The 213,389-nt window shown below is 50.2% G+C and overlaps 12 protein-coding genes across 25 annotated transcripts; 7 read left to right on the forward strand and 5 right to left on the reverse strand.

The window, feature by feature from the left end:
• The first annotated feature begins 9,051 nt into the window (after positions 1 to 9,051).
• Positions 9,052 to 10,529, forward strand: RPP25 (ribonuclease P and MRP subunit p25). Its single transcript, XM_007197688.3, has one exon. It carries the CDS (start codon positions 9,235 to 9,237, stop codon positions 9,874 to 9,876), a length of 642 nt encoding a protein of 213 aa, XP_007197750.1. The 5' UTR covers positions 9,052 to 9,234; the 3' UTR covers positions 9,877 to 10,529.
• A 9,303-nt stretch (positions 10,530 to 19,832) lies between these two features.
• On the forward strand, positions 19,833 to 30,954 carry LOC103003865 (cytochrome c oxidase subunit 5A, mitochondrial). 2 transcript variants are annotated; one of them, XM_007197689.3, is made up of 6 exons: positions 19,833 to 20,034; positions 21,351 to 21,491; positions 24,282 to 24,398; positions 26,168 to 26,289; positions 28,348 to 28,470; positions 30,789 to 30,954. In XM_007197689.3, exons 1-5 carry the CDS (start codon positions 19,929 to 19,931, stop codon positions 28,459 to 28,461), a joined length of 600 nt encoding a protein of 199 aa, XP_007197751.1. In that variant the 5' UTR covers positions 19,833 to 19,928; the 3' UTR covers positions 28,462 to 28,470; positions 30,789 to 30,954. The 2 variants fall into 2 exon arrangements, with proteins under 2 accessions (XP_007197751.1, XP_007197752.1); XM_007197690.3 differs by lacking the exon at positions 21,351 to 21,491 and having other exon boundaries at positions 19,836 to 20,034.
• Positions 30,955 to 38,127: 7,173 nt separating this feature from the next.
• FAM219B (family with sequence similarity 219 member B) lies at positions 38,128 to 43,962 on the forward strand. Of its 2 annotated transcripts, none has more exons than XM_007197692.2 (5): positions 38,128 to 38,653; positions 38,857 to 38,944; positions 39,646 to 39,723; positions 40,164 to 40,212; positions 41,697 to 43,962. In XM_007197692.2, exons 1-5 carry the CDS (start codon positions 38,455 to 38,457, stop codon positions 41,859 to 41,861), a joined length of 579 nt encoding a protein of 192 aa, XP_007197754.1. In that variant the 5' UTR covers positions 38,128 to 38,454; the 3' UTR covers positions 41,862 to 43,962. The 2 variants fall into 2 exon arrangements, with proteins under 2 accessions (XP_007197754.1, XP_007197753.1); XM_007197691.2 differs by having other exon boundaries at positions 38,131 to 38,653; positions 41,694 to 43,962.
• A 1,484-nt stretch (positions 43,963 to 45,446) lies between these two features.
• Positions 45,447 to 52,809, reverse strand: MPI (mannose phosphate isomerase). 7 transcript variants are annotated; one of them, XM_007197693.2, is made up of 8 exons: positions 52,736 to 52,809; positions 52,124 to 52,251; positions 50,965 to 51,165; positions 49,778 to 49,919; positions 49,260 to 49,442; positions 47,369 to 47,542; positions 46,471 to 46,679; positions 45,447 to 46,162 (listed from the first exon to the last, which is right to left on the reverse strand). In XM_007197693.2, exons 1-8 carry the CDS (start codon positions 52,749 to 52,751, stop codon positions 45,944 to 45,946), a joined length of 1,272 nt encoding a protein of 423 aa, XP_007197755.1. In that variant the 5' UTR covers positions 52,752 to 52,809; the 3' UTR covers positions 45,447 to 45,943. The 7 variants fall into 7 exon arrangements, with proteins under 7 accessions (XP_007197755.1, XP_028018542.1, XP_007197756.1 ...); XM_028162741.1 differs by having other exon boundaries at positions 50,965 to 51,181; XM_007197694.3 differs by having other exon boundaries at positions 52,660 to 52,761.
• A 4,792-nt stretch (positions 52,810 to 57,601) lies between these two features.
• SCAMP2 (secretory carrier membrane protein 2) lies at positions 57,602 to 80,378 on the forward strand. 2 transcript variants are annotated; one of them, XM_007197696.2, is made up of 9 exons: positions 57,602 to 57,771; positions 70,128 to 70,196; positions 70,635 to 70,733; positions 72,704 to 72,821; positions 73,352 to 73,480; positions 74,177 to 74,336; positions 75,464 to 75,565; positions 78,474 to 78,591; positions 78,848 to 80,378. In XM_007197696.2, the coding sequence occupies exons 1-9, from the start codon at positions 57,715 to 57,717 to the stop codon at positions 78,980 to 78,982; spliced, it is 987 nt and encodes a 328-aa protein (XP_007197758.1). In that variant the 5' UTR covers positions 57,602 to 57,714; the 3' UTR covers positions 78,983 to 80,378. The 2 variants fall into 2 exon arrangements, with proteins under 2 accessions (XP_007197758.1, XP_007197759.1); XM_007197697.2 differs by lacking the exons at positions 78,474 to 78,591; positions 78,848 to 80,378 and adding an exon at positions 75,956 to 78,467.
• Positions 80,379 to 81,350: 972 nt separating this feature from the next.
• ULK3 (unc-51 like kinase 3) lies at positions 81,351 to 88,388 on the forward strand. Of its 2 annotated transcripts, none has more exons than XM_057544577.1 (16): positions 81,351 to 81,509; positions 82,190 to 82,330; positions 82,415 to 82,535; positions 83,099 to 83,203; positions 84,066 to 84,209; positions 84,389 to 84,471; positions 85,014 to 85,169; positions 85,341 to 85,530; positions 85,632 to 85,672; positions 85,890 to 85,992; positions 86,129 to 86,193; positions 86,280 to 86,358; positions 86,434 to 86,474; positions 86,841 to 86,888; positions 87,065 to 87,131; positions 87,252 to 88,388. In XM_057544577.1, the coding sequence occupies exons 1-16, from the start codon at positions 81,408 to 81,410 to the stop codon at positions 87,266 to 87,268; spliced, it is 1,503 nt and encodes a 500-aa protein (XP_057400560.1). In that variant the 5' UTR covers positions 81,351 to 81,407; the 3' UTR covers positions 87,269 to 88,388. The 2 variants fall into 2 exon arrangements, with proteins under 2 accessions (XP_057400560.1, XP_007197760.2); XM_007197698.2 differs by having other exon boundaries at positions 85,341 to 85,446.
• Positions 88,389 to 93,276: 4,888 nt separating this feature from the next.
• On the reverse strand, positions 93,277 to 96,643 carry CPLX3 (complexin 3). Its single transcript, XM_007197700.3, has 3 exons — positions 96,480 to 96,643; positions 95,222 to 95,309; positions 93,277 to 93,501 (listed from the first exon to the last, which is right to left on the reverse strand). Exons 1-3 carry the CDS (start codon positions 96,641 to 96,643, stop codon positions 93,277 to 93,279), a joined length of 477 nt encoding a protein of 158 aa, XP_007197762.1.
• A 978-nt stretch (positions 96,644 to 97,621) lies between these two features.
• On the reverse strand, positions 97,622 to 106,362 carry LMAN1L (lectin, mannose binding 1 like). Its single transcript, XM_007197701.3, is given in 14 exon segments — positions 97,622 to 97,856; positions 98,922 to 98,959; positions 98,962 to 99,063; positions 99,722 to 99,845; positions 100,805 to 100,872; positions 101,234 to 101,299; positions 101,980 to 102,131; positions 102,440 to 102,572; positions 103,199 to 103,254; positions 103,829 to 103,949; positions 104,311 to 104,410; positions 105,863 to 105,921; positions 106,013 to 106,120; positions 106,234 to 106,362. Coding segments are annotated over 14 exon segments (1,413 nt in total). The 5' UTR covers positions 106,348 to 106,362; the 3' UTR covers positions 97,622 to 97,684.
• Positions 106,363 to 113,972: 7,610 nt separating this feature from the next.
• On the reverse strand, positions 113,973 to 131,883 carry CSK (C-terminal Src kinase). The gene is made up of 13 exons (XM_007197702.2): positions 131,259 to 131,883; positions 118,886 to 118,965; positions 118,419 to 118,532; positions 118,203 to 118,315; positions 117,634 to 117,853; positions 116,742 to 116,835; positions 116,482 to 116,547; positions 116,299 to 116,398; positions 116,119 to 116,209; positions 115,555 to 115,628; positions 115,276 to 115,471; positions 115,081 to 115,167; positions 113,973 to 114,832 (listed from the first exon to the last, which is right to left on the reverse strand). The coding sequence occupies exons 2-13, from the start codon at positions 118,898 to 118,900 to the stop codon at positions 114,650 to 114,652; spliced, it is 1,353 nt and encodes a 450-aa protein (XP_007197764.1). The 5' UTR covers positions 118,901 to 118,965; positions 131,259 to 131,883; the 3' UTR covers positions 113,973 to 114,649.
• Positions 131,884 to 133,383: 1,500 nt separating this feature from the next.
• Positions 133,384 to 134,579, forward strand: LOC103007269 (dynein light chain 1, cytoplasmic-like). Its single transcript, XM_007197703.3, has one exon. It carries the CDS (start codon positions 134,129 to 134,131, stop codon positions 134,396 to 134,398), a length of 270 nt encoding a protein of 89 aa, XP_007197765.1. The 5' UTR covers positions 133,384 to 134,128; the 3' UTR covers positions 134,399 to 134,579.
• A 26,165-nt stretch (positions 134,580 to 160,744) lies between these two features.
• Positions 160,745 to 167,227, reverse strand: LOC103007560 (cytochrome P450 1A2). Of its 2 annotated transcripts, XM_007197704.2 has the most exons (7): positions 167,151 to 167,227; positions 164,997 to 165,836; positions 164,304 to 164,424; positions 163,751 to 163,840; positions 163,352 to 163,475; positions 162,114 to 162,200; positions 160,745 to 161,412 (listed from the first exon to the last, which is right to left on the reverse strand). In XM_007197704.2, exons 2-7 carry the CDS (start codon positions 165,825 to 165,827, stop codon positions 161,115 to 161,117), a joined length of 1,551 nt encoding a protein of 516 aa, XP_007197766.2. In that variant the 5' UTR covers positions 165,828 to 165,836; positions 167,151 to 167,227; the 3' UTR covers positions 160,745 to 161,114. The 2 variants fall into 2 exon arrangements, with proteins under 2 accessions (XP_007197766.2, XP_007197767.2); XM_007197705.2 differs by lacking the exon at positions 162,114 to 162,200.
• Positions 167,228 to 181,680: 14,453 nt separating this feature from the next.
• Positions 181,681 to 188,587, forward strand: LOC103008057 (cytochrome P450 1A1). 3 transcript variants are annotated; one of them, XM_007197706.2, is made up of 7 exons: positions 181,681 to 181,787; positions 184,624 to 185,488; positions 186,046 to 186,172; positions 186,261 to 186,350; positions 186,444 to 186,567; positions 186,729 to 186,815; positions 186,980 to 188,587. In XM_007197706.2, exons 2-7 carry the CDS (start codon positions 184,652 to 184,654, stop codon positions 187,263 to 187,265), a joined length of 1,551 nt encoding a protein of 516 aa, XP_007197768.2. In that variant the 5' UTR covers positions 181,681 to 181,787; positions 184,624 to 184,651; the 3' UTR covers positions 187,266 to 188,587. The 3 variants fall into 3 exon arrangements, with proteins under 3 accessions (XP_007197768.2, XP_007197769.2, XP_007197770.2); XM_007197707.2 differs by having other exon boundaries at positions 181,696 to 181,787; positions 184,627 to 185,488; XM_007197708.2 differs by lacking the exon at positions 186,729 to 186,815 and having other exon boundaries at positions 181,696 to 181,787.
• Positions 188,588 to 213,389: the final 24,802 nt, after the last annotated feature.

Consider the following 213,389-nt stretch of genomic DNA (forward strand, 5'->3'; position numbering starts at 1 on the left):
TTCCTGCCTGCCCCTAGTTTCTTCAGAACGTTTTTTGTTTGTTTGTTTGTTTCTTTTTTAGATTCCATATATATGTGTTAGCATACGGTATTTGTTTTTCTCTTTCTGACTTACTTCACTCTGTATGACAGACTCTAGGTCCAACCACCTCACTACAAATAACTCAATTTCGTTTCTTTTTATGGCTGAGTAATATTCCATTGTATATATGTGCCACATCTTCTTTATCCATTCATCTGTCGATGGACATTTAGGTTGCTTCCATGTCCTGGCTATTGTAAATAAAGCTGCAATGAACATTGTTGTATGTATATGACTCTTTTTGAATTATGGTTTTCTCAGGGTATATGTACAGTAGTGGGATTGCTGGGTCGTATGGTAGTTCTATTTTAAGTTTTTTAAGGAACCTCCATACTGTTCTCCATAGTGGCTGTTTCAATTTACATTCCCACCAACAGTGCAAGAGGGTTCCCTTTTCTCCACACCCTCTCCAGCATTTATTGTTTGTAGATTTTTTGATGATGGCCATTCTGACTGGTGTGAGGTGATACCTCATTGTAGTTTTGATTTGCATTTCTCTAATGATTAGTGATGTTGAGCATCCTTTCATGTGTTTGTTGGCAATCTGTATATCTTCTTTGGAGAAATGTCTATTTAGGTCTTCTGCCCATTTTTGGATTGGGTTGTTTGTGTTTTTGATATTGAGCTGCATGAGCTGCTTGTAAACTTCGGAGATTAATCCTTTGTCGTTTGCTTCATTTGCAAATATTTTCTCCCATTCTGAGGGTTGTCTTTTTGTCTTGTTTATGTTTTCCTTTGCTGTGCAAAAGCTTTTAAGTTTCATTAGGTCCCATTTGTTTATTTTTGTTTTTATTTCCATTTCTCTAGGAGGTGGGTCAAAAAGGATCTTGCTGTGATTTATGTCATAGAGTGTCCTATGTTTTCCTCTAAGAGTTTTATAGTGTCTGGCCTTACATTTAGGTCTTTAATCTATTTTGAGTTTATTTTTGTGTATGGTGTTAGGGAGTGTTCTAATTTCATTCTTTTACATGTAGTTGTCCAGTTTTCCCAGCACCACTTATTGCCTCTTCAGGGATTTTAATCCATCAATTATCCTCTTTCTTCAGTGCCCTCAACTTCTTTCTTCTATTTGTCCTTCAAATATCTCCCAAAAGAAAAAGCAAAATTGTTATTCCTCTGGCCATAGCCCACTCAAGCTATTGTTTAACTCATATCCCCGGGTGATTTCAGCCACTCCCAAGGCTGTAAGTATCCCACGTGTGGGATACTTACTTTTTTGTTTGTGTTTTAATATTTATTTATTTATTTATTTATTTATTTGGCTGTGTTGGGTCTTTGCTGCGGCACGCGGGATCTTCGCTGCAGCATGCGGGGTCTTTTTGTTGTGGCGCACTGGCTTCTCTCTAGTTGTGGTGCTCAGGCTCTCTAGTTGCGGCACACAGGCTCTCTAGTTGTGGCGTGCGGGCTCTAGAGCACGCAGGCTCAGTAGCTGTTGTCAAGGGCTTAGTTGCCCCACAGTATGTGGGATCTTCCCCAACCAGGGATCGAACCCACATCCCCTGCCTTGAAAGGCAGATTCTTAACCACTGGACCACCAGGGAAGTCCTTGGGCTTCTGTTTTGAAAACACTGGACCTCTGTTGCTCACTTGAACTTCAGGGAAGAATCTGAAAGATGTGCCCATACCCAGAGTGAAGATCTGTGGATACAACAAGACAACTGCTTTACAAAGGGGAGTTCTGCCTGTTCCCATGGTTTCCCTGGAGGCAGAAATGATGGGAGCTGGTGATACCCAATCACAACTATTATCTTTCCCAAAGAAAGTCCACTGAGCAGGTCATTCATCAGCAAGTATGCATGATTTCTGGGCAGAGAGAGGGTTCTCCCAGGAATTCTGCAAACAAAACATTCTCTTTTCCCTTGTTGAAATATGTAAAATTTATCTTCTGGGACAGTATGCACAAGGCACCTTGTGATTCAATTCAGAACAACAGAGGGCAGGCACACTTGGTTAACTTCATCTTTTGCTCAAGAGAAGGGAAGACAATTAATTACCTGTTGGTGACAGGGGACCCTCATGGCCATAAAGTTGGATTTGACCAACTAGCTCATTGAACTGGGATGAATCCCAGTTGGGATGAACCCTGGGATGGTGGTGACAGGAGTATTATGTGAAAAGAGCTGCTTCCATTCTCACCACCATGAGGAGGTGGGGAAAGGACAATTGCCAGGAAAAGAGGCGGTGCAGGGAAGAGGAAACTATTTCCTGGCTTCTTCCCAGTGCTCCAAATCCTAGGGGCCTCTACAGCAACAAAATTACAGTTTATTATAAGCCTGACTCTGACAGGATGTGATGGGAGAAGGGATCTACGCATGTAACATTCAGAAAAGCTGATACAGCCACTCCCCATTGAAATGAAGCAGAAAATGTTAAATCACACAGAAGCAAAACAAAACCACTGGGTCTGCATTCCTACCTGTCAACAAACAGCTGGGGCCCACAGCTCTGGCTGCCCCATGAGGGCTGACATCCTGCTCTGCCTCTCTCTCTCTTTTTTAATTTTTTAAACCCCACCCACCAGGTTTGCCTACAAGCTTTGCTGCTCAGTAGCTGAGTCTTTGGACAAGGGATTTAGCCTGTATCTGCAAAGTGGGAGTGATGATCCCATGGAGGTATTGGGACATAACATGAGACAATTCCAAGAAGTAAGTCCTATTATCATCCTCATAGATTCCATTTTACAATAGAGGAAACTGAGGCACAAAGAAGTCCCATAGCTTGACCAAGAGCACAGCTAGCAAGCTGCAGAGCTGGGATTCAAACCCAGGCAGTCAGGCTCTAGAGTCCATGCTCTTAACCACCTCACCAGCTGCTCATGTGTGTTAGATAGACAAGCATTTTGTAAGTTGTAGAAAAACTCAGTGCATCCCTGAAGGATAATTGTAATTCTGGGAAGGCATAAACCAAGCACCCTAGCTGTGGCCCAGGTCAGAGTGGGAGGAGGAAGAGCGGCCCTGGTGCCCCCCACCCCCCATCCCAGGCAAGCACCTGGCAGAGCAGAATTCTACCCTGGAGTTCCAGGACCTTCGTTGTGGGTAGCTGCGGGGGCCTAGAACTGGTGGTTTTCTGCCCTGCTTCCCTTTTCCTGCAGATGGTCTAATGCCATGATTAAGAGCAGGCTCAAGCCATACTGACTCTGGATCTGGCTCTACCTCACTTATGAAACGGGTAGTGGCTTCACTGTTGTATGAAATGAGTTAATATGTGTGAGTGTCCAGCACAAAGTAAGTGCTAAGTAAGTGTCCGCTACAATTGGTAACTATTCCCACACCTTATCAGCTCTATACTTTCCTCCCACCCCAAGGTTCTCAAACATGCTGATTCTTTTGTTTTTGATCAATTCCCACCTTGGAATTAGGAGTATAACCTTATCTTCAGAGGGCAAAACTGACCTAAAGGTGGAAGAAATAACGGGGGATTTCAGGCATCCCAGCAGGCTCTTGGGAAGTCTTTTGGGGACAAGCACTCTCCTGGGAACTCTAACTTTGCTCAGGTGAGTGGCTTTTTACTATACTTGCCTCTGGAATCTGGAAGGGAGATGGATGACTAGCGGTAGCACCCACTCCTGAAGAGATGGAGAAGGAGCTCCAATGGCTTCTTTTGCCTCTCCTTCCCCATCCTACAGACCCCTCTCCTCACTCATTCTAGGCCTCACATACCCCCTCTGACCTCTCCCTCCCAGGACTCAGGTGACTTGGCCTGTTGGCTAGAAAAGCAAGTGAATTTCGTGCTAGGTTAATGGCTCTTGTCCCCAAAGGGAACCACTCACTGGGTCTGCGATGCAAACCCCTGTTTCCCATCTGTGGGGCCACAGCCAGCACAGCAGGAGGAGTGGCCTGAAGGTAGAGGCTTTGCTGGTGTTGGGACTCCTGGGTTCTATCCTGGCTGGCCCAAGGGGAAAAGCATTGATGGAAGTGAAACATGGTGAGGAGGCTGGACTATGGTGGAGACAAAGATGGGGAGCTAGAATCAGAGCACTGGCCCAGGGCCCCGGACTCAGTCTAATGGAAGAGGTACCTGTCGTGGGCAAGGACTCTGTTATAGCAGAACTCTCTCCCAGGCCACGCTCGCCTCCAGGCATCATTGCCTAGCAGTGTTAAATTTACAAAGAGCTCTAATAGCCATAAACCTACTCAACCTCCAGGAGAGCCCTGTAGAGCGGTGACTGCTCTTATGCCCATGACCAAAAACAATCTTGGAAAAGTTGTCACTCTTACATCCATTTAACAATAAACAAAAAAATCCAGCTCTCCTGATTCAAAGTCTTTCCACATATTTGCTTCGATATGTTGAGTCCTGATTCCCTCTCCTCCCGAATTTGCCTCCCAAACACTCCCCTTCTGTTGTGGTTTTGAAATGTCTACAAATTCTTTGATACTGCTCCCTTCAAGAATTGGAACCAGATTTCCCTTCAGAGGAGGTGGGGCCATAAAAGGCATTGTGGCTTCATGCTTGTTCCCTCTCTCTCTCTCCCTCCCTCCCTCCCTCCCTCCCTTTCTCTTTCCCCCTCTCTCTCAGCTCCAGGGGAAGCCAGCTGCTTGTCATGAGATCTATGGAGAGATCCATGTGATAAGGAACAGAAGCCTCTGACCAACATGTGAGTAAGCTTGAGAGCAGATGCTCCAGACCCAGCTGACATCTTGGTTGCAACCTCATGAGAGGCCCTGACCTAGAACCACCACTATAAGCTGCTCTTGGATTTCTAGCCCTCAAAAACTGGGTAAGAGAATGAATGTTTTTGTTTTAAGCTACTGAGTTTTGGGGTAATTTTTATGCAGCAATAGATAACCAATACATCTTCCCCACTGTAGGAACTGCCTCTCTCCCCAAAACCAACTCACACGTTTACTGGGGAGCTCAAATCATTAAGAAGTTCTTTTTTTTTTTTTTTTAACTTATTTATGGCTGTGTTGGGTCTTCGTTTCTGTGCGAGGGCTTTCTCTAGTTGTGGCAAGTGGGGGTCACTCTTTATCGCGGTGCGCGGGCCTCTCCCTATCGCGGCCTCTCTTGTTGCAGAGCACAGGCTCCAGACGCGCAGGCTCAGTGATTGTGGCTCACGGGCCCAGTTGCTCCGTGGCATGTGGGATCTTCCCAGACCAGGGCTCGAACCCGTGTCCCCTGCATTGGCAGGCAGATTCTCAACCACTGCGCCACCAGGGAAGCCAAGAAGTTCTTTTTTTTCTTAAACTCAGGTGAGGTAGAACACCTGCATTCAGGTATCTGTGATTGCTGCTTTCTAGCTGTGGTATATTGGGCCAGTTACTTAATCTCTCCATGCTTCAGTTTCCACATCTGTCAAACAATGATAGAAAGGAAGATTTCAAAGGTTAAATCAGGGAATAGATGTGAGAGTACCTGGCCCAATACTGGGCACTTGGTGGGTGCCTGATAAATCTGACCTCCCTCTGGCCCTCTCTAACTTTCTAGTTCCTGACTCCTTTGCATGCCCCCAAGCCCCTGCCTGGACAAGCTGGGACTAGGACCAGGAGTTTTAGGGGATCCCCATCCTCTTCCTGCCACTGGAGACAGAGGAGGAAGAGACCTGCCCTGAACCAGGGATCTTCTCCCCGTATTGGGGTGACAGGCGACTTGTCCACGAGACGCGGGATGTACTGCTGGAAAGGTCCCGTTGCAGATCAGGGGCTGGTGCTGCATTGGCGAGGCTTGGACTCCAGCCTAGTCACCCCTCCACCTCCTTGGAGGGTGAAAGGAGTCTACTTTGCCACTCACTAGTCCCCAACATATTAGGAAAACTGTTATTTCCAAGGCTTTGCCCATTTCTTTTCCTTTTCACCAGATTTCTTCCTCCCCCTCCCTTTTTAATTTTTTAAAATTTATTTTAATCACAAATAATGTATGAAAAATAACAGCCAACATTTCCTGAGAACTTACCAGCCAACGTTCTAAGACTGTTATGTGTCTCACAACCACTTTATGAGGCAGGTTCCTGTATTAGCCCCATTTTACAGCTAAGAAAACCAAGGCATAAGGATTAAGCAAATTGCCCAAGGTCACAAAGAGGCAAAAAGAAACTAATGAAGCTCAGGCTTCAAGGTCAGGACCTCACTTACACAGACTGTTCTAAAACTCTGGGCTTAATTTTGTATTCATATTTAGTAGTTCTTTCCTTACAGAGGCCCACAAAATGCGGCTTCAGAGGTAACAGATGCAGTGTGCTGTTCTCTTGCAGATATTTTAAAATTATTTTAAAAATACATTTACATCTATAAACATGCACACACGGAAACAGACTCCCTAACTTTAAAAAAAAATACTTGTGGTCCTACTGTGTGGATAGCTGCCACCCGACTTTTTAAACAGAAAGTCTTGACTGTTCACGTTTCTAACTGTCGCGGAGTGTGCGCCACAGATGCTCACATTTATTTACTCACGTTCCCAGATTTGAGCCCTCTACTCCCCTCCCAACCTCTTCCGCCCTGTCCTCCCGCTTCCTCCCTGCCTCCCCCAGCGCATCCTCCCTTCGCCCCGCTCCTCATCCCGGTTTCTCTAACACAGCGCCCCCTTCCCCAGCTATCCTCGCTACCTCTCCTTCGCCTCCATTCCTAACTGCCTCGTGCATTTCTCCGCTCTCCCTGCCCCGCTCCCCCACGTCACCATCGAACACACTGGCCCCTTTCCCGCCCTCGCGTCCTCTCTGCCAACCTCGCTCCCCTCATTCACAGTTCCCCCCCTTAAATCTTTCCGCTCCCCTCCTCGAGTCCCCCTCCCCCCCCCCCCATCCCTCATTCGTTCCCCACCAGGCCCTGCCACTCCGCGGCCCGGCAGGAGCGCACAGCCGGCTGGCTACGACGCGCGCTGACAGTGTAATGAATGGCTTCGGCGGTAATTAGCGACCCGGCGGCTAATCACGGAGTACATTTACATTTTAAGTGCTGCAGAGGAAGCTGGGAAGGGGAGGGGAGGGACGGGAGGGGATGCGGGCCTTTTGCGCGGTCTCCCTTCACTGACTGGGGAGCGAAGTGAATCGAGACTTCCACAGCTGGCGGCAGTGGCGGGGGATGGCGGTGGGGCGCTTTCCAGGGCCAACTCAGGCGGACGCATAACGGCCTCACTCTCACCCGACGTAAACTCGGAGCTCCCAGGCCCCTTCCTCCAAATTGCAGACCCCCGCGCAATCCCCTCCAAGTGAACGTTCAGCCTAGGCTTGCATACCCGCGTGGATGGAGAGCTCGCTTCTTCCCTAACCAACCCGTTCGAACATAGATTCCAGCTGTTCGGGGACTTTTTCTCAGGCCTAGAGAAACTGATGCCCTTTAAGTCCCACAACTGCCCGAGCCTTACAAAGCTTGAGGCTCCCTGTGCCCCGCCACGCGCTGCAGACTCTTGTGTCTTCTCCAGACTGCTGTGCCTCCGACCCCTACGGCTGTTCCTTGTGGGGCCCGCGGGAGCTGGGGCGAGACGGAAATACAGGTTCCGAGGGGAACGCGACCTCGAGGGCCCCTGATCCCAGAATGCGAGCAGAAGATCCGAGAGGGGGTTGGTCATTCATACGCTGGGGCTCAAAGGTCCACCTGCTCCAGTCACTCTCAAGGGGAGGTAATGGGGTCAGCCCCGGGTTCCAAACAGGAAGGCCGAGAGCTGGGAGATATAAGATGCTGAGGAGGCCGCGAGGGGAGGGAGGGGGACCCCGGCAGCCCCGTCTCAAGACTGGGGCTCAGCTCCCCCGGGCACTGTCATGCCCCCAGCACTTCAAGGGCTTCCCGCCCGCCGCAGCTCTCTGCGCTCCTCCCCGCCAAGCCCCGTGGTAGTCACTCCCGCCGGATCACGTCTGGCCCACTCTCGGTTCTGTGCGTGCGCGAGGGGGTGGAAGGATGAAGAGCGAGACGCTAGGGCAGTTCTAGGGAGGGTCCAGCTCCTTCTCAAACCCCCTCCCTCTCATCAGCAGTCCTTCAACCCCAGCTTCACCTCTCCCTTCACTGTTCATCTCTCCTGGCAGGAGATCCGGGGCCACTCCCTCAGTCCTGCGGAGTTCCCGGGGAGGGGCACCCAGTAGCTTCGTAATGCCCCCGGGGCTTCAACTTCCCACCTACCTCCCTTCTCTCTCAAAACCTGCCCTCACCCAGTCTCCTTTCTGAAAAAGGACCCTGCTGGGTCCCAGCGAGCCAGGCTAACAACAAATTCCACTTGAGAAAAAGAGGGACCCACTTTAGCAGGGAACAATGCCTGGTTTACCCTAAAGCATGCAGCTCAAATAACTCGACTTTCAGGCATGGATGGAGGGAGCTTAACTCCCCCTTGAGAAGGGGTCTCCTTGCTCTCTTCCCATTCATCTCAGGGAACAGCCTGGCCCAGAGCCTCAGTCCCCACACCCTAGGGGTGTGCGGGCGTCTAGGAGCCTCCAGCCCCAGACAGACACGGCGAGGCTGAGACCTCTGTCTCCGGCTGCCCTGCGAGGACCACGCCGCGACGTAGTCGTCGAAGGCAGGCGCGGAGCGGAGCCGGAGACAGCGCCTCCCGCACTCTGCTGACGGTGCACAGGGCTGTCCTTGAGGCGAGAATAGCGGCTCGGGAGCCGAAGGGACGAAGGTGGGGGTGGGGGGTTCCACTGAGGAGTGGGAGAAAGAGGTCCCAGCCCCCAGCAGGCCGCTTTGAAATCTCTCCTTGGGAGGAGACAAGGGGTGGCCTTCAGCTGAAACGCGGAAGGGCTCGGGGACCCGGGTCGAAGCGGCGTTTGCCCTGCAAACGCAGTTTTTATTTAGGTTGCCCGTTTATCAGGGTTGGCTCTGGGAGGGCTGATGGCGATTACAGGGAAACTTCACCTGACAGGTCACCTCCTAGCACTGCCACGTCGCCCCACGGTGCGCGCAGCTCTCACGCCCGGGTAGCTGAGGACCGGACTGGATCCGAGAGGCTGGTGAGGCTGGGGCTCCAGCGGGGCGGGCTGAGTTAGGGGCGGGGCCTGGCGGTAAGGGCGGGGCTCCTAGGCTCTCAGGCGGGGCCTCAGCCAAAGGCGCGGAGCCCAGGGCGCGGAGAGCGCGGAGTAGAGCAGCGCCCAGTGGAGACAAGTGGAAGACGAGGATCGCACCGTCCTAGGCCGCCCGCCAGCGTCCACGCAGCTCCCTCACCCTTACCCCGGCCGGCCCTTGCCAGACGCGACCGGCCGCCATGCAGCCCCGGGGCTGAGGCGGCCCAATGGCGAAGCCTGCGTCCCCGCGGTCCCGGCAACGACGGCGCATGGAGAACTTCCGTAAGGTGCGCTCAGAGGAGGCGCCGGTGGGGAGCGGGGACGAGGGAGGCGGCCCGGGCTCGGGCCCCTTCGCAGACCTGGCGCCGGGCGCCGTGCACATGCGGGTCAAGGAGGGCAGTAAGATCCGGAACCTGCTGGCCTTCGCCACCGCCAGCATGGCGCAGCCAGCCACGCGCGCCATCGTCTTCAGCGGCTGCGGTCGGGCCACCACCAAGACCGTCACGTGCGCCGAGATCCTCAAGCGCCGCCTGGCGGGTCTGCATCAGGTCACGCGGCTGCGCTACCGGAGCGTGCGCGAAGTGTGGCAGAGCCTCCCTCCGGAGCCCACGCCGGGTCAGAAGCCTGGCGAGCCAGCCGCCAGTCTCAGTGTACTTAAGAACGTGCCCAGCCTCGCCATCCTACTTTCCAAGGATTCACTGGATCCGCGCCAACCCGGCTACCAGCCCCCGAACCCCCATCCTGGCCCCTCGTCCCAGCCAGCTGCACCGACGTCCAAGAGGAGTCTAGGGGAACCCGCAGCTGGAGAAGGCTCTGCGAAGCGGTCACAACCTGAGCCAGGTGCTGCTGAAGAGGACCAGACCGCCTGAGAGCTCCGGCCTCTGGGCCACCTAGGCGGGCTGGATCTTACCCCCAGAGCTTCCACCTTGAGATGTACCTCCAGCCTTTCATGCTTTGGTACTCTGGAACCCACGACCTGGCAGCATGGACCCCAAGGCGACAAGAAGGGGACCCCAGGGAAACTTCGTGGTGGGGTTGCTCCTTCACCTATGTGGACTGACGACACAGAACTCCACCTTCAGCTTTTCTGACCCATACGGGGACCTTCCTCAGGGAGGGAATCGTGGGCAGTGGGACTCTTGAGCTTTGCTCAGGACCCCCAAGGCTTAAAGGCACCTAGGATTCTTGAAGTGGGCCTGGAGGGTGGAAGCTGAGGAAAGCTCTTGGAATCACCCCACCACTGTCAGCAGAGGGCAAGGGGTTGGAAACCACTGCCTGAGGGCAGTGGATTATGAGTTGCGGGGGTGCCCTGTTGTGCCCCTCACCTAGGACACAGTTTCCTTTCTAGTTTCCCTTCCCCTGCTTTTAAGGAGCATCCTGAGATCATGCTGGCAGGGGCGTCTCCATAGGCTCTAGCTCTTTTAACATCCCGCTTTCCCCATGCTGGCCCAGAGGGAGAGACCCAGGACAGAACTTCCCATGCCTCCTCCCCTGAGCCCCACAGCTGGAGTCTTGCTTCCAATAAAACAAACACAAAAATGGCTCTGTCCCTGGGTTTTTTTCCTAACCACTTGCCTGTGCAGAGACTGCTCTGGTCTGCCCCCTTGTGTCTCAGTCCCCTCCAGCATGGATCCTTAGCCTTTGGAGTCTTAGGGGTCAGGCACAGAAACTGGACAGCTTCAAAATGGTGCAGGGGACACATTACCCAGTCCCCGGCTTCTCCCTCTTTCTCAGCCCTCCCTGGCTGTCTCTAGCTTCAGGGCTTGTGGCCAGAAGGGGACCATTTTCACCTTACACATTATCACTGAGGGAAAGGGAGCAGCACATTGCTTTTCTGGAAGAGGAAGGAAGATGAGCATCGATGAACTCTCCTGTCACTGCCAAGGGTGGCAGATCCAACTGGGGTCCCTAAACCTGCAGCCTCCTGCCAATAGACAGCCTTATCCAGAAGGCTGGCACAGAGCCCCCCCATCCCCATGGATAGGATCTACCCTTCACTGCTTTCTTTCTCTGAGAAAGGACAGCACACCCTTGGGAGAGGGGGAGGAGAGACGGAGCGCAAATCCACTGCTGGAAATTACTATTCAACAGAGAAGCTGGGACTTGGGTTGTGAATCACTGCAGGCTCCCTGATAAGCTGCTGCCTCCAGCTCTGCACAGCTGTCTGTTGAGAGATAATGGCCTTATAAGCCTTTCTGCCCAACTCCAAGTCAGGTGGGAGGGTGGAGAGAGTGCTGTGTACTGGAAGCACTCTCGCAGGTAGGGCGGCGGCGGCGGGGGGCACATAGCCCCGGGATCTCAGAAGCAGACCCTGCCCCCTTGCAACTTAACAGCATCCTTGCAAAGGAGGAGATGGGGAAGTATGTAAGTCACTTGGTAGCAGAAACCTGAAATGAATCCTGCTGGTAACAAAAGGTAGGTTTCTGCAGTTGACAGAAGGGGCTCTTTGGGGAGTCCACTCCCACCCCCCTATCTCGGCTTCAGCTTTGGATTAGAGAGCCCTGCCATACAGACTCTGACACTGGTTGCCCTCCTTAATTTCTTGTTCTTGATAAGTCCCTAGGGAGGGCCAAGGGCTTTGGGTGTGCTTGTCTGACTCTCAGGGGTGGCCCAAGAAGTGTGGAGAGAACGTAAACTATCCTGACAACTAAGGTGCCCTGAGCTGGCACTGGGCATCTGCATCTAAAGTACATGATAAAACTTGGAAGAGGTCCTGCATGGTAGGATCTTAAGAGAGACTGGTCTTGGTTCTGGAAAAGGGCCAACTTTCAAGACCACTAGTGTCTGAAGTCCTGATTGGCAGATCACCAGGACTATGCAAGCAGAGACTTTCTCTTTTGATGCCTTGGGTCAGGTAAGTCCCCTTCATGTTGTTTCCCAACCTTCAGAGCGTTAACCTGTTCACATGTGGGCTGCTTCTGCCCCCATGCTAGAAAGCAGGTTATGAAACTGGCTTTCTTTTGTGCACCTCTACTCTACCCCAGCAGCTTCAGTTCCCAGGATTTTGATAGGTGCTCATGGGTGCCAATGGAACCCAGCACCTGTGAGCTCCCCACCCCTGCTTTACTGGACCCTCTGGCCCTGCTGACCCAGGAGCAGGCTCCAAAGGAAGGTGACAGATATCCCTATACATCCCCACGCCCAAGGCTAAGGTGGGAACCTGAGAAGTGCTGGAGTAAGGCAAGGAGTGGCAAGAGGAGCATCTCAGAGACGCTCACTTTGAGAACTGACTAGTGGTAGAATGGAAGGGAGTGGGATACCCCACTACCACCACCACAACCGTGAGACCTCATCTTTCCAATAGTGGCCTCTAACCAAGAGCTTCCTGGGCCCTGCCTTGGGGCATTTCCAGGCTAGGGGTGGCAGTGAAGACTCACACCCACAAAACTGTCCCGTCACATAATCAAAATCCATTTGGGAACATAAATGTGTATCATCCAAGGCCAGAGCGTGTGGTCAGATGGGCACTGGACCACCAGCTGGACCTCGAGGGACTTCATTATTATGCCAAGTCCCAGTCTAGGCACAGGGTGGGACTGGGGTGGAAGAATCAGAATAATCAGACGTTGTTTCTACCGCAACGACGTCCTAGTCTAGGAGAGAGAAAAAAGAAAGTTACAGCACAATGCAGTGATAGTGGGAGAAGGGGGATCTGAGAAGAGGCATTTAATTCACTCAGAGGTGCTGATGGAGCAGGTTCCCCAATGATCAGAAGGAATTAGCCAGCTGTACAGGACTGGACAGGGAATTCCAGGCAGAACACAGAGAGGTGATGCTTGTCTGGTGTTGAGGCAGCCACAGTGTCTGAAGGAAGCATGGCGAGAGGCAGGTGGGACTGGAATACCAGGTGGGAGCTAGGTCACAAGGAGCCTCCCTGCATAAAGGGGAGGGGGGGAGTGGAAGCCAGGGAGTGCCCTGGTCTGATTGATGTTTGAGAAGGATCCCTCTGGCACCTGTGTAGGTGGGAGGTGGATTGGAAGGGGCCTGACTGCATTCCGTATACTGCAAGGAGGTAGGAGATGGGACAGTGGGAGTGGGGACAGAGATGGGGACAGATTTGAGAGCTACCCAGGCTAGGTAGGATTTCACTGCCATTACAGCCAGGATAGAGAAGGGTTTCTCCTTGTGGCATTAACCCTAGCTTGGTCAGAACTTAGCCTGCCTTCCTGGCATCAAACAATAGGTGGATTTTGGTGGGGAAGGGGAGTGAAGTAGGGGGGTCCACAGCTTCAAATTGGTAAAAGCTTTAGAAGCTCTTGTCCACTGGCCATGAATGTGCCAGGGCATGTTCACTGTACAGTTGGGGGAAGACCTGGATCAGACACTCCCACCCTGCCACGCCCATCTCTCCCACCAGCTCCCTTCATGTACCAGCCCCCACTCCATAGTTCTGCAGTTTGGATCATTGCTATGCCCATACTGGCCACTAGGGACTCGCTAGTCCCCTCTATTTCACTGAGATGTTGAAACACCTACAGGTCTCCCAGAGAGAAGGGTAATCGAAGAAAGGGAAGGAGGAAATATAGTCACAGGAAGCTCTGCTTGGTGACACCAGGTTTCTTCTTGTCAGAGCACAGATCTTAGTTTGTAATTGTGCCCTCATTATTGTGAACCTCTGGTTGTCAGTCACCCCAGTAAACCATAAGGCATGATTGAATGGATCCTGCCTGCCTTGCTCCCTACCCAGATCTTGGAACACAGGAAGCCCACAGAGAGCTGTTGACTGAGTGAATAAAGACTGGCTGAACCAGATTTCTGAACTGTTCTGATGCCACATCAAAGTCCTTAACTGTCCAGCCCCATAGACAGTGACCAGATGTTCCCCTTTTCCCCACCACTGCTTATCCCCTATCCCCACTGTCTGGGCCCTTGGGTTCTACCTTCTCTTTGAAGAAGCTAAGGGTCACCATGGTGATATCCAACTTGAGGATTCTGACACCTGCTGACTATTATAGATATTGTGAGTTGAACTGTGTCCCTCCAAAAGGTATTTTGAAGCCTTAACCCCTGATACCTGTAAATGTGACCTTATTTGGAAATAGGGTCTTTGCAGATGTAATTAATATGTAAGATGAGGTCATTCTGAAGTAGGATGAGTCCTTAATCCAATATATCCTTATAAGAAGAGGAGAAGAAACAGAGACAGACACACAGAGGGAAGAACGGCATGTGAAGATGGAGGCAGAGATTGGAGTTTATGCAGCTTCAAGACAAGGAATGCCAAAGATCGCCAGCGAACGACAGAAGCTAAGAAAAAGGTACAGAATGGAGTCTTCCCTAGAGCCTTCAGAGAGAGCATGGTCCTGCAGACATCTTGATTTTGGACATCTAGCTTCCAGAACTATGCGAGAATAACTTTCTGTTGTTTTAAGTCACCCAGCCTGTGGTACTTTGCTAAAGCAGCCCTAAGAAACTAATACAATAGGTATTCCCACCACCTTCAGTGGGAATAGGGAAAAGGAATATGAGGTGTTTGTCAAGGTCCAGTCTTGCATGGAGAGAGGGTCTCTGCAGGTTTCTGCTAGCAAATATGAAGCCTGGTGTCATACTGAACAGATCATAGGCTTTGCAGGAAATGAGGCTGACTCTGATCTGGAGCAAGTTAATTCTTCTCTGAGCCTCAGCTTTCTCATCTACAAAGTGGGGCAGATTGCTGTGGGGACAATACCAGGCTTCCCAATCATTCATCATCAGAATCACCTAGGGCACTTGTTAAAAATATAGATTGCATGTTATATGTTAATTATACCTCAATTTTTAAAAAATACAGATTGCCGGCGTTGAACTCCAAAGCAACGGGATCAGAATATCCCAGGAAGGACCTGGAAATGGGCAGTTCAATTAGATCCTCAGGTGATTTTGATGATTAATCAAGGTTGACTAGTCCCCTGAGATAATATATATATAGAAGGAGGGGCACTCACACTGGTAAGAGACCCAAAGCTAAATCCCCTTCTCTTTCCCTTCCCATTCAGCCATGGAGAGAAACTCAACTGTTCAAGAACTGTTGAGAGCTGCCCCCTACAGCTGGTGCTGGAAAAGAGAGTCTCTTGGCTCAAGGAGCTGGGGGACACAGGAAGAAACCTTTAGGAGAGCAGCTAATGAACTCAGAACACAAAGTACCCCTGCCCTGGGCCCTGTTTCCTGATTGGAAACTGTGGGTGTGGGGCTTAGTTCAGACAGCTACAAAAACTCAGCTTTCTTTGTTTAAAAAAAAAAAATTATAAGGATGTGGAAAACATGGAACCTGCATACATTGCTGGCAGGAATGTAAAATGATGTAGGCTGCTTTGGGACAGCTTGGCAGTTCCTCAAAAAGTTAAACATAGACTTACCTTATAACCCATATACTACTCCTAGATATATATCCAAAATAATGGAACGTGTCCACACAAAAATATGTCCACAAATGTTCACAGCAGCCTTATTCATAATAGCCAAAAAGTGGAAATATCTCAAATGTCCATAAACTGATGAATGGGTAAACAAAATGTGGAATATCCATATGATGGAGTATAATTCTGCCGTAAAAAGGAATGAAGTACTGATTACAACATGGAGGAACCCTGAAAACATTATGCTAAGTGAAAGAAACCAGACACAAAATAACATTCATATTTATATGAAATGTACAGTATAGGCAAATCCATAGAGACAGAAAGATTAGTGGTTGCCTAGGGCTGGTGGGGTAGGGGGAATGGGGAGTGACTGCCATTGGGTATGGAGTTTCTCTTTGGGGTGATGCAAATGTCCTGGAATTAGATAATGCTTATACAACATAGTGAGTATACAAAAAAACACTGAATTATACACTTTAAAAGGATGAATTTTATGGTTTGTGAGTTATATCTCAATCAAAAATTATATCCTTTAATGATGTTCTGATCATAAAAGAAATAATTTAGGAAATTACTTAAGTATTAATTAATTAATTATGAAAAAGTACCATTAGAGCTCTCCTATCCATACTGGTTGGTGGCCCCCCACAGGATCACCTTTGAAGGCTCCTGCCACCCTTTCTCCCTGATTCCCAGGTAATCTATACGGTGTGTTTATCCCCCCCCACCCCCATGCCTTGTCCCTAGTCTCACAACCTGCCATGCCCTGGGAAAAGAACTTTCTATAATTTACAACAGAAGAATACAACACTCACCATTTACTGAGCTCCATTTATTGAGCTATGTCCAGCCAGGACATAGTATTTTACATGCATTATCTTATATAATCTTCCCAATAACCTATTAGGTAGGTTCCATCGTTATTCTTTTTTTTTTAATAAATTTATAAATTTATTGGGACTTCCCTGGTGACACAGCGGTTAAGAATCCGCCTGTCAAAGCAGGGGACACGGGTTCGAGCCCTGGTCCGGGACGATCCCACATGCCGCAGAGCAACTAAGCCCGTGTGCCACAACTACTGAGCCTGCGCTCTAGAGCCCGCGAGCCACAACTACGGAGTCCGCGTGCCGCAACTACAGAAGCCCGCGCGCCTAGAGCCCGTGCTCCACAACGAGAGAAGCCACCGCAATGAGAAGCCTGCTCACTGCAACTAAGAGTAGCCCCCGCTTGCCGCAACTAGAGAAAGCACGGGCTCTAGGCGCACAGGCTTCAGTAGTTGTAGCTCACGGGCTCTAGGTGCACAGGCTTCAGTAGTTGTGGCTCACGGGCTTAGTTGCTCTGCGGCGTGTGGGATCTTCCCAGACCAGGGCTTGAACCCGTGTCCCCTGCATTGGCAGGTGGATTCTTAACCACTGCGCCACCAGAGAAGTCCCTCATTATTCTTATTATACAAATGAATTAACTGTGGTTCAGGAAATTGGAACAACTTGCCTAAGGCCCTGTGGCAGAGCTATAATTTAACAGCAGCAAGAATGTCATTCTCTCAGGTGCTCTCTCTTGTTCATCTCCATTTTCAAAGCAGTTTAGTAGTGAGATCACCATCATTGGAAGTGCACAAGTTGGGACCTGAGGAAATGGAAGCAATATAGGATCAGTCAGACTAACTGGCTCAAGGCCACTTCCAGCCTTGAAATGGCAGGATTCATTTTTTTCCCAAGGCATGCTTAATTACCACCAGAGAAGATAAGAGATTTTCTTGAATGTGAACTTCCCTTTACTAGAAATTCACATGATAGAACAGTGTCTTTGTCCTCACAAGCTCCTCAGTAATCCCTCCCCTCTGCACACATCAGAGGAAATGCCTCATCTCAACTCTTCCAGGCTCTTGGCTGCAGCAGGAAGTTGATAGGCTGATCAGCTGGTGGCAATGACACCCCTGAGGCATCAGAAGTCCAGCTGCTGCTGATCCAGAGGGATGGCAAAGGATTTCAGGGCAGAAGATGATAGAAAGAGACAAAAGACACTGATGTCCTTGAGCAAGAGCTGGAGGGAGTAGACAGAATGGTCTGGGGGCTGGAGGCACAACTGGAGGCAAACATGGGAACCAACAGGGCCCCCCTCCATAAGTGATGTGGTAGACTGAATTCAAAGATGGCCTCCAGGATTCATGCCCCCTGGTGTACATGCCTTGTATAAACCGGGCTGAATTTGTGAATTTGATGGGATACCATTCCCAAGATTAGGTTACTAATCCATTTACTTTGAATTAATCAAAAGAGAGATTACGCTGGATGTGCCTGACCTAATCAGATGAGGTCTTTAAAGGAGGGTGAAGTGTCAGAGATACTCTCCTGCTGGTTTGAAGAAATAAGTGGTGGTATTGTGAGAGGGCCTATGAAGGGTCCATGTGGTAAGGCCCTGAGGGTGGACTCTAGGAGCTGAGAGTGATCCTTGGCTGACAGCAAGAAAAAAATGGGGACTCAGTCCTACCACTGTAAGGAAGTGAATTCTGCCAACAACCTAAACAAGCTTGGAAGAGGACTCTGAGCTCCAGATGAGACTACAGTCCTGGCTGACATCTTGATTTCAGTCTTGTCAGAAGACCCTGAGTAGAAAACCAGTTATGCTATGAAGGCATAACTGACCTACAGAAACTGGGAAATAATAAATGGATATTGGTTTAAGCTGCTTAGTTTGTGGTAAATTGGTATGCAGCAATAAAAAAAAACCTAAAACAGGTGATGAGAGCTTAGAAATGCCCTCAAAGTAGCAGGGGATTCAGAATTTGCTGGGAAGCCAGCAAAGCCTACCTTTATGGGTGGTGGGGAAAGAAAATTTCTGGAGTCAGACAAAACTGGCCTCAAATCTAAGCACTACTATTTATCAGCTGTGTGATTCTTGGGCAATGTCCTTTGAGTCTATTTCTTCATCCATAAAATAGGGATAAATACTTATCTCACAACAATGTTATAAGGCTTAGATGGGATAATAAATAGTTTGTAGCATGCAGTGGCACATAATAAATTATGGTCATAATTGTTTCTGAAAACAACAACAACAAAAACACGCAACACTCCTGTAGCCAATCTAAGGTCCTGTAGGCCAAGTGGAGAGACTGACAGCAAAGACCAGTTGGGATTCAGTTGCCATATACCCCAATGGGTTTTTTGTTTTGTTTTGTTTTTTTGGCTGCGCAAGGCTTCAGGGATCTTAGTTCCCCCACCAGGGACTGAACCCAGGCCATGGCAGTGAAAGCGCCGAGTCCTAACCACTGGACTGCTATGGAACTCCCAGCCCAGTGCTTTCTTTTTTTCTTTTTCAAGTTTTTATAGTTGTTTTTTTTAATCCTTATTGGAGTACAGTTGATTTACAGTGTTGTGTTAGCTTCTGCTGAACAGCAAAGTGAATCAGTAACATATATACATATACCCACTTCTTTCTAGATTCTTTTCCCAGTGCTTTCTTAATTATGGGAGCCCTGATCTCATCCTGAGCTTCCAGCTCTTGGAGATTTGATGAATATTAATTTAAATCAAAGAGGTGAAACCTTCCCCAGGTGTCCTTTCGTTAGGTTGGTGGGAGAAGTTGAGGACAGGTGCTTTGAAAAAAAGCTTTTTTATAATTTTCCCAGCCAGGTTCATACCCCCTGAAGCACTGCTAGGTAGGAAACAGAGAAGGGCCAATACTGACACCCTGGAGACAGGGCCTAGAGTCAGGAAGCGGAGACTGAATGTCCATCTTTTCTTTCCTCAGATCCAGGGATAGAGAATGAGGGATAACGAGATAATTAGACTTGTCTCATTAACTCCTTGTGGCACCGAGATAATTCAGGCCTGGGGAATGTGGTCTCACTGCCCAGGAGCTCAAGGTCAGAATGCAGTTAGTGAAGCCAGATTAGACGTTTAAGAGTCTTGGAACTTAATCAACCGCCTCCTGTAGGGAATGGGGGAGGGCCTTTCACCAGAAATATCCAGGTGAGTCCTGGAACTGGGGATTAGGTGAAAAGAGCCTCGATTGCCGGCAAGGAATCTAATTTCTGAGCCCGTTTCCTTCTCTGTAACGTCAAGTGGTTGGACTCATTTTTTGAATGCTTGCGGGTTTGTGGTATAAGAATAGTTACTAATAGGGTCCCTTATAGGTAAGCAGTCGTTCTGTCCCACTCGTTCTCTTATTTTAGGCTCAAACAGGGGGGTAAAGCAAAGAAGGTATTTTTATAATAATTTGTCGTTGTTATTGTTATTGTTCCCATGTTGAGGTGCTAGAGTCGCCTCCCGAGCCAGACTTGAACCACGCTACGGTCCACTGACGGCTCTTCGCCTTCTTGCTTCCATCCTCGCTCCACGATCGCCGCTGCAGTCCACGGGACCAGCGAGCCGGCGGAGAGCGGCGCCGAAATAAATTGTCCTGAGCGCGCCGCCGTAGCCCGCCCGAGGCCGCGTGGTGCCCCCTTCCGCAGTGGGCGGGCCCTCACGCTCCGCCCGCCGTGCGTCGGTGCGTGAGTCCGGCCCCCACGAGCTCGCGAGCGGTCTTGAGCTCACACCCGGCTTCTCCTCAGCCTTATCCTGCGCGCCGCCATCACCGTCATGCTAGGCGCCGCTGTCCGCCGCTGCTCGGTAGCAGCAGCCGCAGTCGCCCGGACCAGCCCTCGAGGCCTCCTGCACCCCACTCCGGCCCCCGGCCCCGCCGCCGGTAAGGCCCCCGCCTGCCACTGTCCGCGCCCGCGTGTCCTTGCGGTGACCTGGGCCCCCGCCGCCACGCGAGGGCAGGCTCGCCCAGAGGCCTAGCTCCTGCCCTGCGGGCCGGCGGCCGAACCTGGTGACCGCTGGCCGTTCTCTCCGCCGCCTCGAGTTGTGGAGGACTCGAGGGCGCGCCCCCGGGGCCTCCCTCGGCGTGACTTCCTGGTGCGGGCACCGCGGACGGGTCAAGTGTGGACCTGCTGTGGGCGCAACGGAGGGGGCGCAGCGCACCTCCAGCGCCCACCGAACCCCTTCGGTCCCCGGGCCGTGACCTTGCCCCGGCGCTGACCCCGCGGCCACATGACTGGGAGTGGCCACCGCCGGCCTGCAGCGCTTCGGCGAAGGTGACATTGAGCTCAGGGTAGGGGCGGGGGGGGATGGTCCCTCCGGGGACCCCGGCACCGCCGCCCCCAGCTTCTTCCGAGAATGCGTTATACTTCCGTGTGGAACGCAGTATAGTCGTTTCATCCGACATTTCTCGGTTAGCGTTTTGTCACTTTCTCAGACCATTCTGCTATTTTTAGAGACTGCTGTGCCACGTTCTAATTCTTCCATTTTCACGATAGATCGACGTGTGTGGTTGTTTCCTGAGGTCTGGAAGAAAGCCTGACTGTTGATAGGTCTTACGATAAGAATATTACTCTTTCGAAAATTGGGTACCACAGACCCAGGAATACTGGCTTCTACAAACATGGGGAAGCATTATTTTTGGCTTCCGGTTAGAAGCCTGATTGTTGGAGTATGAGATGGTCTGCTGATTGCTGTCTCTTATTTTGCCTTCCCCTTATATGTGTTCCGGGAAACTTTGTGTCCAGCACGGAACTTTTAATTATTGTAACTGCACTTTGATTTTGGTCCATGGTGGTAGTATATGCGACATTATGAAATTTGGCCCCTAAGCATGCGTATTTAAACACGTGAACTCAAACTGTTAGTAAGTTTGGACATAGTGATTTATCTTCTAGGCACTCTAGTCACCCTCTTTAGTATAATTCATAAAAAGCTTTATCTTAGGTGTTGTCCTATAAACCTAAATATTTGCCACAAGGAGGCAGTCTTGGTTACATTTGTGTCAGCTACTTTCTAGCTGTGTGACCATGGACTTATTAACTAAACCTTAAGACTCAGTTGCCTCATCTGTAAAATTGGGATAATATTTAGTAGTTGTGAGGTTTAACTGAGATAATGTAACTCTTAGCACCTTTCCTGGCACAAATGCTTAATACATATTTGCTTTTTTATAGTGCATTTCATTTTTGCATATTATAGGTGAGGTTTGTTATCAATATGAGATGAAGAGGTTTTATGCAATTAAAAGTCAGAAAGGACTAAGATTCTTGGATGAGGCTATCCAAGGTCAAGTGAAAGAGCTCTGGAGGGGTTACCTGAGGGGCCTCAAGTTTGCTGTAGGTAAGTAGCAACCCAAATTCCATATTTGGTCCCAGGAGAAGTCTCCAACTTGTAACAGAATTGTTTTCCAATAACTGCTGAATTAGATAATTAAATGTTTTGAATAATGGTTAGATTCTCTAGTCAACCGTTAAAAGTTACACAATCCTGGCACCTGTCCTTACCCTGATAGCTCTGAAAAGGTGGGAGGAGTTTCTGCTTTTCCTTTCTTGGTGCAGGGCTACATTTAAGTAGCACTTTTTATTACCTTCCAACCTTTTCTGCACCACTCCCACATTTATAGATTTCCAGCCTTAGGATCCCAAGGTTCATGACTGCTCTTAAGCCTTACACCTCTGTAACCCTGCCTTTGAGCTTGTTCATGTACCCTCTACATTGTTCACTTCTTTCCATTACTCCTAGAATCACCACCACCAAAATGTCCATTCTCTGAGCCTTGTCTGAGCTGATTAGTTATTGAAGGGGATTAATGTGCCTCTTAATTTTTCTAAATATATTGTTAGCCTTTTTTTAAAAAAAGATTGCTTAACTGAATGCCAGAAAGCAGTGTTAGAAATAGATTTTTAGATTGTAGCCCTAGAAATGTCCCAATTTTTACAGCTGCTTCCCTTTTCCTAGTCTGGAATCTTTAGTTTATATAAAAGCACTGAGTAATTGTTTTCCAAAATAGTTTACCATACAAGCCTCAAAACTAGGTGGAAATGCTGTACTTAAGTAGGGGTGGTGTGGGGGAGGGAAAAGATGCCTATATAGTTTACCTAAAAATCAAAATGTTAAGCATGTCCATAATAACTACAAGAATAGATCCTGCTCTACCCATTACTGGAATTAGGAATATAATTTAAACTATGTGGGAGAGTATGTTTTTCCCAACCTGGAAGCTATGTGTGTTCCCAGTGCTTGCTTGGTATTCTAAATATTTGTCTCATACAGGGTTTTTGTTTTTTGTTTTTGAATACAACCAGTTTGTAATTTGGGACTCTCAGAAGGAAAGTGAACAAATTGTCGAAGGTGATCCATTAATCTCCCTGTCTAGGATTTGTAGTTGCTAGCCATCTTTTTCATAGTTAGAAAACAAAACAAAGCCACGGTCATCCAGTGAAATCCATGCCCATGCCCAGCAGTGAGCAAAAGAAATTTGTTATCATGAAATGCTTTTCTGGGTGGTTGGAGAGAATTATATACTTCATTTTTCTTGGGTAAATACTAAGAAGTGGAATTACTGGGTATGGTAGGTGTGTATTTAACTTGATAAGGAACTGGTAAACAGTTTATACTTCGATTATATACTTGCACTTTAAGTATTCTGCTAGGGATAACTTTAGTTTTTAAAAACAGTAGTTTACAAATTTTGGTAACAGTGGGCTAAAGTGTTATTTTTGGTATGTTAAGCCTTTAAAAATAACTAGAAATTATACCAAGCTTGTCTAATTCATATAACAAGAAATGCAATTTGAAGAATGTTTTATTTCTATAAGTTAGGATTTCCATAAACAGAAGATCAATTAAGACATTTCTAGATAAGGATTAATTTAAAGCTACCATTCATTGAGTACCTACGTACAAGGTACTAAACCCTGGGCAAAGTATTACCTTGCTTTCATTTTTAATCATCATACTCTGCTAAGGTAGTGGTATCCTCATTTTATACATAAGGAATATAAAACTTGAGTTAATTTTACCAGGGCCAAACAGTGGGAGAGTGAAGAGCCTAGAAGCATCTGACCACTAGGCTCCGCTGCCTCCTAAAACCCAAAGGTAAAAATGCCTTCTCCCACCTCCTGCTCCATTCAGAGGCTGTTTAGATAGAATTCAGATAAGAATTCTTAACTCTCAATTCACTGTCCATTTGATAGGCAGAAACTAAAAATGGGAAGGCTTTTCATATGGTACTAGAAAGGGTATATTGATTGAGAGTAGAATACTGTTTCCTATTTTCTTGATAGTGTTATATTAATAAATCTCACTTCTTAGAAATCTAGTAAAACTTTTTTCCATTAGGTGTAAGTCACTTTTTTAATTAGAATTTTCAAGGAGGGGGCTGTAGTTTGATAAAACAATTTTTAAATTACCATTGCTTTGTCAGGATGTATAACTTATTTTGGGATATAATTTAATGGAGAGCATAAGTTTTTTTTTTTAAATTTATCAAGAAAGTGTATCTTATAAATTTGGTTAAGAACTAGAATGGACATTGTTTTATTTTATTTTTGGCCACACTGAGTGGCTTGTGGGATCTTCGTTCCCCGACCAGGGATTGAACCCGGGCCCTCGACAGTGAAAGCGCAGAGTTCTAAGCACTGGACCGCCAGGGAATTCCCAAGAATGGACATTATTTTAAATTAAGAATTAATAATTGCTTATCATAAAAATAAGTGTATAAAGAAATACAGTTTTTCCTTCCAAAGATAACCGCTCTTAACAATTACATGCCAGCATTACACATTAGTGGGATAAAAGCATAAATGTACATACATAGTGCTTTTTGTTCTACTTGCTTTTCTGTGCTTAATTTTTAAGATTTTTTTCAAATCAGTACATAAGATTTGTTTCATTTGACCTGCTGAATAATTTTCCTACCATGACATACATAGCTGATTCAAAACTTCATGCACTGAGTGTATTTAATACCACTGAACTGTACATTTAGAAATGGTTAAGATGGTAAATTTTATGTTATGTGTATTTTAAGACACCAAAAAAAGAAAAAAACAAAAAACTTTATGTATTGGCAAGATATGTCAAGTACTACTTCTATACATTGAAGTTTTTGCTCTCTCTCCCCTATAGCTATCCAGTCAATTCGCTGCTACTCCCATGGGTCACATGAGACAGATGAGGAGTTTGATGCTCGCTGGGTGACATACTTCAATAAGCCAGATATTGATGCTTGGGAATTGCGTAAAGGTAATTGGAACATAGGCATATGTGTCTATTTTAGTATAGAGTTATGAACTGCTGTGTAGTCTTCCACTACTTTGTTGAAAGTAACTACAGTTAATCCTTGAAAAATTTAGGGGGTTAGGGACACCGACACACACCCCCACATAGAAAATCCACATATAACTTTACAGTTGGTCCTCTTTATCTGCAGCTCTGTGTCCAAGGTTCTCCATCTATGGATTCAACCAACTTCGGATCATGTAGCACTGTAGTATTTATTGAAAAAAATCCACGTGTAAGTGGGCCTGTACAGTTCAAACCCATGTTGTTCAAGGGTCAACTGTATTTTGAAAACATGTATCATGCAAACTGAGTATTGTCATGCATCTTGCAATTAGGAAAGTTTATAGTCTCCAGAGTAAGTATTTCCTGTAAAGCAGGGTTTTAAAGGAGGCACAGTTGACATTTTGGGCCAGACAGTTCTTTGTTGCAAGGGCTGTCCTTTGCATTGTAGGATTTTTAACAGCATCCTTGGTTTCTACACGCTAGATGCCAACACCCTCACACACACCCAGTTGTGACAACTAAAAATGTCTCCTGGGGGACAAAATCATCACTGCTATAATGATAGGCTAGGGTGAGCAAGATTTAACAGTTGTGTAATTTTTAGATAATTTACGCAAGTAGTCATTTGGTTCTCTTCCCCTCTTGGTAATAGTTTGGGATTTTTGTTATTTTTATTCTCAGTTATGATTTGTCTTGCCCTGAATAAGTGTCCGATCTGAATAAGCTAGAACTTGTTTATCCTAAATTTGTAAGTACACATTTAACATAAGTAAGCAGCATTAATAATAACCAGGCTAGTAGACTGGTAGATAACTAATTTTAAGTGTAAGAAGTTTATCTCAGACCAAGAGTTCATTCTCTATGACTGTGTTCTAGCATTGCAGTCACTGGTGTCCTTTCTTTAAATATTTTAAAATAAATAAAAGCAAGAAACCTAAGTGCTTCATACTTCTCTGCAGGAATGTAATGACACCATTTTGCTGCAGCTGGGGAAATTCTTATTGGATAATCTTAAGTAGAAGTAATGAAAAGAACAGCAGTTTTGCATTCCCATTAAGAGAATCTTAAATTTTATGATGTATCATTTTGTGCCAAGCCAAAAGTAATAATGCCCAGTCATTTTCTGGTTGAATGTTTGTGACTGTGTGCTAATGGCTCTCTGTATCTCCTTAATGTCCTCATTTGGGCTTCATTACCTCTTCTTAAGCATTTCTCTGGTTGTTTTTAGATTATTTTCCAATCAGATCTATTTTAAAGCAATCAAAGTACATACACTGTACTAAGAGTTAAAGATATAAGTTGAAAATGGCCCTCTTGTTTGAAAAGAAACCAGCTACTTTTGAAAATAGGGTTTGCATTTAAGAAAACTCTTGAGGTTTTTTTCCTTCCGTCTGCATGCTACTGCATAGTTCTCTTCACTAACTCACTGTGGAAGATCCACTATGATCTCATTATCTAGAATATTTTATTTTTGGCTGCGCCATGCAGCTTACAGGATCTTAGTTCCCCAACCAGGGATCGAACCCAGGACCCTGGCAGTGGACCCGCTGAGTCCTAACCAGTCCTCCCTAGCCAGGAAATTCCCAATTATCTCATTTTAGAGATAAGAGAATAGAGGCTCAAACAGACAAGATCACGTCTATGGTTCAATAAAAATACAAATAACTAAATCATAGTTTAAGTGAGGATATTCCAGGCTGATATGACCCCTCTTTTTAATTTGACAGGGATGAACACCCTTGTTGGCTATGACCTGGTTCCAGAACCCAAAATCATTGATGCTGCTTTGCGGGCATGCAGACGCTTAAATGATTTTGCTAGTGCAGTTCGCATCCTAGAGGTTGTTAAGGTCAGTAAAATAACAATGCTAAAGTTGTTTTGGAAAGAGGTGGACTATTGATTAGGTATTAGCATATTCTGTGTTCTTGAATTTGTTAAAATACCTAAAATTAGTTCTTATATAGCTAGAGGGAATATACATTGCGATTACAGTCTTTTTGGAGGGTGGTTTGGTAGAATTTATTCAGAGACTTAAAAATTATGCTTGGGGCTTCCCTGGTGGCGCAGTGGTTGAGAATCTGCCTGCCAATGCAGGGGACACGGGTTCGAGCCCTGGTCTGGGAAGATCCCACATGCTGCGGAGCAACTGGGCCCGTGAGCCACAATTACTGAGCCTGCGCGTCTGGAGCCTGTGCTCGGCAACGAGAGGCCGCGATAGTGAGAGGCCCGCGCACCGCGATGAAGAGTGGCCCCCGCTTGCCACAACTAGAGAAAGCCCTCGCACAGAAACGAAGACCCAACACAGCCATACATACATACATACATACATACATACATAAAAAGAATGTAAGCAGACAAGAATAGCATTTAAAAAAATAAATAAATAAAAAAAATAAAAATAAAATAAAATAAAATTAAAAAAGTACCAATTTTAAAAAAAAATTTATGCTTGATACCCATTTGTTCAGCAATCCCATTTGAGAATTTACCTTAAGGAATAATTAAGAATGTACACTTTATCTTTGTGCTGTTCGTGATATGAAATTAAATGTTGCTAGTGGTTTCTTAAGGTGGGACTTCCCAGAAGAGGTTATTATTAATGTTGTAGAAATGTGTTTAACATTAAAGATATTCATAGTATATTAACTGAAGGAAATTATGAAATAATTTTTGCGGTGTATGACCCCATTTTATTAAAAAGTATAGAGAGAATGATCAAAATGTAAGAGGATATATACTTATTCTCGTCCCTCCTATTTGATTATAGTTTCTAATTTTTCTGTAATGAACAAATTAATGCATGGAATTTTAAATAAGAATTTTATTTAGCAAATACAGCTAAGGAGACCTAGAATTTGTTAAAGACAGAAGAGTAATAGCTTGGCACTGTCTTAGTCCATTTGACTTTTTTAATATTTGTCCCTGAGGAACAAATATTATGACAATATGGGTGTGATTGTATGTTATGGCGAGTATTCATCAAAACTCTCTTGCCTTGGAAATAAGTATTCTCTAAGTGTGGCTCTCCGTGAAAAGACATTGTGTTCTATAAGAAAGAAATTCAAGGTCTGTAAGAGGGTAAGTATGATATTACTTTATCTAAAATGGGTAAGATAATTAAGGGTTCTGTAGGCTATCAATCCATTCAGCACCAGTAGTTAATTCAGTTAGGGTCTCAAATTGAGGCAAATCAAAAAACTTTTTTCTGTGATAATTTAATTATTACTGTTGCCTGCTAGGCATGTTTAATTGCCTTCACAAAATTCTGTCATCACCACCTTCTTTTCCAGTAACTCAAGGCTTTAAAATGTTTTTTCCCTTGGGTTTAGTCCAGTTGTCTTAGTTAGTCTCCAGGTGTCTTAAAAACCTACCTTGAATAGTGCCTATATAAGTTGCTGTCTTGTTTTGTTTTGTTTTTTATTTTTGGCTGCGTCAGGTCTTCATTGCTGCGCGCGGGCTTTCTCTAGTTGCGGCAAATGGGGGCTACTCTTTGTCGAGGTGCGCGGGCTTCTCATTGCAGTGGCTTCTATCGTTACGGAGCACAGGCTCCAGGCGCGCGGGCTTCGGTAGTTGTGACACTCAGGCTCATTAGTTGTGGCTCGCAGGCTCTAGGGCGCAGCCTCAGTTGTTGTGGCGCACGGGCTTAGTTGCTCCACGGCATGTGGAATCTTCCTGGACCAGGACTCAAACCTGTGTCCCCTGCATTGGCAGGCAGATTCTTAACCACTGCACCACCAGGGAAGTCCCAAGTTGCTGTCTTTTTTGAACAAATATGTTAACTTAAAAGTAGGTGACTTGTATTCTCTGCTACTAGCCTCTGCATATGTGATTAAAAGCATTTTCAAGTTCATTTTGTTAACAGAGACAGCTTTTCAGAGCTAAATGTGACTATTTTCTTTGCCATCAGGACAAAGCAGGACCTCATAAGGAAATCTACCCCTATGTCATCCAGGAACTTAGACCAACTTTAAATGAACTGGGAATCTCCACTCCAGAGGAACTGGGCCTTGACAAAGTGTAAACCCCATGGGTAAGCTATATACCTGAAAAAGGCAGGAAAGAATCCAGGGAGGGGTGAGTGAGTGGCATTTCAGTATTCTCAGAGTAAGACTTTTTGTGGCCTTGTTAGAGGCTATGAGCTTCGAGATTGAGAGAGTACCTATGATGATTAATTTAAGGAGCTAGAATTGCTGTTTCTAGTTGTCATAATCATTCTTTTACTGGCGTAAAGGCAAGTAAAAGCCTTATTTTAAAATCTATATAAAATATTTCAAGCATAAAGAATAGCATAGGGAATAAGTGTAACCACACCCAGATTTTGAGATATTATTTTTGCCATGTGTGCTTTAGTTTTCCCCCTCCCCCAAGAAATGACAGGTTTCACATAGAGTTGAAGCCCCCTCTGTACCTCTTCCCTAATTCCAGCCCTTTAACCTCCCCCAACTAAAGGTAATCTACTACATACAAGGTGTTCATCATGCATGCTTTTATACATCTGTTTATTTTTAATAGCAGGGTTTTATTGATTTGATGCTTCTGTTGTGTGCCCAAGTTGGAATATGATAGTTAAGTAATATTCATTGATAATAAAAGCTTATTTGATACCTTGTCCTGTATGACAGATTAGGTAATAAAACGAGCCACAGGATTGCCTGGGTAGTGAGCAGTATGCAGAAAATCCTTTGTAAAACAGAAAATATATAAGTAAAAAGTCATATATTTATTTTATTTAACAAACACACATAGTGTATATAACTCTTACTATGTGTCAGGTACTGTTTTATGAGCTTTGTAAGTATTAACTCATTTAATCCTCAAACAGTCCTGTGAGGTACTTACTATTATTATAATTATTCCCATTTTACTATTTTACTGATGAGGAAACTGAGGCACATTGTCCAAGGTCATACAACTAGTAGAGGAGCCCACATTTAAACCCAGGCAGTCTGGCTCCAGAGTCCATTGCTTTTACTATGCCACACATCCTTTGCATTGCAGTACTGAGGCATTTACTAAGGCCATACTCTTACTTCACAGAGGTAAATGATGAGGCTTAAATAGAGGATTTGCTTCCTAAGAGTAAGAAGTTTATTTTTAAAAGATGGAACTAAACTATCTTATAAAAGTTTTAATAAAAGTGGACCCCAAATTATTTAAAGAGCTAGTATCAGACTCCTCACAAGATAAAGAGCCGGGTTAGGATACCATTAGTGAACATCTAATTTCACACCTAATAAGCACTTGTTTAAAAATCAGGGCTTCCCTGGTGGCGCAGTGGTTAAGAATCCACCTGCCAATGCAGGGGACATGGGTTCGAGCCCTGGTTCAGGAAGATCCCACATGCCGTGGAGCAACTAAGCCCGTGCACCACAACTACTGAGCCTGCGCTCTACAGCCCGCGAGCCACAACTACTGAAGCCCGCGCACCTAGAGCCCATGCTCTGCAACAAGGGAAGCCACCGCAGAGAGAAGTCTGCACCATAATGAAGCGTGGCCCCTGCTCGCTGCAGCTAGAGAAAGCCCATGCACAGCAACAAAGACCCAACGCAAATGGATGAAGAAGATGTGGCACATATATACAATGGAGTATTACTCAGTGATAAAAAGAAACGAAATTGAGTTATTTGTAGTGAGGTGGATGGACCTAGAGCTGTCATACAGAGTGAAGTAAATCAGAAAGAGAAATACCATATGCTAACACATATATATGGAATCTAAAAAAAAAAAAAAAACAAAAAAAACCAAAGACCCAATGCAGCCAATAAATAATTAAATTAAGTTAAAAAAAAATCTTAGAAGTCAAAAAGAATCCCTACATTCAGTCTTCCTGCTGACAGAGTGAGCAGAAAATGCCTGAGGTTTTGTAATCCAATTTTGAGGTCTCTTTTCACAGCTTGCTTTGGAGCAGGAGTCTTAATTTTATCTTTGTCTACCCCTATACCACTACCACCTCCTCCTCCTCCCTGAAGCCAGAGAGCACATCTTTGTAAAACGTGGAAGGGCTTTCATTTATCAAGTATTATTCCAAGGAGTCCAGAAGATCTTTGTTATGTAGGATATTTTGTAGCTGCAGTAACACTGTATTCTTTTACTTAAAATTTTTTTAAGAGGGCAACTCTCCAACTCTTTTCTGATTGGAAAAGACTACCCCAATAATTACCGGGTGTATGACAACAAAAAACTAGGCAGTTTGTACCTGGTGTGTTGATTGCAGGCAGGATTAAGTAAGAGCAGAAGAGACTACACAGAAGCAGTGATTTTCTTGGGCTGTTGCTCTAAAGGTTATTTTTAGTAAGATTTCTACCTTTTCTTTATTTCCTAGCTAATTTTTCATGTTTTCTCTTACAGATGGGCTTCCTAAGGATTTATTGATAATGCTACTTGATTGTAAACAATCACCTGGAAATACTGATGAAAACATATTACCTTATTTGAACAAGTTTTCCTTTGTTGAGTACCAAACCATGTAATGTAACTTGGACTTTAATAAAAGGGAAATGAGTTTGAACTGAAATTAGGTATTGTTTCATGTGTTTGCATTGAAAAGCAAAAAAAAAGAACTATTATAGGGTCGTTGGTTTCACTGGTTGCCGCGTTATATGCTGAGAGAACTGCTTCAATTCTCTGGAAACCACCCAACATGAAAGTCAGCTACATAAACATATTTGGGTGCACTGGCTGGTAAATTAGCTAAAAATTAGAAGTCATTCATATAGAATTTTCTTGTTGACAGGCCAGCAAGTACCATGGACTTAGTACCGTGGTCCTTGGGGATAGATCAAATTGTGTACCTTCCCAGAAATGGGTGAAATAGGGCTTCCCTGGTGGCGCAGTGGTTGAGAATCTGCCTGCCGATGCAGGGGACATGGGTTCGAGCCCTGGTCTGGGAAGATCCCACGTGCCGCGGAGCAACTAGGCCCGTGAGCCACAACTACTGAGCCTGCACGTCTGGAGCCTGTGCTCCGCAACAAGAGAGGCTGCGATAGTGAGAGGCCCGCGCACCGCGACGAAGAGTGGCCCCTGCTTGCCGCAACTGGAGAAAGCCCTTGCACAGAAAAACGAAGACCCAACACAGCCAAAAATAAATAAATAAATAAATTTTTTAAAAAATGGGTGAAATAAAGTTTTAAAGTGGTCATTAAGATAGTCTTGAGGATGTGCTGATAATAGCCAGCCCCTTAGTGCCTCTTTTTTTCCCTACCTGTTCTTCCCTCGCAATACAGTATTAGCCTTGGATATCGAAGACTTTGCTGGGGTAGATTTGGAGGCTTTCTGCTTAAAGAACTGAGTAAATGAGTTTCGGTTTTTTTTAAGTAATTTTATTTATTTTTTACTTTTTATTTTTTTGGCTGCATTGGGTCTTTGTTGCTGCGTGCAGGCTTTCTGTCTAGTTGCAGCCAGCGGGGGCTACTCTTCATTGCGGTGCACAGGCTTCTTATTGCTGTGGAGTGCAGGCTCTAGGCGCACTGGCTTCAGTAGTTGCAGCACGCGGGCTCAGTAGTTGTGGCTAGAGGGCTCAGGCGCACGGGCTTAGTTGCTCTGCAGCATGTGGGATCTTCCCGGATCAGGGCTCGAACCCGTGACCCCCGCGTTGGCAGGCGGATTCTTAACCACTGCGCCACCAGGGAAGTCCAAGTTTACTTAGAATAAAATACACAAATCCTGTCTTACTTTAGAAGCCCCATAATAGTAGAAACCAGCTGCTGGATAAAGAGGTTTTAGGTTTGAGTGACTTATAATACAGCCAGTTCAGACTGCAGCATCAGGCGAATTGGATTAATACTAGGATGAAATTTAGATGTCTTCTCTCCTAAAGCCATGTAAGGAAATGTTAGTAAAATCAGTTTTCGGGGACTTCCCTGGCGGTCCAGTGGTTTAGACTCCGTGCTTCCACTGCAGGGGGCATGGGTTCGATTCCTGGTCGGGGAAGCAAGATCCTGCATGCCACGCAGTGTGGCCAAAAAAAAGAAAAGAAAAATCAGTTTTGGTAAGATTTAACACAAATGACCTTTTATAGAAGGCTGATTCCCTACCAAAACGTCCCACTTTCCCCCTTTTTAAGAAGTAGAGATGTGAAACTAACAATATGGTCTACTTTTAGGTAGAGCTAGAACACAGTCACAGTTTGATGATGGGTAGGGCTTCTACCCTAACAGAGTGGGGTCTCTAGCTTTTTCTTTCCCTACTCTTTGTTTTGAAAAATTTCAAACCGATTAATGGTTTGCTACATTTGTTTCGTTCTAGTATATATACACACTTTTTTTCCTCAATCAGTTGAAAGTGAGTTCAATATGTGACACTTTACCCCTAAATACTTTTTTTTTAATAAATTTATTTATTTTATTTATTTTTGGCTGTGTTGGGTCTTCGTTGCTGCACTTGGGCTTTTCTGTAGTTGCGGCGAGCGGGGGCTACTCTTCGTTGGGGTGTGCGGGCTTCTCATTGTGGCTTCTCGTTGCAGAGCATGGGCTCTAGGCATGTGGGCTTCAGTAGTTGTGGCACGTGGGCTCAGTAGTTGTGGCTCATGGGCCCTAGAGCACAGGCTCAGTAGTTGTGGCACACGAGCTTAGTTGCTCCACAGCACATGGGATCTTCCCGGACCAGGGCTCAAACCCGTGTCCCCTGCATTGGCAGGCGGATTCTTAACCATTGCGCCACCAGGGAAGCCCCTACCCCTAAATACTTAAGCAACGTCTAAGAGAGAGGCCTTTTCCTCCTAAATAACCACAGTACCATTAACATGCTTCAAGAAGTTTGGCATAAAATATATATAATTGATTTTTCTGAAGAGGCCAGGCCAGTGGTGTAGAATGTCCTGCATCTGCATCTTCCTGATTGTTTCCTCATATTAAAATCCAGTTAAACGTTTCTGGCAAAGATGTAGTAGTCCCTTCCCTTATCTGCAATTTTGCTTTCCGCAATTTGTTACCCATAGTAAACTGAGGTACAAAAATATTAAATGGAAAATTCCAGAAATAAACATGTTTTACATTGAGCACTGTTCTGAGTAGCATAATGAAATCTTTTGCCTTCCCTCTCCATACCATCCATCCCATTAGTCACTTAGTAGCTGTCTTAGTTATCAGGTTGACTATCGTGATATTACAGTGCTTGTGTTCAAATAACTTTACTTAATAATATCCCCAAAGTGCAAGAGTAGTAATGCTGGCAATTTGCATATGCTAAAGAGAACCTGAAAAGTGCTTCCTTTAAGTGAAAAGGTGAAAGTTCTTGACTTAATAAGGAAAGAAAAAAAAAAAGTCCTATGCTGAGGGTGCTAAGGTCTAAGAACAACTCCAGTCTGTTTTATTGTGAAGAAGGAAAAAAATTTGTGCTAGTTTTGCTGTTGAACCTTGAACTGCAAAAGTTAACAGCCACAGTGAGATAAGCCCTTAGTTAAGATGGAAAGACATTAAATTTGTACAATAAGATATTCTGAGGGAGAGAGAGAGACCACATTCACATAACTTTTATTACACTACATTGTTATTAGTTATTATTAATCTCTTACTGTGCCTAATTTATAAATTAAACTTTATCATAGGTATGTATAGGAAAAAACATAGTCTTTACAGGGTTCGGTACTATCCCCAGTTTCAGGCATCCACTGGGGGTCCTGGAATGTATCCCGCATGGGTAAGAGGGTACTACAGTACTACACAGATGATGTGAAATTCCAATTATATCGCCTCAAGAGGGACATGATGTTAGTATGTCCAGCATTTTTTTTTTTTTTTTACATCTACCCATCAGCCGACGGAAGGCAACACAATGTAGAAATAGGGTGAGAAAATGGTTTGTATTCAGACCTATGTTCAAATCCCATTCTATATAGCAGTTATATGACTACGGATAAGTTAGCTAAACTTCCTGTGCTTCTGTTTTATGATCTGAAAATGGGAGCCACTTTGCAGGCTTATAATGAGAATGAAAGATTAATAAGATTAGGTCTTATTCATTATAATCATTTTTATAATCATGGTGCTTAGGAAAATGGTTTAAGCCTAGCCATTCTTTCCTAAGCTTTGCTAGCTGCCAATGCAGTTTCTCCTGTTTGTTCAGATGCCAGGGCGCTTGTCTTTAGCAGCACATGGAGTCCATCTTCCATGTTTTGCAAAGGCAAGTTCATTTGGCCCAATTTTGCATAATTTTCCTACGTTGGGGAAGTTTGTTCAAAACAAAGAAAAGTGGGAGGGGGAAGGGTAAGCTGGGACGAAGTGAGAGAGTGGCATGGACTTATCTATACTAACAAATGTAAAATAGATAGCTAGTGGGAAGCAGCCACGTAGCACAGGGAGATCAGCTTGGTGCTTTGTGACCACCTAGAGGGGTGGGGTAGGGAGGGTGGGAGGGAGACGCAAGAGGGAGGAGATATGGGGATATATGTATGTGTATAGCTGATTCACTTTGTTATACAGCAGAAACTAACACACCATTGTAAAGCAATTATACTCCAATAAAGATGTTAAAAAAAAAAAAAGTGATGTCATTCTGTGGTAGCCTTGGCTCACCACAGCTGTGGTCATGCTTTTATTTATGATTAGCTTTCTGCCCAGCATTTTAATTCTAGAAGTATCATGTTAGAGCAAGTATTAAGCTCTGGAAGTAAATTCTGAAAATTTGGAGAATGTCATTTGTATTAGTGTGCTAGGGCTGCCATAACAATACCACAGGCTTAAAGAATAGAAATTTAGGAGTTCCCTGGTGGTCTAGTGGTTAGGATTTGGCACTTTCACTGCCGTGGCCCAGGTTCCATCCCTGGTTGGGAAACTGAGATCCCGAAAGCTGTGTGGCCAAAAAAAAGAAAAAAAAAAAACCCACACACAAAAAACCAAATTTATTTCTCACAATTCTGGAGGCTGGAAGTCCAAGATCAAGGTGCCAGCAGGGTTGGTTTCTGATGAGACTGTCTGCCTTGCTTGCAGAGAGCTGCCTTCTCTCAGTGTCCTCACAAGGGCTTTTTCTCTGTGTGCACACATCTTTGGTGTCTCTTTTTTTTTTTGGCCACACTGCATGGCATGCAGGATCTTAGTTCCCTGACCAGGGATTGAACCGTGTCCCCTTCAGTGGAAGTGCAGAGTCCTAACCACTGGACTGCCAGGGAATTCCCTGGTGTCTCTTTTCTTAAAAGGACACCAGTCCTATTGGATTACAGCTCCACCCCTATGACCTCATTTAACCTTAATCACCCCCTTAAAGGCTTTAGCTCTGAATAAAGGCACATTGGGGATTAGGGCTTCAACATATGAATTTGGGTGAGTGGGGGCACAATTCAGTCCATAACATTAAAGACATACACCTGACGTATAAAAATAGGTCAGGCCTTTGAGGCAGATAAGGATTCAACTCTTACCTATACAACTTTGTGGCCTTTGGCAAATCAGTTAATCCCTGTGACTGTCACTTTCCTTATATATACGTGAAGTAGGTATGACAGTACCATATGAGGATGCTATGAGGATCAGGAAATATCTCTTCCCTCGAGGGAGATGACATGAATTAATGTGGGGATTAAGGTGGGGCTGGTGACCTGGAAACCCAGAAAGACCCACAGATTCATAGGCTCCATTTGTCAGTTATCTGTGCTCTACCAATAATAGGAAAAGTCAAAAGGTAGAATCTGAAACCTGGTGAGATGGGGAAAGAGAACCTCAGAAAGAAGTAGCAGGATAAAAAATTCACCCCTGATGAACACAGATGCAAAGATCCTCAACAAAATAGTAGGAAACAGAATTCAACAATATATTTAAAGTATCATACAATATTATCAAGTGGAATTTATTCCAGGAATTCAAGGATGGTTCGATATCCACAAATCAATCAACATGATACAGTAAGTCCCCTACATACGAACCTTCAAGTTGTGAACTTTCAAAGATGCGAATGTGCGTTCGTATGTCCAATCACTTGAGTTAGTTCACGTGTCTGGCATACTTTTCAAGGTACTTACTTTTAAGATTTAAAATGTTTTCTTTATATTTGTGTTTGTTTTTTATGTATTATTTGTGTGAAAAATACTACAAACCTATTACAGTACAGTACTATATAGCCAATTGTGTTAGTTGGCTACCTAGGCTAGCTTTGTTGGACTTATGAACAAATTGGACTTACAAACACGTTCTCAGAACAGAACTTGGTTGTATGTAGGGGACTTAATGAACATCACATTAACAAAATAAAAGGATGAAAATTGTATGATCATCTCAATAGATGCAGATGTGATGAATTGGGAGATTGGTATTGACATATATACACTAATATGTATAAAATGGATAACTAATAAGAACCTGCTGTATAAAAAAATAAATAAAATTCAAAAAAATATAAAAACATAATAAATAACAAATTCCAGGTTTACCACTTAACTGGTGACTTTGACCAAATCTAAGCCTCATTTGCTTAATGGGAGTAACAGTGCTTCATTGGGAGGTCAGGAGGATTAAATATTAAGTTGAGCCACATGAAATTGCTGTTTCTGGAGGTCAAAAACAGCGGTGGAATCTACCAAAATAGCATTCCTTTGCGCTTCTGATTTTTCAAAAAATTCAGTCCTTTCCTCTTATCCTGTCTGCGGCATACTCCCGCTCAACTCTCTGGGTGGCCCTGGGGGTTCATAAGTTGCACACTGTTGACATACCCTGTGGAAGCTAATAAATTCACCTTGGGACAGCCTCGTGAGATTTGGCAATTACTACAATGATCTGGAGCTACTTTCCAGCCAGCCACAAGCACATCCCTTGGGGTCCAGAAACGTCAAAAGCCATGACAGCTCCATGCCCCGACGCACACAAACGCAGCGCACTTTCTTTCTTTCTTAATAGTTATTATTTATTTGGCTGCGCCGGATCGTCGTTGTTGCCTGTGGGATCTTTAGTTGCCTGGCACGCATCGGGGATCTAGTTCCCTGACCAGGGATGGAACCCGTTCCCTTGCATTGGGAGCGTGGAGTCTTAACCACTGGACCACTAGGGAAGTCCCAAACACAACGCACTTTTGCTCTTCTTTCCAAGTCCTATTTTGTCCTTGTTTATCACTGTAAGACAGGTAGTGACGTTGGTTCCATTTTAAAATGTGGATGGGCTTCCCTGGTGGAGCAGGGGTTGAGAATCCGCTTGCCAATGCAGGGGACATGGGTTCGAGCCCTGGTCTGGGAATATCCCACATGCCGCGGAGCAACTAGGCCCGTGAGCCACAACTACTGAGCCTGCGCGTCTGGAGCCTGTGCTCTGCAACAAGAGAGGCCGCGATAATGAGAGGCCCGCGCACCGCGATGAAGAGTGGTCCCCGCTTGCCGCGACTAGAGAAAGCCCTCGCACAGAAACAAAGACCCAACACAGCCAAAAATAAATAATAAATAAATAATAATTTTTTAAAAAATGTGGAAACTGAGGCCTAGAGAAGGTCAGGTCTCATCCAAGGTCTCGGGCACAGCGTGGTGTTGGAAATAACGAAGGTTTGGTGTTACCAAGGCACTGCCTCTAGTTTGTGTGACCTCCACAAGGTCCTTGAACCTTTCTCTCTAGCCTGTTTCCTTTTGTAGAGACGGGAGCTAATACCTCCCTTTGTCATACCGCTCTTTTCGGTTCAATCCAGCCCCTCCCCGCTCCGCCCTTGGGGAGCTCCGGCTGTGGCGAGAGGACCTGTGCGGAAACACTGCGGGGAGCGCGTGCGCGCCAGGGCCTAACGGGCTCTGAGTCTGAGGGCGCGCACCCGCAGCCCCTCGGAAATATCGATATTTAATTTCGACTAGAGACATAACTTGGCTTGACATCCCCAGGCTCAGGCCGACTACGAGCACCGCAGGGTGCTAGAAAAGAGGGACTGGAACAATCCAGCCCCCGGAAAGGCGGAACAATTGAGCCAACCCTGAAGCAAGTGCGACCGGAAAACTCGGGCGCTTACGGTCCACACCTGCGCGCCGCCATCTTGCTCGAGGAGGGACCGCCTCTCTCCCGGCTGACGGCTGGTTAGCCAGGAGGCGGGGCTCCGCGACTCGGCGGGGCGTGGCCAGGCGATGGCGACCGCGGAGCCCAGCGGGACTGCGGTGAGGGCGTCTCACCCGGCACCCCGGCCCAGCGGAACCGGAGCTGCGGGGCCGCCCACCGAGCGAAGCGGCATTGGAGTCCCCTGGCTGGGGGAGCGGACCCCGGCGGCTGTGGAGAAGCGGGGGCCGTACATGGTGGCGCGCGCGCCTTCCAGTCAGGCCAAGCTGCGTGAGTGCGGCCCGATGAGGGGTCTCTGCTTGGGCGGGCTGCAGCGTCCCGGGCGGGCTCCGGAGCGCCGCTGGGGCGACCCCGGAGGGGCTCCTACAGCCCGCTCCCGCACCCGGAAGTCTGTTCGGAGAGCGGGCTCCTGTCGTTTGGGAGGCACGGCGGAGTGGGGAACAGCCCGCTGACCCGGTCCCTTTGACTTCCAGAGAAGCACCGGGACCTGGCTAAGGCAGTTCTGCGGAGAAAACGCATGCTGGGGGCCGCGCCGAACCGCCCCGACTCTTCAGGGAAAAGGTCTCAGCAGGCGCCACCTCCTCTGTGCAAGCGTTTCCAGAGAAGGCCTTAGTGTAGTCTGGGAGACAGAGTACCCACGCTTAAGGCCCAGCTAGTGATGCCCCTGAGGCCAACCTGTCCGGTTCACTGTTTTAAAAGGGGAAGAGGAACGACCTTGTCTTTCCCTTCCAGGATGTGATGGCGTCAGGGAAGGAGCTTTGGCATAAGAGTTTTCGTCAGTGCCTAGGATCATTCACTGTCTAAATTAGGGGGGAGCATAGTGGCTGGGGTCCCCAGGAGTGAGGATGGAGAGCAGTGTGGAAACAGCCAGGGCTGTATTTTTTTCTTAACAGAACGGTAAACTCTGAGGGCTGGATGGGACCTTATCCAGGGCCTCTTTTACAAAGAGCTAAAGCAGGTGAAGGAATTTGTCTAAAGACTTTGGTTTTTCTTTTCTCTGGTTAAATAAGGTGGGGAGATGGGGCTTTTCCTGCTTCATGAAAGAGGAGGTGTGCTTTTGCTCGGGAGCAGCAGGGGGAGTGGTTTGGGGACATGCACATTCTGAGGAGCTGTGGCCAGATACATGGCAGGCAGTGGTGGCTGTCCAGACAGAAGGCAAGTCAGGAGTAGTGCAGTTTGTTTGTTTTTTTCCCATAAGGGCGAGGACTCTGGCTTTCCGGCGTTTCATCTATGCTTGGTCTGTCCCCCCCATCTCCCCTCAGGTCAGTGAAGTTTAACAAGGGCTATACTGCTCTTAGTCAGAGTCCAGATGAAAACCTGGTGTCCCTCGACTCTGACAGGTGAGTGCCCTCCTTGAAAATACCCCTTGGGGAGTGACTTGGGTAAAATTTCAGATCACTTGCTTCGCTTATTCCCTGTCTCTTCCAAGACCTTTTGTGCATGTTCCAGGGCTGCTGCTTCAGAGCACTATCTCTTCCCAGGATGGCTTGCTTAGAGGACTCATAGGTGATCTTGCTGCTCTTGGATTTGAAGCACCAACCTTGTCTGGGGGAGTCATCCTGCCCTATTATGTCTGCACTGTTAGTGACAGTGACCCTGTCCCTGCTGGAGCCAATGGAAGGAGCCATTTATACTCATGGCAGATTATGGGTTTGAGTTCTATGGTGTGTGGTCTTTGCTTCACAAGTCCTCCAGACCCCTTTGCATGCTGTGCACCTTGCCATTTGTGGCTGTGCTCCACGGGCATCTCCCCGAACTGACTGTCTTCCTTTTCTCCTAGTGATGGGGAGCTGGAATCCAGATACTCCTCCGGGTATTCCTCTGCAGAGGCAAGTCCAGAGCACCTTTCTGTGGTGGGGCCAGGCTGCAGGCAGTGTCACTGCCACTGCCAAATGCTTGTCTGGTTCCTGCTGTATGCATGGCACTGTGCTAGACTTCCAGTCTGTTCTCCAATCTTCTACTCTGCCCTCTTCCCCCAGCAGAAGTATAGGTGTCTGAGGAGCGCTGTTGAAAGTCCAGGAGACCATAGACCCTTAGGGATGGAAATGACCTCACTAGTCTTCTAATCCAGGCCACCACTTAGAAAAGGAATCCTCTTGATAAATCCCAGCTAAGTGTTTACCATCCTCTGCTTGTTTGAATGCTTCTTGTAATTGGGTAGTGAGTAGTGAGTACTACCTTCAAGAAACCTTGCTGCCTATCTTCCCCCACTGGCACACACAATTCAGGTAGATCGTAGAGAAGTCTTCCTTGTTAATTGGAAGTGTCTCCTGCAGCTTGGACTTAGTGGTCCTAGTCCTGCCTCCAGTGTCACACAGTAATTCTAGTCTCCCTTCTTTTGATTGTCTTTTATCTGAGATTAGCATTCCTGTCCCTGCCCTGGCCATCCTCCTCCAAGCTTGCTTTCTTCCAGGCCAACTTCTGTTCCTTCAGTTGTTCCATCTATGGGAACTGAGACAGAGATAGATACTCCTGGGCTGGACTTCTGGACAGTTTCCAGAGTGACTGGCCCAGACAGAAACATGGGGACGTAAAGTTCTGGCATGTGCGGCTTACTGCCTTTGACAGAGATGAAGTGCTGGGGACCTGACTGTATACCACTGGTATTTCTTCCTTATTCTCCTGGAAACCCTTGGCCGCCCCCTGAGTTTCTGCCAGAGAATACAGGCAGTTTGAAAATTGTATCCTCCTTGAACATCTGGGTGCCTAAGATTGTTTAAAAAAAAAGAAAAAAAAATTAGCCAAGAACCAGAGAAAGTCCTACACTCTGCAGTCTCATTTTCCTTCTGCTCAGTGGAATTGGTGAAGCCAGGCTGACAGGTTCCACTTTGCAAGGAATGGGCTCTGTTGGCGTCAAAAGATGACATGTCTAACTGGCAGTGCAGAAAAAGCCGTTCCCCACCCCATTCAACTCTAACCCATATTCCTCTACCCTTCTACCCGATTGTTCTGGTATCATTGTTCCATATTCTTCAGCCTTCATAGGGACCAACCTGGGTTCCCAGTGGGAATGGTCAGGGCTTGACTTTCAAACATAATCTGTAATCTGATATTTATATCAGCTTTCTCAGGATTCTTTAGTGAGGGCAGCTTCCCTGGGGGCTAGTGACAATGCAGCCTGGATAGTACTGGCTCAGGCCCCTGGATGTCCCTCCCTGCTGGGTGAGGCACTTCTTCCTGTAATCCAGGGTTGTGTGGGCTTGGCCTGAGGGTGGAGCATGCATAGTAAGGAAATGTGGGTCTGCCTTTTGGGCAGCAGTTATTTCTGCCTTGTAGCCTGGCTTATAGTTCTCTCCTCTCCTGCTCTTAGCAGGTGAACCAGGATGTGAGCCGGCAGCTGCTCCAGGATGGGTACCACCTGGATGAGATTCCAGATGACGAGGACTTGGACCTCATTCCCCCCAAGCCTATGACCTCCTCAACATGCTCCTGCTGCTGGTGCTGTCTTAGGGATGCTTCCTTCTGTACCCTCCAGTAGACATAACCCCCTAAGATGGGCCCTGCTCACCATGCCTGCAGAGTCCTGTTGGCCCTTCATTGGTCACAGTGCAGTGGGAACTGCTGTCAACCCCAGAATCACTGGAGACACTGACCCTCTGGGAAAGTCAGTGACCGCAGTTACCCCATACCTGGTGCTTCTCAGGCCAGAGGCCCCCACCTGGGCCATAGGGGATAGGTGGAATTCTGCAGTTTTCCTCTGCTGTTGGAGTAGAGTTTGGAGAAACCACTTTAGTAAGGGAAGGAACAGAGGAATTCTGGTTCTTACGGTGAGTGACAAAGTTGGCTAAGAGAAAAACTTGCAGATATCTTGAGTGGTATTTGTCACCATGCCCTATAGAGGGGAAAGGAGAGCTTCTGCGCCCAGGCTATGCTGGATGGTGTTGTGTGGAGGCAGAGAACAGCACTTTATGGCTTGCAGCTGGGAGTCTTTGAAAAAGAATTTAACTATTTGGGACCAATCCAGTTCAAGAAATTCCATATGCTCTCCTCTTCCTAGCTCCAAGATGGGTTACCTGTTTGACCTTCAAAGGAACATAAAGCAGGGCTCTTTGGCCCTCTTCCAGTTGTTCCTGTTTGACTGTACAGCAGGTTGCTTAATGGCACAACTTGATCAAGGCTTCCAGAATCCCTGGAAGCAGAGCATTCCCATCTGGTCCAACTGTCTGGGTGAGCTTAGTAACTTGGTCCGTCCATCCTTAGAGAAAAACTGCTCTACTGTGTAGTCAAAATTTATTTGTCTTTCCTTGGTTGCCATTCTTCACCTTGGTCTTAGCTAGTATCTTCACCCAGTCCTTGAGCTAAGGTTGGGTGAAGGTTCTGGAGCTCGCCCCGGAAGCCTGCACTTTTTGCTTACCAGCAGAGGGAGCTGCAGGAGTAGTTAGGTGCCTTCCCAATTTGTTTAACTTTTTTTTTCCCCCACCCCGGCCACACTGGGGCTTGTGGCAATGTTGGTTCCCCCACCAGGGAGGGATGAACCCCAGGCCCCTGCAGTGGAAGCGCGGAGTCCTAACCACTGGACCGCCAGGGAATTCCCCTATTGGTTTAACTTTTTACACTTGAGGAGCAGCAATGGGTGAGAAGTATACTGGTGCAGATATGTGGGCTTTGACAGAGACAGAGGCTCACAGACAGGATGAGGAGGAGGGACCTGTGAAAGCTCCCACGGCCCCCACCTGAGGAAATAATCTTGCCATTGCAGAGGGCCTCCCTTAACCCTAGGGAAAGCCATTCTGTTGCATCCAGATTCCTCTGACCACAGCATGGGCCTCACAGTGGATACTCAGGATTGGGCTTTACAGTAAACCTCTGGGTGCAATACAGCCTCTTTCAGTCCCCAGTTTGAACACACCAAAAGGCCGGCATAATCTCCCCTGTGACCCCCAGTAGATAGCATCTCTTCCTATACCAGACCTCTCTATGGAATTTAATTTTTTAGTGGTTCCTTTTTTTTTTTTTGGTTCTCTTTTTTTTTTGGCCTTACCTAAAACCAAGTGGGACTGAATGGGAGTGGACAGGGTTCCCAGCCTAAGGGGTAGGGTAGTCACGATTGAGGTGTGGCCCCAACTTGGGAACTTGCCCAGTCTGTTGCTTCATTTGGTTAGGACAGAGTAGCCTGAGTGTTTGACAGCTGCTGGGGGTGAGGATGGCAGCAGGACCCCAAGAACAAGGCCCTCCGGTGGTTGCTGTTATAAAGCCACACTGGTGTATTTGGCTGCACCTCTCCCCGGAATGTTTCAGAGCTGGTTGACCCTGTGTGGAAGGCATTACCTTCGTAGAAAAAGTTGCAGGAACATTGTACAGCAAGGAAGGGTAGAAATGGTCGATTGCTTGGAGCTAGAAGCCACAAATGTCACGAATAAAGCCTAATGTCACGAATAAAGGCACCAAGGTGTCTAGAACCAGACTGCCTTAATTAAAAGTGCTGGGTGTTTTGCAGGTGACAGCACTCCGAGGAGACAGGGAGGTATTCAGGCTTACCTCACAGATGGGAGTAGTACTGTATGGTGTTTACTCTACAGAACTCTTGGCTTAGGCTTCTATAGCTCTGTAAGTTTGTAAGAATAAATACAATCATGCTAGTTGAGCCTGAGTCTCTGTGTTGCAATAGGATTTTTAACAAAGGCCTAGACTACGGTCATTGCCCCTTCTGAATTCTGAAATGAAGAAATAGCCTAATAGCCCCAACTGTTCTGAGGACTGCCTCTCCTTTCTCCTGTTCCCAATAGGCGTCGTTTTCAGGCCTGCTCATTGGGGACCATGGATGGAATAGGCCTTTGCATATCACTTCTCTTTAGAATGAATTCCCTTTGGCAGACCCTTTCTTCCCAGGTTTTGTTTTGTTTTTCAGGGTTTGTTTTTTTTTTCAGCTGAAGAAAATTTACTGGAAGCCAAAAAAAAGCCGAACAGATTGGCTACAACTTTTTTGAAGGTAGTTTCCTGGAATTCCATTGTACAGGTCTAGTGTGGGCAGCAGCCCAGAAAGATTCTTTTGTGTGAGATTAATCCCTTACCTACAGGAAGGAGCCACTAGCCTGGGTCTCTGCTTAGTCTGGGGTGATAGCATCTAAAACTGCTAGTCAGAAACTTCAGTGGCAAAACACACAGCTGTGCAACCTCCTGGGTGTGTCCCACCTCTAGAGGGTAGGCACAGGGAGAGTAGATGCCCTCATAGGTACTTCCTGCCAATGTAGAAAAAAAGTAGCTTGATTTCTCTTCACAACACTAATTAGATTGTCCTGTCCTTTAGTCCCTGTATCTACAGAGACTGAATGTGCTCTAGAGAAGTGGTTGACAACCTTTGTGAAGGGCCAGTCAGTACATTTGGCTTTGCAGGCCATACAGTTCGGTGCACCTACTCAACTTTGCCATTGTAGCCTGAATGGAGCTGGACAGTATGTAAATGAAAGGGTGTGGCCAGATCCAGCCTGCTGGCCTTAGCCTGATGATCCCTGCCCTAAAGCCAACTAAAGCACTGGAGAGAAGAACCTCTGCACTGACAATGCCTTTCTTTAGACCCATCTTCCACTGTCTGCAGGGCTGGAGGGCCCAAGGTTTGCCTGCAAGCTCTGCAGCTGAGGCTACAGCAGGCTATCTCTCCCACACCTTCCTTTAAAAGGCCACTGGAGGGCTTCCCTGGTGGCGCAGTGGTTGAGAATCTGCCTGGCAACGCAGGGGTCACGGGTTCGAGCCCTGGTCTGGGAAGATCCCACATGCCACGGAGCAACTAGGCCCGTGAGCCACAACTACTGAGCCTGCGCGTCTGGAGCCTGTGCCCCGCAACAAGAGGGGCCGCGACAGTGAAAGGCTCACGCACCGCGATGAAGAGTGGCCCCCGCTTGCCGCAACTAGAGAAAGCCCTCGCACAGAAACGAAGACCCAACAGAGCCAAAAATAAATAAATAAATTAAATTAAATAAATTTAAAAAAAAAAAAAAAAGGCCTCTGGAGTCTAGCCTGCCTACCTCAGGAAGCTGTCTGAAACAGGAATAAAGCAAAAACTGGACAACATCCAGGGAGGGCTCTTTCAGCCCGCTTCAGGGACTGGAATGGAAAAGGCTGAGTGCTCTTTAGCCCACAGGCCTCAACACAGGTGATCTTTAATTGCTTTGACAGAGCAGCATTAGTCCACAGGCCTACCCTTTTCCCTCCTTCTCTGCACTTAGGAAAATGGGCAGTCCCAGGGCCAGAACACTGTTCTTCTAAATTAATTACTTATCTTGCCGTGACTGATGCTGAGCTAATCATAGATTTCACCAGCCTGCCTAATGCTATAGGCTGGAACAGAGCTGCCGCTTCGTGCAGGAGAGCCTGGCTCAAGGGTGGCAAGAATACAAGGGGAGTATCAGCCCTCAGTTCTCACGTGGGCCCCTCCGACCAGGAAGAAGACGGTTCAGCCTAGGCCTGCTCAGGAGTCACTGACTTCAAGCTCTTCTACCCGAGCTCTTTCAGGGTGTACCCAAAGAGCCCGGAACAGGGAAGCGATTTGGGCTGGGCCTGAGGAGGTGAGGCTGGCCAGGACGTAGGGTGACTGGCAGAGAAGAGCCAGGAAGGCTGTGGCCTCTACAGCAGGCAGCAGGCACGGAACATCAGCAGGTCCTCAGGCAGCGTGAGCTTCAGTGAGACACTCTCATTGGCCCCAATGAAGAGCACCCCGCCACGCTTCAGGGAGATTGTGGCCTGGGCTGTGCGGGTGCTGGCTGTCACTGTCCCCTGCACCATCAGGAGGATACTGGCAGAGTCCAGCGCCAAGACCCTGTATTCAGTGACGGAGCCAGGCACCTGGGCAGAAAGAAACAGCAAGATGGAGCAGGGTCTGAGCCGCTGTTAGCTCACAGGGGTCCCGGGACAACCCCAAGGACAGTGAGAGGGAGAGCTCTGCCGCCTTCTCCCCCACGGCTCAGGCTTTTGTCAGCACGGAGGCCCTTGTCTGGTCCCTGGTGCAGAGAGCCACAGACAGGCCCTGTGGCCATTCTCCCACCACGTGAGCTTGGCGGAAAGGAAACCCAGCCCCAGGTATACTCCACATTGTGGCCCTTACCAGCGTTCTTCATGCCACACAAAAAACACCCACCACAGCCGTCACTCACCTCCATCTTCATAACGGTGAAGTCTGGCACGGGGGGATCATAGATAGAGAGGTAGGGGTCTTCCTGACTCCATGCTGGAGGAAAGAGCCTGTCCTGGCTGGGGCTGGGGATATAGCTGAGCATGTCACACAAAGTTGGCACATCGATGAACTTGGGTGTCAGGCCAGCACGCACCGTGTTGTCTGAACATGCCATGCACTCCACGCAGTCTGGGGACAGACAGTTGTCATGTGGTAAGCTAATGAAGGATGCCTTGGAATTTGGCTCTCCAGGGCGGGGCCTTCTAACTTGAGTGCCATGAGCTCCCTGTAGAATTAGGTAAAAATGTGTGAATTGCGTCTTCTGTGAGAATGGGCTAAGCTAACAGATACCAAAACAGGTGACACGTCACCCACCATTGTCAAGGGGAGTCATGTTATCCCCTGGAGGAGCCCCAACCCTCTGGAGACTTTGTATTCTCCCCTTCTACCACAGAATCCTGTCCACGAGTGGATAAACGGCCAACAGTCAAAATGTGACACCATTCTGCGGCAATGTGTTTTTTAACATAAAATCTCTGCGAAGACAGGACAGACATGTGAAGGCAGGGAAGAGAACAATGGCCTTGATCCAATATAGCCTGGACTCAAACTGTGGTTCCCACACATATTGACAGGTCTTAACATGAGAGCATCATGACCTCACAGGGGTGGTGTGAGGATCCAAGCAGTGTCCAACTCAAGCTGGCATTCATCATCCCTATTGGTCACTTCCCTGCTGACCCCAGGAACCCTGGGAGGTCAGAGCTGGATGGGACTTTAAAAGTGGTCTCCTCGACCACCCCCTCCTATTTTGTCCAGGTGGGGAAACAAGGCCTGAGGCGGATGGCAGTGGGGCTCACTGCTGAAATGCGGCTCACCTCCTTTCAGGTAGGCATGGGGCACGTTGGCCTCCAGAAACATGGCCTCCCCCGGCTTCAGGGTAAGCAGGTTCAGGAAGTAGATGGCAAAGCATCCGATATCACCTGGGTACTGCTGGTGCAGCTGCAGCAAGAGTTCCCCATAGATGTCCTCCATGTTGTTTCCAGCAGCCACTGAGGGTCACAGAGCACCCCAAGGCCACTTAGGAACCCTCAGTGGTGTTCACAGCCCCACCTTGGCCAAGGAGGGTCCTGGAGAAGACCCTACCCAAGGAATCCAGAAACTGGTGGGCATATTCTCCTAGTCACATCCCCCACCCTTTGGGGGCCAGCATTCCTTGATATTCCAGCCTACACAGATGGCCGTTTTCCCCATTTTGACTATCTATATGCCCACCACTCTACTAGGCACTAAAAGGGCTAGAGTGTAGTCCTTTTAGACAGTGTTTCTCAACCTCAGCATTATTGACATTTGGGGACAGGTAATTCTTTGTTGTGGGGACTGTCCTGTGCATTGCAGAATGTTCAGTAGCATCCCTGGCCTCCACCCACGAGATACCACTGGCACCCCAAACCTGGGTTTGACAACCAAAAATGTCTCCAGACTGCCAGTGTCCCCTGGTTGACAACCTCTGCTCTAGGAGTTTAAAATCTAGTTAGGAGATAACCCAAGGGTTCCATGTGGGGTGACGAACTGTCCCAGTTAGCCCAGGCCTTTCCCTTAACACTGAAAATCACTCAGTCCCAGGCAAACTGAGATGGTTGGTCACCCCAGATAGCATGAGGCAGGATGCAACCAAGGGCCAAAATGTGTCCTGGAGGCTGAGCAGGGGAGATGAGCTCAGCCTGAGCTAGAGTGGTGGCAGAAGGCTTCTTGGGAACTGGGGGGAGGAGGGGAGGGTGGTGAGCTGGGCTTCCTTGACTGTGGAGAGAAGGGGGAGGGTGTCTCTAAGTAAAAGCAGAGTGTGTCAGTGCTACAATGAAGAGACCAGTTGGTCTGGATTGGAGGGTTGTTTCGAGTCTTCATACAGAGACATGCTGAATGCCTACTCTGTGCTAAGCACTGTGGGGACACACGAAGGTCAAGGAGACGGGTCCCTGGCCTAGAGAAAACTCCAGTTTTAACAGGTGTGCATGTGACGATATCTACTCACAGGTGTTAAGGGCTATACCTGATGTATGAACGGGGTGTTATGGGAGCTCTGAGCAGAAGTAATCAGCTCTGCTGTGAGTGCAAGAAGCCCTAAAGGAGAGGCATGCAAGCAGAGAAGACAGTAAAAAACAAAACAAAACAAAACAAAACGTAGGATATGCTTGGGTAAAATAAATAGTTCCCTGTGGGTCAAAGGTAGTAGGGGAAATGGGTAGAAACAGAACCAGAAGAGCTCTGGGCTTGCCTGGAAAAGGAGCTGGGGCCTCATCACATGTGCCATGTAAGCTCCTAGCAGAGAGTCCATTCTGCCTTGTTTTTCACTGCTTGTATTGACTCTCCAACCCAAAGGTGACACAACCATACCCATCACGGTCATTTCCTGAACTCTCCTTAGTTAGCACAAGGTTGGGCACAGAGCAGGTATTTAAGGAAAGATCTACTGATTGAGAGCTCTGGACTTCAGGCCTTTGGAGGAGAGAGAGGATCCCTTCATCTCCTTCCTGCTCTCTAGCCCCAAAGTATAAAACCCTCCATGGAGAGCAGCTAGAAGCAGCATTCAACCTAGGGCCTTGTTCCACAAAGACTGGGAAAGAAATGCTAAGTCACTAACAGGCCATCTAAGTCAGGCCCGTTTTGGTGTTCTACTTGAACAAAGGGGTTGAGAACCCTATCCCCACAGCCTAGTGTCTGTGCCAGGGGTCCAGGACGGGGCATTGCACCCAGGCCTGAGACACCTACCTTGCTGGGAGATGCGCTTCACCAACAGGTTGAGCTGCTCCACCACTACCTTCTTCTCACTCTTCATCAGGTGGGAGAAACAGCTCCGCAGAGCAAAGGCCACAGCCTGGGAGTCACGGCTCAGGCTCTGCTTCAGCTGTGTTGCTGCATTATCTCCAATTAGAAACTGGAACTCGGGCACCTCTGCAGGAAGGTCAGGCCAGGGCCCATAACAGGAATGGTTAAGATGGAACCGGCAAAAGTGGGAAGCTGGAGGAGGCCTCCCCATCTCATCCCTAACCAAGGAGCCAGGCAAGCTTTGCAGTGAAAAGTGACTGCTCACCACCAACCCTCAGCAATCACACCCGAGCCTGGTCTCATGGGCCTGCCCTCGGAGTGTCAAGAATTCATGAGGTCAACCAGCCCCTCAGTTCCTGTGACATTCAGCCTCTGTTCTCTGCCACTGTTCCAGCTCTGCCCTGGGCTGCCCATGCATCCTAGGCCAATATGCATGCTCTCAGCATTTTGCCCAAACTTACTTGTCAGAAAGGTCACAATCTCCTCAACTGGCCGGAAGCCACATAAGCCCTGGAAGGGGGTGAGGGCAATCGCCATCTCTGGCTTATGGTTGGCATCGGGGTAGTGCTGTGGAGCCTGGAGGTGCAGCTTCTCTGCCAGCTCCTGTGGCATAGCCAGGGAAGAGGAGAATGGTTAAGGTGCAGCCATCATCTAGGAAGACACCAATCTCACCCAGACCTTGCTCTCGACACTCCCCAGTCAGCTTCCTACCTCTGCCACTGAGCCCAGTCAAGGCATAATTCAGAAATTCAGGGCTCAGCCAATCCAAGGCAGGCACGTGGACCAACTCTGGGGGAGAGGTGGGGCAGGCTTTAAGAGGACTGCGAGGGCTTCCCTGGTGGCACAGTGGTTGAGAATCTGCCTGCCAATGAAGGGGACACGGGTTCGAGCCCTGGTCTGGGAAGATCCCACATGCCGCGGAGCGACTAGGCCCGTGAGGCACAACTACTGAGCCTGCGCGTCTGGAGCCTGTGCTCCGCAACAAGAGAGGCCGTGATAGTGAGAGGCCCGCGCACCGCGATGAAGAGTGGCCCCCGCTTGCCACAACTAGAGAAAGCCCTCGCACAGAAACGAAGACCCAACACAGCCATAAATAAATAAAGAAAAATTTAAAAAAGAGGACTGTGAATCAGGAAACCCAAACACCAAGCCAAGCTCTGACACTAACAAGCTGTGTGACTTTGGGTAAATCCCTCTCTTCTCTGGGTCTTACTTTGCTCATCTAGAAATGAGGAGTTTGGACAGACAAATGCTTAGGCTGAGACTCACGGGCTTGTGCAGAAAGACATGGGAGTGGAGCAGAGGCAATGACTAGGGTACTTGCCCTGCCTTGGAAGGTAAACTCTTTGAGAGAGCCAGGTGGAAAAATGGCAGATATGAATAGTCCTGGGTTGGCTGAGGGGAGCCCAGGAACAAGCGTGGAGAAGCTCCCCTGGCACAGGCTGGTCAGCTGTCCACTTAAACTTAGCTGCCACATGTGTCACCAGCAATCAGCTTGGCAGAGCTAAATTGGGAGTTGACAGGCTTGGATTTAATTTGGGGCTGGAGCCTGGCATGGGCAGGGTAAAAGCAGCAGTAAAAGTTGTGGGAGAGCCTTGACATAAGTTCTTCTCTACCCTGACCTCTGTGCCCTACCCTGATCCTGTACCTTGTTAGGGTGTGCCTGGATAGACAGGGCCGTTTCAACTGAGAGCACTTTGAAGAGAAAGGGCAGCTTGCCATTAAAGGTGTCCTTGACTTTCGAACCCAAGCAGTCCTGGTTCTCAGCAATCCACTGGCCTAGGGTCTTCTGCAAGATGCTGTTGTCAAGGATCTTGGCATCTCCCCGGGGGTGGGTCCCCATCCACAGCTGTAAAAACAGGAAACTTGGGAGGGAAAAAGGAAGAAGCTGGCACCACCCACTGGCCTGCCCCAATCCGTTACCCTGTGCTCCCCACAGGGCAGCTAAGTTCTGAAATGGGACTCCCAAGACCGGGTATAAATGCTCATACCATCAGAGACATACATGAGGGCAGCAGAGCTCTGACTCTGAGGTGGCTCTGTGAGGGGTTAACATTCATTTATTCTAGTCTCAGAAGTAGAGGCTAAGCCTTCCTGTGCTTTGGCTTTTTCTCTACTAAATGGGCAGGAAAAATATATATTTTAGGTTATTAAAAATGTCAAACTTAGTCAAAGTAAAAATTTTAATTGTCAAGGAGGGCTGAATTAAAATTCAGTAAGTGCTGGGACTTCCCTGGTGGTGCAGTGGTTAAGAATCCGTCTCCAAAGCAGGGGATGTGGGTTCGATCCCTGGTCTGGGAAGATCCCACATGCCACGGAGCAACAAAGTCCGTGCGCCACAACTACTGAGCCTGCGCTCTAGAGCCCGCGAGCTACAACTACTGAAGCCCGCGCGCCTAGAGCCCGTGCTCCGCAACAAGATAAGCCACCGAAATGAGAAACCTGTGCACCGCAACGAAGAGTAGCCCCCGCTCGCCGCAACTAGAGAAAGCCCGCGCAGCAACGAAGACCCAATGTAGCCATAAATAAATAAATAAAAGAAAAGAAAAGTCAGTAAGTGCTGACAGTTCTTGGGAAATTCCAGTCTATTATGACAAAACCTCACTTCTTCTGGTGCTACCATGTGGGTTCATCAACCTGTACAGATCTGAAAAGGCAAGGAGGCCTCCTCTCTCTTTCCTGTCTTCCCTTCCCAGCTGATTCACATGACTTGCCTGGATTCACATGATTCACATGGCCCCTTGAGTGGAGGAGTACCTTGATCCCACCTGCTGGTAAAGTAGGCTAAAATACAGCCCGGGTCTCACCTCTGCATATGGTTTGTCCTCTGAGATCTGACCCAGTGGGTCACTGCTAGCCAGCAGCCGAGCCACTTCACTGTTGGAACCCATCTTCCCCCAGGCATACTGCTGCACCACACAGGAAAGTGGGAATACTGGGGGTACAGACAGAGCGTCAGTTTCCACTCCACTCCTGAGGCCTGACCCTCCTGTCCCGGGGAAACTACACCCTAGCTGAGGGTTCTGTCTGGGGGATAGAGTCAAATAAGGAGTTTGTAGGTTGTTAGTTGAGACCCTTCTGCAGGCCTCGATGTTCCCAACTCTAAGACGGGCAGTAAAGATCTTCTGCTGACGTGAGGCAGATAGTTGCGTTAAGGTGACGGGGAGGGGGTGGGAGGAATCTATTTCCACCGCACCGGGTCTCGAAGTAACCCACGCGCAGCCCCCTCCCCTCAAGACCCTTCTTCGAGGGCTGCAATAACGGCTCAATTCCCATCGCAGGTGCCCCCTCCTCTGCCCGGCGCCCATCCATCCTTCCGCAGAGCTCCGCGGGGGGGTTCTACCTGGCATATCAGGTCGGGAAGGGTCCGAGGACGCGACCCACCCCCACGCTCGCTGGCACCCCAGCCAACAGCCCACCTCTCTGAGCGGCCATCTTCGCAGCACCAGACCTGTCTTCGCCCACGTATACTTTTCCCGGCAGCACCCTCGGCCCTTCTGCCCCCAGAGCTTCATGGGAAGTGTAGTTTCTCGAGGGCCTTTTCGGCGACCCGTGCGCCCGTTGTGGCCACTCCCCGCACTCTGAATCCCTCTCCCACCCTCCAGCTCTCAGAACGAATACCCTCCAGTCCAGAGGCTTCCAGCCCACAATCTTAGGTCTCAGTATTCATTTATTTGTTCATTCACCAGGCACACATTTATTGAGAACCTGCTAAATGCCACGGACTGTTCTGAGGGCTGGAGATACATCCGAGAACGAGATGACGATTACTTTGCCTTTGTAGAGCTTACATTCTTGTGAAGGAAAAACAAAGGCCCTAAGGTGGGAACGTGGAAATGTGCCTGGCATTTTTTTTTTTTTTTAACTTATTTACTTATTTAGGCTGTATTGGGTCTTGCTGCGCGCGGGCTTTTCTCTAGTTGCGGAGAGCGGGGGCTGCTCTTCATTGCGGTGCGCGGGCCTCTCATCGCGGTGGCTTCTCTTGCTGCGGAGCCCGGGCTCTAGAGCGCAGGCTCAGTAGTTGTGGCGCACGGGCTTAGTTGCTCCGCGGCATGTGGGATCTTCCCGGACCAGGGCTCGAGCCCGTGTCCCCTCCATTGGCAGGCGGATTCTTAACCCCTGCGCCACCAGGGAAGTCCCTGTGCCTGGCATTTTACGGAGTAAATAGCAAACAGGCCAGAGTGGCTGGAGCAAAGTGAGCAGGAAGGGTGGAAGTGAGGTGGTTAGAGAGGAAAGGCAATGGGCAGAACTCCGTAGGCTATTGTCACGACTTCAGGTTTTCATTAGCCGGTTTGAGCAAAGAATTGTTAGGATCTCATCAACAACTCACTGATGCTTGATGATGACGGCAAATGTCACACGCAAGGCCCTTAATCTGAGTTTCAGTTTCTTCCTCTGTAAAATGGAGATAATAATGCTGGACTGACAGGCTTGTTGGAGGGTGAGATGGGATGATGTGGGACTCAGGCAGGCAGGCAGTGCTTGGTGCTCCTCTGATTCTCCCTGCCCTAAGTACTGCAGGACTCAGAACCCTAGCTTCTCCTCCAGGCTGAGCTGTTCACAAGTCACACACACAGAAGTCAAGGGAAGTCACCAGGAGTCCTGCATTGTGAAGGCTGGGCTTGGCCTTGGCTGTGGAGTAATCTTGCTATATCCTGGAGAGAAAGGCTCTGACATACGGCTCTCCTCACTCAACAACCCAGGAAGAGGGCGGCCAGCTGGAGGGGCCCAGGAGCATAGCAGTCAAAGCTCCAGGGAACCTGGAGTAAGGGCCTATAATCCTGACTCTGCCTCCTCTTTCCTCCCGCACTGATTCCCATGGCGTCTACCACACATGTCCAGGGGAAAGAGGGGTACTGTTTTCTCTGCAATGTTCTGCCCAGCTATGGACATCGACCTCCCTAAGGGTCCCCTGGCTCAGATAAATCAGCCTGCATTTCAAAGGAAGCTTCACCATACACTAAGGAATAAGAAAATGAACGATACAAACAGCACATCTCACATACCTCCTAACTTTGAATACCTCTCCTTCCTCTCATCCCCACTCCTCCAGCAATATGAACCTTCTGGGAGAAGAATGAGGGATTAGTCTAGGCATAGGGAGTTCTTAGAGCACCTCCCACTATCACCATCACTGAAGTCAAGTTAGAGTCCCTTCCTCACAGTACCTCTGCACAGGGAAGGAAGAACTTAGATTGTTGGGACAGAGCCCCCACCCCTTACCACCCTCCCTACACACAGAAAAATATATCTAGAAGGGAACTAGGGTGTTTGGAGAACCTAGAACCTTTCGCCCTTAACTCTTGCTTGTCTACCTCTAATAGAACTGATCACACTTTGTTATCTAGTGATGATCTACTTTCCTCTCTCTCCATCTAGACCATATGTCTAATTCAGCTTCACATTTCTGCCAGTGCCCAGCTGATGCTCAAGCGATAATAGCAGCTAACATTTATTTGTTATGTACTAACGATTATGCTAGCCCTTTTCAAGAATTCTCAGGACAACCCTATGAGATAGGTACTGTCATTAGCCCCATTTTCGAGATGAGAAAAATGGGTCTTGGAGAGGTAACAGGTCCAAGAGCATAGAGTTCCAATTTACTATACCTCCTCTCTTGTTGAACAAGTTAATGAGTGAATAAATGTATGATGTCTCTCTCAGAGGGAAGTAGACAGATCCCAGGGGTCTTCAGAGATAGATGGGTGGAAAAGCTTCACGTTGGCGATATCAAATTCCATTCTTTCTTCAACAGTTCAGCAATGTACGAGGCTGGGCAGACAAGGAGGAGGCAGGACAGCCTCATGTTGTGTGGACTGCTCTCCTCTCAGGCTGCAGACAGCAAAGATCTCTGTGTGTTGCCTGTGATACTGTGATAGAATAACTGGCTCCTGGCGAGAGCTCCTAAAACCTTTGTAATTTCCTAAGCAGTAAGAGTACTAGGGGCATCTTTTGTTCTAACACTTGGTCTTTGACCCTGGTTCCTGACACGGAGCTCCTAAATCCCTTGGAATTTCCTGGGTGATCGGAGCATCTTTTGTCCTAATGAGGCAACTGTTGGTGGGCTCCTGGATAGCATCAGGATGGGGGCTGGTCACCAGAAAGACTAAGCCACAATTAGAAGCTTGGAACCTTCAGCCACACCTCCCATCTTACGGGGAAGGGAGAGATCGCATTAATAGTTGATCACGCCTACATGATGATGCCTCCATAAAAATACCTGAACTACTGGTTTAGAGAGCTTCTGCGTTGAACACATCTCCTTACCAGAAGGGTGGCAAACCCCAGCTCTACAAGGACAGAAGCTCCTGCGCTCAGAACCCAGACCTCGCCCTATGTATCTCTTCAACTGTCCATTCATCTGAATCCTTTATCATCTCCTTTATTATATAATAAGCCAGTAAATGTGTTTCTCTGAGTTCTGGAAGCCATTCTAGCAAATTATTGAACCTAAGGAGGGGGTAGTGGGAACCCCGATTTATAGAGGTACAGGTGATGACATGACACCCGGACTTGTAATTGGCCTCTGAAGTGGAGGCAATCTTGTGGGACTGAGTGCTTACTTAACCTGTGGGATCTGACCCTAACTCCAGGTAGATAGTGTCAGAACTAAATTGAATGACACCCAGCTGGTATCAGAAAATTGATTAGTGTGGGGAAAAATACTCCACGTCTGGTAACAGAAATGTCCTGTGTGACTAGTAAAGGGGAAACACGAGAGGTTTTCCTTATACTGCCCTAAAAGGGGTAGCCATGGGGGGGCGGGGGGGAGGGTTACGGGTAAGTAGTTTCTAAGGGGACACAAACATAGATCCCTACCATTCCCCCACTTCAGGACATTTCCTGAAAAAATGTTGAGCTGGACCCTAAGAAAAGTGGATGAGGGAAATAGTAAAATATTTCCTAAATGCTTATCACCTGCTTGGTACTATGTTAGTGCCAGAAATACAACAGTGAGCAAAACAGATGCTACTTCTGCCCTCGTGGAGATTACAATCTGGTGGGAGGGACAGACATTAATAACCACCTTTACAAGTGTGTAATTACAACCTGCAATAGGTATTATGAGGGAAAAGCACGGGATAATAGAAGAGCTTACGTTGTGGGGGAGGAGTGCTCTAATCTATGGTGAAGAGAGACCACTCCTGAGCAAGGGGCCTGTAGGCCTAGATTTGAAAGATAAGCAGGTGTTAACTAGGGGTTGAGGAGGGCATGGGCTAAGAGCATACCAGGAAGAGGGAAAGGCCAGTACAAAGGCCCTGAGGCAGGGAGGAACAAGGGAAGTTTGAGGAACTGAAAAGCCACTAGGAGGGCTAGAATGCACAGCGGTGTGGGACGTGGTGGTGGGGTAGGCACAAGAAGGAATGGGAAGGATTGATAGGTGGGGCACAGATCTTGCAGGTCCTAGAGGCCAAACGAAGAATTTGGGCCTTCATGGAAAATAACTGAAGAATTTTAAACAGAAAGTTCCGTAGTAATTCTGCCCCCTTTGAATGGATCTCTAGTTACAACATGAACAACAATAGACCAATTAGCAACCCTGTACTTGTCCAGGGTAAGGGATGACAGTGGCTGGATTCAGGCGCCGCAGAAATATACAAAGATATGAATAAATAACGTGGGTTTGCGGAGAGTGAATCAGCCATCTCCCCCATGCTTGATGGCTCTACTGCGGAACTCCCTCATTCACTTAATAAATGCTTGATGCACAGGTTAATCCCAGCTCAGGCCCTAAACCTGTCTGGGCTCAGGGATCCTCATCCCTAAAACGATAAAACTTGACATCCGGGAGCAAGGCTTAAGAGAGGCAGGGCTCAGCTAGTGTGGGGGACAGGTGCACGGTCGGTTCTTCCGAAAAGAACCTCTCTGCTCGGCTCCTACCACCAGAACCCTTTCCTAGCTTGGCGAAGTCCTCTCGAGTCAGGAACTCCATTCCCCGCTCCCGCCGTTGGCTCGAACTTCTGTCCCCTGCCTGGACCAGTGCGTACTTCCCAAACTTGCCCTCCAAGAAAGCAAAGGGGTTAAGTTTCCAGCTCCACTTTGGGGAGTTCCCAATACCATGTTGGAACCTATCTGACCGAGAGGCAGTTGGCAACGGCTCCAGCCCCTCCTCTGTCTCCCAAATCCCTCGGGGCCTCCCCAACCCCTGAAGCACAGACACAGCGAAAAAGCCAATGGAAGCGGAACGCCCTCCAGCAGCTCCACAGTGGGTTGGGCAGGAGGGCGGAGCGGACTTCTGTGATGTCACATGACCACGCCCCTCTGAGAGGACGCTGCGCCTGCGCCAGAACGGCTGCCTCGCTCCCGGAAGTGGAGGGTCTACACGCAGAGTGCCGCTGGGTCTGGGTGCCCGAAGGCAGAAGCGCTCTCGGACCTTCCCCGTCGGTCCCCGACCGCCATGTCGTCTTTCGACACCAACCCCTTCGCGGACCCAGTGGACGTAAACCCCTTCCAGGTAGAGCCCTCATCTTACAGCGCTGTCTAGTGCCAAAGGCCGCCGCCCGGGCCTCTTCGCCAGAGCCGGGAGACGTGGCGTAGGAGGGACGGGCCGTCTGCCCAATGGGAGAGCGGGCTTTGAGGGCTGGCCTATCGTAGCGCCTGGGGGGCGGGACTAGCAGCAGGTGGAATAGCGGACGGGGCGGGGTGCTGTACTCCGGGAAGAGGTGGGACTGTCGAGCTCCCGGGACGTAGCCCCTCTAACTGGACACTGCTGGGGAAGGGGACTGGCGCATACACGATCAGGGAGACCCCCAGCTTCAGGGAGAGAAGCGACTTTACCTGAAGGGGAAGTGTGGCTACCACATCCCGCAGTCTTGGAGAGACACCAGCCTTGAGTCACTTTAGGAGAGGGGGGTGACAGCAACATAATGAGGAGGTGGAACCCTCTAGTGGGACGGAGAAATGTGAGAAAATCTCAAGAACACCACCCCCCCGCAACATACACACAGCCAACTAGTCTATAAGGTATAGGAGAGCCCCTGAAGTTTGTCAGGAAAGGAAGGCTGGTAACCCAAACTGAAATACGGCCTTGATAACAATTTCACACCTTGGCCATGGATCTAGTTTGGACTGGGTTTTGGCTAGATGAGAGAGCCCAGGTTAGGGAGGGAGGATAAGTGAGGAGCCTCCGAGGGTCTTGAAGTGCAAGGAGTGTTGGTCTGATGGTCCTGTGTATGGTGGCAGGGTAGTTGAGATGCACTGACCTATGAGCTGGCCTGACCTTTTGATCAATCGACCGAGGAAGAAAGAGACTTCCTATTTAAAGCCAAAACTCTTCTGCCTTTGAGCTAAGAGCACAAGGGTATTCTTTTCCATGATGAAGGATTGGAACTCCTGTTAGCTCCAAAGTTCCTATGCCTCTTGTTTTCATGTCTGCTCAAAACCAGTTCTAGGGAAGCTTGCTTGTGCTGACTGGTGATTTATGAGCCCTGAGCTTTCTGCTTTGTCAGGATGTCACCAGGCACATGAACTCATCCTGCTTGTACTTTATTTTGGTCATTGGCAACTTTAAGTTTCCTGCAGGTGTAGGGGAAGTTCTTGGAGGGGTCCTTCCTGCAACTCACAGCATGAACTTTCCCACCTTGAATCCCTTCAGGGGTTTGACAAACACGAAGGAGACTAGAATGAATGTCTGAGAGTAAAAATTTTGTCTCTTTCTTGGTCTCAAGGTGACTTAGCCACTGGGAGCCCTCAAGGCAAATTTTGATAGCTTTGTAACCTCAGGAAATTCCTGACATTCCTCATGTAGCTTAATGCTTCTTGAACTATTTGGAGGACTATATCTCTTATGTAATGCAGTCATCTCTATTTGAGTAAAGAAAGAACATTTGCATTTTTTTCTTCTGCCAGTGTCTTCAGGTAACTGTTTTGCTTTAGTTATAAAACTTCTGTATGATACTGGAGTTTGAGTTTTAGTAAGGATCTAGTAGCCTTTTGGTATGTGTGCTGTGTAATGATGTGCCTTTTTCTTTCTTCCTTTTTTTTTTTTTTGTCCTGTCAGAATCAGAAATAAAATGTCTGCTGCCATCTGACAGAGGCAGTCAGCTGTCCAAAGATGCAGAGAGCTTGTCCTTAGTGCTAGCAGTGGGACAGATAGTTGGCCTAAACTCTGCCCTGTATAAATAGCAGCTTGAAAGTCTTAAACCATATCTCCAACCCCAGAAATGATTGTGCAAACTGTGGTAGAAGTAACTTCTGCATTCAAGCAAGACAGTCTGTCCATCAGGCAGCCCCAGGATATGGCAGGACAGGAAGCAGCTGTGGTCCTGTAAAGAGCAATAGCTGGAGGGGAAGCCTGTGTGGGAAGAAGAGAGCTGGCTGGCTGCGATTCTGCTCCTCCTGACCCTGGGCTGGGTTTTTCCTCTTGGCGCACAGCTGTGTGGGGAGAAGGAGCTTTGGGTGTGAGGCCCCAGATCTCCTTCTTCTGGAGAGCTGCCCTCCCTCTCCTTGTGATGGTAGTGTCTGCTTCCCTGACTGCCAGAGCTGGGACATTGGGAGGGTGCAGCCCTTGGGTGACTGGGTGTGAACCCAGCTTCATTTACCTAGGGTGTTGGCACAGAGCTCAGGAGAGAGCAGGTGGAGAGGAGATAGGCTCAGAAACTGTCACACCTAGCCGGCCTTCAGAGCAGAGTCTTTTTTTTTTCCTCCATGGTGGTTTACAAAAATATACTTAGTGTTCGGAGTCCATGGTTGACTTTTAGAGCTGGAACATCCTCAGAAATCTCTTCTAACCCCTTCAGTTTAGAGATGAGGAAACCAAGAACCCAGGGAGGATGGGACATACCAGAGTCACCAGCTAATTTGAAGCAGGAAGGGACTCAGATCCAGGTCTCATTCTCAGGACAGTGCTGTTTTTTTTTTTTTTTTTCCCTCCCCCTCTTCTGACAGTGCTGTTTTAAAGGTTTTAAACTGCCTTGGCGTTATTGAGGCCAACAAATTAATATTAGGTAAGCTTTTTTGTTGTTGTTCAGTGGATGGCGCTGGAATAATATGGATTGTATTGTGCTTTTTAAGATGGTACTGTAATGCAGCATGTGTTCTGAGTAATACCAGTCCTGAAAGGTGCTCAGGGTTCTGTGGTCCAATAAGTTTAGGAATCATTTTTCTTGAAAGTTGACCAGGCTTTTTAGTTTGTTAAAGGCTCCGAGAAATGCTACAATAAAGATGTTTGCTCAACTTTGTTTGACCCGGCCTTTCTCAAAGTTATTCAACCACAGAATCCTTTTTCTGCTAACTCTTGTAATATCCCCTGAAGCTCCTGGTGTGCCTTTAAGTTGACTTCCTTATAAATGTTCTTTAGGTATACCCTACTCTCATCCCCACCCCGAACTGTGGGCTTGGGTTTTTATGATCCCCTCCTTGTGTATAGTTATAGTGGGATTATTAGAAAACTTCCTGCACAGTAACACTGTGAGTGGAAAGTTGTCACAAGAGTGCAGAAGAGGTTTTACCAAACTCCTAGGAGGAAGCAGGAAACTGCAAGCCAAGTGTGGCTGATTTCCCAACCTCCACTGGCACTCCCTAATCCCTCTGTGAATTACGGCGCATCTGCTTTGTACCATCTGGGTATGCAGGTCCTTCTTTCCAGCATGTCTGTTGCCAGAATTTTCTCAGGAAGTCTTGGGTGATGAAGAGGTTGAGGGCTACAGGTAGGCATTGTACTCCCCGTTTTCTTTTTCAGCAGTCCACTAACAAGCAGCTCACCCAGGCAAATGCCTGGGCTGCTTTCCTGCTTGGCGTATCTGCCAGGTTACCCCAGGCAGTCGGCATTGATCTCAAGGAGGGGGAGTGGACTAGCTGGTGGTGCTGAACAGAGAAAGCCTTTCAGCGTTCATGAGTTGCCAGATCACACCATATCACTTTCACACGTTGCCTCCTTGCAGTTAAAAGATAATCTCAGTGGTGTGGCTGCTTCCAAGGATTTAAAACGTTTCTCTCCTGTGGGAGGAGAAAGTGGTGGCAGAAACGTGATTTGGGTGTGAGCAGAGTTACATGAAGTTCCCTGCACAGACACTGAGGGCTTTGTCACTTCCCAGAGAGGGTGGGCTCCAGCTTGACTGTACCTTTGGGAATTCTCAAAACCACCAGTTGGACCTGGTAGAACTTTCCTGTGGAACAGGAAAATTGTCTCGAGAAATTTGAAAATGGCAAGGTTCATATAGTTTAACTGATCCCAGACAGCTGCCCAGATGGGGGCAGGGGGTGAGAGAGGTGTCCTTGACTTTATGGTTGGCGCCTGGAGCCAGGCTGGGTGTTCAAAAGCACTAGGCCAGAGACACAGCTGAACTTTGACCCTACACTATTAAGTTTTATTTGGAGCCACTTGGTGTAGGATGATGCTGGGTTCAGAGAAATGGTAATATTTAACCAGGACAAACAAGGGGTACCTGCTGCTTCTTCAAGAAAAGAGTGCCGGGGGCTTCCCTGGTGGCGCAGTGGTTGAGAATCTGCCTGCTAATGCAGGGGACACGGGTTCGAGCCCTGGTCTGGGAAGATCCCACATGCCACGGAGCAGCTGGGCCCGTGAGCCACAATTGCTGAGCCTGCGCGTCTGGAGCCTGTGCCCCGCGACGGGAGGGGCCGCGATAGAGAAAGGCCCGCGCACCGCGATGAAGAGCGGTCCCCGCACCGCGATGAAGAGTGGCCCCCGCTTGCCGCAACTGGAGAAAGCCCTCGCACGAACCGAAGACCCAACACAGCCAAAAATAAATAAATAAAATCAAGTAAAAAAAAAAAAAAAAAAAACTTTAAAAAAAAAAAAAAAAAAAAAAAGAAAAGAGTGCCGTGCACATTAATTAGCAAGGTGTACCCGTCCAGCAGTGCTCCTTTGAGATGCTGACATGTTTTTGCACATAACTGAGCCACTGCTGCTCCAAGATCCTGTGCAGGTGACCAAGATAAATGGGCACATGGCCTGTCAGAGCTTGTAATCTGGCAGGAGAGCTAAGAAATGCTCACTGATCATGACAGCATGCCGTGGTGCGTAAAGGGCAGTCAAAACTTGCCAAAAGGATCTGTGAGGGATCTGAGGAGGAACGAGACAGAGTCTCGTGGTAGGAAGGGCTTGAGCTGAGAGCAGAAAGCCTGGCATATGGTAAGAGAAGGTATCTCAGGTGAAGGAGCGCCAAGAACTTAAAGTCGCTTCCACGCACTGTCACCCCCGCAGCCCCAGGCGCCTCCTCACTCTTGGATCCTGTGGTCTCTCTGGGAGCCATGGGCCCATGATATGTCTGCTGCTTGTGATGCACAAGCTCGTTTGGCCAGTCTCTCTTGAAATTATCTCTGTCCTTGGCCTCTTTTTTTTTTAATAGCTACTTTATTTATTTATTTATTTATTTATTTTTGGCTGTGTTGGGTCTTAGTTTCTGTGCGAGGGCTTTCTCTAGTTGCGGCAAGCGGGGGCTACTCTTCATCGCGGTGCGCGGGCCTCCCACTATCGCGGCCCCTCCCGTTGCGGGGCACAGGCTCCAGACGCGCAGGCTCAGTAGTTGTGGCTCACGGGCCCATTTGCTCCGCGGCATGTGGGATCTTCCCAGACCAGGGCTCGAACCCGTGTCCCTTGCATTAGCAGGCAGACTCTCAACCACTGCGCCACCAGGGAAGCCCTGTCCTTGGCCTCTTTACACTGGTAACTCTCACCTCCTTCCGTCTGTTTTGTCTTCCTGTCTCATACCTTTAAGGGTGTCCTGGAGTTCTGTCCTTGACTTTGTTCTCACTGTATACCTTTCCAAGTAAGTCCTTCCACTTTTATGGCTTCAGAATAGCATCTGCATACCAGTGGTCCCAGATCTAGAACTCTAGCCCTCACCCTTCTCCTGAGCTTCAAACCAGTACTTCCAACTCTCACCTGGACATTTCTACCCATTCCACCCAGATGCATTTTTTTTAATTAATTAATTAATTTTATTTATTTTTTGGCTGTGTTGGGTCTTTGTTGCTGCGTGCTGGCTTTCTCTAGTTGCGGTGAGCAGGGACTACTCTTCGTTGCAGTGTGTGGGCTTCTCCTTGTGGTGGCTTCTAGGTACGTGGGCTTCAGTATTTGTGGCATGTGGGCTCAGTAGTTGTGGCGCATGGGCTCAGTTGCTCCGCAGCATGTGGGATCTTCCCGGACCAGGGCTCAAACCTGTGTCCCCTGCATTGGCAGGTGGATTCTTAACCACTGCGCCACCAGGGAAGTCCCGAGATACATTTTATACGTCTCTCCAGTGCGACTCAGTACCTTCTCAGATCCTCTCCCCACTCCCACACACCTGCTCCTGAAAATCCTTTTCCTCTTCTCCCATGACCACCTTGCTCAGTGCCACCCTCCCCTCCCCTCCCCATCTTGTCCTGCAGTAACTCCATACTTCGACCATCCCGGGGAGTGGCTGAGCCTGTGCCATCTACCTGAGAAGGGTCTCTGGAGCCCGTACCCTCTTCTCCATCTCCAGAGTCATCCCTTAGTTCAGGCCTTATTATCACCCACATGGATTCTTGTGTCCCAGCCAGTCTTCCCACCATCCTCCTTCCCCACGCATCACACTCTCCTCACTGCTGGCAGAGGTGATCACTGCTCACAATCTCTAGTTGTCCACGTTGCCCACAGGGTGAAGTCTGAACCCCTGCAGTCCGGCCTAACCTCTTCTTCTAGGCTGGGTCCCTGGTGCTCCTCTCTCTATATACGCACTTCGCCCCACTGCCTCCAGAACCTTCTCCCTGAACACACGCAAGCTCTTTTTAAAGATGCTGTGTCTTTGCAAATGCTGTTCTTCTCTCCCTCTTTAGTGCTTGCTAAATTTCCTCTCTCAAGATCCAGCTCAGATGCCACCTCAGTGAAGCCTTCCCTGAGTCTCCAGACAGCTTCCTCACTCCCTCCTCTGCGAGCCTATTGCACTTGCCCGCACCTTGTTCAGCATTGATCACGTGCTGTCACTTCTTACCCTGGCTTCTGTTGTGTTCTCTGTGCTATTTGCTTCTTGGGGGCAGGAACCAAGGCTTTTTCTTGGTGCCCTTGCCCTGTGCTGGTGTGGAATGGTTTGTGTAGGGAGTAAACAGACTGAGGTGGAAGGAGATGGCGGGGGCTCCGTTTGATTGAGGACAGGCTGTGCCGAGAGGAGAGCTGGTGCCAGGTCAGGGAGGGCCTCGACGCCAGGCCAGGGACTTAGACTCACTTTTTTGGGTGCTTCTGTACATCACTGCTGTGGCAGGGAGGGAGGCCCCAAGGTGCGTGTTGCTTATTTGGTGGGTTCTCAGGCTCTCTTATTTTTTTTTTTTTAATTAATTAATTAATTAATTTATGGCTGTGTTGGGTCTTCGTTTCTGTGTGAGGGCTTTCTCTAGTTGTGGCAAGCAGGGGCCACTCTTCATAGCGGTGCGCGGGCCTCTCACTATCGTGGCCTCTCTTGTTGCGGAGCACAGGCTCCAGACGCGCAGGCTCAGTAACTGTGGCTCACGGGCCTAGTTGCTCCGCGGCATGTGGGATCCTCCCAGACCAGGGCTCGAACCAGTGTCCCCTGCATTGGCAGGCAGATTCTCAACCACTGCGCCACCAGAGAAGCCCCCCTCAGGCTTTCTTTTTAAAAATAAGTGTGTACGTGGTGTACGTGTGTGTTTAACATAAACATAACATAATCCCATTATAGAAAATTTGTAAAACAAAGTAAATCATCCATATTTCTACCAGTCTTTTGCAACCATTGTTATTTTGATGTGTTTTCTATATGAGTACTTCTGACAGAATCGTCATTTGATATTCATATAACCAAGCCTTTTCTCTATTGCTGCCCTGTGTTCATAGCTGTGATTTTTAGTGGCTGTTTAGGCCATTGAGGGGATGTGCACCAAAATGTACTTGTGCTCGCAGTCACTGGATATTTAAGTCATTCCCTGCTTTTTTCCCCCTGTTGTAAATACTGGTGCAATGAATACATTTGCAGATACAGATTTTTACATATTTTCATCATGTTTCCTTTGGGTGGCTTCTCAGGCTCTGGCTCACAGAGTGCCAAGGTTAACTGTGGCTCTTTGTACGCCTGGGACCCAGCCAGCCGATCTGGGGATGACTGCCCCTTCTTGTTCTATGACACACAGCCTTGTCGCTGAAGCAAATAGGACTTCACAGAGGTTCCAAAGTATTGGTGACTCTCTGCCTCCCGGAGAAAGTGGCCGAGTTTCTTTTAGTCCATGAGGTATTTATTTAATGTGTTTATTCGGAGCCTGAAATAAATCTCACATTGGGAGCCTGGGTGGAGTGTAGGGTGGGAAAGCAAGGAAGAGTCACAGTAAACTCGAGCACAGCCAGGACCTGGGAGATGCATGGAAAGGGGTTGCCAAACTAGTGAAAGCAAGTGTGTTTTTCAAGCCCCTTCCCCGGCAGAGTTGCAGCCTAGCTGTGCTGCCTCTTTTTCTCAGTCCCTCACACCCCAGCTCCACGGAGTGTTCCTTTGCCCCGCAGCTGTGGTGGCCTGAGCTTACCGACTGGGCCTTTGCTCCCCTTCCTCCCCTCCTCTTGGAACCGTGCCTTTCTCCAAGCCCGCCTGGGCCTACTCTCCCCTCCCCTCCCCTCCCCTCCCCTCCCCTCCCCTCCCCTCCTGTTTTTACTCTCGTGCTGTGTGCACGTGTCTCAGCTACCAGATTTTGGTCTCCAGAAGGGCAAGAGCTGCGTCCTTTTCCTTTTGGTGTGTCCCTCACAATGTTTGTGACTGCTTGCTGAATGAAAAGAACTGAGATCAGGAGCGTTCTGTTTGTTATAAATTCAGTAAAGGGCATTAAGCAGTTTGAGTCCTTTGGGCACTGAGGGAGTGTCAGGTTACTTCTTTGTAGTTGAAACTTAGCTTTTACCATGCTTTTAAATAACTACTTGACCCACTTATGAGCCAGCTGATGCTGGGTGAGTGGGAAGGAAGGTTGCTGCTGTTGACTTCTTACTTGTGACTTGGAGTAAAATCTGAGGGTCCTCATTCAGGCCAGTTAGTGTGGTCCTTACTTGCAAGATTCTCTGCCTGCGTCCTACCAGGGGTGTTCGCCAGGAAAGACTGCTCTGAAGTCCGGGAATAAAGAGCCGAGCAGAAGCAGTCGTCCCAGTCACTCACGGTGCCCTTGTCAGCATCCCTCAACCCCTCAACCCCACGTTGACTGAACACCTTCTGTTGGTCAGCCCCCAAGCCAGGCTTTGAGGACGCACTGCCCACTCAGGTTTACCACTCGTGTCTTTGGAGACAGACAGACTTGGATTCAAAATTGGGCTCAGGGACTTCCCTGGTGGTGCAGTGGTTAAGAATCCGCCTGCCAATGGAGGGGACACGGGTTCGAGCACTGGTCCGGGAAGATCCCACATGCTGTGGAACAACTAAGCCCGTGCGCCACAACTACTGAGCCTGCGCTCTAGAGCCCTCGAGCCACAACTACTGAGCCCACGGGCCGCAACTACTGAATCCCGCGCACCCTAGAGCCCGTGCTCCACAACAAGAGAAGCCACTGCAATGAGAAGCCCGCGCACCGCAACAAAGAGTAGCCCCCGCTTGCCGCAACTAGAGAAAGCCCCAATGCGACCATAACTAACTAACTAACTAACTAACTGACTAACTAACTAACAAAAACAAAATCTGGCTCAGCCACTACAGTCCCTGAGGTCTTGGATGAGCTACTTCCCCTCTCTGAGCTGGGGCTTTCTTCATCTGCATACTCCTCCCTCACAGGATGGTTGTGAGGTTGAATGAGGAGGTGCGTTGTAGCTTTTCTCAGCCAGTGCTGCTCAGCTGAGCTGTGGAACACAGAAGCTGAGTGGAGCTAGTGTTTTCTCCATTCTCCCAAGGATGGAACATAACCAGGACTGTTCTAGATGCGCAGGAGAGAAGTCAAGTCGTTGCAGACAGTGGATGCCTTGGGGCAGTGGGGCTTAATTCTGTCGAGGAACCAGGTTGAAAAAGAACCTGGTAGAACCTTCTTTTCTGGTGGCTTGACACAGTGGCCAGTTCTGGGATGACTAGAATTCCACAGTAGCATCGCTGTGTGATGAGCCTGGCACATGGTAGACACTCAGTAAACGTCTGCTCCCTTGTCTGTCCCTCTTCTTCCCTCCCTTTCTCACCAGGCCTCAGCCTCTCTTGAAGCCATATACATCTTTCAGAAAGAGCCTAGGTCTCCTCAGGTGGAAAGTACCCGTGTCTCCCAGAGTGTTCCAGGCTCCTTTTCCCAGTCAAGGTGCTTCTGGGCCCCAGGGCTGCTGCTGTGATGCAAGTGGCCCCTCCCTTCTGTGTGCCCTAGCATTTGGGCAGTACCTCCCGGAGAAAGCAGAGGAGGGCCTACAGCATCTAGCACTTACTCTCAGACATTACCTGAGCTTCTGCTTGCATCAGGCTCTCTTCACCAAGCACTAGGGAGCCAGAAATATGAACTAGATCCAGAAACGCCTGGCTGCAGAGTTTATAGCCTGCTAGAGGAGACAGGATTTGTTTGTGGTGAGCCTGGTGAGGGTCCAGGGCCAATTTTTTTAAGATTTTAGAGAAAGGAGGAGGGATCACTATGGATAGGGTAGTCAGTCCCCCTGCCTCCCAGAATCCTCTTCTGGCTGACCTTGGTAAAGGAAATGACGTCTCTTCATGGCTCTGGAGGCTGCCTGTTAAACATGCGTACCACAGCCAGGCATGTACGCTGGCTCCTGAAACTGCTGCCAGAGCTGCCCTGCTGTCCTTGTCCTGTAGTGACAGACTCAAGTTCCTGGGACAGTGGATCTGATTTCAGTGACTTCAGCTCACTTTCTCTGCTGTGGCTTGATGTCTGCAGAGTCTGAAAGGGGAACAGATACTGAGCCCCAGATCTTTCATGCAGGAAGGCAGCTCAGTAATTCTGGGGGAAATCTGCTAGATGTTCAGCCAACAAATAACCTCAAGGCCAGTTCCTCCAACTTCAGGTGGCCTCTCAAGCCTCACCTTGTCACTTTGTCCAAGTTGCAGGAGCCACCAGGCAGGGATGGTGTCCAGCAGAAAGGACACAGCCACACTGCCTCTTTGCAGAGGAGAGTGGGTGAGGTGCAGAGGACAAGGACCATCCAGAGACAGGAAGTGAGTTGGGGCTGGGCTAGGCCCTGGGGCCCTGCAGACACAGGCTCACCTTCTAGGAGCTGATGGCCTTGGTAGGAAGTTAGTGTGTGTGAAAAAGGCACGTTTGGTGCTGACCCCTGGCTCTGTAAATGTTCAGAATAGCGAGCCAGCTCCCATTTTGAGACCTAGGACAAGTACTGCACTGTGGCGAATATCCGTTTCCACATCTAAAAATTGAGGGGTGGTTCTCTGAGGGTCTGTCTATTGTTAACATTGTGTTTAAGAATCCAATCTATGGAGGCTTCCTGCTGGAGGGGAAGCTGGGCATGAAGGACAGGAGCATCCGGACCAGTAGTGAGGGACTAGGGGTGAGGTGTACAGACAGGGGAGCCTAGGTGAGGCCTTATAACGGGGACCTTGGCAGAGTCTGGTGGCAGCTGTTTCCCCCAGAGGCATCTCTGTCCAGCTGGACCTGAGTCCCATACTATTTTGTATGGGGAAGGGGAGGGAGTGTACAGGAGCTCTGTTGGGTGAGGGGCAGGATGAAGACAGCCCAGCCTCAGGCCAGCACGGAAGCTGCTCTGGTGGAGAGGGTGGTGGAGATCCCTGCGTGAGGCCCTCAGCATGAAGGGTTGGCCTCGGCAGAGATCAGATGGGAAAGGGAAGATTGAAAACTCGGGAAAAGGCTGTGTTCTGAGGACATTTTTGCATTTTCTGAAAAGAATCTGGAAAAAAAAAAACCCAAAACAATTTCTTGGCTTTTCATCTGAGTCCTTCATATCTGTATTCCTAGCAAGTGTGCATGATTTAATAAAATTAGCACTGGCAGCCAGCAGCATATTTTTGTTCCAGAATCTTAAACTGTCCTTTAAAAAATAAGAGGAATAAATGTTTTCTGTAAAATAATAAATAAAACAGTACAGAGAGGTTAGAAAGTGAAAAGTACGTATCCATCCCCACCACCTCATTTACCCGCCTTGCCCACCTGCTTCCCCTCCAAAAAACAAAACAAACCCTCCCTGGAGGTGAATACTATAAACCATTTTAAATTTCTTTCTTTTCTCTTTTTTTTTTTTTGGATCTTCGTTTCTGTGCGAGGGCTTTCTCTAGTTGTGGCAAGCAGGGGCCACTCTTCATCGCGGTGCGCGGGCCTCTCACTATCGCAGCCTCTCTTGCTGCGGAGCACAGGCTCCAGACACGCAGGCTTAGTAATCGTGGCTCACGGGCCCATTTGCTCCGCGGCATGTGGGAACTTCTTGCACCAAGGCTCGAACCCGTGTCCTCTGCATTGGCAGGCAGATTCTCAACCACTGCGCCACCAGGGAAGCCCTCTCTTTTTTTTTTTTTTGGCTGTGCTGCGTGGCTTGTGGGATCTTAGTTCCCCGATCTTAGTTCACCGGCTTGAACCCGGGCCCCGGCAGTGAAAGCGCCAACTCCCAACCACTGGAGCTCCAGGGAATTCTCTAACCATTTTGAATTTCTAAAGGGCACTAATAGGAACATGTGTGGTGTCTATTCGCACGCCTCAGAGTGTAGACCTTGCTCTGGGTCTCTTCTGGGAAGTCATCTGGGCTGAACTGCTCCGTTTCCAGAAAGGGAGAAGCGATTGCAGCTGTGGTGTGGCAGGGGCTGGGCACAGGAGCCTTCGGGAGAGGCTTTCCAGGGCACTAGGAAGGGCCATCAGCAACCTCACTTCACCCCCTGGGAGGGGCCGAGAGATGGTGATCTCCCTCTTCCTCACCAGGGTTCTCCCTTTTCCCTAGCGTCTAATGGCTCTTTTTCACCTTCTCAGGATCCCTCTGTGACCCAGCTGACCAGTGCGCCACAAGGAGGCCTGGCTGAATTCAACCCCTTCTCCGAGGTTGGTGAGCATGCCCTCTTTCTGAGTCCCTGGGTCCTCTGGGTGGTGCTGGCATCTCTGGGGTAAGGAGACTTGGCAGAGACAGAAACAGAAAAGCTGCAGTCCTCAAAGGGACAGTCCTAATGTGAACTCAGGGGGGTGGGGTAAGGATGAGGAACTCATCCATTCTCCCCTTGGGATCCATGATCTGGGCCCCTCCCGGAACAGGGCCAGGCAATGCTGGGGAGCTCTGGATCCAGCAAGGGTCTGGGTTAGGCATCACATCACCCAGAGCCTGAGGCTCGTTGGCCAAGAAGCTGCGGAAGGAGGCCCAGGGCAGGCCCAGAGGGAGTGCCCCTCACAGGCAGGGGCATATCACTCACCCTGCTGTGGGTTTGTCCCCACATGGCCAACTAGTGGAGGCCCACTCACCTCCCTCCTCTGATCTGCCCCATGCAGACAAATGCAGCGACAACGGTTCCTGTCACACAGCTCCCTGGGCCCTCGCAGCCGGCAGTTCTCCAGCCCTCAGTGGAGCCAACACAGCCAACCCCCCAGGTACTGTTGACAAGATCCCTCTGACCGCTCCTTTCTAGAAAGGGACACACCCAGACCAGTAGCTGAGCCCTGAGATTGAGGGGTGGGCAGAGGGCTTTCATCCCTGGCTCCCCTTTCAGGGCCCTCTGGATCATCTCTTGGAATTTGGTCACTTGCAGATGGAGAGTTTGCTCTGCTAATCTATATCCTCTCCCCCCACCCTACTTCCACCACCCAAAATAAGCTCTACTCACCAGGCCAGGGTCCTTGGTGTCAGAGAGAGCATTTGCCTCTTTTGTGCCATTCCACATCCTCCTTGGGCCTTTGGTTTGTTCTCTCTTACGCAGGGCCCAGAATCTCTCTTCTCTCCCTCTCTCCCTCTCTCTCTCTCCTCCTCCTTTTTTTTTTTAACCTCATTCATTTCTGCCCACCTTCCTGTTTTCCTTTGTCCGTTCACCAAATACTGTGAATCTGTCTGCTTTGTGCCCGACACTCCCCTCCATGCCTCACTGCCCTACCCCACGCTCCTCACTGCCCCCGGTGAGCATGGCCCACAGTGGAGTTGTATGTTGCAGCTCCTGCTTAGACAGGCCAGCAAGTTCCTGCCTACCAGATTCCTGGCAGTGAGCGAGCTCTCAGAGAGGCAGATGCTACTAGGAGGAGATAGTATTCTCAGAGACAGCTACATGCGAAACCTTCCGAAGGTAGGCAAAGTATAGATGAGCAAGAGTGAGGGCAAGGCCCCTGGAGCCTGCCCAAGCTGGGCTGTGGACTCTAGTGGGCCCCAGGCTGCTCCTACCGTCTGACTGGACTTGCTCTGAACGTTCTGCCCTGCCTGGGCTCCTGAGCCCCACCCATGGCCCTAGAACCCTGTGGAGGTGAGGCAAGGCTTAGAGGCAGGGGTGACTTTCCTGTTCGGCTGGGTGGTGGGCCGTGGGGACCTGGTCCTACTCAGCTGAAGTTGCAGACTTGGGAGAGGAGGCTAAGCCCCTCCACGTGGTCTCGGGTGGTCAATTCTTCCGTCCCCACTGCCTGAAGTTTACCTCCTGAAGGCAGCCTTAGCTCTTTGGAGAACGCCTTTTGGAGAGAGAGAGAGCGCGCACGCGCGCAGCTACATATGTATAGGTATGCCTGCCTTGTTATCCTGTGAGATGACCTGTTTGATACCTACTCCCTAAAGAGGACTGTAGACTTCAGGAGGAACCAGGTTCCAACAGGAGGAGCAGGGCCCTGGGCTGGAACACCGGACCCAAGCCCAGCTGTATTCAGCCTCACGTGTAGTCTCCTAGCTGCCTCACTCAGAGGCCCGGCTCTGCATGGAGAGGGATAAAGCTTGGACTCTTCATGCCATGAAAGCCAGGCGAAGCAGGGCCAAGCCTAAAGGGCTGTCCTGGGTTATACTGGGTAACAGTTCAAGTGGACCTCTGGGCAGCTCCTGGGGGTGGGGCGGGGGGGTGCTTAAACATAGATCCCCGAGGCTCTGGGTACCCAAGGCTGCGCTCAAGTATCTCCCTTCCCCTCGCACTGCTGGCAGGTTTGCACTGTTTCCCCTTCACATACACACACATACACACCCCCGCCTCACCCACCCACCCACCCACACTCTTCAAGTGAGGTTGGGTCTCTGGGTTTCTGGCTGTAGGTTAGTTTCTAGTGAGGTCTTTTTCCCTTTGCCATTACTCCAGAAATCACTTTAACTGAACTTTGCCTGGACTCCAATATGGGAAATAACCCTAACCCTATCTCAAGCTCAGGGATGAAGGGGAGAGAAGAGCCCTGGTAATGGCTAAGGAGCCAGAGGTGGTATAGAGGCGGTAGGGGGCAGGTCACCTTGGCCTCTCTACGGTGGTCTCAGGTACCCAAGACACCCTGGGGCTAGGACTGTGGGCTCTCCCTGCATGGGGGCAAGGCCCCTCTGACTTCTGCTCATGCTGACACTGTCTCACTGTCTCTTGTGTCTGGCCACCCGCCACCTCCTCTGTTCCCTCCAGGCTGTGGCCTCTGCAGCCCAGGCGAGCCTCCTCCGGCAGCAGGAAGAACTGGACAGGAAAGCAGCTGAGCTGGAACGCAAGGAGCGGGAGCTGCAGAACACTGTGGCCAGCTTACACAGTAAGGGAGGCTGCCGTGCTTGGCTTAGGGAGTTCCCCGAGCCCTCTTGTTCTGGGGCAGCCTCGGAGCTTTGCTGAGCTCTTGTTCATCTTAGAATGGCGTTGGCCCTGGGGAATACCAAGTAAGGTGGAGGTCAGGAGACTTGCCATGTAGTCCTAATGGATATAGATTATTTCTGCACTCCTTCCCAGCTCTAGAATTCTTAGATAGAGTGGGGGCACTGGTCCCAGGACTCCTTACTCATGATGATGACCCTTTGCGCTTATGGTCTGGTTGTTACTGAAAATAATCACTTAGGCTGTTGAGCTCTGTGTTTCCCAGTACATTTGGGGTCCATTATCTTGGAGTGAGCTCATGGGTGTTTGTGTCCCATCACCCTTTTCCCATCCCACTCCGTATCCGTAGACCCCGAGCCCCGCCTGCTGGCGCCGCTCTGGGAGCCCTGGTTTGGCCCATGAACGAGGCCGGTGTGTGCATTCCGCCAAGCTGCTGCTGAGGCTGGGCTCACCTCCTCACCTCTTTCCACACAGTGAGAGAGAACAACTGGCCGCCCCTGCCCATGTGGTGCCCTGTCAAGCCCTGCTTCTATCAGGATTTCTCCACAGAGATCCCTGCCGACTACCAGCGGATATGCAAGATGCTCTACTATCTCTGGATGTGTGAGTCCCGCTCCTGCCCCTTTGAGCTCCAGGGTGAAATGGGCTGTGACTCGAGAGCCCTATCTCTGCTCTGGCTGCTCCTCCCTGGCGGGCTCCAGCCTTTCTCAGTGCTGGGCTGGGCTGCGGGGTGCCTTCTGCCCACATAATTGGCCTTCTACAGTCTGCTGCCTGTCCTAGGAACCTCCCCTCAAGGGCCAGTCCAGACCATGGATCAGGTAGGGTGGGACTAGCTGGAGGCTTCTGAGTTCCTGCAGAGCTCACTGCGCTAAAGGACCCTCCTTAGGTGATGGCCTCCCCTCCCCACAGTCCCCTCAGCTCCTAAGAGTGAGGATAAAAGACTTCCTGTAGCTCCATTGTGGGCTGTGCAGGACCAGGGGAAAGAGTTGCTGAGAGAAAGACTTCATTCCCCAAGGGTCAGCCCTTGGGTCTGCATCTGCCCCTCCACTGCCATTCCTCAGATACCTAGGCTGTCCCTTCGTCTCTTAGGAACTTGGTTTGGTCCTTGGTTTTAAGGTCGCGGAAAACCAGGATTTGGGAGCTAACCCTGCCGGTGTACAGACCGAGGTCCTCTAGTATCTCTGCAGCTGCCCTCATAGCCTGGACTTCATTTCCTCTGCAGGGGGTGGTTTGCCTTGTTGGGGAAGCCTTCAGTCACCTTGGTACAAGCCTCTCTCTCTCTCCCCTCTCCTTCCCCAGTGCATTCAGTGACTCTGTTTCTGAACCTGCTTGCCTGCCTGGCCTGGTTCTTAGTCGACACCTCCAGGGGAGTAGACTTTGGCCTCTCGATCTTGTGGTTTGTGATCTTCACCCCCTGTGCCTTCCTTTGTTGGTACCGACCCATCTACAAGGCTTTTAGGTGAGTGGGGCTGGGGCAAGGGGTGAGTGTATGGCTGGCATCCCCGGTTGCAGGCCACGGGCCATAAGCCCTGGGGCCCCATCCCAGTCTTAGAGCAGAATGGATTGGTGGGGAAATTCACTTTCCCATTTCCACCCATAGTGAGAGCAGACAGGAAAGCTGTTTTCCTCAGTTGTACCTGAAGTCTGCTCTGGGCCCTGTCCTTGGACTAGACACAGGAGACCTAGAGAGGAAATCAGGAGCCTTACTTGCCTTCCCCCTGCTCCCAGTTTGTCTGGTTCGGTGGGATTTTAGTCACTGGGAAGAGGGTGTGCTTCTCTGATAGAAGTGGGACTTCTCTGATAGTCAGACAGAGCCTGACAGAGTCGGATAAGCTCTCAGTGGCTTACCCCTCCATGCTCATTTCTGCTTCTCCCCCACCTCCCCAATAACTCTTGAGCATCGCTGAGTGCCAGTATTTGACCGGTTGACCTAGAGTCGATTCTGTGGACATGAATGAATCCACCTCACACCCCCCTAGGGCTTTTAGAATTGTGCCTCAGAGTTGATGCTTTCAGGACAGAGAGCCCAGCAGGCCCCTGGAAGAGGGGGCGGGGCAAGTGGCTGAACCCTCCCATGCACTCAGCAGGTAAAACCTGCACTCTCACTGTATTCTAGCCCTCCAGGACACCGAGATGGAAGTACTCAAAAGTACACCAGTTTTGTCTGATATTCCCTACTCCCCAAATACCTTTTCTTCCGCCCAGGACTACAGTTTTATTATAAAAAGATTTATCATTTTTATAACAGGCTTAGATTTTCTTCCCTGTTATAATGCAAATAAGTACTCCAGGAAATGGACTGTTAGGCTGTTTACATTGTCCTTGGGGTGAGCAACTTTATTAGTTCTTTGAGGAAGGAGTCAAGCACTGACCCCTTAAATTGGAAGGCAGTGGAAGGCAAGCCCTTTTTGATTACGGTGGTGAGTGCCTGTGTCCTTATGGACAGTGTGGCTGGCCCACTGGAGCTCTTTCTACTAGCATCCTACCTCCTGGCTCCTAGCGAGGAAGGTGTCATAGCAAGCGAGGAAGGCTGAGGAATGAGCCCCAAACCCTCTTGTGACTTCTCATTTCCCCCTCTCTCCACAGGTCCGACAACTCTTTCAGCTTCTTCGTGTTCTTCTTTGTATTTTTTTGTCAAATAGGGATCTACATCATCCAGTTGGTCGGCATCCCTAGCTTGGGGGACAGGTGAGAGCTGGGGCAGCACAGAGGGAGTTGTGCCCTGTTTCTCTGCTCCTAGAAAGCCCCTGCAGATGACCCATCTTCCACCATGGCAGGGAGAGGGGACGGTGGGTCAGCTGGGGTCTGCCTTCGTGCCCCCGTCCACTTCTTCACTGGTAACCTACACTCACTGTCTTGCCTTGCTCACCACTTTCTGGGGCATTGTGAGTGGATTCGGCCTGAATCCTAGGCTACCAGGGCTGTGTCCTGCCCTGGGTGGCCTCCTCTTCCTTTTCTCCTGCCACGCCCTCCTAGAGGCTGGTGCTACTCTCACAGGCCCCAGACAAGCCCTGAGGTTTGGGCAGCTGCTGATGGGGGTCCTGGCCTTTGCAACCTGTGAACTGTGACTTTTTCCAGAGGCCCTGTCATCTCAGGAGATGGAGCCCTTGCCCCTCGTGGATCGGCTCCTTCTGGCTGCTCTCCTTGCGCACAGCTGGCTTGAGTGCCCTGGCTACTGCAGTCTTCAGCTCAGAATTAGTCTCAGAAAGAAAAGCCGATGGCTGATGTGTTCCTTTCTGCTCCAGTGCACAGGGAACATTACAGAAAGGTCAGGCTGGCACTTGGCTGAAAGCCTGAGCCTGGAAGGGCTGTACTATTTTGGTCCCCTCCCTCCAGTGGAGCTGGCAAGTCCAGAGTGGTGGGGAGGGGTGACTCAGCTCGCACTAGGAGCAAGTGCACGCTGCCCTCCCCCCACCCCTCTTCCTTCTCACCTTGCTGTTTCTAATCTGGCCCCTTTTCTCTTTGACTGGTGACCCAGTTTCATTACTCATTACCCTAAGTGAGGTCCTGGTAAAAGGCTGTGATTTATAACTGCTGTTTATACCCCGGACTGGGAGCCAGAAGGCTTGAGTTCTGGTCCTGGCTCAGCCCCTCACTGCCCTGCCTGGATGAGCTCTGCAGCCTCCAGCCTCCCAGTGCCTTTCTCATCTCACCTCAGAATCCCCCCGATTGGGTGGATATAATCCCCCCTCCCTTTTTTGTTATTGATTGTAAAATACACATAACATAAAATTTATCATTTTATTTACCACTTAAACCATTTTAAAATGTACAATTCAGTGGCATTTAGTACATTCACAGTGTTTTGCAGACATCACCACTGTCTAGTTTCAGAACATTTGTTTCACCCCATAAGGGAACTCCATGCCCATTAAGCAGTCATTCCTCATTCCCTCGTTCCCTTGTTCCCTGAGCCCCTGGCAACCATTGAACTGCTTTCTGTCTCTCTGGATTTGCCTATTCTGAACATCTCATATAAACGGAATCATACAACATGTGGCTTTTTTGTGCCTGGCTTCTTTCACTTAGCATAATGTTTTCAAGGTTCATGTTATTACTTCATTCCATTTTATGGCTAAATAATGTTCCATTGTTTTTGGAGATACTGCATTTTGTTTATCCACTCATCGCTTGATAAACATTTGGGTTTCCACCTTTTTGCTGTTGTGAATAGTGCTGCTGTGAACATTTGTGTACAGGTTTTTGAGTACCTGTTTTCAGTTCTTTTGGGTGTGTATCCGGGGGTGGAATTGCTGGGTCATATGGTAATTCTGTGTGTAATTTATTGAGGAACTGCCAAACTGTTTCCCGCAGAGGCTGAACCATTTTCATGTTCCCAATAGCAATGTATGAGAGTTCTGGCCCCTCCATATCCTCACCAGCACTTGTTATTTTCCTCTTTTTTTTCCTTTTTTCTATTATAGCCAATCGAGAAGTGTGGTAATTCATTGTGGTTTTGATTGCTGTTTCCTGAATGATTGTGATGTTGGCCATCTTTTATATGCTTGTTTGGCCATTTGTATATTTTCTTTGGAGAAATGTCTATTCATATCGTTTGCTAATTTAGTAATTGGGTTGTCTATTGTTGAGTTCTTTATATATTCAGCATTGTAGCTGCTTATCAGATATAAATTTTTTCCTTTCTGTGTGTTTTTCACTCTTGATAGTATCCTTTGATGTACAAAGGTTTTAAATTTTGATGAAATCCAATAGTTTAGTTATTATTAGGTTTGAGTTAATTTTTGTATGTGGTCGAAGTAGGGTCCCCCTTCATTGTTTTGCATGTGGATATCCAGTTGTCCCTGCACCATTTGTTGAAGAGGCCATTTTTTCCCCATTCAGTGGTCTTGGCACACTTGTCAAAAATCAGTTGACGATTGGGATTTCCCTGGCAGTCCAGTGGTTGGGACTCCACGCTTCCGGGGAACTAAGATCTCACATGCCACGCGGCCAAAAAAAAAAAATCAGTTGACGATAATACATAGGTTTGTTTCTGGACTCTCAATTCTATTCCATTGATCTATACATCTGTCCTGATGCCAGTACCATACTGTCTTGACAGCTATAGCTTTGTAGTAAGTTTTTAAATCAGAAAATGTGAGGACATCCCCTTTATAGATGAGGACACTGGGGCTCAGGAAGGAGACATGACTGGCTGGAGGCAGAGGGGCTGTCCCTGAGCTGCAGTGGGAGGAGCTGAGGTGAGGGGATGAATGTAGCGGGTTGGCCAGTGGTCCTCCTTCCCAGAGGGAGGGCCCTCAGGAGTGAGCAGACAGGCTCTCCATGTCCCCCTAACCCCCAGAGCAGCAGGAAAAGGCTCCACCAGGGCTATTCCTGACTGTGAAGGCAGCAGCCGCATCCTCCCTTCCAGACCTCACATGGCCCAAAGATTCCCAGTGGGCAGTGTGGGGCCTGATGGCCTTCACAGAGGCCTGGCCTCTCACAGGCCAAGGGTTTCTGGCCCACAGGGCTCTGTGCTGCAGGGAGATGCCTGGGCAGTGTTCAGCACACAGTGGCCATTTGGAGAAGAGCCCCTCACGGGGAGCTCTGGGGCCCAATCCCACTACACCCCCTCCGGCCTCTTCCTCCCTTGCAGTGGTTGGATCGCAGCCCTGTCTATACTGAAGCAAGACTTGGCTGTGTCGATCATCATGATGGTGGTGGCTGGCTTCTTCACCCTCTGTGCCGTGCTCTCACTCTTCCTCCTGAAGCGGGTGAGTGGTGGGTGCTGGGCCAGCTGCAAACCCAAGGAAGCAGGCACCTCTCTCCTGCCTTCTCCATGGGGGTGTTCATCACTACAGCAGTTGGGCCTCCTGGGTCCTCAAAGGTCCAGCAGCTTCCTCCAGGGTTCTGGGTGGGAGGTCAGGCAGGCTGGGGTTTGTGGTGGCTCCCTTGGGAATATAACCTGGATGACTTGGTTCCTGGTGGCCCACAAGGCGGGGCTTTTCTCACCACAGCCTCTTTCCGCAGGTGCACTCCCTGTACCGCCGGACGGGGGCCAGCTTCCAGCAGGCCCAAGAGGAGTTTTCCCAGGGCATCTTCAGTAACAGGACCTTCCGCAGCGCCGCCTCATCTGCTGCCCGAGGAGCCTTCCAGGGGAATTAGTCCTCCTGACTCTCTTCCTCTGCCCTGGCCTTTTCTCTCACCTGCCTTCTGAGCTGCACTTTCCGTGGGTGCCTTAAGCAGTGGTTATGCCCAGCACAGACCTGGGGAGGGTCTTGCCCGTGGCTCTTCCTCCTTCCTCAGCAACCAGCTCTCCCTTCCACCTGAGGAAAGTGGAGGGAGGGACGGGGACTGTTTTTTACACAAGAGGAAAAAAAACAGCTGTCTTTCCTTCTCTGGTGGTGGTTTGGTAGGATTTTTTTGTCCTTTGGAAGCAGCGGGACTGAAGTTCTCTTCTCCCTACACATACACACACATGTACTCACACACATACAGACACACATGTAAACAATTGGGGTCACTGGCTGCCCTGGGCCCACCCCAGCTGGAGTTTTATTTCTGCTGGAGTCCTGAGATTCCACTCTTTCCCCAGCAGGCCTGGCCTGAATCTGGTGTCACAGACCCAGCCTGTGGCTCCCACAGTCCTGCCCTTCTTTCCTGCCCAGGCTTGGGTAGCCTCCTAAGGGCTCCCCTTTAGATGAGCTGCAGTCTGAGCTCTGTTGTTCAGATCACTGGGGTGGTCTCCGGCCTTCCAGAGCCTCTGGCCTGGTTGCCCCAGCCTCTTTCCTGCCTCATGTTTCTCACAAACAGTTGCATAGCCCTTTAGGCCCCCTGCACCCTCCCAGTGTGCCCTCTGGGGCCCTTCCCTCTTTAGACTTACTGAATGTGCAATGGGGTTGGTAGGGCTTTGCGAATTGAGAGGGATAGAGGACGCCGACCCAAAGTTGTCTTGGCCAGCCTTTGGCTGTCTTCTAGCAAGGTGGGTTTGACTGTTTGGTTGTGGTTTATTTGGTCCTGTCTGTTTTGATTTCTTCTCTTCCGGAGAGATAGCTGCCTTTTCCCTTGGCCTCAGACTATACCCCACCCCTGCCCCTCACCATCAGCAATATCTAGCTTGTATGACTCATAGGGAGGGCAGGGGGAATCAGTTCAGAAATGCATCCTTCAGGCCACCTTTCTGAGGGTTCCAGACTAATCCTCTAGGGTTCTCCCATACTCCCAAGTAGAGTCTAGGTCACCTTCCACTAGTCCTGGGGATTCCCAAGGAGGTGTGTCACTGTGATGGGTGCTTAGGAGTTCACGGTTAAAACCTGTACCCTGTCCTCCAGAGGTGGTAGGAGTTGGTGGGTGGACTGAGGGGACTTCTCAAAAAGCTGGCCAACCTGCTACCCAGAGACAGCCCTCAGGCTGCCAGCTTACGCAGCCCCAGAGCCACTGAATGATAATGGTAGTGACCAAGGTTTTGTAAACAACTTTCTGGTATGTTTTTCTCTGTGTACAAATGTATATGTTATGTCTCAATTTTGTCCTTAAATAAAAACAAGACATTTTCAGACAATACTGGTCCTCGGGCTTACCTGGTGGTGCAGTGGTTGGGAGTCCGCCTGCCAATGCGGGGGACACGGGTTTGTGCCCCGGTCCGGGAGGATCCCACATGCCGCGGAGCAACTGGGCCCGTGAACCACAACTGCTGAGCCTGCGCGTCTGGAGCCTGTGCTCCGTGACGGGAGAGGCCGCGACGGTGAGAGGCCCGCGCACCGCGATGAAGAGTGGCCCTTGCTCGCCGCAACTGGAGAAAGCCCTCGCACAGAAACGAAGACCCAACACAGCCAAAAATAAATAAATAAATAAATTTATTAAAAAAAAAAAATACTGGTCCTCGTGTCTGTTGGACTTGGGAGGATGGGAGTGGCCCATAGGGTAGGGGCTGAGGCACACCAGCCATAGGCGAGAGGAGACAGTGAAGACGCTGCGTCTGGCTGCTCTACTCCCTGGCTGGTTTGTGACAGGCCAAGCCCCTCATCCCTGGGGGTGAGCCCCGTACTGAGATTGCTTGTTGTCTTCCATGGTACTTTCTTGTCCCAGTACTTCCACTTTCAGAGCTGCTGGTCTTGGGGGCGTGGGACCTCTTTGAACCTTCCCTGCCCATCTTACACACCTGCTCAGCCGGGCTTCTCTCATCGCCCCTTCACGTGGGCGATCTCTAGGTTGCTGTCTGAGCCTGGATGGGATTCCCCAGGTGACCTCGTCTGCTGGCCTCCACTAACTCCCGTTAGGCCCGCGAGCTCCTCAGTATCCCCAAACGGATCTTGCGGGTACTGGCGGGTCATGTGATTTCCAGTGCGGGTGGAGGCGGTGGAGGCGCCCAGGAGCAGCCCCTGGAGCACCTGGAGGGGGCGGGGCTCGGGGGCGGTGGGGAGCCGTTGCCCCGCCCCACCCGCCGCGCTGCACTTTCGGCGGGCTCCGCTGGGGGCAGCGTGGAGTTCTGTCCTACAGCCGCGCGCTGTCTGTTCTGGGCTCCTGGCCGGAACCTGGCGCCGGGAACCAGGAAGCTCCCGGCAGCGGGCGCGGGCGCGGGGCGGTCGGGATGGCGGGCCCTGGCTGGGGCCCCCCGCGGCTGGACGGTTTCATTCTCACCGAGCGCCTGGGCAGTGGCACGTACGCCACGGTGTACAAGGCCTACGCCAAGGTGGGTGCGGGGCGCCCCGGGGCTTCTGTGCGAGGCAGGAATCGGGGGCACGAGAACTTCTGAGGGCCTGGCCCCGGTGCCCGCCAGACCCTGAGCAAGCCCAGGCGGGTGCCGGGCCGGGAAACTAGAAAGGGTTAGAGAGGGTGTGAGAGCCGTTAGGGGCCCACAGCCTGCCCTGTCCCAGGCCGACCTTCCGTGGAGGTGGGTGGTGACCGCCACCAATAGGTCTTCAAAACAAACACACATACACACACCCCTGTTGTGTGAAGAGACAGGTGGAGACCTCGATGGAGCCTCGGTGTCCATGGCTGAAGAACAGGCTCAAAACAGGGGGGATACCTGTGGGCTAGGAGGAGTCTGGGGCAGGGTTCTAGAAAGCTGGACCCACTTAGGAAGCAGAGTGGGCAGTTTAGAACAGTGAATAACATGCTTTAGCAGGGGCACTCTAGAATACAATGAAAGGGATTGTGGAGCAGAGAACACCAGGCTGGTGGGGAAGCCGGGATTCCAGAATCCGGGTGCCTCATTGGCCTGAGAAGGGGCAGCTGGGAAGCCTGGATGCTAGTGTGAGTGGGTAGGCCCTGTGAGGGGGAGAGGGGCAGAGCGAACCAGAGCCCTTCTGGCCGCACATAGTCCCTGGTACCCTCAAGGCAGAGCTCTCAAATCTCCTTTCCCCACAGAAGGATACTCGTGAGGTGGTAGCCATAAAGTGCGTGGCCAAGAAGAGTCTGAACAAGGCATCTGTGGAAAACCTCCTGACAGAGATTGAGATCCTCAAGGGCATTCGACACCGCCACATCGTACAGCTGAAAGACTTCCAGGTGTGGGCCTGGGATGGGGCCACCCCTAAAGGGGGCTGGAGAAGAGACACTCTCTTCAAGCCTCCTCTCTGCCTTTAACCACAGTGGGACAGTGACAACATCTACCTCATCATGGAGTTCTGTGCAGGAGGTGACCTGTCTCGCTTCATCCATACCCGCAGGATTCTGCCTGAGAAGGTGGCTCGGGTCTTCATGCAGCAGTTGGGTAAAAGCCTCTGACCCCAGCCTGACACCCCTTCCCATGATCTCTGCCCTCTCACGCTACCCCTGCCCCAGGCTTAGAGCTCTGACACTCTTAGCAGTCATCTCCCATCCTAGCTTGGATTTTTAGGGCCCATCCTTCCTATGTGCCCATCCCTGGCTTAAGGATGCTGTGAGAGAGATGGGGAGGAGCCCCATCTGTGGGGACTACAGGCTTCCACACGTGGAATGTAATGCAAAGACCTCATAGAACATACCAAAGACCCAAGTGCTTTGCTAAGGAAGAGAGCAAGGACCTAAAGGGCTGGGGCATCTAGGGAAGCTTCTAGGAGGAGGGGAGACTTGTGAAGGGGTACAAGGGAGGAAGGAGGTCACTTGCGGTGGGGGTGGGGAAAATTCTTAGCAGAAGGGGGAGCGTGGTGCTTGTATGTAAAGCATTTGGTAGACCAGCCAGGTCAAAACTGGGGTTGTGCAGGCTTGAAGGGGCAGATATAAGGCTGGGGAGGTGAGAGGGTGTGGGAGATGGGCTTCTGTGACCTGTCTCTCTGCATGGGTCCTACTCCCCAGCTAGTGCCCTGCAGTTCCTGCATGAACGGAACGTCTCTCACCTGGACCTGAAGCCACAGAACATTTTGCTGAGCTCCTTGGAGAAGCCCCACCTTAAACTGGCAGGTGTGAGTCTGGAACAAAAGGCATGGAGGTTTGGAGGGTGGCTCTCATGGAGCCCTCTATTGAGTCATCAAACAGTGACAGACTGGGAGGTCCAGGGATGGGCCCCGTCACCAAAAGGTAGGGCCTTTCTCAGGCTACCCATGCTCTGACTCCAGCAGTGTCATGGATGGGGTCAGGGCTCAGTGTGTGACCAGAGTCAGGTTTCAGAGTGTGACCAGGGTTAGTACTTTATCTGCCACCAAGATTGGGGCTCAAAATATGACTCAATCTGTGGTGGCAGTGTTGGAGAGCGTGAGGTGGGAAAGCAGTGGTTGTGGCCCCTGATAAAATTTGGAGGAGAACTGACTTGAAACTGGAGGCCAGAGAGGCCCCTTAACCTGAAACTGGAGGCCAGAGAGGCCCATTAACCTGAAACTGGAGGCCAGAGAGGCCCATTAACCTGAAACTGGAGGCCAGAGAGGCCCATTAACCTGAAACTGGAGGCCAGAGAGGCCCATTAACCTGAAACTGGAAGCCAGAGAGGCCCGCTGAGCTCGATGGGACAGTGACGGAGAGTTCTAACCCCTTAGTGGACCCTTATCCACATCGCTGGTGTGATCAGGGTGGGCTTCCTGGGAAAAAGGTGCTGAGGAGGCTGTGCAGGATGGGTAGGATATATGCCCCCCCAGAGGTAGGAGTGTGTTCCAGGTTTATAATGAGAGAAACGGCGTGAGCAAAGTCGGAAAGTGAGCAAAGTAGGGATGAATCCTGGTGAGTCTAGGGGGTGGGAGGAGCCCTGCACTGGAGCCCAGGGTGAGGCTGTGAAGGCCAGGGGCAGAAGCAGCTGGAATCTGAGCCCTGCTGCCTGGCCTCTTGCCTGCAGACTTTGGCTTTGCACAGCACATGTCCCCCTGGGATGAGAAGCACGTGCTCCGTGGCTCTCCCCTCTACATGGCTCCCGAGATGGTGTGTCAGCGGCAGTACGACGCCCGTGTGGACCTCTGGTCCGTGGGGGTCATCCTGTATGGTGAGAGTGCTGTCCCCTGCCCCCACCTGGAGGCCTGCACTGCAAGGCCTCTCTGGGCCACTCCTGAAGGGTTTTAATGAGAACGCTGACTCTCCTGGTCTGGGGCCGCTCCCCAGGAGTGGGCCAGGCCAGACTTGACCCTATCCCCTCCCAGCCTCCCCTCTGCCTCCCTTCCACAGAAGCCCTCTTCGGGCAGCCCCCCTTTGCCTCCAGGTCGTTCTCGGAGCTGGAAGAGAAGATCCGGAGCAACCGGGTTATTGAGGTAGGTCTAGCAGGGCCTCGGCACCTGCTGCGGGGCGGAGAGAGTCAGGGCCCTGAGGTAGGAGACCTCACTTCCACCTGCACAGACTGGGGTGTGGGCTCCAGGCCACCTTCGTGGAGCTGGGGCACACTCTAGCCTGGAAGTCGGCTCCATTCAGTTCCAGGGACCCAGATCAGCCACAACGGGGAGCAAAGGGACTGCCCCACAGCCCGCTACAGGCCCCCCATGGGGAGAAGGCCAAAGCAGATCTAGGCCCAGCCTTCCCAGAAACATATTCCAGAGAGAGGAAAAGGATCTGGAAACAGGGTTCCATGACGGCTATGGGTTCCAGTGAGGGCGTGGACAGGACCCTGGGGGAGGAGGCTTGGCTCTCACTGACTGCGACATTTTGACCCATCACTGTTCCTCCTGGTCTCACTTTCTCTATCTGTCAAATGTGTATCTCTGGGGCGTCCCAGGATAGGGTGGTCCTGACCGGCACGTGGGGCTGGGGGCCGAGGTGCCGGAGCCCAGTGTGATCTGTACCTCCCCCACCCCCGCAGCTCCCCCTGCGTCCCACCCTCTCCCAGGAATGCCGGGACCTGCTGCAGCGGCTCCTGGAGCGGGACCCCAGCCGCCGCATCTCCTTCCAGGACTTCTTTGCCCACCCTTGGGTGGACCTGGAGCACATGCCCAGTGGGGAGAGCCTGGCACGAGCAGTGAGCAACCAATGGAGATGGGTGGGCTGAGGGCAGATTGGGGGTTTCATCTACCCCTTTCAGTGGTGACCAGGTGACTTGCCCAGCAGGAGGCAGAGGGTGGGCTCAGGGCATCGCCCCTTGTGGTGAGTATGGGGGGTGGGCATGACTTCTCATCTGTCCGTCCCCCAGACCACCCTGGTGGTGCAGGCTGTGAAGAAGGACCAGGAGGGGGACGCCGCGGCCGCCTTATCTCTCTACTGCAAGGCTCTGGACTTCTTCGTGCCTGCCCTGCACTGTGAGTGCCAGGCCGGGTGCAGCAGGGGTGGGGTCTTCCAGAAGCAGCTCCTCTTCCAGAATTTTGTGGGAGACAAGGCAGAGGGTAAATCTGGAACTTAGTGCTTTGGGGGATTCCAGAGGGTTTGGTGTGGGGCAGGCGTCTCCTCTCTCTAGACTCCTCATATAAACCCGCACTTTCTGCAGATGAAGTGGACACCCACCGGAAGGAAGCAATTAAGGCAAAGGTGAATGAGAGTCCCCTGAGGAAATGGGTGAGGGATCCCAGGGCCTCTGGGGATTGGCTCTTAGAGGAACCTCTCTCCCTGGGAAGGGGGTCAGGCCAGCCTCAGTTGACCTCTGACGTTACAGTTTGGGGCGGTCCCTGAGGGAGAACCTGGAGGTGGGTGCTGGCGAGGCAGGCAAGGTGCGAGAGCCCTTCCTCGGCCCCTTGCCCTCCTGCAGGTAGGACAGTACGTGTCCCGGGCTGAGGAGCTCAAGACCATCGTCTCCTCCTCCAATCGGGCCCTGTTGAGGCAGGGGACCTCTGCCCGAGACCTGCTCAGAGGTAGGCCCCAAACCTGGCTGACCACCAGTTCCCAGCAAGTCCCCTCTAGCCTGAGGGGGAGGCAGGTTGGGGTAGGCATCCTGAGATGAGAAAGCAGGCTGCTCCCCTCACCCTGAGCCTTTGCGCCTCATCCCAGAGATGGCCCGGGACAAGCCGCGCCTCCTAGCTGCCCTGGAAGTGGCTTCAGCTGCCATGGCTAAGGTTTGTAGCCAGTGGGAGGGGTCCGGGCAGGGCAGGGAGGAATCCAAGTCATGCCCCTAAATGACCTGGTGTCCCTGTGGCTGCAGGAGGACGAGGCTGGCGGGGAGCAGGATGCTCTGGCCCTGTACCAGCACGGCCTGGGGGAGCTGCTTCTACTGCTGGCAGGTGAGGCCCCATCACCATACTCCCCTCAGCCCCTGGCTGCCCTGCCCTCACCACGTGCCCTCCCTCTCTCTGCAGCGGAGCCCCCAGGCCGGAGGCGGGAGCTGCTTCACACTGAGGTGCCCACTGGGGTCAGGAGGCTTGGGGGGCTTCCTCTTCCCCGTTTGCCCCGCTCCCATTTGTGGGGACCTCCTTGGGTTCCCTCAGGGTGCTCCAAGTCTGGGAGTTAGACCACACAGACTTGCTAAGTTGGTGGCCCCTCGCACTCCATCAGGGCTTGGGTGCTCAGGTCAGGGCAAGGGGACAGGCAGGATCTGGGAACTCAGCAGCAATCGGGAGGCTTCCTGGAGGAAGGAGCAGATAAGGACTCAGAGGCAGGTTGTTCTAATGAGGCAGAGGGCTCTGGAGAGCATCGGGAGTGAGGAGGAGCTCAATTTGAAGGCCTCTCCTCGCCCCACCTCCATGGTCATGTCTTCCCTTGGCAGGTTCAGAATCTCATGGCTCGAGCTGAATACCTGAAGGAGCAGGTCAAGGTGGGCACATGGGTGCCCACACTGGGCCGAAGCTATATGTATTCTGTTCCTCTCTGCCTGTGGCTGTCTGTCCCCTGCTCCCCATCGTGTGTCCCCCACTCCCCGCTGTGTATGTCTCCCTCTCGTCTCTGTCTGAAGGCCTCTCCATCACTGTCTCTGCCCTTTATGTTCCGCAGATGAGGGAGTCTCATTGGGAAGCTGAGACCCTGGACAAAGAGGGGCTGTCGGAGTCTGTTCGTAGCTGTGAGTCCTGCCCTGGGGTCTGACTTTCCCCGCAAGGAGGGGTGAGAGCTGGGGCAGCCCTGGATTCTGCCTCTTTTGCTAGAGACCTGAGACTGACGCTCCCCACTTTCCGCTCCACAGCTTGTACTCTGCAGTGACCCTGCAGGATGATTGGACAGGTCACTGGGAATTGGGGACACGCTCGCCCCAGCTGATGCTCCGAATTCTGTGGCTTCTGCCACCCTGCGGAGCAGGCTTCCTGGATGGGCAACTCTGGGACGCCCCACATCCCAGCATCCCCAGCACCACTTGAAAGATTCTTAACCCCCTACCCACTGTGTGTACTGGGAGCACTGGGGTGGGGAGGACTCTGGGAGAAGAGTGTTTCTTTCACGTGACTTTTGTTATTTGGTGGTTGCTGAGCCCTGAGCCTGTTGATTTCTGTTTTTGCTCTGAGACGAGCAGGGAGCCCTCTGCAGGACACTTGTTCTCTTTCCCCTCCTTGCCAGGAGGCAGCTGTGCCCTGTGCCCACCCCTTTCCTTCCTGGGAGCCTTTATTGCAACTCACCTCACTCCTTGCACTGGAGCAGGGCACTCCAAGACCCCTCAGGGAGCACCCATCCCACCATATGCACTCAGCCCCGCAGAACTCACCAGTCTTCCTGGGAGCTGACCCCTGCCCACCCTCTCAATATTTTAAGATAATCCTTCATGCATGAAAATAATATCTTTTGTAGAGGTGGGGCAAATTTGAGAAACCCATGCCTTGTTCTTGCCCTGGCCTGGGGGGTACAAGGGGAGGGGTCCTCAGTCATCCCTCCCACCTTCATCCCTCTGTGGGGAATGCCCTTACTGGCCTCAGAGCTGGTCCTGGCCTAGGAGGGGGAGGCATGGGGATTGCCTGGCCTGTCAGTCTCCAGGGGACCCAGTGATCCAGGAGACCTGATTCTAGGTCTGACACTGCTGCTACTCCAGTGTGTGACCCCGGGCAAGCTCCTTCCCCTTTCTGGGCCTGGATCTCCCCATCTCTCCAATGGGACTGCTACTATCTCCTCAACCCCCTACATGGGCTTTCAGGAGAACAAAGTGACTTTAATCTGGAAAGAATATATACACCTAGAGTTATTTAGGGGTTTCTTTTCTAAAAAGTCAGAGAGGGTGTTAGTGATTTCTAACCCTTCTGCCCTTAAATGCCTCCTTGGGGCAAGAGTTGTCTGCCTTCCCTGTAGGAGGCTGGGTGTAAAGAATGTAACTCATTGTTTTTCTATTAAATTATTTTCTAAACTTGTTCTTCTCTTCTTACTTGATTTTATTTATTTATTTATTTTATTTTTGGCTGTGTTGGGTCTTCGGTTCGTGCGAGGGCTTTCTCCAGTTGCGGCAAGCGGGGGCCACTCTTCATCGCGGTGCGGGGACCGCTCTTCATCGCGGTGCGCGGGCCTCTCTCTATCGCGGCCCCTCCCGTCGCGGGGCACAGGCTCCAGACGCGCAGGCTCAGCAATTGTGGCTCACGGGCCCAGCCGCTCCGCGGCATGTGGGATCCTCCCAGACCAGGGCTCGAACCCGTGTCCCCTGCATTAGCAGGCAGACTCTCAACCACTGCGCCACCAGGGAAGCCCTGTTCTTCTCTTCTTGACCTGGGAAAAACTGGAGGTAGCCCCTGTTCACAGGCTGGGACTAGAGGAGCCCCAGGAAGAGCTGGGTGACATGAGGGAAGGCTGGGGGAGGCCCCAGGGTGGGGGAGTGAGAGCCACATCTGCCTCCTGCCCTTAGCCCCTGGGAGATCCGGGAAAGTCAGGTGGACCAGCCACCAGTCCTCCCACCACCCAGGAGACCAGCACAGGCCTGGGAGCCCAGGCAAGGCCTTTCCTCTCTGCACGTGGAGGAGGGCTCAATGGCAAGAGTGCAGTCCTGTTAACCCTCTGTGCTCTGCACTGTACACTCCCTCACCCCAGCCGCTACCCCCTCTTACCCTGGGCCAGTGAGTGGGCAGTGAGCTAGATCGGGGAAAGGGCATCCTCTAGGGTGTCCTGTGTTCATGCTCAGCTCCCCAGGCCCCCCAAGTTGGGGTGGTTTCCAGCAGCCCTCACCCCAGCCACTGATGGGGTCTTGGCCTGAATGGCACTCAGGAGCATCTTTGGGGACTTAGGGGAAGGGGAGCTCACCCCCTGAACAGCCACCAAGGCTGCTAAGCCTTCCATGCAGACCTTAAAGGGCTGCTGTACAGGGAAGGAAACGTGAGGAGGGACCTAATTTCCCTGAAGCCTGACTGTTGGGAGGCAGTGTAGAGCAGTGGCCCAGAGGGCAGGAGGCATAGCTAAAATTCTGGCCTTGCTAAAATTCTGGCCTTGCTATTTGGCCCTGAAGCTTGGGACCCATTGATTAGCCTGTTTCTCAGTAAAACGAGGATGAAGATAAATGCCCCATGGGAATGTTAAGGATTAAATGAGTCACCGTACATGAGCCTGGCACACAGAATTCAATAAATGTTATTTTCAGATGGGGAATGGGCTGGACGAAAAAGCCTCAGTGAGTAAAATGAGGGGAAGGAAGGAGGAGAATGAATGGCCCAGCTGGGTGGGTGAATGGAGAAGAATGGGTGGGAGGGAGAGTGGGAATGAGGAGGACAGGGTTTGTGAAAGACTAATTGAATAGAAGGATGATGGGACGAAAGGTCGGCCCCTCAGACCCCAGTTGTTTGTTTGTGATGTCTGCATTGGCTGGCTGGGAACAGGGGCCTGGTATTATGATACATGTGGATGTGGAGAGGAGTGGGCCCCCATGGGGGCACTGGGTACGGGAAAGGCCTGGGAGGCTGAGGCCGGTGGAGGAGGCCCTGGGGAAGGGCCCTTCCCGGGCAAGACATTTAGATGTGTCTAAGCCACCTGCCAAGGAGGGAGGCAGCCCAGCCAGAGGAGGTGGGGCTCCCTAGGGCTTTCTTTGAATGACAGAGGCCTATGGGAAATATGCTAATCTGCTTTTTTAATAATATGTTTTTTCTCCTAGGAGCGAGAGTTGTTTCTGTCTCTCACCTTTAAAACTTTGAAAGTGCCCAAGTAATGTTTGTGATGTATCTGTGGTTCTTGACTACCAGTTAGAACTAGGTCTGTAAAAAAAAAAAAAAAGAAAGAAAGTGCCTAAGGCAGGGGGGCAGGCCCCCTCCACCCGCTGCTGCCCACCACCCCCCCAGCATCTGGGCGCTCACTCTGCCCTGTCCTCCTACCTCCACTAAGTCCCCCAAGCCCAGCCAGCATTGGGCCCTTCTCCCAAGGGACCAACCGTGGGAGAAGAGCAGGGGAAGGAAGCGGGAGGCAGGGAGGCCAGCAGAGCCTGGGGACCCCTCAGCCTGCCCTCCGTGCCCATCTCTGCCTGAGCCCCAGAGCCAGCTCCTGTCCCAGAGCCTCCGCTACCCACCCCCCCCACACCCCGATTCCAGGGACGTGCAGACAGGCCAGAGCTGCTTAGGGTTCTCAGGCTGTGAGGAAGGAACCTCCCGCTCCCTAACCCCAGGCCCCAATCAGCCCATTTTGTGAGGGTTCAGTGAGTGCTCACCCCCCAGCCTCCCCACGGCCCGCATTCCTGCCTCTTTTGCTCTTGGTCCTGCAAACCACTGAGGGGAAAGGGGTCTGTCCAATCCCATTAGGCAGAAGGCCCCGGAGAGTGGAGTGCTGATGTGAGCCTTGCTGCTGATGCTGCCAAGGAGGCCCATGCCCACCCCCCACACACAGCCTGGGGCCGGGACTTGGTCTCCTCCAGCTCCAGGAAGATCAGGAGGGGTTTTCGTCCAGTGACTACCCCGGGGGGCAGCCTAGGAGCAGCTCAGAGGACCAGACCCCTTCCCCTGGGATGCTCAAGAGAGAAGGCCCAGCGTGACAGCCTGAGCAGCACTGCCCAGCTCCTGGGCCTGCGTCCTTCCCTGCCTCCACCCTCCTAACTCCTCGTCCTCTCTCCTCCACCTGTCCCTCCCCACGTTACCTATCGCACAGGTTTTATGTTCCTTGTTCTTATTTTACAAAGGAGCCCTAACAGAAGCTTTGCCCTTGAAACCAAACCCTCGGATGGCTCTTCCACCTGTAAATCTTGGCTGGCTTCTCCACAGGCTGGTGTCAAGTGGAGGCACCAGGGTCAGCCTGTAGCACCTTGTTCCTCTCTGGCCCCTGGATTGGCCTGCTTGTGGACCCTCCTGGTTGGTCTCCTGGACATCCCCCCCCCCACACACACACACCAGTGAGCAGGATGAGAGGATGAGATTTGGACTCTTCACTTTTTTTTAAAGAATGGGTTACCATTTATTGATATGGTCCATCATGTGCCAAGGGCTTTACAAATGGTCACCTTTTTTTTTTTTTTTTTTTTTTTAACATTCTAGTAAGTTTTTTTTTTTTTAACTTTTTTGGGTTTGTTTGTTTGTTTGTTTATTTATTTATTTATTTATTTATTTATTTATTTATTTATGGCTGTGCCGGGCGCGAGGGCTTTCTCTAGTTGCGGCAAGAGGGGGCCACTCTTCATCGCGGTGCGCGGGCCTCTCATTATCGCGGCCTCTCCCGTTGCGGGGCACAGGCTCCAGACGCGCAGGCTCAGTAATTGTGGCTCACGGGCCCAGCGCTCCGCGGCATGTGGGATCCTCCCAGACCAGGACTCGAACCCGTGTCCCCTGCATTGGCAGGCAGACTCTCAACCACTGCGCCACCAGGGAAGCCCCACAAATGGTCACCTTTTGAAACAGGTATTATTATTGCGCAGGGGTGGGGGCTCTTAATTTCACAGGGGGGAAAACAGGTTCAAAGAGGGAAAGGGACCTGCTCAAAGTCACACAGCAGTGCCTGGGCTGGAACACAGTTGCCCTGCCTTCTTTTTGTTACACCTTCCATTTCCAAGGTGTGGAGGGGGATATAGGCACAGGTGCCAGAGACAGCTGTGGTTGAGCCTCAGCCCCTCCTACAGTCTCAGGTAGTGACCCAGAGGCCCTGCCTTCCTGAGGTGCCGCCCATCCAGATGGCTGCCACAGCCTCCTCAAAGCCCAGATCTATTTCATCTGGCCACAGGCTGAACGTGGTGCTCCGTCAGTGCGGGGACCCCGCCCCAGCCCAGGGCCCTGAGAGGGCAGAGCTTGAATATCTTATCTTATAGGAGCTGGCACTCCTGTGAAGCTGTGGGTGAGGGGGCAGAGGACACCCCTCCAAGGGCAGGGTTAGGGGCCTGTGAAACCCAAGATTCCTGGAGGGCAGTAAGAAGTGGGAGAATAGGCAGGTCATCTGGAATTTTTATTTTTCACTGAGCTGAGAGAGGAAATCCAGCTATGGAATCCAGAGAGAGTTCTACAGGAACAGAACAGAAATTGGCTGGGCCCTGGGCCCAGAGAAGGCCCGGAGCCACCTGGGCTGCTGTTCAGTGCCAGCTTCATCCTTGGCACTCGGCCCCTCACACAGCATCACTCAGCTTCCAAGAGCCAGAGCCCACAGTGGCAGCCGCTTGAGACTATGGCTGCAGCTGCTGCCCTACCCAACGAGGGGTGTGGGGTTGACTCTCAGGGGCCAGGGAGGCCAAGCTAGAAAGTCTTAGAAATCACCCAGTCCATTCCCATCTTATAGATGATGAAATAAGGCCCAGAAAGGACACTGGGTTTTAAGGAGAATAAATGTGGAGACTTGAACTCAGGCGTCCTGACTGCTGAGGGTGTCTGCCTCAAGCCGCTCTCTAAGCGCATCTGAATGTCGGTGTCTAGAGGAGCTAGGCACCCAGGGGAGCTGGCCTGTGTTTGTGGTTGCGTGTGCCAGGATGCATCTGCGGCATATCCCTCTGCACATGCCAGGGTCTCTGTGTCCCTCTGTGTGTCCCTCTATGCGTGCTTCTATGTTCAGGAACTTGGGGCCGTGGCCAGAGAGGGTCGGGCCTATTCTTACAATCTTGGGAGGCCTTCCCAGGCTGAGTAGGGAGGGTGGGTCCTGAGGGGTAGGGTGAGGAATGGGGACTTTGCTCCCAGTGGAGAGGGAGAAAGCAGAAGGCAGATTGGAGCCATGGATGAGAAGGGTCCTGGGGCTGGCCTGGGGCAGGGAAACAAAGCCAAGATGGGATATGGGTCCCTGGAATTTGAGGCATGCTGTTAGCACTTATGTGGGGCCAGCCCTCTGGTCACCCCAGTGGGCAACCCCAGAGGAAGTAGTCACATGATGTGGCACTTCTCAGCTGATTGCTTGAGGTCCCCCAGTGTGGTCTGGGCCTTGTCCTTAAGTGAGCCAAGGCCCAAGCCAGGGAGACTGGCCAGCTGCCCAAGGACCGAGGCCCTTTCCTCCTCCTCCTCTGTGTCCTCCTCAATCATCTTGGCCAGCTCCCGGGGCAGCTCCACGTCTCCACCTGCCATCTGGATCTGGCTCTCATCTGCCTCGTTCTGAAGGGAAGAGGAGAAGGGGTGGGGTGGGGTTGGAGGTCTGTGAGAACCCAGAGTTGAGTGGCAGGGAGGAGGCCTGGACTGGGTTCCAGGCCCCAAGATTCTGGAGCTTCATGTTCCAGTGAGCTCAGTCCCCCTCCCCCATCCCAGGATCAAGCTTTTGACGCTTGGATATGGAGACCTTGCACTTTTACACCACCTTACTTCACTCTGAGATGCTGAAGGTAAGACACTAGCATAGTGAGTAATGACAACATGAAAATCCTTCAGAGTCAGACTGAGTCAGCTAAGTCATGTGTTGACTATCATTAACTACACTGAAGGATGTTACCAATCACAGTGATGGGTTCCATTCACCAAACACCTATCCTGTGGCTGACACTGAGCTGAGTGCTTTTAATTCTCACAACAACCCTGTGAGGTAGGTATTGTTTGCTCCATTTTACAAAAAAAGAAATTGAGGCTCAGATAACTTAAATAACTTGCCCAAGGTCACACCACTAGGAAGTGAGGGAGCTAGATTTAAACCTATGTCCCTGATTCCAACATCTGTGCTCTCCTTGCACAGCACCTGCCTACTGATTGTCATTGCACTTCGCTGTCCCTTTGGGGGCCCTGGGGCTTTCCACTTTATGTCCTACTCAGTTACAGCCAAGTCTTCTCTCTCCTACTGGACTCAGTGTTCCCTGATGGCAGAGTTGTGTCTCTTACATGCTTAGTGTGAGCATTGGAGGAATGACTCCATTCCTAGCTGAGTTTAACTCTCCCTTAGAGAGATGTCCAAAAGACTAGTGTGCTGTGGGGAGTCAGAGGCAGCCAGGGGCTCAGTAAACATTTGTTGAGTGAGTGAATGTGACATTCACATATCTGATCTTCCAATTCAAGTGCAAGATCAAGGTCAGGTGTACCGTAGCCTGTGCTTCTGTTTCTCTTCAGAGTCTAGCACAATTCTGGGCACTGGGAGTGGCTTGTGCCTCAGTTCCCTCCTTAGGCAACAGGAGTAGAACACTTACATGGTCATCTGATGCTGCAGTACCTAGGGGAGACATCCTCCTGGCCGCTTGGCCAACCAAAGGGGTTCCTTTGCTCTCTGCAGACAGACTTCATACTCCGGAAGGCAGCCAGGGGTCCGGGAGCAAGTGCAGGCTCAGCATGCAGAGGCTTGATCTCTGATCCTAGTTACATCGCTCGCTGGCTGTACGGCCTTAGCCAAGTCCCTTAATCTCTCTGAGCCTCAGTTTCCTTATTTGTAGATGTGGGTAGTAGCTAACTGGCAGAGTTACTGAGGGGTTAGGTAAGGGTGTGAAGGTCAAGTGCCTGTGGCCCACAGAAGGTGCTGCCTTCTTTCCACCCACCTCCCTCCCTGGGTTTTCAGAAGCCCCAAGAGATTTTACCTGTGGTAAAATCTACTGCCTTCCAACTCTCCATCTGCCTAGGCCTGACTCTGGGTTGGGTGAGTGGGCGTTAGAGGAGAGAAGGGGCCTGGACTGGCTCCAGAAACACAAACCTATCAGTCTCCCGAGGACTGGACTACCCCTCAGCGCCAAGCCCTGGCCCTTGGTGGGCTCCAGTTAACGGTGAATGAATGAACGAGTGAGAGAACCCATGATTTAATCAAACACTCCCTGAGAGCTGCGGCGCCGGGAGCGGGGCAAAGGAGTCCGGAGCCCAGAGCTCAGGGGTCCCGGTGGTGCCTTACAGCCCGGGCTCCTAAACTTACCTTGGGCAGCCGGTATTTGTCTCGGAAGTGGCTCCGCAGCGTGGCCCGCTCTGCCTTCCGCTGCGTGAACTGCGCGTCCCGCTCCATCCTGTGGGGGCACCGGGGACGGAATCACTGCCCAGGCTGAGAAAATGGGCGGGGTCTGCGAGGAAGGGGCGGGAAGGGTCTCTGGGTCCTGGGCGCAGTTTGCATCCCTCCTGCCCGCGGGCCTGTATGTTGGGTGCTCGGCGCTCTGACCAGCCGGGATTAATCTTTACTGCCTCTGCCAGCTATCACAGAGCCCTTTATCGCCGCCGTACCCGTCGCTGGACGGGAGCTAGCGGGGCGGGGGTGTCTGGCTGGCTGTCTCTGCGGACCCTAACATATGTCCCTCGCAGTCTCCGACTTGGTCTTTTCCTTTCCTGACAGGTTGTGTCGTGTGGGGCAAAGTATTCGGGACAGACATGGGTTCGCGTCCTGGATCCACTACCACTTTATGTCTTTAAGTCACTTACCTTCCTCTTTTGTAAAATGGGGATAAGACTTTGCAACTCACAAAACTGTTATCACGATTAAGTGAAATAATAGCTAACATTTAATGATTTGCCATGTTCCAGGCGCTCCGCTAAGCAGTTTATGTGCATTAAGTAATTTAACCCTCATAAGTATATAAGGCATGTTTTATTACCATTGCCATTTTACAGAAGAAGAGACCGAGGCACAGAAAGGTTAAGTAACTTGCCTAGGGTCACCCAGATAAAAAGAAGCGAAGCCAGGATCTGACCCAAACAGCCTAGCTGTGGAGTTCAGCCCCTAACGCCACTCCAGCTCCCTCTCTGTCCCAGCGTCGTCCTCACACAAGTAGCCTCAATTATCTATGAGTGACCCCATCTCAGGATCTGTCTCCATGACTGATTCCGCCTCAGCTGCACCGCTTTTCTCAGAGCCTCAGGCTCAGAAGAGCTCCAGTTGGAAGACACAGACGGCTGGGACCAGATCGGATTAAGGGATTACTTGTTTCGTCAGAAATGCACGTGCCCTCACCTTGTCCCAGGCCCCTATCTCCCCTTCCCCCACTCCCTCTGGGCCCGAATGTGGAGCGGGGTTCTGGGTTTGAGGTGGGATGGCTCTGGGGGCAGCCTAGAGGGCGCATCCCTGCCTCTCACCTCGTCTAGAAAAGTAGGGGAGGGGCTCGGGGTCTGAGACTGCCCTAAGGGTGGGCCGGGCGGCCCTCGGGGGGTGGGGAGGGCTGTTGGAGCCAGGAAGGGATCCCACTCACTTCTCTTCCACCAGTTGCTTCTGGTACTCCTCATACTCCTCTCGGCTCATGCCCTGCGCTTCGGCGGCCGACTTGTCCCCGTCCCCCTTGTCCTCGCCGCCCCCCAGGCTCCCAGTGAGGTTCTTCAGCTGGCCGCCCACCATGGTCTTCACCATGAACGCCATGGTCTTCGCTGGCCCGGGCACCGGGCGCCGGGTACCACGCGGCGGGCACCCAGGCACGTCCGCGCCTACTTCAGCACTAGGTCTTACGGACAGCTCCTGCCTGCGGCAGGAGCCCCGCGCTCTGCACCGCCCACCGCCCGCCCCTGTCCGGGCCCGCCTCCACCTCCCCAAACCCCTCCTCACAGGGGGCGGGGGGCATGCACGGGGCTGAGGAGGCTGGACCACGTGCCCGCTCCTCACTCCCGCCTCCCCCACGTGCCTCCTTCAATGCCAAGCTCATCTGGGCACTGCTGCCAACGGATTGGGGCCGGCCGCGAGGGGTTCGGGGAGGGGGGGTCGCTCCCCAGGGGAACGAGCTGTGCTGTTATGCGCCCAGTACACTGCTCCCTATTCTCCCCCCCACTTCCTCCTCCGCCGGGTAGCCAGGATTTCAGCTGGGAATGCGAGTAGCCCTGGGCCCTCCCCAACCTTCTTTCCAACCTGCTGCCCCAGCAGCTGCCCAGAGAGCTTGACACTGGGAAAGGGAGGGAGATCAGAGAGCAGGGAATCCCAATTATGGCTCCACGGGTTGCCTCTCAGAGTTCTGGGTCACGCGCCTGCCCTGCTGACCCCTGGAGCTACAGGGAGCAGCGAGAGAGAGTTGTTCATGGTGATGCTGCCTGGGCTGGACCAGGAAGGGCACCTGGAGGCACCACTCCTTGTTCTGGCTGAATTTGGGGACAGAATTATACACAGCTGTGACTCCATCTCCCACCATAGCCCAGGGTTCAAGGCCTGTGGGGTATCTGGTCTTTTGTCAGTCAAGCCAGTCCTTGGCCTCCTTGCCTGCTTGGAGCCCACTCTCAGCTACCATCTAGAAGAGGTTGCCTTCAGAGAGATTAAGGTGAAGCTGGAAGGTAAATGAGCATATCAAAGCATGAGAGGGAAATCACCTTTAATAAGGTTGGAGCTCCCCAAAAGCTAAGGTGTGGGTAAGAGCTGGGTACCCAGAGGCAGAGGACACTGGCCAAGCTCTCCACCTCCCAGACATAGAGTGACTTCCTAGTGATGAGAAGTGGACATTTCTTCAGGGCGTTGAGGTAGGTCGCCATGTATGCTGGGGGAGACGGGCTGCCTCCTCAGAGCCCCCAGGGTCCTAGGGACTTGTGGTGCAGGACTCAAAGGAAGGCTGCCTGTGGACAAATCGTCCTGAAGGTTCTTGTCCAGCTCCTGCCTGTTGCCAGGGAGAGAAGAAGTCTACTTGGTCTTCTCCCTTCTGGGCTCTTGAGACCAGGCTCCTTACATTTACTACACCCACCTCCCTACACTCACTGCACCATAGCACCCCCTGCTCTGGGGCCTTCTATGGCTCCCTTGGCCTGCTCCATCAGTACCACACTTTCCTCCTGGCATTCAAGGTCTGTTCAGGTGGTTCCAGCCTTATGGCCACCATTGCACGCATATATAGCACATAAGCCTGTCATCATTTCCACCTCATACCTTTGCTGTTCTCCACATCTGCAGGCCATCCCCTCTCCCACTGTGTTCTTAAAACTCAGCACACTTCACTCCTCCTCCAGGACCATCCCAGCACACACTGATTCTTCTTGTCTTGAAATACCACCAACGAGGACTGTCTCGTTTCTAAGCTCCTTAGCACACCTTACATCTCTAAGTGTTTCATTCATTTACAAACACTCATTAAGCAGAAACAGTGACCTCCCCCCAACCTTTTAAATTCTCTTTGCCCAGTTTCACAAACTGGTCCCACCCTTTGCTCTACAGTATTGAACTTGCCACTTTTTCTCCAAAATATATATTTTTTCATGCTTCCATGCCTTTTCTCATGCTGTTTCCTCTATATCAATGCCTTTACTTATCTTGTCAGGCTGGAAAACTCCTGGTGGCCTTGATGACCCATATCAAATGTCCCTTCCAGGTGATTCCCTGATCTCCCCAAGCTGGCTCAAGTACTTTTTCCTGCGCTCTTATAGCCCCTGAGCTTCCTGCCATCATGGCATTGACCACAAAGGATGTGACTGTCAGTTACTTGTCAGTTTCTCACATTAGAGAGTGAGTTCTGTGAGGGTAGGACCTAGACGGGACCAGCAGATGAGCAGATAGTCAGTAGTCTCTATTGAAAAAATGGGTCCTAACTTGGGTGCTGCTCCTTGCCAGCTGGTGGACCATGCAGGTCCCCCGCTGGGCCTCAGTATCCCCTCTCTCAAATTGAATGGCTATGGCCCAGACCCAAGAGAGGCTAGGTAGGTGTGGGAAGTCCTGCCATGGGAAGGCCCACCTGAAGTGTACATAGCAGAAGAAGCCTGCAATCTGGAAGGAGGCTGGAGGAGGAAGAACAAGAACAGGAAGATGCCAGGCTGCAGGCACGAGGAAACCCCTGGGGGCCGACCAGGTGGGCAGGAGTCCTTGGCTGCCGCTTTCTGAAAGGAGATGTTCTAAGATCCTGGATCAGCTTCTTACCCAGAAGGAGGGAAGGGACCTAGAATCTGGGCCACTGTTGGCTTTGTTTCCCTCTCCCGGTGTTGGGGTACCCTGACTCTCATCCAGGGAACTTGGAGAGAGGGCAGAGTACAAAGCTGCCTCCCCACCCCAGGTCCCATGGCTCCATCTGTGGGAACAGCTGGGAGGGCCTGGGGCCTGGGATCTCCAGGGGACCGAAGTCTCTAGAGATAAGCAAGAGAGAGAAGTAGAGAGCAAAAGACAGCGTGATGGAGAGGGCAAGGAAAAGAGCAAGATGGGGCGGGGCACAAGGAAGAGTGGACTTCACCACGAAGCTTTGAATGATCTTGGGCACAGCCCATTCCCATGTATCTTCTGGTCATTGTGGGAGTTGGGCCAAGTGGTCTCCAGGGCTCTGCTGGTTCTGAGGTCTGTGGGACTCTCCAGAGAGCAGAGAAGGCAGAGAGAAGATGAGATCCGCGTGCCTGCATGCCTGTGTGCATGCACACACAGACACAGACACAGGTGTGCCTGACAGGAGTCCCAGGAGGGGAGGGCAAAGGCAGGAGGGGCCTGGGGCTGCAGAAGTGCTGGAAGAAGGGGGCTGAGCCCCACGGTTCCCCCTTCCTTGCCCCTCACCACTGGACCACGCAGGTCCTTCTGCAGAAGGCTCAGGATCTGGGCCAGCTCTAAGAAATGATGCTTGGTGCCCACAGGCAGATAGAAGACCTGGGCTCTTGAGGCCATGTGAGCAGCTGCATCCCTGGAGGGTGGAAACCAAGGGAAAGAGCTCATTATCCCCTCTGATTGCACCCAAACTGCCTAACCGTTTCTCATAATCCCCAAAGGCAGCACCTGGGTGAGGAACAGGCACCATCCATACGGCTCCTTTTGGGGACTGGTCTTTGTTCCCCAGAGCTTCTCCTCAAGACAGCTTTAGCTCAGAGAAGCATCTCCCTAAAGCTGTCTGTCTCAACCCCAGGCTCCCTGGGCTCTGCCTTCAGTCTCTGGCCCCCAGGGATTTAGATCCTCTTCCTCATCCCATCTTCCCTCCTCCAGGCATCTAGATGTAGGGAGGAGGGCTGGGGTTGGGTGCAGCCACAGCATACAACCTGAAGCCATCCTCCTCCCATGGCATCAAGGTGACCCCCCGTGCCCAGGGCTCCATGGGTAACTCCAGAGGCCTGGCCTAGAGAGGGATGCTGGGAGGCCAGAGGAGGGTAAAATGAAGTCATGGACTGCCCACCCCAAAACTGGGCCTGATTTTGCTTGGGCTCCCTCCAAGAACCCCATCAAAATGTTCCCTGCTGGGGCTTCCCTGGCAGTCCAGCGGTTAAGACTCCGCGCTGCCAATGCAAGGGGTGCAGGTTCGATCCCGCATGCCGCGTGGAGCAGCCAAAAAAAAAGTTCCCTCCTTCCAGAAGCTATCACTGAAGGAAGGCTCAAATTTACTAACGCTCCCTGAGGTGAGAATGTCTCAGGGAGTTGTGCTTAAACTAGGAGTTTCAAAATTTTAACTTGATTCAGTTAATTTCAGGTCAGTTCAACAAACCTAACTCGTCCCCTAGCCCCTCGCTATGCTCCAGACTTTGTGCTGGGTGCTCAGGAAATGACGAAAGGAATAGAGGACTAATGGGGGGGTCTTCAGGCAGAGAAGCCAAGTTGGTGGATGGGGACTTCTCCTTCCTCTCCCCCAGGATCCTCATCTCCCTGTGCCCTTACCTCATCTCTTGCAGGTCTTGGAGCAGAGTCCGCTGTCCATGGAGTAGGGCACTGACCTTAGCTGAGTCCTGCAGGAGTGCCAGCCTCTTCTCTATGGCCCAGGGCACAGCCCCTCTCTTCTCAGAGTTCACCTTCCCCAGGGGTTTGCAGCCCTCTTCCTTCTAGAGGCCTTACCCCATTACCTGGGCCCTCCTCATTTGGGATACGTTAGGTTTATCTGACCCTCTCCACCTGGGCTCCTGACTCCCACCTCCTCTCAAAGCCTCTCCTTGAGGATGGTGGTTTCCCCCTTGACAGTAGCCAATTGGGAGCTTTCTCAAAGTCCCTCCCCTTTCCAGAAGTGGTTCTGCCCCCAAAGGAGGCCAGTCCTCTCCTCCCCACTTCCCCCAGGGCACAGTCAACTCCCGGTGCTTGGGCCGTTGTCTTGACGAGTGACCTGGAGAGTTGGCCACCTCTCTCAGGGGTGGGTAGAACCTGGCAGGGGGAGTCCTGGGTCTGGCAGTAGGATCAGGGAGACCTGGCCTTGGAGTGTGGCCTCCCTCCCCTCTGCCCCACTCCAGCAGCCCAGCCTCAGCTGCTCTGTCCTGAGGACATGATTCAAACCTCGAGCTGCCAGAGCCCAGCAAAGCTCACAGGAGCCGCTGGCCTCTTCTGCCCAGCATCTAACATCTTGACTGAGCTCAGCTGTCAGGCCCCAGGCTGGGTCTGCCATGGGACATGACTCCCCAGGGGAGAAGCCAGGATGGCAGTGGAGGGGAAACGAGGATTCTGGTGCCTCTGAGCATTAAGCAAGCGTATGTGAATCAAATCACACGTGGAGCTACATGCAAATAAACACCCGGTCTATTTCTGTCACTTGTCTGGAGATCCACATCTAAATACGTGGCAACTCGTTTCCCCAGCCCCAGCCGTGGGGCTCTGTGAGCCTTCTCTTGTGCAGAGCCGCCCTCCTGCCCATTCCCCTGCCTGGCAGGTCCACCCCATCCTGCGACCTGCGGCATTTCACCCCTGCCCTCCTTTCCCTCCAGACCTTGGGGGAGACTAGTTCCCAAGTACGGTGCTTGCTCCTCTTTCTGGACAGAGGGAGCCCACTGGTGCCATCAGACCCAGTGCCTATGGGGCTCGGCTTCTCCAGGCCTGCAGGCAGACCCTTGGATGCCTGAGGGGCCACTCACCCAGGCTCCCTCCGGCCTGGCCTGGCCTGGGGACACCAGCTGCTTCTTCCATTGCCTCTCAGCCTGTGCCAAGTGCTTGGAGAGACCCTGGAGAGCCTGCAGGATCTGGCTGTGTCTGTGCAGTGTCTCCTCCAGGTCAAAGCTTGTTTCCCCTGGGGATTGGGGCAGAGCTGGGACAGGCAGCCGGCAGCTGGGGTGGGGCAACAGATCCTACCTTTCGAAGGCTTCTTGGAGGGCCAGAAAGGTGTGGCTTCTGCCTCCAAGGCTCTCCCCTGGAAAGAGGTGTCTGGGTGGTGGGGCAGGGACAGGACACATCATCTGGGCCCCAGAGACTGCTTACATATGGCATCCTCGGGCCTCCATGTCCTCACTGGTTAAAGGACTCCTGGTTCGAAGGGAAGAGGATCCTGTGACCCTCAATCGGGGCCATGCCCCACCTGCCCGTTCCTTGGGTCCCTACCCTCTTCCTGGACTTCACAGTTCGGCTTTGGAATCATGTCCTCCTTGGTGCCCAGGGCCAGCCTTGCCTGCAGCCCTTCCAGCTGCCTTGCCAGGCGAAGCTGCTCTGTCTCCAGGAAGGGCTGCGGGGGAGGCTGGAGGAAGAAGATGAAAACTTAGGCCCCAAACCCATGGGAGATCTGGGGGCTGGGGAGTCTCCTCACAGGGCCTCCCACAAGCTCAGTCCCCCCTCCCTGACCAAACATTCACCCCAGCATGGGAAGACACCCCCATCCCGCTGGTTCTCCTCCCCATACAGCTGGTTCTCCTTCCGCCACCAGGCCCAGAACTTTCCAGTCCTCACAGCCCCACTGCACTGCCGACCCTCACACCCTTCCCTCCTGCTGCAGCCCAGACCCCAGCAGCTCTCTCAGGCCTCAGGCCTTTGTCCATGCCACTCCCTGTGTTCTTTCAAGCTCATCTTTGCCATGCGGTCTTCCCTGCTCTCCTGGCTGGTTAGGACCCCTCTGTGCTCCCATAGCTCCTAGTCAGGCTGGGAGGTCCTTGAGGACAGACTTGGCCTGGCTCTGGGTCACCTCTGGTCGCCAGCACTGCCTAGCACAAGGCTTGGCCTGAGCAGAGCTCCATGAGCAGGTAGAGATAAGGGTTGGAATGACAGGTCTGGTAGCTGGACATGAGCAGAGCATCCGGGGAGGGGAGGGAACCCTGGGCTGCCTCTCCCCCAGCCCCACCCCCAGGGAAGGCCCAGGGCCAGCGCTACCTCTGCACCCGGCTCACGCAGACTGAAGGTCAGGAAGGACAGGACATCATGGTCATCTGGAAAAGGGGGTAGAGAGGGAAGGTAGCTTCCACCCGGCAACTCACTCACTCAGCCCTCTCTCCCCAGCCTCCATTACGTTCCTGGCAGGCAAGAGATCTGTGACTTTGGGCAGCTCCGACCCTTGTCTTGTTCACTGCATGGGAGAGGCGTGAGGATCAGACTAGCAGATGGGTGGGCTGTGAGGGTTGACCCACACACAGAGCCAGAGGGGGACCCCCAGTGAGTGAGAAAACTGGACAGTCCTGACCTAGAGCCGTGACCACAGGCCGAGCAGCACCCTCAGGCCCAGGCCCTGCCGGCAGGAGCCACCACAGGGAGGCCGCCTCCTGCGCATGGCTCTGACCATGTCACTGTCCTCCTCAGAAACCTTCCATGGCTCCCCAGCACCCAGAGTCTAAAGACCAAAGCCCTGGCATTCCAGGACTCCCACCTCTGGTTGCTCCCTGCTTTCCAGCTGAGTTCCTCCATGGGTTCTCTGTTATATCATATCCCTTTGCTCCATTTCTCTAAATGTCCCTTGCGGCTGTCCCTCTTCCTCTTGCCATGCAGCTCCCAGCTAGGGGCCCTCACCTGCCAGGGTGCTGGTGGCTGCCGAGACCCCAAAGAAACCTCCGGGGGCCAAAAGCAGGGGCCCCACATCGACACAGACCTCACCTGGGTCGCTGGGAGTGAGGTCACTGTTCAAGGACACCTGAGGGGCACAGAGGGCGTGAGCCCCTTGCAGAGGGAGCCCCCTCCTCTGCCCTGACCCTGGCAAGGGGATCGTCCTCACCTTACTCACTGGCTCCCCTGGCCCAGAAGGCAGGCAGCAGTTTGGTGTCAGAGTGGTGCGGAGGGGCTCGCACACCCGGTCTCACGCCAGCCCTCCCAAGCATGTGCTCAGGGCCAGTTAGGAGTCCGTGTAGGGAGGAGGATCCCTGGGGTGTTGCTCGCATGTGCCAGGGACCCTGTGTGGTGTCACAGGTTGGGGTCATGGGCCTTCATAAAGCTCCAAGCCCTGTCATCTGTACTCCCTGCCCGGTGGGCCCACAAAAGCCGGAGGGGCGACTCACACGCAGCCTCTGCCCCCAGTAGGTGATCCGTGCTCTGAAGGGGTAAGGTTGGTTCCGGAAGTCCCGGTGGCAGGAGCCCAGCACCCGGCTGGCTCCATCCCTGTGGGCACTTGGAATCCAGCCAGGCCGCACAGGACCCAAGGCCTAACCAGCAGGGGTGGTCCCAGAGGCCGTTCTGCCCAGGCCTACAGTGCCACCCACCCCCACTGGTGCAGGACCTGTCCTTGCTGTCTAGCTCGAGCCACCCTTGCTGTCTTCTGCTCCTGTAGCAGAAGAGAGGGGAGCGGGAAAGCAGGCCTTGCCTGGCGGAATGCTGGGACTTGACCCTCCCTGGGACTCCTCCCTAGGGGGCAGAGCCTGGACCAACAGTGGGGTTTCCACCCCCAGTCCCCCGGGCCTCGTCCCACGGGCTTCCCTCTGGGTACGGCTTCTCTTGCCTCTCCCTCTGCCAAGCTTGGCCTGCAGCAGGACAGACAACACGAGACTCACCCTAGCAGCCAAGGACAGTATGACCAGCCTGCCTCCCCCCAGGGGCGGTGCCGCTTGCTCTGGGCGTTAGGAGTGTTGAGCCCGAGCTGTCCTGAGTCTTTCTGGGCTCATGGACACGCAGAAGCTCTCACACCAGACAGCCTGTCACCACTGCCTTCAGCCAAGAGGGAGGCGGCGCAGGGCAGGGGAAGAGCCAGCTCCAGAGCTGCCCCCGTATCTGCATTCTGAGCCGTGTGACCTGGGGCAAGTTACCTCACCTTTCCAAACGCGAGTTTCCCCACCTTTAAAATGAAGATAATAATTGAGATTCCCTCATAACATTGTTATGAGGGTCAACCAAGTAATGAATGTGAAGCACTTGGCGCTGTGCCTGGCGTAGAGTAAGCTCAGGTCATAAACGTTAGCAATTATTCTAATTGTTACGAGCTAAGGGATGTCTGCCGAGAGACACTGACGAGCTGGCCCAGCTACTGAGGAGGCAGCCTGGCTGAGGAGGGATGGGCAACCACGTCATCTGAGAGAAAGAGCCGGTGCAGGCAGGCAGGCAGCTGGTGCGGGAAAGGCGTGGACACTCATGGGCAAGTCTGCCCTCATATCTCAGCTCTGTGCACAGCTGTGTGACCTGGGGCAAATCACTTCCCCTCTCTGGGCCTCAGTGTCCTCACCTGTAACTGGGCACTAATAATCCACACTTCTCAAGAGTGTCAACATGAGATGATGTGAGTGGAAACACTGAGCATGGGCCCCACCCCGCATCATTTCTCTGCTCCCACTGCCTGGGGCTGTTGGGTTGAAGGAGTTGAGGACTCAGTGGGCGGTTCCCAGGAACAGCAAGCAAACTCTGGTCCCAGGCCCCGGAGGAGGAGGCACCGCTGGGACCGAGTGGGAGGGAGTCCCAGGGCAGTGCCATCAGCTTAGATGAGAGACCAGAAAGGAGGGCACCGCCCTAGGAGCGGGGCTCCCCGCCAGAGGCCAGGGCAGGGGCATGGTGGGCAGAGCGGGTAACCGCCAAGCCCCTCGCAGCGCAGGAATGGGGTGCAGGGCAGGCCAGGCGGGGCCTTACCCAAGCACCTCGTAGGGGGTGTGCCCATCACTGGCCAGCACACGGATGGCAGGGCTGTTCTGTGTGGGAGGTGACAAGCAGCCTGAGCCACGGGCACAGGGAGGAGGGTGAGGGTGTGGGCGGGACGGCGGGCAGGAGACCATGACTCACCTGGGTATCCTCAGCCGAGGAGTCGAAGAGGATCCCAATGCCGTCCCCCGAGTCCAGCGCCCCCAGGACAGAGCCTACTTGGCCCCTGCCCTGGGTGTACCACACGGCCTGCGGGTCCCCAGCTGCTCAGCTCAAGGGTCCCTGCAGGACACTGGAACCCTGAGCTCACCACCAGCCCCCCTGACTCACCCCCTCTGCTGGACCTTGGTGGGGCCATTCACCATGCCCTGGGCTCCCCGGCGCCCCGGCCCCGTCACCCTCATCTGCATTTCCACCTCCCAGGCAGAGAAGAGGACAGGGGTCCTGCTCCACACGGCGTCATTCCGGTTCTGCATGGCTGGGGCCAGCCGTACCTCCTCCAGGCCTGGGATGGCATCTGCGGACCAGGGCAGCTCAGGGCCTGGGCCCCGCCAGCCCCTGCTCCCCCATCATTCTCTCTCATTGGTCAAGGCTGGGCCCCAGGAGGAGGAAGGAGGTAACATCACAGCCATTAGATAACAGGCTGGCTAGTCCAACACAGGAATCCACCGAAGAAGTGGGACCCCAGCATGGCTGGATGGGCCTTTGCCAAGGGAGGGCAACGGAAGCCAAACCCACACAGAGCACTTTCCCCGCATTCTCATGTAAGCCTCACCACAGGTCTGTGTGGCCTGCTTTTATAAGATCCCCTTTTATAGATGAGGAAGCTGAGGCTCAGAAAAGTTAAGGAACTGAGTGAATTGGAACTCAGCCCCATCTGACTCCAAAGTACAAGCTTTTTCTGCCATGAGAGAGATTTTTGTCCAACCCTTTGTGTTTCTCAGATGAGGAAACAGAGGCCCTATGAGGGAAAGGACATGCCTGAGACCACAGAACACTGGGGATCACCTGGAGAGAATAACCACGTGGAGGGTCAGGACTCTAGACCTTGAACAGACACTTGGGTGTGTCCATGCGCGGCTGGGCCTTCCTGATGGGGGCACCTAGGGGACATCTCAAGGTGGGGAAAGTATGAAAGCGAAGGTGGGAACTGGTCTGCAGGACTGAGGAAAGGGTGAGGGATGGAGCGAGTGTGAGAATTACCACTGGTGCGGGTGGGGTGGGGGAGGAGGGAAGAAAGGGGTGAGAAACTGAGGCAGGCTTGGCAGGAAAAGGAGAAGGGCGATCAGAGGCCCCGCCCCTGCTGGCTCCCCTCCTCTGCGGCCTGCCAGCCTGGAACCTGGCCCAGGGCCCAGTCCCTGCCGGCCGTTCTAGAGACTGATAATCCAGCCTGTTTGCTTGGCAAAGGCCAGAGCTGGGGGCAGGGAGGCTCAGAGGCTGCAAGGCCAGGAGTGCTGGAGCCCTTGGGAGCCACCACTGCCTCTGGAGTGGCAGGCAGGAGGCAGAGATTGCCCACACCTGCCACCCTTCTGTGCTCTGCCTCATGTGGATTGTTCATGGGACCTCCCCCTAGACTGTGGGCTCCTTGAACCAGACTCAGCCCTGTGTCTCTGGGCTGGGCACACAGGGCATGGGGTGAGTCTGATAAAAGGAGGAATGAATGAATGGACAATGAGCATATCACTGGGTGACCTTGAGGAATATACCTCTGCTCCCCTATATGGCCTGGAACACCACAGACTTGGCATGGCCCAGAGCAGCGAGCGTGGTACGGGCCTGGCCATCCTGGCCCTCAGGCATCCTGGCCCTGAGGCAGGGCCTGGCTCGGGGCTATGAGGGACAGCCCCCTCCTTTGCTTACCTCCTGTGTCTCTGTGAGGGAGGACTGGGCCTAAAACCCTGCTGAGAGGGCCTGTCTTCTTAAAGGGATATTTGTTCTGGTCTCAGTTAGGAATCATGCTGTTTTTCAGAAATTTCATCTCACAGACACGGAAATACACAATGGATCTGCTTTCTCTCTTTGGTTTGTCTGCTAGGAGGCTCTGAACCAGATCCATGGCCCAACTCTGAAGGGTGGGCAGACTTCACAGCATATGTTTTGGCAACAAGCCACATTCTTGGACTCATTTCAGACCTCAACCCTAAGTCTTATTCTTCTTGCTCACTCCTAATTTAAACTTCTCTCTATTGCATAGGTCCTTCTAAGTCCTCCAGAATCTTTTTAGAACAAGACCAAGCAGAAGACAGATTCTTCGTAGGTCTGGATTTGGAAGGCCCTGGATACAAAGTATGGGCTAAGATGCTCTCATGCTTGCTTCCACCCAACAAACATACAGGGCGGGGCTGGGGCCCTCTCTGGCAAAACAGCTGGCCATGGGGATGCCTCCCTCCAGGCAGTCCCCTAGTTCTCTTGGACAGCCACAGACCCAACAGTGTGGAGCCGAAGTGTAGGTTGGTGCTGGTCCAAGTTGCCTGGTGTCTGTGTGTCTGGGACTCAGCATATGAACGTGTGTGTGTGTGTGTGTGTGTGTGTGTTCACAGGTCCAAGAGGCAGGGTGAGGGGTCCTCCAAGGAGGGGTAAAAAGAGGAGAAGAGAGAAGTCCCAGGGCAAAGAAGAGGAGAAGCAGAGAGGAGAAACTGAGGCTGCTGGGTGGGGGTGGGGTTGTCGTGGAGCAGGAGACAGGTCTGGGAGGGATCCTGGGCCCCTGGCACTGGCTGCCCAGGCCTGGCCCCATCTTGGGCAGTGGCTGGTACTGGCAGACCTGCTCCCCACCAAGTCACAGCCACCCAGAGCTGGTCAGCCCCTCCAGTGTTCCACCCTGGGCATGGCTGGTCCCCTTACCTCCGTGATGGCTCCAGAAGGGTATTCCAGCCCCAGGCAATGCCAGCCTTGGTCCTTTGAAGCTGAGCTTGTACTCAAACCTTCGCTGAGGAGGGTGGCCCCACTCAGGGCTGTGAGGGTCCAGGAGTAAGAGGAGGAGGAGAAGGCTGAGCGAGGGATCCAGACCACCGACCACCAGCATTGTGAAAGGATCTGGTATCCGGGCCCAAGGGTGGATTTGCAGCTGGGAGGCTAGGGAGGGCCTCCTGGGATGGGGCCAGGTGGGGAGGAGCTGGGATGGGCCAGGAGCTGGGTTTTGGCACTGTCCTCTCCCCACCTGCCCAGCACAGACATCTTGTTCCTTCCAGGCCTGACCTCAGGCCCCACCCGTCACTTCACCTCCAGCCTGACGGGCAGCCCGACCTCTTGCCAACCTGAGCTCTGCCCCTGCTCCTTGGCTCAGGCCATCCTTCTACCTCCCTTCTGCCCCAGCGGCTGCAGGGCCTCAGGGGTCACTGGGACGGGCCACCCTCCGCAGCTCTGACTTTCCTCCCTGCCTGGGATGGGCCCCTACATCCTGCCTCCTTCCCACAGATGGATGTCCCCACTGTCTGGTCATTACCTACCCACCCCATCCTTCCCTATCCTGCTCTCCCTGCTGCGATACTCGGCTCTCTGCCATATTCCCAAACGCTCATGCCTCCAAGCAACCTGGTTTCCTCAACAAATAAAGTATATGAAAATAGAAAGGGAGTCTTAAGAGACAGAGTAAATAAATGCAATGCATAGACCTTGTTTGGAGCCTAATTTTAACCAACTAAATGGGGGAAAAAATGAGACAATTGGGGAAATTTGAACAATGGATATTTGATTAAATTAAGGAATTCTTGTTAGAATTTTTAGGAGTAATAATGGTATTGTGGTAGTGTTGTTTTTTTTTTTTTTATGTCTTCCGGAGAAACATACTAAAGCTTTACGGATGAACTGATGTAACATCTAGGATTTGCTTCCAAATATCCCAGAGCTTGAGGGGAACAGGGTGTGGATGGCACAGGATTGACCTTGAGCTGATAAGTGATAAAGTTGGGTAGTGGGGCTTCCTTATATTCTTCTCTCTACTTTTATCTGTTTGATAATTTCCATAATCAAAAAAGTTTTTAAAAAGTAAGAAATCCTATATTTCAAATATTTTCATCCAAATACATTTTGGTTTTCCAGAGTAGCTCGCTTGCCAAGATTTCTGGGTAGCTGAAGTTTTACTGTACTTTGTAAACCCCCAGTAGGATTAAGATTCTGAAGCTCCACAAGGTAATTAAAACCAAGGCTGTAAATGGAAAATTTTAGGACACGCTAAAAGAAGAACTTCATTTCTCTACACTGAGCCCTCAGCTACCTCCACCTGCTCTCCCCCTTCACCTTCACAGCCAAGCTGTGGAAAGGTGGGCTCCCCTCCAGCCCTGCTTCCTCGCCTCCCCCTAAGTTCTTCCAGCTCCTGCCCTCCCCACCTCCGCCTCCCAGGAAAACTGCTCCAGCAGGCCTGACGATGCCCGTTCTCTGTGCCTAGTGGACAATTCTCAACACGGTCTCTGCAACGCGAAATGCTGTGGACACCCCCTCTCTTCCCCCTGCTCTGAGAACTCCTGCCCCAGGGCTCACCTGCCTCTCTGCTGCCCTGGGCCATCCCAGGACCTGCTTCTTGGTCACTGTTCTCCCTCCCTGGCCCCTTACGGGTCACGTCTCTCCTCAGGCTCCGCGTGCTACCTGGCCAAGCTCGTCCACGTCCATGGCTTCAACCACCATTGCTGTGCCCATGATCCCCAAATCTCTACTTTCAGCCTGGCTTCTCCTAGAGCCACAGCCCCGAATGAATGTCTAACCCTGGAGTAGACCTCTCTGCTTGGATGTCTCAAAGGCCCCCAGACAACATGTCCAAACCAGACAACATGTCCAAACCAAACTCCTCTTCTCCAACCCCCAGCACATCCTCCTCCAGCGCTGGGGGGAAATGGGTGGCAACACCCACCTTATCAAGCTGGAGACTGGAATCCCCCCAGATCCCTGCCTCTGCCTCATCCTCGCATCAGCCATCAGCAAGCTCTTCAATTTGCTCCTGCCACTCTCATACTGTTACCTGATGCTTTAATCTCTCCAAGCCTTACTTTTCTTATCTGTAAAATGGAGATAATAATAGCGTATATCTCCAAGAGTTGTTTGGAGGGTTACGTGAGGTAATACGTCCATTAGAACAAGGCGTGACAAAACTCAGCTCAGTAAAACACCAACTGTGTTCATCTTCCTCTCCACCTCCTACCAGCTTCCCCAGTCCAGGCCACCATCAGTCACCTCCTGTCTGGCCTCTCAGCTTCCCCACCATCTCCCTGTCTCCACTCCGGACACCACCACCCTGTTGCCAAAATCTTGGCTCTCTGTGCACTGCTGCCGAACAGAAATACGGAGACAGAGTTATGGAGGAGAAAGAAAGAGTGGCTCAGAGTTCTTGAGGCGCTAGACTACTGTGTTCCCTCTTTGCCTGGCAAAGAAATAAAGCCACTCTTTGTTTTTCCTCTATAACTCTGTCTCCGTATTTCCGTTCGGCAGCGGTGCACAGAGAGCCAAGATCTTGGCAACAACCTCCTCTAGCCAGACTGCAGCCAGAATGATCTTTCTAAAATGCAGATCTATGTCACTCTGCCCTAAATCCTTCAATTGCTCTTGGTCATCTTTGCATAAAGTTAAACTCCTTCAGGGGCCTGCAAAGCCAGGTGGGGTCTGGGTCCTGCTTTCTCTTCAGCCTCACTTGCTCCCAAACTACACCCCTTGGCACCTTAGCCCGGCCACACTTAAGCACCTCACCTCCTTTGCCCAGTCAGTGCCCTTCCCTTGCCAGGATCACCGCACCCTGTCCCTGACTGTTCTCCGCACGTCTGAGAAGCCGCCCCACGCCTCCGTCCTCTGCCTCACTGGCTTGGTGCTGGCAGTGGGCAACACCCACCAGATGTCTGGGCACCGAGCTGAGTCCTGAGCGGATTCCCCCAGGTCTGTAAGCTCCTTGGGTGAGAACTCTGTCTCGCTCATCTATGACATGCCAGTTGCCAGTAGTTGCCAGTAGAGCACAAGGGGAGGATGAGAGAGAAGAAAGAGGGGGAAAATAAAAAACCATAAACCAAGGGAGAGAGGGGAGAAGTAATAAAGGAATGGGGGCAGGAGGGGGGCTCACATGCCACCAGGTAGAAGGAACATCCCATTACCTGCGCCTGCATTCCCGCAGTAACCCATCAGCCAGACCTTGCCCCTTTATTTTTGCTTGTCACACTTGGTGCAATTCTCCATTATGACGCTTGCCTGGCCCCTCTTGTGACCTCATGGCCACAGGCATCTTTGCATGTTTCTGAACCTGAACTGGCTTCCGGACCAGCCAGTGAGAGCCAATTGTCAAAGTCCACCCTGATCCCTGCTTTCAATGAAGTCAGGTTGGTAGCATGAAATCTACCCTGGCAGAGGGTACACCATGGACACCGGCACACTATACATCAGAGCTCCCTTCCCCCACACCTGCCCTAGACCTGAGTGTCAGACATTTACCAGTGTGCCACTGCATGATTCCCTCTCCTCGGCTGTCTCACCAGGACAGTCCCTCTCCCATCGCAGACCCACTGCCCCTCACGGTCTGGATTCCAGCTGCCCGACATTGCTCTAGGGAAGGTTCCACCTTCAATCACTACCATGACCTCCCCTCTATATTTTCCGCCTCCCTCTCAGTATGTGGACACTATCCCAAGGTAAATGTCCTTCCCTTTGGCAGTCAGATTTGCTTAAGCCTCTGCTGCCTTAAATATCTTCTCACCCCCTCTCCTCTTCATTACAGCTAGGTTCCTCCAAAGATTGTCTACCTTCCCGCATTCCTCGCACCTCCTCTAGCCGTTGTGATCTGGAATCCACCCCCAGCAAACTCAGGTCTTGCTAAAGTCACCAGCAACCTCCTTGTGGCTAACACCTATGGCAGGCTCAGTTCCCCTCTCCCATGATTTCTGGGAAGCAGGGACCAGCTGGCTCCTCCCTCTTGGTATGCTGCTACCCACTCCCTTACCCTCCCGTTCATCCTTCTGACCTCAGCTTACATGCTGCCTCTTCTGGGAAGCCCTCCCTGATCTACAGTCAAGGCCTGATTCCCATGATATATGTTTCTTTCACTTATCAGTTTGTAATTGTCTATGTGATTGTCTTCCCAACTGTGAACTCCACGGGGTCTGTTTTGCTCACTGCTGAACCCCAGTCCTACACACAGCAGGTATCCAAATATTTGTTGTTGAATGAACAGTCTAGTTTTAGAAAAATGAGTCTCACTGTGTGCAGAGAGAACGGATTCGGGGAGGTGAGGGGTGGCAGCACTGGGCTGTGGGAGGTGATGGTGCTGGACCACAGCGGGCCGAGGAGCTGCAGATGCGAGGCCTACTGCCAAGTCAGAACTGCCTGGATTTCAGGGCTTGCTGGCTAGGAAAGGCGGCGCAGAGTGCCGACAACAAGGGGAACCCCACCCCTGCTGCCTGTCTCAGTGAATGCGGTGAGCCCCCCCCACAGCCCTCAGAGGTTCTGCACTGACCACTGGCCCTGGGGAACCCGAGAGGAGAAAATCCCATGGCTGGTCCACATTCTCCATCTGTGCCCCACAAGGTGGGGTGGGGAAGACCCCCCCGCCCCGACCTTTGCATCCTCAGGCACGGGGCTGGGCACACATAGGGCTGGGGACGGGGCGGCAGTGCTACATCTTAGGCGGACTGTGAGAACCGCTGGCGTATCAGAGTCTCCCCTTCCCCCTCCCGCTCCAGGTCACCATCTCCTCTGAAGCACGAGACATTTATCCTGCCTCCTACCAAGGGGAGCCCATCTCCAGCTGGTCAGGCCTGCCTTTCTCCCCCGTCCGTGGCTCCAGCCCCCCTCGTGCTGAGGGCCTGAACAACACGGCAGGAGAGGCGGCCGGGATGCCCAGGCATCACCCTGTGGACGGGACCCAAGCCCGGGACGGCCTCAGGGCCAAGACTGCCCGGCAGCAGGACACTGGGAGAGGCGGGTGGTGAGAGCTCTCCCATGGCAGACACAGGACACTCGCTCGTGCAGCTGACATAAGGCGGCGGCTACATCTCCCCGCGGTGCTCCCCACCCCGCCCCACTCACAGGGCAAGCACAGCCTCACTCACAGAGACAGGGGGATGGACAAGATGGCACGGGGATGGGAGGCCGGGTGGGACGGGCAGGCTCGGCGGAGGAAGCGCCGAGACCGGGCAGCGGGGTCCTCATGGAGTGGTTTATTACGATTCCATCTCACAAGGCAGGTGGGTGGGCGGGCGGCAGCGGCACACGGACTCCAAGCCCCTGACAGACGTCTGCCTCGGGCGCATGCAAACAGTGCAACATGGTCAAGCGCAGACACGGGGCGACCGAGGCAACACGGACAAGGAACACGGGGTGGGGAACGAGGCTGGGGCGATGGGTCCCTAGAGAGGGGCCTGGTCTCCCCAACCCTTGTGGGCAGGACAGGAAAAATAAGATTCGTACTTCTTGTAAAATGCCCATTTGCTGGGTACTTTCTTTCTCCTTATCTTGAAAAATAATAAAAAATAAACACACGGAAAAAAATCTCAAAAAAGGAAAGGGATAAAACTCTAAGAAGGCGAGATACGGGAGGCCAGGGGGAGCCTGGCCCCAGTAGGGCTCCTCAGCCTCCTCCCTTCCTGGCCCTTGGGCGGGGTTCCCAAAGCCCCACAGGTGGGTCCATGAGAGAAGGTGCCAGGCCTAGGCGGGGTCTCCGGGGGCCAGAAGGGGCGCAGGCTGCGACAGAGAAAAGAGGCCCACGGTCCTGCTGGGCTCAGTTCGGGTTTGGGCCCAGCGAGTGGGGCGCCAGGTCCGCACCCTCTCCGGGTTCAGTCCCCACAGGCCCACGACCTGGGCGGAGGCCGGCAGTCACAGGTGCAGCTCGTGGGTTTTGATGTGCTCCAGCTGCTCACGGAGCTGCAGGAAGGAGGGCCGCAGGGCGGCGTCCAGGTGCCAGCAGTTCTTCATGACCTCGTAGACCGCAGGTGGGCAGCCATCGGGGGCGTCCATCTTGTAGCCCTTCTCCACCCGCGGGACAACGTCCTTCAGGGGCTGCGGGCAGGTGGGTGGTGGTACGAATCGGTGTAAGGCCTGACCCCGAGGGGACCCCCACTCAGCGTTGCTCTCCAAGGACCCCCTAGTTCCGCCTCAGCCCCGGCCCGGGGAGCGGCCTGGAAGGTCCCGAGGGCAGGTCTGCAGCTTCCAGGGCTCAGGCCGGGGAGGCGGGGCCCAGCTGGTCCCCCTCCCCGTCACCCCCTCCCTTGCTCCAAGCCCCACCCAGCCCCAGCGCCCACACTCACAATTCTTGGATAAGGCACTCGCCCGAAAGAGTAGATTTCCCAGAGGAGGATCCCGAAACTCCACACGTCAGACTTGGTGGAGAATTTCTGCCACGTAGACGGGAGAGGCAGTGTCAGGTCCTGGGAACTGGGGGGTGCGGGTGACCCGGGAACCCCATCCACCACTGCTCAGGCCCTGAGGAGAGGCGCGCCCACCTTCTCTCTCAGGGCCTCGGGGGCTGTCCACTTGACTGGCAGCTTGCCCGTGTCCTGGGTGCTGGAAGCCTCCTTGGTGAGGCCAAAGTCGCTGACCTTGGCCACGTTGTCCTCGGACACCAGCACGTTGCGGGCAGCCAGGTCCCGGTGCACGAAGTTGTTGCCCTCCAGGTATTCCATGGCCTCGCAGACATCTCTGGGGGCGAGCCAGCCACATGTCCCCTCAGACAGGGATCCCATAGCTGCCCCCCCCCCCAAATCAGGCATTGCTTCACTCACAGTGAGAACTTGAGGAGACAGTCTCCGCCCAGCACCGACCGGCCCCGAGACCGCAGGTAGTCTACCAGACTCCCCTGGGGGCAGGACAGACAGACCAACAGGCCCTATAGGTCAGACTTGCCCTCTAGACCCTGGGAACAGTGGGTCTGGGGCTGGGTAAATGGCGACACTCAAGGGAGGTGTGAGGAGAGGGGAGGGGCAGGGGAGAGGTCAGGACGTCACTACTGAAGGAATATCAGAGTCTAGACGCCAGACGCTGTGCTCAGCAATTTTCATGCATTATCTCTTAATCTTCATAAATCTCTGAGGTCAACTTTGTTACTATCTCCATTCACAGATGAGGACCTGAGGTTTGGAGGGGTGACACAACTTTTCCAAGGTCGTAGTGAATAAATGGTGAGCCAAGACAAAAGCCAAGCCCTGGTGACTTCAAAGACCAGTTGGAGAGAAGGGACTGAGGGAGCAGGGGCCCAAGGGTATGGTGGGGGGCTTGGGGTGGCTGGAAGGCTCGAGCCCCAGTGTTCAGCTCCAGGATGGCAGTTGGATCGCGGGGCAGGCACACACCTTGGCCATGTACTCGGTGACGATGTAGAGCCCACCTTTCTCCTCTACGATCACGCCCAGAAGCTGTACCAGGTTGCTATGCCGAAGTTGCCTGGGGCAGGACGGGGTGGTCAGAGCCTGCCAAGCCTCCCCATCACCTCTTGGCCCCGGGTGACCTCCCCACCCCCTGCCCCAACTCACGTCATGACCGAGGCTTCAGCCAGGAAGGCCTGGGCAGTGGCGTCGTTCTTAATGCACTTGACGGCGACTTTGTTCCCTCGGTAGTCGCCCAGCATCACGTCTGGGGCAAGAGAGTTGGGGGTCGTTTCCTGGACTCCCCCCAGTCACCAGCCTCTCCTAGGGCTCCCACCCTCTCTGGCTCACCTCCAAACTCCCCCTTCCCAATGGTCTGCAGCAGCTTCAGGTCCTTCATGTTCAGCGCCCAGCCGCCTGCGGGGGGAGTGGGTGGTGAGTGAGGGGTGCTGAAGTCAGAGCAGGGGTCACAGCAGAGGCAGACTGGACTGTGACTTATGTGGGGTTCCCTGGGCGTCTCCAGAGCCTCCAGGATGGGGTGGTGCCAGGAAGCCCGGGTGGGAGGAGGCGAGTGGGCAAGTGAGGAGTGGGCGTGGGGGGGTGGCACTCACTGCGGAAGAACTCATCCTGGGCCGCCACGGTGCCCTCCATGACCTTTGGCTTGATGAGGCGAGTACAGAGTCCATCTGCGTCTGAGGTGTAGTGCTGTAGTGGGCAGGGCAGGCGATCAGGGCCAGCCCCCTGTGCACCACCCGCGGCTCCCATGCACTGCCCCGGTCTGACCACCAGACGGCAGCAGAGGCTTGTCCCACACAGCCCAGAGTTGGTTTGGGTCAGGAGGGCTCTCCATTTCTAGCAGGGGTTAGGGAGGCCCCAGACACATGGCCCATCTCCCATGCCACCCCACACCCAGGTGCTGGACGGATACCGGGATGTTGTGATCACTCGGGGCCTCACCAGCATCCCAAAGCAGAGGACAAGTCCTGGCTCAGTCTAATACCAGCCTCTAGCCAGGTGTGCACAGGACCCTCCCCTGCCATAGGCCAAGCCAGGCCAACAGGGGGAATGTGCTGAGAGTGAGTACAGGAGGCATCTGGAGGCTGCCTGGGGCAGAGATGGCCTTGGGAGCTGCAGGGACATGTGGGCCATCAAGGTAAAGCTCATGAGGACATGGTTACGTACACACAGCTGGACATACAGTTCTATGAGCGGATGGAAGGAAGCTAGTTCTGGGATCAGAATACTCAGATTCTAGTCCTGGCACCTCCAATTCACAGCTGTGTGACCAGAGGCAGGTCCCTTAACTGCTCTGAACCTCTGTTTCCTGGGGTACCACCTCCCTGTGCAGGCATTGTGGGGTCAGAGATCAATCCTGGCAGACAGCATGGGCTCTATCGAGGCGTGAGGAAATGTGGGCTTGCAGACGCTGCAGGACATGCCCAAGGTCACCCAGCTAGAGCGGTGGGACTGTAGCCGGAATCAGGGCCGGCACGCTCCGCTCACCTCCACCAGCTGCATGAGGTTCTCGAAGTACACCTCCTCGTCGATGCTGAGCTTGCTGGCGTGGTATATGATGCGGTAATGCTCCACCTTGCCGTCGCAGCTCACGCACAGCGTGTAGTCCCCGGGGTAGTTGGTGCTTTCCCGCACCAGGAACAGGCCTGTCTCTGGTGGGCACAGGAGCCGCTCTGCCTGCTCCCGCGTGATCTTGCCATGGAACCAGCTGCGGGGAGGCCGGGCCTGGGGTCATGGTGGCCCAAGGGCACTGCCAGGCTCCACTTCCCGAAGGCCCTCCCTCTGGCTGGCACCTCTCCACAGTTCAGGGCTCAGACAGGCTCTGGAGGCCCTCATCCTCTGCCTCCTGCCCTTCTTTCTTCAGCCCTCCTAGCTCCGTCCTCCCCTTTGAGGTCCAGCACCCAGGCCCTTCCCCTCGTCTCGAAAGGCCCTCACGGACATCCCAGCCCCTTACTCTCGCCTCCCTGCTTTCCTGACTCTCTTCTAGGGGTAACAGGGCGGCCCGTCCTCCTTCCTCCCAGACTGGGAATTCCCAACCGCTCCTCAGAGGTACTCACGGCATGAGGCTGAGCTTGGTGCCTGCCTTCACGCCCTCCCGCTTCTGGACGTAGTTGGCTGGGATGATGCCCTCACGGCCCACCTTGTTCTTGGCTTTGTACCAGTTGGGGTCCTGGGGAGAGGGGAGCCCAGACAGCTCTCAGGCTGACCCTCCCGTGCAGGGGAGACAAAACCCAGAGGTAGGAAGCAGGTAGGGGTGTGAAGTCCCTGGTTACCTTGGTGACAGCCACAATGGTGAGCACGTCTCCTTTGCAGAAGGGAAGGTCCTGCTCAGCAGTGCCGTGAAAATTGTACTTGGCAATACATTCTGTACCGGATGGCCAGGCAGCCTGCAGGGCAGGCGACACGTGGGCGGGTGCAGCCTGGGGCAGCCCCCACCCACCTGCCTGCAAGCCCTCAAGGTCACAGCCTCTTGGCTGGCCTCCCTGAGTCTGGGTAAGGTGCCCTTCCGCCGGAGAGCTCTGGGTGTCTTCTAGCTGAGACTTCCCCACTGCCCCCAGACCTGTGCTCCCATCTTGAGGGCCCCCCATCTGACAGTGGGCCCTGGAATTCCATTTTGTTGAAAGCCAGGACTGGGGAAAAGGGGAGTGACTCGACCTGAATCCTCATTCTCTCTCTTCTCAGCACCCCCGTGGTGGTGGTGGGGATACTCCACTGCCCTAGACCCCTGCCCCTGCAGTACCTGAATTGCCGACATCTTCTCAGAAGATCTGGTGTCCCCGTGTCACAGGAAGGCCAACCTGTCACTTGGTACCATGAGAGCTGTGGGGAGAGGGGAAGATTGAGGGAAGGCTGTGAGAGGAGATAGTTCCCTCCGTCACTGAGACCCTGCTCCTTCCCCATAGCAATGTGAAGAGATGCCAGAGGCTTCCAGGGCTGGGACTTGGGGCAAGGGCTGTCCTTTCCAGTCTCAGCAGGCTGAGGGCACTGGGCAGGGGAGGAGGCAGGGGATGAGGGCTGAGGACCCCCAAGGACAGAGGGCCATCAACCCTGAGCCCATTGTGGCCTTACAGCCCTCGGAATGACCAACAGAGGCTACAAAGCGTAGGGGGTGAGTAGTGCCTGCCCCACCAGCCCCATGGCTGGATATCAGCTAAGTGGTCTGTGGGGGACCACAGGGCAGCTGTGAACCTGGGGAAGGTGCTTGGGACCTTGGGAAAGTCCCTTGTCCTCTGTGGGCCTCTTAGTTCTGTCACCTATAAAAACTCGCCCAGGCAGTACCTCTGAAGCCAAATGTATGCCAACCCCATGGCCTGGACGCCCCACTTCCCAGCACACGCCCAAGAGAAAACAGGGCAGGCACTGCTGAGACAGGCACAGGAGCACACACAGTAGCACGATCTGTAACAAACCTCACACTGGGAACTGCCCAGATGCCCATCAGGAGTGAGATGGATAAACTGTGTACATTCACAGAGTACTGGACAGCAGTAAACATGAATAAACTACAGCTATGAAACAACACTGATGCATCTAAACAGGCTAACCAAGACGCCAGACAGAAAGCACACGTGCCGTGTGATTCCATTTGTATAAGCTTCACAATCGGGATTTTCCAGTGCACGATGGCGACTCCCCTTGGAGGAGGCAGTGACTGGAAGGGGGCAAGTTCAACTCTGTAGCACTTCACTGAGCTGTACCCTTGTGGCTGGTATACGTTTTGGTGTATGTGTTTTCTTCAATAAAGTTGACTACTCCAAGAAAGTTACCCCAGCCAACCCCACGCCCCAAGACCAGCAAGTCAACCCCGTCTTGCACACACACTCTTTGTGGCCCCAGCTCAGCACTCCCTCTATGACCAGCATCTTCCCAAACACAGCCCAGAGCGCCCGTGTACCTGTCCCAGGAAGCAGAGGGATGGGGCTACTGTTCTCTTCTGACAGATGGGGAAACTGAGGCTTAGACAGGGCCAGTGACTACTCCGTGCTCACAGTATGTTAGAAGAAAAACTCCTCCATGTGCCTTGTTCCCAGGCTCATTTGCAGGAGACACAAGGCCTGGGGCCTGGTTGACACTCACAAACTTTACCACCTACCCCAGGCCAGGCGGTGGAAGAAGACTTTTGAGTGCAAGTGCCTAGGGGTATGAGGTGAGTGAGGACTGCAGAGCTTAGGTGGGCTTCCTGGAGGAGGGAGCGCTGGAGCTGAGCCCTGAAGGCTGGAGGGCTAAAAAAGGCAGGGGCACCCCAGGCTGGAAGCCCATGGTGAGGAGGGCAGGAAACAGACCCTGACGGTCTGAGCACCCTGTCAGTCTGCTGCAGGGGACCGTGTGTACTGGGTCCGCCTGGCACAAAACTTGCAGGGATGGCGGGGGCTTCACATGCTGATGTGAAGAAATAGGGTTTGCTTCTGAGGGCCATGGGGTCTGGGGGCCTCAGCAGGGGAGTGTGTGGTCTTGGAGACCAGAAGGAGCCGGGGAGAACAGAGCTGGAGAGGAGCACCACGGCGTCCAGGCCCCACTTCCAGGCTTCCCTTCCTCCCGGAATACATAGTGCTTCCTGTCCCAAAGCCAGCCCGTCAACCTCTGCCATCTGGGCAGGGAGCCTGGGGCACAAGAAGGATGAGCCTGGACTCCCTTACACACACATACATTGACATGACTGAGCCACCATGAGTATAGGAAGCACCTCCAGGCTCCCAAGAACCACATGTGGGAGCCGTGAGCTCCGCTTGCCCCCATTTTATAGAAATGGAAACTGAGGCTCGTGAGGTTTGAACAACTTGCCCTACGTCACACAGCTAGTTAGGGGTGATGGTCCGGAACTTGAACTGGGGTCCCTCTGTGGCTGGCTGGGTCCCCAGCCTTCAAGACCTTCTGAATAGGGGCTCTGCCAGCTCTCCACATCCCCATGCCTCCCCCTCCCTCGCAAGACTCACCACCACCGAGGGCGAGAGGGCGAGGAGGCTGAGGCACCATTAGTCACCCTCCCAGCTGTCAGTTTGCAAACACTCCCTCCCCTGCAGGCCTGCAGCTGCTGCTGCCGCCTCCCCACTGACTAGATGATAATAACAAAAATAATAATAGGTCTTGTTTGCTGAGCACTTATTCTGTGCCGGGCCCTGTCCTTGGCACATTATGGCTCATCAAATCCTCTAACAACTGAGAGAGAGAGGCCATTATTATCCCCATTTTACAGATGAGCATGCTGAGCCAGGCCGAGAGGCAAGAGGCCTTACCTGAGGCTACACCTCCAGTGAGCATCCTGCCCCACGCAGGTGTCATATGCCTGAGCATTGACCCCCACCCCTGGTGCCTCCCTGCCTTATATGCACGCACCATGCGGGGGCTGCCAGCAGGCTGGGACCACGCTGGCCTAGAAAAGAGAGTGCAAGGGAAGAGGGAGAAGCAAGCGGTGCTCAGAGGAAGGGGCAAGGCCAGGAGGGTCAGGGTGGCCTTCCTTGAGGGTCTGGGTTTTGACGATGACAGATATGGAAACGAGAGGAAGGAGTTAGCCTTTCCCCTTTGCTCTACTGGCTATGACTTCAGGACTCAGTTTCCCCATCTGTACAATGGGCTGGTGACAACCCTACAGCTCCCAGGGCTGTTCTGAAGCCTGCTTTCTTCCCACAGAAATCCTGCCAGCAGAAGCTGCAGACCCTCTCTGACGGCTCCTCCCTGGTGAAGTCATGAGGCCAGGACAGTCCCGTCCTTAGGGCTCTGAGGGTCCAGCTGGGCTATCCCCCTCCAGGTCAGAGGCCAAGAGTCAGAGTGGCTGGGAGGGGCTACTGCAAACCTAGGCCTCTAGTCAGGCCTTGATCAGGCACAGAGGGGCCCTTCCAGGGTTATGTGAACCTTGTTTCAGGTCACTTTGTGGAAGAAGTGCAGGAACATCATCCTGGGAGTCAAGGGCTCTGAGTCCTGTTCCTGGCTCTGCCACGAACTTGTGTGTGACCTTGGGAAAGTCCCTTGACCCTTCTGGGACTCACTGGCTCTCCAGCACCTGAACCAGATCCCTTTCTCACCTGCTGCTCCTAGGACCCCGGTGCCCCACCCACCTCCCCGCCTTGGCATTCCCTCTCCACTCCCTCCCCCTTTTCTACCCAAGGAACTTCCACTCAACCTTCAGGGTTGCACGTGTGCCTAAAAAAATGTAGTAGGACAGTCCCTGCAGTACTGTTTGTTGTAGCAAGAGATTGGGAGACAACCTTTATGTCCGTTAATAAAGAACCAAGTAAATAAATGACCAGATAGCCCTAAAAGGCAACAACACAACTCCAGCTGTTATGGGGCCAGGACGGATCTCTAGGTGCTGATACAGAAACCTCCCCATGATAGAGTAAGTAGAAATGGCAAAAAGCCAGCTCAAGTCACGAAGGAAACGTTGCTGGGGGAATAGGACAGTGACATGGCATCTAAGTACCACCCTCCAGATTAATCGCAGAGAGGAAAAAGCACCTCCACCACAGGGAGACGTGGCAGATACCTCGTTAACCGAGTGATCAAATTAAGCATCTCCAATAATGAGAGGAGCACACTGAGTGCCTCCTGCACTAAGGACGGCACAGCATCCGCTGTGCGATGGGCCCGCAGAGCTGCTTAACCTGACACCAGTCAGGAAGACGTAGGCAGACAGAGACCAAATAACTGGCCTGGACTCTTACAGTCAATGTCATAAAAGACAAAACAAACAAAGAAAGGCTGGGGAATGTTCTGGATTAAACAAGACCCAAAAGAAACATGACAGAACAACAAAATGGTAATTACGTGAGATGAATGATGTGTTAATTAACCTTATCGTGGTAATCGTTTCACAATATGCACATATATCAAATCATCACACTGTATACCTTAAACTTACACAACATTAAATCGCAATTCTATCTCAACAAAGCTGGAAAAGAAAAAAAGAAAAGACACATGATAGCAAGATTCAATGAGTGATTCTGAATCAGATTCTGGATCAGAGGGAAAAAATAGCTATAAAGATCATTTGGGGACAACTGGGAAAATGAAATATTAGATAATGTTATGGAATTAATGTTAATTTTCTTAGCTGTGATCATGGTACTGTGATTATGTAAGAGATACATGATAAAGTACTTAGGAGAGAAAGGTACGATGCCTGCAACTAACACTCAAATAAATCAGCAAAAAAAAATACGTATACACATATGTCCATGTATATAAAAGAAGAGGTAAAGCGAATGTGGCAAAATGTTAAGAACTGGTGAATCTGGGTAAAGTATACATGGGTATTCATTATACCATTATTTCAGCTTCTTGGTAGGTCTGAAATACTCAAAGACCGAAAAAAAAAGCAGGGTGCAGGACATCCCCCATGGTATATTACAAATTATTATTTTTTAAAAGGACATACCATTCACCCCTAACCTTAGATATGCACGGATTATCTCTGAAAGATAGAAGAAACTGACAACAGGGGTTGTCTCTGGGAATGGGAAGGAGTAGTGAGTATCAAGTTCAAGGGAAATTTACTGTTCGTTGTATGTTTGCTATTTTGTTCTTTTCACTTTTGTTTTTTTTAACCACATGCATCTATTACCTTCCCCCTAAAAATAAGATTAGTAAGAAACTCAATAACTTTTTGAAAACCACTTGTGCCAGGAGCCTTCCGTGGCCCCCCAGCTGTGGCGGCTGCTCCGGGCCTCCAGAGCCTCTCACGCCCGAAGCTCCAGTGAGAAGCTCACTGACCCTGGCCTGGGAGCCCCTGCAGGAGGAGAGCCGGGCCCAGGGCGGCTGCTCAGCGCGTGAGTGCTGAATGAATGAATGAACCAACAAACAACAGGGGGAAGCTAGGCTGGCTGCACCACACTGCGGTCCCATAACTGACAGGACTATATTTAACCCCAAAGGGACAGCAGTTGCCACCCCACCCCCACAGGGCTGGGGGACAGGGGGCTTTCACTCCGACTTCCTGCCCCAAACCCTGCTCCCAGGAGTTCTTGTGCTGGGGTCCCGGGAACAGGCTGGGTATTGTGCCCAAGCGCTGAGGTCAGTGGCCGCAGCCTCAGGCAGGCCTTTCTTGGGAGCCCAGGCTGGCAGGGAGGGGGGAAGCCCAGCAACTGCCCTTTCCCTGCCTTGGGGAAGCTGTAGACCCTCACAGCCTAGCACGTGCTGAGGGCCAGGGTAGGTTAAGGGGCTCCTGCCCTGCCCCCCTCACCAAAACTCCACTGCCTAATGGGGCGTGGGAGCCTTCTGTAACTGTTTACACCCAGCTAAAAATAGCCACTGAAAAGGGAAGTGCACAAGAGACCTGGGGGAACTCTAGGGGCCACAGCCCCCAGAGACTCTGGTCCTGCCACAGGACCCAGCTGGAGCCTCTGCGGGGCAGGGCAGCCCCCAGAGGCAACAAGCAGGTCCACCTTGCCCTCTCATTCTTTGAGCCACTGTTTCAAGAGGCTCCCTGTGAGCCCAGCTCCATGTGTGGTGGCCAGGAGGGACAGGAGGGGGGAAGGGCCCAGGAGGTCCTGCCCTTGGGACCCCAAGAATGCTACCCAGCATCTCTCCTCTGTCCCCAGCCCTGCTCCAGCCCTCCTGGCTACCAGGTGATCAATCACGGCCAGGTGTGCTTGGTGCCTCAGCAGAGGAGAGAGACAAAGGCCACTGGGGAAGGCTTCCAGGAAGAGGGGGAGGGGAGGGGAGGATCTCAGGTAGAAGCGACTGTGCTAGATCGGGCCAGGATTAGGATTTCAAACAGTGGTACAGAGAGAGTTAATTAAGGCTGGAGGAGGCTCAGGGTGAGGGGGGTGAGGGTCCACAGAGGCTCTGAACCCAGGCAGTCTGGCACACAGCTCTGCGTTTCTGATTGGGCACGCCCCTCCGAAAGACACCTGAGGCGGGCGGGGCACCAACAGCAGCTGGGCTGGTTTGGCAGCAGTAAAATCAGCCCCACCTCTGGTTCTGCACAGGGCACCCAGGCTGATGGCACTGTGATGCCCCTGGCCACACACCAGGCCATGAGCTGGAGGCTGGTTCCCACTGAGCCAGATGGGTGGTCCCAGAGCCCTCAGCTGGGCAGCTGAAGAATTGGGCACAAGACCCTTGGAGAGACCCGAACCTCCCTGGGGGTCAGGAGAGGGCTGGAAGGATGGACGGTCCCACTTTGTCTCCAGTGTGAGCTGCCCCACCCTCACCCCCGGCGTTCCCTCAGCATCCAGCCCCCCTGCCCTACGGGGAGGGGTGAGTTTAATGGCTGCAAAGTGTTAAAAACCAAATTACAGCAACTCACTGGCTTTTTTCCTGCCCTCCAATGGCTCAGTGGGGGCTGGAGCTAGAGGAGGCTAATAAGGGAGGGGAGCCTCCTTCCCCAGGCACCGCTGCAGCTTGAGGCCGACACTCCTGGCCCAGAAAGGTTTCTAATTACCGCTCAGGAGCCTAATTACCTACATGCACTGGGCAGTGGGGACTCCAGGCCTCTGTTCCGCCACCCCCCTCAGCACAGGCTGTGGTCTTTGCATCTTCATTTGCCTACATTTACATACAGCCTCTCAGCACTGACCTCCAATGAACCCTTAAAAACCACCTCCAACGAACCCTTAAAAACCAGAGTGTCCTTGTCCCTCACCCTAAAGTCCCCTAGCCACATTATAGGTGGGGAGACTGTGGCCCAGAGGCCGGTGAGCTGGCCCCCAGATTCCTGGTCTCCCCATCTCAGAACTGGGACCCCGAGAACACATGGCTCAGAAGGTAAAGCTGAGGGGCCCCAACTCAAAGGACGTGCAGTCTTGCTACCCAGTGTAGGGAGAAGGGTTACCAACACCCTCGCCCCACAGGATGGACTGTAAAAATGAAAGCACGAAGAGGGAGAGCCTACTGACCCAATCCTGCCTTAGTTACTTAATCCTCCAAAAAACCCCATGAGGTTTTCCTGCTGATTTGTTTGACAGAGGAGGAACCAGGCTGAGGAGGATCACCCAGCTTCCAAGGGGTAGAGCAAGGATTTCAGCTCAGATTTGTCTGAACTTGGTCGGGAGAAAACCCCTCCCTTTCCTTAGGCAGGACAGATGACACCCTGGACAGAGAGGTGAGAGTGGGCGGCTGAGGGGAGGTCCACCCAGAGATCGGCCCTCCTGCTCTGGGAAGGATGGGTTACACCTGTGCCATACCGTGCCTCGCACAGCAACTAGAGAAGCCAGCAGCCCTAGGGAGTGGTAGCAGCTCTAAGCAAGGACCTCTGCCCCTACCCTGTCTCTTTCTCAAATGCTTCTTGATTTTCACGGCCCCTCCTCTCCAGGAAGCCCTCCTGGCTGCTCCAGCCTACACAGATCCTCAGCTTCTGAGCTCCCCCCAGCCCCGCCAGGAAGTTGGAACCACAGGCCTCTCCCCACTGACTGACTCCTCTCTGACTCTGGCCTCCTCTGTTGGTGGGCAGGGGGGCCTCACGGGTCCTTCTCTCCTCTCCCCTCCAGTCTCCCTGACAGCATGGGCCACAGATGTCCGGCCCGGGTGAGGAGCAGGGGCTGGGCTGGGCAGGCCTGAGAAGCAGCAGCCAGGGTGTGCAGGCGTCAGATGACACCCAGGTTTTCACCCACTCACGAGGCTTCCAACTGTGCAGAGAGCAGGACCCGCGGGGAGGAGGGGGGCACCAGGCAGCCTCTCCTGCTTCTAGGGGCCTAGACCACGGAAGGGGAGGGGGAGGCGGAGGGAAGCTGCGGTTGGAGGCCCAGCCCTACTGAGGCGTACATAGCTGGTGTGTGATGAGAAGCTACCCTCATCACAGTACCTCAAAACCAGGAAGAGAAACCGAGCTGGCAGAAGGGCGAGCTGGGCTGCATGGGGCCCTCAGGTCCCTGGGGGCCTGCCAAGGGGAGCTCCTGGACAGTCGCTGGACAAACACTTGTCCCTCCCAGGCCTCAGTTTCCCCATGGGAAAAATGGGATTCTCTCCCTGGTCCTGCCAGTGTGACCCTGATTGGTACGGGCTGCATCATGCCTGATACAAGAGACCCCCACCCCCGCCAGTTAGTGGAGTACTCCTGGTCCCCCAGCAGGCTCTGGCCTCTCCCGGGTAGCAGGGCTTGGCCCCCCGAAGCCAGTCTCGCCCTGCTTGCTTCTCCCCTCAGCCACGCAGGGAGCACACTAGCTCTTCCTCACCAGCTCTTTATTTTTAGGTCTGAATTTGACTTTAATCATTACTTAGCGGATTCTATTTCCAGCCCTTGGATGAAGGGACCCAGAGGAGAGGAGGAGGGGAGGCAGTGCTCCCTGCCTGGTGTGGAGGGTGGCCTGCCTCCTCCACCCATCCTGTCCCCAACCAAGGAGGGGGGGCACTGAGAAACTCCCAAAGTGCTCACCCCAGCCAGGCCAGCATCTTGGAGAGGACCGCACCCTGTGACCTCATCCCAGCCCGAGCTGTGGGACAGGAGGGCAGTTGTAATGCCCGCCTCCCCTGCGCCAAGACCAGGGAGGAGGGGGACATTCCAAAGGCAAAAGTCTGGCGGCTGGAGTCTGAGGTCATGCGCCTGGGAGCCCTCTGCAATGAATGGGCCACCTTGGGGAGAACCCTCTACCTAGGTTAGTCCTGAGCCATACCAGGGTCATCTGGGGCTATGGTCTCCTAGGCCCTGGGAGTGCCAAGCTGAGACTGGTCTCCTCCTACTGTCCATGGGCTGACCCTAGCAGGGCATTCCCAGTTCTCTGATCTCCACAGAAGTGGAACAAGAGGAAGCAAGAGCTGTCACAGCAGTACACACTCAGATTAGACCTGGGGAGCACCTGCTGAAGAGAAGGACACTAACACACAAGACTTCCCTAGTGATTTGTGGACCATCTATGTTCCCCTTCAACTCCCAGCTGGGAGGCTCTAGAATCTCTGCCTTCTGACCCCAACTGTCTTCCCTTCCCCAGCCGCTGGGCGGGAGGATGAGGCAGGCATGGCTGTCCCTGGCTTGGGGCTCAGGATGCCTGGGTTCCTTGCTAAGACTCAGTTTTCCCAGGGAAAGTAGGCCTCTGTCTCCACTGGGGAAATGTGGGGCTGGCCTAGGAAGTAGCTGAAGCTGGGGGACAGGAGGCAGCCAGGCTCTCAGAGAAAAGGCCTCGTCCATTCAGCCCTGATGCTGGAAGAACAGAGGGAGAATGGGTAGGGCCAGGCCCCAGAAACCAACCAGCAGCCCACCTTCCACATGGTAATGGGGACGGGGGAAGGCAGAGGGGGGGACAGGATACTGGCCAGAGCAGTCTCTGAACACAGGGTTTCTGAAGGGCTCCCTGGGCAGAGACCACCCTTGGCTAGGTGAGCCATCAGCCAGCCCTGGCCCGGGTGTCTTCTGCACACGCTGAGGCAGCCTGCAGTGGGCACTCCTTCAACAAAGCCTACCCCTTCTTACAGAGCGCCTAGTGGATGCCAGGGGGTGTGCCAGGCACCTTCTAGTACCTTGGTTAGTTAGTTCCGTGTCCGCACACGGAAGTAGGTATCACCGTCCCTGTTGTGTATATAAAGGATCTCTGGCTCAAAGGATGACCTGTCCAAGGTCCCTCTTCCCTGGCCTAAATGGCACAGCTGGGCCTGGAATCACGTTGGTTGGGTGCCAAGCTGCCCACTCTCTCCTACACCCTCAGCTGCTTTGGGGGCCTGCAGTAACAACAATTACAACAGCAACAGATGGGAAACAACAATGCACAAGCTTGGTAAGAGGGTTGGGGTGAGGTTGCTGTGGCAGAGCTTTCGGGAATATTTTATAGCTTTTTAGGGGCAAAGTTGCACAGATTGTGTAGCAACATGACAAAATGCCCAGATATGGTATTAAATGAAAAAAGGTGTGATGGCATGCACACCCAGACGAAAACAGCGACAAAGGAAAAAAAGATCAGGAAAAGACTGGCTGGGAGCTCCAAGATACTAACAGTCACTGTGCCGGTGAAGAAACAGTGGGTGAATTTTCCGTGTTCTAAATTTTCTGTAGCGCTGTTTTGTTACTTTCTTAATTAAGAACCCTAATACTATTTACCTACATACGTAGTTTTCTCGTAATGAGCTCAGATTTGCTTCCTGGGGACCCACCTGCCACCCAGCTCTGGTCCTGGTGTCTGGGACATCGAGGGATGGCCTTTCTGATTTGGGACAGCCCGTCAGACACATGAGGGTCCTTCCCTACCTTCTCTTTCCCAGATCAAACACCTCTGGGGACAATGAGATTCAAAGCCTCCCAAAGAACAAGCTCAGAACTGGACCCAAGCCGTCCTGCCAGATCAGGCTTGTTGGGGCGGCCACGTCACACTGCGAGCCCTGGGCCTCTGTCTCTGCCTGTACTCTGGTCTGTTCTGTGATGGCTCAACCCCTTGGGGCCTGGTGCCCTCTGCAGTGGTGCTGGGGACCGTCTTCTGGTCCTTCTCTGTCTCAGACCCAAGGCAGAGAGAAGAGCAGGGAGGAAGGCACCAAGCTCGCCACACAAAAAGTGAAGCCCTGCACACGTGCTTGCTTGAGGCCAGACCCCTTTCTACAAGGGTCTTGGGACCCCGGCCTGCACCCAACAGCTCACAGGCGTCCAACCACGTCAGGCTTCAGCCCCAGGCCCTCAGGCTGGCAAGGAAGTTAGGGCTGGGTGAGGGGAGCCTCACAGGCCCAACACATCTGTGTCCCTTCCACTGTGCATGTCAGGGCAACCGGAAACAACTCTAAATCAAGGGCAGAGGCCTGAGCGGGACAAAACTGCCAGCAGCCCCAAGGGGCCCCAGACATGGCTAAGTATCCTCCAGGGAAACTCCCACACTTCCAGCAGCAAAAGGATCCTGCCACAGTCCCAATCTCCTTCCTGCTGCCTTCACCCTGTTCCTGCTGGGGCCCCACCAAGAAAGACACTGGGAACACCAGGGTGTAGGGAACTTGGAAGACACCCCCTGGGTGTCCCCACTCTGACAATGCTCCCATGCCAAGGCTGTAGGGTGCTCCCTGTGGAAACGGGGCTCTCGCCTTCCCCATCCAGATCCCATTCACCAGCTGAGCCAAAGGTGTATAGGAGGGAGGGGTCAGGAATGACCACCAGGCTGTTTCAGTTCAGCACCAGGGCTGCACCCCGTGGGTGCCCCACACACTCACCGCATCCCTCAGTGGGGCCCAGCCTCAGGCACCAGGGGGAAATCCCACGGGCAGTGCCGATGCTGCCCGAGCCCAGACCCAGGCAGAGCCGGGGCCGGAAGCCCTCTCCCTTCTCTCTAGCTCTCTGTAGGGGAGCACGTGCTCACCCCGCAAGGACCCATGGGCCAGGCTGGGGGCTTATGTCCCTGGTGGGTAAAGGCACCTGCCTGGTTTCTCGCTACCCACATCAGTCCAGCCCTGCAGAGCAGGGGCGATGAAAGGACAGACAGCCTAACTCTGCCAGAGGCCTGGGATAGCAACTTCCCCCTTTAAGCCTCAGTCCCCTGGTCTACAAAATAGGAGGGAAAATAAACCCCTAGTTAAGCTCCAAGAATCTAGTGGCTGGACACGCCCCTTCCTGACACCTGGCTGGGCCCTGAGGAGCCTGGGAGAACAGGCTGACAAGGCTGCCAGGAGGTGGGGGCATGGTCCTAATGCCCAGTGTCACCTCCACCCAGGACAGAGGCCCTGCCCAGTTTCCCCACCCTAGGGTCAGAGGTCCCTTGGCTTAGGCCTGGTCTTCTGGGAGGCCGAGGGTGACAGGCTCAACCTCTGGCAGGCTCAAGGGAGGTGGCTGGGCCCTGGGCTTCCTGGAGACGGCAGGGCCTCCGCAGGGGAATGCGGGAGGGGTCAGAACCAGGCAGGCCAAGGAACCTGCAGGGAGGCCCTGGGCCGGGAATGGCAAACCGCCCATTCTTCTGGGCCCTGGCCCATGCCGACCCCCTCCCTCCAGGCTCCAGCCAGCCCCCACAAGAGGGGGAGGACAGACTCGGGGTGGCCTAAGACAAGTCTGTGGCGCTCGAAAGGCAGTACCTCCCTCGTGCGCTCCCCTCCCAGTCGGGCTGACAGTGACTCCCGGGAGATTTCGAACCCGGGAAGGAGGGGGTAAGGGAGGTGGGGGATGGGTGTGGACGCCACGGCAGCTGCAACAGAAGCAACAGAAGCGGGACAAGCGACCTCCACCCGCCTCCCGCCGGGAAGCACTCGGACGCCCACCTCCTCCAGGTCTGCCAGGCACTCACCTCTCTCGGGGCACTGCGGTCCGGTCCACCTCGCTGCGGGCAGCATCAGCGGCCTGCGGGGCAGTCCATGCGGCCAGGGGGGAGGGGAGGGGCGCAGGGGTCCCCGGGTGGTGCGGTACAAAGAGGTCTGGGTGCGAAAGGAGGGGGAGGAGGGACGGCCAGACAGAGGCAGGGGGATGGCCTCGCGGCCCGGGTCGGGGAGGGAAGAAAGGCGGGGGAAGGGGGGCGGGAGGGAGTCGGGGGGAGGAAACAATGTAGCCGGCGCGGCCCCGGTAGAGTTCCGCTTCCGAACGCCGCCACAGAGGTTCGATTTGGGGACGTCGCGCCGGCTGCCCGGGGCTGCCCCGGACCCTGGATCGGGGCCGCAGGGGGGTCTCCGCGTTCCACGTCCTGGAGGCTCCGGCGGCCACAGGCTGTCTGGAGCGGGAGAGACCGCTGGCCGGGGTATGGCCCCGACGGCGGCGCGGGCGGGCGATCGCCCCGCTCGGACCCCACCCCGGCAAGACCTCCGGGCAGGGTGCGGGGTGGGGCGAGAGCGGGAGGGCGACGGCGGTCTCAGTGGCGGCGGCCAAGCTCGGCTCGCCCTGGGCTCCGCTGGGAGGAAGCTCGCAGGCCTGGCGAGAGGAAGCGCGGCCCGGATCCTCCGCCCGCGGCAGCGCGCCTGCGCGAGGGAGCCGGCCCGGCGCGCCGCGGGGCGTGGGCCGGCGGGGCGGCGCCCCCTGCCGGGCGCCGGGGGCACTGCGGGGGGGTGTGTCCGCGCCCACGCCCTGCCCCCACCTGCCCACTGGCGCTGAAGGATCCTGAAGGTCCCTCACCGAGGGCCGACCAGCCCGCCTTGGAGCAACGTGCAAGCCTTCCCCGGGCGCAGCTCCCTCGATGTAGAAGCGATTGAGGCCAGGCCTGGTCCCCTCTCCTCGGATCTGTTTGTGGAGAGTGGGCCTCACTCACAGCAGCATTCATAGATTCACAAGCATTTCCTGGCGCTGACAATGTGACAATTCAGGAGTCTACTAGTAGGACCACTTCGTTACCGTCAAGGAGTTCCCAGTACTGACAGGCCAACAGACAAGCGCTAAGAAATAACTGATAAAAGTGAAGAAGTGGTGTACAAAGTCCACAGGAAGCAGAAAAGAGGGAAGGCCTAATGAGACTTCACAGAGCTGGGACCTTAGGCAGAAGGAACAGCATGGACAAAGGTAGGGAGAGGTGAGAGCACTTGATGGCTCTGGGAACTGTAAATAGTTCAGTACGGCTGCAGTTTGCAGTGTGGGTCCAGGAACGTAGTGGGAGATGGGGTCCCTGCAAGCCCCAGAGACAAGAGAGATCCAAAGGCCCTTATGGAACTTTCCTGGACTTTGTTTTCAGCCTGGTAGCAGTGAGGAAGTTGTCAATAGCTATGTGATTTTGGGAAAGTTACTTAACCTCTCTGTGCTCTAGTTTACCAAATGGGGAAAGTAATAGCACCAACTTCTTAAGGTTTTGTGGGGAGGAAATGAGTTAATACCCTTAAAGTGCTTAGCGTGCAGCGGCTGGCACATGGTCAGCCCTTAGCTAAGTATCACCTGTTATTATATATTACTGTTAACGAGGAGCAGGGCGTGATCTGCTCTGAGCTCAGGAGCAGACAGTGTGTGTGTGTGTGTGTGTGTGTGTGTGTGTGTGCGCGCGTGTGTGTGTGAGGGGGGAGCATAGAGTTGGGGGCGGGGGCAATGATGGAGGAGAGACCAGAGACTCCAGTGTGGGTTCAAGGAGGCAGGGCACTTCCTAGGGACTGGGCCCTGAAGGAAGGGTCAGGGTTGGCGGGGCAGAGGGGAGGGGCATTCTGTGGTGGGGAAAATGAGGTGTACAGGCAAAGTCTTTTTTTTTTTTAATTTGAAAGAAGGGGGCCTTTCTCTATATGTTATCTTTTTATTTTCATTTGGCAGTTAACAAGGATCCCCATTTGGGACATTATTGTGGGTAGATCCCAGCCAGTCTCAAGACCCTGCCTGCCTCACTTTATTTATTTTTTAAATAAATTTATTTATTTTATTTATTTATTTTTGGCTGCGTTGGGTCTTCGTTGCGGTGCGCGGGCTTTCTCTAGTTGCAGTGAGCGGGGGCTACTCTTCGTTGCGGTGCACAGGCTTCTCACTGCAGTGGCTTCTCTTGTTGTGGAGCACGGGCTCTAGGCGCATGGGCTTCAGTAGTTGTGGCACGTGGGCTCGGTAGTTGTGGCTCGCGAGCTCTGGAGCACAGGCTCGGTAGTTGTGGCGCACGGACTTAGTTGCTCCGCGGCATGTGGGATCCTCCCAGACCAGGGCTTGAACCTGTGTCCCCTGCATTGGCAGGTGGACTGTCAACCACTGCGCCACCAGGGAAGCCCCTGGCAAAGTCTTGAAATTCAAAATAAGTGAGGGACTAGGGTCCTGGAGGAGAGTGAGTTGAGAAGACAGTGTAGCTGTACATTGCAAAGAACAGGAGTTGGGTGTGCCTCCCCAGACAAACTGCAGGATGGCCCTCTGACCCAATGCACCCCTTGGCCGTTTTCCAGAAAGGAGCCAGCCCTTCAAGGAGGGAAGTGGTAGTCACACCACTGCCCTTTGAGGAGACATCCAGTAAGTCTCAGAGGTAGCTATGGTGTAACAGGAAAAAGCATGGATTTGGGGTTCGAACTGTAAAGTTAAATTTCAGCTGGGCCACTTCCTAGTTGTGTGATCTTGGGCTAGTTACTTAATGTCTCTGAGCTCAGTTTCCTCCTCTGTAAGATCAAGCTCAAGATAGATGCGCCACGGCTTTAGTCGGGACCGCTTACCCCGACGGGTCTGAGCCTCGCCAGCTCCTCCCCCAGGAGACCGTTGCAGTCGGCCAGCCCCTGCTCTTTGGTAACCATGTGTGACCGAAAGGCCGTGATCAAAAATGCAGATATGTCGGAGGAGATGCAACAGGACTCGGTGGAGTGTGCTACTCAGGCATTGGAGAAGTATAATATAGAGAAGGACATTGCGGCCCATATCAAGAAGGGGTTTGACAAGAAGTACAACCCCACCTGGCACTGCATCGTGGGGAGGAACTTCGGTAGTTATGTGACACATGAAACCAAACACTTCATCTACTTCTACCTGGGCCAAGTGGCCATTCTCCTGTTTAAATCTGGTTAAAAGCATGGACTGTGCCACACACGCAGTGATCCATCCAAAAACAAGGACTGCAGCCTATCCAAATACCAGAGACTGAAACCTTCAGCCTTGCCTAAGGGAACACCTCGATCTTTATTGTGTTGTTTTGTACAGGGCATTCTCTGTACTAGTTTGTTGTGGTTATAAAGCAATTAGCAAAACAGCTTACATTTGTATTTATTTTCTATTCCATACCTCTCTGCCCCATGTTTTTTCTCTTCAAAATCCATTCCTTTAAAGAAATAAATGTGTTGGAGAAAAAAAAAAAAAAAAAAGATCAAGCTCAAAATGCAACTGTCTCACAAGAGATGGTGCAGATTCAGCAAGATAATGGCCTAGGGGTGGGGGAGGTGGGGAGGGTGCTCAGCTTAGCTGGTTTCCCTTTCTTTCCTCTGAGGTCAAGATGGAATGATAAAGTGGGACCGGATGGGGCCACCTCTCAGCCTAAAGGAAAGCACTTCAGCAGCTCTGCGAAGGCTTCTGGAAGTGCCAAGTTGATATCTCCCCTCCCCTGACTGAATCAGCTGGCAAAATGGGAAAGGGCTGTGGGGATATGTGGAAAATGCTCTAATCCCTGCCCCAGTTTTTCACCAATCTGTTTTCCTTTACCCCCAAACGCGTTTGACATTTTCCCCTGGGTTTGCTGTGGCCTAAGTGTGAACTTTGGAGTCAAATAGACTTGTATTTGCATCCTGGTTCCACCTCTTCACGGTAGAATGAAATAAATTTGTTAACTTCCCTGAACCCCAGGCACAGGGGACAAATCAATAAAGGGTCCTGCCCCACAGAGCTATCCTCGAGTGGAAGAGCCAATGAATTTCCAACCTCACCACCGTTCATTTATTCATTCATTCCCTCACTCAAATACTTACTGAGCACCTACTAAGTGCCTGGCACTATCCTGGATGCAGGAGTTGAAGGGGTGAGAAAGACCACCATGGTTGTTGCCTCATGGGATAAATAAATAAGCAGGGCAATCAGACACTGTGGCATGAGGGCAATGAATGCTTGATGGAGGAGAGCATGGGGTGGGGAAACAGACACAGAGGGCCCAGCAGCTTAAGGGACAGCCAGAAGGCCAAGGTGACAAGACCAGCAAGCGAGGGGGAGTAGTATGAGAGGAAGGGGCTGGAGCTGGTAGGGTGTTATGGGGCGGGGGTTTCATTACATGAGTTTGGATTTTATTACATGAGCGATGGGGAGCCGCTGAAGGATTTTTTTTTAATATTTATTTATTTATTTATTTATTTATGGCTGTGTTGGGTCTTCGTTTCTGTGCGAGGGCTTTCTCTAGTTGTGGCAAGCGGGGGCCACTCTTCATCGCGGTGCGCGGGCCTCTCACTATCGTGGCCTCTCTTGTTGCGGAGCACAGGCTCCAGATGCGCAGGCTCAGTAACTGTGGCTCACGGGCCCAGTTGCTCCGCGGCATGTGGGATCTTCCCAGACCAGGGCTCGAACCCGTGTCCCCTGCATTGGCAGGCGGATTCTCAACCACTGCGCCACCAGGGAAGCCCCCGCTGAAGGATTTTTAAGCAGGGGAGTGACACGATTGAGCAGAGGTCAAGAGACCAGTGAGGAGACTTTGCATATTATGGCCAGTGATGATGGGCATGGACCCCAGTGGACAAAAGAGAGCCACGTGGCAGCTCTGGGTGATGGGCTGTTTGGGGGAGTGAGGCCCCAGGAGAAAGTGGGCCTGATCCTCCGGTACAGCTGGAACATGGGGAAATGCTGGTGCTTTTTGCTGAGGTAGGGAGGACCTGGGAGAGGGGCAGGCTGGGGGTAGCGCTCAGGAGCTGTACTTTGGACAAACTGAAGTTAAGACACCTGTGAGACAAGGAGATGTCAAGTCGGTGTTTGGAGCCACGTTTTACAGACAAGGTCACTGAGGCTCGAAGAACTCAGAACTTTCCCAGAGTCCCCCCTCCCAGAATTGGGGTTCCAGTCTGAGGACCTCCAAGGCCTGGGGCACCAAACAGCCTCCCCTCTCAGCAGACCCTAGGAAAAGAACTCATCAGAGAAGGGTCTTCGGGTTTTAGGACAGGGGAGGAAATTTAAGAGGAGCCCCTCCGTGCCAGGTAGGCTCAAGTGCTAGCTTTCCCAGGCTGAGCTATTGTCCCCACCTTGGGGGAATGGAGAAAAGAGGGGAGGCTTGAGACCCCTGGATGTGGGAACAGGGCTTAGGACTTCTGGCTGCCTTTGATGACACAACGCCACCGCAGTAGCTCGATGCAAAGTTGGGTTGGTCGCCAGAAGTCCAGAGCTTAAGCACCTTTATGGGTGGACTGAGCTCTGATCCCAGGGTCCCCTGGGAAGGGAAGGACCTCCCGCCAAGCTGCCTCCTCCTCTCCCCCAGCCTCTTTGCTCTGAAATGACAGTTTAGAGAAACTGGTGTGAAATAGTTTGAAACTCAGATGTCTGGGCAGTCCCTCAGGGCAGAAAACAGGAAGCCAAGATTAAAGGCAGATTTCCAGCAAAGTCCCCTTCTACTTCCTGCAGAGCAGGTGCTCAGGCTGAGCTGACTGTGAGCAGCTTCCCTTGCTGACAGCACCTCTGGGTGGCTCTGCAGAGGCCGGCTCTCCTGCTTTAGGAGCTGTTCTTCAACCTCGTCATCACCATCCCCACAGGAAGCTCCTGCCAGGCCCTTGGGGGAATGAGCCTCCTCCAGAAAGAGGCTGTGGAAGGTGGAAGGAGGCCTAGTGGTGGCACCAACAGGAAACAGCACCTGAGGACACCTAGGAGGCAGTGAGACCAGGCAGAGAGGGCATGGACTTTGGGATCGCTCAGGCCTGGTGTGAATGCCACTTCTTGCTGTAGGGTCTCACTGCCTGTGGGAGTGGGTCGAGGGGTAGAAGCAATGCAAAGGGGGGCTTCAGGGAAGGTAGCCAGGGAGACTGGACCAATGCTGGGGCCTGAGAGGCCTAGGGAAGGGCAGAACCAGGAGAAAGCAAGTGGCCACAGTGGCCATCTCAACATCAGGGACCGCTCGGCGGGTTGGCCAAGCTGATATCCACAGCTGCTAAAGGCTCAGGGAACCAGGGGCCTCCCCTGTGACCTCTTTCCCTTCCCGACCCGCAGGAGAGCTGGCTTCCGTGGGCTCCGTCAAGGCAAGAAGCTACGCCTGCCTCATGCAGAGGCAAAGCCTTGACCTTCCAGATAAGCCCTGTGCTCTCCTCAAGGGGCCTGAGACCCCACCCTCACAAAGCTGTCCTTGGGAGTAAGCATTGCCCCTGCATCCAGAGGCATCACGCATTGAAAACCTCCCTCCTTGGGCTGGCTGAGTTTATCATGAGGACAAGGCATTGGCCTGGGAGACCCAGGTTCTAGGGACAGACTGGCTTCTGATTTTGGGCAAGTCCTCCCCATCCAGGCCTCAGTTTCCCCTCCTGTGTACCGAAGGGTTGCATCTGGTGATCTCCTGCAGCTCTGACTCCTTGTGCACAAGTGGAGGCCCTGGGCATGGGGAGGGTGGGCAGCTGCCAACGGACTCCAACTTCTGTCCCCCTGGGACCAGGGAACTACCATTTACTGAGCACCTGCTATGTGCCGATACTTTATTATTATTATTGATGATGATACTGATTTTTACTGGACACTTACTATGCACATTTTTTAAAATTAATTAATTAATTAACTTATTTATGGCTGTGTTGGGTCTTCGTTTCTGTGCGAGGGCTTTCTCTAGTTGCGGCAAGCGTGGGCCACTCTTCATCGCGGTGCGCGGGCCTCTCACTATCGCGGCCTCTCTTGTTGCGGAGCACAGGCTCCAGACGCGCAGGCTCAGCAATTGTGGCTCACGGGCCTAGTCGCTCCGCGGCATGTGGGATCTTCCCGGACAAGGGCTCGAACCCGTGTCCCCTGCATTGGCAGGCAGATTCTCAACCACTGCGCCACCAGGGAAGCCCACAAACATTTTTAATGTCAGATTAAGGTCTCTTCTCTTTACCGCAACAGTTTGCTCTAAGGGGATTTCTAAGGAAGCTTGTTTGTTTGTTTCCGCCATGATGGTGGCAGAAGTCTTGGTGCTGATGGCTTGGTAGCTTTTTGGCTTTTGTGGTGTTAGCGGTGGTGGTGACCCAACCGAGAGGCCATTGGGAGCTGGAGGACCTCACTCTTGTGGCTTGAGGCAGCCGGTACATAGGGCTTCCTCGACCACACCACAGGGGTTAATTGGCTGGTCTCCTAACCTTGAAGGTCATGGGTCTGGGCTTCCCAATTCAGAATCTCTCTGGAGCAGGCAGATGCAGAGCCAAGTTCATGACATGAATTGGTCAAGGAACCTGGGATCCCTGCAAACTATCTGGTGCCTTCCTCATGGCACATATTTCTTTCCTCCTTGGTCCTTGGTTTTGGAATGTTCTGTCTGGTGGGGCACAGATGTTAAACAGCGTGATGAGAGTTACTGGGAGGGATGTGCAGGTGTGATGCAGGTGCACAGCAGAGGAGCGCTCCTCACCTGAGCGCTCAGACCCTGCAGGAGGAGAGATGCCTGGGATAATAGGAGCAGAGGCCCTGGAGCTGGAAGGGGTTGAGCTTTGGGGGAAGCAGAAACAGGCCAGGATGGGCAGAGGTGCAGGGCATGGGGGGCAGTCTTGGGAGCAGAGGTCAGTGGCCAGAGCCTGCAGGGCCTCCTGTGTCCACCTCAGGGCAGAGGGACCCTGCTCTTTGAGGGTTTCGCCAATGCCTCAGCTGTGTGTTTGCATTTTTAAAAAATTAATTTATTTTTTGGCTGCGTTGGGTCTTTGCTGCTGCATGCAGGCCTTCTCTAGTTGCGGCGAGCAGGGGCTACTCTTCGTTGCGGTGCGCGGGCTTTGTGTTGCAGTGGCTTCTCTTGCTGTGGAGCACAGGCTCAAGGTGCACGGGCATCAGTAGTTGTGGCGCACAGGCTCAGTAGTTGTGGCTTGCGGGCTCTAGAGCACAGGCTCAGTAGTTGTGGCGCGTGGGCTTAGTTGCTCTGTGCATGTGGGATTTTCCCGGACCAGGGATCAAACCTGTGTCCCTTGCGTTGGCAGGCGGATTCTTAACCACTGCGCCACCAGGGAAGTCCCTGTGTTTGCATTTTTAAAAGATCACTTCTTCCTGTTGATGGAGAATTGACTGGCTTTTTGTCCTCCAGGAAGCTGCAATGGCCTTTCCCAAATCCCCAGGCTAGATCACTCCCCTCTGCTGTGCCCCTCAGTGGGCCCTCTTCTCAGCTTTGTAGCATTGACTACCTGCTTTGTGTGAGTTTCCTGGTCTGCCACTGGAGGCTGAAACACGGTGCTCAGATGTTGGTTGAATGACTGAGTGATGTGAATTTTAATTAATAATAATAATAATAATAATAATAATAATAATAATAATAATAATAATAACAATAGTTAACACTGATATAGGCTTTACCATATGCCAGACACTGTCGTAAGCACTTTACATGTCTTAAGTGTCATTTAATCCTTGTAATATATTTGCAAGGTATGTATCATTATTCTCTCCGTTTTGCAGAAAAGGAACTGAAGGGGATTCCATGAGGGAACTCAGCCACCAGACCCTGCGTAGGAGAGGAAGGATTCAGGATGCCATTGTATCATTCTCACCCGATTTATTTTAACAGCTTCTGGATTAGAGTCCTGGCCTCACTCCTGCCCAGCTGTGTGACCTTAAGTAAAAGTCATATAACCTTTCTGAGCCTCAGTTTCCTGATCTCTAAAATGAGAGGCTCACCTCACTTGTGATGCTAAACAGAGAAGAAGAAAAGTTAGTCACTTAGCACAGTGCTTTGGCCCCAGGCACACTTGCACTCACTGGCAGTGAGATGAATATTTTTTCTCTGACTCCTGAAACAGGCTGTGTAGTACTGGCTCTCCCCTGCTGTCCTCTAAGTCCAGCTTCCTGAGGCTTTTGTCTGTTCCTGAGCCTACAGTTTCACAATGGCTTGTGAACAGTAACCCTCCTCCATCCATGCCCCAAATATTGAGGACATGTGTACTACTTCCCAGGCACCAGAGCCCCTGGGGTCAGGCAGGGCCAGAGCTTCCTTGGTTCTTGGTACCTGGAGTCCTGGGCTCGGAAAGCTTCTGAAAGTTTGATGCTTCCCCCTCAAGGCTGCCTGGAGACCTTCTCCTGCCACGTGTCATCTTTGAGCTGGACCAACCTCCACCCAGAAGTCCCCAGGCTCAACTGCACAGATTGGAAACCCAGTTGGTGTTGTTCTGCCTTTCTCTTGGGAACTGTTTGGGGGAAAGCCGAAAAGGGGTTCCGGGTTCTTCACGGTACAAAAGTTGGAAACTTGGCCTAGGATGGGGGTGGGCAAGGAGAAGGAGCAGGAAGTTTGCCTGGCTTGGGCTGCAAAGGGAGAACAGCTGGGTGCTGGTGAGCCTCAGGCCAAGCTTTTGCAAATCACATGCAAATCCTCTTGCCCAGGTGTTGTACCTGTGAATAAACTTGTGTGTCTGTGTCTGAGATCGGGGGAGCTTTTGGAAGAGTGGGGTGAAACTGCGCAGGGAGGAGATCCTCCCTGAGCGGAGGAGGTTTTAGAAGCTGCCTGAGACAGGGACGGGCACCTGGAGGGAAATGTCCCTTCCCTTTGTTTTTTAAGGCCCTCAGAGTTTAGTTCTGAAGAGTGGGTGCCTGGGTGGAGAGGAGAGGGACTGTCTCTCCATGGGGCAAACAGAGCCTGTAGCAGTAAATGTGTATTGAGTGAATAAGTGAGCAACCGAGCTCTCCTTGGGGTCTCTGGCTGCCATTCTTGCCATGGGTCTCAGGGCTCCCATCTCAAGGAAAAGGGCCTTGCCTGCCTCCCTGTTGTCCTTCCCCCCAGCCCATCTTCTTAGACCGCTGCTCTTAACCACTGGGTCTCCAGGAGTGCTCTCCTGACATAGAGGTCCAGGTCACATCTCTCTCCAGCCAAAGCCAGTTCTGGTTGTAGAGGTGGTCCTCTTATCTCCAAAGACCGGCCCCCCCCCGAATCCTTGGGGCCATGCAACTCCAGTTTCAGGTACACCTAGTGCAGCCAGCCTTCCCCCCCTCCCCCTGGCCCTCAACCGTGTGGCCAGTCAGCAGTGAGGGTGGCAGCCTCAGAGGAAAGGCAGGCCTGCCTGAGTCTGGGAGACTGGGTCCTAGGTGCCTGATGTTGATATGAGTGAAGGATGAATGTTGGGGTGATAGGTCGAAAACTTGGGAGGAGCTGGTTGCTTCCCTGAGCTCGTGGTGCAAAGGGAACATGAAGCTTCAAAGTCAGCTAGGGTGAGGGTGTGTAACAGAGGAAAGCAGTGCCACGAACTCTAGGGACCCTTGATTATTTTCAGTTAAAGCTGGGAGCCAAGAGGCTGGGGGCAGCATCCTGTTCAAACCACACTGGAGGCCTGATGTTGGCTGTCTTCTTTGAGTGACTATCTTTTCTGTTGTTTTGGTGAACAGCACATTTATTTTTTGCTTGTTAGCCAGAGGTCGGTTTCTGTTGTTTGTGACTCAGAACCCCACCCCGTGCCCCCGCCCCCGCCCCCATCGTGGCGGCTGGAGGATGAGGTACGGTCCTGCGTGGGAAGTGCCAGATTCATAGCAGCGATTAGACAAAGGCCATTGTCTTCCCCTTGCAGTCTCCGCTATGCCTTGCCTTTTGCTGTCTCTTAGAATTTGGTCTCATTTAACGTTGAGGCCTGTGGTCTCATCGGGTCTGAGGGGGAACAGCGCCTCCTGGTGGCCAGAGTGCAGATCCCAAGGGGAAGGGAACGTGATGAGGCTGGAGGCAAGGCAGTCACAAGGTCCTGGCCAGCAGCCCCAGGGCCTCACCTGAAGAGCAGGTGTCTGCTCTGAAAAAGTTGGCTTCTAGAAGCCTGGGCAGGACCCTGTCCAGGGCTCAACGAGGGCTAGAGCCAGAGCTGACCCTCACCAACTGAGAGTGCCACAGGGTGGGTTCTGAGCAGGACTGGCCAGGGTAGATGAGGACAGAGAACCCAGGGCAGCTAGAAGGGGAGGAGATAAGGCCACTTCTGGAAAGCATGGGTGGGTTGGTCATCCCTTTACAGAGGGGCAGAATCCAGCTGTTCCAGAAACCACCCCCAGTGGCTGTTGTCTGGTTCTGGAAGGGCTTTTCCACACGGGATGCTGGTGGGGGACAGCCAGATCTGTCCTGGCTGCCAGAATTCCCCAGGGTCCCCCACCTTGGACTGTTCTCTGATTCCAAGGCCATTACCACACTGGTCCCAGGTGCCTGGACTGGCCTGAGCATTGCTGATGCTCCTGGTATTCTTCCGAATAACAAGAGCAAGGCAAGGTCGAGAAGGAAGGCATGCTTTGTTGAACACCTACTGTGTGCTGGGTGTTTGTACGTTGGATTTCATTTGATCACTATCCTTCAAGGAAAACAGTAGCATCTAGATCTTATCTGTATGGCAAGGGAGGCCCACAGAAGGTGATTTGCAGAACCACCTCAAAGCCTGGGCTCTCTCTCCTGCCCCATGAGGTTGGTCTCAGACGGCAGTTCCAGAGTCCCCAGGCCATAGGTTTGCTTGGCAGTGAAGGGGCAGTGAGCTGTGGGGAGGATGTTTACATCCCGCCAGCCAGTCCTCCCTCGAGGTATAGAGGAGCTGCTGGTGCAGGGCAGGAGGGTCTGGTTGGAATGGCCCTGGGCCTCAAGGTGGGGGCACTGGTGGAGGCAGAGCTGTAAGGGAGGGGCGTGAGGGGACAGGCTGGGATGAAACTTCTGGCTTCAGAGTCCGCCTTGAACCTTCTCAGCAGGTCTGGCTTGGGCCCAGACGTCATGCGTTGGGGCAGGGTATTCTGCATGAGCCGCAGGAGCCACCAGCAAGGCGGAGGTCAAGTCCAACTCTGCAAATGACCAGCCATGACATCCTGGGTGGCTGACCTCCCGCTCTGCACCCCATCCCCATCTGCCCAGCAGACACGAGTGCACTGCCCTCACAGTGTTGTGAGGACTAAGTGGGGCAAAGTACCAGGAGGGACCTGGCAGAGAGCAAGTGCTCAGAGGACTCTGGCTGATTCTCAAGCAGAATTAAGGGGGCAGTCAGCCTCCAGATATCTTCAAGATTCCAGGGCTAAATTCCTTTGACTACAAGACCCCTGAGAAGGGCTTCCCTGGTGGCGCAGTGGTTAAGAATCTGCCTGCCAATGCAGGGGACACGGGTTCGAGCCCTGGTCCGGGAGGATCCCACATGCCGCGTAGCGGCTAGGGCCCCGTGCGCCACAACTATTGAGCCCACGTGCCACAACTGCTGAAGCCTGCACACCTGGAGCCCGTGCTACGCTGCAAAAGAAGCCACTGCAATGAGAAGCCCGAGCACCACAACGAAGAGTAGCCCCCACTCGCTGCAACTAGAGAAAGCCCGCACGCAGCAACGAAGACCCAACGCAGCCAAAAAAAACCCAAAAAGACCCCCGAGAAGAGGTAGGTGAATGTGTAGGTCTTTGTAGCACTGGCCACGCCCATCTCTGTGCCGGTCAGTGCACCTGAGGCCCTTGTTTGCTTACCTGAGCAGTGTGAGTCCTAGGACATCAGGGGTGGGTCTACACTGTCAGTGTTCCTGGTGCCCCAGAACAGAAAAGATGATGGGTCAGCCTTGGGCGAGTTCCCTGTCTCTGGAAGTAAGAGAATGGAAGTGAACGCCTATCAGGAAGCTGGACAGGGAATTTCTACTTTAGGTGTGTCTCTGAAGACCAGGCCAGGGAATGAGGGGGAAGGGGTTGGGAGGAGAGTCCTCTGGCCATTCTTAGTGGCTTCTCCATCCACAGTTTCTGGGAAGGAAGGACTTGAGAGTTGTCTTGAAGCTGCATTTGCGAAATAAACTCACTTTTCCTTCGATTGTCTATTTCTTTGGCATGGGGTTCCCAGGGCTGCAGGTGATGGGTCAGTGGCTTTGGGAAGCATGTGCTTCTCTGAGTGGTCACGAGGGGGCAGCCCAGACTGCATTATCGCTGCTCCAGCTCCAAGCAGGAGGATGGAGGCAGATCCTGATCTGAGATCTGGGGGCAGGAAGAGGGGCACAGAATCGAACAGCTGCAGGGGTGGGGCACTCTAGGGACAGATTCCCCCTCCTCTGGGGCAAGGAGAATGTAAGCATATGGCTGCTGGGAGGAGGGAGGAGGGGGCCTAGAGCACAGGAGGAGAGGAGCCCGGAGGGCAGTGCTGACCCCAGGTGGGAGGCATGGGGGGTGGTGAGCTGTGGGCTATAGCCCTTCCTGGAGTACCTCTCATCATCCCCTGGGAGGGAAGACCGTGGTGCAGGCTTTCCAGTATCCTGGGCTTGCACATCCCTCCAGGGAAACAGACCTCGCAGGGAAAGGAGGCTAAAGGGGGGCTCTGGTGTGGGAGGGAGCAGGCCTGTGTGTAATGAGTATGCTCATTTCAGAGCTCCTGGCCTCCTCCCAGGTCAGCTGCTCCCCTGGGCTCTGCATGGGCTTAGCACAGGCACAGCTGTGGGTAAGCAAAGGACTTCCACCTGCCCTCAGAGTGGGGCCTGGGGCCCTCTCTGGGTGAGGAGATAGGGTGAGGGAGTAGCCTAGGGAGAAGGCAGCCCCTTGTCACACTCATCATCCGGTGCATCCCTGGGGGTGCAGGGCAGAGAAGGCCAGGACTCCCTCGGGCTGCAAGCTGGGGGTACAGGGCAGGGGCCAGAGAGTTCAGCCACATGCCAGGATGGCAAAGAGGATATCCTGCCCATTCCCATCTACTGCCTGCCTGCCCAGCTGTGTGGGAGCCTGGCAGAAGGACAGGATCTTGCAGTCCTGAGGAGGGTGGCTCCTGGGAGGGGGCCCGCCTGGGAAGAATGAAGGCTAGGGTTTTAGCCTTGCCTACATCAGCTTGCTAGGTGCCTATCTAGATCTCAGTTTCCCCATCTATGCCATGAGGCTCACTTATTCATTTATTCATTGCATGTTTATCTAGTGTTGAGCTAAGGGCAGGGGCTTTGCCATCCCACACCCCTGGGTCTGAGTCTTTGCCACTTACTTGCTGGACAATTTATGTGATGATCTGGGCCTCAGTTTCCTCATCTGTAAAAAGGGGTGAATAGTAGTGTGTGCCCCATAGGATTGTTGATTAAATTATTATTACACATCGAGGAAAATGGGAACTGGATGCTGTTCTTGGGGAATGCTCAGTATAAACACACTGAGAATACTCACACATAAGCTTGCAGATACACAAGGACACACATACTTGCGTGCCCTGAGGTTTGTACACAAAAGAAGCAGCATTCTAAAAGAGGCACCTTTCGAGACTTCCCTGGTGGTCCAGTGGCTAAGACTCCGTGCTCCCAATGCAGGGGGCCTGGGTTCAATCCCTGGTCAGGAAACTAGATCCCACATGCTGCAACTAAGAGTTTGCATGCTGCAGCTAAAGATCCTGCATGCCGCAACTAAAAAAGATCCCATGTGCTGCAACTAAGACCCAGCATAGCCAAATAAATAAATAAATATTTTAAAAAAATTGTTTTAAAAGAGGCACATTTCAAAGTCTGGGGCACAGTAGAGGGAGTATCTGACTTCAGGCCTGAGATGACCACGGTAGGTTAGCAGCTCAGCTGTATGGGGTGTGGCTGGTGCTCATGGTGTGTGTGTACACGCTTGCACGTGCACGAAGTCTCTGATTTCCCCCTCCCTTAGGCTCTGAGATGGTGGAAAGAGCCAGGGGAATGGCCAACTTTTCCCCTCTTTACCTCTGCTCCTGGTCTCTGTGATCCTGCAAAAAACGTCCCCAAATGAACTGAGAATAGCACTGAGTTCACGGACTCAAAAGATACAGGTGTCGGTCCTGCCACGTCAACTTTCCTGGGGAAGCCGTCTTCCCTGTCTGAGGCTCTGTCTCTCCATCTCTTCAATGGAGTTATTTCACTTGTGAGGCTGTGCCTTCCCTGAGAAGGGTGGTGATTTGCCTTGGGCACACAGTAAGCCCCTTCCTGCCTCAGGACCTTTGTGCATATTGCTCCCTCTGTCCAGAACTCTTTTTTCCTCTTCCCTTCCTATTTAATTCTACCTCCTGGGAGAAGCCTGCCTTGATCCACCCATCTAAAGCCATCATCCTTGTTTGTCTCTTTATTGCACTTTTGCTTCTTCTTCAGAAATCTCATTACAATTTGTAATTGGGTATTTACTTGTATGTTTACTTTTTTTAGTCTGTTTCTTCACTAGACTTTAAGCTCTATGAGAGCAGAAATAACCATATGCTAATCTTGTTCACAGCTGTGTCTCCACCAGCCAGCACAGAACCTAGTACATAGTAGATATTCAATCAATATGATGTAAATTTCTTTTTTGGAATAGGAAATCTATACACATGATACAAAATTCAAAAGTTACAAAAGGATAAAATCTCTCTCAAGCACATGTCCTCTGGACATCCGTTACTTTCTTTAGAGAAGAGACTTACTTTTTCTTATACATCCTTGCAGGATCGTCTCTGCATGTATTAGTATAGTGTGTTTAAAAACATAAATGGTTCAGCTCGGTGGTTTGTGACCACCTAGAGGGGTGGGATAGGGAGGGTGGGAGGGAGGGAGACGCAAGAGGGAAGAGATATGGGAACATATGTATATGTATAACTGATTCACTTTGTTATAAAGCAGAAACTAACACACCATTGTAAAGTAATTATACTCCAATGAAGATGTTAAAAAAAAACACAGAAACATAGATGGTAACAAAACTAGATACTTTGTTCGGGAGAATCTTCCATATCATGCATATTATTTTGTATGGATCTATCATAATTTACTTAGTCATTTTGCAGATTATTGGAAATAATGGAATGCTGCAGCAAAGATCCTTGAACATATTATTGTCGTTTGTGTAAGCTTAACTGGAGAATCAATTTCTAGAAGTGGAATTGCTGGGTCAAAGAGTATGTACTTTGAAAATTTTGATGAATACTGTCAGATTCATTTTTTAGAGGTTTACTTTTAACTTAAATGCACCTTCACCAAAATGAATATGAGTGCCTGTTTTCAACACCCTTTCCAGCACAGTGTGTTAGCAGACATTTCATCTTTGCCAATCTGATTGGTGAAAAATTGTATATCGTTTATATTTCTTTTATTATAAGTGAGGTCAAGCATCTCTCTCTTTTGTTTTGTTTTTTATTAAGGTATAGTTGATGTACAATATTGTATAAGTATCTCTATAGTTTAAAATTTATTTGTATTTTCCTCTTCTGTTAATCATGTTTTTTGTCCGTTTTTTATTGGATTGTTGTTTTTTGGTTGGACCTCTTTGCATATTAAGGACATTATTCTTTTATCTGTGTATCATGCAGCGTTCCAGCAGGAAACAGATGGAATTCTCAATTCAGGTTAATTTGGGGAAGGGTTAATAAGGGATTATTTACAAGGGTATATAGGCAGGGAGTAGTGGGGGCTCTCGGGGTAGTTCAGTTGCCCGAAGGATGCCACTAGAGGGAGCTGTTACTAGACCCTCAGGGAAAGAGCTGCACGCGGAGGGATGCCTGAGAGGTCACCTTTCCCATCTCCCATTAGAGATTTGGTTCCAGGAATCCAACTAAAAACCAGAGGGCAAGGGAGCCTGTGGCTGAGGCCCCTGCAGGCCAGCTTCACAAGACAGAGAGCAGGGTAGACAAGGGTAGAGAGGGGATCTGGAGGGACAAAATGGAAGAAATCCAGCACACATTTGTTGTATGTCTTTTGACTTTATGATTCTTTTAAATGTAGAAATGATTTATTTTTATGTAGTAGGATCGATCTTTCCAATTATTTTCAACATGATTTATTCAGTAACATATCTTTGCCCCATTGATTTGAAATGTTACCTTTTAGTAAAAACTTACATGAATGAATGAATGAATCGGTAGCATTTCTGGGCACAAAAACTCACTGCTGTATCATTTGTTACATAGCACTAGACCCCATGGTTACCCCTGGGCCCTGCCTGGGGTTCATGTCCAAAGCCCTGCCATGCCCCTAGTATCCTCTGAGCTGCCAAAGTGGACATGGTGTGGGTCCATAAGAAGGTGGAGGGCTTCCCTGGTGGCACAGTGGTTAAGAATCCACCGGCCAATGCAGGGGACACGGGTTCGAGCCCTGGTCTGGGAAGATCCCACATGCCGCGGAGCAGCTGAGCCTGTGCGCCACAACTACTGAGCCTGCACGCCACAACTACTGAAGCCTGCGCGCCTAGAGCCCATGCTCCGCAATAAGAGAAGCCACCGCAACGAGAAACCCGCGCACCGCATCGAAGAGTAGCTCCCACTCGCTGCAACTAGAGAAAACCCGCGTGCAGCAACGAAGACCCAAACGCAGCCATAAATAAATAAATAAATAAATAAATAAAACTTTTAAAAAAAGGTGGCGTTCCTGTGGGGTGGCCCAGCCAAGAGTACCAGTGGGCTGGTGGGGAGTGGGGTGGGGGTGGGCATGCATGTCAAGGCTAGTCCTGGGGGGTGGATAAGCCCATAGATGTGGGGCACCCTCTCTCTGTGCGTGCGTGCACATGGGCAAGCACGAGCCTGGCATGGTCAGGGGTATACCTGTGCGTGAGTCTGCCAGGTGTGCATTCAGGTGGATCAGCATGCCAGCCAGGTATGTGCGTGCTTGCAGCCAGGCGTGTGTTTGCAGGTGTGCCTGCTGTCTCCTGTGCCCTCAGGGCCACGGGAGCTGCTTGCTCGCGTGCCTGAGAGTCCTTCTTGCCGTGGGAATTGAGGAATCTCTCAGGCCCCAGGTTAGCACGTCCTCCGAGGTGGGGGTGGAGGTGGGGAGGTGGCCGGTGGGGTAACCAGTCAGGTTTGCGAAACGTGTTTCTGCTCCTCCCAATCGCTGACGATGGTCACGCCTGAGAGCCTGGAGACCTGGATCTGGTGACGCCATCTGCCTGGACAGGGCGAGCCGAGACCCTGCCCAGAGCTTTGGGGAGTTGTGGTGTTGAAAAGGAGTAGCGGAGAGAGATGCAGATCAGACAGAGCTGTGCGCTGGGCAGCCAGGCCAGGAGGGCCCAGCTACGCAGATGGTCCCACCCAGTCCACTCCCCACACAGGCTGCCATGTGGGGAAACTGAGGCCCAGACAGGGTGCATCTTGTCCAGAGCCTCTGGTCAGCAGCCCACCAGGGGTGAACCCTCCGAGACATCCTGCTGGGTGTGGACAGGCACAGTGGAAGGGCCCCCTCCCCCCACATCAGAGGGCTCCCCCTCTGAGGGTGGAGGCGCTGGACCCACCTGGGGAGAGGGTGATTGTGCATGAGAGAGGAAGTTGGGGGGGTAGGTGAAGATGCTGCTACATAAGTGAAACCCTGCGTACCGGAAGGACTTCTGGGGGGAGAACATCCTTGGTCCCCCAGCAGTGTGCCCTGTGCTCTCTGGAGGGATTTCTGGGGCTCTGACCTCATCCCTATCTGCAATGTAGGAGTTTTGGCTGAGCCCTGAGATGGATCCTTCTGTCTCTCATCTTTCCTGGCTCAGCCCCTGGGCCCTGACCATCCCTGGACTGGCTTCTTGCACTCAGTTACTTACTCAGTTGGTCAACACTCATCAGTTGGGACTGCTCTAGCCAGGCCACTCTGGGGCCACAGAGATGAATGAGAACAGGGCCCTGGACTCTTGCAGGAGGACCCAGCCCAGCCCCTGGGGAGGGGGTCAGGGATGCCTCTGAAAGGAAGTGGGGGAGGCCAGTCCAGGTTCAAGGACAGAATGTACCAAGAATGAGAGGCCTAGAGTGCACAAGCCCTCCCCTTGAGCAGCATGGGGGGTCTCCAGTCTTCCCTGGGGCAGTCATCAGGGGGGCGGTGGCCTGTCCCACTGGGAGGTGAGTTTCCTTCCGGCAGCTCCTTCTCACGCAATGGGCCGGAAGGGGTTGGGGGCCCATTGTTCCCTGGCACGCCAGCACCCCCAGCCCTCCCCAGCTGCTGGGTGGGGGGAGCAGTGGAAGGAAGTAGGCTGAGCCCAGGCCCTGGCAGGACCCCAGTGAGAGGGTGTGGGGTCCCAGGAATGCCGGCTCACACACATGGACCTGGTATATGCACAGCTGCACATGCCATGCCCATGTCCTGGGTTCAGTCCTGCCCCGAGACCACCTTTCCCAGCATTCCCGGTGTGCGTGCGTGTGTGTGTGTGTGTGTGTGTGTGTGTGTGTGTGTGTAGCACTGATTTAATACCTGACACTTTACACACTCCATCTCATTAGGCCCTCCCCAACCCTGCAGGGTAGGATTATCATCCCCAGTTGCAAGCTGAGAAAATCTAGACTCAGGAAGGTTATGCAACTGGCCCAGCATCAGTGGGCGAGCTGGGATTTAGACCTCTCTTTGCGAGCCAGCCTCCTACCTTATCCCCTTTCCCTTTCCCAGGCCCTGCTGGGGATTAGACTCTTATCATTAATTACTGGCCCAGGATAGCATAGAGGGTGCACAGGTGAGGGGGTGGCTTGGGGAAGCATATCAAGTATCACCATGTCGTCCTTCTAATACTAGAAACATCTGCTGGCACGCAGGGCCGGCAGGGAGAGCACAGGTGGCCTCAGTGCAGACCAGAGGCTGCCTCCCTCATCAGTGCAGGTTGAGGGCTGTTGGATAGGCTCCCTATCCAAAAATGCCCCCTCCCCTGCACAACCTGAGAGCTGCTGCTACAGTTGCACAACCTTGAATCACGGCCCCAATTCCAGGGGCATCCTGCGAACCTGGTGTTATGTCGTGGTACAGGGGTAACCAGAGTGCAGGATCTTGGGGGGCAAATTTTGAGAGAGGGGATCATTAAGGGATGGGGAACTTGGCTCAGGGTGTGATGACCTCTGGTGGCAGCCCCCTCTCAGGGACAGGAGCCAATGACAGGGATAAGGTGGAGGGCTGACTCATGGATTGCCTCTTTGAACCATATAAACTTTGGACTAGGAAAATCCAGCCTCTGGTTTCCCCCACCCAGATGGTGAACTCACCACTCTTCTTTCAGAAGTCTGCTCCCTCCTCCGAGTCCTTTGTCACTTGGAAAATCCTTCCTTGGGGAGCACGTTGCCTTTGGACTAAGACTTATCTGGGCAGATCTGGGGGGTGTCCCCAGTGACTGGGTTCATTTGCATAGGGACCAAGGGGATCCTGGGAGGAGGTCACCTTGAGGAAAAAAGGGGCCAGGCAGGCTCACCTACCCCAGTGTCACAGTCCCTATCAGAAAAAGGATGAGCTGGGCCAAAATAAGAATAGTGATGTTTTCTTCTGTAATTTGTCAAGAAACCTAACCTTTTGGAGTCTCAGGGAAGACTGAGAGTGAGGGCAAGATTGCTTTGCACTAAAGGTATGGGGAGGGGTGGGCAGGGCAGGAGAAAATAACAAATGGAGTCTTTTATGTGACTCTGTAAGCTTTCTCCTGTACCATTGTCTTCTCTGGGCCTGGTGTGAAGGGTCCACCTGCCAAGGTGGCATGTGTGCTGTGAGTACTTGGACCAAAGACAGATGTTGCTCCAAGGGGACTCAACACTGACTGACACATGGCCTGGTTCAATCAAACTCCTTTCTCAAGAACCTGAACTGAGTTAAGTAAAGGAAAGAGCTGGTTAGTGGTGGATGCTTGAGATAAAAGGAGTTGAGAGACTGAACTGGATAAGCTAGGAGACTGAAGAAAATCACTTAATTTTCCCTGTGAGGCTGACGTGGGATTCCCAGCCCAGGGCTTTTCCCACCATTTCATCGTCACCAAATTACCCCTCCCCAGTGCACTACACCCCACAGTTTGCCAGATTCTCACGGGATTTCGCCCACAGCCTTAAGTGAGGCTGGCAGATGAGGGGTCATTCCCAGTGGCCTGATCTTCAGGTTTATGGTGCTGGAGAAGACCTCAGAGGTGGCCGAAGATGGGGGATCTGAGACCCAGAGAGAGGGAGGGACTCGCCCAAGGTCACCCACAGGTAAAACCTGAGCTCAGGGTTCCTAATCCTCCAGCCCAGTGTTCTTTCCAACTCTGCACACGGTTCAATGATCGTGTTGCCTTTCTGAGCTGCCCTGTTCTATCCGAACAGTCCTGGCTATGTGGGTGAGGCAGGGGAAGAGACCCTGCACAGGGTGTAAGAGATACAGCCCTGAGTCCCTCCCCTACCATTTCCCAGCTGAGGCTTTCCAAGCCTTGTGTTCCTTATCTCTAAAGGGGCTATAATGGTGTCTGCCTCCTGGGGTTGTTGTGAGAACAGCCTGGGATGGTGTGTGTCCAGGACCTGCCCAGGGAGGGGCAGGACAGAGCCGTTGCAGTCTACCTCCAGCCTGCTGTGGGGGGCAAAGTCTCCATGTCCAATTTCTCCTCCTGTGGCTCTGGCCAGAGGGGAGTCCTAAGCCAGCCCAAGTGAGTTAAAGATTGGCCAGGTGTGCGTGAGAAGCTCAGGCCAGTTCCTGACCACAGGGAGCCAGACAGGGCAGTGACCCTGAGTGACCACTGGGCCTGAAATTCCCCAGGGAGCTGGGCCTCGGCTGAGTCTTGGATTGACGAAGTATGGCAATGTCTGTTTGTTGCTTGTTGGGGGTCTTTACGTGTGCCACTAGGGTGCTTCAATGGAATTTTCCACTAGTTAGGGGCTCTGAAGGATAGGACCATGTCCCCGACAGACTGGAGCTCCCAGAACAAGGGCTTGTCTCTTTCCTCAGACGGGGCCGTGTTTCCTGAGATTCCGGGGCATGGGCTGCATCCCCCTCATCAGACTGGGACTTTTAGAGCAGGTTCAGTTCCCCCTCAGACTGGAGCCCCCAGGTTGGCCTGTGTCTCCTCCCTCTGCTTGTGACGTGCAGGACAGGGTCACGTCCTGCTCAGCCTCAGGTTCCCAGGACAGGACTATCTTCCCCCTCAGACTGGAGTTCCCTAGGGCAGAGCTGGGCCTCCTTCGTCTGACAGGTGAGCTGAGTTTCCTCAAGGGGTTCCTTGAGGAGTTTGCTGTGGGTTTGAGGACAAACAAGTGGAGTTCAGGTGAGGTGCTTCCTCCCTTCAGGACTTTAGCACAGAATCCGGCTGATTTTATTCTTAAATTTATTATTTTCTTCAAAGCCACAGACAGCCGTGATTATTTCCAGAATGTTGGGGCAATTCTGCCACTGGGTGAACACTTTGAAAATGAGGTCTGGCTCATTTTCATCTCATCTCAGAAAATCATAATTTGCAGGACAGATAAGGCCGAGTCTTGATTAGTAATAGAGAAGGCAAAAACAAACTGAAGGGGCTTCCCTGGTGGCGCAGTGGTTAAGAATCCGCCTGCCAATGCAGGGGACACGGGTTCGAGCCCTGGTCCCAGAAGATCCCACATGCCGCAGGGAAACTAAGCCCGTGCGTCGCAACTACTGAGCCTGTGCTCTAGAGCCCGCGAGCCACAACTACTGAGCCCGCACGCCACAACTACTGAAGCCCGCGTGCCTAGAGCCTGTGCTCTGCAACAAGAGAAGTCACCACAGTGAGAAGCCCGCACACGACAACAAAGAGTAGCCCCCGCTCGCCTCAACTAAAAAAAGCCTGCGCGCAGCAATGAAGACCCAACGCAACCAAAAAAAATAAAAAAAATAAAAATAAAGTTCCCTCAAAAAAAACCAAAAATAAACAAACTGAAGGAACGCTTCAGCAAGAGTGCAGATGGCATATATTAGGTAGCAGCTCCTGTTGGTCGGGTGGCATTACATCTTAGCCCTATTAGTCCTTGTGGTTACTGCTCAGAAGTGGTAGGAAGTGAGGTCCAGCAGCCATGTATACGGGCTACTTGGAAAGGAGCGCTGGCAGGGTCAAAACTCTGTAAACTCACTCCTAGGACCACAACAGCTAGGGGTTGGTCACTATTTGAACCATCTTCTTACTAAATTTTCATTTTGAACTATTAGTGGCTATTTTCCCTACAGAACACATCTCTAATGCAGTAATGAAAGGCAATAGGAAAATAGGATTCACTTTGCAGAGATCCGCTCTACTGCCCATGTGGCTGGATGAGGCTATTCCAGAAAGCAGGGCATCAGGATAGCTGTGCAGGCACAGCCATTCTTTCTGTGTCATTCTCTTCTATCTCTTTCTAGGATCCTCCCTGAAAATTCCTCCATCATTTTCCTTCCTTCATCCCCAACCCCCAGGGTGGGTACTCTGGACTCACACTATACCCAGTTGATCCCTCCAGGCATAAAGGTATGTCCTTGGAAAGAGCCTTGGGCTGGAGGGGCAATAAGGAAGCAGTGGTCAGTTCAGGTGTGTGTGGGAAGGCACAAAGCCCAAATCTCAGCGTCCTCAAGCTCTGTTTTTCTGTATCCATTTTTTTCAGTGGTGAAGGGCCTTGCTCATGCATATAAAACATAATGAACAGGTCTTTCATTTTGGGAAGACCAAAGCAAACTTCTTATGCACTTAGAATCGAGGGCTCTTATGAGATAAACTAATTCACCTCTTTGCCTCCATTTTGCAGGTGGAAACACTGGAGGTGAAATTAGGGAGCTTCGGAGCAGAAAAGGGGGCTCTGGCACCATGGAAATGAGCTCAGTGCGTGCTCCACCCCCAGGGCTGTGTGAAGAGAGGGTAAGGCCTGGGCCTTTTTCCCCTCATGTTTTGCCAATATTTTATTGGATTACTTGCCTTTTGTGTTTTTAATTGATAGACTTTAGTTTTGGAGCAGTTGTAGGTTATAGAAAAATGAGCAGAATGTACCGAGAGTGCCCATGTACCTGCCCTCCCTGCTCCCAGTTTCCCCTGTTATTAATGTCTTGCATTAGTAGGTAATTATTTTACAATTGATGAACCAGTATTGATACACTTTTATTAACTAGAGTCCATAGTTTACATTAGGGTTCACTCTTCGTGTTGTACATTCTTTGGGTTTTGACAAATGTATAATGCTGTGTACCCACCATTACAGTATCATACAGAATCGTTTCACTGCCCTAAAAACCCTCTGTGCTCCACCTGTTCATCTCCCCCTCCTCCCACCCACCCCTTCACCCCTGAAATCCTGGCAACCACTGATGGTCTCCATAGTTTTGCCTTTTCCAGGATGTCATATAGTTGGATTCATAAAATAGGTAACCTTTTCAGATTGGCTTCTTTCACTTAGCAATATGTATTTAAAGTTCCTCCATGTCTTTTCGTGGTTTTGATGCTTGTTTCTTTTTATTGCACACAATGTTTTATTGTGTTACTTGCCTTTAAAAATTGTGGTAAGGGACTTCCCTGGCAGTCCAGTGGTTAAGACTCCATGCTGCCAATGCAGGGGGTGGGGGTTCGATTCCTGGTCAGAGAACTAAGATCCCATATGTTGTGCGGTGCAGCCAAAAGATTAAAAAAAAAAAAATTGTGGTAAAATATACATAAAATTTACTATTTTAACCATTTTAAAATGTGTAATTCAGTGGCATTAAGTATATTCACAGGGCTTCCCTGGTGGCGCAGTGGTTAAGAATCTGCCTGCCAATGCAGGGGACACGGGTTCGAGCCCTGGTCTGGGAAGATCCCACATGCCGCGGAGCAACTAGGCCCGCGAGCCACAGCTACTGAGCCTGCGCGTCTGGAGCCTGTGCTCCCAACAAGAGAGGCCGCGATAGTGAGAGAGGCCCGCGCACCGCGATGAAGAGTGGCCCATGAAGAGTGGCCCCCGCTTGACGCAACTAGAGAAAGCCCTCGCACAGAAACGAAGACCCAACACAGCCAAAATAAATAAATAAATAAATTTAAAAAAAAAAAAAAAGTATATTCACAATGCTGTGCTACTATCACTACTATTCATTTCTAGAACTTTTTCTTTGTCCCAAACAGAAACTCTGAACTCATTAGACAATAACTCTCTACTCTTCCCTCCCCACCCCACCTGTCCCAGCCCTGGTAACCTCTACAATACTTTTTTCTCTGTAAATTTGCCTAATCTAGATACCTCATGTAAGTGGAATCATACAATATTTGTCCTTTTGTACCTGGCTTGTTTCACTTGGTATAATGTTTTCAAAGTTTACCCGTGTTGTACAATGCATCAGAATGCCATTCCTTTTTATGGTTGAATAATATTCCATTGTATGTCTAGGCCACATTTTATTTATCCAAATATCTGTTGTTGGACCCTGGTTGTTTCCACCTTTTAATTATTGAGAATAATGCTGCTATGAACATTCCTGTGCCAGTTTTTGTTTGAACACCTGTTTTCAATTCTTTTGGGTAGATAGCTAGGAGTGAACTTGTTGGGTTATACGTAATTATATGCTTAACTTTTTTTTTAAATTATTTATTTTATTTATTTTATTTTTGGCTCTGTTGGGTCTTCATTTCTGTGCGAGGGCATTCTCTAGTTGCGGCAAGCGGGGGCCACTCTTCATCGCGGTGCACGGGCCTCTCACTATCGTGGCCTCTCTTGTTGCGGAGCACAGGCTCCAGACACGCAGGCTCAGTAGTTGTGGCTCATGGGCCTAGTTGCTCCACGGCATGTGGGATCTTCCCAGACCAGGGCTCGAACCTGTGTCCCCTGCATTGGCAGGCAGATTCTCAACCACTGCGCCACCAGGGAAGCCCCTATGCTTAACTTTTTGAGGAACTGCCAAAGCATTTTCCACAGGGACTGTACCATTTTATATTCCCACTTGTAATGCACAAGGGCCACAATCTTTCCATGTCCTCACCAACACATTAATGTCCATTTTTTTAATTGAGATATAATTGACGTATAACATTATATTAGTGTCAGGTGTAAAACATAATAATTCAATACTTGTATATATTGCAAAATGATCACCACAATAAATCTAGTTAACATCAGTCACCACGCATAGTTACAATTTTTTTCTTGTGATGAGAACTTTTAAGATTTACTCTCTTAACAAGTTTCAAATATTCAGTATAATATTGTTAACTCTAGTCACCACGCTGTATATTACATTCTCATTACTTATTTATTTTATAGTTGGAAGTTTGTACTTTTTAACACCCTTCACCCATTTTGCACCCCCTGCCCTCACCCGAACCTCTGGCAACCACCAATTTGTTCTCTATACCCATGAGCTTGGTCTTTTTGTTTGTTTGGGGGTGTTGGGGTTTTTTGCTTGTTTGTTTTTGGATTTCACATATAAGTGAGTTGATATGGTATTTGGCTTTCTCTGCCTGGCTTATTTCACTTAGCAGAATGCCCTCAAGATTCATTCATGTTGTTGCAAATTGCAAGATTTCCTTTTTTATGGCTGAATTATAAATATATATAATCATAATATATATATATCCCATATTATCTTTATTCATTCATCCATTGATGGACCATTGGATGGATGGATAATAGCCATTCTGACAGATGTGAGGTGATATCTCATTGTGGTTTTGATTTGTATTTCCCTGATGATTGGTGATATTGAGCACCTTTCATTTATCTGTTGGCTATCTGTATGTCTTCTTTGGAAAAATGTCTATTCAGTTCCTCTGCCCATTTTTAAATTGGACTGTTTGGGGGTTTTGCTATTGCATTGTGTGAGTTTTTATATATTTTGGATATTAACCAAAATATCAGATATATGATTTGCAAATATTTCCTCCTATTTTGCCTTTTTATTTTGTTGATGGTTTCCTTTACTATGCAGAAGGTTTTTAGTTTGATGTAGTCCTGTTTATTTATCTTTGCTTTTGCTGCCTTTGCCTTTGGTATCAAACCCAAAAAATCATCACCAAGACCGATGTCAAGAAGCTTACCACTTGTGTTTCCTTTTAGGAGTTTTATGGTTTCAGGCCTTATGGACAAATCTTTGATCCATTTTGAATTAATTTTTGTGTATTGTGTAAGATAGTGGTCCAGTTTCATTCGTTTGCATGTGGCTGTCCAGTGTTCCCAGCACCAGTTGTTGAAGAGGCTATCCTTTCCCATTGGATATTTTTGGCTCCTTTGTAATAAATTGATTGACCATATATGCATGGATTTATTTCTGGGCTCTCTATTCTGTTCCATTGATCCACGTGTCTGTTTTTATGCCAATACCATACTCTTTTGATTACTATAGCTTTGTAATACAGTTTGAAATCAGGGATCATGATGCCTCCAGCTGTATTCTTCCTTCTCAAGATTGCTTTGGTTATCTGGGATCTTTTTTATGCTTCCATGCAAATTTTAGGATTGTTTGTTCTATAGCTGTGAAAAATGCCATTGGAATTTTGATAGGGATTGTCTTGAATCTGTAGATTGCTTTGGACAGTATGGACATTTTACAATATTAATTCTTCCAATCCATAAGCACAGAATATCTTTCCATTTATTTGTGTCTTCTTCAATTTCTTTCACCAGTGTCTTATAGTTTTCAGTGTACGGGTCTTTTACCTCCTTAGTTAAATTTATTTGTAGATATTTTATTCTTTTTGAAGCAATGGGATTGTTTTCTTAATTTCTCTTTCCAATAGTTTATTATTAGTGTATAGAAATGCAACAGATATTTATATATTGATTTTGTATCCTGAAATTTTACTGAATTTGTTTATAATTTCTAACAAATTTTTTAGTGGAGTCTTTAGGGTTTTCTCTATGTATCATGTCATCTGCAAATAGGACAGTTTTACTTCTTCCTTTCTAATTTAGATGCTTTTTTATTTCTTTTTCTTGCCTAAATGCTCTAGCTAGGACTTCCAATACTATGTTGAATAAAAGTGGTGAGAGTGGGCATCCTTGTCTTGTTCCTGATCTTAGAAGAAAGCTTTTAGCTTTCACCACTGAGTATGATGTTAACTGTGAGCTTATCATATATGGTCTTTATTATGTTGAGGTACATCCCCTCTATATCCACTTTGTTGGGAAGGTTTTTGTTTTTATCATAAATGGATGTTGAGTTTTGTCAAATGCTTTTTCTGCATCTATTAAGGTGATCATATGATCACAGTCTAGTGGGTTTTTTTGTTTGTTTCTTTTTCGTTTTTGGTCACACCACACAGCTTGTGGGATCTTAGTTCCCCAACCAGGGATAGAACCTGGGCCTCCTGCAGTGGAAGCGCGGAGTCCTAACCACTGTACCACCAGGGAATTCCCAAATAGCTCTCTAGTTTTTAATTTTTATTTATTTATTTATTTATCGTTGCGGTTCGCGGACTTCTCACTGCGGTGTCTTCTCTTGTTGCAGAGAACTGGCTCTAGGAGCGCGGGCTTCAGTAGTTGTGGCGCTTGGGCTTAGTTGCTCCGCGGCATGTGGGATCTTCCTGGACCAGGGCTTGAGCCCATGTCTCCTGCATTGGCAGGCAGATTCTTAACCTCTGCGCCACCAGGGAAGTCCCTAGTTTTTAGTTTTTATTGTAGCCATTCCAGTAGGTGTGAAATGGTACCTCATTGTGTTTTTGATTTGCATGTCCCTAATAACTAATAATGTTGAGTGTTTTTTCATGTACTTGTCCATTTGCATATCTTCTTTAGAGAACTGTCTACCCAAGTCTTTTGCCCATTTCTGTTTGTCTTTTTTTCCTTTTAGTTTTGTTGAGATATGATTGACATACAGCATGATATAAGTTTAAGGTGTACAACATAATGATTTGACTTATAAACATCATGAAATGATTATCACAGTAAGTTTAGTGAACATCTATCATCTTGTATAGATACAAAAAAATTAAAGAAATAGAAAAAAAGTTTTCTTGTGATGAGAACTTTTAGGATTTACTCTCTTAACAACTTTCATATATAATGTACAGCAGTGTTAATTATATTAATCACATTGTACATTACATTCTTAGTGCTTATTTATTTATCTTATAACTGGAAATTTGTGCCTTTTGACCACCTTCATTCAAATTCCCCTCCCTTCCCCCTATCTCTGGTAACCACAAATCTAATCTCTTTTTCTATGAGTTTGTTTGTTTGTTTTTTTTGAAGTATAAGTGGCCTACAAAACTATGTTAGCTCCTGATGCCCAACGTAGTGATTCAATATTTCTATACATTACAAAACGATCACCACTTTTTTGCCCATTTTAAAAATTGGGTTGTTTGTGTTTTTTTGTTGTTGATTTGTAGGAGTTCCTTATATATTTTGGATATTAATCCTTTACAGATATGTGAATTGCAAATATTTTCTCCCATTCTGTGGCTTATCTTTTCACTCTTTTGATAGTCCCCTTTTGATGGGACCTGGGCTTTTTGCAGGTAACCCAAGCACTTCTGGGGGGCTTATCTTCCCCTAGCTATGGATGAACAAATCAGAACATTGTGAGAGGTCAGATGTTCTCTACCTTTTGAGGATAGGACATGAGGGATCCCCCTTCACCCATCTGGGTTTGGCCTACAAGGCTGGGTCCCTTCCTCTCTGTTCCCTTCAAGTGTTCCAAGACGTGAATCATACTGGAAAGAAGTAAGAACAGTGAACTGGGCCTAGTCTCAGGACTTGAGAAACCAGGGCTTACACATACTACAACATGGATGAACTATGAAAGCATCATGCTAAGTGAAGAAGCCAGTCACAAAAGACCATTTACTGTATAATTGCATTTATATGAAATGCCCAGAGTAGGCAAATTTGTACACACAGAAAGTAGATTAGTAGTTTTCTAGCGCTAGTGGGGTAGGGAAGGTGGGTTAGGGGGAGATGGGGAGTGACTGCTGAGGGGTATGTGTTTCTTTACTGGGTGATGAGAAGGTTGTAAGATTGATTGTGGTGTGACAGCACAACTCTGTGATATACTAAAAGCCATTGGATTGTATACTTTAAGGAGGTGAATTATATGGTATATGAATTATATCTCTATAAAGCTGTTAGTTAAAAAAAAAAAGAAAAGAAAAGAAACAAAGATTCCTCAGTGACCTCCACCCTTCCCTCTGCCTCAGAATGCTGGGAACTTCTTCACTTGATGGGGAAGCGCAGCCGTGCCTGGACATGCTCGCAGGGGGCAGGCTTCATGGTCAGCCCGTAGGTAGGGGTTAGGTCCACTTTCACACCTGGTGGCACGCTGAACTCCAGCTGCTGCAGCAAGATGGCCAGGAAGAGGAAGATCTCCCACTTGGCCAGGACCTCCCCTATGCACCGGCGCTTGCCCATGCCAAAGAGCATCACTTTCTCACTCAAGGTCTTGCTGATGGTGGTGTCGTGGGCAGTGAGGAATCTCTCCGGCCGGAACTCAGATGGGTCCCCCCACAGCTTCCTGCGGGATGAACAGAGGAAGTGGTATCTCTGGGCTAGGGAGGCCCTGCGAGAAAGGCCTGGGCGGGGGACATGTGTGTTAGAATAGATCTAGAGCAATGAAGGGAGAGTGGGGAAAGGGGCCAAACTGTATTTTGATGTTTATTTCTCTTACATAGCTCTCTCTAAAATCACCAGCCTTGAAAATAGTGCTTTTTAATATTAATTTTTTATTTTAAAGAAATAATACTTTAACTAAAAGAATTTAAAAGAAGGAACACATGTCCCTCTCTATCCTACTCAATATATAAGGAGAATCAACCGTCCATCCTGGTTTATGCTTATTGTTTTGGAGTAATTATTTACAGCATCCTTTTTCACACGCAGAAGTGACCTAGTTTGGATGGTAAATTATATGATCCTCCTACCTATAAAGTGAGATTTTCCAAAGAGGTCCCTAAGCCATTCACATCAGAATCACCTGAGATACTCCACCTTACCTACCGAAGAGGAATCTCGGGGGACTGGGCACCGAAATCTAAAACCAACTTCCTGGTCAATGCACTAAAGTTTGAGAAACATGGACCTAAATTTTGTCCCTTAGAGCAGGCTGCAGAGCCATCGAGGCACCATTCCCTTATTGTATAACCAGTTCCTAGGGGGACAAACAGCCTTCCTGACTGCTGAACTTCACACATTTTTCAGTGGGGGATATGTACTCACGGGTCATGATTGACCTGCCACTGGTTTATGAAGACACAGAGTTCCTTGGGGATGTAGAAGCCATTCAGTGTTGTGTCCCTTATTGTGCTAAGGAGGGAAGAGGACTCTGTCAGGCTCAGGGGCTGGAAAACTGGGGTGTGTCTCTGGGAGGTTGTTTTTTTTTCTTTTTAACAATTAAAAAAAACGTTGACTATAGTTAATATACAATGTTGTGTTAGTTTCAGATGTACAGCAAAGTGATTCAGCCATATATATACATATATATTCTTTTTCAGGTTTTTTCCATTATAGGTTATTACAAGATATTGAATATAGTTCCCTGTGCTATACAGTAGGTTTTTGTTGTTTATCTATTTTATATACAGTAGTTGTGTATATATTAATCCCAAACTCCTAATTTATACCCCCCCGCAGAGGTTCTTGCTCCTCCACCCCACTCCAATAGTCTGTCCACCATGGTCTCTATACTGTACACTAGGAGGCAATATCAGGAGCAAGGAAGGGTTGAAATTATTCTTCCCCTTTCTCAGATCCTGTTCTTCAACAGATGTTTACTAAACTTTTCTTTGTACCCAGCTGTGCCCTTGGCCATTCTCTGGAGCCAAGAAGCAGGCAGTCTGGGTCAGTCCTGGGGAGTCCCCACCTTGGCTGAGGCGTCAGGCCTCTTCCTCTGGGTATAACTAGACCAAAATATGGGCTGAAGTAAGTGTTCACTAACTCTCTTGACATTGTTAAAATCTCAGGACCTAATCAAGGACAAATGGCTGTAAGTCCTACAAAATATCAGAATGAAGTTATGTCAGCTGGATGAATCAAGAAAGGCTTCTAGGGGAGGGGAAGTTTGTGTCAGGATAAGGTAGGATAGGATTCTGGTAGCCAGAGAAGACTGTAGACCTTCCAAGCAGAAGGTCCAGCATAAGCAAAATTGGAGGCTGGCTGGTTCGTGCTTGTAAGGGATGGTGAGGCCAGCCTGGCGGGGTTGAGAATACCTGTAGGGAGGGAATGTGAGCAGAGGTGAATGAGAGCTGAGGTCAGAAGTGTGGTTTTTCTCCTGAGAGCCCGGTACTTTGATCATGTTTGGACTGGATGGGGGCAGAGTAGAGGCCAAGGTCTGTGAGGAATCTGGTGTCATGGCCAGGAAGGAGATGCTGAGGTCTGACCAGGGCCAGGGCTGAGAAGCTGGGGAGAAAACATGGCAATGACTTCAGAGGTGGGAGGGCACAATAGGCAGGCGTCACCTGTGGGGGATGGTGAAGGGGATGAAGGAGGAGTGTCGGAAGGTCTCCAGGATGAAGGCCTCCAAATAAGGCAGCTGGGATCTGTCGGAGAGCCGGGGCCGACGCGCCCTGCCAATCACTGTGTCTGCAGAACACAGAGGACGGACAAGGCTTAGGGGTTGTCCTGACTGCTCTATGACATCTGCATCCCCAATCATACCAGGTGTCACTCTATGTGGTGCTATGTCTGTTTACAGGTCTGAGACCCACTGACCCCCCAGTATCTTCTAGGCAGAGGTGGGCACCATTGTATGCCCAGGGCTTGTACTTAGTAGGTATAAAGCAGCTATATGTAGATTGAACAGATGACCTGGGACCCCAAGGCTTCTCTCCACCAGAGGGTTAAGGGACACTACATACCCAGCTCCTGCTGGATCTTCCTCTGTATCTCAGGATTTGTCACAAGGTACAGAAGGCTCCAGGAGATGGCTGTTGTGATTGGATCAAACCCTGGGCAGCATGGGGCAAGGTGAGGAAGAAAGGAAGACAGGAACAAGAAGGCAGCATTTACCACGCACCCACCATGTATGTACCAAACATTGTCTTTCTCTGCCTCCTTTTCCCCCAAAGCCCCTCACCCTGAATTTTCTAAGGGCAGAGGTGGAGTCACCTCAGCACAAACTTGAGTCACTGCTTCCATGATTAGTTACTGGCATTACAAGGGCCTAGACTTACAGCCCAGAGAAGCCTTTATTGTTTAGATGGAGGCCTAGAGGAGGAGAGGGACTTGGCTGAGTTTTCACTGGGAGTTGGTGGTACAGCCTGGGCTCAAACCTTGAGCCTGGGCCTGGTCTCTGTGTCCTGCACCATCTGACATGTAGTTGGTGAGTTATCTGATGGACCCCGGGGCTGCGCAAGGCTGTGTGTGAACAGCAGGCACTGAGGGGTGGAGGGGCAGGGGTCTGGCTCCTACCGGCTGCGAAGATGTCGTTGACAAGGTTGACAGTCTTCTTCTGGGGCATGAGGCCCCCACTAGCTCTGGAGTTATCCTCGTAGTGCTTGAACAGGGCACCTACGATGTCCTGGACTCTGTTCTGAGGGGGCACAAGCTTAGGAGCACCCCAGCACTTCTGGGGTGGAAGGCTGGACCTTGCCCCATCCCATCTGGCACTGCCTGCTGGCCTCTGGGCAGTGGGTTGAGCTCACGACAGGAGCTGGTAGCAGCCCAAGGTAGGGCTTAAAGTATCATTTCATGCCCCATTGACCCTTCCTCCCAATAACTCCAGGGGTCCAATTTCAGAGAAGGCGGTTGGGGTGAGTACAGGGAAGTAAAGTGACACCCGAGCTGGGAATTAGTCTCTGTCAGGGTTCAGTTTCCTGCAGAACAAAAGCCTTCTCATGACAACAGCACCCCACATTACAGGGCTCTGCCAGGGCCCCATTCACGACCTTATCTCTCTGGGGCTTTGAGCAGCCCTGAGAGGGAGGCTATAGGCATGAGGAAACTGAGGCCAGAGAGGGAGAGGGATTGGCTCCAGGTCGCACAGGTGATCTGAGATGTCCCAGAGCCTTCCTAGGCCTTGGCTGTGTGGGTACCTTGGAGCTGGGTGAGAGGGGCCACACACAGACTCTGTGTGCCCTCACACCACCCGTACCCTGGGCTCACCTTGTCAAAGTCCTGATGGTGCTCCTGGACCATTTTCCACAGGAACTGCAGGAACCTCCGGTTGAAGCTCTTGTACTTTTGCAGAGCAGGGTTGGGCAGGTATTTAAGGATGGGGAAGAAGTCCACAGGGCTCCCGGAGGAGGCAGTCTCCACGAAATCATGGGTGTTCCTCACAAGGCTGACCATCTCCCCACTGCTCTGGGGGAAGTGCTGCCCGAAGCACATGGCACCAATGACCTTGGCCACTGACACCACCACGTGGTCATAGGGGTCAAAGCGCCCAGACCCTGCCATCAGCTCCTGGAACTTGCCGATGAGGGCCTCAGCCTCCTTGCTCACATGCATCTCCAGGTAGCAGGAGGATGAGGAAGCCGGGTCTGAGGCAACGGAGAAGGAGTTGAGAGCATTCTGGGCCAGGCGTCGCTGGGCAGCCCACACTGGTCCAGAGTCTGGGTTGAAGGTCATACTCTGGCCATCAGCGACTAAGGTGAAGCTGTAGAGGTCAGGCCGGCCCTTGAAATCATCGCCCTGCCGCACCAGGGCCTGCCGGATGGTGTCCAGGCCGCTGAGCACCAGCACGGGTGTGCAGCCAATGCGGATCTGCAGCACGTCTCCATAGCGCTGGCTCAGCCGCGACAGGGCCAAGTGTGGGCTCTTCCCCAAGGTCAGCACATGCCCGATCAGGGGCCAGCTCCAGGGCCCTGGTGGACTCTTCAGGCCTTTAGGGACCCGAGGCTGCCAGGCCTTGACCACCCAGAATACCAGGCAGAAGGTGGCAGAGGCCAGGAGAAGCTCTGTGGCTGAGAAAGGAGTGGCCTGGGACAATGCCATTTGTACCAACTACAGGGGAAGAGAAAGGAGGAGCCAGACTGAGGGACGAGATAGAGCCACTCATTCATTCATTTACTCAGTCAATAAGCACTTGTACATGTTCTGTGCTTGGCTCCCAGCTGGACACCAGAAAGACTAAGTTGCATTCACTAAATTACATGGATCCTTCAACCCAGGAGCTCACCCATGGTGTATCACAGAATCTGAGGGCTGGAAAAGAGCCCTGAGATTCCCAACTTGAGTGTCTGAAATCCCAGCCCTGGCCATCCCCTCTGCCCATCACCTGTTTCCAATTCTGAGGCTGAAGTGATCACTTCAAAATGGAGAAGCACTCTTGTGGACCCCAGTGCAGGGTGTATGCTGGGCATTGCACCGCGGGCACCCTTCCTGCTGATACCTCCTCATACCCTGGGAACAGGGAGCTGCTCCCCGCTAGCAACACTGATGGGACCAAGGTCCCAGGGCTGATGCAAATGGCTTCTGATGCCCCCTTCCCCAGGGCATTCTTTATCAAGACCAACCAGGACACCTCCTCCAAGGACAAGTCCCCATTCTCTCAGAGTCTTTTTTTTTTTTTTTTTTTTTGGCTGCACGGTACAGCATGTGGGAATCTTAGTTCCCAAACCAGAGATCAAACCCGTGCCGCCTGCAGTGGAGGCGTGGAGTCCTAACCACTGGGCCCCAAGGGAATTCCACCCCCCTCCCCACCCCCCATCCTCTCACAGTCTTGAAGGCTAAGGTTGGGCTGCAGCCAGGGCCAGGGCTGCCCTCATGCCAGGTGGGGAGCCCTACCCATCTCTTCACTCCAGTCACACTAAGGGTCCTTAGAGATGGCCCAGTCCAAGCTTCTCATTTAAAAATGGGGAAGCTGAAGTCTGGAGCTGGGCAGCAAGAACTAGAACTCAGGACTTCCCTGGTGGCACAGTGGTTAAGAATCTACCTGCCATTTCAGGGGACACAGGTTTGAGCCCTGGTCCAGAAAGATCTCACATGCCGTGCAGCAACTAAGCCCATGCGCCACAACTACTGAGCCTGTGCTCTAGAGCCCACGAGCCATAACTACTGAGCCCACGAGCCACAACTACTGATGCCCGAGTGCCTAGAGCCTGTGCTCCACAGCAAGAGGAGCCCCTGCTCGCCACAACTAGAGAAAGCCCACGTGCAACAATGAAAACCCAATGCAGCCAAAAAAAAAAAAAAAGAACCAGAACTCAGGCCTCCTACACCTAACCCAGTGTTTCCCCGTATCCCTCCATCTCCACTGGTTCCCAGGATATATGATCGGGGATCCCAAGGGCTAAGAAATGAGCCCAAGAAAGGTACCTGTGGAGGCAGGTGCTTGAGATCAGCAGGACTGTGGGAGCTGATACAGAGCTTCTGGCTCCGGGTGAGTGGCCTTTTATAACTACCACCCCAATCAGGTTGGCCTTGCTGTCCTGGTCACCTGATATCAAAGTCACCAAAAAAAGTTGAAAGGATCAGCTCTTGGCCTTGGGCCATGATCCCTCAACTCCACCTACCTCCCAGGGCCCAGGGGCAGCTCTTCTGGGCATAGGTGCTATGTCCCTGGGGAGGAATGTCCAGCTCCTTTCAGGGTCCAGAGTCGGGAGGTAATGCTTATTTCTCTCAAGGGCAGGGCAGGGTGCTGGGAGTGAAAGTTCTCTGGGCTAGTCCAACTTACTTTCCCACTGTACCCACGAGGAGGGACCCTGCCTGGGGGCACTCAGTCCAGGCTGATCAGCGGGGGAGACTCACTGCTCTTCTCCAGAAAGGTGCCCTGTAATACCCCTCCAACAACCTGTGAAACCAGATAAGAAATAGGTATGTTCTGACCACCTCTGAATTTCAGCCCGGGTCCTTAATCTGAAAACAAGAAATGATGAGGATCCTATATTCTAAAGAGAGGCCCCCTCAGCCTCCTCCCTCTTGGTGAGAGATGGTAAAAGTGAATGAAGAAAATTCATGCTGTGGGGGCATGGCAACTGGCTTGGAATCTTCAAAGTCAATGTCATTAAGAAAGAAAAAAAAAAGACAAGGGCCTTTCCTAGAGCAAAGAGACTAAAGAGACAACCAAATGCCAAAAATGTGTGAACGTTGATTGGGCTCTGGATTTAAAAAACTTTTTTAAAAGCTACAAAAGACATTTTTGGCACAACTGAAGATACATGAACAAGGACTGGAGATTAGATGATATTATGGAATTAATGTTAATTTTTTTAGATATGAGCCTAGCATCATGATTATGTGGGAGAATATTTCAGGAAATATTCTTAGGAGATTAATGTTCTTAGGAGATGAACGCTGTAGTGCTTAGGGGGTGAAGTATCATGATTTCTGCAACTTACTTTTAAATGGTTCTGTTTAAAAAAAATGTACATCTATCTGCGTATCTCTATAGAGAGGAGAGGGAGAGTAGATATGACAGATGTCAGCTATCTAAGAACCTACGTGAAGGTACGTGGGTGTCCATTGTATGAAAGGGAGCTTTGAAATGGAGGGCTGGCTGTGGTCTGGTAAGGAGTTGCATGGTGCTTCTCTCCTCCCTCATCTCACAAAGCCAAGAGAAGGAGCTCCAGGAGACCCAAACCTTAAGAGTGGGATACCTGCAAGAAGGGAACTCCTCAGCTGTGAGTCCAGATGGGTTGGACTATGGTGAGGGAGACTGTGGCATTCGTGTATTTATCACAAACTTTACAACGCCCCATGCTTATGGGCTGGCGTTGTTATAAGAGCTTCATATGTATCAACAAAAAACATTCTCAGTAATCCTATGGGATGGAAATTAATACTATTCTCATATTACAATATGAGGGGTAACTGAGGCACAAAAAGTTATGTAATTTGTTGTAGGTCACATAGCAATGTGTTAGAGTTGGGCTCAAACCTTCAGAAGATCGTGCTCCAGACCACTATGTGCACCTGCTTGGCACATGTCCCTGGATCTGGGGGAAATGTGTGGACATAGGGAGGCAGAGCAGAGTAGCCTGTCATGGCAGGGGCAGCAGAGGGCAGACTGCACAGCCCGAGTTGGGTGCCTTACTAGGATGTGAGTCTCCAAAGGGCCGGTGGACATGCTGAAGGGAACTGGACTTGAACTGCACGGATGAGACCTGGCTACAGAGGGGTGGGAAACCCCGCAATGACAGGCTCTAGGGGGTACCCTGCGGGAACTAGCTGAGGGGTGGGCAAGAGGTCAGCCGGAGTCCAGCAGCTATGTTAGGAACTGTGTGATGTGGAGGACACATTGGGGCTCAAAGGTACTCGATGAAAAGCTGGCAGTGGAACGTCTGCTACATACAAGGGCATTCGGAGCTAAGAGAGAAGATAAACAGCACCAGCCAAATAAAAAGAGATTGGCTCCTTGCACTTCCCTGGTGGCACAGTGGTTAAGAATCCAAGGATTTGGGTTTTAGCACTGAGTCTGAGACATCCAAACAAAGAGCTTGGGGCCAGGTCAGAGTGATTCTTAGGGGGCCAGGAGGAAAGTGTTGGCCCACAATTCAGATAATGAGAGGGAGAGACAGAGACAGAGAGAGGGAAAAGGGGAGTTAAACTGTAAAAGAAGAGGTAGAAAAACACCTTGATGAACTTGAGAAACTGGTTAACTTGTTATGGGATCCCAGCGGCCTCCCTAAGAGGGAACAATAGTTGGGGTGTTGCTGGGGATTCCCAGAAAAAAAACAACAACCAACCATCAAACAAAGAAACAATGGAGAGAGTCTGGAAACAGTGGTCGTGGCCTGGATCCTTTACCCCAACGATGGTGGCAGTCCGCAGTGAGACCTTGCCCCCAGTCAACAGAAAATTAAAGCAGATAAAGCTATCTTTGGGACTTCCCTGGTGGCACAGTGGTTAAGAATCCACCTGCCAATGCAGGGGACACGGATTCGAGCCCTGGTCCGAGAAGATCCCACATGCCGCGGAGCAACTAAGCCCGTGCACCACAACTACTGAGCCTGCGCTCTACAGCCCGTGAGCCACAGCTACTGAAGCCCACGTGCCACAACTACTGAAGCCCGTGTGCCTGGAGGCCGTGCTCTGCAACAAGAGAAGCCACTGCAGTGAGAAACCTGCACACCACAACGAAAAGTAGACCCTGCTCGCCGCAACTAGAGAAAGCCCGTGCGCAGCAACGAAGACTCAACGCAGCCAGAAATAAATAAATAAATTTCTAAAATACTTAAAAAACAAACAAACAAAAAACAAAGGGCAAGGCTGGGGAATCTGACAAAGCCACAGGGCCTGTTTGAAGACTGTGGCTGAGAGAAAAGGAAAGCTGTTTTCTCTCTGTACCTTCATTGGGTTCAGCTCACTCTATAAAAAAGGTCAAGGTTTGAAGTTAGAGTAGTTTTTGTAGAAAACTGACTATTTCTCTCTGTCTCTCTCCCCTGCTGTCTTTTCCTTTCTCTCTCCCTCTCTCTCTCTCTCTCTCTCTCTCTCTAATTATCTAAAGTCATACTTTATTCAGATTTTCTTAGATTTTTGTCTAACGTCCTTTTGTCCTTTCTTGTTCCAGGATCCCATCAAGGAGGACACCACATTACATTGAGTCACCATATCTCTTTAGGCCCCCCTTGGTTGAGACATTTCTCAGACTCTTTTTTCAGGAGAACTGGTCAGGTATTTTGTAGAATGTCCCACTATTGTGATTTGCCTGATGTTTTTCTCATGGTAAGACTGGGGTTATGGGTTACTGGTAGGAAGACCACAGGAGTAAAGTGCCATTTTCATCATATCATATCAAGGGTACATACTATCAGCTTGACAGGAAGGTTGACGGTGTTGGTCAGCTGGCTGCAGTAGTGTTTCTCAGGTTTCTCCATGGGCACATTACTCCTTTCCCCTTTCTGTACTGTGCTCTTTGGAAGGGAGTCATGTGCACAGCCCACACCAGCAAGTGGAGCGTTCTGCTCCCCTCCTTGAGGACAGTCTCTGTGTAAATTATTTGGACTTCTGCATAAGAGATGATTTATCTTTGTATTTTAAGTATTTTCTTAAAACTTTTTATTAAATTACAAGATACATACAGAAAAGTGCAGATAATCTGTACAGCTCAATGAATTTTTTACAGACTTAACAAAACTCTTGTAACCAGTCCTCAGATCAAAAGACAGAATGTTACCACACCCTAGAAACCCCTTGTGCTCTCTCCCTAAGGGTAACAATGACCCCAACTTCTAATAGCATAAATTAGTTTTGTTAGTTTTTGTTTTTCATGTAAATTAAATCATGCTGTGTACTTTTTTTCGCATGGAACTTTAAAAAATTAATAGATTTCATTTTTATAGCAGTTTTAGGTTTACAGAAAAATGGAATGAAAGTACAGAGAGCTCCCATATGCCTCCTTCCCCAATCAGTTTCCCCTGTTATTAACATCTTGCATTAGTGTGATACAGTTGTTACAATTGGTGAATGAATATTAATACAATATTATCAACTAAAGTCCATAGTTTACATTAAGATGAACTCTTTCTGTTATACAGTTCTATGAGTTTTTTTCACTTTTAAAAATTGTGGTAAAATATAAAACATAAAATTTACTGTTTCAAACATTTTTAAAGTATATGATTCAGTGGGCAACGTGTACTCTTTTGTATCTGGTTTCTGTCACTTATTCTTTTTTAAGAGATTCGTCCACAGTGCTGGGTATAGTTGTAGCTCATCCCCATTGCTGTATGGTGTTCCGTTAAAATACAAATACACAGCAATGTATTATCCATTCAACTGTTGATTGACATTTGGGTTGTTTTCTGTATTGGGCTGTGATGAGCCCTGCTGCTGTGAACATTCTTGCACATGTTTTTGTATGCATTTCTGCTGTGTATAGACCTACGAGTGGAAATGCTAGGTCATAGGCTAGGCATAGTTCAGTGCTAATAGATCCTAGCACTGAACAATTTTCCAAAGTAGTTGAACCAGTTTTACTCCCGCTGGCTGTGACTGAGGGTTCAATTTGCTTCTCATGCTCACCACCATTGGATTGTTTTTAATCTTTTGATTTCAGCCATCCTGGAGTGTCTGTTGACTACTTCCCTTTTTAAAACCCCTCAATGTTCCCCATAGATTTCAAGATAAAAACTGAACTCCTTTGCTTGGCACCCAAAGGCTTCAGCGGCAGCTCTTGCTTAACCTCTCTGGCCCTGTTTGCCACCATATCCCACTTGCCCCCGCCTCCATTGTCTTTCTCCATATATTGATCCCTTTACTGGAAACCTACACCCCATCCTGTGTTCCCTGGTCAACTCCTGCTCATCATTTTATACGCTGCTCAGCTGTCACCATGCTGGCTGGGTCTGAGCCCCTCCTCTGAGATCCCACAGGCCCCAAATGGCCCTCCTCAACAGCCCCCATCATGCTGTTTCCCCCATGGACTGTGAGATCCTTGAAGGTCAAGGCAACCTCTGCTTTTCTTCAGATCTCTAGTCTCTAACACAGGGACTGACACACAGCATGTATTTAGAAAAAGATTTGTTGAATCAATTAGTGTTCACAAGTGAGAGTGCTAGCCTGTGTTAAGAGTTTCGTGAAGACTGCTTTCAGCATTTTCCTGCATTGGTTTAATAGAAATTACAAGTAATAATCCTTACAGTTGAAATTTATTGAGTACCCACTATGCCCCAAGATCTGTGCTGTATGTTAAACATTGGCCGTCTCTTTGAGCTTCATAGCAACACTATGAGATGGGTACTATTATTGGCCTCATTTTACAGTTGACGAAATGAAAGCCTAAAGATGTTAAGTAATTTTCCCAAGAGCCAGAATATGGGGGAAAAGCAGTTCAGTGGGCACGGGGCAGGGGAGAGGGCAAATCAGGAAGCTATCATGAGAGAAGGCACATTCAGAGTTGACTATCCAGAGAGGAGCCCAGGGAGAGGCAGGGTGTGGCTAAGGTTAGGGTGAGGGTCACTCAACAAGTTTATTCAGTGCACAGTCACCAGCCTGGCCAGTGGTCAGAACACAGTAAATGGCAGCCTTTTCCCTGCTTCTTGTGGGGCAAGTCCTCCTCTGTGCCCCTCATCATCCCAGTCTCACCTCTGTTGTGGATCTAGCCACAAAGAGCTGTAGTTTGGGGCTGGATCATCATCTAAACCAAACCCTAAATCAGACTGTGGGCCCCTCGAAGACAGAGGCTGAGTCCCATTCATCTCTGTGCCCAGACCTGGCAGAGAGGAAGGACCATGGTGGACACAGGTGCTGTGGGAAGCACAGGCAAATAATTAAAGCTGGGGCGGGTGTGTGTCTCAGTCTATTATATAAGGACCGGGAGATTCAGTCCTGGACATCCAGTCACCCGCTACTGCATGTGTCCACCCAGAGGGCCACTGCCCCTGCCTCCTCAACATGTCCAAATGGATGATGTCACCTCCCTGCCCAAACACCTTCCCTCTGGGTCGTCACCCTAGCTAGAAACCTGGGAATCCGCAAAGACTCCTTCTCTTATTCACCTCCCACCAAACTCTCAAGATTCTACCACCTAAACACCTCTTGAGTCTGACCACTTTCTCCATCACTGTGGCACTGCCTGGAGAAGACTCTCAGCGCCGCTTCCCACCTGGGCTTTTGCAGGAACCTCCTATGTGGTATCACTGTCTCTAGGGCAGTGTTGCCCAGTAGAACTTTCTGTGATGATGGAAATATTCTAAGTCTGTGCTATCCAATAAGGTAGCCGCCAGTCACATGTGGCTACCGAGCATTTGAAATGGCTGGTACAACAGAAATACTGAATTTTTAATTCTATTTAATTTTAAATGTAAGTAGCTGCATGTGACTAGTGGCTACTGTATTGGATGGCACAGTTCCAGGCTCCCTCCATCCCATCCCTCCAATCTGGGCTCCACACTGCCACCCAGGTGAACTTCCTGAAATTGCAGATCTGAGCAATCCATATCCCTTTGTAAAATCCCTAAGTACTAATTTCTTAAGACATTCAAAAACCAAACCAAACTCCTTAGCTCAGCATGTGAGCCAGTTCCTACTCACTTCTCTGAGCTTGGTTCCCACGACTCCCTCCCTCTCATGCATCTTTCCCACCAGTCAGAAGCAACTCTTAGAATTCTTCTAGTTTTCGGCCTCTGTGCATTCAGACATGTTGTTCCCTCTGCCTGGAATACCCTACCCTCCTCTCAATCACCCCTTCCCCAGCCAACAAACACTCTCATGGAAATGCATTGCTTCCAGGTTAGAGATGTTTACTTATATTGCAGTACTATGATGGATATATGACAAAGCATTCTCATCTCTCCATTAAAGCAAAGCCTCCAAAACTCTGCTCCAGGTCCACCTCCTCTGGGGTGTGCCCTGACCCCCTACTCTGGTTTAGATCCTCCTCCTTTGGACATAGCTCTCCCGTGGCACAAACACCACGGTGGCATATTGCTTTGGTTTCCTTTGCCCTCTCTAGACCATGAACAACTTGAAGCAAACTATGTTCTTATTTACTCAGTTTTTAGTACAGTACCTGTCACATAGTGGATGTTCAGCCATATTCTTTGAGCATAAATTATGTTGCCAGCCACTGTTCTCGGAGGAAACTTAGAGCAGTGAATAAGACAGACCTTGCCTTTGTGGAGGAGACTGACAACAAGCAAGTGAACATGAATGAGATCATTGCAGACCCAGGTTGTGCTGAAAATCCTCTTTGTCCTCCACATCCACTCGCCCCCTTCTCCACCCTGCTCTATGCACTGAGAGGCTGACCTCAGCAGACTGTGTCAGTGGGCTCCCCATCCTCTGGCGACTTGTTGGGTTCAGTCAACGGGAGGCATGGGCATGAGATGGGAGGGTGGGAGGAGAGTGAGTCTGGGGTATTTTTTCTCCAGACCCTCCCTGCAAAGTCACCATGCTAGGCCACAGCTCCTGCCAGGCAGCTCTCCTCTCCTTACAGTCTCTCTCTCTGGGTTCCAGAAACAGATCCTTCCTCTTGCCCTTTCAGGCTCAAGATAGTAAGGGCTCCTCTCTGTTACTAGTCATATGGTACCACACTATCCTGTGTTAGTTTCTCTATAACCTGTCAACACCTTTGTAAATTGTCCCCTTATTAAACTCTTCTCAATGATCCAGTTTTGAATGAATTCTGTTCTTGCAAGGACCGTGAATAATAAACTGGTTCTTTGCAAATTTCTGCTCCACCATCCTTGGAATATCAGCCTTTCCCCAAGGTCACAAGATGGCTGCTACAGTTCCGGCCATCACATCCAGACATGACAAGGGCCAGAGGGACAAGAGTGCATCTCTTGTCATGCATCCTTTTTTTAAAAAATTAATTAATTAATTAATTATATGGCTGTGTTGGGTCTTTGTTGCTGTGCGTGGGCTTTCTCTAGTCGTGGCGAGCGGGGGCTACTCTTCGTTGTGTTGTGCGGGCTTCTCATTGCGGTGGCTTCTCTTGTTGCAGAGCATGGGCTCTAGCTGCACGGCTTCAGTAGCTGTGGTGTGTGGGCTCAGTAGTTGTGGCTCACAGGCTCTAGAGCGCAGGCTCAGTAGTTGTGGCACACGGGCTTAGTTGCTCCACGGCATGTGGGATCTTCCCGGACCAGGGCTTGAACCTGTGTCCCCTGCATTGGCAGGTGGATTCTTAACCACTGCACTACCAGGGAAGTCCCAGATCAGAGTATTAGGCTCTCTCCCTGTAGGGTCTTTGCATGCTAGCAGCAACTCTCTACTGAAGGCCACAGCTCCTCTCTATAGCCTCTCCACAGCCACCTCCTCTGGGTTTTGTTTTCTGCTCTTTCCCCTCATCACTTCTGGCCTTGCTGCTGCTAGCCCTGGACTGCTGCATTGTCCCTATTGATTTCCCTAAACGTTGAACCTTTGTGAATGGTCCCTTTATTAAATTCTCCTCAATGACTTAGTTTGAGGGGCCTCTCTGTTTCCTGCAGGGACTGACCCTGACAGATATAGGGAGGGACTTGCCTGGTGTGTCTTAGGAACCTCAGGCTACTCTTGTGCCTGGAGAGGAGTGAGCCGGGGAAGCAGGAGTAACAGGTGAGGAGGTCAGAGGGATAATGGGAGCCACATCTGGAAGGGCCCTGCAGGCCATTGTAAGGACTGTTTCCTCTGAGATTCTTCAAAAACTTCCTTCTGAAAACTTCAACTTGGGGAAAGGATGGGGTCCCTTCCTCAGCTAGGAGCTGGGAGTGCAAATGGGGCACCTTCCTTCCCAGGGCATCCCAGCCAGCAGGGTGTGAACTCTGCTCCCAGAGCAGTGAGATGGCACAGACTCATCTGATGATCTCTGCCTCGAGTGTGGGTTCTCTCCACGCACTTCCCAGCCAACAACTCCTCAGCTCCATCATGGGTTCTTCTGGAGGTAAAACTAGCCGCTCACAGTGGTGCTGATGGTGGCATTGTTGGCACAGAGGCAAACCAGTGGGAAGCTATTAGATAGGAGTAACTTCTTAGGATTCTGTCCAACCTACCCAGGCCTTTTTGGATCTGTCTCAAGTTCCGAGGTTTAATCACTCAGAGAACGCTGTTGGGTAAGCCTCTCTGACCTGCAGGTTTTGGTTATAATTCTTCCAGTTGCAAGCCCCCAAACCCACTCCTACTAAAAGAGAAAGATAAGGAGGAGGAGGAGAAGGAGGAGAAAGAAGAAGAGAAAGAGGAAACAGTAAAGAAGAAGGGAAAAGGGGGAAAGGAGGAGATGGCGGAGGTGGTGATGTTATTGACTCACATAACAGAGATGTTTTATGGTGAACTTCATTGGCTTCAGGAATAACTGGATCTAGGTGCTCTATGTCATCAATTCTTTCCCTCCCTCCCCTCATCTCCCAGTTCTGCTTTCCTCTAATGGGCTTCTTAAAAAATGGCCACTGGTAGGTCCAGAATTATTTTCTAACCAGCTTAGCCACCACTGGCAGAAAGAGAACATTTCTTTTCCAACAATTTCATTAAAACCCCACAGGGCTCTCAGTGGCTTGGTCTGAGTCATGTGTCAGCCTGGTAGCCTGGGGTAGGGTTAGTTCCACCAAGCCTATTGGCTAAGAGTAAGGGTGGGGTGGTCCCCAAACGACAATTAAAGTGGTATTTCAAGAAGAAGAGAGGATGGATGCTGGGCACATGAAACCACTCACATGTCGACTATCACTGGTGTGACCATATAATTTATTGTCCAAGCCAGGACTCTTTTGAGAAGGAAAGAGGGCACTTTTAATAGACAAGACAACAGGCTTAGTCCAAGACTATCCTGGGAAAGTGTTGTCACCCTATCTATAGCAGCCAAGAGCCAGAGAGCCAGGGGCTGCCGCATCTGAGCCTTGGATCCTGCAAACCAAATCTCTCTGGCTCTCTGGGCACAGGTAGGAGAGGAGACGGCACTCAGGGCTCAGATCTCAGGTGGGGTGGAGGGTGGCTTGGTGGGGTGGGGACACATTGGGAGACAAGTCCCAGTTCTCCACATCCACTCAAACTCCACTCTTCTCAAACTGCCTCACCCCCACCTCCCACTCCAATGCTTTGTTCAAGTTATGGCCCCTCCTTATGCCAGGTGTGCGCTTCCTGTACTCCTCATACGCCAGGACCCTTCTCTAGTCCTCTGCTCTCCCCCAGGGGCCTCAGCCTTCTCACAGCTCCTGTAGCATTTCCAGATTTAGCATAGGCTCTGTTCAGCATGCTTCCTGCTTCCATGGTGGGGCAGGGGTTTTATTCTGGGTCTTGTTGTCTCCTCATCCCCTTGCCACTTAGCCCTCAGCAGTGCTGACTGAAGACTCTAAGCTGGGTCACTCTGCTGGGCCAAAACCCTAAGCTGTCTCTCTCCCTCCAGCCCAGAGCCCTCTCCTTTCTGCACTGCCCACCCCTTCCTCTGTGTTCCTGGTATCGATCGCTAGGGATTCCTAGCCAAAGGGCTTCTCACGCAAAGGCATACAAACTTTGACCCAGGATTGGCTGTTCAGCTCCAGGTCAAGGTCCTCTAACCTCCTGCCTGTCTCCCTCTTTCTCTGCCCCGTGCTCCTGAGGGCCCCCTTCTATCTTGTGAGCTGTTCCCCAAGACAGGGCTTGGTGATGAGAAGTGCAGGGCCTCCCATAACCTCAGTGCCCCAGACTCTTGTCCAGGAAGATGGGGAGATGGGGGGCCCTGACCTAGAGTCTGAGCCTGTCTACCTTTGGCCCCCTGGGGCTTTGCTGCTGGTCTGGGACAATAAATCATGGTGGGAAGAGCCCTGGCCTGGAAGCAAGGGGCTAGAGTTCTGGGCTCTGCTTTGATTTGTCATTTGTCCTCGGGCCTTCTTCTTTCTGGCATCGGTCTCTCCAGCTGAGAAGTGGGAGAGGAATTGGCTTAATTAGCTAACGAATTTCTTTGGGATTAAGAGCCCCTTGGAGAGTGTGAGAAAAGCAGTGCATCTTCTACCAAGAGAAGTGGTTTTCTGTGTCCTGGTCAGGAACCCCAGCAGATGGTCTTCCAGCCATGTTGAGCAGGCTGCCATGATTCTCTAGAGCTAGGGCATTGGTGGGAACCCTGAGTGCCAAGGGAGAGATTGGGCTGCAGAGCAGGGTGATGGATTTGGGAGTACCTTGCTTCCCACTTCCTTGCCATGGCTTCTACACAAGTTTTTTCCACTCTCTATGGCCCTAGCCCCAGTTGGGATTAAAGGACAGACCTCTCTTGGGTACCATGGAGTTTCTCAGGCTGAGCCAGAGATGCAAAGGTGAAATGAATGGAAGGATGCTGGACAGAATGGAAGCCCAGCAATACCTCCCTTGCCTCCTGCTTGTTCTGTTACCTAAATTCCACTATTATATCATCAGTACTTTGGGCTCAAAGTACATGACCCTGGTCATGTGCCCCATTCGTAATACAGCTGGATTTAACTCCTTTACCAAGTCCTTTGTCTTGCAAGGACTTGGCTTATTAGATCAATTTCCCACAGGCTGGTTTTCTGTGTTACAGCATGGGGGATGGAGTGACAGGTTGGGTTGGGGTCCTAGCAAGAGTCAAATGTCCTGAGAATTACCATGGAATAGTGCTGGAAACAGACCAGGAGAAATCTAACTTGCTGTGGAAAGGATCCAGAAAGTCTTCTCAGAGGAAATGATGTTTTAGCTGAGACTTTAAGTAGGGGAGATTAGAAGTAGAGGTGGGGGATTCCCTGGTGGCGCAGTGGTTGAGAATCTGCCTGCTGATGCAGGGGACACGGGTTCGAGCCCTGGTCTGGGAAGATCTCACATGCCCCGGAGCAACTAGGTCCGTGAGCCACAACTACTGAGCCTGTGCGTCTGGAGCCTGTGCTCCGCAACAAGAGAGGCCACGATAGTGAGAGGCCCGCGCACCGCGATGAAGAGTGGCCCCCGCTTGCCGCAACTGGAGAAAGCCCTCGCACAGAAACGAAGACCCAACACAGCCAAAAGTAAATAAATAAAAAAAATAAAAAGCTACAGAAGTAGAGGTGGGCATTCCTGGTAGGTTCTGCTAAAGATTCTGGTTTCTATTCAGATGGCAGTTACTGAAGGGGCAAGGTGGTGATGGAATGAGATTTTGCATTTTTGAAAAGACCACTTTGGATGCCACAGGGTGGAGAAGGAATTGGAGCGAGTGAAAGGCAGATGGTACCCAGGCTTCGAGGCTGTTAGTACTCTAGGGAGCAATGATGGGGGCCTGGATGAGGATGTGGCAGTGGGGCTGGACAGATACCAAAGTGGAAAAATGTGTCCTTTACCCCTTCAGTCTGTTCTCAGCACAGTAGCCAGTGATCTTCCTTGACTCAGACCTCACAATGTCTCTATCTCACACAAAGAAAGTCCCATGTTTCTCAGCGAGGTGTTCCCTGCACCTGGGGCAGGGCTTCCATCCCCCCGCCCCCCCCCCCCCCCCCCCCCCCCCGCCTGTGCAGGGCTTTTGAACTTGCTGTTCCTTCTGCCAGGTGCACTCTTCTTCCAGATATCCGTGTGCCTTGATTCTTGATTTCACCCTCCTGCCTGGGCTGGGTGTCATTTTCTCAGTGATGCCTTCCCCAACCAGCCTTTTTTTGAATTGCAGTCTGACCCCACATGATTCCTACCCCTTCTCTGCCTTATTTTTCTCTATAGCACTTTTCACCCTCTGAGGCTCTCTGCGTTTTCTGTCTCCACCTCCCACCCCCCTTGCCTCACAATGTAAGCTACAGGAAAGCAGGAGGTTGTCAGTTTTGTTCACCTCTATATCAATCGCCAGCATCCAGAACTGTGTCTGGCACATAGTAGGCATTTGGTAAATATTTATTTGTGCAGTGCACGAGGTGGCATCCAACTGCAGTGGGAGGTGATGGGGCAGGATGAGGCTCCGTTTTCTCGTCTGGGCCAGTGGATGGCAGTGCTATTCGTAGGGTTGGGGAGCGCGGCGGCGAGGGCGGGTGATGCGGTTGGTTGCGGACACGTTGAGCTAAACACGCAAATACGCCTGGACACCCTACATCGGGAAGCCTCGGCAGGGGCGAGGACAGTGTCGGAGGCAGCCGGCCAGGCGACCCGGGCTGTGCTGGAGTTGCATGTCCCGCCACAGGCGTGGACCAAAAATACGGACACACTCAGGAGCCCGCTTGCTTGCAAAAGCCCAGCTCTGCTCGCAAACCTAGGCCCTTTGCACTGCCCCCCCCCCCCCAACCCCATCCAATCACGCACCTACGAGGGTTCGGCGGCTCCTCTCCCTCCACCTCTACCCACACGCTCCACTAGAGACTGGCCCTTTAAGAGCCCCGCTCCCGACTCCTCCCCCACCCCACCCCACCCCACCCCTCACCCCCCCATTCCCCCCCACCGCCCGCGCTCGCGTGACTGTGCCGGGACTGAGCCGGGTCCGGGAGTTGGGCGGCTGGGTGGCTGCGCGGGCCTCCGGGTCCTTCTCACGCAACTTCTGGGCACCGCGCCCCCAGCCAGGTGGGGCCGGGATGGACGGCGTGACCTCTGCCCCCTGGAGGGATGTGCCAGACACATGCACGCTAGCCTGGGGAGGCATGTGCGCCGGGCGCCCCCCTCTTTAGTCCCTGGGACCCCTCTCTTGCCCGCCCAAGGGCCTCCCTCTAACCCTTTGCTCGGCCACCAGGAGATCCACTCGCCTCCCGATTTCTCTGCCATGCCAAAGCGCTAGCAACCCTGGGAACCTCGAGGGCCCGTGGGTCCTGGCTGGAAGTACCCTTGGTTTGCAACATTCCAAAGTGGCCCCAGAGGCGCCTCAACGTGTCCCCGCTAGTGCGCGCTCGGCGATACTGCACTTTCTCCATCCCTTCCCGCCCCTCCGTCAGGGAACGCTGACTTCTGCTAGTCTTCCGGGCTCTGGGGTGGGGGTGGGGGGGTGGAGGGCTCTGGGGGAAGGGGCCAGCCCATCGGCGCCTCTGGCCTTCCGGCCCCGGTGACCTCGGGGCTGGGGTCGTCGTGCTTCTCACGCGAGCCTGGACTCAATAACCCGGGTTAGGAGGTCATCACCCGGCAGCTCCGCCCCTCCCTGCCTGCCTGGCCCCCATCCGCTAGTAGTGAAGAGGAAGCAATTGCACTCCCAAAGTTCAGTGGGTGCAAAAATGAGGGAGAGGGGTCCCCGTGCCCGGGGATAGAGCACCCCCATACCCTCTTTCGGGCTATCATGGGACTACTTCCCCAAAACCTTCTCAGCTGGGCTCTGCGCTATCCATGGAGTACCTCGGAACTGGGGGTCCCAGGTGTCCCTAACCCTCACCCCTTTAAGTGCCGGCACTTGGTTGAGGCATCCCATAGTGGGTTCTTACCTATCCCCTTGCGTCCTGTCTCCCCACTCCTCCCTCCATCCTAGAGCGACCATTCGCCAGCCTGCACCCCGCCCCCCCCACCCCGCCCCATCCCAGCGCTCCAGGAGGCGTGGCCACACACGAAAGCCGCCTATAAAGGTGGCAGTGCCTTCACCCTCACCCTCACCCAGAAGGTGACAGTTCCTTGGAGCCTTCTGTGATCTTCTTCGGGGGTCCCTGGCTCCAGAGACCACTCTTCCCAGCTCAGCTCTGTACCCCCCCACAGACGCAGGTGAGTGCTGGGGGCTTCTGGGTTGTCCCTTCCCTCCCCCCCAAAGGAAAATTTTGATGCATCAAGGTCTTCCTGGTCTAGCATCTCAAAAAAAGGCTAAGAGTGTCCCTAGTGAGGAGGCAGTCCAGCTCCCTCACTAAGTGGGGAAACTGAAGCCTGAGGAAGGGCAGGACTTGCCCAAGGTCCCTCGACTAGTACCAGAACTCTAGACGTAGATGCTCCCCTCTCAGGACTCCAGGACCCAGGCTCCAGCTCCATCTCCCACTGACTCCATGAATGCCTTGGGGCTTCCCCATAAGGGTCACCTGGGAGGCTGGAATAAGGACACAGGTGAGCCAGTGCAGCCCTCCTTCAGGCTGTGTGAGGGGGGGCTTCTCCTGGGTGGTCAGGGTGGATGGAGGGGGCAGGTTGGGTTCTTACTAGCTGTACCCTGACTTATCTAAAAGCTACCCCTGGCTGAAGCCACCCTCCCAAGGCATAGCTTGTCAGTGCTGAGGTGTGCTGGCCCGACATGGGAGGCTGATCTGAGTGGGAGTCCTGAGCACTGCCGAGGGGCCTTCCCTGTTCCATTGACTGTCTTCTCTGTCCTCTGCTGGGGGCAGTCAATGTGAGAGACTGCCCGCTGCAGAAAGCTTGACCCTGAAAATTCAGCAGTCACATCTCTCTTGGCCTCCTACCATCTTTTTTTTTTTTTTTTTCAAAATTAACAGCCACAATAGTTTATTTACCATTGAACTCTTTATAAGATATTTACAAGACAACCAATTTTACACATCAGAAATGGTATAAAAGTATGAATCACAACACAGACAACAATATGAAATGGGCATAAAACAAAGCTGAAGTGGACAGACAAGCAATTTCTCTTTTTAATTTATTAACACTAGCTTAAACTTTGTTAAGGAAAGAAACAAAGAACTGGGTTTTAGGAGAAGTGCTGGGCCTTCAGTTGAAGATTGAATTCACAGCGTTGTATCCCACGTAGGGAAAAAATAAGACTAATTTTCCCCCCACACTTTAACACACTGTAATTTTGCTCTTGGAACTTTGCTCATCTACTCTCCAACCTCCTTCTCAACACAACTTCAACATATCCAAATCAAAGGAGAATTGATCCAGAAGATTGGCCTCCTACCATCTTACTAAGGCTAGAGGTCTTCGGGGCACCCAGTGTGCAGAAGGGAAAACCATGGCACACCAAGGCCTAGCAGTGTCCCCAGGTCACTCAAGGTGTTGGGACTAAAGTGTGCTTTGGGATTCAGCTCCTGCAGGAAGCCTCTCTAGACAGATGGCTATAGTAGTTGAGGTAGGAACCATACAATCTCCCCATCTTGGCTGGCTCTTCTGTGGGGAAACCTCACTAGTCGGACTGTGAGTTTCCCCAGGTCAGATCTGGGTTTTCTCTTCTCTGAGATCAGCTGGGCACCCTGAATCAGAGGTCATGTCGCACTCCCTCTCGCAGGTGATGTGACTGGAGCCGAGAAGGGTAAAATGAACCGACTAATCCAAGGCCACATCATAGAGCCTGGAACACTGGGTGTCCTGACCACCAATCCAGGGCACCAGTAAGATGTCCCAGTCAGAGCCCCATGCCTCGAAGAGAGTAGTCCATGAATTTGCACACCCTTTCTAGACCGAACCTAGAGAAAAAGTATTGTCTCAGCCTCTGTTAAACTCAGCTCCATTCCTAGTTTCCCAGATTCCAGTCTGGAGTTTTCTTGCAGCCTTTGCCTGGTGGGAACCTTCCATTTATTCACAGCTCTCTAGTGACTGGCAAATGGGGGAGGCCCAGACTATTCATTCATTGAGAATTGAGCCCAATGAAAACCCTGGCCTGGAATTCTGTGACCTGGAGCCTCAATCTAGCTGGCCTCCAGCTGCTTTTAAACCGTGGGTCAGTTGAACTCAGAGAGCTGGGGATGAGGGCAGAGTGGCTTAGACAGTAAGTAAGGGGGCAGTCCCCTGTCCCCGTCCCCACCCTGTCCCAGAGTCTGGCAGGATTCCCTAGACCCTGGGTTTGAGCAATAGAGAACTGAGGGTTCCGGGAAAGTCCCTTTTCATCGATTGATCTGACCACTCTTCCAAGGGAGGTACCTATGACAGGAGCTGGAAACTTCCCAAGGAACTTTCCCTAAGAGGTCTGAGTCCTGGCTCTGTCTGAGTGCTGGGTGCCTTTAGCCAAGTCAGTGCCTCCGCTGGAGGTGAGTTTCCCCAAATGTGAAACGAGGCTGAAGGAGTGGATGATCCATTGTTCTCTGATAGCGTTTTCCCTAGTTGGGTGGGTAGTACTCAAGGGGAATTGGGTGATACACATCGATTATGTGTTTATTTTAATATATGTTAGGGAAAAAAACCCCTGTACTTTCACACAGATATTATGGTTTGGAATGATGCTAAGTGGGTGGATTTAAATTTGATTTTAGAAAAATATGAAGTAAATAATAGTATAGGTGCTCTATGGAAATCACAGGCTGATGTTTAGAATGGTGCAGCAGTTAAGAGAAAGTGTTCTGGAATTAGGCAAATTTGGATTGGGATTTGGATCCTATACTTCCTGGCTGTGTGACCTTGGGCAAGTTACGTACCTTCTCTGAGCCTCACTGCAGCCTACCACATACGCTGTGGCCAGGACTGAATGAAGAATGACTAAAATTCTTGGCACATAGTGGGAGCTCAACAAACAGCTTCTCCTACCTCCTCTTCCCCTTCATGTCCAGTGAACAGTTCTGGATAAGGTTTTCCCTTTCTTTGACCAGTGTGCTGACACTTTAGGACACTGGCTCCTGCCAGCTCCCCATCTGATGTCTTGATCTTTCCCTCCTATCCCACCTCTCAGCAGCCACCTTGGAATCTCTACACTGATCATGTTCTCTGTGTTTGGACTCTCCATCCCCATCTCGGCCACAGAACTTCTCCTGGCCTCTGCCACCTTCTGCCTGGTATTCTGGGTGGTCAGGGCCTGGCAGCCTCGGGTCCCTAAAGGCCTGAAGAGTCCACCAGGGCCCTGGAGCTGGCCCCTGATCGGGCATGTGCTGACCTTGGGGAAGAGCCCACACTTGGCCCTGTCGCGGCTGAGCCAGCGCTATGGAGACGTGCTGCAGATCCGCATTGGCTGCACACCCGTGCTGGTGCTCAGCGGCCTGGACACCATCCGGCAGGCCCTGGTGCGGCAGGGCGATGATTTCAAGGGCCGGCCTGACCTCTACAGCTTCACCTTAGTCGCTGATGGCCAGAGTATGACCTTCAACCCAGACTCTGGACCAGTGTGGGCTGCCCGGCGACGCCTGGCCCAGAATGCCCTGAAGAGTTTTTCCATTGCCTCAGACCCGGCTTCCTCGTCCTCCTGTTACCTGGAAGAGCACGTGAGCAAGGAGTCCGAGTACCTCATCGGCAAGTTCCAGGAGCTGATGGCAGGGTCTGGGCGCTTTGACCCCTACAGGTATGTAGTGGTGTCAGTGGCCAATGTCATCTGTGCCATGTGCTTTGGCCGACGCTATGACCATGAGAGCCAAGAGCTGCTTAGCGTAGTCGGCCTGAGTAATGAGTTCGGGGCGGTGGCTGCCTCTGGGAACCCAGCCGACTTCATCCCCATCCTCCGTTACCTGCCCAACACTGCCCTGGATGACTTCAAGGACTTGAATCGGAGGTTCTACATTTTCATGCAAAAGATGCTCAAGGAACACTATAAAACGTTTGAGAAGGTACAGGCTGGGGAGGGGCAGATGAGTGGTAGAGAGTGGGTAGGGTCAGGGGTCAGGAGGTCAGAGATAACTGGAGCAGCATAGGGTTTGGCAGGCTCTCGCGGGCCTTCACCCTGGGATTTTGAAGCCAGTAGTGGAGGGGACTCCATCCTTGGCACGGAGATAGAACATTTTCTTGACCAGCCCTTCTATCTTTCTTTCCATCAGACAGCAATATTTACTGAATAGCCAGTCCGTGCAGGACCCTAGGTCAGTTATTGTGGGGACCAGGAAGAGTTAAAGAGCTGGTCTTCCGGCCTTATGGGAGAGAAAAGGGTAAAGGGCATGTCCAGATGATAATGGTACTGGACTCTGTGTCAGGCGTCCCTCGAGTTGGGGCTGCAAGTGTCCTGAGTCAGGAGACAGCCTTGGAGAGGCAAGAGAAGCTGCAATGGTAGCCTCGGGCGTGGGGCAGTCACCTCCCGAACGAAGATGCTAGGGATGGGAAGGGACCAGGCCTGGATGAGAGGCAAGTCTGGGTTTGGGATCTTGCTCACCCGTGGGCCTTCCCTACCCAGGGCCGTATCCGGGACATCACAGACAGCCTGATTGAGCACTGTCAGGGCAAGAGACTGGACGAGAATGCCAATATCCAGTTGTCAGATGAGAAGATCGTTAATGTCGTCATGGACCTCTTTGGAGCTGGTATGAGCTAACTCATTGTGCCCTTCCTCTTCCCAGCTGTCCTGACCCACCAACCACCTAACTTTGCCCTCTATTCTCCCCTGGCCAGGGTTTGACACAGTCACAACTGCCATCTCCTGGAGCCTCATGTACCTGGTGACAAGCCCCAGCGTGCAGAAAAAGATTCAGGAGGAGCTGGGTAGGTGGTGGCTTCCTTCAGTGTGCTCAAGGCAGGAGGTCCAACCAAGGTCTGAGTGGCCCCTGCATCTGTCTGGTCCTTTGTGTTCTGCAGACACAGTGATTGGCAGCGCACGGCAGCCCCGGCTCTCTGACAGACCCCGGCTGCCCTACTTGGAGGCGTTCATTCTGGAGACTTTCCGACATTCCTCTTTCCTCCCCTTCACCATCCCCCACAGGTGAGGCTCCACGGGTCCGCTGCTGTCTCATGCTGGGCCTTACTCCCAAATTAGCTTCAAGTTACACATGTACCTGATCAGGGTGGTGGGAGGGACACGGTATGGGAGGCAGGGGGATCTCCTTGTGGCCCTGAGCCTAACTGAGCTTCCCCCCTCCCCAGTACCACAAGAGACACAAGTCTGAATGGCTTTTACATCCCCAAGGGGCGTTGTGTCTTTGTGAACCAGTGGCAGATCAACCATGACCAGTAAGTTGAGAGGGGGTCAGGGGAAGCTTCACTCTCTCCTGAGCTTCAGACTCTCCTGTCCCTGGGCTTCTTGCCTAAACCCTATTCTTTTGAGCTGGGGCTCAACCCACCTGATGGTCCTGAGCCCCCAAGCTGCTACTTCAGCTGCCTCTCTCCAATTACAGGAAGCTGTGGGATGATCCATCTGCCTTCTGGCCAGAACGGTTTCTCACCGCTGATGGCACCATCAACAAAGCACTCAGTGAGAAAGTGATTCTTTTCGGTTTGGGCAAGCGGAAGTGCATCGGTGAGACCATTGCCCGCTGGGAGGTCTTTCTCTTCCTGGCCATCCTCCTGCAGCAGGTGGAATTCCGTGTGACCCCGGGTGTGAAGGTGGACATGACCCCCGTGTATGGGCTGACCATGAAGCATGCCCACTGTGAGCACTTCCAGGCGCACATGCGCTCTTAGGGGACGGAGAGCCCTGCAGCCTAGACTCTCTACTGGCCTGTCTGGGTAGCCAGGCCAGGGGGCTGACGCAGGGGATCTAAACTTTGGCCTAAACGCACAGATGTTGTCTGGCTGATTTTTTGCTGTCTGAGCTGTGGGCAAACCTGAGAGATTATACCTGCCGCCTACTGTGGACTTGTCCTTCTGCGCACTGACCACAGACAGTGGACACAGAAGGGGCCACACAGGAGCTGATGGAGCCCTTCCGAAGTTGTGCTTAAGCTAGGAGGCCTGGAAGGGATAGGGGGTCCTCAGGCCTCTGGAAACCTCTAAAGACCTCTCTGGAAGCCCCTCGGCTCACCAGCTGGCTGGCTCTCTGTTCAGGCTGACTGGCTTGAGAAACATTTAGAGCAGGCAACACCAGGGCCTGTCCAATCTCTTTGACAATTGGGAGGCGTCAAGAGTGAAGGGGAGGGACTTACCTGGTGGCGCAGTGGTTAAGAATCCGCCTGCCAATGCAGGGGACTCGGGTTCGATCCCTGGTCCAGGAAGATCCCACATGCCACGGAGCAACTAAGCCCGTGTGCCACAACTACTGAGCCTACGCTCTAGAGCCCACGAGCCACAACTACTGAGCCCGCGTTCTGCAACTACTGAAGCCCCCATGCCTAGAGCCCGTGCTCGCAACAAGAGAAGCCACCACAATGAGAAGCCCACGCACCGCAACGAAGAGTAGCCCCCACTTGCCATAACTAAAGAAAGCCTGCGCGCAGCAATGAAGACCCAATGTAGCCAAAAATAAATAAATAAATAAATTTATTAGGGAAAAAAAAAAGAGGGAAAGGGAAAGGCAGTCCAGGATACTGACACAGGGGTGGTCTCCCCGCTTATACAAGGCTGAGCGATCTGACCACTAGGGTTTGGGACACTGTGCCTGGGAGATTGCCTTCCTCTCTGCAGGCAGGAACAGGTCTGCCTCCTGGCCTTGCAAGGTCCCTGTTCCTGTCCAGGATGGGCTGGGGACTTGTGTCTAAGAGGAGCAGAGAGCAGAGGGAGTGCCCAAATCCAGGCACCAGGACCAGGTCCGGAGGGAAGGGGTAGTAATTCAATCACCTTCTACTGGGTCTCCTTTCCCTATGCCCTGTGTTAAAACGTCTTTTAAAAATGTTTGTATGCAAGGGCCTTTTTATTTTAGCCTGTATTGTACTTGTATGTTTGCATTTACCATATATGAGAGCTTAAGAACTGTTTATTGAGTGCTATGGAGAAAATTCTAACCCAAGTATCCAGAAATGTGTGGGAAGCATCTACCTGAGCTAAATAAAGATATTATCCAAAAGTCATATAGGTGGAGAGTTTTAAAATCTTGAGTGAAGCCGTCACTCATCTATGTGCCCACTCTGAGCCCGATCTCGTGTTGGGTTTTACTGTGGGAGGACGAAGGGGAGGAGGAGGCGGTGGAGAGGGGAAGCTGCTGCTCTCAGGCAGCTCACAGTCTGGCTGGGGCACAAGACTCTATCACTTCACTGCCCTCCTCCTTCTCTAACTGATCACACATTGATGAAGAACATTCTCTGGACCAGGCACTGGGGGAGATAAAGTGAATAAAACACGGTTCCTTCAAGAGCTTCCCAAGCTAGTTGGGGGACCTAACTCATTAAAACATCACCCAATTCATTGTGATCAGGTCTCTACCAGACAGATACATACAGGAGGGTGAAGCCCAGAGCCAGAGGGGGCTGGGTGGGTGGGGGAGTGGGTGCTGGGAAAGGTTACCAGGTCTTGGGGATATCTGCGTGGGGCCCTCCTTGGAGGATGGGAGGCAGACTCACTTGGGTCTCACAGCGTTAGATGCTCAGGTCCAACAGGTGGACTCTGGTCATGGTGTGGGGGAGGGGAAAGGTTCTCAGCTCAGAAGTCATGGTCTCCTCCTCACTAGCCATGCCCGGTGCAGGTCCTGCACCCCTATTAGAACCCAGAACTGATCACAGATGGAGAACAAAGTGTTTGATTATCAGGCCCCATAAGCCGACTGTTGCCCAGATTTCAACATTGAGATCATCCCTCTCCATCTGGGATGGCAGAGTAGTGGTGCCAAGTCGGGGCAGAGGCTGGACCCACATAGTCAGGAGCTATTCTGTCTAAGGGACTGAGGAGAGATGCACTGTGACCACAGCCCACCTTTCCTCCTGAAGCATTGTGCAGTGGCCAGGAACTGCCATGCATGCACTGTGCTTTCTGGCAGGAGTGGATAGCTCCCACTCACCAAGAGTTTCAGGCTACTGCAAGGAAGGAGCTGAAGTCAGCTGGAGCAACCCTGTCTATATAGGAAGATGAGGAATTTGGCATCCAATCATTCCTGTACTGACTTATTTTTTACTTAAAAAATAACTTGTATTATATGCTATAACATAGATGAGCCTTGAAAACATCACGCTAAGTGAAAGAAGCCAGACACAAAAGGCTACATGTTGTATGCTTCCATTTATATGAAATGTCTAGAACATGCAAATCCGGAGAGACAGAAAGTAGATTAGTGGATGACAGGGGATAGGGGCAGGGAGAATGGAAGGTGCAGGGCTTCTTTTAGGGGTGGTGGAAATATTCTGGAATAAGATAGTGGTGATGGTTATAGAAATTTGTGAATATACTAAAACCCACTGAATTATGCAGTTTAAAATAGTTAAAACAGTAAAAAAAAGAAAAAGTATGCCAATCTTTATTCTAAAAAAAAGGGAGGAATGGGGACAGCATATGCAAAACAACTTATGGAACTGTTCTCACTAATCATATTGATAATGGTAATATTAGTATTTTTATTTTGAGACTATAGAGTAATGTGGGTTAAAACAAAGAGCAACTAGTAATGAGAATATTCTAATTCATCATCCCCTCTATCCTTGAGAACCAGGATCTTTGGCATGGAAAAAAGGAGGTACACATGTAACATATAAAAGTTTAAGTTAAAAAATGTGTTGTGTATATATATATATGATATGTATTGTATATTATTATATTATATATAATGTATTATATGTATATATTTTTCTAACTGTTAGAAACAATGACCAACTCATAGCAATGAGCATCCCTAATGCCTAGATTACCATCCAGGGCTTCTTGGAGAAATGCTGGTTACAGAACTGGGGCAGAAAATGTAAAAGATGAGCCTGGAACAGTTGCTCATACAAGATAGCAAAGAAGCCACAAACACTACCAGGAGTGGATCAAGCCATTCAGGAGCCCAACTGAAGAGGCTCCAAGAGGCCAAGGATAGGACAACTTGACTGTCAATAATAATAATTGCCATTGATTAAAACCTATCAGATACCTTTGAATCCATGAGTTTATATACATATATATAATATATATATACACACATATATTTAAATTAGTTGTTCATCTTCAGAAAAACCAATTCACTACCTTAAAAAATGAAAAACAAAGGCAAAGAAGCAAACATTCATTCTACCTTCCCTATGCGAACTATACTTAACAGATAACCAAATAGTACATAAGAAGAAGTATCTCTTAATGAAAGTATTCCAATTAATAAATGAAAAAGAAATAATAGAATTGGAATGTCACTATTTTGTATCCACCACTAAATGAATGGATCTGGGCATTGCATCCAACAAAAACCGGCATCATAAAAAGGGAGAAAACCAGATATGCGCCTCATGATAAAAGAAGCCAACACTGCCCATGGTATTGCCAAAGGGACTGAACCAGAGTCTGGCCGAGCCTCTGGGTCCTGCTGTCAATTTGCAGTAATAGAGTGGATGAAGAAACATGCTGAATGGAAATATCAGAGAGCAATCAATAAAATTCAGACTTTGGGAAAATCTACAGGTCAAAAGCCCTGGGGTCTTCAACAGAAAAACTGTAAGAAAGAGAAAGAGATGGAGTGGAAACTTGTAGACTTAAAAGACGTATCAAATTTTAAGAAATGCACAATGCTAAAACATGGTGACTAGGAATATACACTTGGTAATAAATCTTGGTAAGAATGAGGAAATGATTACTATAAGAGTCTGGAAAGTGGTTACTTTTGCTAGGAGGGAGTGGGTTATAATTGAAATGGGACATGCGGAGGGCTTCTAGGATGGTAAAGTTCTATTTCTTAACCTGGGTGTGGTTCAAGAAAACTTGTTTTATAAAAATAAAGGGAATAGTAGAAATAACTTGTATTGCTCATTGCTTTTTAGAAATATAATTTATATATGTTGTCAATGCCCTTCAGTCAGAGACCACCAAGAACATACCTGTAGTTAAACAAGCCAGGTTTCTTATTCATCGCAGTAAGGGAAAATACACACCATGGGGAGCTGTAGGGGTCTCAATAAGAGGATGTTAGAACTTAAACGATTTGGGCTTTGGCTGAGTGATACAGGGGAGGGTTAGCTCTAGATTGGACATTGTCAGAAAATGGGGACAATTCTATGATAGGGTATTTGGTGGGTAGCATTGTGACCTTGCTTTTATTTGTGCTCAGACAAAAGTATAAAGTAGCCTTGTTTTTTTCTATTTAAAAACCATTGATAAGGGACCTCCCCCGTGGCACAGTGGGTAAGACTCTGCGCTCCCAATGCAGGGGGCCTGGGTTTGATCCCTGGTCAGGGAATTAGATCCCACATGCATGCCGCAACTAAGGAGTCTGCCTGCTACAACTAAGACCTGGTGCAACCAAATAAATAAATATTAAAAATAAATAAATAAATAAATAAATAAATAAAAATTGTTGGTATAATATACATAACATAAAATTTACCATCTTAACCATTTTAAGTATACAGTTCAGTGGTATTAAATTCATTCATAATGTTAGGCAATCATCACCACCATTCATATCCATAGCACTGGAACACTGAAACCCTATACTCATTAAGTAATAACTCCCTATTTTCTCCTTCCTGCAGCCATTCTACTTCTGTCTCTATGAAGAGTTTCATTTTTATCATGTTCTCAGAATAACCTGTATGGGGCTGGTGTTCTGTGAGAAAAGAACCAGAGAAGGGGAGAACAAAATGGCCTATGAGCGTCAGAACAGCCTGTAACAATACTGTGGTCCAGCTGTGAGCACCAGATCAGTTCCAGCTGTCAGGAGCTGCTCTTTCTCCATCCTCCTTTTTGGTCAAGAACAGGCAAAGTTAGGGCTTCCCTGGTGGCACAGTGGTTAAGAATCCACCTGCCAATGCAGGGGACACGGGTTTGAGCCCTGGTCCAGGAAGATCCCACATGCCGCTGAGCAACTAAGCCTGTGCGCCACAACTACTGAGCCTGCGCTCTAGAGCCCAAGAGCCACAGCTACTGAGCCCACGTGCCACAACTACTGAAGCCTGTGAGCCTAGAACCTGTGCTCCACAACAAGAGAAGCCACCCCAATGAGAAGCCCATACACCGCAACAAAGAGTAGCCCCCACTCACTGCAACCAGAGAAAAGCTCACATGCAGCAACGAAGACAATGCAGCCAAAAAAATAAAATAAAAAACAATAATATAAAAAAGAACAAAGTTAAGTCTCAGGACATTCATACATTATATCCAGATTTTCATCATTGCCAAGGTTTTGCTGATTAAGATCAATTTGCTGATTAAGAAGGCCATCCACTGAATGTAGTCTATAATTAATCTTTTATGTTTCTGTTGTAGGATGAGTTATTGGACCATCTGTTGTGACAATGGCTGCCCTACTAGTAGTGCCCCAATGGTACTTAGATTCTGGATAGGCTGTATTGGTACATATTGTAACATAGGTAATTATCAGGATCAAAGTGACTATTAGTTTTTTGATAGGTCTGGAAGCCAAGGATCTAGATTATTAAATACATGCAATCAAAACATGTCCCAGGGCTTCCCTGGTGGCGCAGTGGTTGGGAATCTGCCTGCTAATGCAGGGGACACGGGTTCGAGCCCTGGTCTGGGAGGATCCCACGTGCCGCGGAGCAGCTGGGCCCGTGAGCCACAATTGCTGAGCCTGCGCGTCTGGAGCCTGTGCCCCGCGACGGGAGGGGCCGCGATAGAGAAAGGCCCGCGCACCGCGATGAAGAGCGGTCCCCGCACCGCGATGAAGAGTGGCCCCCGCTTGCCGCAACTGGAGAAAGCCCTCGCACGAACCGAAGACCCAACACAGCCAAAAAATAAATAAATAAATAAATAAATAAATAAATAAATAAATAAATAAATAAAATCAAGTAAAAAAAAAAAAAAACATGTCCCAGAATCCAACTGGCCCTATTTTATAGAGTCAGGTTGCTTTTTCTGTTTGTCCTGTAGTATTTACATAGTGGTAGCAATGTTGACTTGGTGGACTAGAGGAAATCACGGGCCATATGATTGTCCATGACAACTCTTGTTAATGGATTTAGAGTACTTTGTGGGCTTTCAGAGCAGTGGGGTCCTATATGACTTCTGGTAGGTCAGAGACAAGCTTTAAACGTTTTTTAGCTGTACTGTTCCCACTGTAGGAATTGTAGTTGGCAGAGTACGCATGAAGAGGAATTCAGTTATTCCTCTTGGAAGTTCTCCTGAATAATCTGTGCTTGCCTCATTTTGGAGGCTTCTGAGTGTCTTTTTAAGGAAGCATGATATACTTTAGTGTCCATAAAAAGAAACACTCATATATTGCTGTGGAAATGTACAATGATGTAGCTGCTTTGGAAAACAGTTCTTCAAAAGGTTAAACATAGTTATGACCCAGAAATTCCATTCTTAGTTATGCCTAACATTCTCAAAATTTTTCACATGAATGTTGTGAAAATATTACACAAAATATCACACAGAAACTTGCACATGAATGTTCGCAACAGTGTTATACATAGTAGCCAAAAAAAGTGGAAACAATCCACATGTTAATCATTTATGAAAGGATAACAAAATGTGATATATCCATATTATTCAGCCATAAAAAGGAATGAAGCACTAATGCATGCTGTAACATGAATGTGCCTTGAAAACATTAGGCTAAGTGAAAGAAGTCAGACCACACATTATATGCAGGTCACATATTAAATGATACAATTTATATGAAATATCCAGAGTAGGCAAATCCATGGAGACAGAAAGCAGATTAGTGGTTGCCTGGGGTTAAGGAGAGGGAGGAATGGGGAGTGACTGCCAATGGGTACAGGGTTTCTTTTTGGGTGAGGAAAACACTCTGGAATTAGCAGTGATGGCTGCACAACTTTGCGAATATGGTAAAAGCCACTGAATTGCCCACTTTAAAGGGTGAATATTATGGTATACATATTGCATATATCTCAATTTAACAAATCACATCAGGGACCAGGAGGCCAGAATAAACCAGTCTTATAGACTGTTGAAGCTGTTCCTATTCGGTGTAAGAGCCAATCAGAATCTTTCCCCCTTCTGTTAGAGCCAATCAGAATTCTCTCTGCATATTCAGTGTAATAGATAGAAGCCCGGCTGAAGAATTATTTGGGAAAGATTGTATTTCCAAATGAATGCATGTCTTTATTGCTCGGAAGGTTTAATAAACTCAGCTTTCTCTTTTAGCTGGTCTCCTTATTATTAATAGTTTGGAAGTTTCATCAAAATAAAGACCCCACATCATGGCAACCCCACAGGACCCTCAAATCTTAAGCGCTCAATTCTGAACTGTTGTGTGGCCTTCTTCCGGTTTGCTGTTGGGTATGTCTCAAGGACAATATTGAACTTCAGGTATTTCTGTTGAGTTCTCATTGCTGTATTTTGTTATCTTAGGATATCCTAGGCTCCTTCATGGTTCCTCTCTTGGTTAATACTTTGGAGAGCATTAGGCAATCCTTTACTAAACCTGTTTGTCTTTTATTACTTTTTTAAAATTTGTATTTATTTTTGGCTGCGTTGGGTCTTTGTTGCTGCATGCGGGCTTGGGCTACTCTTCGTTGCGGTGCACAGGCTTCTTATTCCGGTGGCTTCTCTGTTGTGGAGCACGGGCTCTAGGTGCGTGGGCTTCAGTAGTTGTGGCTCGAGGGCTCAGTAGTTGTGGCTCACGGGCTTAGTTGTTCCGTGGCATGTGGGATCTTCCTGGACCAGGGCTCGAACCCGTGGCAGGCAGATTCTTAACCACTGTGCCACCAGGGAAGTCCCTCTTCTATTACTTTTTTTTAAAAAATTTATTTATTTATTTGTTTATGGCTGTGTTGGGTCCTCGTTTCTGTGCGAGGGCTTTCCCTAGTTGTGGCGAGCGGGGGCCACTCTTCATCGCGGTGTGCGGGCCTCTTACTATCGCGGCCTCTCTTGTTGCGGAGCACAGGCTCCAGACACGCAGGCTCAGTAATTGTGGCTCACGGGCCCAGCTGCTCCGCGGCACGTGGGATCCTCCCAGACCAGGGCTCGAACCGGTGTCCCCTGCATTGGCAGACAGATTCCCAACCACTGCGCCACCAGGGAAGCCCTCTTCTATTACTTTTAATTGACTTGTCAAATGATTTTTTTCCCCATTCCTTGGTAATTTTTCTTCTGATTGTTACAAGGGAACATTTTTTTAGGGAACAGATAGAGGCACAGACCTAATAAGTTTCTTTCCAAACTGGCCCTCGAGAGCTCTAATAACTTTGGGGTCATACTTACATTTAAAAAAATTTATTGTTTATCTGCAATCTAAATTTAACTGGACATCCTATGTTTTTATTTGCTAAATCTAGCAATCCTTATGTTTGTAGGTCCTTCAGACTTGTGGACATATAGTGCAGGGCATTCCATGTCTTGTCTGGAGGAAAGGAATGCCTTGGTGGCAAGAGTGTGGCATTTCCTCCTCCACAGCCTTGCCGTAGGGTAACATGGTGGCTGCTGGAAGTGTAGTCAGAGGTCTCTGCATCAGTGCGGTACAGCCCAGCTGTGTGCTTGGTTCAAACCTCCAAAACTTGTTATAATCATGGTATTTTCTTCTCTTATCTATTTGGCTGTGTCAGCATCTAACCTCAAACTCCTCCTGGCTGAATTCTTGCTTCCTATTGTTTCTCTGTTTGTAACCTTAATTCCTGAGCCCATTTGGTAAAATAGCAGTTTTTTATTAAAGAAAGTTTGAGTTACAGTGGCCATTTCAGGGAACTTTGGGGAATTTTTTAATTTTATGAGTTTATACCTCCCCAATGTTTTAGAACAAAAAGGAAAACAGAAACTCAGTCTACAATAGTCAGTCTTTTTGTTGGTGATAAAGGCTTTCATTTTTTGTACACTTTAGGAATATCCATTTAGACAAATCTAACATTAAAAAAAGAGAAAACTACTAAATCAGGTTACTGTAAGTTTCCTTAGAATCTGTAAGACCTCTGTGCTATCTGCTAAGGACTTGTGTGAATTTAAAATAAGGAAACTCAAGAATTTCTAAAAGAAAGAGATGATTTTAACTTATAGTGTTTTAAATATGCTGATTCTTTAAAGACTTTTTTTTTTTTTGGTGTGTGTGTGTGTGTGTGTGTGTGTGTGTGTGTGTGTCTAGCTGAAGCTGAACTCCTAAGGGAATAAAAAGGAATAACTGAATTAAGTTAATAGCCTTGGTTACTAAGTTGAAAGGTAAAAACCAATATAAGTCACTCAGAGCTTTTAACCAACTTAAGTAATTTAATAATTGGAATATTACCATAAAAGGAAAAAATAAAGCAGTATTTCTAGTTAAAATGAATCCTCGGAAATTAGTCTGGTTTGATAATATGACTTAACCCTGATTTTATCACAATTTTAGCAACTCTAGCACTATTCTAGATGATGCAAAGGTTTGAATTTCTCAAAGAAAGCCTAATAACTGAAGTTTGAATCTCTTAAGTTTCCTATACTAGATTTACTGGTCAGATAAGCTAATATTACTTTTATTATTATTTATAAAATTGTAGACCAAGTGAGAGAGTGGCATGGACATATATACACTACCAAATGTAAAATAGATAGCGAGTGGGAAGCAGCCGCATGGCACAGGGAGATCAGCTTGGTACTTTGTGACCACCTAGAGGGGTGGGATAGGGAGGGTGGGAGGGAGATGCAAGAGGGAGGAGATATGGGGATATATGTATATGTATAGCTGATTCACTTTGTTATAAAGCAGAAACTAACACACCATTGTAAAGCAATTATACTCCAATAAAGATGTTAAAAAATAAAATAAAATAAAATTGTAAACCTATGTGTTCAACTAAATTAAATGATGATAAGTAATGTTTTCATAAAAAGATAGACTTTTGTAACTTCAGACAGTACTGTAAATTGTTTAAATCTAAACTTGAGCTTTCTATGTAAATGCTAAACTGTCTTTTTTTCTGTTAATTTTTTATATTAATATTGATTGTTTTTAAATTAAACTAAAATTTAGTTTTTAAGATCTCTGACTTTGAGCTCTTGAAAGTTATTAATTATTAATTTTTAAGTATAAAATAACCTAAGGAAATTAGACCTTATAGGACAGTGAGAACAAATGTACGGAGTTAAGATAATAGCTTTTTCTTATCCTTTGGCTATGTACAAATACAGTTATCCTTTATAAAGCTTAACCTTTTTCTCCAGCTTTATTGAGATATAACTGACCTATAGTATAAGTTTAAGATGTACAATGTGTTGATTTAATACACGTATATTTTGTAAAATCATTGCCACATAGCATTAGCTAACACTTCCATCACATCACATAATCACCATTTGTTTCTTCTGGTGAGAACATTTAAGATCTACTCTCTTAGCAACTTTCAAGTGTATAATACAGTATTATTAACTATAATCACCATGCTCTACAGTAGATCCCCAGAACTTATTCATCTTATAACTGAAAATTTGTACCCTTGATCAACATCTCCCCATTTCCCTCACCCCCAACCCCCTGGTAAGCACCACACTACTCTCTGTTTCTATGAGTTTAGGTTTTTAAAATTCCTCATATATGTGATATATTTCAGTATTTGTGTTTCCTTGTTTGACTTATTTCACTTAGCATAATGCCCTCAAGGTCCACTTCATGTTGTCACAAATGGCAGGATTTCCTTATTTCTCATGGCTAAATAATATCCCATTGTATGTATATACCACATCTTTATCCATTCATCTGTTTGACAGACACAGGTTGCTCCCACATCTTGGCTATTGTGAATAATGCTGCAATGAACATAGGAGTGCAGATATCTCTTCAAGATCCAGTTTTAATTTCCTTTGGGTATATACCCAGAAGTGGGATTGCTGTATCATATAGCAGCTCAATTTTTAATTTTTTGAGGAACCTCCATACTGTTTTCCATAGTGGCCGCACCAATTTACATTCTCACCAACAGTGCACAGTTGTTTTCTTTTCTCCACAAGCTAGTCAACGCTTGTTATCTCTTGTATTTTTAGTGATAGATATTCTAACAGGTGTGAGGTGATAGCTCATTGTGGTTTTGATTTACATTTCCCTGATGATTATTGATGTCAAGTACCTTTTCATGACCTGTTGGCCACTTGTATGTCTTTGGAAAAATGTCTATTCAGTTTCTCTGCCCATTTTAAAATCATATTGTTCGTTTTTTGGATATTGAGTTGTATGAGTTCTTTGTATTTTTGGATTTTAACCAAAATATCAGATATATGATTTGCAAATATTTTCTCGCATTCTGTAGGTTGTCTTTTCATTCGTTGTTTCTTTCACTGTGCAGTAGTCTCACTAGTTTATTTTTGCTTTTGTTACTTGTGTTTATTGTGTTACATCAAAAAAATAATTGCTGAGACAAATGTGAAGGAGCATTCCCCCTGTTTTCTTCCAGAAGTTTTATGGTTTCAGTTCTTATGTTTACATTTTTAATGAATGTGAATGGTGTAAATAGGGGTCCAATTTCATTCTCCTGTATGTAGTTATCCGTTTTTCCCAACACTATTTATTGAATAGACTATCATTTCCCCATTGAGAATTCTTGGCTCCTTTGTCAAATATTAGTTGACCAGATATGTGAGGGTTTATTTCTGGGCCCTTAATTCTGTTCCGTTGGTCTATGTATCTGTTTTTATGCCGGTACCATACTGTTTGGATTATTATAGCTTTGTGATATAGTTTGAAACCAGGACGTATGATGCCTCCAGCTTTGTTCATCTTTCTTGAGATTGCTTTGGCTTTTTTGTGTTTTGCGTGTGGGCGTGTGTGTGTGTGTGTGTGTGTTTGTGTGTGTTTTAGGATTTTTAGGATTTTTTTTTTTGGCTGCATCGGGTCTTAGTTGTGGCATGTGGGATCTTTTTTATCGTGGTGTGTGGGTTCTTCATTACGGTCCATGGGTTTTCCTCTAGTTGTGGCATGTGGGCTTCTCTCTAGTTGTGGCGTGTGGGTTTTCTCTCTCTAGTTGTGGCACGCAGGTTCCAGGGTGCATGGGTTCTGTAGTTTGCGGGCTCTCTTGTTGAGGTGTGCAAGCTTAGTAGTTGTGGCGCACGGGCTTAGTTGCCCTGTGGCATGTGGGATCTTAGTTTCCCAACCAGGCTTCAAATCCGTGTCCCCTACATTGGAAGGCAGATTCTTTACCACTGGACCATCAGGGAAGTCCCAGGATTGTTTATTTCTATGGAAAATGCCACTGGAATTTTGATAAAGATTGCACTGAATCTATAGGTGGCTTTGGGTAGCATGGGCATTAAAAAATATTAATTCTTCTGATCCATGTACACGGGATATCTTTCAATTTGTTTGTGTCTTTTTCAATTTCTTTCATCAAAGTCTTAGAGCTTTCAGTGTAAAGCTCTTTCATCTCCTTGGTTACATTTATTCCTCTTCTATTGTTTTTGATGCTACTGTGAATGGGATTGTGTTCCTTATTTTCTTCTCAGATTGTTTGATGTTAGTGTGTAGAAAAGCAACTGATTTCTGTAGGTTGATTTTGCATCCTGCAACTTTACTGACTTTGTTTATAAGTTCTAACAGTTTTTTTGTGGGATATTCAGAATATTCTGTATAGTTATACTTGGTTTTGTTGTGCTTCTCTTTATTGAGCTTCACAGATATTATGGTTTTTTTACAAATTAAAGGTTTGTGGCAACCCTGCTTTCAGCAAGTCTATTGGAGCCATTTTTCTAACAGCATTTGCTCATTTTGTGTCTCTGTGTCCCATTTTGGTAATTCTTGCAGTATTTCAAACTTTTAAATTATTATTATATGTGTTATGGTGATCTGTGGTCAGTGATCTTTGATGTTACTACTATGACTTGAAGACTCGATGGTTAGCATTTTTTAGGAATAAAGTATTTTAAAATTAAGGTATGTATATTGCTTTTTTAGGCATAATGCTACTGTACACTTAATAGACTACAATATAGGGTAAACATAACTTTATATGCACTGGGAAACAAAAAAAAATCATGTGACTTGATTTATTGTGAATCTGGAACTGAACCCACTTATCTCCAAGTTATGCCTATATATGAGATCATATCATCTGCAGACAAAGACAGTTTTACTTCTTCCTTTCCTATTTGAATGCCTTTTATTTATTTATTTATTTTTTTCCTGATTGTTCTGGCTTAGGCCTTCCAGTATGATGCTGAGTAGGAGTGGTGAGAGTGGACATCTTGTCTTGCTCCTGATCTTAGATGAAAATTTTTCACCTTTCACCACTGAGTTTGATGTTAGCTATGGGCTTGTCATATATGGCCTTTATTAAGCTGAGTCATGTTCCTTCTATACCCAATTTGTTGAGCATTTTTATCATGAAAGGATGTTGTATTTTGTCATATACTTTTTCTGCATCTATTGAAATGATTATATGATTTTTATCCTTCATTTTGTTAACCCTAACCCTAACGCTAACTGGATATTTTTGATTTGTGTATGTTGAAACATCCTTGAATCCCAGGGATAAATCCCACTTGACCATGGTGTATGTTACTTTGTTGTTGTGTTTTGTTTTTGTTTGTGTTTTTCTTTTTTTTGCCTGCATGCGGCTTTTGGGATCTTAGTTCCATGATCAGGGATTGAACCTGGGCCCATGACAGTGAAAGTGCTGAGTCCTAACCACTGGACCACCTGGGAATTCCCTATGTTACTTTTAATATACTGTTGAATCCAGTTTGCTAGTATTTTGTTCAGAATGTTTGTATCCATGTTCAGCAGGGATATTGGTCTGTAATTTGCTTTTCTTATAGTGTCCTCATCTGGTTTAGGTATCAGGGTAATGTTGGCCATGTAAAATGAGTTTGGGAGTGCTCTTTCCTCTTCAGTTTTTTGGAAGAGTTTGAGAAAGAGTGGCATTAATTCTTCTTTAAAGGTTTGGTAGAATTCAGTTGTGAATCCTTCTGGTTCTGGGCTTTAATTTATTAGGAGGTTTTTGTTTACTGATTCTATCTCTTTACTCATTATTGGTCATTATTGGTCTGCTCAGATTTTCTATTTCTTCATGATTCAGTCACGGTGGTTTGTACGTTTCTAGGAATTTATCCATTTCTTCTAGGTTATCCAACATGTTGGCATCTTATTTTTCACAGTAGTGTCTTATGGTCCTTTGTATTTCTGTGGTATCAATTGTAATGTCTCCTCTTTTTTTTTTTTTGGCTGCACCATGCAGCTTGTGGGATCTTAGTTCCCTGACCAGGAATGGAACCTGGGCCCCAGCAGTGAAAGTGCCATGTCCTAACTACTGGACCACCAGGGAATTCCCTGTCTCCTATTTCATTTCAGATTTTATTTATTTGAGTCTTCTCTCTTTTTTTTTCTTAGTCTAGCTAAGAGTTTGTCCATTTTATCTTAAAAAAATAAAAAACCCAGCTCTTAGTTTCATTAATCTTTTCTATTGTGTCTCTGGTCTTGGTTTCATTTATTTCTGCTCTGATTTTTCTTATTTCCTTCTGCTAACTTTGGACTTATTTTGTTCTTTTTTTCTAGTTCCTTGTGGTATAAGGTTAGGTTGTTTATTTGAGATCTTTCTTTTTTCTTTCTTTTTTTTTTTTTAAATCATTCACTTTATTTATTTTTAATTTATTTATGGCTGTATTGGGTCTTTGTTTCTGTGCGAGGGCTTTCTCTAGTTGTGGGGGCCACTCTTCATCGCAGTGCGCGGGCCTCTCACTGTCGCGGCCTCTCTTGTTGCGGATTACAGGCTCCAGACGCGCAGGCTCAGTAGTTGTGGCTCACGGGCCCAGTTGCTCCGCAGCATGTGGGATCCTCCCAGATCAGGGCTCGAACCTGTGTCCCCTGCATTGGCAGGCAGACTCTCAACCACTGCGCCACCAGGGAAGCCCTTCTTTTTTCTTGATGTAGGTGTTTATTGCTGTGAATGTCCCTCTTAGAACTGCTTTTGCAGCACCATATAGGTTTTGATGTGTTGTGGTTCCATTTTTGTTTCTTTCAAGATTTTTTTTAAATTTCCCTTTTAATTTCTTATTTGACCTATTGGTTGTTCAGGAGTGTGTTGTTTAATTGCCACGTATTTGTGTATATTCTATCTTCCCTGTTTTTAATTATTTCCAGTTTTATTCCATTGTGGTTGGAAAAGATACTTGGTATTATTTAAATATTCTTAAATTTGCCATGATTTGTTTTGTGACTTATCATATGATCTATCTAGGAGAATGTTCCATGTGCACTTGAGAATAATGTGTATTCTGCTTTTGTTGGGTGGAAGGTTCTGTATACATTTGTTAGGTCTATTTGGTTTAAAGTGTGGTTCAAGTCCAATATTTCTTTGTTGATTTTCTCTCTGGATGGTCTATCCATTGTTGAAAGGTGAGTATTGGAAACCTTGACTGTTATTGTATTGCTGTCTATTTCTCCCTTCAAATCTATTAGTATTTGCTTAATATATTAAGATGCCCTGATGTTGGGAGCATATATATTTATAATCATTGTATCTTCTTGATGAACTGACCCACTTATTATATAATGATTGTCTTTGTCTCTTGTTAGTGTTTTTGGCTTAAAGTCTATTTGTCTGATATAAGGATAACTACCCATGGAATATCTTTTTCCATCCCTTCACTTTGAGCCTATGTGTATCCTTAAAGCTGAAGTAAGTCTCTTGTAGTTGGGTCTTGTTTTTATCCATCCACCTACTTTATGTCTTTGGGTTAGAGAATTCAATTCATTTGCATTTAGAATAATTGTTGAAGGATGGGGACTTGCTAATGCCATCTTGCTCATTGTTTTCTGGCTATTTTGCTTTTCTCATGTTCCTTTCTTCCTCTTTTGCTGCCTTCCTTTGTGAACTGATGATTTTCCATAGTGGTATGCTTTGATTCCCTTCTCTTTATCTTCTCTGAATCTACTGTAGGTTTTCACTTAGTGGTTACCATGCAGCTTACATAAAGCATCTCATAACAGTCTTTTTTTTTTTTTAATTTGCAGGAGAAAGAAGGATTTATCACTTGCAGCAAGTAAGGAGAACACCTGGGATCTCTCCCAAAGCAGTTATAACAGTCTATTTTATGCTGATAACAATTTAACTTTGATCATATACAAAAACTCTCCCCCCAACATTTATGTTTTTGATGTCACAATTTACATCTCTTTATATTGTGTGTTCTTTAGCTATTTTAATCTGTTTGTCCTTTAACCTTTACACTAGAGTTAATTTTCTTAACACACCACCATACTACAGTATTAGAGTATTCTGCATTTTACTATATGCTTCCCTTTCCCAGTGTGTTGTATATTTCCATATGTTTTCATGTTACTAATTAGCATCTTTTTGTTTTAGCTTGAAGAATTCTTTTAACATTTCTTGTAAGGCAAGACTAGTGATGATGAACTCCCTTAGCTTTTGTTTGTTATGGAAAGTCCTTATCTCACATAGGGCTTAATATAAAATAGCAAAGCCAATGTGATATATACTATCTAACAACATTTAATAAAATTAATTATATTTTTAACTTGAAAATTTAAACTTTAAATAATATTGCCATCCAACATTGTAGGGTATGACTAAATCTTTAAATGTATTCATATAATAATGTTAGTAAGAAAAAAATTTAAATATGATAGGAAAAGGGGACTTATAGCTAAAGAAATATTATGGCCTGGAATATACAGTTTGTTCTAGACATGAAGAAATAAATAATAATCTTTGCCCTCTGCATACTCTACTCAGACAACAAAATTTTATTTTGTCTCACCTATGTGCATACTCTCAATTCTCAAAAATCTACTCTTTTGGTGTGTTTCTATGCTGCCTCTTACTATGCTCCAAGGGTTTTTTTAAATAAAGCAACAAGGATTCTTCACTTCAGGAAGGACTAAAATTCTTAATGATTATCATCTAAACTTTTATTATGTTTATTTTAAATATCATTATTATCATTCTGATTAATGAGGTAACCAAGATAACAACTTATTCCTTGCTCTTGTGGCTAATCTGTTCTAACAACTTTTTTGAGATTGCCTTTCCAAAATTCAAGATAATGAAATTTTAAGTCTTTGGGATAGTGTTTGATGGTTATAAAACATTGTGAATGCACTTAATGCCATTTAATTGAACCCTTAAAAAAGGCTAAAATGGTAGACTTCATGTTATATATATTTTACCACAATTAAAAAAAGAACAAGAGTCTTTCGTATCTAAACTGACTTTGAGGTTTCCCAGATGGTCACTGGGGAACCACAGAGATTTGCTTCTTCTCATGAAAGGAGGAATAATAGGTTTTTTAGGTTGTTGCTAATTTCCATATTTTATTTAACTCAACATATTGAGAAAATTCTTTTGTTTTCCATACCCATGATGAAAAGAAATTAAAATCTGACACATCAAAAGAGAAGTTCAGTTTTGATATTAATATAAATATGTTTCACAGACTATGTACTTTTTAGTTTGAGAATAGGCATTTTCATGTTCACCTACAACAACTGAAACAAAAACTGTACACAAATTAATGAACAAGTTTTGTTTCTAAGTTTAAATACCTGTTTCTATTGGGAACAATCATAAAAACACTTGATGCTATAAATGACTGATGAAAGCTTTATAGATTGATGTGTATTATTCTCAACAGAGATTCCACTTTCCTCATTGTATTGTATTACTAGTTTTGTTATTATTAAAATAAATTAACCAAAGTCATTCAGTCTTGCTGTGAGGCATGCGGGATCTTAGTTCCCCAACCAGGGACCAAACCCGTGCCCCCGGCAGTGTAGTCCAGAGGCAGGGACTTCATGGAAGTGGACAGCTCAACTCCAAGACTTTTCAATCAAGATCATGCCTATGAGTAGGGCTACTGATTTACCTTTTAATTCTTTTAACTATTTTTAATTTTTCTGACCATCCTGATTCTAGGACTAACTTTTTATATAGAAACAGCTCACTTTTTAGATTCAATACTAGCTAGCTCAGGAAATTTAACTTACTGTTGGATTTCCCATTTGGGTATCCAAGAATACTGGTGAGATCTCTTCTGTTAGTCTATTCTACTAAAGTTGCCACCAGCTGCAATTATGATTAGGCTCATTCATTGAAATTAATTTCTGTTTCAGATTGGTGCACAATTAATAATTTCAATGTAAAAAGAAGTACATCATACAGGTTGATTAAATTGAGGAAATAAAACTAGTTATAATAGTTTGACAAATATTTTAGATACACTGCTTATATTAAGCAGTCACTCTCCATTCCTTGTTGAAAATCAATTGACTATAGATATATGGACTTATTTCTGGACTCTCAGTAATATTCCATTGACCTATATGTCTGTCTTTATGGAAGCACCACACTGTTTTGATTATTGTGGTTTTGTAGTAAGTGTTGAAATTGGAAAGTGTAATTCCTCCAACTTTATTCTTCTTTTTCCCCGATATGATTTTAAACAGCAAGTTTCTCAGGGTCTTACTATTTAAAAGAACAATATTCCTTAGCACTGTCCTTGATGTGGATATGATTTCAATGAACATGATTCCTAATATTATGCCCTCGATACACATAACAGAAGAAGCACACTGTTTCTCCTTTTTAAAATCTCCCCCCGCCACCCACTTTTTTTTGGCCACATGTGGCTTGTGGAATCTTAGTTCCCCGACCAGGGATCAAACCCAGGCCTCTGGCACTGGAAGCTCAGAGTCCTAACCACTGGACTGCCAGGTAATTCCCTTAAAATCTCCCTTTTGATCTTTTTAAATCTAACATAAGAAAAGAACACAATATTCTTTTTTTAAATAAGTTTTTTTATTTTACTTATTTATTTTTGGCTGCGTGGGGTCTTTGTTGCTGCGCGCAGGCTTTCTCTAGTTGCGGCGAGCAGGGGCTACTCTTTGTTGCGGTGCGCAGGCTTCTCATTGTGGTGGCTTCTCTTGTTGCAGAGCACAGGCTCTAGGCGCGCGGGCTTCAGTAGTTGTGGTGTGTGGGCTCAGTAGTTGTGGCTCGTGGGCTCTAGAGCACAGGCTCAGTAGTTGTGGCGCACAGGCTTAGTTACTCCACGGCATGTGAGATCTTCCCTGACCAGGGATCAAACCTGTGTCCCCTGCATTGGCAGGTGGATTCTTAACCACTGCACCACCAGGGAACACAATATTCTGATTCATGTTCCCAGATCTTCACAGCACTGTATATTCCTTCTCTCTGTCCCGGTGATCATCAGGTGTTTAAATTGACTTGATGCCATAATTGATCCATTTGCTTTCTCTGTGATGTCATTTGATGAATCAGTTTTCAAAATAGTGGCTGTACAGTAGCTTTTAAGACCCTGAGGTAAAAATACCAATTAGAACTATAAGGAGGGTGTGAAAAACACCTCTAAACCATAATTTAAGGTTTTTCCAAGACCTAACCATGAGAATTGAGTTCAAACCTCACCTCCTTCATGTACTATATGATCCTCAGTAAGTGACTTAAGCTCCTTCAGTTCACATTTTCTTAACTATAAAATGAGGTAATTCTGCTTACCTATTCTAAGAATGTACATACTGGATATAGTATGGTAAAGTTGGTGAGGCCACAGGAGGAATCAAGAATAAGGCTTGAAAGAAATTCAAGTTTTTTCCCCCATGGGTCCCAGAGAGGGGGTCACTGCGTGCCATGCAGGGCCACAGGGGAAGTGCCAGGTTTTGGTCAGGTGCAGAAGACAGAAACAAGAGAAAAGCCTAGGCCAGAGGCTTTATTTTTGTTTCCAGGGAAAAGACAAGTCAGGACAAGGTAAACATGTTAGGCATGGCTAGTTTGAAAAATTCCGGCAGGTTCTGAGGCATAGAGTGTTCTCCAGTTGCCTAGTACCTGGTCCTGGGATGCTTTAAGGCTGGAGAAATACTTGCTTGGTGTGTGAGAGTTAGATAAGGAGTTGGTTGTGGGGTATAGACTCTGGATTTGTTGGTATGTATGTAAAAAGTGTGCTTTGGTCAAGCCCTTTGCTATCTGTAAGAATTGACTAGCCCTGGGAGGGACAGTATTTCCCAGGGTCTGTAAGGCTCATAAATGCCAGAGCATAAAGAATACGAAAAAATAAGAAAATATAGTTAATGTAATTAACCAATGGATGCCAAATAGAAAGATACAGAATCTAAGAAAACACAGAACAATCGACTCTGTGGCTATTCGGCATCATTTTAAGGGAACTTTTCAGTAATGATAATAGAGACTTTTAGAGAGCAGGGCATGAGTTGCCCTAAGCAGCATAGAAAACCTTTTATTATTGGGATAAGAAAGGAGGAACACAAATAGAAGTGTAAGGAATCCTTGTAGGCTGGCCATAACTAAGTTCCCCATTCGCATGGCATTAGCCAAGAAAATAGATCTGGAATTTTTGGAGTTTCTAACAATATCTTGGTGGAATTATGGAGTGTGTTAGAAATATGCTCAGTTCAAGGTGGTAGGCCTGGCAGTTATGTTGTTGGAGGATATGAACTGATAAGTTAGAAAGGAAACATAAAGATTAGTGGTATTGTGTGTAACCAGGGGATGGAGTAGTTGTGATGGCTGTGGTGGAAAGGCTGTGGTCGAAAGCTGGAGGAGAGTAGTAGGAGAAGGCACTGCAGAGGGGGTAGTCCTCTTCCCAGGGAGGCCCTGGGGTTGACTGACTGAAGGCAGATGCCTCCATAATGTCCACTAAGTTTTAGAATGGCATAGATAGTATTAACCTCTACCAGATTTCTCTTTCAGCTTGAGAGTTGTAGGGGGTATATGTTTTGGCAAGGAATATACCAGGATCATGGGCTAAGCAGACAGAAAGCTTGGGAATATAATAGCATCTCTAATATCAAAGGAAGAAAACCAGAAATGTCCTGTGTCCAATAGGAATTTTAGGAGAAGCAGTCCATAAGCTTTGCTGGGGTGGAGGTTTTAGTGTCTGGGGTGAAGTTGTCTCTGGCACAGGAGGTGAAGACATCTCCAACTTTGAGGTCTTGGACTGGGGCAATGTCACCTCCAGCAGTGAGCTCTCGAGCCAGGGCCATGTTGTCTGGGATGTAGAACTTGGAGTATCCTTTCCAAGTGGGTGCCCCCTTGAAAAGTAGGTCTTAGCATTTTAACAAATTTGACTAAACAATGGCTTATTTGGCTGTTTTGGGCATCTGGGTTATAAATCAATAAAAGCACCCAGACAATAGCAATAAGACCCTATCAGCATAATAGTGTGAAGCTGCCCATGAGTGGTTTGCTACTTTGACTTCTGACTAGAAGCCATGTCCAGGTCTAGGCCTGGGACCTGGTAAACTTCCCCAGCACAGAGTAGCCCTTAGCCATTTACTGTTTTGTTTTGCTTGTTACTTCTTATGAGTGGTCAGTTAACAGTGGTCCAATTTTTCTTTCCTTCCTATATCTATGTCCCTTACAAAGTGACTTTATACATCTCCTCCTGTAAAGAGATATAGTCTATTTCTCCAGCCCTTGAATCTAGGCTGGCCTGTGACCAGCTTTGGTCAACAGAATGCATTGCAAGTGATACCCAGGCCTCAAGAAACCTTGCACACTTCTGTCCTCTCTTGGAATCCTGCCACCACCATGAGAACAAATCTGGGTTAGCCTGCTGGAGGATAAAAGACCATATGAAACAGAAAGCAGTTAACCAAGTCAAGGTCACCTTAAAGCAGCCAGACCCTAGTCAACCTTCCTTGAGTGAGTCCAGCCAAGATCAGCCAGGCCTAGCCCAACTAGCAGAACAATCCAACTAATCCAAAGAGTAATGAGCTAAATAAGTGCTTGTTATTTTAAGTCACTAAATTTTGGGAGAGTTTGTTACACAGCAATAAAAAAATCGATACACTGTGTTAATTTGGTTTCCCTGGCTGAACAATAAGGGCAGGCCTATTTCTTTGTTGCCTCCATCCCATCTTCTAGCACTGGGGCTGAGCACATGGTTGGCATACCATAAATACTTGTTGATTAATCAGGCCTTCCCTAATAACTTTATGGGTGACTTGGAGCATCTCGTTTGCCTCTCTGGGCTTACTTTTCTCTTGTTCACACCTCTGTCTGATCTTTCCAAAGGATTTGATGATTAGTAAATAAAGATATGTTTCCCTGTTGGGACTTTTCCTGAATATCTCTTGGTGGGTCCTCCATAGAATACTCTGAATCTATTAAAAAAAAGAAGAAGAAGAAGAAGAGGAAGAAGAAGGAGGAGGAGAAGAAGAAGAAGAAGAAAATGCACACTTGCAAAACAGCCCGAAGCATTCTTGGGTTTATCACTTTGTTTAAATGTTTTTACCCTGAATGTGAAATTATTCATTTACTTCCCACTTTTCCCAGCACTTCTCTTTTTTAAAAAATAAATTTATTTATTTATTTGTTTGTTTTTATTTTTGGCTGCATTAGGTCTCCGTTGCTGCGTGTGGGCTTTCTCTAGTTGTGGCGAGCAGGGGCTACTCTTTGTTGTGGTCGCGGGCTTCTCATTGCGGTGGCTTCTCTTGTTGTGGAGCACGGGCTCTAGGCGCGTGGGCTTCAGTAGTTGTGGCACGCAGGCTCAGTAGTTGTGGGTCACGGGCTTAGTTGCTCTGCAGCATGTGGGATCTTCCCAGACCAGGGCTCGAACCTGCGTCCCCTGCATTGGCAGTTGGATTCTTAACCACTGCGCCACCAGGGAAGCCCTCAGCACTTCTCTTGCAGGGGGAACATCAGATGTGTCAGGATGTGGCTCTAAGGTGAGTGGTAGTGGAGGAGGAGAGCAAGGGAGCAAGGAGAGATCCAGCTTGCAGTATTCACTTATTTGGGCCATGGGGAACGTGCACAAGTGTCCTGAACTCCTAAACATTTTGCACAATAGTCTGACCCTTGAGATATGCTTGGGGAGGACACCTAGCTTCTAAGTCCCCAGGAGCACACTGCACCTGGAAGGGAGCCCAGGCTGTGGGCTGTTAGCCATGGTGAGCTAGGAGGCTTTCCCATCCAATCCTCTCCCCACCAACATCAGGGTTTCTGTTTGGTCCACCTATGTGTCTGCACTGTGAGATCACCTCTCCTGAACATTTTAATAGCTAGCTTGCAGGTCCAGCTGAGGAAAATCAGGAGCTTCTGTGTCTGCACGCAACCCTTAAGGCTTGCCTGGGAACCTGAGAGTTGTGAAGCTGACATTCCTGAAACTAAAGCCCCAGGACTGGAGTAAGAAGTGGCAACTCAGCGGCAGCATTTGAAAAGCCTAATTGTTGCTGAGCCGGTTTCTCTCTGAGTATCCGAGGGGAAGGAGAGGGAGGACACCAAGGCTGAGTGGCTGGAGCTGGGAGGGGCCTCACACCTGAGGCAAGGCTGCTGCCAGGCCAGTGACAGTTGTCGTCTGTTCTCTCCTTGGACATCTTTTCAGACAGGCAACACACCCTCCCCTGTTACCTAGCACAGTTCTAGATGACCTTTGTTCTTTGCTCAATATCTATCCCTGCCCCATTTTAAAAATTAAGATAATTCTCTCTAGTTTAGACACTGGGAAAGAAGCTTGAAAGAGAAAACCAAGGACGTGGTAAAGATTACAGGATGTGGTGGGAGAGGTATAAGAGAAGAGAGGACATTGCATTGAGGGGGAGAGGTTTGTTGCGTGGCTGGGTGGACCACAGACTCCTTGGGATGACCCTTCAAGTCCAACCTCATCTGCAGTGATTCAGGAGCCCTGCTTACTGCACAGACTACTGTTTCATGCCTAAGTTGATTTCACCAAAATGAGATACAAAGGGAAGGCAATTCTCAGATGATTTCAGCCAAAAATGCAAAGCTATCCCTGGACAAATCTAGATTCGTTTCTTTGGAAATTTCTTGTTTAATGGGATGAGAAAACTGCAACAAGTTTGATGGCGAGGCAAGGTTCTATGAGATAAATCCATTCCCTCATTAACTTCCATGATAAAATTGATGGTGTCTATCAAGTACTTTGCCCATTTTTAAATTGAGTTGTTCATCTTCTTGTTGTTGAGGTGTGAGAGTTCTTTATTCTGGATACTAGATCCTTATCAGATATATGATTTGCAAATATTTTCTCCCATTCTATGGGTCATCTTTTTACTTTCTTGATATGTCCTTTGAAGGCCCCAAATTTTCATTTTGATGAAGTATAATTTATTTTTTCTTTTATTGCTCATGTTTTTCGTGTCATATTTAAGAAACTCTTGCCTAATCCAAGGTTATTACTATTTTTAATCCTGACCTTTGTTTAGCATTTTATAGTCTGGGACCTGCTTTCACGTACATTACCTCTCTTATAAAATGACATGTAAGAGTTTAAGACATGTAAACCTTTGAGATCACATAAAAGAAAAATAACCTTATAAGTAAACAGTAATGGTTGCCTGGGCCCAAAACTTATGCTATATAAGTAGGGTGACTATAGAATTTATTGTGTAAACCAGAACACATTTGAGAATAAAAGCAGGTGATAATAATTACTATGATTAACAGGTGTGAACTGGGACTGTTTTAGGCCAACTGGGACATATGTTCTCTCTACATATAAGTAATGGAGACCTGAGTCCCAGTGTTGAATCCACCATTAATTTGCTAAGCCCTCACCCATACAATGGGACGTGAAGTACATAATTTCTTTTATTTTTAAAAAATTTTTAATTTAATTTTATTTATTTTTTTATACAGAAGGTTATTAGTCTTCAATTTTATCCACATCAGTGTATACATGTCAATCCCAATCACCCAATTCATCACACCACCATCCCCACCCCCCACGGCTTTCCCCCCTTGGTGTCCATACGTTTGTTCTCTACATCTGTGTCTCAACTTCTGCCCTGCAAACCGGTTCATCTGTACCATTTTTCTAGGTTCCACATACATCCATGAATATACAATATTTGTTTTTCTCTTTCTGACTTACCTCACTCTGTATGACAGTCTCTAGATCCATCCACGTCTCAACAAATGACTCAATTTTGTTCCTTTTTATGGCTGAGCAATATTCCATTGTATATATGTACCACAACTTCTTTATCCATTCGTCTGTCGATGGGCATTTAGGTTACTTCCATGACCTGGCTGTTGGAAATAATGCTGCAATGAACATTGGGGTGCATGTGTCTTTTTTTTTTTAATTTTTATTTATTTATTTATTTATTTATCTATCTATGGCTGCGCTGGGTCCCCGTTTCTGTGCGAGGGCTTTCTCTAGTTGCGGCAAGCGGGGGCCACTCTTCATCGCGGTGCACGGGCCCCTCACTATTGTGGCCTCTCGTGTTGCGGAGCACAGGCTCCAGACGCGCAGGCTCAGCAATTGTGGCTCACGGGCCCAGTTGCTCCACGGCATGTGGGACCCTCCTAGACCAGGGCTCGAACCCGTGTCCCCTGTATTGGCAGGCAGACTCTCAACCACTGTGCCACCAGGGAAGCCTGCATGTGTCTTTTTGAATTATGGTTTTCTCTGGGTATATGCCCAGTAGTGGGATTGCTGGATCATATGGTAATTCTAGTTTTAGTTTTTTAAGGAACCTCCATACTTTTCTCCATAGTGGCTGTATCAATTTACATTCCCACCAACAGTGCAAGAGGGTTCCCTTTTCTCCACACCTTCTCCAGCATTTGTTGTTTGCAGATTTTCTGATAATGCCCATTCTAACTGGTGTGAGGTGATACCTCATTGTAGTTTTGATTTGCATGTCTCTAATAATTAGTGATGTTGAGCAGCTTTTCATGTGCTTCTTGGCCATTTGTATGTCTTCTTTGGAGAAATGTCTATTTAAGTCTTCTGCCCATTTTTGGATTGGGGTGTTTGTTTCTTTAATATTGAGCTGTATGAGCTGTTTATATATTTTGGAGATTAATCCTTTGTCCGTTGATTCGTTTGCAAATATTTTCTCCCATTCTGCGAGTTGTCTCTTCA

Source organism: Balaenoptera acutorostrata, chromosome 3 (genome assembly GCF_949987535.1).
Source record: "Balaenoptera acutorostrata chromosome 3, mBalAcu1.1, whole genome shotgun sequence".
NCBI lineage: Eukaryota > Metazoa > Chordata > Mammalia > Artiodactyla > Balaenopteridae > Balaenoptera > Balaenoptera acutorostrata.

What these genes read in the sequence shown, in the direction of transcription:
- LOC103007560 (XM_007197704.2), bottom strand. Translation starts at nt 165,827, where the DNA reads ATGGCATTGTCCCAGGCCACTCCTTTCTCAGCCACAGAGCTTCTCCTG. An exon ending in CCCTTCACCATCCCCCACAG is followed by an intron (nt 162,201 to 163,351) that starts GTGACGCCTGCC and finishes TTCCCTCCTTAG; the next exon opens with CACAATAAGGGACACAACAC. An exon ending in TGGCAGGTCAATCATGACCC is followed by an intron (nt 161,413 to 162,113) that starts GTGAGTACATAT and finishes TTCATCCCGCAG; the next exon opens with GAAGCTGTGGGGGGACCCAT.
- LOC103007269 (XM_007197703.3), top strand. Translation starts at nt 134,129, where the DNA reads ATGTGTGACCGAAAGGCCGTGATCAAAAATGCAGATATGTCGGAGGAG.
- LOC103008057 (XM_007197706.2), top strand. Translation starts at nt 184,652, where the DNA reads ATGTTCTCTGTGTTTGGACTCTCCATCCCCATCTCGGCCACAGAACTT. An exon ending in AAAGATTCAGGAGGAGCTGG is followed by an intron (nt 186,351 to 186,443) that starts GTAGGTGGTGGC and finishes TGTGTTCTGCAG; the next exon opens with ACACAGTGATTGGCAGCGCA. An exon ending in CCCTTCACCATCCCCCACAG is followed by an intron (nt 186,568 to 186,728) that starts GTGAGGCTCCAC and finishes CCCCCTCCCCAG; the next exon opens with TACCACAAGAGACACAAGTC.
- CPLX3 (XM_007197700.3), bottom strand. Translation starts at nt 96,643, where the DNA reads ATGGCGTTCATGGTGAAGACCATGGTGGGCGGCCAGCTGAAGAACCTC. An exon ending in AAGCAACTGGTGGAAGAGAA is followed by an intron (nt 95,310 to 96,479) that starts GTGAGTGGGATC and finishes GTGCCCCCACAG; the next exon opens with GATGGAGCGGGACGCGCAGT. An exon ending in ACAAATACCGGCTGCCCAAG is followed by an intron (nt 93,502 to 95,221) that starts GTAAGTTTAGGA and finishes TCTTCCCTTCAG; the next exon opens with AACGAGGCAGATGAGAGCCA.
- LOC103003865 (XM_007197689.3), top strand. Translation starts at nt 19,929, where the DNA reads ATGCTAGGCGCCGCTGTCCGCCGCTGCTCGGTAGCAGCAGCCGCAGTC. An exon ending in GGGCCTCAAGTTTGCTGTAG is followed by an intron (nt 21,492 to 24,281) that starts GTAAGTAGCAAC and finishes TCTCCCCTATAG; the next exon opens with CTATCCAGTCAATTCGCTGC. An exon ending in TGCTTGGGAATTGCGTAAAG is followed by an intron (nt 24,399 to 26,167) that starts GTAATTGGAACA and finishes TTAATTTGACAG; the next exon opens with GGATGAACACCCTTGTTGGC.
- SCAMP2 (XM_007197696.2), top strand. Translation starts at nt 57,715, where the DNA reads ATGTCGTCTTTCGACACCAACCCCTTCGCGGACCCAGTGGACGTAAAC. An exon ending in CACTGTGGCCAGCTTACACA is followed by an intron (nt 72,822 to 73,351) that starts GTAAGGGAGGCT and finishes CTTTCCACACAG; the next exon opens with TGAGAGAGAACAACTGGCCG. An exon ending in CACTCTTCCTCCTGAAGCGG is followed by an intron (nt 78,592 to 78,847) that starts GTGAGTGGTGGG and finishes CTCTTTCCGCAG; the next exon opens with GTGCACTCCCTGTACCGCCG.
- FAM219B (XM_007197691.2), top strand. Translation starts at nt 38,455, where the DNA reads ATGGCGACCGCGGAGCCCAGCGGGACTGCGGTGAGGGCGTCTCACCCG. An exon ending in GTGTCCCTCGACTCTGACAG is followed by an intron (nt 39,724 to 40,163) that starts GTGAGTGCCCTC and finishes CTTTTCTCCTAG; the next exon opens with TGATGGGGAGCTGGAATCCA. An exon ending in CCGGGTATTCCTCTGCAGAG is followed by an intron (nt 40,213 to 41,693) that starts GCAAGTCCAGAG and finishes TCCTGCTCTTAG; the next exon opens with CAGGTGAACCAGGATGTGAG.
- ULK3 (XM_057544577.1), top strand. Translation starts at nt 81,408, where the DNA reads ATGGCGGGCCCTGGCTGGGGCCCCCCGCGGCTGGACGGTTTCATTCTC. An exon ending in GGAGCAACCGGGTTATTGAG is followed by an intron (nt 84,472 to 85,013) that starts GTAGGTCTAGCA and finishes CCACCCCCGCAG; the next exon opens with CTCCCCCTGCGTCCCACCCT. An exon ending in AGGAAGCAATTAAGGCAAAG is followed by an intron (nt 85,673 to 85,889) that starts GTGAATGAGAGT and finishes GCCCTCCTGCAG; the next exon opens with GTAGGACAGTACGTGTCCCG.
- MPI (XM_007197693.2), bottom strand. An exon ending in GATTGTGACCTTTCTGACAA is followed by an intron (nt 49,443 to 49,777) that starts GTAAGTTTGGGC and finishes ACCTTCCTGCAG; the next exon opens with AGGTGCCCGAGTTCCAGTTT. An exon ending in GAAGCGCATCTCCCAGCAAG is followed by an intron (nt 47,543 to 49,259) that starts GTAGGTGTCTCA and finishes TGTGACCCTCAG; the next exon opens with TGGCTGCTGGAAACAACATG.
- CSK (XM_007197702.2), bottom strand. An exon ending in GCTGAAGCCTCGGTCATGAC is followed by an intron (nt 116,210 to 116,298) that starts GTGAGTTGGGGC and finishes GTCCTGCCCCAG; the next exon opens with GCAACTTCGGCATAGCAACC. An exon ending in TGTCTCCTCAAGTTCTCACT is followed by an intron (nt 115,472 to 115,554) that starts GTGAGTGAAGCA and finishes GCTCGCCCCCAG; the next exon opens with AGATGTCTGCGAGGCCATGG.
- RPP25 (XM_007197688.3), top strand. Translation starts at nt 9,235, where the DNA reads ATGGCGAAGCCTGCGTCCCCGCGGTCCCGGCAACGACGGCGCATGGAG.